Here is a 288,358-nt window from a genome sequence, read left to right as displayed (position 1 = left end):
GCAACCAAGGTACATGCCCTTGACCGGAATCGAACTTGGGACCTTTCAGTCCGAAGGCCCACACTCTGTATCCACTGAGCCAAACCAGTTAGGGCAGTTATAAGATCTCTTAAAGGAGCTTTATTCTGATTGGCTTAGTGATAAAGAGCATTTACATGAATTGAATATCCCTAAAACTCCCAGATATTGAGGTTATTGAACCCCCTCAAATATTTTCAATGTTAAAAAAAGAGGTATCCTTGTAGCAATAAACTCAAAAATGTTTCAAGAATTCAAGTTCACATGATTTAAGTATATTCTTGGCAAACAAGACTCCTTTAATCATTTTGATGTAATTAAAAACAGCTGTGTATTTTCCATTACATCAGTGTCAAGTATAATATACATGTACACTTTTATCCTAGTTGGGTATGTTTTTTTCTAAACATATGTCTGTTTGCTGATTGAATAAGATAGCATTACTTCTACTAAATGTTAAAATGATGAAAAATGTAAATATGTTTAACCAAGTTTGAATCACTATTCTAACAAATTTTATTTCAACAGTTTTGTGGACACTTTCCAAAGAAAGGATGGACATTTACCTGAAATGTGGTTCTGACTGGAGACTGATGACATCACACAAATACCAGGAAGGTAGGAAAAGATTTATTACTCACACGGGAGGCTTTCTGGAGAGAGCAGAGCAGGCCTCCAAACCAGTCCAAATGGCTTGAAAGTGAACAAGAAAAGGATGCTAGTGTGGGTTTTTATGAAGTTTGGGGTGGGGCTGGACTGAAGTTCCCCAAATGCAAGTAGGGGTTGGCATGGTTTGAACTTCCCACCAGCACCGAAGGAGGAAGCACCTAAGCTTTCTTACCAACTTTCCCTAATGTGGGACAGAAGAGGGGAAGGTGAGGCTTACAAGCTGTCAGCACACAGCCCTAGCGGCTAGGGCCTAGCCGGTTTGGTTCAGTGGATAGAGTGTTAGCCTGCAGACTGAAGTTTCTGGGGTTTGAGTCCAGTCAAGGGCACATGCCTGGGTTGGGGACTTAATCCCCAGTAGGAAGCGTGCAGGAGGCAGCCAATCAATGATTCTCTCTCATCATTGATGTTTCTATCTGTCTCTACCTCTCCCTTCCTCTCTGAAATCAATAAAAATATATTTTAAAGCTGTCAGCACTCAAGCATCAACATAGGCAACTCTTAATTACCAACAGTATTTATAACTTGTGGTACATCAGTCAAGTTGAAGATCATTTCTAAGACTTCTAGGTAACTTAAAACTTGCACTGATATTCAATTCAATTAATTAATCAATATTCACAGGATGCCAAGATTATTTCTAATAAGATAGACTACTGAAACATTAATTACTAAGCATAATTTTAAATTTTTATATTATTGCCTCTTATTTTTATGATACAGAGAAGGTAGGTATTTGGGTCTGTTAAAGAGCATGTTTATCTTTGCCATTTTGAGAAGGCATCCTATAAAGGATGTGTTTGTGTCAAGAAGTAGTTTTGTCTTAAAGAAAAGAGACTGGTTGTTACCAAATGAGAAGAGGAAAATGTAGGACAAAACCTGAGTGAAAATAGAAAGTTGAGAAAACTTTGCTGAAAGGGAATTTTTTTTTTGTCATGGTCAAAGCTGACAAAATATTTGATGGGTGTATTAGTTTCCTATTTTTGCCGTAGCAAATTACCACCAATTTAGTGCCTTAAAACAACCCAAATTTATTATCTTTCAGTTCAGAAGTCCAACATGTGTCTTGTGGGCAGAGCTGCATTCCTTCTGGGGGCTCTGGAAGGGAATCCGTTCCCTTGCCTCGTGGAGCTTGCAGACAGAGGTTGCCTGGATTCCTTGACTGGTGGCCTCCTCCCTCTGAAGTCAGCAGTAACCAGGTGAGTCTGTCTCATATTCTATCATTCTGTCACTGACTCCTCTGCCTCCTTCTTCCACATTTAAATGACTGTTATGGCCAAAACCGGTTTGGCTCAGTGGATAGAGCGTCGGCCTGCGGACTGGGGGGTCCCAGGTTCGATTCTGGTCAAGGGCATGTAACTTGGTTGCGGGCACATCCCCAGTAGGGGGTGTGCAGGAGGCAGCTGATCGATGTTTCTCTCTCATCGATGTTTCTAACTCTCTATCCCTCTTCCTTCCTCTCTGTAAAAAATCAATAAAAAATATATTTCAAAAAAATAAATAAATAAATAAATGACTGTTGTGATTACAATGGGTCCACCGGATAATTCAGGATAATCTTGTTATTTTAAGATCACATGATTGGCAACCTTAATTCCATCTGCAATGAAATGAATTCCTCTCGCCAAGTAACATAATATATTCAAAGGCTGGCAGGTGTCCTCAAACTATGGCCCTCAGGCCACATGCGGCCCGCCGAGGACATTTATCTGGACGCCAGGTGCCGCTGCCTGTCCTGCTTAGCAGCCGACTTGTCCTGGGCCCACAGTGCGCATAGGAATTTGTTCATAGTTTTGTTTTTTTTTAAACTATAGTCCGGCCCTCCAACGGTCTGAGGGACAGTGAACTGGCCCCCTGTTTAAAAAGTTTGAGGACCCCTGCGTTGTAGGGATTAGGAATCGGGCATCTTTGAGGGGCCATTTTTCTGCCTATCACAATGAATTTATCAGTTTTTCAAAGGGAGACTTTATGCCAAATATAATACAGGTACAAAAACAGAATTTGGTCTTCTCTCTAGTAAAGTGGAAATTTTTTCTTGGATTAGTTGCCTGCTCTGAGAAGTGGTTGTAAAAGGTTATTTGTACCTTCTGTGATAATTGCCTAGATCCCTATCAATATTCTAGAGTGCCTGGCAGCTGACCTTGTCCCACCTTCCCCTCCAGATCATTAAAAAACCTGGGAGCTGAAGCCCAAGGACTTGATAGAAACCTCAAAGGACTCACCACCACTGCAGACCACACATGGGCCAGATTTCCTCCTGGATCCTAAGGGAGAGTCACTAAGAAGTCCCATGAAATACTTGGTCACATATGCACTTATGAGAGAGGTAACCACAATTGTGGACAACATCACCACAAGCATTGTCATTCTAGCTCCTGAGCTCCCAGAAATTTAATATGTGGTTCTGTATACTAATAAGATTTTCCTCCCACCTATGTTGTGTGGAATCCACTGATCCAGTTACTCTCAGAACTCAACTAAGGACTCTATTTTAATGCAACCTTTGATATTATTATTTCTCTTTTTTGTTTAGGCATCTCTTTTAAGATGCCTGAACCAGCACTCCAGCTCTGTAAAACAGCCAACCTTTGTCAACCCCTTCCATCAGATGGCTCCGTTGATGTTACAGGAACAATGCTAACAAGAGTCCTTGAGAGACTATTTCCCAGCCCCTACTTTCCTCCCCTACTCAGGAGATGTGTGAGAGTCTCTCCGTTATTCAGCACGCAATACTATTCACTGTCTTAAACAAGAGTGGGAGGTGACAATGTTCAACTTTATCTGAGCCCTGTTTTCCTGGAAAGTAGCAACAGGGTCAAGAAGTCCTTTCACATTTTGTAGCCCTTTTGGGATCCAAGAATTAGCCAACCAGCCAACAGCAAAGACACCTCCCCTTGCAGATTCAGAGAGATTCCTCATTGACTTTCTTGGTTTTTAAAATTCTAAGCTCTCTTCCTCCTCTTTGTGACATTCATTCATGAACATTCTCCCTGTTGCAACAGACTGAATAAAACATTTCCTCAGTTATCTGGTATACTGGATCTTTCACAAAAATAAAAAAGCCATTCTTAAATTAACTATTTCCCAAGCTGACTTTTGCTTCACTTGGAACCCCTGCTCTCAAGGAGCAGTGTAGCTTGGTTAGTTTTTCAAAACATGGGGTCTGGAGCAGGTCTCAAACTCGGACTCTGCCACTCATACCATGTTTTCTATCATGGGCAAGGGACTTGCTCTTTCTGTGCCTCTATGTACTCCTCTGTAAATGGGATGATGATGATGATGATGATGATGATGATGATGATGATGATGGAAACTACCTCACAGGGTTGTTATGTAAAGAACTCATAACTGCCAGACCAGTGTTGCTCAGCGGTTGGGAGTCAACCTATGAACCAAAAGGTCATGCATGGTTTGATTCTAGGTCAGGGCACATGCCCAGGATGCTATTTCAATCCCCTATAGGAAGCTTGTGGGAGGCAGCCAATCAATGATTCTCTCTCATCATTGATATTTTTATTTCTCTCTCCCTCTCTCATCCTCTCAGAAATCAATAAAAAATATATTTGGAAAATAACTATGTGTTATTCACCAGTGTGTGTTTCACCAAGCTATACATATGTCTATTGTTATTTGAGGAATACCTAAGGCTCCCCAAGCGCTTATATTCCAATGAGTGATTTTTCTATTCTATATCTGAACTGAAATTTCATACTCACCTTTTAACCCCCACACATACATAGAAGAACAATAAATATTGAATAAATTAATGGGTGGATGGGTGAATGAATCATTGGATGGAAGAAAAGGGGAACTATAAATGAGCAGGCAAGTATTATTATAAGCAAAAGATGACTGGTTTTTAATCAAATGTAGTGTTTCCCCCGTTAAATGAACACGTTGAATTCAAAGCTTAATCTCACATATGTGCCATAAATGCTCAGAAATCAAGTCAAATACATTTCATTGAGAGTGTGGGTGCTATACAGGCAGCTGACAGGATCCAGCACATTGGACTCAATGTTCCAGGGTCAAGGTGCGTGAGGCAGTAGGACCTAACTTCAACTAATGGCAGCTGTCTCTAGTTTCTTTCCTTAGGGAAAGAGTATAAATTAAAGGCTAGCCAGATTGAAATGCATCATTGTTCAACTGAGGGCAGAAACTTGAATTCCCACTTTTTAATTCATCACTAAGACAGAAATGCTTTCGACATATAATCAGCCTCATCATTCTTCACATCAAACTGAAATACACAGACTTATCCAGGCACTAACCGTGGGAAATCTTTTTAAACTTTAAAATAGACTGTATGTCATTTAGAAATATTAAGCTGTAATGTGATATGCAGTTTATGTTCTAAAATGAATCAATATCCCAGGCAACCAATAATTCTTACTGTATACTGCCCTCCAGTGGATTCCTGTCAGACACAACCTCTGAAAAATTTAAATAACCTATACACAAGCTTTCTTTTAGCAGTGATGTTCAATCTTTAACATAAACTTTAAAAATGCTCTTGCAAACACTAAACAATAATCCTTAAAACTACTTTTTCCCTAAAAGAGCTTTTTTTTAAGTGATCTGATGTCAAGGTAAAAGACCAGTCCATTTCCCCCAGAGCTTGACCCTCCCTCAGAAGCTGCCATAGTGTTGGTTTATTTCTGTTTTGGCCCATCACTGACGGGTCCTGAGCCTACTGTTTCTAACTACATTCGTTCTGAATAAAATGACTTAGTATTTGTCAGAAGAAACTCCAATAGCTCCTTTAAATGCTGCCTTGACACTACACTGGTAAGCAAACAACTATTTCATTTCATTTCATTTAACAAATGAAAGTCACAAATCAATGGCAAAATTGAGATTAAAACTTAGATGTTTCATTTCCTGTGACCCTGGATATGTGAAATTCTGAGAACAGCAAGATGGCTTCCAACATACCGTGAGTTGATTTGTTCCATTCAGAGTTTGGTTTGGTGAAATGTTTCCTGTCTTTTGGTGTCTACTCTGTTTCTCCCAACCTCCTTTCCAGTATCTGGACACTGCAACCTTTTCTGTTGTTTTAAAACAGAACTATGCAGCTGTAAAAAAAGAAGGATCTCAACCTTTGAGACAGCATGGAAGGACCTGGGGAGTATTATGCTAAGCAACATAAACCAGTCAGAGAAAGGTAAGTATTACATGATCTCACTCATATGTGGAATCTAATGAACAAAATAAACTGATGAACAAAATGGATCCAAAGACATAGAAGCATGGAACAGACACTGACAAATCTCAGAGGAAAGGCGGGAGTGGGGGGGGTGAGGGGGTGGGGAGAAGAGATTACCCAGGGAATTTTTATGCATATGCATTGCCCAAGGACATAGTGTGGTGAAGGCCTGGGAGGGGTGGGTTGGGGTATAGGGGATCAATGGGAAAAAAAAGGGGGGGGGGACATCTGTAATACTTTCAACAATAAAGATAAATTATAAATAAATAAGTAAATAAATAAAATAGTACCTCCAGGTGGGGCTGTTCCTCATTAGGTAATTCTCCTCCTCGATTTTCTTGGATAAACATTATACAGCAAATATTCCACAAGAAATTGGGAATTTAATGCATAAGACTTATCAGGGTGGAAAATTATGATAAATACTAACTCAGTGGCAGGACTCTCACAGATAACAAATTTGATGAAAAAGAAAATGATTGGAGGACATTTCTGGAAGAAAGCTATTGTTTTTTCCTGTTACAGTAAGCATGACTAAAGTTAAGCCCAATTTAGTCCTCCTGAGTGTATGCAGAAGCAGGGCTTCAAAACACTGCTCTAAATTCACCACCAGGTCATTGGATACTGAAAATGTGCCTGCTATCCTAACAAAATTTTGAAGAAACACAGCAGTCCAAGGCATGCCATTTGAGTTTATTTTGTAAGCACTTTTACATTCTGTTTGCTTATCAAAATGTTCCCTCAACACTTACAAAAATTAACATAGAAAATTATTTGTTTAGCTTATAACTTCAATTTCAATTACATTTTGAATAGGCTACAACCAAACTTTGAGATCAATCTCTTTACAGATTGCTTTAACAAAAAGACTAAGTTGATTAAGAGGAGCTCTTGAAAGTGATTGATTAAATTTGATTCTGGTGTAATTTTTATATTCAACATGTATTCACTTATTCACTCTCATCTCTAAAAATATTCACTGATATCTACTATGTACCAGAAAGTAAGTAATATATGGAGGATTCAAACAGGAACAAGCCAATGTCCTGCTGAGCAAGAGCCCAACAATTAGTGGGCAAGTCACATGGGTAAATAGGTCATTAAAGCACAAGATAGTTAAGGTGTGGTAATAGGGGCATGTAAAGGTTGTTATGAGAACAGAGGGTATGATTCACAGAAGCAGCATTATTTACATTTTTAAAGACACGTGACTTTGTTGGGTACACAGGTTGCAATGAGACTACTCCAAATGCAAATACAGCCAGGCACCAAAAAAGAAGGATTGTGAGGGAAATTGCAAATACTTCCATTTGGCCTGAGTAAGGACAGCCTGTGGGGGAAAAAGGTCTTTGCAAGGTGAGCTGGGGGGTCTTACATGTTTCCACAGGTGTTTGGAAAGTTAATGGAAACAGTTGAAGAATTTAAAGTAGGATAATGGCATGGTCAGATTTTAATTTTAGAAAGTTTACTCTGGAGGCAAAAAAATTATGAGGGTTATTTCATTAGCTGTGAGCAAGCCAGTTAAGCGGATTGGGGGGTAATCCAAAGAAGAGATGACGATAATGTAAAGCCAAGAAAGCAATAAATCCAAGGCAGTAAGTCTTAAGTAATTTACATTAACAATTTTTCCAGGTTTATAAATTCCCTAAAGTGAGTGTTTGTATAAATCATATCAAATTATTTCTCAGGTGAAAAAATGTTGTAAAAGTGAATTTTTAATCAGAAATATGACCAAATATATCATCAATATAACCAGTTGTTACTCATATTTGCTTATTTGTTCTTCCTCTTAGGGTATCATTCCATATATCTATTGGGTTTTGCTCATCTTTTTAAAAAAATTTTTTTAATTGATTTCAGAAAGGAAGGGAGAGGGAGAGATAGAAACATCAGTGATGAGAGAGATTCATTGATCGGCTGCCTCCTGCATGCCCCACTGGGTATCAGGCCTGCAACCCCGGGCATGTGCCCTGACTGGGAATCAAACCGTGACCTCCTGGTTCATAGGGCGACACTCAACCACTGCGCCAAGCCAGCTGGGAATTGCTCATGTCTTTAAATTATCAAATCTATAATCAGATCTGAATCTTGCCTTCTCAAGTATATCCTATCCTTTCTTAGGTTATTTTAGACACTTAAAAGCATTGTTCATGGGCCAAAAGAAATCTCTGAAATAAGAATTAGTGGGAGGAAAGAAATGATAGGAAAAGAAGTGACAATAATGACAGACACTTAGGATAATACTCTGGCACTTCCACAATGACTGAAGACATTCTGAAACACAATGCACTCATCCTGAATTAGATAAGAGCTAAGCTGAGAACCATTTATAAAAGCACCTCAGTCCTTTATAAAAGCACCTCAATATAAAATAAAACAAGCTTAATTTCAATGCATAAATGAAATTGTATTGGAAAAAAATATCCAAGCTCTTCATGCTCTATACAGCAGTGCAAAATTGAGTAGAGTGTGGTCCTCGCCCACATTGCTTAACCTTTCCAGGCCTAGAGTTTCATCTATAACAGGGTTTCACAGCACTATTGACATTTGGAGCAAGATAATTCTTTGTCAGGGAGAAGAATCTGGAACATAACCCCAAGCTGAATTTAGCAGGCAATTCTGAGCATATTTTCTCCAGTGTGGGGGAAAGCTCCTGCCTCCACTCCGCCTTGTTTCCCGGTGGGGGGACTGATACACACTCATCTCCACATTATAGACACCACACACCCAGGCTAAACCTTTGCAGAGAAGAGCAATATTGCCTGAAGAATTATCTATAGTCTGTGAGAATGGCACTCTGGCTAAATTAACAAAAGGAATTCACATTACAAAGTAAACAACCTGGTTTTTCACTCTTAAACAACTGCATTCAAATCACTTTACTATTTCCTTAAGGCCTTAGCTTCTGCCCATCAACTTCTCTGTATGCTTGTTTGGTTCATTGGTTGCTTTTAAGAACTGAGTTTTAATCTGGGTATCTTGCTACAAATATGGATTTTATTCCTTTTTTGTTTATTTTTCAATTCGAACTATTAATTTTAGTTATTTTTAATTCTTGCAAGTGAAAAGCCACATGTGACAGCCAGTTTAATTTAAGAATGGGCCAGGCTCCACTGTTAGGCGATTTCTTTTTCTTATAGTTGCATATTCCAACTTTTGCCCAATTTGAAAACATCTTGAGCTTTTCTTTGTATTGGTATGTCTTCTCCATCATTATGAGCTCTGGGAGAATAGTTGAAATGCCAGAGCTAAACAATGGGATGAAAAAAACATCTGTATAGAGTTATGTATCAAGTAAACATGGAGATTTATATGGGTTTTGATGTTGATCAGCATTCTCCGTTTCTAAAGTGAATTTTTATTTTTTTTTCAATACATTTTTATTGTTGATAGTACTACAGGTATCTTCCACCACACACACACACACACACACACACACACACACACACACACAAACACACCATTATCCCCCTCCTCCCAACCTCTCTGAAATAAATTTTTAAGTAAAAGGTATGGAACTTAAAACAAAACATTAAAATGACTTGTGTGGCCCAAGACACAGCTGAGGGATTTCAAAATTCCCCCCAAAATGCCAGCTGCTGTCAGCTGTTAGTTCTTCAAAAATTGCTTCAAGTGCTGGGGAGGAAGGAGTCAGGGCTGACCCCGTGCACAGGGCGCTCGCTGCCCGTGTAGGAAGCAGGGGAAGGCATTGAAATACAATCAAGTCCCCACTTAACAGGGCGGGTAGGTTCTCAAAACTGCGACTTTAAGTGAACAGATGCAAAAGGACACCAAGTTAGTTCACCATGAACGCGGTGCACAAACAAGAGTTAAGTTCCCAAGGCACATTTCTGCTCACAAAATTATCACCAAACTCTTAAATAAAGACCCCAAACACCTGTGATCTTTAGCACTGAAATCAAGGGAGCACAGGCGGACAAACCGTGACCCAGCCCAGCCACCATCATGTGGGACTGCAGTTCCAGCAGGAAAACCCACAGCCTGCCAGCTCCAACACAGCGAACCACGGAACCTTTTCTATGAGCATACACTCATAAAACCCCAGGCATTGAAGGAAGATGGGTGAGAACAAGTAATCATAATTTTCCAACCTGCTCCTTCCAGTTCAGGGTCACAGGTGGCGGGACCTGTCCCCGCAGCTCCCGTGGCGAGGCGAGACCCACCCCGCACAGGGACAGGTCCCCTCCCAGGGCCACGCACAGCCCCGCCCCAGGCCCCCAGGCCCCCAGGCCCCCAGGCCCCGGACAGGGACAGTGTGCGCAAGCCGGTCCCCTCGGGGCGTGGCTTTGGGATGTGGGCGGAAACCCACGCAGACGTGGGGCGAACGTGCCCACGCCACGCACACGGCCACCCCTGCCAGGACCCCCTTTATTTTTTTTTTCCTTCTCATCAACGTTATAACAAAATGAACAAAACGAACGCCTCTGTTTGGGGACACGCTGTGTCTTCTTTTGCGTGGTGCTCCGTCTCTCCCGCGTCCTCGAACTAAGTGAGTAGAAAAGCCTCAGAGGCTCGGGTATGCCCTCTGCCCGCATCCAGAACAGCGCAGCCTTAACCACTGCCATCCGAAGTCCCCTCCACAGTCATGAAATATTGTGAGAGCGACCCTTGCTTACTTATCTTCAACTGTTTCTGGCTGATTTTGCAAAAAAATAAAAAATAAATAAAAAATAGAAATGCTTAGTGTCCAGCAAATCTAACCGGTCGCCACCCTGTATATGGCGAACCAGCTGCCAACATGCAGGTGTTTACGGGTACAAAGAAGAGTCTTCCATCCCAAATACCCCAATACCGCTGCCACCTTCTCTCAGGCATTTAGCTCTCATCTCTCTGGGATAAGGGGTTCTTCAGCCACAAAGGGGAGTAACTCTGAGTACTGCAAGATATTATGTCACAGTAGTATTTGTATATTTAGATGTTTCTACACATAGAAAAGGTGCAGTAGAAGTACAGTATAAAAGATAAAAGAGGAGTCTGTGTGTTTGTGTGCGTGAGCTTGAGGGGGAGGGCTCTGGAGGGAGGCAATTTGGGAGGGAGAGTAAATGCCAGGAGGAGGGAGGAATGGAGGGAAAGGGGGAGGAAGAGTAGGGGGAGAGAAATAGAGAGGAGAGATCAAAAGAGACCCTAAGAGATAAAGCTTGACAGGAGAAATAAGAGAGAGAGAGAGCACAGGACAGATAGAGGAATGGGGCTAGGAGGAGAGAGAGAGAACTGAAGGGAAGTGTGAGTGGGCGTGCAAGTGTGTGTGCATGGGCTGGTCTGTGGTATGCTGCTGCCCACTAATACCACCGTATAGAGGTGATTGTTAAATATTTAGAACTTTTGCAAGCCAGTTGTTAAACTGTTGGTAGTTTACTATCAGCCACCGTAGAAGTATTTACAACAAGGAAATTCACATCTCTGCCCATCAGGGTCTTTTTGTTTGTTTGTTTTTAAGAGAGTTCACCGGCACACCACTGTCCTTGCCCCCCTGGAATGGGGATACTGAGTGAGATCTATGGGCCCACGTGAGAGGGCAGGTCCTAGACGTGGCAAAGCCAGGAGGAGCTGGGTCCCTGACGCAGAGCAGCACCACTGTGCGAGCTTGGACCCTCCGTGTGTGAGAAGTACATTGCTATGTAGCTCGGTGATTCTTAGTAGGGGACAACTTTGCGTCCCAGGGGACATTTTAGGTTGTCACACTGGGAAGGTGTCAATTGCTTCTGGCACCTGTAGGTAGAGTCCAGGAATGCTGCTCAACATCGTACAGAACACAGGACACCCCGACAACCAATACTTTTATGGTTCAAAATGTCACAGGTTGAGAAACCTTGATCTAGTCAAGCCACTATTATGTTGGATTGCTATTACAGCAGGAAAACCCATAGCCTACCTAATTCTAGGTTTCTTAGCATTTTTCTACTTTTAAAGCATCCATTCCTTGAAACCTCTGAGCACTCTTCTGGGCAATGGAAGAGGTAATTTACCAAGTATATTACCTTTAGAGAGGTCTAAGAGTTAATGCTCCTTCAGAAAATAAGTCACTCACTCCTACCCAGAATCTTATTTTGGGAGCAAGAGGTGAAGGTATTAATATTTTCTCTTCCAAGAAAGTGATGGACCCAAAGTGCTCTCTGTAGTTACTCTGAGGATGTTATTGAACTTGACCGATTGAATTCCTCTGGTCACATAGAAGTAAAAATAGAGTCCACAGAGATGTCCACTGGGGGAAAATATGTTGACAAAGATTAAAAAATGGAAATCCAAGCTCTCCATGGATGTTCTGTTGAAATAAAACTAAAAATGCATATTCTTTGAGAGCATAGTGAACCTGAAAAAGAAAAATCAATACTTTCTACTTTTAATGTAATGAGAAAAAAAAAAATGAACAGAGTGCTGGTCTCTCCAAAACAAATAGATTGTTTTAGCATTAACTATTAACAGAAGTTTCTCTCCCAATTATTTATATAATATGAATATTATATCTGTAATAGAAATTACATAATTGTATGGATGTGTATGTGTGTATATAAACTAAATATACACATTTATATAAACTAAATGAGCTCTAAATTTTTAAACATAATTATGATAAAATGAATTTAACCTGACTTTGTCTCTCATATTTTACCTCAAGGAATCATACTTTTGCAAGTAACAATAAACTTTCTTTTCATTATTCTGGATGCACCCTATGATTTTTACCACTTAACCCTGTCTGATTTTTTCCTTTCCTCCTTTCTTTCTAAAATTTATCCAAATCTGTGACTTTGTCTACTCCTCACCTTCTTAAGCAAAATTATTCCTCAAACTTCTCCTATTGACTTTATTCTGATTTTTTAAATATATTTTACTTGTGTTCCACCTGACACTCAAATTTATCAAGTATGCTCCCCCCAAAAAATGTCTAATATTTACCATTATTATTTCTAATCAGGGACATCCTTCCCTGCCAAATTCAAATATTTTACTAATTAAGTTTTAAAGCTATTGTTAATCTAATCACCACCAAACACTCATTTATTGACTTCTGTATGTGAATGCATATAGTTATGTTTTACTAAGTTGGTATAATATAATGTTATGTTTTACTAAGTTGGTATAATATAATGTTATGATTTACTAAGTTGGTATAATATTAAAGCAACATGTAGTGATTTGTGTTCATATATACTTGAATTTTTATGCTAAATAATTAATTAAATATCTTTTGGAGAATGTTTGCTTTTCTCTAGAAAGAAAGATATTGAATTTTGAAGACTCTCTAACTCTGTATATTCGCTAAAGTAATTTATAAGGCACAAAGTCAGCCTTACAAATGTTAACATACATGTGCAAAGAACAAACAAAACTGCAGCCTGCATTCCATCCCGGACTCAGAGCTTGCAACCTGGCCCCTAAGGAGTCACTTGTAACTCCAGATGTGTGTAGTTAAGCACACCCTATTGTTTTTTTAAAATTATTATTTTTTTCATACCACTTGCATACGATTTATCATGCACATTATTAATTCTGTGCCTTTCTTCTGTCGTTCCTCTGATGTTTAGGTTTAGCCCTTGCACCCTTTTCCCAGCTATGCAAACCCTGTCCATCCTTCAAGATTTGGGGACCCGAGTCCCAATATAAAGCCTTTTTCAGTTTGCCGGTTTTCACTGATCTTATTCTCTACTCTAACCCCTTTCTGTTATCTTATATTCATATGTCCTCTTTTTATATGTAAGGTCATGTGCTGAAAGATTCATTCATTCCTCATCTGTGAAAGTGGTTATTCTGTTTCATTCTTTTCCCCCCCTTGGTTTTATACCAAATGAGTATATGTATTTATCCATCATAAATATTGCATTCAGAAATATGAGTCTTAATGAATTACTAAGGAATAATAGTGAGGTATTTTGTATAAAGGATTAAAATATTTCACATGAATAATGCTAATAATTAAAATTATACATACATAATTAATTTATTAGTTTTCCTGTGTGTTGGGTACACAACTTGAAAAAAAATGATTTGTGTTGTCCATTATCATTTATAGCTACACCAGTCATATTTTGCATGTGTTTTTTAAGGCAGTAAATGTCAAAGCTTTCTGGCAGTATGATAGTTTTGTATTCAATAGAGCTTTTGGTGTCAGGCCCCTTTTGTTATAGGTTGGGCAGTCTCACCCTTTTGAAATCAGAAAGTAAAAGTCCACCAGTCATTGAAAAGGGGAATTAGAAAGGCAGAGTGAAGAAATCAAATACATTGACATTATTAATAACCCCCACACAATTGCCATGTTTATTCCTCATTCACAGCAGAAAAATACTTCAGAGCTATCCACTGGTTAAACATTATTCTGATCATTATATTTTGTAGTCATAAAACCAAACACATGTATGGAAATAATATGTAAAATATCTGGGTGACATCCAAATCACCTATTAGCACAAAGAATGTAGGACACAAATGGAGCACAAATACATTCACCAGCTTTTGAAATTGGCCATTCCGATTGGATTTCCCTCGATTGGCATTTGGGCTCTTTTACTTCTCCGACCATTTTAATGGCTGTATTTGTCTTTCATTTTCATTTTCAATATGGAAACTTGTATTCTCTCAAATCTCAGTTAGGATTGTATGTAAAGGGAAAAAATGAAATGAAAAAGAAACAAGAGTTTTTATTGTAATGGAAGAGAAATATAATACATAAAATGCTGGGAAGGAAAAAAATGGTTCCATAAAAGGGATTAGTTTGGCGCTTTTTTTTTCTTTTCTGCCTGTGGGGCAGTGATTATTCTATTCTGGGGGAAAATGCATATTTCACTCTTTACTGGCTGATACAAGCTACTGTGACTAAGGTGTATATTTTCTTAATTCAGAAGCACATGCGGGTCACAAGATCACATGGCCAGTCACACTCTTGAAGATTATGGAGGAAAATCAAAAGACAGGAAATGAAGACAACAAGAGACACCCTCAAAGAGGTTAGTCATCTTAGGAAATCTTGTGAATATTTGTAAAATATAGATTCTGTTGGTGTCAGATGTCATAACCGCATAACAATTGTAACACATTAAATTATAGCATTCACTTTATATAACACTATAACGCCTTTTAAAACTTACAAACCTGACTAAGTGTTTTCTACTATGTATAATCAGGAAGGGATAGAGTGAATATGGGGTAGAGCAGCCTTATAAAACCCAGGGAAGAACTGACCCAAGGACAAGCTCCAAAATCACAAAAGGTGACTCCTTGTAACATGCATATTATATTATGTTGGAGAAGCATAGTTGTATTAGTCAGTCTCTGGGAAACTCTGACTAATACAATTAATGGTGGTTTTACTTTCCTCTCACATTTGTTTAAATGAATTTAAAACAAAACATCACCAGGTGTATCAGAATTTTATTTCCCGAATATATGTTTTTAAAACTACATGTAGCTCCTAACTAGTTTTTTATATTGCAAAAAAAAGAGAAAGAAACTGCTAATAATGTGTGAAAGGTAGCTTAAAACAGCCTTTTTAAGAAGTCGAAGTTAGCAAGTTATATTGAATTTTTTCCAACTGCCATAAAATTTCATCATCTTTTATTCCAACATGGTATGCATTTTTGAAAAAGACTAATAGTTTTTACTCAGTTGTTCAGTTTTTAGTTTCTGAAGACACTATATAATTAGGAACAAATTTTAATGGCCAAAATCAGCTACAAGATAAAGATAACATTTAAATTAATGTTATTAGGTATTAACAAGTGATAATGACTTACTAAAAATGTATCTCTCTCAGCCACTTCTGCAATCCTTGCCACTGCTCTAATGGGTCTCCTTAGGTGTCCTGACAAATGTTTCTTTGACATTTGCTTCCAGAAGCCTCTGAAATGGTTCAAGATGTTATTCCCATGAAATTTACTCCAAGGCTCCACCAAGTAAAAGGCTAATGTTTCCTAAACCTGGATGAGCATCAGAATCATCTAGGGAACTGGTTACACTGAGCTTTATCCTTCTAGGTTTTGACTGAGTAGATTCTGGGAGAAACCTAACATCTGTTTGATCTCAAACAAGTCATGCTGTGATGCAGAGGATGGGGTCCATAAGCACAGTTCCCCCAATATATTCTCAAGTGGCACAAGTATGGGTTTCAGCAAACCAGCATGTGGTTCAAGCCACTCACATTCTAATCGTTCATAGTGAAAAACTGCCCGCCAGTGGGAGGAGTCACCTGAGTGGTGTATGCTGTACATGCTGGCCAGGCCACCTTCTTTATCTGCTTCCGAAACTCCATTTTCTAATTTAAATAAGGATTCAGGTCTTTATCCACAAGTAGGAATACCTCATTCTATGGACTAAATGTTTGTGTCCACACCCCCTGCCCCCCAGTTCATATTTTGAAACCCTAATTGCCAATGTAATGATATTTGGAGGGGGGACCTTTGAGGGGTAATTAGGTTTGGATGAGGTCACAAAAATAGAGTCCTCATGATGGGATTATTGTCCTTATAACAAGAGACCAGAGAGCTAGCTCCTCTCTCTTCGCCACGTGAGGATACAGAAAGAAGATGGCCATCTGTGAGTCAGGGGCTCGCTCCACACCCCAACTATGCTGGCCCCCTGATCTGTCCCCACTGGCATTCCTATATCCGTTATCTTGTTCTACTCTTTCCTATAGTGTATATTGCCCTCTATCATATTAGAGAATTTACTTAACTTTTAAACAGCATTTAATTCCCTAAGAACAGAAATCTTTGTCAGCTTTTTTCACTAACATATTCTACACAGCTAGAACCTTGATTGGCAGCTAGTTGAGGCTCTATACATATTTACCAAACTAGAGGCCCAGTGCACGAAATTCGTGCACGGAGGTGGGGTGTCCCTCAGCCCAGCCTGCACCCTCTCCAATCTGGGACCCCTCGAGGGCAATCGGACATCCCTCTCACAATCCAGGACTGCTGGCTCCCAGCTGCTCACCTGCCTGCCTTCCTGATTGCCCCTAACCGCTTCTGCCTGCCAGCCTGATCACCCCCTAACCACTCTCCTGCCAGCCTGATTGATGCCTAACTGCTCCCCTGCCAGCCTGTTTGCCCCTAACTGCCCTCCCCTGCAGGCCTTGTCCCCCCCCCAACTGCTCTCCCCTGCAGGCCTGTGGCCCCCCCAACTGCCCTTCCCTGCAGGCCTGGTTGCCCCCAACTTCCCTCCTCTGCTGGCCTGGTCACCCCTAACTGCCCTCCCCTGCAGACTTGATCTCCCCCAACTGCCCTCCCTTGCAGGCTTGGTCCCTCCCAACTGCCCTCCCCTGCTGGCCATCTTGTGTCCACATGGGGGCAGCCATCTTGTGTGTTGGAGTGATGGTCAATTTGCATATTACTCTTTTATTAGATAGGATTATTCAATCTTGGTCACTTTCTACTTTCTTCCTAATACTTAGTAATATGTAGCTCAATATTTACATATTACTAAATATTATGTTTATTCTTTCTGCCCATCTCTCTGCCTCTGGATGATATAATTCTTATAAATAAACAACTTCCTCATGAGTTCTGCCCTAATGAACTCACTACCCAGCCCATCACCTCTTCCTCTTGAAGGACAGAATATTTTTTGGACTAGACTCTCTGCAGTTAATTTAGCTGTTTGATACCTGGTTAGGAAAATTTCTTTCTGCCTCACCACACATAACTATCACCAAAATAAACCACTATTCGTTAACCATTGATTAACATAAAGACTTTGAATTGCTTGTCTCAAAGCTCAGCTTTTCAATTTTTTGGAAATGGAAAAACACGTAGTATTCTAGGCCACAGGCATAATTGGTTTGGGGATCTCAAATGTCTCCCAGCCTTGGTTCTATAAACCAAATAAGACAATTTATCCCCTAGCCCTTAGGAATTGGCCCAACCTATAATTAGGGTGTCCCCTTTCACTTGGCAGATTTTTACATGACCTTTCCTGTTCAAGAATAACAAGTGGGGAGCCGGCAGCCTATGGAGAGAGGCATCATCCATGCCACTGGGGCCTGCCCACTCTGAGCAAACCAGTCATGACATTGCCACGTGCCAGATTCACACAGAGTCTACAATGGGTTTGGAGCCCAGAGTCTCCTAGAAGAATACTAGTACAATGTTCCCCTGTGGATGTCCTCCCTCAAGGGCCCAGGAGGCATGACAGCAATCACTCTGGTCTCCTGGTTCTGGCCACTGCCCAAGGGTGCCCTCTCTACCTATCTCCCTCTTGAACCTGCTGGCACATTGAGCAGCCAGGGAGGAGCAGGGCATTCAGGATACTGGCTCTCTCACTGCCCTCTGCACCAGCTTCATCTTGGAGTTGTGACTCACTCTTACTACTGCACAGCTTTCAGGAATTGAATTGGAGTGAAGGTGGGAATAGGAAATATTAGCCAACATGAAATGTGAGATTATGTTGGATTTCAGTGGCATGTGCTTTTTCTTTCCTGTCTACGTTTGGTTTTTGTATTGGTCTTTAGTGTGTTTGGTCACTACTGGTGCAAACTGTGTGTGAGTTACATAGAATGCTAAGAGAAAAAATGTTAACCGTTAAAATATTCATATTTTGTTGTGGAGGCAACATTAAGACCTTATTCCAGTTTTGAAATAGCAAGCAGCTCTCTGGTCCTCCCTGGTCCTGATCTGGGTTGTGAATGCCAGTAACACACCAACTTGTTCTGGGGCAGACGTCAGTGGTCATTGTGCTCACCCCCAATGCCCTTTGGTCTCTTGCCCACATCATGCACTTCACCCCCCACCCCCGCTGCCCAGCAATATGTGACCTAGAAGCCACTGAATTTTCAGTTTCTGACTTCTCCCAGTTAATAATAATCCAAGCCCACTGTCCAAAGATAAAGATCTAAAACCAATTACCATGCCTCTATCAGGGATCACGAGGGCACTCCAACAACTCACGAGGAACAATACTACTGCATAAAAAAATGCATAACCAAGGCTTAGAGGAATAAAGGGGCCTTCTGGCATAAAAAGCACTAGAGGACTCCCACACAGCCATGTTTAATAAACCATGTTTCAGTGTATGCTTTGTATGGAGACATTTCCAGTGTGCGTTTCATGCTGTAATGCTCAGCAGCTGCAAGGCTAACCCTCAATGTGTTCCATATGGAGCTGTGATTATGATCGGCTCCTTCTGGAAAGGCTCTCTTGGACTTCTTCTTTAATTAGGATTCAGATGTGCGGAGGGCCCACAGAGGATGGGCAAGAGGCCTTTTATTTCCATCATTATCATTTCTCTCAGGCAAGATCACCTTTCAGAAAAAGATGTGCAGATTCTCTCTAATCTTCACAAAAAGAGGTCCAGCCTGTTAAACTAAATCCTCTCGTTTTTTAAAATAATCTGAACATGACTTTGAGGCAGCAAGCTTCTGCAAAATAGCAATTGTTCATTGCTCTACTAAAAGATGCTGCTGGTATCAAAGTGGCTTGGGGCATTTGTAAAAATAATATGTATATATACCTCACTGAGAAGGGTATACACAGGAACCTTAGGAAGAAGCTGACTGACCATTTTAATGGGATAATGCTCGCCCCCCATTCATTATCTTAGACAAGGCATTCATTTAAAGTAACATATACTGAAGGCTGGAATGATATCAGTAAAAGAGCTACCAGAAATCAACTATGCATGCAAAAACAGAATTCATAGAAGGAATAAATTATTTGACTACTAAAACTGTAAAGCTTCTATATGACACAGTGCTATAAATTTAATTAAAAAGTTAAAAAAAAAACCTTGGGGTGTGGAGAGATTGGAATATACACACACACACACACACACACACACACACACACACACACACACTGAGTGGCCAGATTATTATGACCACCTGACGTTTGTAGGCAAATTAGCCGTACAGTGCATCGTATAGGATATGGAAGCCGAAGGCCTGTTTGAACACCTTTGCTGTCTGCAGTTACCAAGATAAAACGTCTCCAATTCACACAGGAACACAAGGATTGGACAGTCGAGCATTAGAAAAAAGTCATGTGGTCCGATGAATCACGTTTCCAGTTGCATCATGCAGATGGCAGAGTGAGAATTTGGCGGAAACAGCATGAAAGCATGCACCCCACATGCATGAGTACAACCCTTCAAGCTGGTGGGGGCAGTGTTATAGTTTGGGGCATGTTTTCCTGGCATGATTTGGGCCCTTTAATTCGTGTGGAACAACGTCTGAATAGCACAACATACCTAAGTATCGTTGCTGATCAAGTTCATCCTATCATGTTGATGGCGTATCCCAATGGAGAAGGCTTCTTCCAACAAGACAATGCGCCATGCCACGGTTCTCGTATTGTGCAGGAGTGGTTTCAAGAACATGAGGGAGACTTTACCTTGCTTAGGTGGCCCCCACAATCACCAGATCTCAATCCAATGGAGGATTTGTGGGACGAAGTTAAAAGAGCCATCAGGCAGCTGGTTCCACAACCATCAAATCTCACAGAACTGGACCGTGCTATTCATCAGGCATGGTGTCAGATTCCTCACATCAACTTTCAACATCTCATGGAGTCAATGCCAAGAAGAATCGCCACAGTATTGAAGGCAAAAGGTGGCCCAACGAAGTACTGATGGGGGTGGTCATAATAATCTGGCCACTCAGTGTATATGTCAAACGTGGGTTAATATCCTCCATATAGAAAAAGCTCTTACAACTCAATAAGGACAAAAATATATAAAACATCCCAATAGGAAATCTAACAAAGCCAAAGAACAGGAAATTCACAAAAGAACAGACACCGGTAAACATAAACAAAAAGTTAAACCTAATTATTAATTAGAGTAAGAAGAGCACACATTTAATAATTTAATAAGAGAAGAAATAGTTTTTCCAAAGGAACTAACACCAAATTAATACAGCTTTGAACTGCTGGAGTGTGCTTTTATTAAATGAATGCCGTACAATCTTTGCAGTTAGGTTCATAGGAGAATGAATTTATCCATGAGAAATTTGCTTCCCTTCTGATAACATTTTATCCAGAAAGCAGTCTCCAGTGAAGCCCGTAGGAGGTTTCACGGGACGATGTCACGCACACATTGCTGCTTCAACTCAGGAGTGGCTTTCCATGTCAATCTAGGAGCAAATATGTGGCTCTGTGTGCCTTCCTCCCCAGACCACTAAAACCTGGAGATGCAGGACTGCTTTCCAAATGAGCTCTTGCAGCAGGAACTAAAATACTGGGGTTAAAACATTCTCCACAGGAATACATGCTGTACAGTAATAGATGGTTGAATTTTGATTCGGTGACTGAAAAGCCCACCTCCATTTCATTAACATCTAAGATGACAGAGCAGCTGCCAGATCCATCAACAAGACGGTTGCTTCCACCGCTATGGGGCATCATTCTGTGGTTAAACTGATGCATCCCGTGAATTTAGGGCTCTTGCTCTGTGTCCCCAGAGTCCCCTATTCCCTCTCACTCCAGTTCTCCAGTAATATAAGCCAGGTCTCATTGGGATTCCACAGATGGAAATTCAAGGGAATGCTGCCCTCATCTCTACAAGCCTCGTGGTAGAATTCCACAGATCAGAAATCCCTTGGGGAAGGAGCCTAGACATCAAGGACTGGTTCTCGGCCCTGTTTAAAGATAACCGGTGCCCAGCCAGTATGGTTCAGTGACTGAGCATCACCCTATCAATCAGGAGGTCACGGTTGGATTCTCTGTCAGGGCACATACCTGGGTTGAGGGCTTGATCCCCAGTGGGGGTTGGGGAGACATGCAGGAGGTAGCTGATTGGTGATTCTCTCTCATCATGGATGTTTCTATCTCTCTCTCCCTCTCCCTTCCTCTCTCTGAAATCAATAGGAACATACCTTGTAAAAAATTAAGGCTCTCAAATTGCCTTTCAGAAATACTTTAAAATAAAATAAAGATAGTTGGCAATTTTCAGTGTACCCTAACATGTAGCCTTCACCCTCCATCCCACCACACAGTCCCATACCAAACACATGTATCCGACCTAGAACTTCAAAATCACAATAAAGACACAGTAAGAATATTCGTGCCAGAGTGTGATCCAAGTCCAGCACTTTCTTGCACCTCAAGTATGTGGGCTTTAGTGATCACAGTTTTATGTAGTATCGTTTTATTTCTGCTTTCAACCTATATGAAAGCATCCTCCATGATACTTTTCCTCACCATGACAAATGTGTCAACTTGTCAAGAGAAACCGGAGCCATCCCAGGTCGGACCATCTGTCCTGCCATCTTGCCTCCCACCTCCAGTCACTTTATTTGAAAACATACAAGCCCAGACATAAGCTGTCATCATCTATGGTTTTCCGATCAACTACACCCTGAAACAAAACTTGGGAGAATACAAAAGTCTTCAGGTGGAACAGGACCGAATCAAGGGAAAACTGAGATTGATATGGTCTTTCTTCGTTGCCTTCCCACTTTGCATTTCAGAATTCTCCTTGCATACAGGCTGTCCTCACCCTGCCCTCATCATACAAGATGACATGCTCTTCTCCAATAGCTGAAGGTCATCACTGGGGAGTTTTCTGTGGACTTGTCCTGCCTGAGTAGCACTTAGTTATCTGAAAAAGAAAGATGATCTCTTCATGAATGCAATCAAATGTTATACACTCTATTTCATTCCTACCTTTTAGAACCCTGGTATCTTCCTGATTCTCTGACAAAAACTATAATGCAATTAATAGGTACCACTAAATTAATGTTACCTTTCCCTGGAAAAATAGTTAATCTTTTTTTCATTTTTTCTCAGTTAACTAATATCTATTAAGTACTTATGGTGAATGAAGCCCTAGGCTACAAAAATGAATAAAATAGGGTTTCTGTATTTAAGAATAAACTTACATTCTAGCTAGGAGGAAAAGTGCACAGCAAAACACTATTTGAACAAAAAAAAAAGGATTATAATACAATGGCATTAAGAGCTATAATAGATGTGTATAAAAGCTGATATGGAACACTGGACAGGAAAAAGAATGAGAAGAATGGATGAGAGCATCTGGAAGTAAAACTAAAAACAAACAACAACAAAAACACCCTAAAGGTCAGTTGTGAAAAGCTGTGTGTTGTTCTGAAAAGTTAGACCTCTCTCTTTCTGCAAGTGGAAGATTTAAACAATCACTGTCTGAGGTAATGTGACCCATGAAGTGCTGGTGTAAGAGGAAGGCTTTAGGCGTACCACCAGTAAAGAATATGCTTTGGGTCCCACAGATCTTTCAGAGTTGCCATCACCCAAGCACTGGCCTTAACCCCTCTCACTTCCCTCCACACACACTGTCCTGACACTGTGATTGGGAAGTAGTTATTTAAGATATTTTAAAACATTTTTTTCAGTCTGCATAACTCTGTCTTCTCTTTTCAGATGATTTCAGGAAAAGGGTGATTTATACCTCTAACAGAATGAGGTACAATGTTATTAAATAAAAAAGGTTTGGGAGAACAGCATTCTTGTTTGGAAATAGCAAAATCCATCAATAGACAGTGCTAAAAGAAAGTATAAACTTCAACTTTAATTGACAAACAGATTACCAGCAGATGTCAGATGTAAAAGAATACAAATGGATAGAATAAAAGGAGTGTGATAAAAACTACAATTTAGAAATTTGTAATGAGTCTTCTTGTTTCTTTAATATATGATTTGGAAACCCAGCCTCGTGAATGTGATAAAACATAACATTTAATATTATACATCTCCTTGTAAAATTTTTAAGCCACTATAAATGATTTTTACAACCACAGCTATGCACTATGGGAAAGTTTAAGCCAAAACATACAGGAATGGGAGCCAATGAGAGAAGTGAGGAAAAAGAGAGATTGATGTATGTTAAGCTTACAAAGAAAAAAAAATTGAGAACTTTCCAAAAGTGCGGAACTAAATTCAATCCTATAGCTATACTAGAGGCCTGATGCATGAAAATCGTGCAAGAGTAGGCCTTCCTTCCCCCAGCTGCTGGCACTGGCTTCCCTCCGGCACCCAGGATCCAGGCTTCTCTCACAGCCCTGGCTTCATCCTGAAGGATGTCTGGTCTAATTAGCATATTATGCTTTTATTATTATAGATTATTGTAGATTATTATAGATAAGGAAACTCTTAAAACTAAAACAGACATGCCATTCAGAATTTTGAAATTATAATTGGCCTTTCAGCATTATTTTGCATTGAGTTAGTCTCCTTTAACTATTAACCCAGAAATACCAGCCCAAACAACGCACCTTCCATGAACCCCTAAAATTGGATAAATAGCCGAGACCGGTTTGGCTCAGTGGATAGAGCGTTGGCCTGCGGACTGAAAGGTCCCGGGATCGATTCCGGTCAGGGGCACGTACCTTGGTTGCGAGCACATCCCCAGTGGGGGGTGTGCAGGAGGCAGCTGATCGATGTTTCTCTCTCATCGATGTTTCTGGCTCTCTATCCCTCTCCCTTCCTCTCTGTAAAAAATCAATAAAATATATTTAAAAAAAAATTGGATAAATAGCATTACTTTCATCAGTATACATGAATTTCAAATTTTTGCTGAATGACTGCTTAATGTGCATTTTTAAAAATATATTTTTATTGATTTCAGAGAGGAAGGGAGAGGGAGAGCGAGTTAGAAAACATCAATGATGAGAGAAAATTATTGATTGCATGCCCCCTACTATGGATTGAGCCCGCAACCCAGGCATGTGCCCTGACTGGACATCAAACCATGACTTCCTGGTTCATAGGTCAAACCAATCACTGCAACACCAGCTGGGCTTAATGTGCATTTTAAAAAGGATTACATGCATTGGCACACAGGAAAGCTACAGGAAGTTCCCGATTTATAATTTGATTGCATTCCAAAAATGTATTGCAAAGTTGACTATTTGGAACTCAGAATGTATCCTTTTGTGGAAATAAATGGTGGATAATTTCCTGGACTGCCCACAGCAGGTAGGCCAGGCCATGACATACCTTACCCACAGCTGCAATAGCACAGGCTAAATTCTGGGTCCAGACAACAGGGCCTATTGGTAGAGTAGGAGGAAAGAATATATAGCAAGGTTTGCACCTTATTTTGTAGGTTTACTATTATTATATATTAAATAGGTTAAGACCGTCTCGGTCATTCTCTTTCCTCCCATGTAGCGTCTCTCTACCCAGTGTTTGGACTCCTCTCTAGAGCCACCATGTGTCATCGTCAAGCTTTGGTGGCACCCCCAGCCCCCCACCCCCAACCCCTGCTAGCAAAGTGTACCAAGCTCTAAAAGTAGCTTTCTTACCTGCACCTCAACCCAAACCCTCAGTCTTCATAGTGAGAGTTCTGCGGAAGGGGAGGCAGCATTAGAGAGGCACATTTGCAGTTCATTAGACCTGCCACTTACAAGCTTTCTTATTGACCAGAATTAATTTAGTAGCAGCAGTTTCTCTAGCTGCTTGTTATGGCTTTTGAGAGATCAAATTGTCATTAAGAAAAAAATCAATACATTTTCAGATGCTCCATTCTTGGCAGGAAAAGAACCCTGGCAAGTGTCCAGATAGTGGAAGTCCCCGCCGCCATTATTTCTTGCTCCTGTGCCAGTTTGGGATTGGTTTACAAAATGTCTGTGGCTTATCACTCTCCTTTCCTCTTTCCTTGAATGTTCTTCACCTCGTTTTCTCTAAATGCCCAGTATTCCCTTTAAGTGAGATCTAGCTTTTGAAGTAGGTGCATTTGTTACTGTCCTAGTCTGGTCATGAGATCTGTTGCACGAAACCATGTTGTCTTTGCATCTAGTCTGAACTTGGGTCAAGAGGCAGCAGGTGAGGAACAGGGGTGGCAGGGAGGATCTGGCTCAGTGCAAACTCTTAAGATTCATAGGGGCTGCCTAGAAAAGGTTGTAAGAAGGATTCTAGGAGAAGGTTTCCATGACTGCGACTCATCGAAGTTTCTTAGAGGAGACATAAACCATGTCAACAGACACCCCTGTTCTTCAGGCATCACTGCTCTCCAGATATCTGTTGGCCACCCACCACTGTGGACTTTCACTGTTTTTTCTGGTTGTCCTAGACTCTATCTTATCAGCTCCACATCCTTCTTTTCTCTTCCTCCCTTCCAAGAGCATAGCAGAATTCCTGCCAAGTCTCAGAAGGGCCACATGGACTTTCCTGCGAAGCCTTGGTCCTGCCATTACTGGGATGTCCTCTGTCCCCAAATCTTATCGAGACCTTCCAAGCAAAAACAGTGTTCCTCCTAAGAAGAAATTCTGTTCCCATTACCCTGTAAAAAGATGAAGTGGCCAACAAGGACTGCCTTCAGAGGAAGCCCCAGTGGCCAAATAACTGGACAGTGGAACAGAACAACTACTACTGGAAGTCAGAGGGCATGACCTACTGAGAGGTGCCCCTGTTTTGAAACATGACAATGGAAATTGTTCAAAGACAGTGGATAGTCAGGACCAAGATTTCTAAATAAATTTAGAATTTTTACTTTCTTTAAATCATACTAAGACTATCCTACCTAGAAGTTAGAGGCTATACTTATGTGGCAATTTAAGATAAAAAAGCATGTGGTAGAGTGGAAACAGTGTGGGTCCAGCCAAACCTGTGCTGGGTCCCAATTTTGCCATTTAGCAATTGACTGGGGGCAAAATATTTTAATTTTTTTAACCTTTTAAAAAAATTCTGAGCCTTAGTTTCCTAATCTCTTAAATGAAAATAATAAACCTTGCCTTAGCTGGGTTGGAGTTTTTCCTAGTTTTTTTGTTTTGTTTTGTTTTAAATCATTGGTTTGTTTTGTTGGGAGAATTTTGGTTTTCTACTTCCCTCACTTTCCCCTCCAGTCATGTATTGTTTCTCCCTATGCACTGAATATAATACCATTGAAACTTTCTTTTCCTCATGCCTAAATTAAAGCCAATATCAGTAATTTTTCTCTTTTTTTAAAAAAAATTATAATGTCAGCATTCAGTGATAGAAAGATGACAAGCTTAGGAGCTAGACAGACCTGGGTTCCAAGCGTACCCTTGGGTTCGTCTCTCTCTCTCCATCAGTTACTCCTCTGTAAGTGAGGATGTTAACACCCACCTGACAAGGCTCTTGTAAGATGGAGAGATGCTGATGTAGAATCTGGCCCACAGCAAGTGTGCAGTGAGTAAGAGCCCACCATGGGGTGTGCCGGTCGGTCCCTAACTCATATCCTGTCACATGCAGATAGGTTCCCTCCCCCCACCTCCCAGCCCCCACCCCCGTTATTCGCGCAAGGCAGTTACATGGAAGGCCAGTGGATAACTCATATACTTTCAAGGGACCATTCTGTGCTTAGGAAAGAGAGGCACTGCAGAACCATGGTGATTGCCAGTGAACAGTGGCCACGGAAACAGCCGGCCCTGGAGCTTGTTTGCATTTCCATCTATTAGACCCTCGCGTCACCCTTTCAGGATGCAGGCGCCAGAGCTCCAACGAGGCCTGGGAGTGTGGCCTGCTGAATGAGTCCCCTCATCTTTGAGTTCAGTCATTTAGCACCAAAGAGAGAATAGCAATGAGTAGATGGTCGATACATTTGTTGATGATAAATTAATGGCACAAATACCATATCAGTTCCTGTGCCCTAGCAATGCCAAAATGTTTAGAAAACGAAAGCAATGATGCAGTCAATAATTAGGATGCCAACAATGTTTCACATCACACTAAATGAAACCCTGCAATTCTACCTTATTTAGCCCTATTATAACAATCAGCTACTTTTATTATTTTACACCCTCATGCTATATAACTGACTATTGCCAGGGTTTAAGATTCAAATTAATACAATATTGGGGGTCATTTTTAGTATTCAGAATTCCTTCAATTCTGATACTTAAGATTAAAAATGTTAAAAGTATCAATTTTCTGGTTGTTAGCGATTTTCTATCGTATACACCCTTTAATTATAAAGATATAGGTCATAGGTAGCCATGTGATAGCTAGAAACAAAACATTGACTTTCACTTAACAATTTTAAGTTATTCATCAGACTCTGACTAAAAATTTGTGCGCAATAAAAATGGCATTTATTGTACTAAAGTTCAGCATATTAATGATAGCCAAGTTCATCATATTTTCTGTTCCCAAATTCTCTAATATCATTTTGTTTGCAGATACTAAAAGTCATGCAGTTTGTTCAATATAAAAGCATGAATGCATCATTTTTGTCACTAGAGGGCAGAAAATTAAAGTACATTGTTTCCTAAGCCCCTTAAAGACAAAGGTACAATGTTTAAGGAGTCATAATAATTCCTTAAACAAAGGAAATAACTCAGCAAATAAATATTAACCCAGCAAATAATTTATAAGCATTAATAAATGTAACAAACAGTAAACTCAATTGTTTTTGCTTTAATGTTTATAGTAAAAAATATGAATCTTTATTGGTTGATAATCTTAAGAATGAACATTTCTCCTAACACAATATATCTTTTGTTTTTATTTGCTGTAAAAAAAAATATCCCTTTTTGCTTTCTTCTGTGGCTATCCATCATAAAGTGGGTTTCTTTTCTCAGAAGTTTATTTAACCTTGCTAAACCTTTAGCTAATGTTTTTTTCTAATATATTTTATTGATTTTTACAGAGAGGGAGGGAACGGGATAGAGAGTTAGAAACATCAATGAGAGAGAAACATCAATCAGCTGCCTCCTGCACACCCCATACTGGGGATGTGCCCGCAATCAAGGTACATGCCCTTACCGAATTGAACCTGGGACCCTTCAGTCCGCAGGCCGACGCTCTATCCACTGAGCCAAACCAGTTAGGGCTTTAACTAATATTTTAAATGTTAAATACTGGAACTCCCCCTGTTGACTTGCAATCACCTTCTGAATGGTTTTCCAGGTGCTCTTCCATAGCTGGCACACTTGAGAATGCCTCCTTGCATAAGACCTCCAGGTATATGCCGAGAGAGGTATTTGCACAACTAGCATTTGTGGAAGTACCCACTAAATGAACCAGAAAGAGCTCAGTCCCTTCCTATACCCCTTGGATTTAATATACAAAGTTAAAGTTAGAAATTTAAATAATAAAATAATACAACAGAAAATTATAATATATGAATGCTGTGGACAAAGAATTCGAATCAAATGATCTCAGGCTTCCGTTGATTATTTGTCCCAACCCTAGTATAGTAGGGAAAATAATGGCCTTCTGGAACCTGTGACTGTTACCTTCCATGACAAAGGGACTTGCAGAGACGACTAATGTCAAGGACCTTAAAAATGTGAGATTTTCTTGGATTATCCAGGTGATCCAGTCTAATCACATGAGCTCTTAAAATCTGAAAAAGGAAGCAGAAGGGAAAGGGACAGAGAGATGAGAGGGAAGAAGAAGGAGGAGAGATTAGATGTATGAAGGGAACTGACCTCCCACTGCTGGCTTTGGAGATGTGGGAGCAGGGCCACAAGCCAAGAAATGTGAGTGGCTTCTAAAACTTGGAATGACCCTTATCTGACACCCACAAGAAAAGGAGGCCTATGGTCCTCCAGCCAGAAGGAACACAATTCTGCCAACCATCTGAATGAGCAAGGAGATGTATGGAGCCTTCAGAAAGGAACATAGCCTCTATGGAGCCTTCAGAAAGGAACATAGCCTGCAGAGACCTTGATGTGAGCCCAGTGAAACCTGTGTTGGGCTTCTGGCCTCCGGAAGTGTAGGATAATTCACTTGTGTTGTTCCACCTACTAAATTTGTGGGAATTTATTATAGCAGCCTTAGGAAACAAAAGCATGTGGGCACTGCTGATGGGATGGAAGAGTTCCTCTTTCCAGACAGACCTCATCAAGGGTTTTAGCTTGGTCTGGTGCTCCCAGCTTCTGGAACATACCCTAGTTTTTTTCACCTTACCCAAAATTCTGCCTGAACTGAGTCTTGTAGGAGGAGTTAGCCAAAATAAATGGGAGTTGTTTCAGTCAGAAGGGCCAATGATGGGATATTGTATGCCATGGGGGAAGGAACTGAAGGTTGCCCTGTGTTTTGAAGCATAAAGTGAGGCAGGGAGCACAGAGAAGGAGCCTGAAGAGATAGGCCAGGGCCAAACTAGGGAAACAAATATCATGTTAAATACCATCTTAATCTGTAGAAATGGGAGCTATTCATGGCCTGTTAGGCAGATGTTTAAGCATGTGCTGCACAAGTGAGCCTTCTTGAAGCGGTCAGGAAAAAGGATTTAAGGGAAATGAAACATTAGAATGTTCATGTAGAAAGCCAGTTAAGATATGATGCTGGCCTAAGACAATGGTAGGAAGGACAGTTGTTTGAGGATGAATCCAAAAATGTTTAGCTCACGAAATCAGTGGAACTTAGTGATTGATTCGGCATGGGATTTGGGTGAGATACAGGGTTATGACTTACTCTTGGTGTCTGGGTGAATAGTAGTACCCCAAATAGATAAGAAAATATACAAAAAGAAGGACAGTTTAGTGGAAAAGAAGGTAATGTGCTATTTTTGGTATATACTCTGGAATTTGAGATATTTATAGAATATCAAGGATGAGCTGTACATCACTCAGCTGGATATCTGAGTCTGAAATCCAAGAGAGATACCTACGTTAAGTATAAATATAGAAGTTATCAGTGTCTGGCATATGGGGAGTAGTGAAAATCATAAGAGTGTAATCATTTCCAGAAAGAATATGTAGAACAAGAGGAAATAATCTCACATTAAACCCTTGTGTACACAATATTAGAACTACAAAGGGAAAGAAGAACCCACAAAGGGACCAGAAAAGGTAGTCAGTGAGATTTGAGGAAAACCAACAGAATGTGGTATAAACAGAGTAAAAGAGAGAAGAGAGATTCCAGATAAATGAAATGACCTGCAGTAAAGTAAGACGTACAACATGTCCTTGAATTCAGCATGTAAGAAGCCATTGGTGATCTTTGATGGCAGTCCCAGTAGCACAGGCAAAACTGAAGCAAGTTACAGTGAAATGAGCAGTATACAGCACATAAGAAAGTAAGGAGAGTGTTACTTCTTCCTTAATATCGATTGCATTTCTTCCTTTGACATCTATTTATTGTCTTACCAGGACATGGTATCTTGCCTGTTTCATTAAAACTAAAGTTTACTGAGCACCTACTCAATGCAATGCATTGACATAGGGAACTAGGGAGAAGATAAAAATATATAAGATGTAGGGTCTTCCCATCAAGGAACTTACAGTTAAAAGGCAAGATACTGCAGAATTAAAAACAATAGATGGCCTTATTGAACGTGCTCAATGTGTGAGTCACTGATTTCTTGAACTCTTTTAATCTTTATACCAAACCATTAAGTTAGTTGTGATTATTATCTCTGCTTTTATTGTTTTCTCAGATGCAGAAATGGAAGCACAGAACGATTATGTAACTTGCTCGAGGTCACTCATCTAGTAAATATCTATATCTATATAAAAGCCTAAGTGACTGTCTGACCATTCAACCATCAGACTGGTAGCTATGATGCGCAATGACCACCAGGGGGCAGACACTCAACGCAGGAGCTGTCAAGCTGCAGTGACTTGGCAGCTGCGGTTCTTGGGTGACGCACCCAGAACCAGAGAAGAGGGAGCCCAATTCTGGGGTGCATCACCCAAGAACCGCCCTCTCGCAATCCAGGACCCCTTGGGGGATGTTGGAGAGCTGGTTTCGGCCCGATTCCTGCAGGCAAGGCCAAGGGACCCCACTGGTGCATGAATCCGTGCACTGGGCCTCTAGTTCATATAATAATTCAACTTCAGGAAATCTGTCTCCAGAGTGTATACATTTAACTACTATGACCTACAAATCTAAGGAAAAGTTGGGTATAATAGGGGATCAGGAGAGAGAAATCACAAAAATACTTCAGGCATTCAGAGGAGAGAGAAAATGAGTTCTGTAGAGGGAATCAGGAAAGAGTTCATGAGGATGTGGCATGTGGTTATGCTTGATGGACATGTGAGGTATGGTGGCTGAGAGGGAGACAACAAGGCTGAAGGGGCAAGATAACCAAAGGCCCAATGTGGAGATAGGATTGCATGTGGGATACAAGGGACAAGGGGTGCGCCTGGTTTGGTGTAAAAAGATGAACAGGGAGCCATTGGGCTGAAAGGGAGGTGTGGCCAGAATTTGGAGGAAATTAGGCCTTTGAACAGTTAGCCAAAATAAAAAATAAAAAAATCTACAGATGGTTTTAAAAAGGATTAAGAATATGATTGGTGTTATATTTTTAGAGAGATTTATTCAGCAGCAGCAGTGTTTAGGGAGAGCTCAAATACCACCTCTCTTTAATCCCACCTACCTCCCAAATTTCCCTATTAGAAGTTATCCTAGAATTCTGCATCAGTTTTTGATGGCTACTATAGCAAATTACCACAAATTTGGGGGCTTAAGATAACCCACTTTTATTCTCTTATAGTTCTGGGCTGGAATCAAAGTGTTGGCAAAGCCATACTCCCTCCAGAGACCCAACTGGAAATGTTTCCTTGCTTTTTCCAGCATGTGAGCATCATTCCTCACATTCTTTGGCTTGTGGGTCCTTCCACCTCAGAACCAGCAATGCAGGATCCTGCTTCCGTGGTCACGTTGCCCTCCTTTTCTGTCTCATATCTCCCGAAGTTGTTATGCCTCTCTCTCATAAGGATACTTGTGATTGCAGCTAGGGCCCACCTTGAAAATCCAGGATTCTCTTCTAAAATTCTTAACTTAATCTCATCTGCAATGCCCTCCCCCCCCCCCCCCCGCTTCTTTTTTGCCATAAAAGGTAACATTCAAAGGTTCCAGGGATTAAGACCTGGAATCTTTGGAGACCATTATTCATCCTAGAACAACATTCATATAGAACAATTCCAAGTCCTTTGGCCCATTTTTCATCATTGTCCTTGAGTGACTGAGTGGTGACAAAAATATTATCATTCAATTGGAACAGTGGTCTGGAATTAGCAATGAGGAATGAAAAACACCCAGACCCTTCCATCGACCCCGGTAGGGTTGTTAGGAGATGAGAGAAAAAATAACCCTATTGAAAGGGAAAACTAGACTTCATTTGACCAACAGGTTTAATGAGATGCCTTTTCTAGTTCAAATGGAGGAATGCTGGTGAGGAAAGTGGGTGATTTACTTATAGAACATGCATTCATGGGGATGAATGGTGGAAGAGACTTGTACACAGGTAGACTGGAGTGAAGACACTGCCATCATTTAGGACTAAGTGGGATGAAGACATGGAGTTCGAGAGTAAAAAAGCAGTGAGGATGGGCCAGGACTAGGGCATGAATCAGTTTTAACAAGGAGCAAGGGCAGGGCCCCTGGGGCAGCTGAGGCCCATGGAAAGGAAAGGAGTTTGAGGCAGAAGGAACTCTTGAAAATACTGTGAAGTATGGTTTGGTATCGCTTTGCAAAAAAGAGGTTAGCTCAGCCCCTGTCATGAGAACCAGAAATTCTGAATGGAAAATAGCTAATTCATGAAATTTTACAGCATTTTTTGGCTCATCTCTTGCTATGTTTCCTCTGCTATTCCACTTTCCTGCCAAGTTTGGATTTTTCTGCTTCTTTTTTATGTTGACTCACATAACATGAAATCATAAGGGCACAATGTCTAACAATTATGAATTAAATAGGCAATTATTTTTTATTAAAAATGTTTAATAGTGAAAAAATATTGCTAAAGAACATCAAGCCATTAGGGATTGAATTACAATGAACTTCCATGAGGTATTCATTTCATTTGGCCAAGATCAAAACTGGAAATAAAATGATGTCTTTCTATAAACACTCTATTAAAAACTTAAAGAAATTGTTTTAAGCTGATAAGCCTAAGATGTCACCATACTGACAAATCTTAGAAATGGAAATGGAAATTATCTACTTCAGAAACCCAACTATCTTATGATGCAGATGTGTGCATACTAGATGTTTCAGTCAAGGTCCTAGAATAAGACAGATGACATCATTAGCAGGGATGTTTAAGGAGGCCTTTTGGTGAAGGAATTGTTTGCAGTGGTGTAGACAGGGTTAAGACAACCAACAGGGGCTGCTGAAGCATGCTCAGGGAGCAGCAATAGCTGGAAACCATTACCACCCATAGGCCTGAAGGGTTAAAGGAGGGAGACTTTCCTGGAACCAGGATCAGCCAAGATGTTGGGAGACAGAATAATCATCATACTCGCCAATAACATGTATTTTGGTAAGGCTGGGAGACTTCAAGAACAAAAATCTAAGCAACGTCCACCCTTCTCTCACCAGTCACCGTATATAATATCCTGCCCTGAGCTGTAAGAGTTGGCCACAACCCAGAATAAAGATAACCTTTCTTAGAGATCCTTTTTGAAAAATTATGTGCACCCTCAATTTCAGCCAAATGCAAGAACTAAGATGCCTTTTAGCAGCCTTATGTTTTCCAGAGCTCTGACGTGGTTTGACATGGATGGGATAAGATCAGAGCAACCTGGTCATGGATAGGTCCACCCTGTCATCACCCTGTATGAAATGGAGAGCCTCACCTGGCCCTGGGGTCAGTTTTTTTTAAATATATATTTTTTATTGATTTTTTACAGAGAGGAAGGGAGAGGGATAGAGAGTTAGAAACATCGATTAGCTGCCTCCTGCACACCCCCTCCTGGGGATGTGCCTGCAACCAAGGTACATGCCCTTGATCAGAATTGAACCTGGGACCCTTCAGTCCACAGGCCAACGTTCTATCCACTGAGCCAAACCGGTGAGGGCCTGAGGATCAGTTTTAACACCTGTGGCTATTTCTCATTTACATAGCCCAATGTGGTCAGATTTAATACTGTGAGTCACCCACGGTAAGCCTTGAACTCAAAGGTTGGGAGGAGCCCTGTCATCGTCATCCCTCAGGACAGTGAACAATTCCTGCTGGACTTCACCCCTGAAGAGATGTCCCTGAAAGGTGATAGACAAGTTTTCAAAGGACAACACTTTTGCTAAATGGGGAATGTCAAGACTGAAATATTGATTTTATTGTTATTATTATCACTCTTGCAGCAAATCATCACATATGGGCTTCAGAGCTGAACAATTTTTTCCCAGATTTTCCATTCTCTGTCAGTCCCAAAGAAGGCAATTACAGAAGCAAATGGAACCCTTTATTCGATCCAAAGGTCTTTAGGGAGCCATCATCACCTACACACTGGGCAGCAGGTCCTATGGGAAACCTTCAGTGTGAGCCACATCTGAATGAAAGTGGAAGCCGACAGCTTGAGTTCTGGCTTTGGAACATATGGTGTGGTCAGTTATCAGCATGAAGTCTATAATTAGAGACACAACTTCTCGGTAATGACTCCCACATCGGCATGTACTGAACTGCACATTACCTTCTGGAATGGCATCAGATATGGCAAAGCTTTGGTCTGAGGCAGTGGTCGGCAAACTCATTGGTCAACAGAGCCAAATATCAACAGTACAACAATTGAAATTTCTTTTGAGAGCCAAATTTTTTAAACTTAAACTTCTTCTAACGCCACTTCTTCAAAATAGACTCGCCCAGGTCGTGGTATTTTGTGGGAGAGCCACACTCAAGGGGCCAAAGAGCCGCATGTGGCCCTCGAGCCGCGGTTTGCCGACCACTGGTCTGAGGCAACACTGATGCTTTGGCAACTCTAATGACCGCCTCTGATTTATCAATGCCTTCTTCATCCACTCCTACTAGCCTCCAAGCAGCCAGCAGCACTTTCTTACCTACAAGTTTCAAACCTCGTATTATGTGACCCCATCATCCTGGCCACAAGCAAATGGGATCGGAGACTGGGATCTCAGTAAACAACTACGGGCCGCCTGGATTAGCCCAAGAACCCTGCAGAGGCAACCTGCACTAAAGAGCGTCAACCCCAGGCCATTACATATTCTCCCTAGAGAAGTCTTTGTGGAAGCAGAAGCCCGGCAGCAGAGCATCCAGGATCGGTGCAAGCCATGATCTAGAGTGCAGGAGAACAGCGAAGAAGGCAGCAGGAGGTGGCAGAGAAGCTGTAGCTTGGCATAAAGCACAGCAATAGAAACTGAGGCTCAGAATAGCTGTGTATTTAGAAAAGGGAAAGGGAGGGATGGATGCCTGAGTCTGGTACCATTACCACAGCAGCCTACTCAGCGTGAATGGCACTTCACTTCCTTAGTACCTACCTGTGAAATTGCAAGTACCATGTCTCTTCATATTATTATAAGAATTCCTATCATTGAGGCAACGTATGCATGTCTCTGCCTTGAAACTAGAAAAACAAAACAAAACTGAACCCAGAAAAGTTTATGTGGAAACCACATTTCTGCACCTGAAGGTCATTCCCATCAGGAACATTCTTTCATCACATGCAGGGCAGTAATGGATGAGTATAGGACTTGGGGGGAATTCACTTCTAATAGCAAAGCAGCATTGCATTTTGGCTCTGCCAAACCATGTACGTCTCATGTGCCAGAAACTGTGCTAGGGCACATTGGTCACAATTTGGGGAAATTGTTGCAAATTATTTGGAAGAAACCTGAATTGTTATAGATTCTAATTCCTACTAAACATAGCACTACAATACTTACACCAACTCAACTACATGGTGGGCAACATGAGCCCAAGGAATGCATCTTAGAGCATTTGGTGCTGATTCAGAACCTGGCATAGCTATTGGATTATGTGATGGTCGTCATCACTTCTAAAGTCTGGGTTGTCGAGGCACCTGGTCCAGCATTTAGGTAGGTTCAGACATGGGCCAACATTACTTCAGATTTACGGTTGCATGATTTTTCCACCTATAAATCAGTGAGAGAACTTAGTCATCTCTTTTGATTATAATTGCTAACAAAACCTGATTATGAAGAGCAAACACAGGATAGCTTTCACCGATTTCTTGGTAGAAACAGCCTTGTGGTTTTCGATGGAAGCAGTTTTCGTTCATCAGAAGGCTGGCTGGTTGACCAGCATTGGCAGCGAGTGCTGAATTCCCCACAGCAAGGTTTTGTCCTCAGTTTTGCAGACGCACATAGGTGGGTGCATAGAAACTTACAAAATGCCAACTTATTGATTTACATTAACAATGTAACCACCAGGTGGAGGGACATTCACATCAGCCTGAGCAAGGTCTCCCAAGAAAGACGTATGGAAAGCCTTATTCCCAGGGGGCTCTTAGTTTGAACAGATAAAAGGAAGGGGAGTAAAATATACACTTTTATGCTTTGTGGCATCAGAATCTGTTATTGCACTGCTTCTCTCTCTAACTTGGGCATGTTCTGCCAGGTATATGGTCCCTCACACTGGCCTGATGGGATACCATCTCTTCTAAGTAGGATTTGTATGAGTATCATCCCCTAGTTCTGGCCATTCAGGCCCTCTTTTTATGTTATAAAGTCTGGAACTTCATTGTTCACCATCCCCTTTGGCAGTCTGACCAAGCCCATGAAGCCATTCTCAGAATTTTTAAATGCTAAAAATAATCTAGGATTGCAAATGAAACCAATTATAACTAAACCTAGTCCAGTCCAATCAGGTTAAGATCCTTTGCATCCTGACTCATTCATATCGTCTTTCTCCAAATGAAGTATAATGAAATTATATACTGAATTCATATTTCTGTCTGGCCTCTTTATTATTTCTAGATTGCCTTGGTTCGAGTTTGGCAAATTGCCAACCTTCTGTTCTGCTGCTGCACAATCACAAACCATTTCCTGATCATGCTAACCATTGACTGACAGAATCCATCATTTCTTCCATCTTTAAGTTCCTGAGAAGTTCTTCATTACCACTCACTCCTAAGCACTAATACACAGGAGAGAGCTAGTAAGAAGCAGTGCAGGGCAGCAAAACTGCTTGGATGGAACCCCCTAATATTGACTAAGCACCTACCATGAATCAAATACTATACAGAGACCCATTCCCTGCTGTATCCAGAGTCCAGCTAACTGCTTTTTAATTCAGTCTCATCTCTTAAGTGACCCTGGGCAAATCACTCAATGCTCTGGGCTTCAATTTCCTCGTGTGTAAAATATGTAAATAATAGCAATAGCTCTGGAGATTGTTGAAAATGAAATAAATGAAGGAATGTATGTGGAAGTGCTGTGTGCTAGCAAATAGGGTGTTGGAAAATACAAACACCTAGGTGCTTTGTAGACCCTTTCTTGCACCGAAATTCAACTCTTATTCATTACTGTTGTGTGGACCCCATCCCTTCAAAAGTATCAGGACTTTATCCACTCTCAGTATATCCTATAGTCCTTCCTATTATAACTATTAAAAAATACAACTTATTTTTGAAAAGATAGCATTGTAAAATATCCTTGGTCCTCCTGGAATACTTTAGCCCCCCACCTCCTCCCCCGCAAAAAACACACAATTGTGGGTCGTTAAGCAACAGGATTTTAACTACTGGCTCTTGATTTCTCAGACACTGAGCACCCCATCCTTAAGGCTGTTCAAGCGTCTGTAACATTTCCTGTGTGACCTGCCAACAACTCCTACTCTTTGTTTTACAGATCTCTTAATCAGGACTTCTGGAACAACCTGTCTTTCCTCGCTGGCTCCACGGGGAGGGCGGGAGGGCGGGGCAGAGAGGGGAGCTCCTGTTAGGGTTTTCCCCCCTTAGTCATCCTTTCAGATTCAGTCTCCTTGGGTTGCAAGCTGCACTCACATGTGAAAGGACAGGCAAAGTGGCCCAGACAGTCTTCTTCCTGTAAAACTGCCAATCACACACCAACTATGTAAAAATTCATCACTGAAATCTTAATCCTGCTGATATGAAAGGAGTTGCACATATGAATTTTATGTGGCCTTTTGAAGCATTGATTTAATAATCTTCTGTAGGCAAAGGGAAGTGAGTGAAAGATTTTACATAACTGGCTGACCTGGATTTAGTTCATTTGGGCAACCAAGTGAAGGGTGGAGTTGAGGAGGACTTACTTAAATATGTTCATATGCTTAAGGATGACAGAAATGGTAAATTTAATATTATGTCTATTTTACCATAATAAAAAGAGTTCAGAAGTTGCTTCAGGGGCCCAGGTAAGCAAGGATAAGGTATGAACTTGGAAGGGTCAAGAAAAACTTAAAAAGGAAAATTTTTGAGGCATCCATCCTCCCACCTATTCTAGCTAGAAACATTGGAGTGATTTATCATTTAACATTAATGACCTGATACTACATGCCAGGCAGTGTGCTGGGACACAGAGTTGAAGAAGAATCCCTGCCCTCAAGTGGCATAATGCACTCGATTGTCTAGTATTCTGATACTTACAATACAGCATGTCAGGGCAGCGTTTAGTGGCAAGTAAAGAGCATTATGGAAGCACAGTGGAGGGCAACCGATAAATTGTGGGGAATAATCAGGGAAGGGTTCGGAGACATGATGGCTCCTGAGTTGGGTCTTAAATAATGAAGAAGACCTTGCCAAGTAAAGGGGGGTTGGAGTGAGAAAGGGCATTCCAAGTTGAGGCACTTGCTGAGAGGTATAGAGGGGCAAGGAAGCGACTGGGAGGCCTGGCACCCAAAGGACTCTTGTTGCTCCAGCACACCCGCTGCTGCATGACGGGACCCAATCACAGAGGTGGTGATGGCACCCAGGTCCCTCATCCACCCAGCTGGGGAGAGCAGGCCCATCCGACAGAATAGACAGCCTCATACCTTTGGGTTCATGTGGAGACAGCCCCCTCACTCCCCATTCCCGCACTTATGAGTGCCTCAGTCCCTCTCCAGGAGGAGGAGAAGTGAAGAAAGCCCTTTGACAGATTTTGAGAATGGTATAGATTTCAGCAATGGTATAGTTATTACCAAAGAGAAGATTGAGTGAGTGAGTGGTAGCAGGGAAATGGAAGAATCTCCAGATTAACTCTAGAGTTTTATTAATGAGTACACATGAGGCACATCTTTAGAGACTCCCAGAACAAATGCAAGAGTTGCTAGAGGGGAACTGAACTTGCAGGGATGTCTCTCATAGTGGCTAAAGTCAGAAAAATGCATTGCATAGTGGGTAAAAGCAGGCCTGTAAGCCAGGCACACTGGGTTTAAAATGTAGACTCTGCTCGTGAATAACTGTCTGCTCTGGGCAATTGTGTTAACCTCTCTGAGCCTCTGCTTCTGTTTCTATGAAATGAGGGTAACAATAGTACCTGCTTCACGGTGCTGCCACGAGGACTGAATGTAAGGACACCCTGTCCTTCACACCATCCCTAACACGTGGTAACGCATTCAGTGTTAATTACTACGACCATGACTACTGAAGTGACACCATTTTACCCTCTCTGGTCAGAAGGACAAGATGTCCCGAAGTAGAGAGCCCAAATTTATAATGTAAATCAGTATTTTTAAGGGTTACTTTTCTAGATGTTTCCTTTCCAGACAATGAAGGAAATCCATGTAATTGATCTTTTTATAGCAAAATATCTCTTTATGAGGCAAAACAGAGGGAAGTTACAGGTTATTGAGAAATTTCCCTCAGTTTACTGTTAAAGACAAAATCAAATATGCCAAATATGGCTGTATCAACATTAACTTTGGAGTGAACTAATTAACAAAAATTTTCTCTTTTTGTCCTTATTTTCATAGTTTCCTTGTTTCATAAAAACCAAGCAGTCCAGTTAATGAAATCTGTTGAATAGACAGAGTTGGCGTCCTTAGAGACTGCAGAGAAGGGCTGGTGCTTCACACACAGAGCGAAGAAGCACACAGCAGCTATTTCTGGAGCAAAAAAGGGGGACATCAACACATCTCAGTGAGATTTTCCCCAGAGGAAATGTGCCAGGTACACATTCCACATTTTCACATATTCATAAGTTGAATATCTTATAATATGGAACTAAATTAATTCCAGTGCTATATATATGAACAATCCTAAATCACTTATCATTCAAAGGATCCAAGTTAAATGGAACATTCTACTTTTTATTTATAAAAAGAAAAACAAAGCCAAGGGAGGGAGATGTTGCTTGCCCTCAGAAAAGTATGAAGTCTGATGAATAAAAATATAATTTGTAAAGAAAAACATGAGATTTGTCTACGTAAAATGAAATCTGTAATCATATCGGAAAACAATACTTCCGTTCTGTATTGAAACTGATGCCTTAAAAAAATTGAGAGTACAAGATTTTCTGGCAATGTTAACAACTTCTACCTTATCAATTGAGAAGAATGATCATCAACTGTTCAGATAACACAAGCATTGTTAAGAGGGAACTGAATCCCAAGATATGGAGAAGAGTCAAAGAGTACTGGGTCGCAGTAAGCATAATCATACTTTCAGACCAAGATGTACGATGTCTCAGGATACAAAAGAAATGTGCAGCCCTAACTGGTTTGGCTCAGTGGATAGCGCGTCGGCCTGCGGACTGAAAGGTCCCAGGTTCGATTCTGGTCAAGGGCAGGTACCTTGGTTGTGGGCACATCCCCAGTAGGAGGTGTGCAGGAGGCAGCTGATCGTTGTTTCTCTCTCATCGATGTTTCTAACTCTCTATCCCTCTCCCTTCCTCTCTGTAAAAAAATCAATAAAATATATTTTAAAAAAAATAAAGAAATGTGCAGGTACAAGCATAGACCCAAAGAGATTACTAGTGAGAAATACAGAAATCTTAAGACTTAAGAGGGGAAAAAATGCCTCTCTCTTCTAAAAGGGAAGCCTGAGAAACTATCAAACAATAAACTTTATATCTGTATCTAGAAAAATCCTAATATGGTTTATGACTTGCCAATGCTTATGAAAAAAATAAGTGGTCAAGATGATTCATAGAATCCAAATGGATTCACTACTAGTAAAAGAAAGAATTTCCCAACTACCCAGCAGTTAAAGAGTTGTTACTGATACCATATACCAGGATTCTAGCAATGCAGTTTAAAAGTGTCTCAAAAAATTTGTTGAACCAAGCTAGGGCATATTTGCATGTTCAATGTAGGTGAATTCATGGATGGTTGAATAATAGGGATAATAATCCACTTAGAAAGATGTTTAAGGGGTTTTGTATGTGGTCTAGTTATTTCTATAATATTTTCAATGACCTAAATAAACATCAAGAATAAATATAAATCTCTATTGCATCATCAATTTATTAACATACAGAATAACATACTGACTTTTGCATTCTTTTTCTCAGATTAATGAAAAATTTGGTCCAAAATAACATGAAATGTAGGGAATGTAAATAGAATATATTACATACCAATTCAAAGGCAAATATACAAGGATTTTCTTGCTTTATCTTCTGAAAGACCCTGTGAGGTGGGTATTATATTTACCATGTTACTGGTATAGATGATAAAAATAAGGTTTGCCAAATTAGTAATTTTTCCAAGTGATATTAGCAACCTCTTGCTACCACTGTCACATCTCCATTATTGAATTTAACTATGGAACCTGGTGATTACATGGGACTACCCAGATAATCTGGGATGATCACCTCACCTCAAAACCTTTAACTTAATCCCATCTGCAAAGTCTCTTTTGCTACATAGTGTTAACAGTTACAGGTTCCAGGGATTCTGACATGGACATTGAGGCGGGGGCGGGGGGCGGGGAGGGTGCATTATTCAGCTTAACAATATTGGTGCAAAGTGAGCAAGGGTGGGAGTAGCTGGAGATGAGGTCAGAGAGGTGACTGGGAACTAAATCAGATGGGCCTTATAGGTTATCATAAGAATCTTGGGGTTTGCCGTAAATTAAATAGAAAGCCAAGCAGAGGAGTGACACAGTTGATCTTGTGTCTTTAAGAACCACTCCAGTGGCGGTTTTGAGAATAGACCACAAGGAGGCATGATAAATGCAAGAACAGTGAGAAGGTGGTTGCAGTGATATAGGAGAGAGATGATGGCAACTCATCCCAGGGTGGGATCAGTGGAAGTGACAAGAGTAGTTAGATTCTGGAGATACATAGAAAAATAGAGGCAACAGGATTTTCTGATTGGTTCAATGTGCTCATAGAAAGAGTGGTCAGGAATGATTTTTTTTCATCTGAGCAACTCAAATAATGGAATTGCCATCAACTGAAATGGAAACTTCTGAAGAAGGAGTACGTTTGGAGGACTGGTTAGACTAGAATCATAGATCCTGTTTTAGGTATGGCATCTTATGGTGACTATTAGCATCCAAATGGAGATATTGAATAGGGAGTTGTATTTAGGAGTGAGGAAGTTAGAAGGTAGTTTGGAACTAGGAATATAAATATGGGAATATGGGAATTGTCAGCAGATAATGATATTTTCATCCATGAGAATTCATCTAGGGCAGTGGTCGGCAAACTCATTAGTCAACAGAGCCAAATATCAACAGTACAACGATTGAAATTTCTTTGGAGAGCCAAATTTTTAAAACTTAAACTTCTTCTAACTAGACTCTCCCAGGCCGTGGTATTTTGTGGAAGAGCCACACTCAAGGGGCCAAAGAGCCGCATATGGCTCGCGAGCCGCAGTTTGCCAACCACTGATCTAGGGGATAAATGTAAGGTAGGTAAGAGATAGTCAAGAACTGAATTCTGTAGCGCATCCATGTTAGGAGGACAGGAAAAAGAGAAGCTATACCGAGGACTGAGAGAAAATGACTGTGGAGGTGCCGTTTCCTAGGAAAAAAGAGCACCAGAGTAAGTATATGAAGGAGGATGAGTCATTATCTGTGACACAGAACTGGATTGCCAACCCATGAGATCTGGGATGGTCTGAGACCTCTGAGTGGTAATAGCCAAGACAGGGAGTCGATACAGACAAATCACTTAGAATAATGGCTTCCAAACTTTGCTGTATTTAGGAATCAGCCGAGAGTCTTTTCAAAATAGTGGTATCTGGTTCTCTTCCCAGACACTGTGATTAGGATTTTTAAAATTCCCCTGCTGAATCTAAAGAGCAGCAAAGTTTGGGACACACTTGATTAGAACAATGCCCAGTGTATACAAAGCTTTTTCTTTATATTAAGTTGAGGAAGCCTGTGGGGAGAGAGAAGGTTTGGGGGTAAGAAAGGGCTGGAAATCAGTGTGCAACTGACCAAATAGGTGAGCAGCATAATTCTAAACTGAATTCTTCAAGGGTTGCCCTGGAGAATGTAATTATATCAGCTTTTCCTCGAAGTTCTGAAAACAGTTCCGGCCACCACTTTAGGCTGCCCGAAGAATTAAGATCACAGATAGGTTTTATTTCCTCGGTGGCTGACGTAACTCTATCCACACCATTTTTTCCTCCCTCCTGGAAATCTCACAGCTGTGAATTTAATGCCAAGTTGCACGTTTCAAATAAAGTTCAATGAAGGAAGGCCTAACTCAGATAACAAGAGGCTCTGTGAGAGTCTTTATGCACCAGCTGCTAACTTTGGTGTTGAAATTCTGGTTGGACATTTGATGCTTCCCTTTAATTCAGAGAAGCACTTAAAGCACTTAGGGAAGCACGGGATTGATTTTCAATTTGTGGATCCCGTGTCCACAACTCGGAAACAGTTGCATAACATTTGTGAGCATGTTTTCTCCTCTAGCAGGCAGGCAAAGTGGAGTTAGGAATGCAACCTGGACAAACAAGAATTTGCTTATGATGCACTAAGGAGGTCACACTGAAGGAAACGTAGAGACAGTCGGGAGGGAGCCGATGGGAGTGTCCTCACTGGAAAGGATTAATAGAGAGGGGTCAAAGATTAGGAACATGGGTGACAATTGGAAGGGAAAGACCTGGGGGGGGGGGGCAGGGAGCAGGGAGAGGAAAAAGATCCCTGATCAGAGAGAAGGGGTAGATCAAATAATAAAGAACTAATGATTGGGAATAGGAGAGAGAAGAACCAAAAGAAACAGGCAAAGAAGAGAGTCCCCCGAACAAGGGAGAAAAGAATAAGGCCAGTTAACCTTTGGGGTGGGGTAGGAAAAGGGAGTGCACAGAACCTACAATGATGAGGGGGCTGGGGCAGAAGCTGGGAGAAGATGGCTCCAGTCTGATGTGGAGAAAGAAGGAGGACCAGACTCACTGTTGATGACTTTTCCAACTGCCATACCTACAGCGTGAAAACATCCGAGTAAGACAACAACTGTCTAGAGATGACAATAGCTGTGGTTCATTTCTTATAATAATTTTCAAATGTAAAAGTTCTGATGAGAATTCACAAGAAGGACAAGAAATTTGGTTGTGTACTAGCATATGGCATGAAAAACAAGATAGTAAAGCCATTTCAAAACACTTTGGTAAAATGTCTGTAAGGATCATGATTAAACCTCTTTTCCAAGAAGTCAGTGAATTCGACATCAGATTTATACAATTAAATGACCATACTTTTACAGAGGAAATAATTTTCATATATAACTAATAATCCTGAGACATAAGGTACATAACATACCAACAATATGCAAAGCATATGCAAAGAATATTCCAAGAGTATCTAGTAAAGAGATTTAGTATGTCTGAAGTGGAATCTAGACATCTGCATTTTTATAAAACTACACGCTTGCATCTAATGTATATCCCAAACTGAGAGCCACTGACCTAGAAGATATTACATTCAAATTAAGAATGAGCTTATGGACAATAGCATTTTAAATAATAACTGAAATTTATTATTAATAACACTTCATTGTTGATGCCTAATATTACCAGGCAAAACAGCCCCCAGAAACATGCCATGGACAGCAAAGACATTGACAGATTTCTCTGAACTCCCCAAATGCAATTTCAGAAATATTAATATTTTACTTATAAAGATGTTACCTAAGGAAGGATAAGCATCCCTTTTGATTTGACAACTCTTCTCAGGCACCATCCCTAGGAATATCGATATTTTAAAAAACCTAATTATTTCCAGCACTTTACAAGATAAAAGAATAAGTCTTTGTAATTTTTCAGGGGCCATCTGGGAAATCAGAAACACAGTTTCAGAGGCAAAAAATATCTTAAAAGTTTTACTTTACTTTTTTCCATATTGAAAGTTGATTTGGGGAGAGAAAAATAAAAATTATTATGAGAGGAGATTTGGATACTTGATTAAGATAAAACCATGATGCCTCAGAAATAATACTCATACCCTATTTAATTGAAGTGACCAAAAAATAAAAATTAAAAAGAAACATAGAAGGTAACATAATTGTACAATGTTAGCTCTTTCAGAAGTGAGGATTCTTTGTTCTCTTGTTTAATCTTTATTGTTGAAAGTATTATAGGTGTCCCCCCCCATTTCCCCCTGGTCCTCCACGCTGTGTTTCTACCCCACCCCAGGCCTTCACCACCCTTCTTTTTGTTGTTGTTCTCTTAAATAATCCGGGATGTAATAATGTCAATATAAAGCACAGAAAGTTACTCTGATCTTTGCTATGTAGGCAGATGACATAAAGATTAACCCTTCATATTGTAAGTAAAACCAATAAATAGTAAACTAAGGAAGCAATCCCATCGCAGTGAGCAAACTTTGCTAAGCTATTAACACATTCCAGAGCTTTTCAGACTCAGGTATTATAAACCAAGACAAATAAAATTTACATTCCAAGCTTTCTCTGTCATTGTGCATTTTAATATTCTGGAACATACTGGCACTTTAGGATAAATCTTGCAAGACCGCAAAATCTAATTTCATAAGATGTTATTTGCATACAAGGCTCTCATTATTACTATCTTCAAATTAATCAATAAACTTTTTTTTTAAATTCTCAGTCTTAATTCCAATACAATGTATATCAGTAGCTATAGCCCATATAAAAAAAACTCCTTGGAATCCTCGCTAAGTTTTAAGAGTGTAAATGGGCCACAATAAAAACCAGAGAATTACTTTTTAAAGAAAAATCTCTTTTTCTTAAAGGATAGGAGCACATATGTAATTGTATTTCCTCTGTCACTATGGCTCCTAGTATAGTCTTAACCACCAATATTAGTTAAAACTTTTAAAACAAAGGGACATCTGTAATACTTTCAACAATAAAGACAAATTTAAAAAAAAACAAAAAACCTTTTAACCAAAATAACTAACTCGTATTTCACAGAGAAAATGTGAAAATGGATTATGGAGAACTGTCACAAATCAGCATTTTAGCCAATAGGTAGAACTTATAAATACATATAACACAACTTTCTACAGACACATACTTGCTACAGCCTTATATATCTTCTGAAAGTGGAAAAACTAACCAAAGATATACCCATCTATAGCATATTAAGAGCAAAATCATATAAACATAAATTATACCTGGTACTTAGTAATCAATTATCCATGTTCTATCTTACTTAGAAATAATGTAGGTGTCCAGTGATTAACCATTAATTAGTTTAACTTAATCAGCCTAAGGTCTCAAGTTTCCTAAAGATCTTTTTAAAATTGAGATATAAGTCACGTACCATAAGAATCAGCATGTTAACATGTACATTTCAGTGTTTTTTAGTATAGTCACTAGATTGTATAATTATCACCATTATCCAAGTCCAAAACAGTTTCATCACCTCCACAATAAAACCTCATACCCTTTAGCATCCACTCCCCATTCTTGGCAATGGATAATATGCTTTATGTCTATGTGTTTTACCTATTCTGGACATCTCATATAAACATAATCACACAACATGTGGCCTTTTGTGTTTGGCTTCTTTTACTTAGCATAATGTTTTCAAGTTTATCCATGATATAGCAAATATTAGTATTTCCTTCCTTTTTATGGACAAATAAATATTCTATTGTGTGCATATACCCCATTTTGCTTATCCATTTATTAGTTTGTACAGGGTTGTGTACAGGTTTTGGTATAAAAATATGATTGAATTTCCCTGAGTGGAACACAGGAGTGGAATTTCTGAATTAAAGGGTAACTCTGTATTTAATTAAAAAAATATTTTTATTGATTTTAGAGAGGCAGAGAGAGATAGAAACATCAATGATGAGAGAGAATCATTGATTGGCTACCTCCTACACGCCCCCTATTGGGGATCCAGCCCGAAACCTGTGCATGTGCCCTTGGCCAGAATAGAGCCTGGGACCTTTCAGTCCACAGGCCGATGCTCTATCCACTGGGCCAAACTGGTTAGAGCTGTATTTAATTTTTTAAGAACTACAAAACATTTTTCCACAGCAGCTGTATTATTTTACATTCGTACCAACAATGCCTGAGGGCTCTGTACATTCTTGCCAACATTCATTACTGTCTGTCTTTGATTATAGCCATCCTAGTATGAGGGAGCTGGTATCTCATTGTGGTTTTGATTTGCAATTCCCTAATGACTAATGATGTTGAGCATTTTTTTCATCTACTTATTGGACATTTGGATATCTTCCTTGAAGAAATGTCTATTCAGATCTTTTGCCCATTCTTCAATTTGGTATTTGTCTTTTTATTAAGTTCCCTAAAGAACTTGGAAATTATCTTCAAACTGGCATACTATAAAACATGATTCCTATTGAAATAAAGTGTCAAAATCATGATTCAATTTACTTGTACACAAATTCACATTTTTTTCATAACCAACCGATACAGCTGTATACATTTACAGAAAGCAGGCCCAAAGAGAATTTTTAAAAAGCGCTTTTATATTATACTTACCATTGACAAATTAGAGAAAATATTGCTGTTTTTTATTATCTCAAAATCATTCAACTAGTCTTGTTTGCCAAATGTTTACCTTAATTATATGTACTTGGATTCTTAAAATTTTCTGAGTTTGTTTCTGCAAGCGTGCTTTTTTATAATAGTAGTATTGAAAGTATTATTCAACTTCCCTATTGTCTTGAAATTTTAGGAATATTCAAAGTATACTTATTTATCACTAGAAACCAATCAGAACAGAGCTCCTTTAGTTTTTTTTAAATTTACCTTTATTGTTGTTATTACAGATGTCCCTCTTTTCCCCCCATTGACCCCCTTCCCTCTCTCTGTCTTCCCGCACCAAAGAAACATTCTTCTCCCTCAACCGTTATGAGCATCTAATATGTCTGAAGATAAAAATTACTACCTGTTGGACTTCTTTCATTCCTCACAACAGATTTTCTTTCTTAAGACAGGTTCTATCACCTATCCTTTTGATCTTTGCTATATCTGAAATTTCCTCTTGATTTAGTCTTTTGTAAAAGTTTTATTTACATCGCAGTCTTTTCTGTCATTTTTGTTTCTGTTCTTATTTTTGTCTTATTTTTTTCATCATTCCCTACTGCCTTAGGCAAACGGACAGGAAAGTAGCCCTTCAGTCATTTGCTTTAATATTTCTTTTGACTTTATTCTAATCAAACTTTCTTTTTTAAAAAATTATATTTTATTGATTTTTTACAGAGAGGAAGGGAGAGGGATAGAGAGGTAGAAACATTGATCAGCTGCCTCCTGCACACCTCCTACTGGGGATGTGCCCGCAACCAAGGTACATGCCCTTGACTGGAATCGAACCCGGGACCTTTCAGTCCACAGGCGACGCTCTATCCCCTGAGCCAAACTGGTTAGGGCTAATCAAACTTTCTTAATCTCTGTCTCATGTTCTATATATCTCAAATTTCTCTTAATTTTCATAAAAATGCTTAATGTCACAAATGGTATAACACAAACATCCTTTCTCTGTCATTTGAAATAGTAATCTTTAGAGTATTTTTATCTATGTTTTCCCTACCTTATTTCTTCATTAATGCCTTGGGAACAAGGATCAGGAAGGGAGGGTAAGCAGGAGAGAGAATGAGAGAGAGGGAGGGAGAGAAAGAAGAAAAAATAGAAAGGGAGAAGATGGGTAAGTCTCTTCTGCTGCTTGGAATCAGCAGTACGACTCCTCATTCCCACTTTCCTACATTAACATACTTTGGTTTTGCTCTATGAATTCTATGAAATATCTTTGTAACATAATTACAGAGACTTAAAAAATTAATCATAGGCTTGTCCATTAGTAACATTTGCTCTTCCAATTGCTCTTTCATCTGAGCAAGCAAGACTTTTTATGAGAGGCCTGGCCAAGGACAAGGGTGTAGCCTGGGTTCTGGACAAGGGCTCCCTGAACAGCTAAAAGGTTCTATGAGCACTTGGCTAAAAGGCAATCCAACAGCTTTGTCAGTGGATGTCAACTGTGGACCCAGCTGTCCCACAGGCATTGTGAAATCTGAAGATGAACATAATAGAGTGACTGTCCTCAAGGACTCTACAATAAATGGTAATATTGAATTGTCAACACACTGGAATATATTGCATTGTCAACACACTGGAATACAATGGTATATGTGAATGAATGCTGTCTGTTCCAAGAAGGTGAGCACAATGGACACACTGCACTGGAAAATTCTCATGGAAGAGACTGACTTGAGCTGAGTCCTGAAAGGATGAATGTATTTAGCTGAACAGAGGATAGGAAGGCTATATGGAGATGCCCATTATTATTATCAAGGAAACATAGACACACCCAGAGGAAGGAAAAGATACAGAGTATACAGGGAATATGCAAATGAAAGTTCTCAAGGGTCTTAAATAACAAGCTGAGGAGCCTGAATGTCACTCTATCCTGTCTTGACTTAAGGAAGAACAGTAAATTCTGAATAGGAGTTCTTTGCATATACTGTTCCCTGTGTCTGCAATGGTCTTGTCCCCACTTCTCACTCTGTCCACCACCACCACTACCCTTTTCTTGATACAGCTGGCTCTTTATTTTATTTGGTTTAAGTGTTCACTTCCTCAGGACACCCTATATATGTGATCCCACTCCCCCTTCACTATCATAGCATCTGTGATTAGCTTGCACATAATTAATTGAACCACTAAATGTAACTATGTGTTTCTAGCTAGCCCCTCCACCGGCACCAAAAGTCACTAAGTCAGGAACCATGTCTTCTGTGTTTACAGTGCTTCCTTGACAATAATGGTCATCTCTGTCCAGCCAAATCCTTTCATCCCTTCCAGACCCAGCTCAAGTCAATCTCTTCCATGAACTTGTTCCAGCCCATTTTGCACACAGTACATCAAGAAGAGAAGGTCAAAGAAAGAGCCCCATAAAGCATCTACTTTATAAGCAGGCCAAAAATAGAGAAAGAACCCGAGGGAAGAGAGGAACAGGAGAGGACAATGTCCCCTATCCCAAAGAACAGGTGGCAAACAGCCTTAGAAACATGAGTGGGGCAAGAACTTTAGATTGGGGTAATAACAAAGAGTTTTCCCCTTAGAGATTACCCATGATCTTTAAGAGAAAGTTTCATCAGGATGGTAGTGATGGAAAGTGAATTGTCTGAGTTCAAGAGTATGCTTTTGAGAAGCCTGAAACAAAAGAGAAAAAAAGAATAGAGAGAGCTTGAGTTTAAGGATGGGAGAGATACGGAAGTTGACAAGGAAAAGATTAAAGACATAGGGGCAAGAAGGAGTAGCTGATGGCACTGAAGAAGGGAATCATAGGGAATCCTTTGCAATGTGTAAAGGAAGCTTCAGAACATTTCTCACAAAGTAACCAAGAGGCATGAGGCAGGAGCCTAACTTTACATTTGCTATTTCCTCACAGGTTGGAATGATGGCAGAAAGCCATAAAAGAGGCCTGATGGGCAATACATCTCTGTTAATAAAGCAATGAGAAATGAACACAGAACCACCTGCAATGGGAGGGTTGCCTGTATAGCAAAGCTCAACCATACCCATTTATCTTCTCCTCCAGATATCTTGACCCACATAAATCCACCTGACTCTCACTCATATACTTAAGAAACAATTTTTCAAAATCTTCCCCAGAACACCATAGAACTTCAGATCTAGAAAGGATATTAAAATCATCAACAAATTGGACCCAAATAAAGGAAGACATTTTTCTTTCCCAACTGTCATTTCCTTTTTTTCTCTGCATGCTAATATTTCTTTTAATAAAATTCACTCTTACACTAAAATATGACAAGGGCATAGCCACTAAATAGAAGTTCTCATTTTTCCATCTCTAAATCTCTAACTGGTTTAATAATTCACTCCCTCTCAGTGCCTTAAAAATGGGACTTTTATCTTTGAATTCATCTGAAAAACTGTTCTCTTCCCCTCCCACTTGCTAAATGGACTCCATTTATCACTCATTTTATGGGAGCTTATCTACTCCAAGAGAAGTTTGATCAGATAACCTGGTCCTTAGAAAAGCAGAGGAAGATTGCTAGGAATGGCTTCTATTGTTTGAAAACCTCCCTTTGATCTGAATTTTTAGGATGGTGACAGGATGTCACCAGGGTCTCTTGCATATTTGATGGTCCAGGAAATTATTACCTTGGTCTCAGGGTCTGGAGAGCCTTTGCTGAACATGCTCGCTGGATCCAATCCTTCAGAATGATTTGAGGATGAGCTTAATCCCCAGTCAGAGCCTGAACATTCCTAGTTTAATGTTGTGATATAATATGACAGATTTATACATTGTTCTGACATAATGAAATGCAAAGAGATGAAGTGTTTTATTTACACAGTAACCTCTTATTTCAACAGTTCACTGGCTGTTATATAGACTTTCTTGGTCTCATCAAAAAGCCTCAGGAAGCATTGCTGGGAGCCTTGCAGAGCAGCCTCACCAGCTTACAGAGACCAAGGCACTGAGCCATGAAGTCAGGAAGAAGAAAACAACAACATAAACCGACAAGAAACAAAGCCAGGAGACCTGGGAACTTCCACTTTTCAAAGACATCTGTAGAGCTCTCTGCCGCCCTGATGTCCTTTCCTCTCTCTGGATACAGAAGCCACAGAGTACATGCTTGTTGAATGAATCCCTTCCCAGGTTTATCATTCACTCAACAAGTGTTGTCCTTTATCCTTCAGTGAACATGGTGCTCCCTCTAGGAGACAGAAGGAAGTGCACACAAAGGGGTACAGTTCTCGTTCAAGGAGAAGGCAGCCTTATGAAGAAATCAGACAAACACCTAAACTCCATGTGCTGAGTGTGCTCCACAGTAGAGGGCATGGCAGGTTTTAGGGAGGGGACTCGAGGAAGAGATTAACGAAAGGAATCCAGGGGTAGATGAAGACAACCTGGTCTTTAGAGGTTCATTTCAAGTGAACAGCATTTGAGCTCTGGTAAGGACCAACCTCCTATGAGTTTAGTTCAGCCCTCCAGGTGGAGAACATGGGGAGAGAGTTGGTGCTTCTCTTCTAAACACGTGCCCTGGCTATAATATTGGAGGAACAGGTGTTCTTGGCCACGACTCTTCATGAAATTTGAAAAGTACATGAGTGAAGGGGATAGACCAGGGGTGGGCAAACTTTTTTACTTGAGGGCCACAATGGGTTCTTAAACTGGACCGGAGGGCCGGAACAAAAGCATGGATGGAGTGTTTGTGTGAACTAATATAAATTCAAAGTAAAGGAGCGGAGGGGAGAGCAAGAGAACCGGATAGAACAGCCGGATCCGGCCCGCAGGCCGTAGTTTGCCCACGGCTGGGATAGACTTTGGCTCACACTCTCTTCCATAATATGAACAGGATTTGACACAGGGGATAACAGGAGGCACTCTAGATAACACCGTTCTTATTTACTGGAGCAAAACACGTGCCTCCAAATATGTGTTCTAGTATATTTGCATAAGAGCAAGTGGAGGCAAAAAAGCCTTCTTCGTTACCAATGATCTCAGGCCCCAGCCCCAGCCCACTGCATCCGAAGCTGCGCTTTAACAAGCTCCCCAGGTGATCTGCAGGCACATTAAAGTTTGAGAAGCCCACTCAAGACCAGCGTGGTGACTGAACATTGGAACACCTGAGGAGCTTTTTACACGATTGCTCCCACGCCCAGGAATTCTGATTTAAATGGTGTGGCTCCCTAAGTAATTCCAAATGTGCAGAGAAGGTGATAAAGCACTTGGAGGCCGCCTGTTCCCCAAGACAGTGGTCGGCAAACTGCAGCTCCGTTGCTTATGAGTTTGCGAACCCTGCCCCAAGAGAACCTCTGAAATAGCCGCAGCGCTGGGTGCTGATACTGTGGACTGACTATAAGAGCTCTCTGAAGCCCAGGAGAGAAGCTAACCCTTCCTGGTGCAGACGACCACAGGACGAAGGCTGGCTGTTCCTATCCAGGCGCCCCAGCCTACCCCCGCATCCATACACACAAGGCTCTTCACTGTGCATTTCAGGATGTGGAATTCATAGATTCGTCGTGGTAGATCAAAACCTTAAGCCTGGAATGTTCTATGCCTGCCTGTTTAGCGCATCCTCAAATGGTTTGCAATTAGGTCCGGGTCCTCTGCTGTAGAAGGTAATAGAGGGAGAAAGGCTGGCCAAAAAAGTGAGGAGCCTGAAGATGGAAAGCAAAAAACAAACAACGAAAAAAAACCAGAGAGGAGTTACCCAAAGGAAGCAGCACCCAGCAAGCCCCTGCCGTGAGTCAGCACGGGGGAGGCCCAGCCCCTTCCAGGAGAGCCTGGCTAAGGAGCGGGCTCAGGGGCTGGGCTGGGCTGGGCTGTGTATGCTGCTGCTGCTGTCCCAAGACCAAGTCTGAAGAGCCACTTTCCTTCCTCGGCCGTTTCAACTTTTTTTTATATCCTGTGGCTGGAAAGAAGTGTCACATTTTGCTCACTCCCAAGCCTCCCCCCCCACCCCCTCTCAGAGACCCTGCGCGAGTGGAGGGGGTGCTGTGAGCCACCTCCAGCCTCGGGTGACTGCTGGAACGAACTTCAGCTCCTCTCACTGAAACGCTATGAAGTTCCTCGGGAAGCCCAGGAGCCAGACAGCTGCCTCTCTGCCTCTTTGCTTGATCTTTTTGAAGATCCTGCAACCAGGGCACAGCCACCTTTACAGCAACCGCTACGCTGGGTAAGTGCAGCAACTTTAATGCCCTGCACGGCTTTTAGTGGGATGAGGGGGCTGGGTTAGGTAGGGTGGTCTCTGTGTGAACTGAAGACTTACCTGGCCACCTGAAGTAAAATGTGCGTGAGTTCCCAGCTCGTTGGCTGAGCTCCCTGGGAGAATGTGGAGGGTGCGAGTCTAGCTTTCCATACTTTGCATAGTGTGCCAACCTCCCCTGCCGACCCAGGGTGAATGGCATCCTGTCTTTGCAGGAGCTGCGGGCAGCATTTGCCGTATTTGCCTCAGTGGATGCTGAGGGGGAAGGATGCTGCTGTACCACGTGAATTATGGCCTGAAAACTAAGGCTTCTCTTCCAGCGTTCTGTGCGGGAGCAGGGGGTTGAAATTCACCGGTGATTCATTTAAGCACCGAGTGTGCTTTTTTTCTTTAATGCTTGTTAGCCCCCAGCGTGGTTATTAGAAAGATTTCCAAATCCGAGTGATGCAAATGAGTCAACTCAAAAGGAGCAGAATAAAAGTAGCCAGCTGTAAGATGAGGGGGGTTTTTCTGAAGGGAGAAACATAGAAGGGGAAAACCATTCATTTTCCCCCTGTAGGTCAGCGTGCTTTGTGTTTAAAGCGCCTTTCATGAGGAGGCACGGGGCGCACAGAGCGGTGTACGAATATGCACGTCCTATGATCCCGCAGGCTTGCTGGGAAGATATGCATACAGCATGTGCTTTGCTCGAACTTGCAGGGGGTCATGCTTTGAATCTGGAAATTATGACATTCCTGCATTTTAGAGCTGGGAAAAAAAAAAACTTTAAATAACTCCTCTAGTTCAATTCCTTTCTGCAGAGCAGGAAAACCGGTGCCTTAAATCTCTTTTTAAGCCGTCGACTATCGCTCAATAATTACCAGTTGAGGAAAGCTTCCATGTAGATCTGGATTATGACCGGGGAGCGCCCGGTGTCCTATAGCAAAGCTGTTCTTTCCAGGAATAGTGTAAAGAGCATGTATAAGTGTGACCCTGGAAAAGAGAGCTAGCTGTGTTTGCCTTCTCCTGAAGAACCTGGGCTCTGCCTTTGGAGTCCCTTTTCAGAACATGTCCTCCGTTTTAGGGGATGAGGCTGGGGGTGGGGTGTTGGTTGAGATGGGGACTATGATGGTCATGCAATCCCAGGTTTTTCCACCGCAGTGTTCCCAGGAAAAACAGAAAGGAGTGGACGTCTGAGGGCTGCTTTTCGGTCTCCTAGACACACAGGTCCAGTCATTTGTCACCGCCCTTGGAGTTCTGGGGAAAGAGGCCCGTGTTTAATGACTGATGGTACAGGCTGAGGTTGCGGAGGAATTGACTGTGACTGTCCTCGCTGACTCGGGCCCCGTGATAAGCATATAGCACAGATGTAGATGCGCCGTGTGACACAGGACCTCACTCCTCCGCTCGCCCTGGCCCTCTCTGTAGTTATGCCAGCGTGTGGCACTCCTCCATGACAAGTTAGCAGGCCCGCTTCAGCTGCGCAGGTGTGCGCACTTTCCGAGGAAATGAGGCTGATGTTGGCGCCCTTCCCTCTAGAATCTGCAGCCACTGGAGCTCTCTGGGGGAAGCTGCACTACCTTTTTCTTCTGCAATGAAAGTAATAATTGCTATTTTCTCTTTGGCTGCTATGCTACATAATAAGTTAGTCCCGAATGTATAAATTACCAGGCATCTGAAAGGTGGACGATAACGATGCAGCAATGAGAAAGTGAAGAAGGCAGCCTTACCTGTCCATCACAGTAGAAGCCTAGAGCTTTCTTCAAACAAGACACGTTTCAGAGCACACTCACCCTCCCAAGTGGGGGGTTTACTTACCCGCTGTTATTCTCTCATCACCAAAGAAAATGCTGCATAAATTTGGGAGGTTGGTTTTTTTTTGTTTTTTTTTTTTGCTTTATTTACTCAGGAACTGCTTTCTGCAGGCCTAGCTCCTCAGTGAATGAGAACCTGATGGGATGACATAGTGGAATAGTATTTAGCAATATTTTTGTTGCAGTTCTAAACCACCTCATTTTTAATCCCTTACATAATTTGTTCCGGTGTTATTGCTAATAATTATGGAGCAGCCCTATTTCTTGCAGTCTTACAAAAATATTTTTGCAGGTCTTGGTTGAATCTAATAATATGTGATTATCATTCGCAGGCCTCTGCACATGAATGAAAAATAGCACTCTGAGGGCAGACCAGCATGTCCCCTGAGAGCAGCTTTCAGCTCAGTCCTCCTTCTCCATAAACTGACAGTTGTATAGTATCAATTGTGTAACATTAGTGAATGGCAAATCTAAGTGTCTCAGGGGGGAAGAATTGTAGAGACAAAATCTGACAAAAGCTAATGCCTTTTTGGATGGCTAGATGAAATCACACATTTAGAAGGGAATTTTAAAATACATAGGAAAATCACTTCTTGGCCTTTTGGCTAAGACCCAGTGTGAAATACATAGAAAAAGAAGTAAGGTAAATGTGGGAAATAACTTGACTTCAAATAATATGTATTGATACTGTACTGCCGGAGGGCTTCGAGGGCTCCAACGCAGGTCAAACATTTCCCGGATAAACAGGTGTCCGTCAGTGAGTGGACACAGGCACACAGCACTGTCCTCGCCTTCCTGTCACCTCCTCATATGCCTGGAAGCAGACCTCGTTATTTACTATACTCATGGCAAAGGCATAAGGATAGTCCCTATCACTTGAAATTACAGTAGATTTTTTTTAAGTGATGGTAAAAGAGAGATGTAAGACAACAAAGCAATCCAGTGGCTAGGGTTTCTTTGAGAACCACTTATTTGGTACCTTTTTCATGCAAGTCAAAGTGACAATGCTTATAAGTTCTGAAGTTCAAGTGCCTGGGTTTCAATTTCTGCTTTCCCACACTTCGTAGCTCTGTTACCTTGGGCAAGTTCCTGAACCTCTCTGAACCTCTGGGACAATGGAGATAATATTAGAACCTTCGTCACCAAGTTCTTGTGAGGATGTTGGCTCTTAACTAAGTACGTAACAGGGTGGTAAAATAGCTAGTCCTTATTAATACTTTATATAAACATTTATAAAAATAGTAATTTTCTCAACAACCTTATGCAGTTTTTGGTATCCCCATTATAAAGATAAGCTAAATGAGGTGCAGACAGGGAGGGTAACCCAAGTTCAGCACTAACTAACCCAGCTCCACCTGACTCCACAAACTAATACTTCTCACTCTGTCACCCATTCAGGCATGGAAAACAATTGCTTTTCAGAAAAACTAAATGGGTCCTGGCCGGATAGCTCAGTTGGTTAGATCATTGTCCCAATACACCAAGGTTTCGGCTTCAATCCCCAATCAGGGCATATAGAGGATGGCAATCAATGAATGCATTAATAAGTGGAACAACAAATCTCTCTCCCTCTCTCCCCCCACCCCTCAAATAAAAATAATTAAATTTTTTTTTTATAAAACTGAATGTTTAATCTTGTTTGGGAAACTGATCCTTTCAGGATAATAAAGGAAAGGAGTTGATTATGTAGATAAACTTGGAAGTTTAACCTTGGTCCCTTCTCTAGGGTGATGATGAGTCACTGAGGGTAAGTCATTATTAGAAAAGCAGGTAGAGACCACAGGGATGGAAAAATGGAAAATGAAGAAACTTTAGATCAACACACACACACACACACACACACACACACAGTAGCACAGAAAGTGGCTGTGAGTATGTGCCTTCATTCAACAAGTATTTGAATGCCTACTCTGTGCCAAAAGTGTTAACAGAGCCAATGTCCTCTGAGAGCTTACAGAAAATAACCAGCCCACACCTAACCTTACTATACAGCATGTAAGTGCTGTATGGATGACGGACTATCGTAAATTAGCAGGAGAGCTCCATGAACCAAGAGGGAGGTGTGGAAATCCTGCCAGGGCCTCATCTACGTAGTGACCCAGTCCTGCTGCATCTCAGCTAGAGGTGGAGAGAGTGCTGACTGCCTGCCACCAGCACTGCTTCTGGGGACTTGAACCCACACGGATCTGCCTGCGAGGCTCTGGCCTCCTCCTTCCTCACTCAGCCCTGCATTCATGAAGACCCTTTTCATGTCTCTGAGCAATTTCTTCCCCTTCTCAGGGAAGCAGCTCCAATGACTCAGCCTTTTTCCCATGACCATAGGTGAGTGCAGGCTGGTTACAGCCACTAACCATGTGGTGAATTCTGATTAGTCAGTGTCCATGCTGTAGCCACACGCCTACCCCTGTACCTCACTTGCTACCACCCCCCACACACCCCAGTTATTTGTCAAGTTACCTTGTTACCCATGGAAACGGGTTATAAATATTCAGACATTACACTTAAAGGAAATAAGATTTTTAAAAACTGTTTGGTCCTCAAAATCCTGTAGGCAAAGAGGCCCCAAGTTGGGATGTGACATATTGAAGAGAAGAGGACTGTGAGAAATACAGTGACAGTAGATCAGATTCAAACTTCAGGGACATCACATATGTTTCCACCCTACCTCTCTGGCTAGACCTCTGTCTCTCAACAGCAGCTTTTTATTCTTTTATACTCTAATGGTGACTTCCTTTTAATGCTTTAAACTTTGAGAAACCTGGAGCTGGTGGTATGAATCTGGGAGTTATGTTCTATTGATAGTTAAAGCTCTTTTCAGGTAGGATGGCCATACATTGTCATTTGCCCAAGACTGTCCCAGATGTAGTAATTGGCAGTGTCCCCTTTCAGTCTGAGAAGGGTCGTGATTTGGATAGTAAATTGTGGGTTCAGGCTTATTCTTTTACTGTTTTTGATGCTTTGATGAGTTTTATTTCAAGTATTCAACCACCCCCTTATTTCATTTCTAAATATCAAATTTATCTCTGATTCCTTCCATTCTTATACAAAGTGACACATTCTCTTCTCTCCCTTGTAATACTCACTAGTCGTCTTTAGGACTTCTTTATCTCAGCCTAGATTCAAGTACTTTTCTCCTTGCCCTGGCCAGTTTTTTCAGTGGTTAGAATGTCAGCCCGTGGAGTGAAGGGTCCCAGGTTCGATTCCAGTCAAGGGCATGTACCTCCATTGCAGATTGGGGCATGTGCAGAGGGCAACCAATTGATGACTCTCACATCGATATCTCTCCCCCTCCCTTCTACTCTCTCTAAAAATCGGTGGAGCCTGGCCAATGTGGCTCAATGATTGAGCGTTGACCTATGAACCCGGAAGTCACAGTTCAATTCCCAGTCAGGGCACATACCCAGGTTGCAGGTTTAATCCCCAGTAGGGAGTGTGCAGGAGGCAGCCACTCAATGATTCTTTCTCATCATTGATGTTTCTGTCTCTCTCTTCCTCTCCCTTCCTCTCTAAAATCAATAAAAATGTTTTTCTTTAAAAGTCAATGGAAAAAATATCTTCAGGTGAGGATTAACAACAACAAAAACCCTACTTTTCTCTAGTCCTTTCTCATACTGATGCTCTCACTAACATAAGACTTTGGTTGTGTTACTCCTGGCTCAAAGTTCTACTTGATTTCCCATTGCCAACTCCATTAAATCCAGAATCCTCTGCCTGGCTTTCAAGGCCTCTATAATCAAACCCTCTGATTCACCTGCCTCTGTTGCCCTCTTCTTTTGCCCTGAAAGCCCTGGGAGGTCAGGGCTGAGAAATAGCTTTAACAAGCAAAGTAGGTAAGCCCCATTCATACTAAGGACCTAGAGCATGAAGAAGCCGTCTCAATTATGAAAATATGTTGGAATGTGTGAGATACAGATTTGGGACATTAGGGACTATGAAGGATATATTGTGGGGGGGTGGGAGGAGTTTCTTGGTTCACTATTGAACCTTTCCCCTGCAAGTTCATTTATAGTTAATGGAATCATTCCCCAGTGCCTTCTGAAAGTGCCTTTTTGCTCTTGGCCCTTATTCACGGTAGAATATTTTTCGTTTTCTTTATGCACTAGCTCCAAATGCAACCCCTAATTACTGATTGTTTATTGGCTGATTATACAAAAGCTTTCTTCCCTGTGGCGTGCTCTGCGTCGGGGCCTCCTGCTTTGCCTGTCAGATGTGCAAGCTGCAGCTCTCTCCTCCTCTGACCTGAAGTCACCGCAGACTGTGCTCCCTGGGGATCAGCATTCCCCCTGCCACTGAAGGAGCAAGCGGAAGCAGGAGGGTTTCAAATGCTTCTGGGCCACTTTCTCCTTGGAGCCCAATCTGATAATGGAGCCTTTATTTTATGGCGCCAGGATACTTTCTGGGTAATACCATTAGCATAATGATTTCCACCCTTGGAAAGCAATGAAGGTTGTTAATGTTTCATAACTTCACAGCTCATATTGTATGAGCTACAAACGCATTTCATGTTTTTGTGTCTTTGTAAGTGGAATTGCTGAACAGAAAATAAAACCCTTTCAGAGACTTGTTTTAGAGTCTTCATTATGATCAATCAGTAGATAACTGGTTTGTAGGATTAGAATTTGCTTTGCCCAGTAAATGCCTTCCCAGTCTGCCTCTGGGCCCTCGCTTCTCTAAGATAAAGTGGAATACAGAATAGAAAGCTTTAGGATCTCATTTTAGGAAGCATCGTAAGTTTCCTTTAAAAATTAATTATGTTATTAAAGGTTGAAACAAATTTCTAATAACTGGTTCTCTTCTTTTTAATAACTGGTTCTCTTCAATAAAATTACCATCTTTGTTCTTTTACTCACTGTACTTTGAAAATAGACACTAAGATGTAAAAAATGTTTTACTATGTTATTAAGAATACTGTAGGGTTATTTTGTTTTGTCTTTTGTCTTTTTTTTTTTTTTTTTTGCTATAACAAAGAACCCCGAAACTCAATAGCTTAAACAATAAGTTTATTTTTCTCTCATGTGAAAATACAAAGCGGGTATAGTGGGTGGTGACAGAGAACCAGGCTCCCTCTGCCCTATACTTCTGCCATGCTCAGCACTCAACCCTCAAATACGGCTCAAGAAGGAAGAATGGTCATTCTCCTTTCCTTTAAGAGCACAACCCAGTGGTTCAAGCATCACTCTCTACTGGCCAGAATCAGTTAGATGGCCTTAGCTGCAAGGGAGGCAATGAAATAATGTTCCAGAGGGCCAGATCTAGGAAAACATACTGAGAAATCACCAACAATCTCCATCTCTCTCAGTGGTCACTCTGATATTTAATGATTACCAACGCCTTCTCCCCTCCAGTTGGTTCTCCTGAAGAAACAATCCATCCAAATAGGCTTTTAGATTTTTGCAGTTCAAGTTGGTGTGCACTTTCATTCTGTAAATGGTCTCTTTAAGTCATAGACTGCCAGAACTGGAGAAGACAAAAATAAAAACCACATCCCAATCCCCTTATGTAGTACATAAGGAAGAAGAACTTCAAAAAGGTAAAGGGATTTACAGAGGTGGTGATGGAGTAAGGACTAAAACACAGATCAGTCGAGTGCACAGCATTCTTTCTAGTTGACAAAAGTGTCTTTGGTAAATCCAGAAATCATCTTACTCTTTCTTATTCCCTAGAGTTGTCAGGGTTGAAGTAAAGTGATTTGGCAAGGCTGAGAAGTGTTTAATGAGAAAGCATTTCATTTCATTTCTATAAATATTTGTAAGGTATCTGGCCCTCTGCAAGTCTGGGACTTCTGAGATAAAAGAGCAGTCCATGTGCATAGTCGTAATGAGTAACTCAGGCAAGTAAACAAACAGTTCCAACTGTGGAATCACTGTGCCCACAGAGAATACTCTTGGTGCTGGGTGAGTGCAGGAGAGGGTCACTTAATCCAGACAGAAGGGTGGAAAGAAGGTCAAAGAAGGTTTCTTGGATGTGAGATGAGTCCTAAAAGACAAACAGGAATTTGAGGTGGATTCTTAAATAGCCAAGGTATTTTACATTTTTCTTTTAAATTATTCATACCCAAAGGACATGGCCCTGATCTCAGTCACAAAAACACAAGTAGAATTTAAATTAAGTCTTTCCAGACACAGACAATATATTGCATGTGCAAAGAACTACAGGTGAGAACAGTTGGTGAAGTCTAAAAAATTGGAGCAACTTGAGTATGGCTAAAATAAAGGGTATTTCTCTTGATGGGCATAACAAGAGGGGAGGTAAGGCTTCATACCTATGTCCCATGGAGTTCTGACTTCTCCCAAGGTGACAGAGTGCTAATGGTGAATTTTAAACTGGGAATTGAGATAATTCATTTTTTTAATGAAAATTGCATTTGTCACCATTGAAAAGGGAAGATTTGAGGGCTGAAGATTCAAGGCAAGAAGACTGAAGACTGGGATGTTATGGTGACTATGCTAATATGCATTAGAGCCTGGTGTATTGCAGTGGCAATTGAAGGGAAAGGAGGTAACCAATTAAATATTTAGGAGGTGGAATTTCTACAATTAGGTAATCAAAGAGGAGAGGAAAGAGAAAATTTTGTAAGGTGATACTTAGAATTAGGTAACTGGACTGAGCTCTTACGTAGTTGTTTGAATATGTAGTTTTGGGTGTCTATAAATTGAATAGGTGTGTCTGAAGCTCAAGAGAGAGAGAGAGATCTAGACTGTGAAAAAGGTTCCAGTAACTGATTTCTAAACAGAATTTCTTGAAACCTTGAGTGTAGGATGGACCACCTAGGGAGCACTCATTATGTGAAAAGAATAGAGAATCTCAAACTGAATACAGAGAGAAAAAGCCAGAGAGGATGCTAGTATAAAAACCTACCGTGTTTCCCCAAAAATAAGACAGTGTCTTATATTAATTTTTGCCCCCAAAGACATGCTAGGTCTTATTTTCAGGGGATGTCTTATTTTTCCATGAAGAAGAATACGGTACACATTTATTGTTAAATGAAAATAAAGGAAATTTATTACCTGTATACAGTACGGTAGTACAGTAGTTGTCAACACAAACCAGACAAACTGTGAATCCTACAGTATCAAGAATTTACTCATTTATTCAATGACAATCATATCATCATCTTCTGGAACATCATCATAACAATCCAATTCCTGAATTTCCTGGTGAATTTCTTATGACTCCATTTCTTTCAGAATCAGTGGACCAAATCTCTCATGTTTAGCAATAGCACTGTCTTTAAATGAGTACTTCTTGTCAAGGTAGCCTGCTCGCAGTGCATTTGCAATGCAACTGTCAGTGATTTTTTCCCATGAATTCTTCACCCAAGTCACAACTTCTTGCAGTTTAGGTTTCACAAAGTTTCCACGCTGATTTCTCTCCATTCTATTTTCAATGTAGTCATTAATTTCCATGCGCAAATTGTCTTTGAATGGCTTGTTTATTGCAATATCAAGAGTCTGGAGATAGGCCGTCATTCCTGCGGGAATCATCATCTGATCTATTTTTCTTTCGTGAAGAAATGTCTTCATGTCTTTAGCGCGGTGAGTGCTGGCTGCATCCCAGACTAGCAGACCTCTTTGGCTCCCTCGCATAACAAGCGGCAGCATTAAATCGACCCACTTCCTTATAACTGCTTGTGTGGCCCAGGCTTTTTCAGTTTCAAGAATAAAAACGCCCAAAACACGTTCAATCTTTTCCTTCTTGCCCTTAGAAATGATTAAAGGTGGGATTTTAGTGCCATCCAGACCAATTGCCAAAATACAGGAAACACGTGCACTTTCGTAAGCAGTGGAGGGAATGTACGCTAAGGAGGCACCCTGCTGTTCAATTGTTGTTTGAGATGATTGGCCCATAAACACTGCAGTTTCATCCATAGCAATCATGTTGGAAAGATTGTATTTAGAGAAGTCAGCATCATCAATAAAGGACTTGAATGCAAGTGCTCGCTTAATAACTTGAGTATCTTCCAACCTAAACAATGTTGTAGATCTTCTTAAAGACAGTTCACTTCGCTGAAGGAAATTATCCAGCCAGTGTTGTGATGCTTTGAAGTCTTCGGGGGCTATGTCAAACTGTGGTGCCATTGCAAGGGCAAATTCTTGAATCTGAGCCCTATTCACAACCAAAGCCTTTGCTCTCCTGTCAACAACCCATTCACAGATCAGGTCTTCCAGCTCGGAAAATAATGGTTGCCGACCTGATCCACACTTGCGCTTTTTAGCATTTCCCTTGTCCACTTGTTCAATGAGGTTACCATACTCTGCTTGCCATTTTCGGACCAATTGGATACTCAACATCTTCTCTTTGCAGAAAGCAGTAAGATTTTGGCCCCAAGAGTCTTCCACGATTCCTTTCTTGTACTCCACGGAGTAGCTTTTTCTTTTTGCGCTCATTTGTATGGGTGAAAAAAAAGGAATTGGGGTATCAAGGTGGGGGGAGGGGGATCACTCAAAATGACACGGGGGATCAAAGGGGTGAATCAAAATGGCACAGGAGAATCAGAGGGGGGATTACCATTTTAGTAACCCCTTTTGATCCTCCTGTGTCATTTTGATTGTCCCCTCTGATCCTCCTGTGTCATTTTGATTGCCCCCTCTGATCCTCCTGTGTCATTTTAAGTGGTCCCCTCCCCCCACCCCTGTGCTACTGAACACCTTCACCAGACATCCCCCCTACCCCTTTATCAGACATTTACCCCCTGGGGCCTGCCTGGGGACTGTCACTGGGCTTGCTGGGGCCTGGATCTGGGCTGGAGCAGGGTCTGCCACTGACTGAGAACCTTCAGTCATCATGAAGGCGGTTATCAGGTAGTGTCACCAGAGACAGACCAGCACTCACCACCTTCGCCACATCCCGTCCGCTCTAATCCTCCTGTTCTTCTACACACATCTGCGAAAGTCTCCTCCTCTCTCCCGCCCCCGCGCTCACTCCGACCTCCGCTCCGCCTCCACACAGCAGTGACGTCAGGACTCTGCGTAACGTCACTGGTTGCTAGACGCCAGTCGGGGCGGCCCTAGCGACCAGTTTACGGTAAATTAATTTTCATTCTGAGACAGAGCCTGGGGGCCTTATTTTCGGGGGATGCCTTATATTTCACTCAGAAGGAAACCTGTAAGTAGGTCTTATTTTCGGAGGATGTTTTATTTTCGGGGAGACACGGTAAAAGAGAGAATAAGATACCCAAGAATTGTCAGAAACCCTGGAAAATAAAGGATCCAAGAAGGAAGGAGTCAGTCACTTCAAATACTGCAAAGTAGTATCCTTTGGTTTGGCCATTAAGAAATCAGTTGCAATATTATCAATGGTGCTTTTGTTGGTGTGGTGAGTAAAACCCAGAATATGGTAAGCTGAGGAATGGCTGGGCTGTAAGGAAATGAGCAAGGATTGTAGACCATAAGTTCAATAACTTATTCATGAACGGAGGGTATTGATACAGGTGGAGAGTCAATAGTGACTTGAAAAGGGGTTTTGTTTTTTAGCTTCCACGTCTTAAAATATGGCGATGTTTTTCCTATACTTGGGAAGGGAAAGGAATAAGAAGAGAGGGTGAGACTGTAGACAAAGAGGAGAGAGGGGTGAAGTGATGAAGTTAGGTCTCTGGAGAGACAGAAAGCTAGCTGGCCTCTCTTTGATCTGTAAGGAGGAGGAGAAATCCTGGTCCCATGAAGAGATAGTGAACAGGTGACCTAGTAAGAGGAGAGATGATTTAATTTTAAAATGTTCCTGAAGGAAATGACTTGGACCTTCAGAGGGATCACCAAACATTACTGAGGGTCCAGCTGATGGTAGAGATGAGTCTGTAATGGAACCATGAACCCAGCTCCGTGATTTTTTTTAGGATCATGCCATGTTTCCTCATGTTACAAATTACCTGAAACATGCCACCATGGACTCTCATCATTCAATCTAGTACAGTTCCACAAAAGGGAGAGACTATACCTTTAAATAAGCACGTAGGAAGCCAAAATGCAAGTCAAGCAAGATTGATGTCAGAAATGCCCCCAACCATTCCCTACTTTTCTCTTCTCTGTGCCTATGAGCTGAACCTCTGTGACTTGTGTCTGGTCCTCTTACTTGGCAGTTGAATGAAGGGCAGGAGGAGAGAAAGGTAGGGATCTTTCTTCCCGATCCCTCCCTCCTGGATTCAGTGACAGCTCTGATAGTGGCCGCTCGCCTCCATAATAATGGCTCCTGCTGGACAAGCTGCCAAGGGCCAGCTCTCCCTCCCTCTAGGACAGTGGTTGGCAAACTGCGGTTCGCGAGCCACATGCGGCTCGCGAGCCACGGTTTGCCGCTCTGTTGACTAATGAGTTTGCCGACCACTGCTTTAAGGCATTACCCTTACCCAGAAGTTTTGACTTAAGGTTAAAGACATTAGTACATTATTAAAATGTTTTTAAAGTGTTTTTCCCTAAGACAATGGTCGGCAAACTCATTAGTCAACAGAGCGGCAAACCGCGGCTCGCGAGCCACATGTGGCTAGCGAGCCGCAGTTTGCCGACCACTGCTCTAGGAGATCATTGCCTTCCTTCTTTTGTCCCTTTTGTCCCAGGAATCCCTCATCTCTGGGTGCTTCAGCATGTCTTGTCTGTTCCCTTACTTTGCCCACATCTCTGTAAATAGCTCCTTTGTTAAAGTCTCTTTAGTTGCATCATCTGAGCAAAATTCTGTTTCTGCTGGGACCCTGACTGATAGAGAAGCCAAGCTGGGATTGAAAGCAGAAAGAATACATACTTAACTATGAAAATGTGTGTTAGAACAATTTCTGGAGCTCAAAATGAAATGAACGAGGACAGAAATGGAACAGCAGTGGAAGAAAGAGAGGATAAGGGAAAGGCTGCCCTAATTTGTATTTCTCTAGCATTGACTGAAATGATAAAGTACTTTGTAAATTGGAATATAATATAAGGTATTATATTCAATAAATTATTGTGTCTAATGTTAGTTTGGAAGGCTCGGATGTAGATACATCTTGTTACAAAATTGATTCCCTTTCCATTACCTTCTATCTTCCTGGGGAAATAAGTAAAAGATCTATGAAAATGTCTAAGTGTCTTCTTAGCCAAATGAATGGCTTCCCCTCTCCCTCCTCCTGTCAGTTACCTGAGAAGTGGAGGTACCATTTCCTCCTCTATCTTTCCAGTCCTCCCATCCTCCTGACCAAGTATCAGGAGTGCCAGTGATGACTATCTAGTCATCATTTATTAATCCCAAGTAGGGCTAAGAATCTTCATATAGAGAGACAGAGTCTGCTTCCTGAGGGCTTATGTTTTAATCCAATGACCTAAACTGGCAAAAACAAAAAATGATAATGTAAATATGTTAGGTCAACACACCCTCTTCCTGCTCTTTTTCCATCTTCATTTTCTTTAAACTTTTATAGCATTTTAGTCTTAGATCACCAACTGCTAAAAGATGAAACTTCTACGTGATCATACATTTTATCACCATGTCAGTATCTGGTTACAGAATCTGTAACCATTTGTACACCTGACCTCACTGGCTATATTTTCATTTCTCCCATCTACTTTTCAGATTGTCCTCTTCTTATCAGGTTGATTTGTGAATTGCCCAAATGTCTACTAGGCTCCTTTTTGTGATTTTTGTGAATGTAATGAGGATATAAGACTTGTAATAAGATACGGTTGGGGTCCTATTATAAACAATCATATTTCCATGGAATGTATGTAATATGTGTATGATGATGTGATAGTAATGTATTTGGCATCAAAATTGGTACACATGGGGAAGATTAGGGGCATTTGGGATAAGCCTGTATAGCGAACTATTTGGGGTAGTTAAAAATTTGCTGCTGAAAAAGATTGTCAGCCCCTGCCCTACAGAGAAGAAAAGGACAGTCTCTAAGTTTTCAGATCTCTGCATGGCAGAGGAAAATAATTGCTAAGGAGGAGTGTAAGGTCATCTTAATATATTAACTGATAGGAAAACCACTTTGGTATTTCCTAGAGAAGTAAATATAGTCTACCTTCTTTCCTGTCTAAAATGAGGGTTTCTTTTCTCTTTTATTTCCTAGAAGCTTAGTTTGTTCTGGAAGTTTGCTGCCCACAATATCACTTCTAAAAACTCTCCAATTAGTTCAAGCCCCCAGTCTGCCTAACCTTCCCTTCCAACTCCAAACCAGTTACTAATAAGAGCAAAGTATCTTTATTGATAAGATGGAGGCAGAATAGCATCTGACCTGAGTTATCTTGGCTTCCATCCTCTCTATTTCAAACTATACAGGTCCCTTATCCTGCCTTTTCTTTGTTATGGTTGTTTGTGCACATCCTCTCTCTCCTTTTTGGTGATAAGCAAGTTGAGAGGAAGGTGCTGTATCTTATTCTTATCTGTATTCTCACAGTCCTTCAATAGTGTTTGGCTTATTTAGTAAGAGTCAGACAGATGGAAGAGAGGGAAGAAGGGAGGAAGGCAGGCAGTGAAGGAAACTGATAAGTTAGGAATCCACCTGCCAACATTTGCAGGCAGTTTTGCCAGACTGGATTTTATTAATGACAAGTAGTGAGAAATAGAAACCATTTGCCCCTTATGGCTGCAGGAAGAATATGGGGACCCCTGGATCTGCCACCAGTATGTGCCTAAGTGTGATACTCTCCTGTCATTTCCCCCTGCTCAGTGTGTTTCGGATATCACTCACATGATTACCCAAATTCAGTCTCAGATATTTTACTTACACAGGCCCCTAAAATTGCTTTGAACAGCACTCTGCGTTGGGGAGATCTCTGAGGCTGAGCCTAAGCCGCTGTTTCCTGTCTAGAGCAGAATGGACGCCAGCTGGTCAACATGTTTATTGGCCATTGCCTTTTACCAAATATAGAGAAGTAACCCTCGCCTTTGGTCATTGTTGTTGATCCTCTAGTCTAAGGAATACATATGAACTCATTTGAGATTATAAATCATTCCTTTATCTTCAATTCTCGTTGAGTTTACCATCTTCTCTCCTCTTTGAATAATTTTTACAAACCAAAGGCCTTCCAATTGATCTCTCAGAACTTTATTGTCCATGTTCTTCTATTTGGCTCATCCTTTTCTACCTCTTTGGATGTGTTCATGCAGTGAGAGCATAGGTTTGCTTGCAATTTCTATACTCAGTTCCCCTAGTCAGAACACCATAAACATTCCAGGTGCCACAGAAACAGAAGGGCCCCGGAAAGTGTAGGCAGTTTCCTTTAAAATAAGCTAACGGTAAAAATTTGTACAGATAGAATTGATCAAATATGGAGCTATGTGGTTGAAAGTATCCTCAGACTTATAGCCTTTTGTGATTGGAGCTCAGCCTGCTCTCCATGGCAGCAAAGTTGAGAAGATCTGTAGATACTCAGACAGAAATTATGTGAAATCAGTTGGTCCCTGGAGAAAGGCTTGGTCTCAGAAAGCCTTGACCGAAGAGCTTTGGAAGAAGGAAGGGCATATGAGGACCCTGAGGAAGTAGCAACAGGAAGGTCCCAAGGTTGGAGGCTCACTCTCCAGTTGTGACACAAATGTACAGTTTCTCAAGAAAACATATGAATCACCAAAGGACTGTCCACCAACAAGTCTTTCTTGCATGTGAAAAAGCAACTTATATGGAGATCATTTAACTAACAGATGAATAGCCCAACTGGTGGTAGGTTAGTTCTTTCTCGGAAAGAAATCTTAAGAAAAAGATGGAATGGTAAAGTGGAATTTCTGCCAATTCAACCACCTCCCTCAAAATTAAGCATTCCAAACCAACCAGTGGGACGATGCAAAATCCAATCTCATTCTGTAACAGGAAACTGCAACTACTTGAAAGAATAATATCCTGAGAATGAACACTTTTGGTTGAAGGTAAATATTTACCAAAGGTTTTGTACTCTTACACATACTGTATAATATATTTACAAGTTGCTAAGCACTCTGGTAAACATATTGTACCCCTAAGGATTAATTACTCCTAAGATTCTTCTGTTCATTTTGTAGCACAATGGGAAGCCACCTCTTCATTTAACCCAACCTTAAAATATCCAGCTTAAAAAAGTAGAAATGACCAAGCAAGGGCCCATGAGAATAGTGCACCCTAAGTGGCAAGACCTGTAACTTTCTTTACGTGCTGTCACCAGCAAGGATACCCTGTCACCTTGCTTTCACAGTTCAAGTGGTAATTCACATCTCCCACACTTTGTGGAACACCTTATATTCTCTACTTGTTTGTTATATTAGACTCTAAGCAGCTCACAGGGCTACCCATTTTTAATAATTTGGCTGAGGCATGTAAGCCCAACTTTCTTACCATCAATAGAAGCAAATCATTGTCTTCTTTCATAGCATTTATCTTCTGGAACATCACTTAACTTCCTCTTGAGCTCTCAGAATGCTCTTAGGTAGCACTTACCACTTTGAATTGAATTACCTGTTTCATTGTTTATTCTTCCTGACGAACCTGTATATTCTTTGGGGGAAGGAACCCCATCTTATTCTTCTGAAATCCTATCTCTACATAGACTGCAGATACCTGTAAGTTTTATTATTGCTATCCCTCCACCTACTGAAATTGAACCACTATAAATTGCCAGTATTTGACTTTTCTTTAATCTAAAAACTAGAGGCCTTGTGCATGAAATCTGTGCATGGGTGCAATCCCTAGGCCTGGCTGGCGATCAAATCACGAGCATTTGGCGTGGAAGGGCAGGTCCCGGCTGACCACTGGGCCCTGGGCACACCTGGGCCCTCAGGCCCTTGCACGCCCCCCTCGGCCTGAGTCACAGCACCCGAGTCCCCACACAGAGTTGCGGTGAGTGCGGCTGAATGCCATGGACCAGGGCACAGCGTGGGCCTCTGGCCACCCAGCGGCACTGCATGGAACCTGGGCAGGCAGCACACTTTCTGCAGGCTGGCCTCGCAGACCAGCTCCTGTGCAAACCCACAGGAAGCCTAACAGGTCCCTGCAGTCCCAGAGGCTGTGGCCTGATTCACCTGGAAGAGGCCGTGCGGATGCAGGACGGGCTCCTCATGGGCACCTGGCACCTGAGCACAGGGGCTTCCCAGTGTGTGAGCCCTGGTGTCCCAGAGGAGGGTAGCAGGGGGAGTAAGAGCAAGCCTGGTGGACACCCCGCATTCTCACCACACCTCTGTCCCCGCCACCCTCGCCCCCAGGTAGCCAGCGAGAAGTCGCAGGCCCCCACCCAGGAGCCGCAGGAGGTTGGTTTCCGCCACCCACCCCCAGATCCCCGTCCCAGCCTGGGACCAGGCCCCAATCAGGGCCTGCCAGCTGCTGGTCGTCATCTGTGGGTCAAACGGTGAGACAATCAGGCCCCTGCTCGCACCCACCTTGGCCTGGTGCCACCCACTCATCTGCTCCATCATCCCCCTGTGGTCCCACTCAGGGCCAGCAGTGCCTCCACTGCCACCTGCTGCCAGGACAGCATTGCCAATGCCCACCATGTTCTGCACTGCCCCCTGGTGGTCAGCACATGTCATAGCAAGTGGCCGATCTCCCCTGTCTTCTGGTAGAACGAGCACCCAAGGGGACAATTTGCATATTAGGCTTTTATTATATAGGATAGCAGCAAATTCATATGGTTGAGCCTAACATAAGCTTTAATTAAGGACTTTTTTTTCCCCATGCTCTGGAAATGCTAGTAGTTTATATGCAGATTTTCCACTAAAGTAGTAAAGATCTATCAAGGTTACAGAGTGTATTGTTAGAGCTTCTCAATCCGTAATGTGCAAACTAATCACCAGAGGATCTTGTGAACAATACAGAATCAGCTTGCAGCTTGGAGGGCTGGGGAAGGGCCGGGGACTCTGCATTGCTCATGGGCTCCAGGCACTGCTGATGATATCCATGGCCTTGGAAAAAGTGCTTTAGCTCCCTGTGACTCTGTTTTCTCATCTGTAAGATGGAACTCCTATTAGATTAGTTCATATGTGCAAAGTGCTTAGGACAAAGCTTAACACTTAAAACTCAATAAATGCAAGCGATTCACAGCATTAATATTTTCTATAGTTATATAGCTAAGCTTTCCTAAGAGAATTGTCTGAAATGGTGAGAAAAGGTTTAGAGAGCTTGGAGAAAGGTGTTCACCTTCCATTTATTTCCATAATCAAAATTTCAGTAACTACCTGTATGCTCAACAATAAGAGAAAGGTAAGAGCTCGAGTTTAACTATGATTTCTTACGTATGATATAGTTTACTATACCAGGGGGAAAATGCTCCAAAATATTAAGTATTTATTATGACCAAGTGATAGCATGAGAGATATTTTTCTTCCTTGCTATACTTTTTCTGTATGTACTCATTCTAAATGAGGCATAAATAACTTCTATATTTCAAGAAAAAGTAATTTGAAACATGTGTCAGTCCCCAGCCCCACCCTACCCTGACCAAAAAAAAAAATCAACTCTATAGCAAGGATTTTGTCTTTGTCTTCTGTGGTGCCTTATGCCAAAACTGCTTTAGAAGCATTGCAAATAAGAATCAAAAGTCAGTAAATTTAATAAATATAACACTCAGGGCCAAACTAATGACTACAAAGTAAAACAGCATGTTCATTTTTTTATTTCTGAATAAAAATGAGATTTGGGATATTCCAACGAAGCATTAAATGGCCAAAGCGGCTGCCTTGCCGCGTGTCACACAGATCCTGGGGACTCTGTAAAATGCAGGAGCGGGGCTTAAGGCTTTTCAGTTTAAAATAATACCGGAAACAACCAGCATCATGCTGATATGTGTATTTAACAAGATGGCTTTTCAAATAGAAACCCCTTGGTGGTCTCAATACCACAGTATGATTAAATCTGTATTTGGATTTTCATTTAAAAGTTAATACAATGGGTCAGGAAAAAGCATTTGAACTAACCAGAGGAGAATCCATTATGCTTTTACATATATTCCACTCTGACATATATTTTCCCCAGCCTGAGCCAGCCCATTATATTTTGAAAAGAAATTCAGGAAAAATATTTGTTAGCAGTTTCTCACACCATCAATTGCTTTGTAAACTGCCATAATAGTGACAATCAGACCCTAGTCAGGTTGAATGTCCTTTAAGTTGCCAGAGAAGATTAAGGGCTATGTCATCTTGCCTCTGTGGGGCATGGACTGAGAGGGTACTTTGTCTGCATAAATTTTCTACCACTCTACTGACAAGTGAAATCCCTCATCCTTAGTTTTTACTTGACTTTTAGTACTTCGAATTTCTCACTTTTGGGGTGGACATCACCCATAATCTATGGATGTTTGATTCTCTCCCTAACCAGTAATTTCAACTTTAAAACTAAAAGAAAAAAACTTTAGAATGAAAACCACTTTTCAATTGCTTGCAAATTATTTTTCTTTGCCTCTCGTGTATTCTAGAACCTTGATTAAAGAGAATTTTGTCTTAAAATAGAGGCTTTTGGTTAAAGAACATTGAAAAAACTTGGCTTGACAGCTGTATAACTGATTGCAGTTTAATTTTCGGTGACCCATTGTCATTCAGAAAAATGGGTCTCCAAAGTAGGGTGCTCCAAAAAATATTATGTATCTAGCACTTATTTGATCACATCCTGATTTTAATTTTTGTATGCTTATAATGTAGATAATATGCTGGTACATCAAGTAGTACATGTAAATGACTAAAAATAAATATATGGAGATTGGGAGTGCTCACCATAGTCAATCATGGACGTTTGAAAATGGAGGAGATGACTATCTCAAGGTTCCAGCCAGCCAACAATAGCATATACTGGGACCTATATTTGTGTATTTATCAAATTTGCATCGAGGACTTATATGTACACATTGTTTCAGATGTTAGGAACATAAAGGGTAAGGAATAACCCCCTATTCTTAAGAAGCCCATATTTTCATGAGGGAGATCAATAATGCACAAATGAATAAACAGTAATAATCACAGATTCTTACAACGTGTATGATATACTAGAAAATAAGCAAGATACTTTTATTTCCATTTATTCATTCAGTGTTTAGTGATTATCAGCTTGTACCTAGCACTGTGCTAAGTATGCTACACAAAATAGATATGGTACTTGCTTTCATTGTGTTTATGCTCAAATTGAGGTGGCAGATGTTAATTACAACTGTGATTAAAGATATAAAGAAGTAGTACAGTGTGCTACCACGTCAGAAGGAACTGACAGCTGAAAATTAGGGGGTGAGTCTAAGACAAGAGAGGGCTTTCTGAGAATGTTATTTAAGGCAGGCTTTGAGTGATGCACTTTCTGGGAATGGTTATTATTGTGGATGAGAGCTGGTGAGAAATGTGCTCTCTCCATGTAGCGAGAAAGGAGCAATACATGATGTTCCCACTGCTCGCTGGTGATTTTGAATTGTGTGGTTCTAAGAGAAAATCCGGCCCCATTGCTTGTTATCATTTGGATGTATCTCATGGATCATCTCAGCGGCTCCTCATCTGCTCCTGTGACATACAAGGGCTTTATATTCAGGTGTATGTAAGAACAATGTAGGTGCCTTTCCTAAACTTGGTTTCTAAACTCTAGGCCTGGCTGTAGTCCTTCCCTTGTAGGGCTTACCTGAAATAGTGAATTGGAGCTGGGTGGGGCCCTTTGCTGTGTCTGAGTATTTATTAGCTGTTGGCTTCAAGAGGCAGTTGGGCTGCTGTGAGTTGGCTGAAGAATTGAAAGAGGAGGTTGGAGGGAAATGTCAAAAGGAAAATTCAGATGTGATTATTGGGTACGTGAGGTTTACCAAAGGCAACACACCATGAGGAAATCAGAGCCAAATGCCAAGAGGCTCAACAGGCAGAGAAGGATGTGAATGTGAGAAGGTCCCAAGGGAGGAGATACACCTTCTATCAATACTCTGATGTAAACCCACACTCTGTCTACATGTTAAACACCAGAGTCTTCGTGGGCAGTGTGTGACAGTGAAAAGGTATCACTGGACATGTATTCTTTGTCATTTTTCTTTTGCTTTCTTTTTCCTTTTACCTTTTTTGAATCAATTTTTGAGAGAACCGTATATCAGGGCAATTAATCTTTGTATTATATACAACACATACTTTTTAAAACCAATTATCATTTGTCTTTTGACTTTTTCTATAAGGCAGAAGACAATATAAACAGTTTTAATGGTTATAAATTCAAATTCTTAATTTCCATGGAATTTAGATGTATCATGTTTAAAATGTCAAATAACTCTTCCACTAAAAGTTCTAAAATGTGGGGTTTTGCTATTCTGGTCTTGTAGTATTTTCCTTTAGGCCTTTAATCTATATGGAATTATTTTTTTACATGGTGTGAGAAAGAGTATAACTTAATTTTATCCTAGAGGGTCATTCACAAAAGAAGACATGCAAAGAGCCAATATATATGAAAAGGTGTATTTCATACACAAGGAAATGCATTTTAAAGCAATAAAAAGCCATTTAGCATCTTTCAGATCAGCAAAACTTGAAAAGATTAAAAATGCTTTATGCTGGTGAAGGTGTGGAAGAAATTGGAACTCTCGTACCATGCTGGTAGAAACATGAAATTGCTACATGTTCCTTGGAAAATGATCCAGCAGAATCTAGTATGCGTTAAGATCTGGAACCATGTTCAGAGAAATCCCACCAGGCCGAAATAAAAGCGCTAGGATGTGTGTTGCAATATTTATTACAGCACTGTATGTAGTAATTTTTAAAAAGCAAGCTAAAAGCCCATCGTTAAGGAAATGATTGGAGGAATTTTGACATATTATCTGTCTATACTATAAAAAATTATGAAACTATTACAAAGGATAACTTATGAGCACCTACTGACTAGAGAAATGTGAATGACTTATTATTAAATGAAAATAAGAGGTGTTAGAGTAATGTGTATCATCTTATTTTTGAACTGTGCTAGTTTTTGCATTGTTGAGATACTTCTTTGGGATGTTGTTTGTGTTGATTATTTTCCTTCTTACCTTTCTAGGATGTGGGTAAGAGATGGTGGCGATGGTATTTTGTGAGGGTAGATTCCTTTATCCCCGAAATGTTAAAATGATCTGCTATGGCAACATGAGAGATTTTTTTGTGTAATTATGTACGTCATAAAAACTAGATGAGGGAAGAGGAAACCCAAATTCAGTTTGGTTTACATGTCTCCGGTATATCATTGTGTCCTGATATCTTTTCTTCCAACACATGTTGGGAAAATAAAGAAGAAATGCTCCAAATGCCCCTGAAATAAGGGCAGCATAGGGCAAGATAATAATGTTTCCCCTGCAATTTTTACATTTGCTCCAGTTAAAGACTAAGATTTACAAGTCCATTAGTGTTGGTTTCAGCCCAATAGCGAAGGGCCATCATTTTCTCATCTGGGAAAGATTCGGTGCCTTGATGCCCATATTTGGCACATGGAAAGGGTCAGCTCATCCTGCATCACAGCCTGCTTTACATCACAGAATCTCCCAGTCACAGAATGGTACATCTAGAAAGAACTTATCTGACCTCAGAGCTGATTACTTACCAGAATGACCTGCACATTTAACAAACATAAATAAAAACACCCTGGACATACCCCAAATATACTAACACAGAGTATCCAGAAATCGAGCCCAGGAGTCAATTTTTTTAAATGATTACCAAGTGATTCTGATGCATGTCATCTATAGACTAGTGTTTGTAAACCATTGATGAAATTTATCAACTAAGAAGGTCAAGCTACCCGCCAAAGGTAGGCAGTAATGGCAGCAAGCATTTGTAAATCCCATACATTAAAAAAAAAAAAATACCTTTTAGTGTTAATCCCTCCTGCACAGTGAACAGATGTGTAAAATTCAAGCATGTTTGCAAAATTTCATTTTTTCCACACACTAGAAGCTATTAATCCTTGAAATGGGTTTCTGTTAAAGTAACATACCAGCTTTGCCATAAAAAGTGTCACCAGAGGCTCTGTTGTTAATCTGCACCTGATCATCTCAGTCAGTGTCCTGTTATTGGCTGTGTCCTCATCTTTAGCCACAATGCATACACTGTGTCCCCAAAACTCAAAGTCATCTGGGCAACAACATCCTTTAAAAACTTTGCAAGGAAAGCTAGTGTACAGATCTTGGTTGTATATTTCCTTCCTTTCTGGGTAATGGATGTGTGACATTTAAAAGTAAAAAATAAAAATAAAAAAATCTATTAACACCAGGCCTTCAATATCTGAAACCCTTGAAGAATATCACCACTTACAGAGAAAGAAAGAAAAAATGGAAAGGGAACCTTTTAGAAACACTGAGACAAAGCAAACAGCACGCCTGGTATTTCTCGTTAGCCTTGAAGGCAGTAAAGTACCAGATGTCATACAACAAAGTCTGAGGGGACCGTGTAACCTAATGGGCGTAGCAAGAGTACTTGGCTCTTAAAAGCTCTCGTGCTTATAAAAACAAGCAACGTGGCACCATTAACTCCATATGTGAGATTTAAGACGTTTTCCCCCAGCCTGCTTTGGATTTATTTAAACATTTATAATGCTTACCTTTTGTGTTAAAAGGGAGAGTATACGTGAATAAGATGTTTGTTCAGCCCTTAAAATGGGCTCTTTCACATAGTAGGTTGCTTAGCAAATATTTGGTGACAGTGTCGCCTGCTACCTTCTAATTGTGCAGTTGCAAAAGGAAATACCAGCTGAAGTTGCTCTCCTGAGTTGAGTAAGCTGCACAAAGTACACGTCGCTCCACTAGAGAATGAAGTGAGCCAGGAAATGATCACCATGATGAAGAAAAGCCAGAGCAGAGTTGTAATTGAGCATGACATCCCTAATTCAAACATATCAGAGTGAGCCATTTGTTAAGTTTAAGGTACATGCTGTAGAGATATAATTCTCAAAGTACTGAAGACCATTCCTTCCATTTTTAAGTTCTTTTTCCTGGAAGTTGGTGGCATTATCCAAACGTGGTGTTGACTCATTTCTCTCTGACCACTTCTCCTGTGTCTCCACCACTGGGCTCCTGCCCCACCCCCCTACCACCCTCACCTGGTGCTTAGGTTATCACTCAGGGCTGTCTCTGCCAGCTCTGTGTTCTCTGTCTCAAAGATGTGAATTGTCTTCATGGCTTGAGCTATTGCCTGTGTTCTGATGAGTCTCACGCCTTATTTCCAGTCCTGGCTTCTGTGACCCATAATTAAGTCACATATGTCTAGTTGGCTGCTGGACATTGCCATGTGGATGTCTACTTTGCTAAAATAGTTCATCCTTTTTATTCCACATACAATCTTCCTGCCTCTTTTCCCCATTTTCGTTCAATTTAGAGAAATCCAACCACACAGGGTCAAAACCTCTGCCGCTTTTCTTTCTCCCCTGGTTCAGTGGCTCACCAAGTTTTATCACTCCTGTTTTTCATAATCTCCTCCCTCGGTTTCATTTCTCTCATGCCATATTCATTATTTTATGCCTGTGTGGTCATAACAACCTCAAAACTTGCCTCTCTGCTTCCAGTTTCACCCCCTCCAATCTCTTCTGCACATCAGTACCAAATTAATCTTCCTGAAGTGCCTTTCTATTACATTACTCTGATGATCCGGAACACTTCAGTGGGCTGTGACATCTCAAGAATCATATCCAAACTCATTTGTCTGGCATCCAAGGCCATCTACAAGTTAGCCCTCTATAGCTCTTTCCTTTTCCCATTTTGACTCCTTTTTTTCACTTCAGAAAGTGACAGAGCTTTTGACCCTGGTCAGAGTGGTCTACAGATTTCCCCAAACATGACCATAGCGTGCCCACACTCTATTCACGTCACCTGGATGCTGTCCTTCACTCTGTCCTCCTATCTGAAATATCCCTGTCCTTCAGCCTCTAGTTTTAAGGTCCAGCTCTATCATAATCAAACAAATCCACACCAACATCTCTCTCCTCTGCCAGCTATTTTTTTGGTCAACTTGAGTCATCTTTAATGTAAAGCCTATAATTTCAACTATGCCTCCCCTACTACTTCATAAACAGCAAATGCTCAACAACAACAAAAAAGATGTTGTAACAACAACAAAAAAGATGTTGATTAGATTTAGAACCTGGCCCATTGTCTAAAACATGATTTTCAATTCAACTTGCCCATAACAATGAAAGAAAAAAAAGCACCAAAAGAAAATTTTGGCAGCTGGGCTCAGTTTCTTTTTTACACCCCAGCCCCCACCCCCACCCCCAAGGTTCAAATAAGAACTGTGAATTGAATTTAGCCCTTATCTGTCTGTGTTCAAATAATCCACATCTCCTAAAACTGGGAAACCTGTATGTACTTGGGGAAATGTATCAGCCCAGATAAAGATATGGAGGAGAGACTCCTGCCAGAGGAATTTTTCTGACTTCCTAACTTGATAAAATCTCCTAGAGCAGTGGTGGGGAAAATGCGGCTCGCGAGCCGCGGTTTGCCGCTCTGTTGACTAATGAGTTTGCCGACCACTGACCTAGACTCTTGATTCCAATGATTACAGGCTGTTCTTGTTCCTTGTGATTAAGCTCCTATCCCAGTGGTCGGCAAACTCATTAGTCAACAGAGCGGCAAACCGCGGCTCGCGAGCCGCATGTGGCTTGCGAGCTGCAGTTTGCCAACCACTGTCCTAGAGGGATTTTCTAACATGCATACACGCTCCTCACCATGGGCAGTGCATAACCCCTGGTCCTCCTTAGATTGAATGGTTTCCCTAAGGTTGTGCAAATTCTGTGTTCCTGATTCTTATCCAGATTAATGTTATTATTTTATCTGGCTGTTTCCTTTAGCCCAAATTAGCTTTAAACAAAATCAAGGAAAAACACAATTCTTAAAAACCTGGATTTTTTGGAATAGCAATATTATTTTCTTAATTATGCCAACCAGAATTGATTAGGACTTAACATATTTTGCTATGGGGAATTGGTATTTTTGATAATATTCTAGAAAAGGGTGGACTCAGACACTGAACCCTAGTAGGCTTTCTTGGAAGAATGCAAATGTAATTTTCTGGAAGGCAAAATCACTTAATGAATGTTACATATATAATGCCAGTGGTCTTGATCCGGCATCTAGAAGGGTTCAGGAACCTAGAGAAGGCACTGTGCGTAAATTAATCAAGAGTCCAGAGATGAAACATAATTTTGAAAGGCATTATGGGGAGTCAGAGAAGACTTAGCTAAAGGAACTAAGTTCTCCTCGTCTCAGGACCCCTTGCTTTTTATTAACACAATTTGTCCTAAGGCGAGGTAGATATACACATCAAAGGGTAGGGTTTCCTATACAGAGTCCATTGTCAGAATGGAGAATTGCCTACGGCTGTTCAGGTGTTTGGCCAGTAGGAGGCAATAACATGTAGATTAAGATGCCCTCAGCTGTCTGGCAGCAAGCAATCAATTTATGTATCCTTTTCAGGTTTGGGGAAATGCCCTCAGCCATTCCCAGATGATTCAGCCCTGCTGACATGCTGGAATTGGCTTCCGGCACATATATATGCTCATCTTCTTGTGTCTTTTCATGTTATGAGTTCAGGACCAAAGATGTTTCCTCCCCAAAGCCTACTTCTACTAACAAAATACCAACAAGCCTGAAACCAAGGTATCAGTAGGGCTCCATTCCCTCTGGAGGCTTTAGGGGAGAATCCTGCCCTTCCTTCTTCCAGCTTCTTTTGAATGCTGACTGAGGCCTCCTCATTCCAAACTCTTTCTCCATAGTCACATTGTCTTTTTCACTCTTCTGTGAGTGTCAAATCTCTTCTCTCTTACAAGGACACTTGTGACTGCATTTCAGGTCCACCTGGATAATCCAGGATAATCTCACATCTCAAGATCCTTAACTCAATCACATCTGCAATATTCTTTATACCATATAAAGGAATATTCACAGATTCTAGGGATCAGAATGTGGATGTCTGCATTATTCAGCCAAACACAATAGTTAACTATTAGCATGTTGTTTACTAGTATATCAAATGCATAATTAAAATTTCAAATTATAAAGCAGCAAGAATATCCATAGAAGAATATTTACCATATGGTTAACAACAGTTATCTCTTGGGAGTGGGTTGGTGGGGAATTTTCATTGCCAATATTATATGCTTTTGAAGCATTTTACTCTTTTACAAAGAGCATGTGATTGATATGTTTTTGCTTAGGGATAACATAGTAAGGATTAAAGAGGGGAAAGGGGTACTTCCTGCAAAATCAAAACAAGCAAATGGTGCCCCAATTGGTATCTTTATTATTCTTTATTTCACGGGCTTATTTCCAGCACTCCCCCTTTTCCTTCCCTCTGCAGCTGCTCTCCTTTCACTCATCTGTGCAATCTGGATTGAAAACACCCTTCAGGCACTTATATCCAAACTTGGATTTGCTTGGCTTCAAAGTCGCTGCTGGTCCCTCTGTTGTAGGCTATTTTTCCTAATGTCTTCCTTAAGACCAAAGAAACGTTTCCAGAAGAAAGGAGGCAAGGAGGAGAATTGGAAGAAACAGAGTATTTCTTTCTGGACCTGCACTCTGAGATCTTTAGGTTTTGGTTTTTCCTCCCGCCAATGGGGGCTGTAGTGCCTTGCTTCATGGGGACATATTCACTCCCCCTTTGTGTCTAATTCCCTACCATTTGTGGAAGGTTTTTTTTTGCTACATGGGTGACTGTTATTTGTTCAATTTTCCAAATCATATTTTTGAAGCAGTTGCTGCTTTTCAGGTACTGAACAGAGCTAACTGAGGATATAATTATGAATAAGGTAAAGGATGTGTCCTCAAAAGTCATAGTGTCAAATTTTCCACGTTTCCCTCAATCTGCAAGGTCCAGTATCACTGGCTCAAGATGCTTCCAGTTCATTGGTTACTGGTAATTTCTTCCATCTCTCTCTTCTGTAACATCCACTTTCTTTATGACTGTCTCAGAAAGGCTAAAGAGGCCATCTGTTGGAGAGCCAAACTAAGCATTTTGAATTAGGCAAGAATGTTGTTTCTCTCTGATGAAGATTTCATTATGTTAAAGGACAAATTTGGAAATCCGTAACTTTTCTATAAGTATATTAAGGAATTATAGTCACTATTTTATATCTAAATGGCCATACCAAAAAAGCATTTACAGTTTGTGTGACATAGGACACTTTCACTGTTTTGGTGAAATAACCAACTTTTTGTTTGTTTGTTTGTTTTATTTTTTCCATCACCATTTATCCCCTCTATGTCTTCTTCCACCTCCACCCACCCACTCCCACCACCTACAGTGACCACACTGTTGTCCATGTCCATCAGTTCTCTCTCTTTTTTTCTTTTATGCTCAATCCCTCCACTCCCCCATCACCACCTCCACACACTCCCACCACCACCTCCACCCCTTACCATCAGAACTGTCTGGCTACTCTCTATCTATGAGTCTGTCTCTATTTTGCTTGGTAGTTCAGTATGTTAATTAAATTCCATAGATGAGTGAAATCATATGGTACTTGCCTTTCTCTGACTGGCTTATTTCACTTAGCATAATACTCTCCAGCTCATCCATGCTGTCAGAAAGAGTAAAATTTCCTTCCTTTTTGCAGTAGAGTAGCATTCCATTGTGTAAATGTACCACCACTTTTTATTCACTCACCTACTGATGGACACTTGGGCTACTTCAAAATATTGGCTATTGTAGCCCTAACCGGTTTGGCAGTGGATAGAGCATCAGCCTGCAGACTCAAGGGTCCCAAGTTTGATTCTGGTCAAGGGCATGAACCTTGGTTATGGGCACATACCCAGTAGGGAGTGTGCAGGAGGCAGCTGATCAATGTTTCTAACTCTCTATCCCTCTCCCTTCCTCTCTGTAAAAAATCAATAAAATATATTTATAAAAATATATGTATATATTGGCTATTGTAAATAACACTGCAATGAGCATAGGGGTACATATATTCTTTTGAATTAGTATTTCAAGTTTCTTTGCATAAATTCCCAGAAGTAGAATCACTGGGTCATAAAACAGTTCCATTTTTAATTTTTTGAGGTAACTTCATTCTGCTTTCCACTGGGGCTGCACCAATCTACATTCTCACCAACAGTGCACAAGGGTTCCCTTTTCTCCACATCCTCACCAACAGTTGTTGTTTGTTGATTTATTGATGATAGCCATTCTGACAGGTGTGAGGTGATATGTTACTGTGGCTTTAATTTGCATTTCTCTGATGATTAGTGACATTAAGCATCTTTTCATGTGTCTATTGGCCATCTGCATGACCTCTTTGGAGAAGTTAACCAACTGTTTTAACATGTATAGCTAATCAGTCATTTAATTAAATCCACTTGGTTTAGCACTAGATGCATTTATTATACTATAATCACAGAGGTGAACACAGCTGGTATGGACATTGGTTAGAATACTCTGGAAAACAGAAGTGGAAAATCTGTTAAAAGCAGCCAATAACATCTTCCCTTTCTTTACTTCAAATAGAGAGGGGCTGGTTTTCATGACAAGGCAGCAGCAGAATGGATACTTATTAAAAGAAAGAGGGGAAATCACCTAGATAGATAAATTATGGAGAACATGTACAGCAAAGCTTCTCAAACTTGATGTGCATAGAAACCACCTGGGGATTTTCTGAAAATGCAGATTCTGATGTAGTGGGGCCCAAGATTCTACATTTCTTACAAGCCCCAGGGATTGAGCTTAGAAAGACCACGAGGAGTCATCTTACTCAAAACTACAGCTTATCTCCGAGATGGTTGACATCACCATACCTTCTCTTTTTACTAGTAGGTGCCTAATGGTAGCATTCTTTTTGGTGACTTAGAGGCAGGCTCTGGTCCAGAGAAGGTGCCTTTCTGATATCTTAATCCTACAATAGCTCCTCAGTTCCTTTAGTTGCTTGGTTTAGTCTGGACTTTAAAAATGTATGTATTTTTAAATCCCCAAATGACACTATGAATTCATTGAGAGTAGAAACAGGATCCTGGAAGTGCTGGGTGGATATTAAATATCCAACAAATGTGTCTCTAATTGAATATGATGACTCCTCTGTTTCTGCAAAGTATTTCTATTAAGCCCAGTCTATCAACTGCTACTTTGGCCAATGAAACAACCAAGAAAGTTTAGGAAGGCACTTAATTCTACGCTTTAAACTTTAATAGGGATTGATGGCAGATTTTAGGTTAAGGCTTAGTATTAGAATGCAAAGAGAAACCCCGAGATCTTTGGGAAGTTGTCACCACCTAAACACACCTGCTTTCTCTGTCCTCCCCATCAGGATTGTGCTTCTACCCCAACAACCTGAACATGACACCTCCTTCAGAGTGAATTTCCATTCAATAACTCTTTCTGCTGTTTTTAGATATCCCTAACCCTCCACCTATGGGATAATCCTGTATATGTTCTGAATGGAGGTGGGTGATGAGATTTCAGGCAACTTGTTTACCCCAGCATCTGCTGTGATGCATCTTGTTCATGTATAATAAACAGATGTATTCATGATCAGATCCAGATGTAGGGATATTTTGAATATTTAAATGATAGTCTTCTAAAGAACCCCATTCTTGGACAACCATTTTAGACTAGAGGTTTTGAGATCAAAATTATTTGAATTTGGAGCTTGTGTAAAACCAGCAGGATTAAAATTTGTTGGTGGTTAGCATTTAACAACCTGAACTTCAGGTTCATCCCTGTGCTAAGAGAGAGAAGCAGAAATAAATAGCAATTGAATGCAGCTCTAAGTTGGAATTATATACAGAAGCTAATTTAATAGAGAAAACTGAAGGAGCCTTAGCCAGTATACTGTAAAATCAATCTCCTCTGAGAATTAAAGAAAAAAATGAATGATGCCATTTGGAGACTGGGAAGCACTTTAGCAAGGCTCATTGTGTCAAATGCCTGTGATGGAAACTGCAATTATCAATCTGTGCCTTAGAAACAATGGATGAAATATTCCCAGGCTGCCTATAAACTGCCCAGGGCACTAACTGTCTATGTCTTGTTACCCAGAATGTGTGTGGCCACGTTCCACCAAGCTTAAATGCCAGAGCAGGGAAAGAATGTTTTTCCCTCCTGTTTTTTTTGTGTTTTTTTTTCAAAAATAGAACCATGAGCTGATTACATGGAATAAATGACTCGTTGGAGTCGCCCATGAAAACTTGCAATGAGGCAACAACATGGCCGCAGACAAGCCGCTTAACCAGGTTCTGTGTTTGGGCTGTTTCATGTACCCAAACAAAACTTCAGGTTCAACTATCTCTTGTCTTTTAAAATGATCAATGTGGCTGTGGTAAACGTGTTGTCCCTAGAGAAGGAGCTAGTCTGTAAAATGAGGTTGCTTTTTGGGGATTCTGTGTATCCTAACATCTGTTTCAGTGACGCCTCTCCGGCGGACCCTTCATAGCCCTAATGAGGATTCCTGCTCCCAGGCTAAGCTTCCCAAACAGATCTTAGTGGGTCGTTAGCTGGCTTCTGTGTGCACTTGAAATGTGTTCTGTGGGCCTCTGCTTTGTGAAAACATGGGAAGCCTCGCTGATTCACATGCTTTGCTGATTTCAGTTCCTGACAGAATTCTCCCTGCTATTGCCCAACAGCGCTGGCAGTCCTCTGAGGTTGTAAATATGTGCCCACAAGCTGGACTGGTGGCTTTCCTGACACTGCCAGACCCTCCAGGACATAAGGTGGCAGCTTCAGTGGTCCAGTTGCACTGATTCTCTGTGCCCAGGCTGTGCCAAGACCTGGGTGGGGGAGCTCTGCTCCCGCTCAGTCCCCGCCGCCTCAGTCTTGGAATGATGCCATTCCTTGCAGCAGAGCCATCTCCATGCAGGTTGAGTTGGGATTTGCTCCCATCACAAATCCAGGTACTTTCCCAAGTGGGCGTGTCAGTGTTATTTGCTGCACACTCACCAGGTCAAAAGGACTCAGGGAGGGAGAGACAGAGATCCCTCCTCTTATGAGGATCTGGAATCTGTCCCAATGCCGGTCATTTTGGACTCCAAAGATTATGTTGCTTTCTGAATCTGTCTGCTGTGCTGCTTCTCCTTGGGGTAACCATGCCACCGTGGTGTTGACTGGGGTATCAACAGACTGTCTTTTCCTCAACCACGACTTCCCACTTGATGTTCGGACTCATGCTGACTGGCTCCTCTGCACACACCCTTTCTCTTTTTCCTGCGTTCTCTCCATGGGCTCTGACATCTGTCTTTAAGCAACAGCTTGTGTAAGGTGCTTCCCCACCTTACAGATGTGTGTGTGTGTGTGTGTGTGTGTGTGTACACACATGCATACATACACACACTGCTGTTGGGGACACAATTAGGATCCCACCCCACTCCAAACCTGGAGCCTTCTCAGGCTTATGTCAATGAGCTTATGCAAATAGATATTGGCATTCTCCTTTTATTGCACTTAAACGTTTTGTGCTTCACAGATGTTGTGTTTTGTTACAAATTAAGGGCAGGACCCTTCACCAGCAAAAGGATTATGATTCACTTATTGTGATACTAGCTTTATTATGGTGGTGTGGAACCTAACCCACAATATCTGCGAGGTAGACCTGTACTTAGGGGGGAGGGGGGCCAATTCCACACATTGGATTAATCTTAGTGTGATCACCAGCTCAAACAGGGCCCTGCTTCTATCTCCTGGGGCTCTGAAAATGAGTGTTGTTACTTGTACATTAGTTTTAGATTCTCCATAGAAAACCTAATGGATCTGATATTTTCTGTATTCTTTATCATAGTGTGGGTTTCTAATAAATTAGCATTTGAATTGTATATTTTTTGAGGGTTTATTATTTGCAAGTTACAGAAACCAATTTGAGCTACTTGAGACCAAAATGGGAAATTTGTTGCAAGGATTCCGGGGTGGGGGTTCTGGGGACTGCAAGGCATGATGGTAGACCTTTCCTCAAGAGGCTGTGCTCACTGACCCTTGTTTGCAGTCTCTTTGTATCTCAGTTGAAATCCGACATTCTGGGCAGAAAGCATTGTGTGTGTATTTGGCCAGGTTCCAGGCAGTCAAGGCCAGGGACACAGTTTTAGGTAATTCAAAGCAAATGCCTGGGGCCAGCCATACAGAAGGTGCAGAGATTGGACTCTCTGTGGACCAGGCTCTAAAAAGTAGCCACTGTTGGGAGCATTCATTCATCTTTTTTTTTTTTTATCATTAAGACAACATTAATGATTGAATGACTACAACTCTTGAAGTGATCTCAATGACTGTGAGTTTAAACATTTTCCAGAAAGTAAAGTCTGTGGTCTCTCTAATACACCATGTTTCCTTTCATAAACCCAGTGGTTCTAAACTTGGGTTCCCTGGACCCATCAATGTTGTTCAGATAAAGCTGCCCAAGATCATGAGGACCTTGAGATATCCTGATTTGGGATAAAATGCTACTAACTTGATGGGGATAATAGTCATAGTTCCTCATGATGAGAAATATTTGTTATATGTCATTTTCTTTGAAAATGCAGCATGAAAGCATCCGTAGTAGTAATAGCTCACACTTCTGCAGTGTGCTCTGTGTGCCTGCACTCTCCTGAGCACGGCAGACATGCTCTTTCCAAGCCTGGTGCTCATGAAAGAGGGAAGAAGGGGTATGTGAGTGCCAAACACGATTGGGAGCCACCGAACTAGGTCTTCAGTTACAGTTCAGAGTCTGCAGTAATTCTAATGCAGAAGTAAAAACATTCCACTCTTAACAGGGAGTTACAGTTCTTCCCCAGAAAAGCTTCATAAATGAGCCTTCTCTTGCTTTGCCACCCTCGAGTTTGGTTCTAGCCACAGTTTCACACATTCCTAAGTTCTGGTTTCAGTCTGTTTAAACCCTTGGGTGCTTTTGCATTCTCTTACCAGGTGGGGCATCTGAGGTTAGGTGCAGCTTTCCAAAATAAAATCCTCGTTAGACTATAGAAGACTTCCATGGAGCCGCCGTGGGGTTACTGCACTCTTCGTACTCTAGAGAGTTGGAAATGTGTCCTCTGACCTGCCCCACATGTTTACAGTCATGGCATGTGTATCCTTTCAAAACTGAGAAGGAGCTGTCTAACAACAGTTCAGCTTTAATAGGACCTGTTTGTTAGCTGTTGAACCAGGGACTTTTTCGTACGCACCCTTCACAATAGAAGAAATGAGTGATATTCTCCCCCTTTATATGAGGCACCGGAGGCTCAACAAAATAAACGCTTGATACACACGTGCTCAACAGCACCCCTAGAACGGATGCTACAAAGTTCCAGACGGCAGGAATGATATCTGTGAGTTTGCTGTTGTGTTTCTTAGCACAAAATAGGCCCACAATCAATGTATGAGTAAAGAATAAGTGAATGACTCTAACTGCAAAGTCTGTGGTCTCTCTAATACACCATGTCTCCTCGGAGATTACCCTGGGATGTGCTTTGTGCCTAAGTGAATAATTCTTTCCATCAGCACTAATTAATATGCTCACAATATTCTATTGTCATAGACTATATGTATATTCCTACCATTGGCCCGTCTTTATGTGTTCCTGGCTGAAGGAGGCTAGTTGGAGAATATGGAGATAAATCATCAAAAAATCCATGATTGCATGGAAGGAGGGTGGTCAGAATTTTATGTCTGAATGCTAGCATGTTATTATTGGTGCACCAAAATTTACTTGCTAATTCTGGGATATTTTTATTCCCAGATGATACATAAAATGCAACTCCCTTGAAGTAAAATCATTGTATACTTTCTTTTTTAAATATTTTTATTGATTTTTTACAGAGAGGACAGGAGAGCGATAGAGAGTTAGAAACATCAATGGGAGAGAAACATCCATCAGCTGCCTCCTGCACACCTCCTACTGGGGATGTTCCTGCAACTAAGGTACATGCCCTTGACCGGAATCGAACCTGGGACCTTTCAGTCCACAGGTGGACACTCTATCCACTGAGCCAAACCGGTTAGGGGCTGTATACTTTCTTTTATCAATGTTTAGTTGTTGATATCTTATAGTGTAAAACTATACTTAGACTGCAAACCCCGACCTAAGTCACTGGAAGGAAAGATGAAAACAGATGATCCATACTCTAAAAATCATCCTAAGGCAACATTACTCCAACTTTAACTATTTATTTGTTGATTATAACACATTGTTTTAAACTTTAGAGTGGTAGCTCTAATGATTCATTTGTCCCTGGGCGGGGAGCGGGGGGGGGGGGAAGACCAAAAGAATTCCAACATCTATTTACTTAAGTCTTTTACAAACCCCTAAAATTGCAGAAGGCTTCCTTTGTCCAGGGGGAATGCCACCCAATGATTGCTGGAGAAAATGGTTATACTGATTCAGAACAATGGTTTATATTAGCATAGCAAATACAGTTTGAGGTTAATTACCAGCAATCGTTTTTCTTTCAGAGTTTATAAACTCCCTGGTATTTATAAAACTGAAAGAATGGGTGCTATTCAACTTGGTAACCATGATGACTCAGTGAGCCACTTTAAGCAAATCTGTAAACATCTGGCTCCAGAGACCAGCAAAGACATCACAGCTTCAGGTCTGTAAATAGTACCTCTTCTATTAAAGCTACTATATTGGAGTGTTTAAAATGAATAAAAGAAAAAAGTCACTTGGAGAAATATATAAGGAAAAAAAATCTCAATTTTGTATGCCTCATGATAGTGTAAGCCAAAAGAAAATATTCAGACCAGAGAGTGATAAACCCTTTTTGAGCTGTGGATCCCTATGTGATTCCAATGAGTGTGATGTACTAACTCCTCTAAAATGGAAATATGCACAATAGCTTACATACAGTTTTTACCTACAGATTCTCCAATCTCTGAAGCTCATCCATCTCATTTAAGAATATAAATATCACTTTAATTTTTAGGCACAAGCCTACTTGGACTTAAAATTGTTAGTTAACTAATTAATTAGTCTACAAAGCCCCCCTTTTTAAAAATATATTTTTTATTGGTTTTGGAGAGGAAAGGAGAGGGAGGGAGAGATAGAAACATCAACGATGATGCCCCCACTGGGGATCGAGCCCACAACTGGGTCAAGTGACTGACAGGTAATTGAACTGTGACCTCCTGGTTCATAGATAGATGCTCAACCACTGAGCCAGGCTGGCCAGGCCAAAGCCCCTTTTTTATTGCCCATGTATGGCTACAAGAAGCCATCATGATATAACACTTAGGGAAAGTTATTCTAGCAACATTGCATCTGATACCATGACATTCTTCCAGGCCTTTATCTTTTCATTTCAACAAGGTTTTCACTTGCATTGCTTACCTTATGTGGAATGGCCTGCCATGAACTTTTGGTCTTTATGGTTTCCTCTGGAAACTTATTTGAAGCCGTATTAGGAAAACAAAAAGGAACCGGACCTGGAATGTAGTAATAGAACTTCTGGGCACCATTCGTGCCTTTTCCAACTAATTCCACTGTGATATTATTTGGCTAAAACAGCCTGTGTATTAGTGCCTTTGCCTTTCCCAGGCACTGTGTACTCTTAGGCAGTATCGGCTTACAGGTAGGCCCTGTGTGGCACAAAGAACTTAAAAGTATGTATACAGCTTGGCCGGTGTGGGTGGGTCAGTGGTTGAGCATCAACCTGTGAACCAGGAGATCACGGTTCAGTTCCCAGTCAGGGCACATGCCCATGTGTGGGCTCAATCTCCAGTGGGGTAGGGGAGCATTCAGGAGGCAGCCGATCAATGATTCTCTCTCATCATTGATTTTGCTCTGTCTCTCTGAAATCAATAAAAATATATTTAAAAAATAAAAAGAATCACCTGGTGGGGATGTTGAGACACAGATTGCTTTTTTTGTTATAATTATTTTTAGATTTCATGTATGAGAGCATACATACAGATCTTTCTCTGTCTGACATATTTCACTTAGCATAATGCCCTTGAGTTCTATCCATGTGGCAAATGGCAAGATTTCCTTCTATTAATGGCTGAATAATATTCCTCTGTGTGTATGTGTATGTATCAGTATTTGGGGTTTTTTTTAATCCATTCGTCTATAGATAGACACTTAACATTGTTTCCATATCTTGGCTATTTTAAGTAATGCTACAGTGAACATTGCGATGCAGGTATCTTTTCAAGTTAGTGTTTTCACCAACTGAGCCATACCTAAGAGGGCCTTATTAATATAATTTGCATGTGATTTGATTTAGGTCTACCATTTGATTATTTTTCTCATCACTCTTTTCTTTCTCTATTTCTTTATTCTTTTCTGTAAAATAGGTATTTTTGGTATGTCATTTTAATTTCTCTATTAAATTTGTGGCTCTATTTTGCTGCCATTATAATATGCATTTTTTAACTTTTAACAATCTATTTCAAGTTAATACTTTTTTACATACAATATAAAAACTTTACATTGGTATAGATTTATACATCCATTCTTTTTTGCTATAGTGTTATATATAGTTTATGTATATAAGTTTTAAACCAAATAGTACAATTTTTTATTTTGCTCTAAGAAGTCATATGGTTTTTTAAGGAACTTCAGAAAGAAAAAATGAAATTGTGTGAGAGTAGAAATATAAGTATTTGTATGTACACACACATGTATAATTACATACATACCACATATTCCTATACCTATATCTTCACATTTTTAGTGTTTTACATTCCTTCCTCTGGATTTGAATTACCTCTTGGTTTCACTTCCCTTTAGCCTGAGGACTTTAGGTATTTTGTTTTGTTTTGTTTCTAGCATTTCTTGTAGCACAAGTCCACTAGTAATGTGCTGAATTTTTGTTTATCTGGAAATGTCTTTTTTCCACTCTCATTTTCAACGAATCATTTATCTGGAGAGAGAATTCTTCATTGACCGATTTTTATTTTTATTTTTTTTATCATGTTGAATATACCATTGCAATATTGTGTCTCTATTGTTTCTGAAGAAGAGCTAGTCATTATTCTTACCATTGTTCCCCTGTATGTGATGAGTCATTTTTATCTTGCTACTTTCAAGATTTTATCTTTATCTTTGGCATTCAAAAATTTAACTCTTGCCCTAGCCGGTTTGGCTCAGTGAATAGAGCATCGGCCTGCAGACTGAAAGGTCCCAGGTTTGATTCCGGTCAAGGGCATGTACCTTGGTTTCGGGCACATCCCCAGTGGGAAGTGTGCAGGAGGCGGCTGATCAATGTTTCTCTCTCTCATTGATGTTTCTCACTCTCTATCCCTCTCCCTTCCTCTCTGTAAAAAATTAATAAAATATATTAAAAATTTTTTGACTCTTATGTGTCCAGCTATATTTCCTTTGGTTTATCCTACTTGGAGTTTATTTAATTTCTTGGATTTGTAAGTTAAAAATTTTCACCAAATTTGGGTGTATTTCAGACATTTTTTCCCTCAAATTTTTTTCTGAAATTTTAATTACGTGTATTTTGCAGTGCTTGTTATTGACCCATGGATCTCTAAAGCTCTGCTTATTTTTATTCAGTCTTTTTGCTCTGTTTTTTTGAGTGGATAATTTCTACTGAACTATCTTCACATTCATTGATTTATTTTTGTTTTCCATCATCTCAAATTTGTGAGTCTATGTAATGTATTTTTCATTTCAGTTAGTATACTTTCACCCCTAAAATTTTCAATTAGCTCACTTTTATAGTTTTCTTCTTTTTTAGTATTCACTATATTTTACTCATTTATTAGGGTATGTTCTTTCATTCCTTTAACATGATTTTCTGAACATATTTATAGTAACTGTTTGAAATCTTAAATCTGGTATCTGAGCCCACTCAAAGTCAGTTCTTAATGACTTTTTTCCCTAATTGTGTCATACTTTTCATTTCTTTTTTTACATCTCATAATCTTTGGTTAAAAAATAGAAAATAAAAGTATTTCTAGATACTTATAGTGATTCTGGAATCTGGTTTGTTCTTGGAAGGATTTTGGCTTTTTATTATTGACATGTCTGGAGTCTAATTGAAATCTCCAACTGTTCTCCCCTGAACCTTCAGTTTAAAGTTCAGACAATAATTTGGGCAAAGATTATTGGACCTGCTCCTATCTGAGTCTGTCACCTTCAGCTGATAAATCTGTGGATTTTTACTGCTCACATTAGGCAGTTGATGGAGGACGGGCATGCTCCCAGACATAAATGAATAAATAAAAGCTACAAACCCATAGTTCTCCAATGCAGTAGCAGTTTCTCATGAGTAAACAAACACTTCTCAAGTGATGCCTGTCTTTGCTTATTTCCCACTGCTCTGAAATGATTATCATTGATAACTTTGTCTAGTGTGCAATCATTTTCTTTTTTTGTTGTTTGTGTTTTTTTAAAATTCTCACCCCAGGATATTTTTTCCCCATTGATTTTTAGAGACAGGGGAAAGAAGCGGGGGAGACACACAGAGAGAAACATGGATGTGAGAGAGATACATCCATTGGTTGCCTTCCACATGCACCCCAACTGGGACTGCAATCAAAGCATGTGCCTTTGACCAGCATTGAACTCGCAACCGCTCCGTCCACAGGCTGACGCTCTAACCATTGAACAAAATTGGCTAGGGCTACAATCATTGTCTATGGAGAAGAATCATCTAGTCTATTTATACTGTCATTACCAGAGTATAATCCATAGGGTTATTTTAAATGTGAAAACAAATAGTGTACACAAAGCATTGAATACAGTGACTGGCACATGGTAAGTACTCAATGCATGATAGCTACTTCTATTGTTATTATTACTTAATAGAGTCTAGGTCTCTCATTGGGCCCTCAGTATTACTCATTCACCTTTTACTCTGGAAAAGAGCTTCCAAACTATGTATTGGGAAATCTAGCTCACCAACCTTCAGGTTGCCTGTTACCTCAACCTCACCCAGGATTCCAAATTCCTCAGTTTACCCAAGTGTCTCGTACAGATACAATCATGTTCTGTGTGTGCCCTGATGAGGAAAGTTTTAGGAAGTAATGCTCTAGGGGACATCCAGAATAAGGTCCCTATTGGGTCTTCTAGATCTGCTTTCAAATAGGTCTTTTGGGAACAAGTCTTTTAAGGAACTTTTTCAAAGTTCTCTACAATAGGAACTCATCTACATATAAGACCATCCATTCAACAAGTAATTTTGATGACTTGCAATGTACCAGGGCCCTTCTCCCACCTTCCACTAATCCCAGGAGTAACTACACCAGAGATCCTGACTCCAACATGGTCCATGGTATGTTGTACATTCTATGAGTGTCCTGTTTTCCCTGGTAGTTTATGCACTAGAGCAATGGTTCTCAACCTTTCTAATGCCGCGACCCTTTAATACAGTTCTCATGTGGTGACCCCCAATCATAAAATTATTTTCGTTGCCACTTCATAACTGTGATTTTGCTACTGTTATGAATTGTAATGTAAATATCTGTGTTTTCCAATGGTCTTTGGCGACCCTGCTAGCAGTTCTCAACCTGTGGGTCGCGACCCACAGGTTGAGAACTGCTGCTGTAAAGCCTAAGACCATTGGAAAACACAGATATTTACATTACAATTCATAACAGTAGCAAAATCACAGTTATGAAGTGGCAACGAAAATAATTTTATGATTGGGGGTCACCACATGAGAACTGTATTAAAGGGTCGCGGCATTACAAAGGTTGAGAACCACTGCACTAGAGGATTGAAAATAGTCCTTTATTGGCTTTATCAAAAACATGAGCAGTGGGGGGACTCTAGAAATAGCTTTGAGCATCTTATCATTTGTTCCCTAAGATACTGCTACAGAATAAAATAACAGTGATCCTGGGTTGTGCAGTTTACAAATGCTATGCGGAAAACAGAAGGAATTTCATATCAGTTATTTTCCTGTTTGGGGTCAGTCTTTTCACAGTCACCAATATACTAATACTGTTGCAGTGATCAGCATGCCTAACTAGTGATCAGCCTGCCTAATAATGCTGCTGTTCTGAGTCATCATTGGAATTTCATTCAGGTTTCTACTCCTGCTTGTGTGACTTATCCCTACACCTAGAGATTTTGGGCCCTGGGCTTATGGATATATGCTAGTTGGTATGACTCTTGGTGAATATGTACCGTGTTTCCCCGAAAATAAGACAGTGTCTTATATTAATTTTTGCCCCCAAAGACACTCTAGGTCTTATTTTCAGGGGATGTCTTATTTTTCCATGAAGAAGAATACGGTACACATTTATTATTAAATGAAAATAAAGGAAATTTATTACCTGTATACAGTACGGTAGTACGGTAGTTGTCAACACAAATCAGACAAACTGTGAATTCTACAGTATCAAGAATTTACTCATTTATTCAATGATAATCATGTCATCATTTTCTGGAACATCATCATAACAATCCAATTCCTGAAATTCCTGGTGAATTTCTTGTGACTCCATTTCTTTCAGAATCAGTGGAACAAATCTCTCATGTTTAGCAATAGCACTGTCTTCAAATGAGTACTTCTTGTCAAGGTAGCCTGCTCGCAGTGCATTTGCAATGCAACTGTCAGTGATTTTCTCCCATGAATTCTTCACCCAAGTCACAACTTCTTGCAGTTTAGGTTTCACAAAGTTTCCACGCTGATTTCTCTCCATTCTATTTTCAATGTAGTCATTAATTTCCATGCACAAATTGTCTTTGAATGGCTTGTTTATTGCAATATCAAGAGTCTGGAGATAGGCCGTCATTCCTGCGGGAATCATTATCTGATCTATTTTTCTTTCGTGAAGAAATGTCTTCATGTCTTTAGCGTGGTGAGTGCTGGCTGCATCCCAGACTAGCAGACCTCTTTGGCTCCCTCGCATAACAAGCGGCAGCATTAAATCGACCCACTTCCTTATAACTGCTTGTGTGGCCCAGGCTTTTTCAGTTTCAAGAATAAAAACGCCCAAAACATGTTCAATCTTTTCCTTCTTGCCCTTAGAAATGATTAAAGGTGGGATTTTAGTGCCATCCAGACAAATTGCCAAAACACAGGAAACACATGCACTTTCGTAAGCAGTGGATGGAATGTACGCTAAGGAGGCACCCCGCTGTTCAATTGTTGTTTGAGATGATTGGCCCATAAACACTGCAGTTTCATCCATAGCAATCATCTTGGAAAGATTGTATTTAGAGAAGTCAGCATCATCAATAAAGGACTTGAATGCAAGTGCTCGCTTAATAACTTGAGTATCTTCCAACCTAAACAATGTTGTAGATCTTCTTAAAGACAGTTCACTTCGCTGAAGGAAATTATCCAGCCAGTGTGTTGTGATGCTTTGAAGTCTTCGGGGGCTATGTCAAACTGTGGTGCCATTGCAAGGGCAAATTCTTGAATCTGAGCCCTATTCACAACCAAAGCCTTTGCTCTCCTGTCAACAACCCATTCACAGATCAGGTCTTCCAGCTCGGAAAATAATGGTTGCCGACCTGATCCACACTTGCGCTTTTTAGCATTTCCCTTGTCCACTTGTTCAATGAGGTTACCATACTCTGCTCGCCATTTTCGGACCAATCGGATACTCAACATCTTCTCTTTGCAGAAAGCAGTAAGATTTTGGCCCCAAGAGTCTTCCACGATTCCTTTCTTGTACTCCACGGAGTAGCTTTTTCTTTTTGCGCTCATTTCTAGGGGTAAAAAAAAGGAATTGGGGTATCAAGGTGGGGGGAGGGGGATCACTCAAAATGACACAGGGGGGATCAGAGGGGGGAATCAAAATGGCACAGGAGAATCAGAGGGGGGATTACCATTTTAGTAACCCCTTTTGATCCTCCTGTGTCATTTTGATTGTCCCCTCTGATCCTCCTGTGTCATTTTGATTGCCCCCTCTGATCCTCCTGTGTCATTTTAAGTGATCCCCTCCCCCCACCCCTGTGCCACTGAACACCTTCACCAGACATCCCCCCTACCCCTTTATCAGACATTTACCCCCTGGGGCCTGCCTGGGGACTGTCACTGGGCTTGCTGGGGCCTGGATCTGTCAGGGTCTGCCACTGACTGAGAACCTTCAGTCATCATGAAGGCGGCTGTGAGCATCAGGTAGTGTCACCAGAGACAGACCAGCACTCACCACCTTCGCCACGTCCCGTCTGCTCTAATCCTCCTGTTCTCCAACATGCATCTGCAAAAGTCTCCTCCTCTGTCCCGCCCCACGCTCACCGCTCACTCTGACCTCCACTCCGCCTCCACACAGCAGTGACGTCAGGACTCTGAATAACGTCACTGGTTGCTAGATGCCAGTCGGGGCGGCCCTAGCGACCAGTTTACGGTAAATTAATTTTCATTCTGAGACAGAGCCTGGGGGCCTTATTTTCGGGGGATGCCTTATATTTCACTCAGAAGGAAACATGTAAGTAGGTCTTATTTTCGGAGGATGTTTTATTTTCGGGGGAACACGGTACCTACTTTTACAACTTCGGCACATTATCAGCTAAAAAAAGATTACATGTGCTCTACTTTGGGTGTTAATTTGCACTGATTATCTGTGCCCCAATTTGAAGCAATGAGGTCAACACTTTCACAGAGACCTATGATGCAATAGTTGGAGAAACACACTAACTTCTCATTAATAGGACCATGTTCGCTCTTGCTACTTAATAAACCCATCAGTTAAGGGTAAGAATTTCTATGTGATACTATTTTTAATGAAAAATAGCTTTAGCATGCCCACTTTGGAAATAGTATACATAAAGAAAACATGATTTACACAAAAGAAGTTAAGGCAAGAAAGATAAGCTTGGCTGTTAGAAATCTTAATTAGAAAAAATGTTTACTATTTGTCATTAAAATGCTTTACAGATAAGTTTCAATAAAAATAGTACAATGATGAAACACATTATGTTATCCTTATGAAAATAAATGATATTCTCAAGCTGCTGCCAGCACATAGTTCACACTTTAACAAGTGAAATATGCCTTCATCACATTCAAGTTTTACCACTCTCTTGTTCTTGAAATCTGTTTTTCATCCCTGCACAGACAACCACTAAGGACAAAAATATGATGTGTTAATTAAAAATCTCCAGTGTAGTTCATAAGGGAATTATTCTCTATCAACCAAAAGACGTTTTGGAATTGGTGCCAAAGATTGGTTTGGGGTTTTGTTTTTATCAGTTCATGTTTTTGTCCTTGCAAGTAATATTCTCCTTCCGAAAGGGGCCTGTACTAATACTTGGCTATTTTCCTTTTTAAATTTATTTTTCCCTTATAGTTGACATACAATATTATATTAGTTTCGGTGATTAGACATTTCTATACCTTACAAATTGATTACCCAATAAGTCGAGTATCCATATGGCACCATACATACTTATTACAATATTATTGGCTATATTCCCTATGCTATACTTTACATTCCATGACTATTTTGTAACTACCAATTTGTACTTCTTAAACCTTTCACCTTTTTCACCCAAACCCCAAACCTCCTCCCATTTGGTGACCATCAATTTGTTATCTGTATCCGAGCTTGTTTCTATTTTGTTTGTTTATATTGCTTTTTTAGACTCTACTTATAAGTGAAATCATAGGGTATTTGTCTTTCTCTGTCTGACTCATTTTACTTAACATAATACTCTAGGTCCATCCAGGCTGTCACAAATGGCAAGATTTCATTCTCTTTTATGGCTGAGTAATATTCTATTGTATTTGAGTCATCTCTTTTTTTTATTTATTTATTTTATTTTTTTTAATTGTTTGAAGTATTACAAATAGAGTCATCTCTTTTTTTTATCCATCCATCTATCAGTGGTTATTTTCACTAAAAGCCAATTTCCTGAAATCTATTGAGCATTTAAAAGTGCTAGGTGAATAAAACATTAGAAAAATAAAATATATATATATATAAGTCCATGAAGTAGCTTGGTAATGTATTTAATAGAGAGAATTACATCTTACATTTAAATACCACACATTTAAATATCACAGAACACTAAAGATTTGTTTGCTGCTCTTGACAATTTGGGTGCTAGGGTACTCTATTCCACAGAGTCATTCAGGGATCCAAGCTCTTTTCTTTTCTGCCATCTTCCCAAGTTTCAGAGTCCTCTGTAGCCCCCAGCAAATGAGGAAAGGGAAGGTGATGTGGATTTCAAGGAAAGTTCAGGAGACAGGCCTGAAAGAGGCACATATTACTTCTATACCACTGACCAACTGGTTTTCCAGGGCCACCTAGATGTAAAGTATAGGCTGTGGTATGCAAAAAAAAAAAAAAAAAAGAAAAAAAAAGAAAAAAAAAGAAAGCAAAGATTTTAACATGAACTCTAAACAGATAATTGAGGCCAACATGTATTATTTCAAAAACTGGAGAAACAAATTGTTGGTCTTTATGTGAACTTCCTCTTGTTTTCTTTGTTTTTGTAAGGTTCCCTTTTGTATTATCAAGTGAAGGGGAAAAATATAAGTGACAAATGCTTGCAATTATCGAAATGTAATTTTCAAGTTAATGGACAGAGTTTTACCCTTCAGGGAAAACCATTTAGTTAGGCAGTAGTCACTCATCGTTTATTATTTTGTTTATTTAAAATATAACTTGTACAGCAAACCTATTGTAGATAAACTTGTACTATACCAACCATGTAATATAGTTAAATTTGCCATCTCACATTTGTATTCATTGGCATTTTGTTGTTGAAATGTATACCATATTTGAATATGTAATTGTCATTCCCTGCAATCTATCCAAAAGTTAAACATATATTGAAGTCAACAAATTTTTAAATCTGTTGATTCACCGTGGTATTTTCTGAGTTGTATTTTAAACTCGATAAGGATTTCCTTCTATAGTTACCACTTCTCATGGATCCTATAGGGCTGATATGGCTGTTTATAGTGCTTTTGAGAGTTTAATAGGACTCTTAACAGGATTCTTCAACTTCTGGCTCCTGAACACTAAGATTGCTTCACACCTAGTGGTGGGTTACAATAATGTAACAATCTGATCTTTTAATGTGTGCCGCAATACATAAAAAGTTAAGAACCACTGGGCTAGCTACAGCATGAGGACGGCTGAGAATCTCAGCATAGAAGATAGACAAAGATATTCTCTTTAAGGTACTGGGAACTGTTTGGCGTACAGGCAGTCCTCGGGTTACGTCGGACTCGACGTACATCATCATTGAGTGGTTACGCTGCCATCTCCCGTTTATTTATTAAAAATAAAGTTCCGTCATTTCGATGTATGTACATATGTGCTTTATGTTTTTTATTATTTACCACAAGTAAAGGTCAGGAATTATTATCTTTCTTTTACATTTTTGTTACTGTTTCACTCCATTACTGCTGTGTATGTGCTCCCTGTGAGTGACGTAGGTGCTTATGTAGGTGGGTTCCGACTTAGGGCGAAAATCGTCGCCGTAGGAATGGATCTCCTATGTAACCTGAGGACCTACTGTATCTGGATACCCAGCCAAAAGGGATCCTGCTTTTTTGGTGTCCTCAGTTCCTGAGCGAGAGTGGGAAAGTTCCTGTGTCTGGGGTGGAAGCTGGCTGGGACCTGTACTAGAGCCGAGATTTCCCAGGCTTCAGATCAGTCATGAGCTGGGGAGAGGCTGAAGTATTTGTGCCGTTTCACTGGCAATCAGGTGTTTCATTGGCATTCCGCAGCCTGTAGTAAAATCGTTCATATGTGAGACTACTCATGATTTGTTCCTGAGGGGGAAATGGTAAAGGAGGTGAGAACATTTTTTTTCCATTTTCATTAAAACATAGTTGACATACAATATTATATTATTTTCAGGTGTACAACATAGTTATTCAACATTTATATACCTTATGAAGAGATCACCACAATAAGTCTAGTAACCATCTGTTGCTGTACAAAGTGATTACCGTGTTTGTTGACTATATTCTCTCTGCTGTACATCATTATATTCCCATGGTATTTATTTTATTACTGGAAGTTTGTACCACTTATTCCTCTTTTCCTTTTTTCACCCATCCCTTGACCCTTCTCCCCTCTGGCAACCATCAGTTTGTTCCCTGTATCTATGAGTCTATTTCTGTTTTATTTTTGTTGTTCTTTTAGTTCCACATGTAAGTGAAATCATATGGTATTTTTCCTTGTTTGACTGACTTAATGAACTTCCACCATACCTTCTAGGTGCATCCATATTGTTGCAAATGAGAGGTGAGAAATTAAAGGAAAAGTTCCTACAGCTCGTCACCTAGAGGCTACGTGGAGCAGGCAGGTTATCGGGGATAGGAAACTTATAATTGCATTTTTAGTGAGAGAACATGAACAAGACAGAAGGACCATGAAATATTTATGAAGCTTCTACAAGACACATGACACAGTGATAAGCTTAAGCATGAGAGTAATGATGTGTAAGACAAACTTCTGATGACAAAAGGTATATCAGTGAGTGAGAAAAAAAATAAGACATTAGAAACTAATTTTTATGAATGAAAGTAATCTGAATTCCTGAGCTTTCTGATGAGAAGTTGTTAAGTTACTTGATAAATTGTCAAGTTATTTACAAAATTACTATCTTGCCTACCAAAAATAGACATAAAGGATAGTGTTCATCTTGGGGAGAAGATAATAAGGCAAAGCGACTGTTGTGTACAAGTAATGTTGGGAAGCCTTGTGTAGTTCAGCCTGGCTGGAATAGCCAAAAGTAAGTTTGGAAAGATAAATGGAGGTCAGATTGTGGAGGAACTTGCATGCCAGATTAGAAATTTGAATTGTATCCTGAAGGCAGAAGTGAGCTTTTACTAGCTCAGAAGAAAGTATATAAAATTTACTGTGACTGAGTGAGAGTGAATGAATTGTGAAATCCAAGGACAGGGAGAGTAGTCAGAAAAATTACAAGAGTAAATATTTGAGGTGTCAGATGATATAATGCGATAAGTTAGGTGAGTTGTACAAATATTGACACAAGAGGTTTAGTAAAAAGGCACAGCCCAAAAAAAGTGGGGTTGGGGGGAGAACATGACAACTTCTACTTTTAAACAAGATGGAGTAGCAGGGTTTGGATATAACCTCATGCCTAAAACAACTAAGAAAAACAAAATATGGTTTTCATATATTGAACATCGGACATGACAGGGCAGCGATCACAGGGAGAGAGGACACAAAGCAGGCCAGCACTATGATTGCTCCATCCAGCTTACTGCCTGGAGAGAGTTTCCAGGAGGCAGCGAGGGAGAGGGAACCCTGGTGAGCCTGGCAGTCACCCTGCGCTAAGGAGATCAAGCTGGGAGTCCAAGGCAGCAAAGTTTACAGGGCAGAGTATGAGAAAGGAGAGCTACAGGGAGTTCCACAGATTTCCAGAGGGGCCCCTTGAATCTTCATTGACCTTCTAATTGACAAATGTGTGTAAAGAAACTACCTAAACCTGGAGAAAGAACCACCAAAAAGATTAGAAGAAAGCAATCCTTGTATCTATGTAGGGCAAGAATAGTTTATCTTTTCAAGGGACAGAATAAAAAATCCTCATAATTTGCATGATATCATGGGCAATACTCAGAAGCGTTTGCCTTCAGTAGTGGAATAAAACTCGCTATAGAATAGAGGCTACTCTAATCCTAAACTTTAAAGGAAGACTTAGTGGAATCAAATTGTTTCCAAGTAACTTGACAGCTTCTAAGAACAAAACTCAAAGATATTTACAAGAATACAAAAAATGCCCAGGACCCAAAAAGGTAAAATTTCCGATGTGTGGCATCCAATTAGATATTACCATGCATGAAAAAGAATAGGAAAACATGAGCCATAATAAGGAGAAAATTAATCAATAGATATAGACCCACAAATTCTACCAACAACAGAATAAGTAATAACAGTATTTCATCTGTCCAAAAAGGTAGATAAAAGATTGAGCATGTATAGAGACATGGAAAATACTAAAAAGACACAAATTGAAATTCTAGAAATGAAAACTATGTCTACAATAAAAAAAATACACTGGATGGGATGAATATTAAATTAGATAAGGCAGAATAAATTATTATTAAACTTGAAGACATAGCATTGAAACACAGAAATAAAAAAGAACGACCAGATCATTTTTAACCTATGGGAAAATATGAAGTGGACCGAGATACATGTAATGGATGTTCCCAAAGGCCAGGGGAAGGAGATAGTTGGGAGGAGGGCAGAAAAATATCTGAAGAAATAATGACCAAAAATTTTTACAAATTGGATTAAAACTTAAACTCCCAGATCCAAGAAGCTCAATAAAGCTGAAGCAGCAGAACGAAGGAAACTGCACTGTTTCAACATAATCAAATTGCTTAAAACCAGGGATAAAGAGAAAATCTTAAAAGAGGTTCAAGAAAAAAGACATTGTGTACAGAGGGACAATATAAGAAGACAGCACAATTTTTTCTACCCAAATTGTTCTATCTATAGATTCTGTATAATCCCAGTCAAATCATAGCAAATGTATTTTTTAAAGAAATTAATAAGCTGCTTCTAAAATTCATGTGCAGATAAAAAGACCTAGGAAAGCCAAACAAATTTTCTTTAAAGAAAAAAGTTGAAGGACTAATGTACATGATTTCAAGACTTTTTTAAAGCTACCTGGTATAGTAATCAAGACATTATGATATTGGGGAAAAGATCAACTAATAGAACAATGGCACCCCATAGACAGTTCAAATATAGAAACACAGATAAATGATTTTCACTATGGCATCCTAAATATCAAACTGAATAGCATAAGCGTTATTTTTCTCAAATTAATTTTCACAAAGGTACAAAGAAAATTAAGCAAAGAAAGTCTTTTCAACAAATGGTGCTGGACATCCTTATGCAAAAAAATAAATAAATAAATCCATACATTGTACCACTTATCAAAACTAAGTCAAAATGGATTTTAAGTCTAAATGTTAAATGTAGAACTATAGAATTTCTAGAATAAAACATTGGAGAAAAATCTTTGTGACCTTGGACTAAGCAAAGGTTTCTAATATCTGATACCAAAGCAGTATCTATTTAAAAAGGAAGAAATAACAAAATTGACTTTATTAAAATTAAAAACTTGTGCTCTTAGAAAAATACTGTTAAGAGAATTAAAAAGACAAGCCACAGATTGAGAGAAGATATTTATAAACCATACATTTGATAAATTACTTCTATCCAGAATATATTAAAAACTGTTGAGATTCAAGAATAAGAAAACACAGCAAAAAAAAAAAAAAAGGAAAATATTTGAACACTTCACCACAGCAGATATACAAAGGCCAAATTGGCACATGAAAAAATATTCAACATAGCCATTAGACAAATGCAAATTAAAAGTACAATGAGAGTAAAAGCTTTGGATCTTGGGTAAATGAAAGATGGTAGTATATATGATTGCTAAAATAGGAAAGCTTAGGGCTAGGGGTAAAGGGTGGAGTTTTAGATATGCTTCTTTTGATGTAATAGAGGACCATTCAGAGTGGAAATACCCAGCACACAGATGAAGTTATAGGACTAGAACTTGGAAGATAGGTCATGTCTGGATATAGAATTAAAAAAAAAAATGAAACCACATAAAATAGAATCTATACCCAAATGATTGCTTTCTTGATAGATATTTCCATGTATGTTTATATGTGTTTCATGTCAGTTCATGTGTAGTTATGTGAAACCTTATAAGGTTACTTCATTGCCTTGGAAGTAGCAAACACTAAAAACATTTGTTAAGTTAAATTACATTTGGTTTGGATGAGAAACAGATGGCATTCTTAACTCTCATCTAATCTAGTCCTCTGTTCAGAGTGACGTAAAGATAGGAAGCCTGGGGAAATGCACTTTAATATAATCTTTAGAAAAGGACCATGAAGAACTTTAAGTCCAACCTGCACGCAAGTCAGGTTTATATGTATGCCTCATCCTCCATGACTACCATCAAAAACAATACATAGTCCCTACCACGCCCCACCTCCAAATCTGTGTTATGATCACCATCAACAATCGTAGCCAAGCAATAACATGCTGAACCACTTACACAGAAAATGAGCAATTAAGTCCTAACATCCTTGGATCTAAGCCTAATATTAGGCTGAACTATGAGGAAATGCTCTCCAAGTAGTAGACAGTCATCTAAACAAGAACAAACTAAAACTCAGTAGCACAGTGCTTAATTTGGGGAGGGGATTTTGGCGTGAGCAGTTTTTGATTGTGGCTTCCTATCCATCAAAAGCATGACACCCCTGGGCATTTGCAGCTTCACTACTATGCACAGACAAAGTGATTTCCACTATGGCATCCTTAATATCAAACTGATTAGCACACACATTTGTTGATCTTTCAGGAGTAAAAAGCATAGTAGTGTTCAAGTCCATGATGTAAAATTGAAAATGTTTGGCTTAGCACATTATCAATAAAAAGACTTTCAAAGGCATTAAAATCTATTCAAAACAGATTCCTAGAAGCATTTTGTCTCAAAGAGTGTTTCCCTTCCAAATAACAAGTAAGATTTTTAACACAAAGACATATGTTTAATTTGGACAAAAATGTCCTTTCTATAAAAAGCAGGGTAACACCAAGGACTGTTTAATCAATAAGCTCTCATGGATAGAACACATGTAAAATGCTTTTGGTTCTTGGAACACATGTAAAATGCTTTTGGTTTGGGGCTATTTTTTAATGTGAACTTTTTATTGGCATAATATATAAATATACCAAAAAAAGTGCACACACCATACATGTTAAGTTGAATGACTTTTCAGAAAGTGAACACACCTATGTAATTGATAATCAGACCAAGACACAGAACATTACCAGCACCTAGAAGTTCCCTTGAATTTCTCACAGTTTTTGCCTCTCCTCCCAAGAATAACCAGCATCCCAACTTTTAACTCCATAGCTTACTTTTAATAGTGTATGAACTTTATATTAATGGAATCATACTCTTTATATCTGGGTTTCTTTCACTTAACATTATGTTGAGTGGTGGCTGTGTTTGTGCATGTAGTTGGAATTCATTCTCATACCACAATGTATCCATTCTACTGTTGGTAGATCTTGGGTTGTTTCCAGATTGGGGCTGTGACAAATATTACTGCTATAAACATTTCTGTCTATGTCTTCTGGTGAACATTTGGATGTATTTCTGTTGGTATACAGAATATTTGAAGATCTTCTTTTCCCCAAAAAATAACTTTATCCTTTCTTCATTTAGAGCTACAATCTACATGGAATTAATTTTTTGTATATTATGTGAAATAGAGAATCAAGATTTATTTTTTCTGTATGGGTATTTATTCTTGCCTAGATATTTACCACCCTGGACACCTGATTATTTCCTCTAGTGGAGTTAGGATAGTAACTTCCAAAGAATTATACTAATATATATATATATATATATATATATATATCTCACAAACTTGTGACATATAACACACAGAGAGATATTGAAGTGATGACTGTGCTCCAAACATTCATTGTGAGTTGGCTTTTATGCTTCTACCTAATATCCAGTGTTGTTACTGATAGCTGATTTCTAGAACAGTTTACAAAGGCTCCTTGCACCTACTGTTCCAAGTACATTGTACCAGTGTAGTGGAAAATATAGTCAAATTCCAATTCTGGACCCCAGCACACCTTCCCTTTCACTAGCAGCAAGATAAAATGATGGACTTCAACAGGGGTGGAGTTGCTGCTATTGAACAGTGATAATTCATTCCTTAATAATTTATGGATACCAAAGTCTTCCTCTCTTCACAAATGTTCTGAATTGAGAAATAGTAAGTACCTCCCCTGGCAAGGCAAGAATGGTATTAGTAGGTTCCAGGTCCTCCATTTAAAACTATGAAGATTGTATCCTACCCAATTCCTGGGAAGGGGTTATCGTTGACAGACCTCAATGTGAATGGTACCCATAGAGTTGTGCAGTACAGTTCAGCACAGTGGCCTGCTGGGGTGGTTATATACAGATGTAGATATATGTCATGTACATCTTCTCAGGTACCAGGGAGGAATGGTTGCTAGAATTGGAATGTCAACATTTCCTGATATAATATCCTTATTAAGAGTTATAAGTAAGAATTTTAGCATTCAAAAATATTTTATGCTGGATGCATTTAAAATAGCAATATACTTTTATAAAAGAATAGAGTTCATAGTATACTATAACTCTTCAAGTGACACAGACTCCTTCCTTTTACTATTTCTGGTGCTAAAGTTCAGTGCTCTAAAGGAATGTCCACTAGGCATGTAAAAGCCTGTCTAGGAAAAAGAACCCAAATAAATCTATTACAGCTGGGGCCAGTTATTTCTGTGCAAATAATCTATAAAAGTTTTATAGCATAGCTGAGTGTCCAAGTTGAAAGCTAAAAGGCAATACAGTAACCCTCTCCCCAAAACAGGGCAGTCTGACACAGCTACCCCTTTTGAAATTACAGCAGAATTATTACCATCAACTTAAAAAATAATATCTAACATGTCCAAACAGTCACAGAGAGTAATTAAGACCAGGGGTTTAAAGGAAGATGTAGACTTGCCTGAGCTTAGTATTTTAGTAAATGAAATCTGATTTCTTTTCAACCTTATTTGAATGCAGGTTGGATCTTATAAATGTAGACTCTGTTGGATGCCACTTGGTGGGAAGTAGAAGCACAGCTGCCCCTCTGTGTTTGTGAAATGTCCAAAAGAACTATATCTGTGCAGATTAACTAATAATGAACGTTCTCACTTACCCACTGCTAACACTCCCATAACTCTAGTAAGAAGCAAAAAACCGAGAGTATTTGAGATCTTTCTCCGTAGCATATGTCATCAGTCTGGCTCAAATAAACTCATAAAAATTCTCCCAAAAAAGCGAAAGACCAGTAAATATTCATCTACTGATACAACTGACACAGAAGCAGAGTGTGTCACCCTGACCGGTTTGGCTCAGTGGATAGAGCGTCGGCCTGCGGACTAAAGGGTCCCAGGTTCGATTCCGATCAAGGGCGTGTACTTTGGTTGCAGGCACATCCCCAGTAGGGAGTGTGCAGGAGGCACCTGATCGATGTTTCTCTCTCATCAATGTTTCTAACTCTCTATCCCTCTCCCTTCCTCTCTGTAAAAACTCAATAAAATATATTTAAAAAAAAAAAGACGAAGCAGAGTATGTCGTATCAGAGAGCACTGTAATTTTGGAATGAGACTCTTAGCATAAAAATAAGAGTTTGCTGATCTTAAAGCGAGCAAGACTTTGAATCACCCAAAGGAGCAAATGTGTTTCAGAGCAAAGATGCCCTGCGATCTCAGTGATAGAAGTAAGGGCGATGCGTTGGTGTGTGATTGGAGGGTTTGCAGAGTCCCCTCCCTACCCTCAAAATGGCTCTCACATCAAGTTAGACTCAACTATCACTGCAAAAAGTCATTCCATTGAGGAATTCCTTCTTTTTAGACAATTGCCGAAGAGAAGGATCCCCTGGCAGCACTGAGTGAATTAGCAATAGGTTCCTTAAGAATTAGTGGGCAGGTTAGAGTTGGTTTTGATGGAGTAGGAGAGAGGCGAACGTATAAGGCACCAGGATGGTAAGAATTGCATTAGGAGAATTTAACTAGAACATAAACTGCGAGGGATAGAGGGATGAGTAGAAAGAGGGACAATACTACCTCCAGCAGGTGCAGTTCACCAGCATAGTTTCCAGAATTGCAGGCAGGCATCCCCTCTGTTATGGAGAAAGGAGAGGGTCCCAGCAGAAATGAGGAGGGCAACCAACCCAGCAATGGGCATGCTGTGTGTGGTGGGAAAACATGCCCAGAACCAATACCACTATGGTTGTATCTTTGTTTGGAAGCTTTAAATTTTCAGTAAATCTGCAAAGAGAGCCAGTCATATAGTCTCCATTGCTATTCATAAGACTTTATCTGGAGTTAAATTCCTGCTATGGATTTGATGCTGGGCAAGAGTAGTTTTTCAGTTGAGATCCTTGAGCCAAATTACAGCTATGGGACTTTAGCATTAAAGTGACCTTGGAGTTCTAGCATGACCTTGCAGCCAAGGCAGGCGTCTTCTCTACATTATTTCTGGAAAATGCTGTTACCTCTATAGTACAACCTGCTTCTTATGCTTGAGCCATGAAATCAGATCTGTTCAAATCCTGGCTCTACCACTCCTAAGCTTTATGATATTGGGCTTAACACCTCAAGTGTCAGATTTCACAGCCGTGGAGCAGAGTTCGTAGTTCCTGCATCATAGATTGCTCCGAGAATTAAGTAAAATGGTAGCTATGATATAGCACAGAATATAGCATATAGTAAGTATTCAATAAATGGTAGCTATTGTTATCATCTACTTGACTAACCTCCCTTTATTTACCTTTATCTCATAAAGCAATCCTTGCTAGCATGTTTTATATACAGCGGGTCCTTGAATAACACTTTATTCAACGTTGTTTTATTATAACAGTAATGAGTTGCCATAGGAACTTGACTCTTGTTTATATCAATTAGCCTGTGATAAAATTGGTTTTATTATGCATGATTTTGCCTAAAGTTACAGAGTTTATCAATGATGTTAAGTGAGGACTTACTATACAATGATTTTATGAAAAGTTTCTCCAGGGGAAAGGTACTTGGCCATGTCTTTTGCCTCATTATAATGTCTTTAGTCAACACAATCAGACTCTCAATGCCTTGAATAGTGCCTGGTGCACAGGAGGCACTCAATACATTTTTGTTAAATGGATTTTGCTGAATAAAGTCTGCTCCATTCCATGTGAGTGCTAAAATGCTATTATTTTCTGAGGATAAAAAATAATAAAATAACTGAAAGAGATTACAAAGTTAAAATAATGTAACCTTGATCATTAGATCCGAATTTAAAGTTGTCTTCTATCCTGGTATCAGAAAACTTGAATATCCTTTATTTTGCCCCTTCACGATCTGTTTTAATGCTGCCTAATAAAGTAAGAAAAATGGATAGGTATAAGCAAAACAAGACCAAAGAATTTGGACCTCTTTAACATCCTTGCTTTCATTCCTGCTTCCTTTTTCCTTTCCCATAGTTCATCTTTTTATATTTCTCACTGGGCTATATCTCATTAGCTGCTCAGTGTACCTGTACCTTCAAATCACATCTAGTTGAATTGTTTCTTACTGCGGAATTTCCTATAGCTCCCAACTCACTATCAACTTTTGAAACTCACTTTGTTATATAAAAAGTTATGTGTTTTTTTTAACTTCATGAAATAATAGCTTCCTCTGTGGTGCCTACAAGATCCTATAAGCTTAAAGCAGAAGGGCAGTTAGTGCTTATTTGTTCAAGGAAGACTATGGTTTGGCATTTCATCGATTTTAAAGCAAAACATCATTTTATGGGATGTAAAATAAAGCATCTTGGTTGTGTTCTGAGCAGGACTTCAGAATGGTTTGGTGCCTAGGTTAATGGCATTTCAATTATACTTTCTAAATGAGATATAAATTGCTCTGGCTTTTGCCTCTACTTGTTCATGTCAGGCCTCAGCTCTCTGACAAACCTCCTCTCAGGAATTCTCGTGGACCCTGGGGAGCTAGGGAGACTTTGACTTGACACTGGAGGAGAGTAACAAGGAGTTGCTGATGGATAGGCTGAGTGAGGGAGATAAAAGAAAGTATGACTTCTCATTTACTGCTTGAGGACCTGGATAGATAGCAGTGCCATTTATGAGAAGGGGAAAATGGAAAATGAAATGGTTTGGGTTGCACAGAAGTATAAAAAGGTGATCTAGAAGATTTGTAGGTGGTAGGAAAACATTTTGCACAGGAAATAGAATGAAAATATGGGTTCAAAGACAAAAAGGATGTAAAATTTCTCACTGATATATGATATTTGGATTCCTGTTGATACATTTAAAAGTGTGATGTATTTTTAATGCCAGTATTTGCAATGCACTGAAACACTATATCCATTGCAGCTATTTAAACTCGTGATGAAAAATATTAGATGCCAGCTTTAAAAAGCACAAGTAGACAGTAAAACTCTTTTAGGGTGTATATAAGCACAAATGTTAAAAGACCACTGCAGAAGAAAACCTGAGTAATATTTTAGCCTGCATGAGAAAGAAACTATAATGTCAAATGGTTGTCCTAGTAAACGGAAAGTAAAAATGTTTTCTAAAGTCTTCTGTGTCTACAGCAAACTAAACACAAGTGGGTTTCATATTCAAGGACATCATGTTCTTTAGTCAGCTGGCAGGGCTGATGCCACAAAACTGGTGGGCGTCCATTAATGCCGGGGTTCTTGTTTCACCATTAATGGGGGTTCTGCAATCTGGAGAAAGGAGCTGCACGTAGATTCAATAAGGAGTCCAAAGATGAAAGATAGTTTTGAAAGGCATTGGGGATCAGAGGAGCTTCAGCTAAAGGAGCTAAAGACTTCCCCTTGACTCAGGACCCGGGCTTTTTATTAACACAATTTGTCCTAAGGCAAGGTGGAGATAATACACTTCAAAAGGTAAGGTTTCAAAGGGTAGGGTTTACAGAAGCATTGTCAGATTGGGGACTAGCCTACAGCTGTTCAAGTGTTTGGCCAACAGGAGGCAATAACATGTAGATTAAGATGACCTGAGCTGTCTGGCAGCAAACAATTATCCTATTCAGGTTTGGGGGAGATGCTTTTTTGCCGTTCCAACAGATGATTACATATGTGGCTCAGCCCTTGTTGAGCCCCCAAGTCTCATCAACTTTTTGATGAAACTCTTGTAATTATGACATGCTGGAATTGGTTCCCAGCAACAAATATATAAAATATGAGACCAGAATGAAAACATATAAAGAAGTAGCAGTGTTCTCTTTTGTTTCATGTATTTTTTTAAAAATATATTTTATTGATTTTTTACAGAGAGGAAGAGAGAGGGACAGAAAGTTAGAAACATCGATGAGAGAGAAACATCGATCAGCTGCCTCCTGCACGCCACCTACTGGGGATGTGCCTGCAACCCAGGTACATGCCCTTGACCGGAATTGAACCTGGGACCCTTCAGTCCGCAGGCTGACGCTCTATCCACTGAGCCAAACCGGTCAGGGCTGTTTCATGTATTTTTATACTTCGGGTACCTCAGCCTGATTCTTAATCATTTCTGTTAGCATCACCAATGAATGCAACAGAATGCTAGCGGATGTTAAGGAGCCAAAACACCGTCTCTCCACTAGTATTAGACAGAGGTGTACAGCAGTGTGATGCCAATGAGAAGGATCTTCCCGAAGAGCAGTTCCTGTGTAATGAGTGCATAATGAAGGAAGATAAAAGGATGTCAAAGGGACCCAGAGCCCAGGGTGGGGAAGGAGGTACATGATTATAGACAACTGAACAAATGTACAGGCAGATTTTCATACCCAAAAAGTATTTAATGAGCACCTACTATGAGCTGGACACCATTGTGGAAGCAAGATTGAGGTGATTGTTTTCATGACTACATGATAGATCATTTTGAAAACAGCTCTGAACTCCACGGCAACTGCAATCACCAATCAGAATAAGAACTCACATTCAATAAAGAAAAATCTTATATATCCTCACCAAATAAAGCTGAAGATATCTACCAACCATATTCTTGGATTACAAAAAGGAAGAAGATGGTAAAACATATGTGAGTTTGTGTTTATGTGTATAGATGAATTATTAGCATGCAAGTGTTTCTTTTCTCAGAACACTCAGAACCATGACAATGATGCAGATAAAATGTACATATGGGAATTGATATTTGACATTTCACTTCCAGTATCGAGGACTAGATTGCCCTGCCACTCCCCCTGCCTTTATTTCTCTGTCCCTTCAGGACCCTTCAGATTACTTCCCAGCCCACAAAGCAGTTAAGGTAACTTGAAGAAAATAATGGATAATGACATACCATATACTTGATGTTGACTTGCTTCCCTGTAAACACATACACACAAAAACACACACAGGTTTGTGTTCACACACTATTGCTAGTAGGTAAAATCAATACCTTGGCCCAACTGTTAATAGATGCTGTAATATGCTTTGGTTTTTATTGTCATTGTGATATACTTGTATTTTCTTTTACTCTCTTGAACTGTTCCTCTTGGGCTCCCAGATGCAGGGAAGGGGGAGGTTGCCTGTACCAGTAATAAGTGGCTTGTCAGTGATCTCACCTGTAACAGCCTTGATTTTAAGAGTATTATGTTTAATTTTGCTAATATGTATTTTGTGTCTTGGGTAAGTAATTGGACTGATTCCTCAGACCCCTCAAACAATATTCTTCCATATAAACTAGTTTTCTGGGAGCTGAGAACAACATAAACATCAATATTTTTATTTTTATCTATTTTAGTAGGAAATTATTCTAAAATGTAATACATTCTTACAAAATGCAAGGCTGATTTTTAACCTTTTATGACCAAGAGTGAATACAATTGTCATCAGTTATTGTTTAGAGACACTCAATGCTGAGAATTCTTGGTTTCCATGTTGAATGGCTCCCAGATGTTCTGACTTTTGTCCTTATATCAGTTTTTGTATTTCCTTTTTGATCTTTAATCTCTTTTGAATGTCTGCCCTTCTGTTACTCTAGGACAGTGGTTGGCAAACTCATTAGTCAACAGAGCCAAATGTCAACAGTACGATTGAAATTTCTTTTGAGAGCCAAATTTTTTAAACTTAAACTTCTTCTAACGCCACTTCTTCAAAATAGACTCGCCCAGGCTGTGGTATTTTGTGGAAGAGCCAGACTCAAGGGGCCAAAGAGCCGCATGTGGCTCGCGAGCCGCAGTTTGCCGACCACAGCTCTAGGAAGTAATAGATGCTGAACAGGGAAGGAAGGGTAAGAGGGAAAGAAGAAGGAAGGAAGATATTAGCTGAGAAACTAGATTTAGTTTACACTTTTTAATAATTAAGCTAATTATTAAAATTATTTCTAAATTTAATATAAGTTAGTTCCTGAAGAATTCTATTGCCTCAGCATAGATTCTGTAATATTGCTCTTGGCAGCTTGGAAATGATTATTGCTTACTTCTCATTCCTGGGATGAGTTGTGGAAAGATTCTGTGTATACTTATAACTTGATCAAATTATCCATCTAACCATTTATAAAATTCACTCACCTCTTACTCTGTTTAGTCTACATGCAAAGAAACCTCTGAATCAATAATCAGTTGTCAATATACAGTAAAATAATATTGCCATGCTTAAGAAGAATCATATTAGTAAGGGACTATTTTCAGCCTCTATTAATAAATGCATTCATTTAAAAATGTGGTAGTAAATAGCCAATTTGTAGTTAGCCCTGGAATAAATCAGATGGTAACTCAGGATATCTTTCCTGCGTGATTTCCTATGATTTGGGCAATAGATCTTTGGTTAACAAGGAAGGAGCTGATTGATAATGGTACTGGTTTTCAGGATCTGTCTCCAAGCCATCCTTTACTGAAACAGTGATGATCCTTTCTCCATGACCATCCTGACCACAGCTACCCCATCCTTTACCCAGAGGCGAGAAGCCACCTGTTGTTTAGCATTTGCTCTTTTAAGAAACCTCCCTCCCAAGAAGTTCTGGGTTCTCTTTTCTCCTTTGCTCCCATGGGACTCCATTTTAGCAAGCATATTGTAATGTAATTGTGAATTTGCACATCAGTTTCCTCTCAAAGTTATGTGCTTCATTTTTGCATATCATGTACATGATAAAATGCTGTGTTCCAGTAAACACTGAATATCAAGGGGATTTGTTATTATAAATCTCCAGATAAGCTTCTGAAACAATATCACACTTGCCACCAGGTATCTATTTTTCCTACTAGAGCATATCTTTCGAGGGATATGCTATATACCCCTTAATTTTGAAATAAGAACTGGAGAGCAGCTACTATAATTTGAAGAAAGAGCTAGCTCTGCATTTATAAATAACCCTGTCATAAGTTAGATTGTTTAACTCATTGTAATTGAAGCAATTCTTTCATACTAACAAAGCAGTAGAGAATTGCCTGCATGTGTAACTGATGGACAACAGATAAAGAACTGTGATATTAAAACCTTTACTGGGTGTGAATGTATTTTTATAGTTCTGACTGTACAAATTGTTGAATGAATATAAAGAATAGAGATTAATCCGCTGGAAGCTATTGAAAGTACTTTGACAAAATATATTGCAATCAAAACAATTTTCTAGCCATAAAAATTAATAAATTAAAAATTTTATAATTGTAGGGAAAAGCCATGTTGAGCAAGCCTTTTTAACTGGATTAAGTCTTCAAGGAGGAGGATTTTAATAATATGCAAATATGTGAAGAAAAACAACAACATGTGCATAACCTGTGCCCACTCACCCCAAATATTGGAGAACCTTCTGTGTATAGAATAGCATCATGTCAATACTGTAGAGCAACTATCTATTGATTAGTGACCATAACAATGGCTGGCTAGACATGATGTTACTTAAGCAGCTCATGTTCTCCCAGGAGCCTGGAAGATGGGAACCAATCTGGTTCTGTTATCAGATGAAATGGGGGTTCCTTTTCCCCCACTGGGTCCTGGGGGTGGAGTCCTTATGATATCTCAAGAGAAAGAAACTTCTGAGACTCTCACGGGAGAACGAGTGGTTTTTATTTGTGTGGAATTATATCCCTGAGTTTCTAAAGTCCAATTTCCCTTTGTCCAGTCATAGAAGAAGTACAGCTGGGGTTTCAGTAAAGCTATAATCAAAGCCAGTGTCCAGAGTATCCTTTCCATGTTGGAGCTGTCCAATTCAGCATCAGGCTAGTTACAATCCATGATTAGCCATTGTGTGGGGCTTCTGCATGGCTGTGGGCCACACAAGAGAGTGCAGGAGAGCTCACCCTAAGCAAGGGTTCTGAGGGTCCTGAAACCACAAGAGAGTGAACTCCTTTGTCACCCCAGCTTTACTGGACATGTGTCTATCTTCCCTTTGTTGGACCCCTGGGGAGTGCAAAGCTTTAGCTTCCTGGTGAAGCTATCTAAATGGCATGCCTATAAATCTGGCCTTCCCTTTGTTCCTTTTCTATTATTAATAACTAGATTAATTACAATGGTATCAGTTCATCTTTCTATCCCTAGTGCCTAGCACCCACAAAGCTCTTTCTAAGAGTGAGCAGCCCACTGTGGCAGCCATGGGGTACTGACATCATTTCAAGCTGTGTCCCGTCACTGAAAGCTTGAGAGTATCTTGTCTTCAGTTGGGATTAAACTAATTTACAATTATTCTTATACCAAAAGAAATTGGAGGGAGTGGCAGAGGACCAGAAATCTAACCCCACTTGCACTCCTAATTCTGAGACCTCCCCCTCAGATGAGTCACCTAACCTCACTGAGTCTCCTTTTATACATCTTTAAAATGAGAGGAAATGTAAAAGTGGGCTCATAGTTTTCGAAGATCTTATACAGCTTTAAAATTCTTTTATCTATAACTTTTGGTGAGGAAATTTTGATAATGTTAACATGGAGCTCTTTCCAGCAGGCTGGGAGTTAGGACACGTGGGTCCCGGTTCTAGCTCTGATAGTAATTAATTTTATGACATCTGCTTAGCCAATTTTGGAAGGATTTGGGGGTAAAGGGACTTAACTAAGTAAGCTCTGAGGTCCTTTCCAGATCTGAGATCAAGAACCCACTCGCTAAGCCACGTGATATTGTTGAACAGGAAGCCTTCATTCCTGATTTGGAATTATATTGGGCACCATCAATCGTTCCTTGGCACACTGAATTGATGGTTTTACTCAGAGGTCATCAAAGCAGAAATGGGAGTCCACCATCAACTTTCAATGTTGTTGTTGTGTGTTTTTTAAATATATTTTTTATTGGTTTCAGAGAGGAAAGGAGAGGGAGAGAGAGATAGAAACATCAATGATGAGAGAGAGCCACTGATTGGCTGCTGCCTGCATGCTCCACACTGGGGATCGAGCCCATAACCCCGGGCATGTGCCCTGACCTGGAATCGAACTGTGACCTCCTGGTTCATAGGTCGATGCTTAACCACTGAGCTATGCCAGCCAGGCTCAACTTTCAATATTTTAAATGCCTACTAAAAAAATTCACAAACTGAAGTTTCAAAGTTTTCTTTTAACTAGTAAGTGAGGTGATTGATTAAATCATAGTATATAATGATTAATTCATGGTAAGTGGTTAGCTCAGGCTGTTAAAAAGATTTTGTTGGTAGTTAAATGTGTCTAATGAAAACAGGAAACAGATGGCTAATAATGAGAGTCTGGTAGACAGAATTTTCCAAAATATGATTTTTTTTTTTTTAAGGAAACAATACATAGGATCTTTAGTATTGAGAAGGCAATGACCTCTAGGCTGGGTCATGATGGAATAGCTCTCATATAGGAAAGTTAAATAAATCCAGAGTCTGTTTAGGTGTCAGCTGATAGGTGTGTTTTTTTTAATTCCAATAGTTAAACATTCATCAAACATCTTCTATAGGCCTTGCTCTGCTTTGCACTGGTGATAGTGATAACCACATGCTTATGTTGAAGGTGCCCACGGTATAAAAAGAAGGAAATACAGACATGTCAACCCTATAATTCACAATACTGTGTATAGCAGGTATTTTCTCAGGCTCTGTTGTTCTAGAGATAGCAATAACTAATATTTCTGAGGCCTAAGGCCCCAACCAGTAAAATGTTTTGGGGATTTGAGAATGATCAAGAGTTTTAGCCACCCCTATTGACCCGTAGATCCTGTCATCTGGACTTGGCCCTTCCCTTTTTTCCAATGCCTAGGAAGGCAGGGCTGCAGTCTGCACCCAGGGCCTCTGTGTCATGAGCCTAGGTCAAAGTCACACCACCAGGCAGCATCTGTCCCAGCAGCATCAGGTGCCTCCCTACGCTGCTGCTCTGGGTGTTGGGTTAAATAGCTTTTCCTAAGAGTCCCTTAAAGATCTGTCTCTCATTGAACCACCAACCCCAAATGCTTCCATCTTACCATCCCTAGTCATAGGGAGGAGCCAATGGGGACTTTCTGTCCAGGTTCTAGGGCTGTGAGTTCCCAGGCCTTATCTCCCTCTGCCCAGCTTCACTGGCCACTACTAAGGTCCTCCACTGGCAAGAGTGACCCTCTTGAGCCCTCTCTCACCACTACTCTCTTTGGACCTCTTTTCCTGAGAGAGTGAGTAACAGCTTACTTTGGAGAGCTTGTTGCAAACCTTCTGCCCACTTCTGTGATTCTCCTGACTGATAAGGGCTTGCATCGTCTCCATTGAGGAGTGTAGCAGAGATGTATAAAACTAGCACAGTGAAGGGAGCTGTCACCTGTGTCTGAGCAACTGGGGGAACTCCTAAAGAGGTCATATCCAGCATGGGTCTTTCTTTAAAGGAACAGTATAGCATGTTCACTAAACTCTAAGTAGTTTAATAGTGCTGAACTGCATATTATATGACAGGAAATATGATAGATCAAAAGATGAGCCTATAGGGATGGGGACAGGCACAAACCCCAAGAGGTCATATATATTTTGTCAATTACTTATGGGAGGTTTACCTCATTGTGCCAGGCACTGCCCCATGAATTAATACAGGCACTACCTATATTAATTCATAACCCAATGAGATAGCCACCATTATTATTCCCGTTTTACATATTAGGAAATTGGAAACTAGAATGGTTAGGTTGCTTGTCTAGAATCCCGCAGCTTGCCAGTAGCAGAACTGGAATTCAGACCCAGATTTCTTGAGCTCTAAAGCTTATACTCAAACTTGATTGCCTGTACACTTGAGAATTATTGCTGTAACAAACCGAGGCCCATGGGAAGTTCTAAAGTGAGAGAAATGGTGCAATAAAAACAGAGCTGTAGAAGGGAAATATATACATGGGAGGCTAGAAAGAAGCAAGAAGACCAAAAAGAGGAAAATGTCGATGAATTTGGACCTTATTGTTTAGACAATGAAAAACCACAGGAGCATATGATTAATTTGAAAAGATCTAATTATAATTGTATAAAACTATTTTGAAAATGGTTTAAAAAAACTGTATTTTTCATGTTTTCTTTTCAGTCTTTATATTTGGAAATATTTATCCTGATTGTTTCTTGAGAGATCTGTTCCTGTCTCACTTTTTCATTCTGCTGGTGTCATATGCTTCCATTTCAGCAGTGGAAATTGAGGTCAGAGAATAGGAAATTACAACTTCATGTAGAGAATTGGTCATGTAAGGTCCTAAAGATCTCAGTTGTACACAGACATGCCTATTAAGGAATCAGAGGAGAAAAGTAATGGAATTAAAGCTTAGCCTGAATTGTTTTCAGGTATTGTAGTTGTTTTGTTTTCCTGAGAAGAAATAGAAATCTTGTAGAACAAAACCACAAAATTATCATCAATAGTCCACTCAACCTTTAAAAGTGAGCCTTCGCTGATTTGGGGGTGGCAGTGGTGTGGGGAGAATAATAGTTTTAACTTCAGAAGTGAGAATATAAGTCACTTATGATTTGTTGTATTATTGTGGCCATTTTTCTTCTGTTTTCCCCTTTTCCAGGTAGTGCCTAAGAAACTTTTATCTTTTCTGGTTTAGTGTGCGGTAAACTAAAGGTTTGAGTATAAGGCTCCTTTACTATTTTTAATACATTTGACCAGCCTTGTAATAGGATGTGCCATAACCTGAGTAATAATTTATTCTGGGATTATAGCTAGTATTACATCTTAATTCCTAGGCCAGATGGACCCATGACCTGGGTGTCATGCTCTGGCCCTTCTCCAGGTACACGCACATCCTTCTCAAAGTGTGCACTTCCATTGACTGCCGAGAAATCCAGGGTCCTGGAACCCAAACCCAAACAGCCTCAGGCCCACTTGTAGGGCCCACATGAGCCTTGCAGCCCTGGGCCCAAGTGGTAAGAAGGGGCAGGTATTTGTGTGGGCTGTCTTGGGGCTTGGATACGCACGCTGGGGTATTCATAATGCAGGGGTAGGAGAAGGCAGCACATGGGCTGCAGGCTAGGGGGCCACTCTGTGCTGCTGCATTTAGGCACAGTACCCCATGGAGCCCAATAATCCTATGTTTGAACCTGGACTTCTAGGCTATTAGAAGATATGCCTGTCAAAGTAAAGATAAAACATTTTATCATCTTATTTCCTTGATTTATAGCTTTTATTATTTATACATTTGGCATGAGGGCCTCCATTTACACTCTTGACTTCAGCCCTATACAAATGTTAGGGATAGGTCTGGGCTGCCACCTGACCCAAAACCATTGATTTAGATTTTCTCATCTTGGAATGTGGAATTGGGATTCGTATCTGCTGGCCTCTTGAACTGACCCCAGTTCCACAGTCCAAGGTGAGAAAACCTGGCCCTTCACAGAAAGCTCCCCCACTTTCTGGTGTCCAAGTGCTCCTCACCGAATGCTCTACTCATTATGTATCTGTATTTGCTTCCCGACAGAGGTCAAGACTGTTCATATTTATTTTTTTGTCATTGCTCTTTCCTTTTTGCTTAGAAGGGTGTGTGATGTGTGGTACATACTCAAAGAATACATTACCAAATACAAGTATGAATTACCAAATACAAGAATGAACTAGTATCCTAAGAAACCCAAAGCACCAATCAGAAAGAATGCATGTACCCCTATGTTCATAGCAGTGCAATTTACAATTGCTAAGACCTGGAAACAGCCCAAGTGCCCATCAGTAGATGAGCGGATAAAAAAAACTGTGGTACATTTATACCATGGAATACTATGCAGCAGTAAAAAATGATCTCTTACCCTTTGAGACAGCATGGAGGGACCTGGATAATATTATGCTTAGTGAAATAAGCTAGTCAGAGAAAGACAAGTATCACATGATCTCACTCATATGTAGAATCTAATGAACAAAATAAACTGATGAACAAAATAGATCCAGAGACATAGAAGCATGGAACAGACTGAGGAATCTCAGAGGGAAGGCAGGGGTGGGTGGGTGGGTGGGTGGGAAGAGATCAACCAATGAACTTGTATGCATATATGCATAACCCATGGACACAGACAATAGGGTGGTGAAGGTCTGAGGTGGGGGGCAGGGGTGGACTAGACGGAGTCAATGGGAGGAAAAGGGGGACATATACAATACTTTTCAACAATAAAGATTTTTTAAAAAGAATTAACTAGCATTTACTTCCCAAAATGATTCGAAATAATATAGTTTTAGACTGGAGTTGTAACTGGAAGCTGTTACAGTAATCCAGATTACTGCAATAAAACTAATACCGAAGTCACTAAACTCTCAAGTGAACCATGACAAACCTTTTTCCAGAAAACCCATGTCCTTTGGGAAATTAATGGAATCAGTCAACCTATCAACTACATCTACTCAGTGATATGAATACCAAAGGCAGCATGGCATGCTCCTTTGCGAATAAGATTAGGAGAAGGTGGAAAGCTTTACCTCATTACAGTGCATTAAAACTGCAATGTTTAACCCCTACTAGATGCCAAGCACTAGGTGGGTAAGGTCCTTCAAACCTCACTGTGCTGTTAGTAGATATGATATTCTTCAGAGAAATCTGAAGCTCAGAAGTGATCTTCCTAAATGTATGCTGCCACGTGATTCAAACTTAGGTTTTCTGAATCCACCGTCTTTCCATTATGCTGCACCACTTCCGTAAGGAATGAAATCAGACCACTTGGGCTTTGTTACGGACCCTGCACTAGGTTTGAAATGATCAAGCCTCTGTAGCTGCTTCCTACCTGGACTATAAAACACTGACACAGTGATGAAGCTTTTCCACAGTTGAGGGAAATGATATTTCAAAGGTTGCCATCTTTTCCAATTCATTGTTTGAAAGTCAGCTTGGCTTATCGCTGGGGAAAATCTCGAAGCAACCATAGAAATGCAATGAAAAGAAGGCAGTGTGTCATAACATGGGCTTTGTATCTCGATAACAACATGTGATCTATTTATTACTTATGATGAATGTGAAAATAACTTGTTTTGGTGGAATTCATGAATAAGGCCGTTGGGTAAAAAGTCTTGCTTCTAGCATTCAGCTGCTTGAATACCTTGTTGAAATATGGAGGAGGACCTCAGGGTAGTTTTGCAAACATAATTAGGTTTGCAGTTTATTAAAGTGTGGATGTGACGTTCTCCAATGTGTAATGTATTTTCAATAATAATCCAAGTGCCAGGAGACTCTGAAAGAGATTGGGAAGAAAGTGATAATATTGTATTACTGTGCATCCTTAGGTCGTGCTCAATTACACATATATTGCATTGTTTTGTCTCTTAATTAGCAATTTCTGGAGTTTGAGTGATGACTGGCAGCCACAATTTAATCAGAGAAATCTCAGCATCCCCTGATAATTTTTATAATCTGAATTTGAACTCTGTTATGTATCCACTTCCATTCGGAAGGGGGGATCTGGCCCATCACAGAGCAAAAAGAAAGCCTGGCTGTCTGAACCGTAAAAGTGAGGGAGTGAGGGGGTGAGGGGTGCAAAAAAGCCTGGAGAAGAAGGCAGAGGCCAACTGGGATAGGGCTTTGCAAGCCCTGCTAATCATTTGATCTTTCATGAATGGAAAGACAGTGAGGAGTTTTAAGTAACGGGGCACAGAATGCCACTGGTATTTTTTAAAAAATCTGTTTGCCTGTTTTGTGAATAGATCGAAGGGGAACAAGAAGGTAACAGAGAAACCAGTTAGGAGGCTGAGAGCAAAGGAGATAGCGTGAAGGAGGAGCCGTGGAGATGAAGTTAGAAGATTCAGGATCTGTGTTATAAACAGAATGTATTTCTGGAGACAGCAGAGGGGCTTGAGGAGAAAGTGGAGGAGGGGGCCCATGTGGAGGGCTCCTGCAGAACCCGCTGAGCCATGAGAGCTTGCATAGAGGGGGACAGAGGACAGGACGGAGACAAGGCAGGGTGTATGGAAGAGCTGGTTAGCTAGCCTGAGCATTACTAATATTCTTTAAAAAAACAAAAGCACTTTAGACCCTCCAAGGTTTAAAGAAATTTTGATCCAACAAATACTTGTTGAAAGCCGACCAGGAACTGAGAGCAGGGCTGGCTGTCAGAGACACCAGTGAACACTGCACATCGGATGTTGGGCCAGCCTACCTTCAGCAAGGAAGAAGGGTGGAAGAGTCTGTCTTTTCTGTTACCTTATAAAGCCAACTCTTCTGATTATTTCTCACCTTTTAGAGAAAGTAAGGATGTATGTTTTTAAAATTACTAGATATATTATGCATATGTTGTTTGTTTATTTGGTTGGTTGGGTTTTTGTTTTTTGTCCTATATAACAATTGTCTGGTTATACTGATTTTCCAGCAACATGGAATTATATGCACATAGTTTTATTACCACTGTAACTTCCTATCATTATCTTTAAAGTTACCTTTTTATTTTATTTCACTTATTCATTTTTTATTGTTGACACTATGACAGATGTCCCCATTCCCCTCCCTCTTTGCCCACCTCCACCCAGACCATCATCACTCTGTTGTCTGTGTCCAGGTGTTATATATTATTTCACTTATTCTTTATGGAGGGAAATGAAAGAAGGAGCCTGCTCTCTTGGCCTCTCTTGATGAGTCTGGTTAAAGGTTTATTGAATTTATTTATCTTTTCAAAGAACCAGCTCTTGGCTGGCCTCTCTAGATCACTAATCCTTCCCCTCTTGGCATCTTCCTCAGCCTCTTTCAAATTTGCAGTCATGACCTGAGCCATCATTCCTGCTCTTCCTAGTCAGAGTCTGAGCAAAATAAATCAAATGATAAGAAGTGGGGAGAGAAACCAAGATGGCGGCATAGGTAAACACCTAAACTGCTGCCTCACACAACATTATCAAAACTACAACTAAAAGACAAAACAGACACCATCCAGAATCACAGGAAAGCTGGCTGAGTGGAAATTCTACAACTAGAAGGAAAGAGGAAAGCACATAGAGAATCAGAGGAGTTGCAAAAGGCTGAGGTACAGAGACACGCAAGCGTGTAGAGAGGACGGGCAGCTGAGTGCAAGGGCGGCTGAGTGCGCAGCTGGCTTTCTAAAGCAGAAGGGAGATGGAAGCTCCCGACTGCACTGAACTCCAGTTCCGGGCGAGTTTCTGGGAACCCAAACTCATTCAGGGAGAATCTGGACTGTCAGGAAAAGAGAAAGCACACTGAGACTCAGGGGAGCTGTGGAGGCAGAGGTCCGGAGGCGCGTGCACTCAGAGAGGACTGACTGCTGAGTGCACAGGTGGCTGAGTGCACGGCTGGCTTTCTAAAGCGGGAGGGAGACAGAAGCTCCCGATTGCACTGAACTCCATTTCCGGGCAAGTTACTGGGAACCCAGACTCATTCGGGGAGAAACTGGACTGTCTGGCAGCGGGTGAAACTCGAGGGTGGCTTTCTCTCAGAGGTGCTTACAGCTATTACCGAGGGACACTGAGACCCAAGGACCTCATAGGGCAGGGGTGACGGGAAGCCAAGGCTGTCTGCTCTGTCCTGAGACTCCACCCCATCCAAGCTGAGCACAAAGGCTTTTGCAATTTTGCAAGTCTTGTCCCATAAGGGTGTCTCCAGCACAGAAGTTCTCCCAGCATAGACACAGCTGATCCTCACAGCCAGTTGGCCTGGGGGTCAATTCCTCCCAGTGATACCAACAACAATCAAGACTTAACTACAACAAGGCTGTACACACAGTCCACAAAGGGGTGGACCAAGAGTGTCCACCTCAGGTAACTGGGGAGGCCGAGCCACTGGGCCATAGAGGACACCTAGCACACCAAGTTACTCTACCAACTCAGGGAAGCAACAAAAATGTGGAGACAAAGAAACAGATCACAAACGAAAGATATGGAGGAAAGCAAATGACTGGATATAGAGTTCAAAACTATGATTATAAGGTTTTTCAAGAATTTCCTAGAAAAGGCCGATAAATTTAGCGAGACCCTCGAAGATATGAAAAAGGACCAACTAGAAATTAAACATACACTGACTGAAATAAAAAATATTATACAGAGACCTAACAGCAGACTAGAGGACCGCAAGAATCAAGTCAAAGAGTTGAAATACAAAGAAGCAAAAAACACTCAACTGGAAAAGCAAAAAGAAAAAAGAATCCAAAAATTTGAAGATAGTGTAAGGAGCCTTGGGACAACTTCAAAATGTACCAACATCAGAATTATGGGGGTGCCAGAAGAAGAGAGAGAGCAAGATACTGAAAACCTATTTGAAGAAATAATGACTGAAAACTTCCTGGTGAAAGAAATAGACTTACAAGTCTAGGAAGCGAACAGAACCCCAAAAAAAAGGAATCCAAAGAGGACCACACCAAGACACATCATAATTAAAATGCCAAGAGCAAAAGGCAAAGAGAGAATATTAAAAGCAGCAAGAGAAAAACCTACAAAGTTAATTACCTACAAGGGAGCACCCATACGACTGTCAGCTGATTTCTCAACAGAAACTATGCAGGCCAGATGGGAGTGGCAAGAAATATTCAAAGTGATGAATAGCAAGAACCTACAACCAAGATTACTCTACCCAGCAAAGCTATCATTCAGAACTGAAGGGCAGATAAAGAGCTTCACAGATAAGAAAAAGCTAAAGGAGTTCATCACCACCAAACCAGTATTATATGAAATGCTGAAAGGTATTCTTAAAGAAGAGGAAGAAGAAAGAGGTAAAGATAAAAATTATGAAAAACAAATACATATCTATCAACAAGTGAATCTAAAAATCAAGTGAATTAAAAATCTGATGAACAGAATAAACTGGTGAATATAATAGAATCAGGGGCATAGAAAGGGAGTGGACTGACAATTCTCAGGGGGAAAGAGGTGTGGGGGGGTGTGGGAAGAGACTGGACAAAAATCGTATACCTATGCATGAGGACAGTGGGGGGGAGGTAAGGGTAGAGGGTGGGGTGGGAACTGGGTGGAGGGGAGCTATGGGGGGAAAAAAGAGGAACAATTGTAATAATCTGAACAATAAAGATTTATTAAATTAAAAAAAAAGAAGTGGGGAGAGGGGTGGTGGGTATAGAGGTGAGGTAGTAGTCTTCATTTTGGGGGGATTTTTGAGAGGAAAGGAGGAAATGGCATCATATTACCTCAGTATCCCCAACTCGGTCTTTGAGGCCAAACTACTTGGGAATAGTCACATTGATCCAGAGGTCTAGGTGCAGGGATGTGTCCATTTGGCTCTGGCACTCTGTTTTGGACCATTGAGGAACACCACCAAGCTCATAAAGATCATCCTTAAAACGCCAAGGGCTGTAGGCCCAGACAGAACCTCATTTTTGTGTGGCATCTGACTACTTTATAAAGAGCCTTCATTTCTGTTCCCATTCAGTCTTCCCCTGGCTGTGCCACATGGGTGAGGTTTCACCATCTCACAGATGATCAGACAGCAGGAAGGTTAAGTGACAGAGCCAAATCTTGAAACACATTTCAATGACCTGATGGCATCACGTGGTGATATCACGTCACCATGTGTCCTCTGAGTTCTTGGTCATGATATGTGCATGATGAGCATTAAATTATAAATGACCTAGATTCAGGGCTAATCAGTCATTGCCATACTGATCCATGTTTCCCATCCCCTGGCCTTTGTGGGAATATTCAAAGGGAGAAGAATGGGATACTGGCCAGAGAAATGTCTCAAACAGAAACTACTTCTAGCCACCAACGTTTAGGGGTATGGGTTTCATGGGGAAATAAAATGGTTTCTGAAGTCAGGAGTGGGAGGAAAAGTTAAGTTTGCCTCTGGTTGACCTGGTCCAGGAAGGAACATCTCAGCTAGCCTTTCTCCAGTCTTCTTTTCTCATCCAACCCTGTTTATAGTCTGAGCAAAGGAGGCACAAATAAATGACAATATGCCCTGGCCTATGTGGCTCCGTTGGTTGGGTGTTGTCCCATGTGCTGGAAGGTCGCTGGTTTGATTCTGATCAGGGCGCATGCCCAGGTTGCAGGCTTGATCCCCAGCAGGGGGCGTGCAGGAGACAGCCTAGCAATGTTCCACTGTCACATTGATGTTTCTCCTTCTGCCTTCTTCTCTCTCTAAAAAAATCTAATTTAAAAAGAAATCTTTTTAAAAATAAACAAGAGTAAGCATAATAATTCCTCCAACTGCCCTTGTTTGCTTCTCTGCTTCTACAGAGATTAGGAGGGAGATTGCAACGTGTACTAAAACCCATAAACCTCAGGATAATATCAGTGTCAAGTATTTTATGTTCAGGAAGACAATGGATAAGAAATAACCTCGGGGAAAATGGATCCAGGGATAAAGTAAGGAAAAGATTCTGTTACAAAGAGGCTTTATTTACTTAAAAAAAAATCCTTTTCAGCTACTCCTCCCATTTTTGCCACCATGAGCTCCTCAGCACTGTATCGTCACCTTTCAGTTCACACAATGGTGGCCATTTAAAGTCAGGATTGCAGAGATTAAACATTCCTTGTCGGAGATGCCATTACAGAGTCCCAGGGGGACTTCCCTGGCATTTCCAGCAGAGCTCATGGAGCTCATCCTCTGTTCTTTCAGGAAGCAGGAAAAGCATCGGAGCCAGACTATCTGATCTCCCGCAAGATTAGATGGAGGGGAGGTTCTCTTTCTTTTCTTCAGAGATCTTGATTGATGCAGAGCAGAGGCTTTCCAGCAGAATAAAATGTTATTTTTAAGCAGTGTAGAGTAAGGACTTCAAATGTTTTTCATGGCCAAATGTAATGGGGTTTTAGAGTTCATCTCAAGAGGGACAGATATCCTTATGTCTTTACATCAAAATCTGTTTCTCCTGATTCCTAACAGTTACGTATTTCATAGTAGGTATTATCTTTCTCTAACTCATTAGAGAAAGTGAAATCACAGAAACCATGATAATGGTGAAGTCAGATCCCTGCTATCAGAAATTTAACTGTATTCCACTTGGATGATAACAGCCAAAAACTAGCATATAATCCCCCTGCCCGCCCCCCCATATCTTATTTTATTCAGTAGAAGCACCAGGCTCTGCTTTACAGAATGATCAGATTATGTCACGCTGCAATGAGAATTCCTGTTACAGCAAGACCTCTAGGGCACATCAAAGGACTGTGTGGTTGAAACACTCCAGATGATTTTAGGAGTTTGAGAGATTAAATAATCATTCTCTACATTGTGCCACTTTATGATATTCAAGGAATGCTGTTATATTACCTAATTTGATCCTACTGATGGTGCTATAATAAAGGCGCAGTATTATCCATGTCTTACAGAAAGATCACAAAAGTGAAATCATTTGCCTCGGGTTTCACAGCCAGTAATAGAAAAGCCAGTACTAGGAACCAACGTGCAAAAAAACCAGGAACTTAGATGGATCTGGCTGCCTGTTGTGTAAGCCCTTGAGGCCTGGGGGTAATATGGGAAAGGAAGAGGGCAGTTTTGATGTGTCACAATAATTCCATGATGCCCATAGGACTCTGTTTCCACCCTCACTCAGAAAAAGACATTGTCCCAGATTTTATAGACTGGCACCTATCCTGTACAAAACACTCTTCATCCATTGCCCTCAATCCTGCTCCAACCCATTTCATGTTATAAGAGGAAGAGTTATTTGGTGTGGGAAGGAGGAAGTCAGGGCTGAGGGCTGAGAGCTGATGCTTGCCCTCAGGAGCCCCGGCCTCCTTCCCCACTGCCCACTGCACAAGACATAAAGCTGTCCACATCCCCGAGACCTCCCACTATTCTAAATCTCTTAACTTAAACCTGGGTTTCTTCCCAGGATCTGGTACCCATGCATCAAACAGTCCTACATCCCACAGATCTTATTCCCCCAATGGGGAAAATGAAGTACCTCGTCAGAAGGCACTAAGAAAAAAAAACACAGCCTGAAGCAGAAGCATTAAAAAGTAAAGACCTTTATATAATCACAGAGCCAGTAAGTGTCAGCCCATTCCTTTTGGGGAGACAAAAGGAGTAGATTTTAGGTTTTGCCGTTGAACACGGCTGACAACAATTCTCTGACTCTTCAGCTTCTGTGTGGTAATTTTAGACTGTGGATATTAACATTCTCTCACTGATTGTTCTTAATTAAACTTGCTCCTGAGCCACTGTTAAATGACAAAAACCTGGATCCTCAGAATATTCTTCTGGAAGGCTTTGGCTTGTAGGAAGGAGCCTGATAAGATTATTCACTCCCACCCCTGCAGGTTGCCACCCCTGTACATTAAAACCTACCAGCGTACACACAGCTGGCATCCCACCATCCTGTGTGTCATTTGGGAAAGGTCATTGGACAAGAGCATCGGAAGCAAATTCATGTGGGATCATCTCTTGGTTAAAATGTGTGAACGTCGTGTATTTCCTCATTGTGAAGCAGTCAGGGATGGTTCGGCATCTCCCCCACCATCACTAGCGGCTCCCAGCTGCTGCAGGAGCGAGTCTTGATGTCATGAACCAGTCAGCACATAGCATTCCTCGGACACTGTGATTAGTTCAAGGGTGGGCTCAGTATCTTACTTGATCCAAATCTAGAGAGGTGTAGGACTTCTTTTCTTTATGTAGTTGGAAAGGAAAGTACGCTGTTCTTTTGGACAATGTGTTGGATGGACGTGTAAGGCCCAGAACTGCTGCAGCCGTTTCGTGACCGTAAGGGCTGCTGCTGGCTTGCGTGAACAGAGCTAAGAGAATTGTGGAGAAACCAGGCTGAAGTGCTGGCCAAATTCTGCTGACCTATGGCTAGGCTTCTCATTTCTCAGCAAATAAGTCCTCATTCTGGTTCTGTCCAATTTGAGGTGGTTTTCTGTTCGTTTGGAAACAAAAGCATCCTAACTGGTGTGGTAATTATTAGGCGATCATATTTTTTAACCACCGACAGAAGTGTTACAGGGTTAGTTACGTTTATAGAGCCAGACAGTCCCACGGCCAAGAAAGAAAAGTAAGTTCAGTCTTTCCCTCTGGAAAGGAACTCAAAGATCTAAACCACCCAGCCTCATCCATACATTTAATAGAGGAAATAAAGGAGAAAGAAAAGGGCAGATCTGGGGTTTGGATGGCATAGAAAATAATGAGGGCATGTGACAGGGGGTAGGGAGCCTGGGGGGAAGGTCAATGGGGGGAAAAAAGAGATATATGTACTACTATGTGTAATACTTTAAACAATAAAATTAAATTTAAAAAAATAATGAAAGCTGGCTCACTCTTCATACTTTATTAATTCTCATTTCCCTGCAACTGGTGCTTTTCCTTCTCAAAGGGCTGTTTACAGATTTACCACTTCCCCTCAAGTCTTTATTGGCACTCAAGGAGTTTTTTGTTAGACTGAGCTTGAACTGCAAGGTGGCTCTTGTTTCCTAGAAATTTTCAGATTCGAAAAAACAAGTCACAGGTGATAATGGCTGTATAGTTTTTGTGTCAGCCATTGCTTTTACACATAATAAACAATTTTAGACAAACTACTGATAAAATGTCCTTCTGAGTCTCTAAGCCTTTGACAAAATTCAACCCTAATTCTCACCGCTCTTGTGTGTATACGGATAATCACTGCCTCAGGTTACTGTTTATTCAAGCCTTAAAAGATAGAAATAATTTAATATACTACCTTAAAATGTAGCCATTACTAAAAAAAAGTCAGAATAGGAATAGATGAGATAATGCATGTACAGCACTTAGAAAAAGCTTAATAATTCTTGAAAACTATTGGTCATCACTATAATTTATTATTGCTGGGATTAAAATAAATACATCTAATATTATAATTGGAAAAAATTCCCTGCAGAATGTTCAGTTTAGACAATTACTATAAGCCTAATTATTCTTTAAAAAAACAATTTCATATACACATTGCATTCAGATATTTCCAATACGATTTGAAATAAGTTCTAGACATCTTTGTCAACATTCCCCAAAAAAGTTTAAGCAAAGCAAATATAATAAATTAAAGTTTTATGCAGTTTAGTCTTTGCATGAAAAAAAATTCAATGCTTGTACTTTCACATTTTCCCACCTCTATTGAGCTATAATTGACATATAACATTAAGTTTAAGATATATAGTGTTGATTTGATGCATGTATATATTATTAATGTTTACCACAATAAGGTTAGTTAGCACATCCTTTGCCTCAGATAATTACCATTTTGTTGTTGTTGTTATGGTGAGAACATTAAAGCTCTACTCTTACAGCAACTTCCAAGTTCACAGTGCAGTATTGTTAACCATAGTCACCATCCTGTGCATTAGATTCCCAGAATTCATCTTAAAACTGAAAGTTTGTACCTTTTGACCAACATCTCCCTCTTCTCCCCACCCCTCAGCCCCCGGTAACCACTATTTTACTCTGTTTCTGGAAATTTGGTTTTTTAAGATCCCACAAAGAAGTGAGATAATAATGGTATTTGTCCTTCCTTGTCTGACTTATTTCACTTAGCATAATGCCCTCAAGGTCCATCTTTGTTGTCAGAAATAGCAGGATTTCCTTTTTATGGCTGAATAATATTCCATGTGTGTGCATATGTATGTATATATGTGGGTATATGTGTATGTATCTATACTGTATGTATATTTATACAAATACACATACACATAAACACACCACATTTTCTTGATTCGTTCATTCGCCCATGGACACCTCGGTTGCTTCCATGTCTTGGCTCTGGCTAGTGCTGCCGTGTACATAGGAGCATGCACTCCCAGTCCTGCCTTCTCTGCTAATTGTACAGACACTAAGCAGCAAGACGTAGTAACCTCCAGAGATGTAAAGACCATTCACATACCACAATATGAGTATGCTTACAAAAAGAAATTCTCTCCAAACCAAACTAATACCATCAAAAAAATAAAATCTCCAAAGCAAGGAACACATACGATACAACTGTAAACAGATGCTAACTTATCTTCCCAGTTTCGTTGATTATCCTCCTCTCCCCCCAGTTCTGTTCTCACGGTCATTTCAATCAACTCTGTTTGCAAAATTAATCTGCATTGGTGTATATAATCATAATGCATGTATTTTAACAGCTGTTAACTCCACTTTTATAGCTCTCCAAAAAGAACTCCACTTTTTGAAGAGCTATAATTTATCATTTGTACTGTTGATGGGATTTTGGCCTGTTTCTAGTTTTGTTTTGTGATTATGGAGTAAAGCTACGGTGAATATTCTTGTATGGGTCTCTGGTGCATGTGTCATGGGAGTTTTCAAGAGTTTGATTGTTGGGACATGAGTATGGAAGGTTTATCTTTTACCAGTTAATACACAACTGTTTTCTTCCAAAGTACTACACTACTTTATACTCTGCTGAGCAAAGAGCTGAGTTTCAATAGCCATTTCTTGATATTATCAAAATTTAATAGAAAATAACTGATAATTGTGAAATGGTTTTAATGGTAGTTGTCACTGTTTTAATCTGCATTTCCATGTTTACAACTTATACTGAGCATATATTCATATTTTTGGTTATTTGTTTCTTGTTTATTGCATTCATACCTTTTGCCCATTTTTCATAAGTAATGAATCTTTTTCATATCGATACTAATTTTCTGATTGACACTTAAATATCTTCTCTTCACTTGTGGCTTGACTTTTGATTTTCATTATGGTATATTTTGATGACAAGGAGTTTCTAATTTTAATATAATTGAATGAATCAACCTTTATGATTTTTGTAGCTTATTTAATAAATCCTTTCCTAACCCTGACATTATGAAGATATTTTGCCTCCAGGATCTTTTAAGGCTTTTATTTTCACAGTTAAGTTTTTATTCCAATTTGACTTGACCTAGCTTGGCGTGACTTGATTTGATGTGTGTGTGAGAGATAAAAACCCAGGTTAATTTTCTCCCCACATGGATAACCAGTTGTCCCAGTTACATTTATTAGGAGTCCATCCTTTCCCCACTGATCTGCAATACTGCCTCTGTCACTGATCGTTTCTCTATAAGTAAAGATCTGTTTCTAATCTACTTGTCCATTCTCATGTCAATTCCATACTGTCTTAATTACCATAGCTTTATAATAAATCTTGATATTCATTGGGTCAATTTCTGGGGTCTCCGTCTGTTCTTCATGGAAGCACTTTCTTGGAGAGTGCTCTCTCACACAAAAAATATAATAATCTATAAGAAAATGAAGGAAGCTGAAGATAGAGGAAGGTTTGGACAGCAGTTACAACAGATTTAATGAGGAAGTGTGAAGCTGGATTGGCACTGCAGGATCATCTCAAATTCAGACCAGGGGCAGGCCTTAGAGCCACAGCATAAACTCAGGTTTGCATGTAGGTTGCCCTTGGGGAGGGGGTCTTAATCTTGGGGGAAGCACCTGCCTTCAGCTGAAGACCATTCTTTAATATGGACTCAGCTCTGAGCCATCAGTAGGGTACACTCTGCAGCTGGGAGAATGAAGCTTGTAGATTTTTGGACCACATAGGTAGTTTAAATTTCCTTTCAAGCTCTGCTAGATGACTTGTGTTTTTAATCTCTCCATGATGACTATATTTTCCTTCCTATCCAGGGCCAAATCCAAGACACAGTTTCCCTACCCTCTCCTTTCATAAGACTTTTTTCTGGTTATTTTTTCACTGAGCTTGTTATTGTTAAGGCTTTCTATGAGGGTCTCTGCTCTGAATCCCCACCTTGCTCAAACTTAGGAATTAGCAAGATGCCCCTCAGCCAGGGTAGCCACTGGCCTCAGTGTTAGTTTATCTCAGCATTTTTGGCTTCTTGGGTTTAACCTAACTTACTCTGTTACCACCCTACCCCTGCATATTAAAAAATATATCACATACATACATATTTCAGTATTGCTAAGTGATTTGCACTGGAAGGTGTTTTCAGTATATTTATCCCCCACATTGTGCTGGCAGATAGATTCCCAGGTGAATCTTATGCACACTCAGATTTCAAACCACTAAACTAATGTGTTCTGATGGCTGTCAGTCCCTGGGGCCCAAATCTTTTTAGTTTCAATGATCAGAGTCCTTTCATGTGGTCTTGCCTGATTATCACATCTAAACCTTTTTTATACATATACTAAAGGCCCGGTGCATGAAATTTGTGCATGGAGGGGGAATTCCCTCAGCTCAGCCTGCACCCTCTCCAATGGATCCGGCCTAAACCAGCAGCCGGACATGCCCCTCGCAATCTGGGACCGCTGGCCTGCCTGCCAGCCTGATCACCCCTAACTGCCCTCCCCTGCTGGCCTGGTTGCCCCCAAATGCCCTCCCCTGCCGGCCTGATCTCGCCCCCAGTGGTCCTCCTCTGCTGGCATTATCTCTCCCCCAACTGCCCTCCCTTCCCAGCCTGGTTGCCCCCAACTGCCCTCCCCTGCTGGCCTGATCTCGACCCCAACGGCCCTCCCCTGCCAACCTGATCTCGCCCCCAACTGCCCTCCTCTGCTGGCCAATTTGGTTCTGGTTGGTTGGTTTCTATGCCAGCGTCAAAAGCTCTGCCTCCTAGGCAACTATTGGCTCCCCACAGCACCCAGATTTGATTCTGATTGGTCGGTTCCTATGCCAGTCAGCGTCAAAAGCTCCACCTCCTAGACAGCCATTGGTTCTTCACAGCACCCACATTTGTTTCTGATTGGCCAGTTCCTATGCCAGTCAGCATCTCTGGGCCTATCTCTGGGCCTGATCAGAGAAGCAGGGCTTAACAGCAGCCCCCGTGGAGGCCGGGAGAGAAAGAAAAGCCTGGCTGCTGTCAAAGCTCAGAAAGAAAGAGGGACAGAAAGAGAGAGGAAAGTACTGATCAACAGCTGCCACTGAGGCTGCAAATCAGACCCTGCCTCTTTCTCTGGGTCTCAGCCCCCTGGGCAGTCAGTTCTGGGTCCCCCGGGCAACCAAGCGCTGACTGAAGGACTTCTGGGTTAGTCAGCCTTTGGTCGTGACTGGTTGTTACAACCCTGGCCTTTTATATATTAGACTAGAGGCCCAGTGCACAAAATTCATGCACGGGGTGGGTGTCCCTCAGCCCAGCCTACACCATCTCCAATCTGGGACCCCTCGAGGGATGTCCGACTGCCCGTTTAGGATTGGGCCTAAACGGGCAGTCGGACATCCCTTTCACAATCTAGGACTGCTGGCTCCCAACTGCTCGCCTGCCTGCCTTCCTGATTGCCCCTAACTGCTTCTGCCTGCCAGCCTGATCACCCCCTAACCACTCCCCTGCCAGCCTGATTGATGCCTAACTGCTCCCCTGCCAGCCTGATTGCCCCTTACTGTCATCCCCTGCAGCCTGATCACCCCTAACTGCCCTCCCCTGAAGGCCTGGTCACCCCTAACTGCCCTGCCATGCAGGCCTGGTCACCCCTAACTGCCCTCCCCTGAAGGCTTGATGGCCCCCAACTGCCCTCCCTTGCAGGCCTGGTCCCTCCCAACTGCTCTCCCCTGCTGGCCATCTTGTGGTGGCCATCTTGTGTCCACATGGGGGCAGCCATCTTTGACCACATGGGGGCAGCCATCTTGTGTGTTGGAGTGATGGTCAATTTGCATATTACTCTTTTATTAGATAGGATTCTACATAATTTATAAAACATTTATCACATACTACCTTATATTACAATCCTATATAATAAAAGGCTAATAGTAAATAGACCGAACAGTGGAACAACCAGAACAACTGAACCTGTCACTATGACGTGCACTGACCACTAGGGGGTGTGTGCGGAGCATAGCAGGCATCGGCTGTGGTGGGATGGTGGAGCAGGGGAACAGGGGTGCCAGACCAAGGTGGGGCACTGGTCGCTGTCATCAGGGTGAGCTTCTGGTGGTTACTGAAAATTCTTTGTTCCCGTGTGCCATGGTCCCACCCAACACTTGCACCTGCTTCCAGCACCAGCCCTGCTCACATCCACACTCACTGCCGGTGCCTGGTGCCAGTCCTGATCACTCAGCACCATCAGTGGGTGCAAGCAATGGCTGCTGGCCCTAATTGCCCCTGAGGGCTTCTCTACCTCCTCCTGCTCCTGAGGGGTGATCAGGGCAGAAGCCACCCCTTGCACCCACTGCTGGTGCTGGCCTCAATCACTCTGTGCCATCAGCCAGTGTAAGTGGAACAAACGCCATCAGCGTGTGGGAGTAGCGGCGGAGACAGGAGTGGGCTGCCGGCAGATGGGATGGGGGGGGGGGATTGTGGGGGGGGTCCACAGTGGGAGAGGCTGGGTGGGAGCACAGAGGATGGGCCAAGACCCACCCCTGTGCCTACCACAGCCTCGTGGCCCACAGTTCCTTTCAAGGTGCACAAATTCGTGCATGGGCCCTTAGTAATAATATAAAGTTTTAACTATGTTTCATGTACTGAACTAGATTATACATCTTTGAAAGGTGGTCCCTTATGCTTTGTAACTCCTTTCCTTTTTCTTCCTGACTAGCAACTTGCTATATAGGTATCTTTCAAATGAATGGTTTGTTCTTCATTTCTTGGATTGAATCCTATTCTTTTTTTTTTTTTTAATATATTTTATTAATTTTATACAGAGAGGAAGAGAGAGGAGAGGGAGAGAGAGTTAGAAACATCGATGAGAGAGAAACATCGATCAGCTGCCTCCTGCACACCTCCTACTGGGGATGTGCCCGCAACCAAGGTACGTGCCCTTGACCAGAATCGAACCCAGGACCTTTCAGTCCGCAGGCCGATGCTCTATCCACTGAGCCAAACCGGTTTCGGCGAATCCTATTCTTAAATACTACAAGAAAGGACTGAATTTAAGTATCATATAATGATTTCACACAATATATTTCAAGTCCTTGAGACATAGTTAAGAAATTAATTTAAAGGCAGTGTTACATTTTATTGCTTTTTCCTTCCTGGCTTGTGCTAATGGGATAAGAGGAAGTTCTCAAACCTTACAATGGAAGTCAACTTCAGAAATTTAAAGATCGTTGTTTGTTTGGTTGGTTGCAGTTTACAAAAAACAACAACAATAAAAAATAAACCACATACAGAAGAAAAAACAATTTCAATTCAACTCAGCAAAAATCTATTGATCACCCATTACATGTGAGATTTCATGGTAGGTGTTCAACCTCTTAAGAAAATTTCTCTTAAGGACATCATTAAGGCTTAGGAGGACTGTTTTTCTTTTCTCTGCTGTTAAAATAGTTGCAGCAACCAAAGTTGGGGGGGAAGAGAGCGGGGGGAGAAAGTCATCACTTCTGCCTAACTTTAACCCAAGAGTGAAGTCTAAATCTTCATGTCCTAAGCTAACTGCCACAGGGAGCTTCTTCGTGTTCTGAGTTCTTTATTTTGCGACTATACACCATAACCAAAGAGGGGGAAATCCATTTATCTCTGGAGTGTTCTCTGCCAAGTGGTCTCTTATTTATTGCTTTTTAAGGAAATTTTTCATGTACATCAAAACGCAATCTTTCAACAAAGGAAATGCACCTCTGAGACCCAAGCACTTTATAATATAGAATCGACATGCAAACATTATTTTTTTCTGGATTACCTAATGAGTTTCTTGGTGCTTGGGCAAGAGATTTTTATTTTTTAAGTGAAATCCTATTATTAACTCTTCCATGCGATACAAGGCTTTCAGAAAATTCAGCAAATATTTTAAACGGTCCACTTTTCTTGAGAATATGAGATGCATTTAGCTATTGAGCAGTCTAAATCTTCCTTCTGAAAGCACACACAGTTTTTCTAAGCACTATCAAAATTAGGGGGGTGTTTTAGAGAAAGATATTCAAGGAAAGAAAGAAGGCCAGTGTGTATTTTCCCACCTGTGAAGACTTAGATTAAACAATAAATTTATTTATTCCATTGCTTTTCCTTATTCCTTAAAAATAGACAAAGCAAAATTACTGTTATTGTGCAGGGTAATTTTGGTTACATGTAGGAGACAACCTGACTCAAACTGATCTACACAATAAAGAAATTTTTATATTAAATAACTAAGTCCAGAGGCAGGAAGGAGAGGCTTAAAGCCTGGTTAATTCAACAAAACCACTGAAAACATGGTTTTTTTCCCTGTCCATTCATCAGTTATAGAATCTGCCTTACCCTGAAGCTCACTCCTTTCATGACTAATGGCTGCCCAGGTGAGGGTTATACATACAGGGTTACACATTTCCTTATTCATGTTCAACAAGAGCGTGAATCTTTTTACCCCCAGCCATGGAGTAATAATTCTTCCCTTAAATCTGATTGGGCCAATTTATAACATATGTTCATCTCCATATTAACACAATTTACTGGAGATATCTAAGCTCTGATTGTCTAATAAAGATTTATTCCTAACTAGAGGCCCCTCAGGCCTGGCCTGTGCCCTCTCGCTATCCGGGACCCCTCGGGGGATGTTGGAGAGCTGGTTTCGGCCCAATCCCTGCAGGCCAGGCCAAAGGACCCCACCGGTGCATGAATCTGTGCACTGGGTCTCTAGTATGCATATAAGATCTTTGGTTAATCTCTTCCCTCCCTCCCCACTCCCCCCTTCCCTCTAAGATTCATCAGTCTGTTCCATGTTTCCATGCCTATCATTTCTGCTCCTGCATTGAGCATCTGCCCCCTGGTGATAAGTGCATGTCATAGCTACCGGCTGGTCAGACAGTCACTTAGGCTTTTATATATATAGATGTGGGGATGGAGGGACTATCAGAGCAAATCAGTCCTGTTAGGGCTTATGAAGGGGAAATGGAGGCGCAGCCCAAAGCAGCCACTACAGCCATCTAATCTGATTCCTTGTGAAGGCCAAGAAATGTAGAAATTCCTTTCCAGATCCAGCTAAATTGTGTCTTTAGAAGTATTGAAAAACTGAGCATGTGCAGCTTGTGCCCACAGCAAGAACATCTATGCAGGACTTTCTTTGACATTATTTTCCCATTTTATTTCATTTATTTATTTATATTTTTATTGATTTCAGAGAGGAAGGGAGGTGGGGAGAGAGAGAGAAACATCAATGATGAGAGAAATTCATTGATTGGCTGCCTCCTGCATGCCCCGTGCTGGGGATCAAGCACGCAACCCAGGCATGTGCCCTTGACAGGAATCAAACCTGGGACCGTTCAGTCCGCAGGCCAGACACTCTATTCACTGAGCCAAACCAGCTAGGGCTTTCCCATTGTATTTTATGTAAAGTGTCCTATATCCTCAATTGCTATTGTAGGAAATAATGAGTGTCTAATACATGTGTTTCTCAGATGCCAAAGTGCTGCCTGAGAAGGGAAGAAATAATAAGTGCCAAATCAGGAAGCTGATCAATAATGAGATTTAAATACCTATAAAAAGGTCAAGAAACAAAAACACCAGCAGCAACAAAAAAGGTGAAATATATCCCTAGGAAAATCATGTTTTATTGCTTCTGATGTTCACAGTGAAACCCACTTGGAGAAGCATCTGCTTTTAGCGCTTTAATTTCTAAAGGATGAGACAAATCGTTTCCTGTAGAGGTAATGACAATAGTTATTGATAGACTATTAGGTGGGCATTTCCCAGACTCTATCATTGGGAATATGATGGTAAACTCACCACAGGCAGGAACTGCTATATCCCTACCACCTGCCACCATGCCTGGCACTTAACGTGACCTTAATAAATGTGGCCAAATGGAATAATTTTCACCAAAACCTTAAGCAACAATGTATTGGGGTCCCCCCCCCCCCATTGTAAGGATTATGAATCAATGGCTCTAAATAGTTCAGCAATTTAGCCCAGGGCATATAGCAAGTGGTGGAACCTAGATTAGAATCCAGCCTTGCTCTATTTCTTCCCTAAAGTGAAGAAAAAAAAAATGGATCAGGGAAGATAAATCCAGTCATTCAAAGATATGAGTGAAAAACTGAAGTATCTGAAGTCTGAGTGGTCTTAGTAATAGTGCATTTGTTAAGTTTGAAAAGGCATGCATGAGATGATAGATGTTGATGCTAAAGAAACATGAGGAAGACTGGGGACTGTTTCCAAACCAGGGCAATGTGTCAAATGCCTACATTCCATGCTTGAGACTTTTGCAGTTACAGTAACTTGGCTATTACCTGTATCTATGGCCACTGCTCCTGATAATGCACTCACTGTGTTTTGTTGTTGTTTGTTTTTATGTCTCAAGTGCAAAGTCCCAAAGGCAGGATCTGACTAGATCAGCTGTCAGTCATCGTCCAGTGGAATGAACCCAACTGGGAAGGATTCAGTTGTCATCCCACCTTATGGCCCATTGACTGCCTTTAAGTCAGGTGTCAAATTAGCTGTGGTCCCGAGAGTGTGTGCATGTGTCAATGAGAGGAAAAGTCTAGAGGGAATCACAAGGAACTATTATCGAGGCTCTGAGGGGAGGATGGAAGGTCAAGGTTGGAAGAGACCTGGGAGGGGAACTTTATTATTTCATATCCTCTGTAATGCTTTGATTTTTACAAGCCTGGGTTCATAAACTAGAGAAATTTAGAGATTAATCGTGGGATCCATTGTGAAGTGTCTTGCCGGGAGCCAGAACAAAACTCTGGAACTTCGCATCCATGTCTTTCAAAAGGAGGCTGAGGAGGACTCCCTGGTTGCCCATAAAACAGATGTTCTTCCATAGGTGTCCCAGTAAACATGGTAGTCATCAAACTCAAGCAGCATAAAAAGAAAAGGCGAGCGGGGCTCATCCCTCCGACCAGGACACTGAGGCTCAGACAGACTGTAAAACGTTAGAGATGGTGTTCTCTTGCCAAATTCTTTTCTCTGGATGCATACATTCTTATTACACACTTTTTAAATCGATTTCATTTACTTAAGATGATCTCATCCGTGTGGTTGCTGCTGTACATAACAATAATCTAACATGAAACAAAACTTGATGTTAGCATTATGGCAATACGATCTCATCTGTCCTGTAAGGCAAGGGGACAAAATCTAAGTATATAATGAATAACTACATATACATAATTACCTGGAGCAGCCGTGGGCAAACTACGGCCCGTGGGCAAACTACGGCCCGCGGGCCGGATCCGGCTGTTCTGATTCTCTTGCTCTCCCCTCCGCTCCTTTACTTTGAATTTATATTAGTTCACACAAACACTCCATCCATGCTTTTGTTCCAGCCCTCCGGTCCAGTTTAAGAACCCATTGTGGCCCTCGAGTCAAAAAGTTTGCCCACCCCTGAGGAGGTTACTTATACTGCCTCTATGCTACATCCTTAAACTGTAATTAAAAACACCTGTTCCGTTTTTCCTCTTGACAACTTTATATAGGCTGAGTTAGAAATATCTAGTTTACAAACACATGTACAAATGAGCAGCTGGTCTCTAACCTCAATCACATTCAGACCTTTGGTTTCCTCATCTTAATTCCAAAGGGTAGTTAAGGGGTTTTAAATTGATGTTGCCACCTAGCGGTCGAAAACGGATAAATTAGCCTCTCAGTTCACCTTCTTTGATACTCGCTCACAGCTGGTTTTTCTAAGTTCCAGGCGCTATTTCACTACCTGAAACCCATTTGTAGTACTGAATTATCATTCACTTTCAAAATGGCTAGCTATCAGATCTAGAGAGAGTAAGCTTTCCTTTGGTGTGACAAATGGGGCAGTTGGGGGTCATTGGGTTTTACATGCTAAATAAAGAGCTTTTGTTGGTTTTTGGTTACTGGTTAGTCTACCCCTATAATTTATTGGCTTGTAAAAAAGTAAGACATTTTATGGATTTTCCTAAATAGCTTTCCTTATTCTCTGTTCTTTGATAAGTAATCAAACAGTAATAAACACATTTCTCCAGTTGCACCTGAGAATTTCTACAAGCTGAGATGAAGTGATTTTTTTTTTTTAATTGAATGATAAAGCTGGGTTTCAGCAATCACTTTCAGGGTTAAGTTTTTTTTTAATCTTCTCACGGTTGTAAAGTGGCTACAGATTGCTTTCTTTGCATTCTTGGGGAGCTGACAGGGCCCAATGGAGGTATTTCCAGCAGGATGTCAAGTGATCCATCCCTCAAAAACAACCATATCACCCAGCAAAGGTGTCTTTCTCAGCCAAGAATCATATTGGTCAGGTAGGAGAGGCCAGGATCTGATGAAGCCAGGGCAAGCAAAGGTCAATGCATTGTGTACCAGAAAAGATGTAATAACATTTCAATTCTAAAGGTCAGATTTGGAGTTGTATTAGAGTGACTTGATGAATTTTTCTTTACTTCTACTTCCTTGTATTCTTCTCAGAAAAAGATACTAAAAGGTTTTTTTTCTGTGACTTTGAGGAAACAAAAGCTACAAAGCCAGATGAGGGTATTGGTGCCTAACCATAATAAATTATCATGAGCAAGCCGAGGACCTTTTAATTCATAGGCCTAATGAAGGTATAACAGGATCATTTGAAATAACAAAGCTAAAATGATTAGAAATGAACACACAGCCCTAAAGAACCATCATTCAGCCCTGGTGGGTTGGAGCGTCGTCTGTGCTCCAAGGGTAGTGGGTTCTATTTCTGGTCAGGGCACATACCTAGGTTGCAGATTCATTCCCTGATTGAAGTTCGTATGGGAGGTAACCAATCGATGTTTCTCTCTTTCTCTCTCTCTCAAATCAATAAAATGAATAAGTTATAATTAAAAATGTTTTTAAAAAAAGAATCATCATCCAGCAAATCTGGAAGGTCCCTAATGCCCTCCCTATTAATCTTACCTCACCTTGGAAACTGTTGTTCATCTAAGTAAAACCATGGGAAGCATGCAAATTCCATCCTGATTCTGGCACATCTGTCAGGCTGGAGATGGGAGATGGAAGTTGTGGGTGAACTGCCAGAGTTTTTGTTTTGTGCTTTATATATATGGTCTTCATGATGTTCTACTTTATCTTCAGTCATTATAAAATGCCATGAGGGGGAGTTATGAAAAATATTCCTTCCTGTGTACTTTATTTAGTTTTACCTACTAGTAGCTCTGGAAGCCAAGAATTCTCAATGATCGCCTTTGTGCCAAATCCATTAATAAATATTTAATGTGTCTACTCTGTGCAAAACACGGTGACAGTTGAGATTTTAATACAATAGAGTTGCGCTTCCCAACCTGTCCTCATCATGACATATACAAAATGATAATACCTGTCTGGCACACCTGAGGGACAGGTCACCACCACAAACAACTCCCTGACAAATAGATGACCCCTCCAGTCTTAGTCAATTTACAGAAAAACTCTCAGAGAGTATCCAAATATAATTTCAACTGTGGTATCATTTTAATGGCTGTAAAAATTGTTTTAAAATTGTTTCCACTTTAACAACTTTACAGTCATCAGTGTTGCATGGAACACATGTAAACAATTTAGTGGCCCTCCAGTTGGGTCCCACAGACCAGTTGGGAAGCTCTGTACTAGAGAGTTAAGATGCCCCATAGAGATGGGCTTATCTTTACTGTTCTCAGTATGGGAAGAATCCAAACCAGGAATGGTCATATGTATGGATTCCATATCCTCTCATCAAAGGATATGGAATCCATAATTCCTTTCCAGCATTAAGTTTTATTTAAAAAGTGTTTTTTCTTCTATCATTAACAATTTTCTTTCTTGGTGTCTGTTCTGGGGCAGTGGTCGGCAAACTCATTAGTCAACAGAGCCAAATGTCAACAGTACAACGATTGAAATTTCTTTTGAGAGCCAAATTTTTTAAACTTCTTCAAACGCCACTTCTTCAAAATAGACTCGCCCAGGCTGTGGTATTTTGTGGAAGAGCCACACTCAAGGGGCCAAAGAGCCACATGTGGCTCGCGAGCTGCAGTTTGCCGACCACGGTTCTGGGGTATTCAGGAGAGTTCTTGTCCTTATTGCCATTCTTCCTGTGTTTTGGCCTTTCTCTGCTTAAGTGTGAGTTTGTAATCTTCAAAAGCTGATGAAAACAACAAATGTTTTTAAGACAGACCAAAAAAGATCAAGGAATCAGAGAGTAACAAGAACTGGATAAAATACCTCTTGTCAAGCCCAAAGTTTTGCTGTTTTCCTTCCTAAAGGCAGAGGCAGTTTTGTTTTTGTTTTTGTTTGTTATTGTTTTTTTAAGTAAAAAGATAGAGATGGTTAAATCTTTATTTTTTAAAGGTAAATATCACCATTTTCCCCTTTCTTACAGTGATAAGGTGATAAGACTTATCCCCAATACAGAAGAGGAAGCGTATGCATTGAAGAAAATATGCCACCAGCTTAAGGTAAGAGAGTGGCCACTCACTTATCATTTTGCTTGCAATGTATTTGCAGCGCTTTGCTGACTGGAGTTGAATAGTAGGAATTAATTAACCATGGGAATAAAATTTTAAGAGAACTTGAAAGAGCTTTTAAAGGGTAATTAAGATTATTAAAATACTATCATATATCTGACCCATTATCTATTTACTAGTTCATTTATTTATTTTTCATCTCCCTTAGCAGGATGTAAGATTCATGAGAGAGTTTGTGTAGGTCTCTTCATCGCTATATTCTCAGTCAGTCTCTGGAATATCCTAGAAGCTCAGTCAATGGTTTGTTGTTTAATGCATGAGTGAAGTTAGTTTATACACTTCCAGAGCTACACTTTTCCCTCTTGAAATCTTCCTGCTGATCATTAGAACTTCAGGCAGAAGTGAGATGAAGAAAATAAAAGCTAGAAATTGAAGTTAATAATTTTGCTATGTTTCAGTGGATTTGATAAGAGAATTCTGTTGGCAAAAGTTGAAGGGCTCTGCTTATTCAATCTTTGATGGATTTTATGGATTTTAAAGTTAGAGAGTTTCTCATTCCCTATTACTGCATCTAACTGAGTGTTAGCTTTAGCTAAATACTTACGATGAGAAGTGTGGTGATGGGCTCTTTTCCATGCCTACCTTGCAAGAAGTGAGCCCATAAAACGTGGTGGTTTGGGCTCATTTTCATGGAGAGCAAAGCGGATTACAAAGGAAGCCTATTAATATCTTCAATATGGAATAGAAGAACATGTGTCCTATATGACCGGAGTATAATCCTACCTGGATGGTACCTGGGGAAGGTGTTAGGGGATGAGGAATAACGGAGGAGTGATAGACTCAGGGGCTTCTGGAAACATTTGTAATTATCAAACTTTTGGTCTTCTATTTTTGGTTTGATTTTTTTCTCTTGGACATCTTCCCTTTACATATTGAATTTATTTGCAAATGTAGTTTTAAACTTTTATTTTATTGATTTTCTTTCTTCCTCTTCCTCTCCAGCCCCTATCCATGAAATGTTCCGTTTAAGGTTGGTGTCTCATCATAAGGAGGTAGGATGCAGGAGCTTATCCTCAGATTGTTATGGTTTTATCCAATTCCAGAGAGACTGTGTTTGCTGGGCCTCTCCCAGACCACTGTAGCCTTCTCAATAGCAATATCTGAACACTTTTGAAACAATCTACCAAAGCCTCAAAAGTTGTAAAGAAGCAAAGCCAGTTTCAAGTAGAAGTTTCCGTCTCCATTGCAGTTGTGTTTTGAATACAACACTGGAAAAACTAAATAGCCACTTTATACCTTGGGTTCTAGTATTTCAGGGAACAAATATTGGGAAAAAATCATTAGGATTTTCCCCCAATTCACATGGGGGAAATTCACAAAACTATGAAAATAAAATTGCATCGTTATATATGTGATCACTTACCATTATCAAAAACAATAACATTGCATCAATGATGACTGTGAGGGTTACTTATAAATGCTTGTAAATCACAGTAAATGGAACTAAAAGATGTTGAATAAAGCTAGGACTGTGGACACTGATGATAATGCATTTATACTGGACCCCTTTTATGAACACACTTAAAAAACATTCCTGCATATTGTATTCATTTGGTTCTGAAGGAAAGGTAATAAACAGAGGTTGGGGAGGAAATGGCTTGGTTGTGGAGGAGCTTAGATGACACTGAGGGGAGGAAAGGGGGCTGGTGAGGAAGAGGGGAACAGAGTGAAGGGAGAAAGGGAGTAGATATTAGAATGTCAGTGATATTCCAGGGATTCCACCCCATGGAGAGTTACATCTGGAGTTATACCCAGTCCCTCTTAGTCACTAGGTGCCCTCTCAGTGCCAACTGCTTCCTGTAGATTGCCTCATTTTAACAACTCTATGATGTGGGTACCATTATTATTGCTATTTTACACATGAAGAAACTGGGAGAGACAGAAATTAAGTAACTTGTCCCAGGTCACAGTGTGGAATCAGAACACACATATCTGGACAGGGCCAAGCCCTCTAGAACCCAAGTGAGGCCACCTCTTGCCTCTAGTCTGTTTACTCTGACCATCTTCACAATGGAAGGCTGAAAGCCAAATGTGCTGGGCAGTGGAGCTTAGACTCGGTGTGATCATTATCATGTGTTCATTTACTTTATCCCTGAGTCACCTACACCACTCCCAGCACCCAGCTTCAGTAATTTTCAGGAAAACTCTCACACCTTAGCCTATCGTCCTATTTGCAGCTGTGACTTATTATCACAAAGGGATACAAAGCAGGATCAGCAAAGAAAAGAGGCACAAGGGTTGAAGCCCAGGACAAACTAGGCTCAAGCTTCCAAGAAGTATCTCTTAGTAGAGTCACACGGGATGTTCTTAATCACCATGAGTTGTGATAACACATGTGAAATGTTGTCTGCCAGGGAAGCTCATTAGAGACCTAGGGCCCAGGGTTTTCACTGGGGCCTTGCCATGTAGGCCCCGCTGCCTAACACATACCAAAGTTCCAGACTCTCGGAGAGAAAGCAGGTGTTCAGCATGAACCATGTTGTTTGCACACACAATTCAGGCACTGTTAGCCACTCTTCCCAGTTAGGGTGGTGCTGTGGTCGGCAAACTGCGGCTCGCGAGCCACATGCGGCTCTTTGGCCCCTTGAGTGTGGCTCTTCCACAAAATACCACGGCCCGGGCGAGTCTATTTTGAAGAAGTGGCGTTAGAAGAAGTTTACGTTTAAAAAAATTTGGCTCTCCAAAGAAATTTCCATCATTGTACTGTTGATATTTGGCTCTGTTGACTAATGCGTTTGCCGACCACTGGGGTGGTGGAAACCCTCCCAAGATCTAGGTTCCCGGATGCCAGCTAAGAGCCCATCTTGCAATCAGGCCTTTCTGAGGATAGTGGTTTCATGCCTGTTCTGGCAACTCTTCTCTGCACATTTCTTCTGTTCCTTGAAGAAATAGTTTTATTGGGCTGAAGTTTGAGGTGTTGCACTAAAGTAAGTTGCTATCTAAAAGCGTCATGTTAACTTGCTGGCATTTTATGTAAATGATTTCATCGAGTGATTCACTCACACTAAGCGCAGGTGTTTTGGCCAGGCAGAGAAAGGGCCTGCAGAGGAGGAGAATGTGACTGCCTGTCATCCTATGCCCGTGGAGCAGATGGGCAGAGTTGGGGCCATTGTTGACAGTTCCTTTGCACACCTGTGCACTGCCTCCCAGGGGATGGGAGGAGGATTTGCCAGGAAGCTTTTAGTTGCCTTATTTCCCTGAAGCACAGTGTGGTAGACAGAATTCTAAGATGGCCCCCAGATTTCTTCCCACTGGTCTGCACACCCTGTATAATCCCTCCTCTGAGTGTGGGCGGGAACTGTGGGTAGGATGGGGCAGTCATTCCCATGATATATTGTGTTATGTGGCAGAAGGAAGAGTACCTGGGATAAGCCTGACCTGATTAGGTGAGCCCTTTAAAAGCAGAGAGTTTTCTCCAGCTGTTCACAGAGAAAGAAATCAGAGAAGTGCTCCTACTGGTCTCAAAGAAGATCAAACTGGTATGTTGTGAAATGTCCTTGAGAGCCACACCATCCGAAATACCCATGGGCTCTAGAAGGTGAGGGTCACCCCAGCTGATAGACAGCAAGGAAATGGAGATGTCAGTCCTGCAACCACAAGGAACTATGTTCTGTCTTCACCAGATGCCTCTGAGGTCCAGATTAAATCACAGCCCAGCTGGCCCCTTGAGTTTAGCCCATTGAGACCCTGAAGAAAAAAATCCAGCCAGCTTTGCCTGCACTTCTCACCTACAGAACTGTAAGACGATAAATGGTTAAGTCTCTGGGCAGCAATAGAAAACTAACACACACAGAAAGGTAACAACCCTGCATCTTGGCCTTCGGTGGCTCTTATTTAATAGCATACATGAGTGCTTTGAATTCTCTGATTTCCCTGGCCAGCACCAAGGAGCTCTGGAAAAGTGAAAAGTGATTAGACTACATGCTTAGGCTGTAAATTCACAGCATCTTCTCTGAAACATGAACAAATGCAAAATGTATGTGCAATATCAAACAGACTCTGAGAAGGTACAGTCAAAGCATAGCTAAATTGATGTGGAAACTGTTACAAAGCTGGTTACTTTCCTAATTAAATTGTATGGTTTTGCTGAAGAATTAAAACAAGAAAGTTAAACAGAAAACCATGCCCCAGAGAATTAGATTGAGAAAGCACCAGTCAATTAAATTGTTGATGAAGAGCATAGCCATGATTTAAATGAAGTTGTGATGGAAGGGGGACAGTTTGCAGGTGAACACAATGAGAGACGGAGCACCATGTTCTGCCCACATCTCTTCACAAATTCTTTGTGCTCTGAAGGATAGAAATGGCTTTATGTAAGGTCACAGAACAAGCTCCTGTTATAGAATTGACACATCCTTTGTTGAAAGAAAAAATAATGATGCTTCGGTTTCCAGTTTTCTCACCAGAGAGCTATATGATATTAAAAAAAAAAAAAAAACAAAAAAACTGGACTGTGTCCAAAAGTTTGTCACTTTTTACAAACTAAATCATAGCCTCAAAATATTAGCCAGCTTGTCAGGTATCAGAGTGTAAGGTCGAGTCATACAAGGAAGGCTCCCCCCTTCCCCTTTGCTTGGATGTGAAATTTGCTGCTGCCTTTCCCAGGTGTGATCTCCCTCCTCAGCGCCCTGCTGTAATTGACCACTCTCTTCTCTGATCCTCTTTGGTACACTCCCAAGTCATACACCTGGACCTATAGGAGCTTCAAATACCTGTGGTCCCTAGGAGCAAATAAGCTCAAACATCCCACTGGACAATTCAATTGACTAGGAAACGTATGAGGAAGAAGCTAGTGATAGAACTCATGCTGTGGGAGTTACTTGCCCTCATTTTCTTTAGAAACTGATTGAGCTATCATAGCATCTCTTCCTCATGACTGTGGTCGTCAGATTTCTAAGTTGGCCGTCAATATTCTTGGCCCTGGTATACACACACCTTCTCTTGGGTATTTCATCAAACATGAATCTAGTTCCTGCTGTAAAAGGATCTTGCACATGTAAATACGGTCCCAAGTCAGTTGACCTTGGAAGAGAAAGACTATCAGGGTGGGCCTGACCTAATCATGTGAGCCTTTAAAAACTGAGTGTTGTCTCCAGCGGGAGTGGGGATCAAACAGATGGATGCCTGCTGGCCTGGAGGAAATCAAACATCCAGGCAGAGAACTTCCATGTAGCAAGAAATTGTAGGAGGCCTCTAGTTGCTAAGAGCTGTCCCCATTGGACTAGAAGGAAAACAGAGACCTCAGTCCTACAACTACAAGGAAATGAATTTTAGCAGCAACCTGTGAGAATGTAAGAGGATCCTGAGTACCAGATAAGTCCCTAGCATGAGTGGACACTGGATTTTAGCCTGAGCAGAAAATAAAGCCACTTCTGACCTATAGAAATAGTGAAATAGCCGAAACCGGTTTGGCTCAGTGGATAGAGCGTCAGCCTGCAGACTGAAGGGTCCCAGGTTCGATTCCGGTCTAGGGCATGTACCTTGGTTGCGGGCACGTCCCCAGTGGGGGGTGTGCAGGAGGCAGCTGATCGATGTTTCTCTCTCATCGATGTTTCTAACTCTCTATCCCTCTCCCTTCCTCTCTGTAAAAAATCAATAAAATATATTTTTTTAAAAAAGAAAAAAAAAGAAATAGTGAAATAATAAAACTGAGATGCTAAATTTATGGCAACTTAGCAATAAAAATCAAATACTATGGCCTTAAAAAAACACACACCACTGATTCAGTGAGCTACCTGCGGATACACAGAAATATTCTGAATGATAAAAGTAAGAAAAAGACCAAAACTTTGATCTCTCAATATATTTGAGGCAGGCTAAAGGCTTTGTAAAGTAATGAAGCAACATTACTTTTGATTTTGCTGGCATTTTGAAAAAGAGAAAAAGCTGCTTATAATCCAGGCAGACATACAAATGAATTATGGATTAAATTTCAGACATGGCGTGCAGTCTTCTCCTTCTGTATGGAGATTGATAATTAACAAAAACATATTAAGAGAAACAATACAATATGTGTGTGGTGGGGGGATACATTAGAAACATTTCTTCAAAAGTGAAAAAATCCTCTACAGTATTATTATTATTATTATTATTATTATTATTACCTCAGTGGTCTTTTATTTCATTTACTCAAGTAAGTTGACAACATGACCTTGGGCTAATACCATAGTATTTTAGTTTCCTTTCTGTTCATAAGACTGTTCAGGGTTTTGTTTTGTTTAGTTTTTTTTTATTGTTGAGAGTATTACAAATGTTTCTCATTTTCCCCTTTTGCCCCCCTCCACCCAGCTCCTGCCCCACCCCAGGCCTTCACCACTTCAAAGCCTGCTTTGAAACCAGTTTTTAAACTTTAGAAGTAGTCACTCTTATTGGCTGGTAGTAACAGCCATCCTTAAGGTAGTATCTGTAACTGGGCAGTTTGAAAGTCCAGTTCCATCAGAGTCTCTCACAGAAGGTGATCTCAAGTGGGCTCATTCATGCAACTGAATTCATTCATTATTTACTCAGGGGTCACAGCGATCCAAGAGTAAGAGAGAGAAAACTCACAGAGCGCCTTGAACCCAAGTTTGGAACTCATATAACATCACTCCTGTTGCTTTCTACCAGCCAAAGAAAGTCACAGGGCCAGCCCGGATTCAAGGAGTGGAAAAAAAAACAGATTCCAGTTCTATTCACACCTTGCAATCATCTCATCTCTCTTGATGAGATGATTGCAAGGTGTGAATACAGACTTAAGAATTTTTCATTTTTATAACTCACCACACCTCCTATTCCCCACCTCATTCCAACCCCACCCACATATTTGTTTATAGTTTGTTACCAAATCTAGCAGGGAAAATGGCAGCTCGTAACTTCTCTTCTACATTCTTACTGCCACTGCGTTAATTCTGGCCTTGATGGTCTTTAGCCTGAATAGAACCAGTCTCCCACATTGCCTTTCTGTCACCTCACCTATGACTCCTATTTGTTCTTCATACTGGAGCCAAGGTGATCTTTCTGAAATGAAAGTGGGTTCTGCTTTAATGGCTGACATCAAGGCACAAGAATGGAAATGAGTATTAATAACCTAAAGGGATTGACTATCACCATCCAAATGTACTTATTAAAATTTAACTACCTGAGGTCTTGTAAGTTCAAATGTGAGAAGCAGTTAGCATGGTGATTAAGAACAGCATGACCCCTGGCGGTGTACTTCCTGCGTTCATATCTAGACTCTTCCATGTCTGCGTGGTACAAGTATCTGTGAATGACCTAATTGCTCTATGCTTCCTAATTGCTCTACTTCCTAATCTGCAAAGTAGAGAAGTATAGAAGAGTTGATCTTCCCATTTGTGCTAACCTGTAGCTTGGAACATATATATTTACACTGTAGCTATTTGATCACATGTTGTGTCTCTCTTACTAGTCTGAGAACCGCCTGAGAGTAAAGGCTGCTTACCATTCTTCTTTGGGTAGGATCTATACCTGATTCATGTTTGTTTCCCTGGTGCTTGACTGTAGTAGGTATTCAACAAATCTTGAATAAATGAACAAATGTAATTCATTTATCTAACTACTTGCCTATGATTAAAATATATAAAACTCTAACTTGGGTTCTAATAAAAAACATGTATGACAATAAATTTTCAACAAGATCAAAAAAGCAAAATCAAGGTAGGAATTCGAATCATTGTAGAATGATGTGTTAATGGAGTATCAAAAGTGTGAGGTGGGGAAAATTATCTCTCTCTTCAATTACTAAGGAAGTTTATGAGGGAAGTAGTATTTGTGTAAGAACTTAATGATAGATATGTTTCTTGAGAAAACTGTCTCTAAGATCTGCAATTTTCTGTGAAAGCCTCACATAATTTTAAGATTGTCCCTTCCAGTGTTGACGGACTCAATGAATACAATAATGCTAATTACCAGAATATTTTAATTTGAAAATCAGAGCTCAGGTGTTTTGTCTAAAAGTCAATTTGTTGTTCTGTATAATCAGAAATGTCTTTATTTCTTTATGTCTTACACATACTACTTGATTAACAAACACGTTTCTTGCTTATAACCTAAAAACAGCTACTAGGGATGCCAATGTGACAATTTTCTGTGCCCTAAAAAAATATTCAGGGCAGCTTTTGCATATTCATCAGCCAAAACCACAAAGACTTTGCTTGATTAAAGGCGTTTCCTGTTTTCTACCATTTTGTTTGTCTAGCTGTATAAATGTGGAGTGATTAAAATCCCCATGGTCCCACAAATGTGCTTCTGAGACCTCTTCCTGATCATTGCATTTGCTTTGAGGCTATCTGATCATGAGTGTTCTATTCATTCACATTTTGGTCACATTTTGAAAATGGACTGATCTGGGCTAAGAATCAGTATCATATTCTTGAGAGAGAGGAAAGGAGAAGGTATTGACTATGGAACGTTATCTAGCAGTGTGAAGACATTGACTCAAGGTAGACACTGGTGATCTTTGAGAGGTGGTATCACAAGCCTCGATTGTTCACTCCCTTAGAGGGATGATGTTGGGAGCACAGGCAGGAGATGCCTCTGTGTTAAGGGACCAGGATGATCTGTTGGTGATAGTGTGATAGGTGATACACCAAGGGAGGGAGCCTTGGACTCTCAAGCAAGGAGTGAATGGATGGAGGGTAAACAGCGAAAGGGCAGGATGTAATCTTCTCCTCTCATTTAATAGTTCCATCTCTCCCTGGCCTAAAGCTCCAGCCACCCTGTCCAGAGCCCAGCTTAGAGTAGTAAACCCATGGGTTTAGTCAACAAATTATAGTGAGCAGTAAGATCAGTCAAGGTCTAGTCAAGAGGCAGACACCACTAATTTGAACAGCAACCTTTTAATGTAAAGTAGTATTAATTAGTAAGTGGTAACTAACTACTAAAAGGCATGAAAGAAGAAATGCAAATGCAGAGAGCAGCTGCTACCTCGGAAATGAGGAAGGGAATAGGAGGAGGAGATTAAGAACTTGGTAGAACTTCTTCCCCTCCCCCACAGCTCCATGGCTGAGATTCAGGCCTCCAGAGCCAGTGGCCCCCGGAATGGTGGAGAAATTTGCTGGGGCACCAGCAGGCTAGAGCTGGTCCAATCATCTATTGAAGGACACTTTGGTTGTTTCCTTATCTTAGCCACCGTGAATAATGCTGCGATGAGCATAGAGGTACATATATCTTGATGAATAAATGTTTTCAAATTTGGGTAGAAGGGTTGCTCAGTCATATGGTAACACTGTTCTTAATTTTTGAGGAACCTACAGGAGAAGTTTTACCTAAAATTTTTATCTTGTTTAAAAAGACTTTTGCTGAAATCACAGACATACCTCAGAGATATTGTGGTTGGGTTCCAGACCACTATAAAAAAGCAAGTTATAATATTTTGGTTGATGGAGGGTCTTGCCTTCAATTTGTAAAAAAAAAAAAAAAAAAAAAAACACAAAACAAAACACATCTGTGAATCACAATAAAGCAAAGCCCAATAAAATGAGGTACGCCATACTTGGTGGTCAGCTGAGAATAAGCAAGGACACTGGGCAAGTAGGTGGGCCAAAGTGGAACGTCCAGATGGAGGGAGCTGGGAGCATGCCACCGGCAAACAGGACTCACTTCACAATTTTGTCCAAAAGTGGTATGGCCCTGGGCAGTCGGTCATCTCTCCTGCCACCTCCAGCAACCTGCCCTGCTTTTTTATTTCTTAATAATGTGTTTAAATCATCTGAGCCTGTTTTAGAAAAAAAAAATATTTTTCTAATATAAATATGTGACTGATGAAGAAGGTGCTGAGAGATTAGGGAAGAAATAGTGATAATGAGCATGATATTTCTATTTTAACAAGTATTGACAGATTACAAAGAAAACACAACATTGTTCTTAGAATAACAAAATCTGTTAGGGTCACCCAATTTCTTTCAGGGGAGTAAGAGCCATTATGGGTCAAAAGAGCAATTGATCAAGGTTGATCAAGATGAGTGATGCACAGTATACAAAATGTTTATTGTCACAGGACTTGGGATATTACCTAGAGTAAGTTATTCCTTAAGAACTGGTACAAATAAGGTCTATATCATACAACCATAAATGGTTTAAATCTCAGATGAGGGATATGAGAAACATAAGCCATAAAAATTAATTCTCTGACCAGTGATATTTAGCTTTTTTTTTTTTTCATCAACCTATGAATGATGGTCTCTAAAGAGTGTCCATGAAGCCAAAAGATGGAATCAATGGATAAGGAGGGAGCAGTTATTTAAGGGGATTATCATGGAAATTCCTGGTAACTAATTAAACAGCAGAGGGTTCTGAAATACAGAAATTAAAGTTATAAGGAAAAATGCAGAGTAATGCCTATAAATTTTCAGACTGTACGCCACACAGAAGGGAAAATCAAAGATCACAGTACAACGTGAGCTTGCAATGAACAAATGGAGTCACACATCTGTAAGTTGTGTGTCTGTTCGGATGTAAGGACTCTGGGCTTTCAGAGATTCCTGGAGTGACCTACAGTGTGGCCAACTGTTAGTTATGCAACAAAATCTGTCTTCTCTTCTTCCTGAGCACCCTCTTCCAACCTCCCTTAGAGTTAGTTGTAGCCACGCAACACAGCATAGCCAAAGTCACGTGGGCCATTTCTGGGCCAATATGTTAAAGAAAAAAAGCTTGCCCTCCGTGTTTTCTTTCTCTTCTCCTGCCTGGACAACAGTAATAACAGAGGATGTAGAAGCCATGGCATAAACAATTTCTGGATCCCTGAATCACCATGGCGAGGAAAGCTGCCCACCCTCTAGAAATACGCACCTTTGTCTGTTATGTGACCAAGGAGTACACTCCTCTTGTATTTGAGTCATTATATTGTATTTGAGCATGGTAGGGAAGGAAAAGTTTTCCTCCTACCCTTCTTCGTTCTTAGCTGAGACCCCTGTAATAAAAGACAGATTAACAAGAGAAAAACAAATCAAAGTTTATTAACATGTATAATTCATGCCTACATGGGAGATATCTAGAGACAAATAAGTAACTTCCCAAGATGGTTTAGAATTCAGACTTAAATGCCATCTTAATGGAGAAAGAAAAGACCGTGTAAACCTCTTACGGGAGAACAAATAATTTTTAGGGAAGAAGAACAGGCCCATAGAAGAACAGATGGGAGGCATGATGGTTTGTGACAAAGCATGCCTGGGTGTGGAGTCAATTTCTAGTCTCCCCTCTGTGATAAGAGTCTGTCTTCCCTGGTTGATGAAACTCCCAGGGAGGGGACTTAGGACAATTGAGTTCCTTTTAGAGGATCTGTCTCTAGGCAGATAAGGGCAGTTCAGAGAAAGCTGCTTACAGCATTTGCTGTTTTTCAGGTGGTACAGCTCAAAATCATCAATATACCAAAGCAGCCTATTTTGAGGTGGCATGTCCTGAACCCCTACTGTCATATTTTGGGGTGACATTCACATGGTACATTAAAGTGCTACCTTAACAAATAAATATGTGGCCTTAGCTTAACAGTTGGGCAGTAGATGGAAGGAAGTTAGATATCACAGCCTGGAAAGAAAAAGATCAGTGTTATGTAGTAACAAAACATATGGTAACATTTGTTAAAAGTATCAGCTGAACATGGAAGCCAAAGAAAGTGTCTCCTGAATCTATAGCTCAAAGGAAAGTAGGTGCAAATACCGAGAATGTTAGCATGTGTTGGTTCTTCACTGCTTACAGAAAGGTATTACAAGAAAGAGCTGAGTTCAGGCAGGAATTAATGAGTTTACAAGCAGAAATGAAAAGGAACTGGGGAATAAAAGAGCAGGAAAACCAGACTGCTTTCTAGGTCTAAACATAAGAAAACAAGACTCAAAAAGGTTTTAAGAAAAAAAAAAAGTCCATTAAGATTTCTCCGGCCCTGACTGGTTTGGCTCAGTGGATAGAGCGTTAGCCTGCGGACTAAAGGGTCCCAGGTTTGATTCCGGTCAAGGGCATGTACCTTGGTTACGGGCACATCTCCAATAGGGGGTGTGCAGGAGGCAGCTGATCGATGTTTCTCTCTCATCGATGTTTCCAACCCTCTATCCCTCTCCCTTCCTCTCTATAAAAAAAATCATTAAAATATATATTTTAAAAAAAAAATATTTCTCCGGTTTGCAGAATGACTTCCATTAAGGAAGTTACTTTTCTACCTTTCCACTCAAACCTACTGTTTCAAATGCCCTCAAAGTGGCTCCTGTCCATTTGGAGAGAGGTGGCAGCGCATGAGGGCCAGGAAGCAAAAAGATGGTAATGAAACAGATTTGAGAATTACACCTAAGGCAGAACTTTGGCTGTGGTTGCTGTCACATGAAAATTCATGGAAGAAAACAGACCAGAAGCCTACCTGGTTTCTGACAGATGGCCCAAAACATCACAGTCCCAAAACCCCACACCCAAAAATATCACTTTGCTAGATAAAACCTTATACAACTATCAGGACCACATATTTGAACAAGCTAGAAAGAGGCTGCAAAAGCGGCCTGTCTCCAAGGAGCCCGTGCTCACCAGTGTTTCAGTGAATCGGGGGCAAAGGAAAACCCCACAGAGAGGAGTAGAGAGAACCCAGAGGGCGGAGCCTGGGTCCAGCCAAAGCCCCTCCTCCGCTGCTCAGAGCGGGGAGTCTTTTTTAATACACAACTTTTTTAAATTTTTAGATTACAGTTGACATACGCTATGTTAGTTTCAGGTATAGTACTTAGTGCTTGCTTACACATTTATGTAACTTATGAAGTGATCGGCCTAGTAAGTCTAGTACCCATCTGAAACCTTACATAGTATTACAATATTATTGGCTATATTCCCTGAGCTCTACATTATATTCCTGTGACTAATTTTAGAACTGGCGGTTTGCATATCTTAATTCCTTTCCATTTTTCACCCAGTCCCCCAACCCCTCCCAGCTGGCTACCATCCGTTCTCTGTATCTATGCGTTTGTTTTTGTTTTGTTCATTTATTTTGTTCTTTATATTCCACATATTAGTGAGCTCATATAGGGTATTTGTCTTTCTCTGGCTGACTTATTTCTCTTAGCACAATACCCTCTAGGTTCATCCAGGTTGTCGCAAATGGTAAGATTTCATTCTTTTTTATGGCGGAGTAATATTTCATTGTAGGTATGTACCACTTCTTCTTTGTCTCTTGGTGGACACTTAGGTTGCTTCCATATCTTGGCTATTGCAAATAACACTGCAATGAACATAGGGGTGCGTATGTATTTTCAAATTACTGATTTGGCTTTCTTTGGATAAATACCCAGAAGTAGAATTGCTGGGTCATACGGCAGCTGTAGTTTTAATTTTTTGAGGAACCTCCATAGTGTTTTCTTCAGTGGCTGCACCAATATACCATGCCCCCCAGGTAGATGTCCTCATTACCTGGGCCAGTGATTGCCCACACTCCCCATTCTTCCCTGTTCAAAGGAGATGTTATTGTGGCTGTCCTGTCTCTGCTCACCATTGCACCTGAGGTAAAGGGAAGTACAGGGGGCAGGTAACCCGCCTTTTAATTTATACATTCCAAAGTATAAGGAGCCACATCTGAACCTATTGAAGAAGACTGTGCTAACTTTGGGGTCCCCTCATGCAGATATCTACCGTGTTTCCCCGAAAATAAGACAGTGTCTTATATTAATTTTTGTCCCCAAAGACACGCTAGGTCTTATTTTCAGGGGATGCCTTATTTTTCCATGAAGAAGAATATGGTACACATTTATTGTTAAATGAAAATAAAGGAAATTTATTATCTGTATACGGTACGGTAGTATGGTAGTTGTCAACACAAACCAGACAAACTGTGAATCCTACAGTATCAAGAATTTACTCATTTATTCAATGACAATCATGTCATCATCTTCTGGAACATCATCATAACAATCCAATTCCTGAATTTCCTGGTGAATTTTTTGTGACTCCATTTCTTTCAGAATCAGTGGACCAAATTTCTCATGTTTAGCAATAGCACTGTCTTTAAATGAGTACTTCTTGTCAAGGTAGCCTGCTCACAGTGCATTTGCAATGCAACTGTCAGTGATTTTCTCCCATGATTTCTTCAACCAAGTCACAACTTCTTGCAGTTTAGGTTTCACAAAGTTTTCACACTGATTTCTCTCCATTCTATTTTCAATGTAGTCATTAATTTCCATGCGCAAATTGTCTTTGAATGGCTTGTTTATTGCAATATCAAGAGTCTGGAGATAGGCCATCATTCCTGCGGGAATCATTATCTGATCTATTTTTCTTTCGTGAAGAAATGTCTTCATGTCTTTAGCACGGTGAGTGCTGGCTGCATCCCAGACTAGCAGACCTCTTTGGCTCCCTCGCATAACAAGCGGCAGCATTAAATCGACCCACTTCCTTATAACTGCTTGTGTGGCCCAGGCTTTTTCAGTTTCAAGAATAAAAACGCCCAAAACACGTTCAATCTTTTCCTTCTTGCCCTTAGAAATGATTAAAGGTGGGATTTTAGTGCCATCCAGACCAATTGCCAAAATGCAGGAAACACGTGCACTTTCGTAAGCAGTGGAGGGAATGTACGCTAAGGAGGCACCCCGCTGTTCAATTGTTGTTTGAGATGATTGGCCCATAAACACTGCAGTTTCATCCATAGCAATCATGTTGGAAAGATTGTATTTAGAGAAGTCAGCATCATCAATAAAGGACTTGAATACAAGTGCTCGCTTAATAACTTGAGTATCTTCCAACCTAAACAATGTTGTAGATCTTCTTAAAGACAGTTCACTTCGCTGAAAGAAATTATCCAGCCAGTGTTGTGATGCTTTGAAGTCTTCGGGGGCTATGCCAAACTGTGGTGCCATTGCAAGGGCAAATTCTTGAATCTGAGCCCTATTCACAACCAAAGCCTTTGCTCTCCTGTCAACAACCCATTCACAGATCAGGTCTTCCAGCTCGGAAAATAATGGTTGCCGACCTGATCCACACTTGCGCTTTTTAGCATTTCCCTTGTCCACTTGTTCAATGAGGTTACCATACTCTGCTCGCCATTTTCAGACCAATCGGATACTCAACATCTTCTCTTTGCAGAAAGCAGTAAGATTTTGGCCCCAAGAGTCTTCCACGATTCCTTTCTTGTACTCCACAGAGTAGCTTTTTCTTTTTGCGCTCATTTCTAGGGGTAAAAAAAAAGGAATTGGGGTATCAAGGTGGGGGGAGGGGGATCACTCAAAATGACACAGGGGGGATCAGAGGGGGGAATCAAAATGGCACAGGAGAATCAGAGGGGGGATTACCACTTTAGTAACCCCTTTTGATCCTCCTGTGTCATTTTGATTGCCCCCTCTGATCCTCCTGTGTCATTTTAAGTGATCCCCCTTCCCCCACCCCTGTGCCACTGAACACCTTCACCAGACATCCCCCCTACCCCTTTATCAGACATTTACCCCCTGGGGCCTGCCTGGGGACTGTCACTGGGCTTGCTGGGGCCTGGATCTGGGCTGGAGCAGGGTCTGCCACTGACTGAGAACCTTCAGTCATCATGAAGGCGGCTGCGAGGATCAGGTAGTGTCACCAGAGACAGACCAGCACTCACCACCTTCGCCACGTCCCATCTGCTCTAATCCTCCTGTTCTTCTACACGCATCTGCGAAAGTCTCCTCTCTCCCGCCCCGCGCTCACCGCTCACTCCGACCTCCGCTCCGCCTCCACACAGCAGTGACGTCAGGACTCCGCGTAACGTCACTGGTTGCTAGACGCCAGTCGGGGCGGCCCTAGCGACCAGTTTACGGTAAATTAATTTTCATTCTGAGACAGAGCCTGGGCCTTATTTTCGGGGGATGCCTTATATTTCACTCAGAAGGAAACCTGTAAGTAGGTCTTATTTTCGGGGAAACATGGTAGTTTTGCCTTACCATCCTGTCCCCTTCACTTAAGTTAAGCCTATGGGTGTCATCGATATTTTCATCTTTCGGATTAAAAAATGTACTATACGTCTTTTTTAAAAACGGTATTCTATGTGCACAAAGCATGAAAGGTAGTCTTTTTATGTGGAAGGAGTGTGTGAACAGAGATTTGGCTGGAAAGGGTGAAAGGATGTTGAGAAAATGTCAATTGTCAACATCAAAATATGTCAGCTGATATGCTATAGTGTTTTTTTTACAAAAAAAAACACTATAGCATATCAGATGAGCTGATATGCTATAGTGTTTTTTTTACAAAAAAAAACACTATAGCATATCAGATGATCAGAGTTGTAGGGGGAAAGGTTAGGAGGCATGGAGTATAATTTTAAATAGAATGGTCAGGGAAGACATCACTAAAACAATGGCATTTGAGCAAAGGTTTGAAGGAAATGGGGGTGATCTGTTATTCCTACACCTTTGGAAATTCCCGCCCCCTCCTTCTTTACCTGTCAAAAGGGCCATTCTCAGATGCTTACTCGTCCAAAGCTTTCTCCGACTGTCACAAGTAGATATATTCATTCTCTATCTTGAGCTCTTAAAGCACTTTATTGTTCTCTTATACAATCTGTTCTCAGATTCTGGTTTTCTTACTCAAACACATGTTCTCATTCACTCGTGAGGTTTGGGGAACAACAAACCAATTTGAATCAGATGACCTAAGGTTAATAAATTGTAGCTCTGTTTGCCTTAATCCCACACAACCTCCATCACCAGCTGACATATTTTGATGTTGACAATTGACATTTTCTCAACATCCTTTCACCCTTTCCAGCCAAATCTCTGTTCACACACTCCTTCCACATAAAAAGACTACCTTTCATGCTTTGTGCACATAGAATACCGTTTTTAAAAAAGACGTATAGTACATTTTTTAATCCGAAGGATAAAAATGTCGATGACACCCATAGGCTTAACTTAAGTGAAGGGGACAGGATGGTAAGGCAAAAGCAAAGCAAGATCAAACAATTACCAAACTTAGCAGTTTGCTCTGGGTTTAGCAAAGAGGCTGCAGAGATAACTACAGCTCAGTGATTCATTTACCTTGGTTATTCTCAAAAGGAGGGCGGAAGGATAAATCTGATTTGCCTGGGAATTATTTTCTGACTATCTCACTGAATATGCACAACTACAACCCCAGGTTATCTTAAAGGAAAACTTAGTAAATACTAATTACAGATCTGAAAGTTCCCAGTACTCTTCAAAGAATCTACAAATGTTTGTCTTTAATGTTGTTTAACAAAAATTTATGGAGATGCTTTAGAGACTGTTGGTTTTATTTAGTACCCATTTTAAATTTATAGGCCCTTTCTTCCTTTTAGCAATACCCTCCATTCTTCTTGGAAAGCCATAGAAGTATAATAAAGTGCAGAATGAACTCTTTCAAGAATAAATGTGGTTGCAATTTAATGAGCAGTTAAATGAACTTCTAAGGTTTTCTCCTCGAAGAATTTTGTAAAAAGAATTGCTCAAATTAAAACTGTTTTGCAAAAATCCTGCACCCATCTCCACTTGGGAGGTAGAGAGAACAGACGTGTAACTGCAAGTTCAAAGTGACCCTCTGTACTTCGTTTGGAAACATTTCAAGAATGTAATTCTTATACAGTAGAGAAGGATAATTCATAGAAATGGGATGATCCTTGGAACGAGCAGTACTTTGTTTCAGGATATAATAGACAAAACCCAGTTCAAACCAGAAAAAAAAGAAACATATCTTTCCAGCATGGCCACCCAAAGTTTTGTGTCATACTCAATTTCATGCTTATATTGAGGACATTGGCGTTTTATTTAAGTAAGGTATAAAAAGTACAAGATGGGAAAACTCTATATGACTATGACACTTTGCTATCAAGGGGTTCCAAATTCTTTATAAAATGTTAGTTAACATAATTCTCACAGTTCCCAAGCAGGTGAAGAAATGAGAGGTGGTGCTGTGATGGCTTTGTCTCATTTTCTGCTCAGAACGTGAGTCATAATTAGTCTTGAAGTGGAAATGAGCTATAGTTTCCTAACATTCGGTGTTGACCTGACCTCATTTCACCTCTCTCCATTTGGAGTGTTATGTCCCAATTTTGCTCTTCTTTCTATTTCCCTGAGGTCTGTCAGTGAACTGTCGTAGTCCATGCCTCCCTGTTGAACTTGATGAGATGAGGGAAAGGAGAAGTCTTTTACGAGATAACAGCGCTTGTTTCTATGTTAAGGGGAGTAAACCTTTAGGGTGTTGGGTCTCAGTACACTAGACTTATTCTGCTAATGAGTACTTCCTTTTTATCTTGACATATGTAGAGTTCAAATGGACTTATAAAAAGTTGGACTTATTTATTTCTGACTATATAACACTATGTATTGATAATATTTAAAATTCAACATGTTTTGAAAATACACAGTAAAAAAAAACACCTCCCTCTCACTCCTGTCCTCTAGTCACCCAATTCTTCCCATAGTGGCCACTAGTGTTACCAATTTCTTACAGAGACAGTTGACACGCATCTGGGTAGGGTGGGGGAGAGAGAATAAAGATGAAGATAAAGATATGTCTGGACAGGCACACCTCATTTTATTGGGCTTCACTTCATTGTGTTTCACAGAATTGTGAATCTTACAAATTGAAAGCAAGACCTTCCACCAGCAAAAGGGTTATGACTTGCAAAAGGCTCAGCTGATGGTTAGCATATTTCAGCAATGAAGTCTTTTTTAAATGAAGTGTGTATATTGTTTTATAGCCATAATGCTATTGTACACTTCATAGACTTGCAGTGTAGTGCAAACTTAACTTTTATAAGCACTAGGAAACCAAAAATGTCCTGTGACTCACTTTATTGCAACATTCGCTTTATTGCAGTGGTCTGGATCTGAACTGGCAATATCTTTGAGGTATGCCTGTGTATAGCCATATGTTTCTCTTCTGCCTTTTTCTGTAAATTGTAACGAAGTTATACACTTTGTTCTACTACTTGCTTTTTTTCACTTCAGATATCTGGGCAATCATTCCATAACAAAACAAACAAAAAAGCTCTGTTATTATTTTTTATAGCTGCATAGTTTCCATTGTAGTGGCATACCAGCTTCTCCTTAAGCGTTATTCTACTGATGTTAAAATTGCCTCCAATTTTATGCTATTATGAACATTGTCACTGAAAAGAACCCAGTAGGAAATCAATTTCACATATGTAAGTAAGATAAGTTCTCAGAAATGGAATTCTTGGGTCAAAGAGCATATGTACTGTGATTTATAGATATTTTCCAAGTTGCTCTCCATAGAGACTTTGTCAATTCACACTCCCACCAGAAATGTCTGAGAATCTCTATTCTCTATATCCTTGCCAACATAGTGCACAATCAAACTATTTAACGCAAAGGAACATTGTAGACTAAATAACGTTTTCTAATTTTTGGAGATATTTGATGTATATCTTTTCACAGGCCCACAAATTTAAAATAACTTGCACATATCTTCCAGAGAGCAATTTTTAACATTTAACCTTGACGTAAAAATTGCTTAAAAATACAGATCATATCTCATTTACTATGCCTATAGGTTTGCCAAAACAACTCTGTGTGACAGATTTCTAAACCTCAGCCAGCTAACAAGTTGTTTCAAGAAATACTTGATACAAAACATTTCCAGTTCTATCAAAGAACTTGAACAATATATTGGAGTTTTTGTACTGTGAATGGGTCACTTTCGGGGAAATTTGGGAATATGTATCTAGAAAAAAAAGTAGAAAACATTATTTTATATATGGTATTTAAAGCATATACTCATAGCAGGGGAGGCATTTCAAAACTATGTGTGGGTTGGTGTTTGTGATACTACAAGTTGCACTACAGAGAAGTTCTACCAAGTGAGAAATTCATTTTTATGTGCTGTTTAAAGGTATGCTGCATGTGCCAGCACAACTGGTATACTACACATTATGTGGCATTTGCAAAGGTGTAATCAAGACATCTGATATTCCAAACAAGGACTTGTACTAATTGCCACAGATGTCCCGTTTACAGTAATGACAGGAAATTCTCAAAGCCTTGCTGCTCTCCATAGAGAGGAGTGTTTGATAGAATTCTAAACTATTAGACCATGCTCACTTATATATAAAAATTTTTTATTAATACTGTAATATCAGCAAAGGTTCGTATTTATTTATGGCCTTCTCTTGAAAATTTTTGTTCTTACAAAATGAGGTTCTGTGAAGAAACATTCTTTTTGGTTACATTAAGCTGGAAAGATTAAAGTGTGTCTAAATTAGTGTTACTAGAGGTTTATATGGTATAAAAATTGCCTCTCACTCTATGCTCTTATAATACTGAACATTACTTGGTACCATTTATTGAGTTTCTGCAGGAGGGAACAGGTGAGGTAGGGTAAACCAACGTAGGATGGGCTAGTTTGAATAATTTCAGTAGACTCTGGGGCATAGGGGGCTGCCCATGGTTGTCTGGTACCTGGCTCTGGGGTATTCAGTGCAGATGTAAAGTGGTCTAGAGAGTGAGAGGCCAATAATGGAGGTGGTTGCGGTGTAGACTCTGGAATACTATGCAGCAGTAAAAAAGAAGGATCTCTTACCCTTTGAGACAGCATGGATGGACCTGGAGAATATTATGCTAAGTGAAATGAGCTAGTCAGAGAAAGATAAAATATCACATGATCTCACTTATATGTGGAATCTAATAAACATAATAAACCGATGAACAAAATAGGTCCAGAGGCATGGATACATGGAACAGACTGACATAATCTCAGAGGGGAGGGGAAATGGGAAGAAATTAACCAGAGAACTTATATACATACTAGAGGCCCAGTGCGTGAATTCATGACCAGGTGGGGTCCCTCGGCCTGACCAGAAATCGGGGCCAATCGGGAGGGGGGGAGGGACCGCGGGAGGTTGGCCAGTTGGCTGGGGGGAGGGACCGCAGGAGGTTGGCCAGTTGGCTGGGGGGAGGGACCGCAGGAGGTTGGCTGTGGGAGCACACTGACCATAGGGGGCAGTTCCTGCATTGAGCATCTTCTCCCTGGTGGTCAGTGCGTGTCATAGCAACCAGTGACCAGTCATTTGGTTGTTCGGTCGCTTAGGCTTTTATATATATAGACTAGAGGCCCATTGCATGAAGAGATACGTGCAATAGGCCTTCCTTCCCTTGGCTTCCAGCACTGGTTTTCCTCTGGCACCCAGGACCCAGGCCTTTGCTCCGGCTGGAGTCTGCCTTCTTCATCTTTGCTGCAGGCTCCAGCCAGAGTCTGCCTTCTTTGTCTTTGCTGCAGACTCCAGCTGGAGTCTGCCATCTTCATCTTTGCTGCAGACTCCGGCCAGAGTCTGCCGCCTTCGTCTTCACTGCAGACTCCAGCCAGAATCTGCAGTCTTCATCTTCGCTGCGCCGGAGTGCCACTCCTGTAGATCCCTTTGCCCCCACCCCCCCACGCCCTCCCTCTCATAGCAGGCATCCTGCCCCTCCCGGCCACTCTGCACCTGGAGCAGCTGGGCGGCCGCCATATTTGTCCTTCTAATTTGCATATTCCCTCCTGATTGGCTGGTGGGCATAGCGGAGTGATGGTCAATTTGCATGTTTCTCTTTTATTAGTGTAGATATGCATAGCCCATGGACACAGACAATAGTGTGTTGAAGGCCTGGGGCGGAACAGGGGCTGAGAGGAGGGGGGCAAATGGGAGGAAATTGGGGGACATCTATAATAGTGATAAAAAAAAAAAGAATGAAGATGGGATATGTCAGACAAAAGTCAGAGAGTTCATCAGTAACACTCACTAAAGGAAGTGTTCTTCAAGTGATGGTATAACTTCCCAACTAATGGAGAGAAAAATCAATCCCAGAAACGACAAGAATATTGACTAAAAGCATCAAAGAACAGGTGATATAATTAGAAAGAACTGTTAGATGATAAAAAAAAAAATACAAACAAAAAAATTAAGAGTAATTGCTATAAAATTCAGGAAAATGGTCTCCTTTAGGGGTGCTATCAAGGTTTTGTTTCTTAATGTAGGTATGGTTACATGGCTTTTCACTTTCTAATAATTCTTTAAGCTCTACACTTGCTTTGGTGTTTTATTTTATAGCAAAAATGTTTTTAAAACTTGACAGCATTATATCAGTCTCTCCTTATCAGCACTGCATAAAAATGATGAAATGGCCCCTTCAACTCCTGAAAGACTTCACAAGGCAGGTTTGAGGGTCAGAAAAGGTTTAGAAAAGCTCGCACCCCACCCCCCATTAAAGGTTCTACCTGCCCTTTCTTTGTTTTCCAAGGATTATAATATTGGATTTTTTGTAAACTATATTTCCACAGCTCTTGCTTTGATATTAAATTTCTATCTATATTCCTTCTCCTCTGTGTCACAGCCTATAAGCCTGGGTAATAGTTCTCTTTCAATGAGGTGTATTGTCCATTAGCAAGTGTGTAATCTCATTAGCACAAAGTCCTTCTGAAGTGAGGCTGCTGTGCTGCCTAGCACTATTTATTGTAGTTTTGATCAAACCATTTTTTAAAAATAAATTTATATTTTCATTTAATTTTTTAAATGATTTGATCAAAACCACCTCAATAATTTACTAACAGGCTAGATCTTAAATGGTTTGCTATAAAAAAGAAACTAAAATTATAAAAAGCAAAATAGACTTACAGAAATTTTGGAATAAACTAAGAAATGTTTACAACATTATAAAACTTCCAAATTCTTAGCCCTCTAACCTGAAGTTTCTCTATACAAGTCCCATAATTATGGTTTCCCCACATCAATCAACATTAATGTAAATCTGGCTCCTAGTCTCCATCACTCATGATCTTGATAAATCATACTTTGGAGCTGAGCTAGCGTCAAAACTCAAAAAGTAAGATACACTTGACATTTAGATTCAACAAACTGATCTGATTTTGTTTAAGAATAATTTTCTTTTTCAGAGGACACTTTGAGTTGCCCATTTATTGAGTATTTCTTTTTTTAAAATAACGCTATTTTTAAAGGATTGTTTAAGCAATGGAGGGGCTATAAACTTCCTGCCATAATTTCAGTGTAGTAATTACAAATTAAATTTGTTTTAACCATCTGGCTTATATTTCCTCTCCATTCAAATAACCCCTCCTAGTCTGTATTTTCTTCCATCCCTCTGTATTTCAAGTATCTTTCTTTACTTCAGATTTTCTGGAAATGAAAACTGGACTCCAAAAATGCTCTGGAGGCATTTCAACAATTCTTTGCATGAGTTCACTGAAAGGCAAAGCTAAAGATAGCCAACAGCTCTAAACTTCTTCTGTTCTCACCTAGATGACACTTTGTTTCGTTGTGGCTTTACTTCTGGTTCAGAAGTGCCGTGGAAATGTTGCTTAGGAGGAAAGGTTGTGTTACTGTAGGGAGAGGTCCTCATCCCCACCCGTTGCTCGTGGGAGTGGAATTCTTGCAATATCCCAAGAAAAATTATTTTCTGAGACTTGCATGGAAGAACAAGTGATTTTTATTTCTGTGGAATTAAATGGCTGAGTTTCCAAGGTCCCATTTCTCCTTGTCCTTCCAAGGAAGAAGTGTAACAGTGGCTTCAATGGGGCTAGAATCAGAGTCAGCGTCCGGAGTTTCTCTTCCATGTTGGAGCAGTCCAATTCGTCATCAGGCTCACTTAGCTTGTGCTCCCTGCTGTAGTCTATCACATGTGGGGTCCACAGGGCCACATGGCTATGGAGGAAACATGGTAAATGCAAGGAAGCAGAAATAAGAGAGCCCACAAGCCAAGAGTCAAGAGTAATAAGAGCCACAAAAGAGAGCCATGAGAGAGAATTCCTTTGTTTAGGGTATTACGTGCCCCCAAATTTTCAGGTTCCAGTAGCCACACCCATTCTAGCCACTGATCTCTGTTCCCAGGTGTGACTGATAGACACCTTCCCTAGTCACCCCAACTTCACTGTGCATGCATCTGTTTTCCTTTTGTTGGACACCCCCCACCGCCCCCCGCGCCCCCGCCCCATCCGCAGCCCCATGATTGGCAGGGGATGGGCCAGTGATTCCCTGGGGAGTGTGAAATTGCAGCTTCCTAGTGAAGCTGACCAAATGACATTCCTATAATGTCTGTCTTCCCTTTGCTCCTTTCCTATTATTAATAACTAGCTGATTACAGTGGTATCAGTTATGATTTCAAATTATAAGCTATGGATCAAATATATACATACTAGAGGCCCAGTGCATGATATTCATGCATGGGTAGGGTCGCTAGGCCTGGCGGGCGATCACGGCCCATTGGGGCCTTCCTTCGCTGGCTGCCAGCTGCCAGCAGGGGCCTTCCTTCATTCTGCGCCACCCCCTGGTGGTCAGCGCACGTCATAGCAAGGGTCTCCCAGTTGAACGCCTGAGGGGACACTTTGCATATTAGCCTTTTATATAGAGAGAGATATATTGCACATTAAAACATATATGCAGGTATTACATGTAAGACTTCCTGATGTGATGACAGGAAAGGTGTAAATTAAGTTAAGCTTAAACTGGGTGTTGAGATGCTTCCCCAGAGAAAGGCTTAGCTGAAATATTTAGTTAAACCATCTATCAAGGCAAGAGGAGCAACATACAGAGAAGATGGGTGAACAGTACCATTGACAGCCAGGAAAGACAGCAAAATCTCCTACATGGGCGCTCTGGAGCTTAACTGAAGAGTTTACACTGTCAGACCTGGAGCCCGGGGAGCAGCTCCCACAGCACCTCCTTCTGGGTGGTGGGAGAAGTGGCCCCCACGGCTCAGCAGCTGCCGAGAAGCCCTGAAGAGCTGCCCGCACTCATATCTCTTCTATCTTGGTGGGTGAGTAAAGAGTTACATGGGATGAATGGTTATCTCTGTCCTCATACTCAAAATAGATGTGTGGGCAGAACTAGGTTAATAATAATAAATAAATGATAATACAATTAATACAAGAACAAACTCTGTGTTTCGTGTACTCACAACTGTAAACTACTTTTGCCCACCCCTGTATAGCATTGCCTTTCCCATCCTTTCTTTCCTATCCTCAGTATTTATTGTTTGTGGTTCTCTGGGTAAATGGAGGCGGAAGGAGGATAAACAGTGTCTAAAAGAAGCCCATAGTCTCCAGACACCCTTCAGGCAAAACTGTCTGCTGCCATGATGCTTTATTTGGGGTTTGAAATTCAAGCAGAGGAGGACTTGTGTCTTCTAAAAAAATGAGGAAGGGGGGAAGTGACAAACTTTCTGTAAGAGTAAATATTTTAGGTTTGAGGGCCATATGGTCTCTCTCAATCACTCCACACTGACGTCCTAGCCTGAAAGTAGTCATATGCAATATTTAAACAAATGAGCACAATTGTATTTCTATAAAACTTTATTTATGGATGCTGAAATCTTCTTGTTTTACTGTGTGTGTGTTTTTCCACTTACATTTAAGATATACCCGAACAGGCAGCAGGTACTGGACTGTGTTTGCTGACCCTTGACTTAAAAGATAAGGTAATTTTACCCCAGGATGCTTTAAAATTAAGCATTAATGAAAGTAGCCCTGGCCAGGTAGCTCAGTCAGTGTCATCCCAATACATCACAGCTGGGTGCTTGCTCCCCAGTTAGGGCACATACAAGAATCAAGTGAAACAACAAATGGATGTTTCTCTCTTTCAGAAAAAAAAATCAATAAAGAACTAATGAAAGTAAATCAACTCATATTATCTGTACTTTGGGGATAAGGTTAGACAGGTTTTATGATCATTGGGATAATCTGTATGTATTGCATATTTATTGTGTTTGTGATGTTTAAGAAAATTTGACATGATAGAGAACTTGATGGATTAGTTAAGGGGATTACAATTTAAATGTACAGACTTGTGATCTTAAGTTGAAAATTAGGCTGGAATTTAACTACACTTACAAACAATAATGGAAAGCTTAGAAGAATTTGAGTCTCTATAATTATAAACTTAATAACATTAAAATTTATACATTTAATTTGTGTTATTTAAGTATGTAGGAAAGATTTGCTTGTTTAGGTGGCAAACTTGCTGGTCAGTCATTTGAAGTGAAATCTATTGAATACATGTATGAATGCAATGTAAAATGTTCTAACAAATTTGACAAACTAAAGGTTGATTATTATTTAAGGATGTTTATCCTGTACAACTTAAACTAATCAAACAATTAAAGAACCTGGGAAGGTAAAATACTTATTTTAGGTATAGATTTTTAAATAGAAGAATAAGAATTGTATGTTACACTTAAAAGTTAATGAAAAGAATGTTTCAAATTATGTAACATTACTAAATTGATGTATCTTAAAAATCCAAGTAACTGGGACTAATAAAGCCTCTTTGAGTTCAATACTCGTGATAATAAGAGAGTCCCATAAGGAGCACAATATAGGTGCAACCGAGTGAGCAGTCAGAGCGGTTGTACGAATTGGGTTGTGGCCATCACGTTGCATTGGTACTGTGTCTCTATAACATACGCTCTTGACCCCAAGCCAACCAAGCCACCCGTAGCCAATCAAAAGTCATGGATAGGAAAGCTGATAATGTTGCATTTTATCCCTTTGAGGGAGGATACCAGAAAGATATTTTAGAGCGTCAGCATAATGCCTAAAGAACAGCTGATGCACAGGATTACCCCTGCATAGAAATGGAGAACGGAAAAGTGGTGTCCATCTGAACCTGCCATCAGCTTAATCCCAAATCTTCCCTGAGCATATTGTAGAACAGAGATCAGCAAAAATTATAGCTTGGGGCAAACTCTGACCTGCTAGCTGTTTTTGCATAGCCTTCAAATTAAAAAATGGCTTTTATATTTTTTAATCGTTAACAAATCAAACAATATATTTTGTGACACAGGAAAGTGATAGGCAGTTCAAATTTCAGCATCCATAATGGGGCTTTATTAGAACACAGCCACGCCTACTCAGTGGCATTGTGTCCATCGCTGCTTTCACACCAGCAGAGCTGAGTAGTTGCAGCAGAGACCTTATGGCCCACAAAACCAAAAATGTTTACTATTTGATCTTTTACAGAAGTGAGTTTACTAAACCCTGCTCCAAGTAGAACAACTTTATCATCTCCAGTGAGCTGATGTACTGGGTGAACAATTCAAGGCTGAGATGACTGATTGGCCAAGGGTTTGGGGTGGGGAGAAAGCCCCTAGGTCCCCCACTGCAGGTTAGTTCTACCTGATGCACCCTTGACCTCGTTCATATTATAGGATTGATTTATCCTGGGGCTAAGTTACTCTCTTCTGAGAACTAGCAGCATGTTACTCTCTTGTGAGAACTAGCAGCATGTTATAGTTAATCTCCTGCTTTCCTTTGGTCTCAAGAAATTTTAATATCTCATCTGACTCATAAAACACTTTGATCCTACTTTTTTGGATCTTGAACATCCCTTTTAACTTCATAGTTTTCACCAAGAATAAGAAAGATGCCTGTTCTTCAATCAGTGTATGAAAGTGGCTGATCTTTCCTACTAGGAACCTCCAGATTGTATGCTAAGCAACCTTTAGAGTCCAGACACAAAGCTGAATTTACTCTAAAGCTAATAAAACAGAATCTTTACAACCCCTCCCCTGGACAGCCCTTTTCGATGTGTTCACAGGCCCATATATATTGGGAAAAGAAAGATTTTTAACTTTCCCTCTGTCGCTCATGATCCCTTGTCCCAGGAAAGGCCACAGCATTTGGGAGATCAGCTAAAGGCAGGTGGAATATGGGATACACTTAGTTTTATTTAAGTGGGATTATATTTATATTGGTTGAAGTCACTTGGTCTACTAGCTATCTCCTTCCACCCACTATGCCAGCACAGTAACTGTGGCAAGGGCAGGGGAAACGTAGTGATACAACCTCATCCTATAGCGCCCAGGACCAGAAGTAGCATTAAAGAAACAAGGTTTGAAATGTGGGAAGCTAGAAGCTACTGTGTAGAATATTCTTCATATCCTCAGATATGCCTAATCCTAAGCAAAAGGTTTATTCTCAAATGTGCAGTCAAAACAGACACTCCCTGCTGTCAGAAATATGCTTGATAGTGAAGCACATACAAGTATAAATGCACCATATGTTCCTAATGGAAATCATGTGAAGTGAAATTTCCTGTTTTTAGAATTGGTGTTTTTGGAGCATAGAGCTATAGCACTTCTATCTCTGAGCATATCTGTGTGAAAAGTCCATGTGTTTTAAGCATACTGATGCACCCTATCTAAGCACCTAGAGCATTTCTGCCCGGTTAAGTCTGGCGGTTCCAGACAAAATGCTTTGCAAAACTGCCCCTGACTCAGCTAAGTAGCCTGAAGAAACTAATGTTTCAGTGGCAAAACTACACATATATTTATGGATAAGTCAGTGGTTGCCATGTAAAATTTGATTGCCCAACTATGTAGGTCACTATGAAGTTGCAATCATTTTTAAATATATTTGAATTACTTTTGTGACAGTGTTTTATTTTCTTGAGATGACACTTCAAATTGCATGTGCTTTAGGTTCCACAGAACCTGCATCTTCCTCAGCCCAGCCACCCTTCTGATACCCAGGATGAGAGAGGGTTTACACTGGGTTGTCCCCTCTTATCCCATTGTCTAAATAATAAATGATACATTTATGAAGAAAGAGAAGGGAAGGGGAGAGATGCTGCCATTACTATGATTCTTGCTCTCTGCTTGTCTGCCCATTTTTCAGTCTCTTCAGATGCCAACTGATAAATTCCTTCCATTCTTGAAGCTCAGATTCCAGGGCAGGATGTCTAACTCACCTCATGCCAGGCCACAGCGCCACACAGTATAGGCTGTTGAGTAGCCTATGGAATGGCCACCCTTCTACTCCAAACAATGGCCATTCTTCTGTGAAGGACAACCTTGTGCCTCCTCAGCATTCCTGGGCACCTCGTTTAAAACCTCCCGTGATTATGAAGGAGGACTCATGGGCAGCATTAAGTGTCCTGCTGAGGTTAGAGATCATGCTTTGAAACCAGTCTACACATGCCCACCAGGTCTCCAGCACCTCTGGTTCTCTGGATGTAAGAATGGGAAAGGTCTACTGGAGCACTGGTCTGGGGCTGGGGTGTGGTGATGAGGGTGTAGCAGTATGCAGTGATACGGTGAGGTTATTGTACATGCTATCAACCACAGTGAACATTTCGATTAAAAAGAAAAGAAGACTAAAAGCTAAGAGGGAACTAGAAGTCTGGAGAAAGCAGATGAATATAGGACTGGCTATGTTTACAATCCCTCACCTTTCCGCTGTGTTCACAGGCCCATGTGTATTGGGAAAAGTAAGATTTTTTAACTTACTTTCACTTGGACTTTCCCTCTGTCACTCGTAGCCCCAGAAAGGTGAGAGCATGGCTAGGAATTTGTAGTCCAAGAGTGGAAACTTGAAATGCAAGATTTCAGAAGTGTTACAAGGGGTTGTCCTTAAAGTGGGTGCCTGAGGCGGGTACAGATTCGGGTCATTGAGTTGAGAAGGTGGAGGCTCAGGTGTCAGATCGGACATTGAATCGGACATTGATAGCCTAGAGTCTAGGGTATTGTCTGCAGGTGGAGGTCTTACCACAGACTGTGAGGATGTGCCCTTCCGGTGGGTGAGGAAAGTGACTGCAAGGTCAGTATGGGCACCACTGAGTCCGGACAAATGGTGGTTTATCCAAATAGCATCATCTTTGGAGGAAGATGCTCTTCTACAGGAAAATTGAAGAGGAGCAGTTTTGAAGCAACAGTGGGAAGCGAGGAGAATGCCAGCAGGAGAAGAGTGGGGAGTTTGGTTGGCTGCTATCTCCCATGAGATTTGAGCTTTTTATCCAGAAGTGAGGATTTGCTTTTGCCGTGGAAGGTTCTTCAGTGGCTATTTAAGTGTCTGACAAAGAAATGAAAATCATGAATCAGCTGTAATCACTTATGAGTGAAATCCTCTCTGAAAATCGAATTTGGTCTTGGCCACAGTAAAGGAAGGGTTCCCTGGTTAGTGGTGACCCGTGTTACCCCAGTGTTTGCAGGAGGCATTCTCCAAAATGCTGCAGGGGGAGCCTGGCCGTCCCTGAAAACTCTGTCAAAGCGAAGATGACATTTCAGAGACAGATCTGACCTCCCTGCGAGTCAGGGTGCCAGAGACAAACCCGCATTACAAATTGTGCACATTTTCAGAATAGACCCCAGGTAGTTGATCAATACCAATTAATGATCTGTTCATTCTATTTTGCCCTGGAAAAAAACCACCAAATAGCAACCACTGAATTTGCAGCCCTTTCTGAAAGGCCTTTCTGAAAGCAGTTCGTCCTTTGAAAACCAAGGAGGGGCGTTTTGTACAGGCTCCATATCCATTAGCTGCGCTGTTGCTCTATTTGCAGGGTCTTTGCTGACCATGCCCCTCCCATGTAGGGCAAGGTGCCTCCTTTGATGTATCAGGTCAGCAGTGAGGAACGCCCTTCACCTAACAGAGCTCCGACTAAAAGGACAGACTTCAAAGTGAGTGTTCTTTTCAGAAATAAGCAAACTCCACCAGATCTGTGTGGGGTTTTTCAATCACACACTGCTGACAGAACGCTCCTCGTCCTTTTTTGTTTTTCCTTGTCCCATTATCCTTCCAGTCCTTCCCCTTTGAAGTATTTACACACAGTCTCGCCATCTGGGTTTCGAGGAGGATTCTGCAGTGGTTTACGGCATACCTAACAACAGAGCAAGACCCTAAAAAAAATACCATGGTGTGGCCCCAAAGCTTCTCATTGTCTGCCACCTGCTCTCCATTATCTAATATGTTTGTTCGGGGGCCGAGCTGCTTTAGAGAGCCATCTCTAGCTTTAATTCAAATGGCGTGACTGATCTGACCAAATGGTACAGACTAAAAGATTTAGAAGACCACACTGGGATTCTCAATTCATTTCTCGGTAAATGTTTTTTGACATCAACTCAAACAATCCTTACGAAATTCCTTTAAAGGCCAGTGTTTCCCTTTGTTGTTTGCAATGATTGTTCTGATCATTGCTTAATTACAATGTGCATTGCCACAGGATGGATCATTTTACAATTAAAAAAAAAGACAGAATTATTTCGGCAATTTTATTTACTAATTAAAATACATTGACATCATACTTAATGTGTAAGGTAAGTTGAATTAAGCCTTTTTAAATGAGAAAATTTGCTTTATGCATAAATTGTACTTGGAAACAGACATATGTCCCTTCTAATGGATAATGTGGGTATAAACATTTTACTGATGATTTCAAGAACATTTTGTGCATTTGATTCAGCTCTCTGCTGCACTTCCTATGATCTTGAAAGCACAACTCATATAAGAGAATGCAGTTTTGTTAAAAGGTCTATTGTCGCACAAGTAGGAAGACTGAATTAAATAAACTAATACCTTAGATGCAGTCCTTTCTCGCCCAAACACACACACACGTGCACGCGAATAGCTTTAACAGCCACTATGTAGCTTGCATCCTAATAGAAGCACAGGCTTCCAGAAAAACAGTAATTGGTTGGGGGGGGGGGGGTGGAGGGAGAAGACACACACAACAGGAGAGTAATAGGCAGAGAGAAATCTGGGTTTGACACCATAGACTTTGGCAAGCTTTACTCCTAGAGTCAGAGACCAATTGCATGCTCTGTTTCTTATACACTTAGGAGGTGAGAAGAGCCTAAATGGGGAGTATTGGACTGGGAGCTCTCTTACAAGGAACTCCAATAATTTCTGGTTCCCCTAATCAGTAATGGCTGCTATAAAAGATACCACAGACTGGTGACTTATAAACAACAGAAATTTATTTCTCACAGTTCTGGAAACTGGGAGTCCAAGATCAGGGTACCAGCATGGTTGGGTTCTTATGAAGGCCCTCTTCTGGACTGCAGACTGCTGACTTCTCACCGTGTCCTCTCATGGTAGGAAGGGGCTAAGGAACTTTCTCAGGCCTCTTTTGTAAGGGCACTAATCCCACCCATGAGAGCTCCACCCTCATGACCTAACATCTCCCAAAGGTTCCATCTCCAAATACCATTGGGCAGTGGGATTCCAACATGTGTATTTGGACCATACATTTAGACCATCCAGGCACCGACTAGTTCTGTGACCTCAGGCAGATCGCCAACACTCATTTATAAAATGAGATTTTATGGGGATTAAATGGGATCATATATACACGCCTGGCACTGGTAGGAATTTGGTAATTGCTATTGTTATCTGTAAGTGGAGATACTTCTATGTTATATTGTTGTTGTGAGGATTCATGGTAAGAGATGTGAACTACCTAGCACACGGTAAATGCTAAGTATATAATTGCTGTTATTATTTATGTCTCCTTTGTGGCTCACATATTCTGCCTTGGAGGTTGTTTTGTATATATGGTCTCCCAATTAGGTTGTAAATTCCTTGAAAGAGGAGTCTTGTGCTCATTTTGTATCCTTGGCAATGCCTAGTGGAGTTCCTCAGATGTATTTTTCACTAAATTAATGGAGAACTTTATGTCACCAAGATTAAAATTTGGGAGTTTTATCCTATTGGCAATTTGTAGTATTTATAAATTTTGGGGATATGGGAGAAACATTGAAAGTGTTAAAGAATAATTAATTGGATAGTTCTATTTAAGATGAATTAGAATAGGAATTGAAAGTGGAAATTTAGAAAGTATTTGCTCATCTGTATAGAATCTTCCACATTTACATGTTTATAATGTGGTTTCAAATAATCAGGTTTTGTGTTGCTGCATGTACTCTCCAAACAATAATTGTTTGTTTTAAGCCTAGCTAAGGAAATGCTTTTTTGTTTGTAAATTCTGGGTGAGCGGGAAATAGGGAATGGGCTGAGCAGAGGGTAGCAGGAAAGCACGGAACCACGGACAAGTGGGAAAGGGGATCTACTGTAAAATGAAAATAGGAGATGGCCCAGCAGTCCATTTCCATGTGGCCCAAGGCCCCGGTGTCAGCCTGTCTGTTGGGATGCCAATCAATACCCAAATTAAAAAGTCAGGAACAGTTGAAAAGTAGGCAAACCTCAGCTTCCTCCATTTCAACCCCTTTCTCCCTGAGTGAGCCTCTTCTGGTAGAAGAGTAAGAGTGAGGGAGGGAGCTGAAACCGGTTTGGCTCAGTGGATAGAGCATTGGCCTGTGGACTGAAGGTCCCGGGTTCGATTCCGGTCAAGGGCATGTACCTTGGTTGCGGGCACATACCCGGTGGGGAGTGTGCAGGAGGCAGCTGATGGATGTTTCTCTCTCATCGATGTTTCTAGCTCTCTATCCCTCTCCCTCTCTGTAAAATATCAATAAAATATATTTAAAAAAAAAAAAGAGTGAGGGAGGGAGAATGAGCAGTGATTCCAGGGCCCCCTCTCCCTCAGCCTCTTCTCCCCACCAGTTAACAACATAGTTTATTACCTTACACAAGATTTTTCATCCACAGAGGCCATTGCTCTGGCCTCCTAGGAAGATCAAAGGCCTCGCAGAATACTGTTAGCTAGTCTCTTGCTTTGGAACACTTTGTATTTCTTCCTGGCACGTACCTGTATTCAAGCATACCTGTATTCAAGCATAGGAAGCCTGAGGAAAACAACTGGAGAAAGTATAGCTTTGTCCCTCTGAGGGAGACTGTAATTAGGTTAACAATACTGAGTGTCATAAATGGTGGAGCCTAGCAAGCACCTTTAGAGAGCATTTCTCTGTTGTAATTACAGTGTTTTCTCCATTTCGTTGTGGAATGGTTTAGAAACAGCCCTGCCAAAGGTACATCTGGGAAACAGGATTTTTTTTTTTATTTTTTTATTTTGTCCAAAGCATCAGCAATAGAAAGCCCTGGTGTAGAATCCTGTGTGTATGAGCGTGCAGATAAATTTCCCATTTTGCCGCCTTCTCTGGATGGCTCACAGCATGATGCCTATGATGTAAGCTGTGATAGATACAGAAGGGATTTATGCTAAGGTTTATCAAGGCCTTAACGAGATAAACAGAGTAGAATAAATAAGAAAGCTTGTTTGTATCTCCAAACTGGCAAACTTTGAAAAGACTTCGTATTACTGACAGTGGAGAAAGTTAGTTCTATTGTTCCTATAAAATTATGACAGAACATGAGCAGAAATCTGAAGATTGTATACTTATGCAGTCATGTGCCACAAAATGATGTTTTGGTCAATGATGATCACATATACAATGGTGGTCTCATAAGACTGTAATCTCATTGTAATTTTGATACCTATTTTTACTGGATCCTATATTTTAAAAAAAGGCTAATATGCAAATCAACCGAATGGCAGAACGACTGGTTGCTATGACGTGCACTGACCACCTGGGGACAGATGCTCAATGCAGGACCTGCCCACTGGTGGTCAGTGTGCTCCCTCAGGAGGAGTGCCACTCAGCCAGAAGCCAGGCTCACGGCTGGCGAGCGCAGTGGCGGTGGCAGGAGCCTCTCCCACCTCCATGGCAGCGCTAAGGATGTCCGACTGACAGCTTAGGCCCACTCCCTAAGCTGTCAGTTGGACATCCCCCAAAGGCTCCTGGACTGGGAGAGGGCACAGGCAGGGCTGAGGGACGCCACCCACCCCCAAGTGCACGAATTTCATGCACTGGGCCTCTAGTCTTTTCTATGTCTAGATATGTTTAAATATGCAAATACATACCATTGTATTACAACTGCCTACAATATTTGTTACAGGCTAGACCAGCCGTGGGCAAACTGCAGCCCGCGGGTCGGATCTGGCCCGTTCAGCTGTTCTATCCGGCCTGCGGAGCCGAAAGAGCGGAGGGTTCTCTTGCTCTCCCCTCCGCTCCTTTACTTTGAACTTATATTAGTTCACAGAAACACTCCATCCATGCTTTTGTTCCGGCCCTCCAGTCCAGTTTAAGAACACATTGTGGCCCTCAAGTCAAAAAGTTTGCCCACCCCTGGGCTAGACCATCTAGGTTTGTGTAAGTGCACTCTATGATGTTCACACAACGACCTGCCTATGACTCATTTCAGAACATATTTCCCTCATTAAGTGGCACATGACTGTACATCTAAATCCTCTCCCTGAGAAGGGTCAGATTGTAGGACACCATGGCCATGAGCAGTGCGGGGTTTGTGGGCAGGCTAGTATCCTTGTCCTGAGACTGGGAATTTGCAACTAGGACTTGTTTTGTTCACTTCTTCCACCCAGTTTCCTGTATATGTGTGTTTTGGGGGAGGATAATAAATACCTTCAGTGGGAGAAGTATAAGATTTGGATAATATATTAGTTGATAAGTCATTCTCTAAATAATCTAGATAAAATTTCTTATCAGTCTTATAGGTTACATGTATATGAACTTTAATGGTTTAGAAACGAGTTTCATTGATGGCACAGTTATGTTATGGCAAGAATGTGCCAATAGATGGGGGCAAAGAGAAATTGCAGGTGACTCTTAATGAAATAAAACTCTCCATAAATGTAATAATGTATTAAGCTGGACCCCAAACATCAGCGCCGGGACACTGTAATAGTCAGCCCTCTGATTCAAGTAGGCCTCACGTGCATTTTGCAAAGCAAGGTGAGTCAGTATCACCTGGAAAAACTTCTTGGGCCACTATCATGCGACAGGGTTTGTTAAAAGAAAATCTTGCCCATTTCACTGACCCTTATTCTTTGCCATACAGTTTTGCTTACTTGATAAGACTGTACCTTTTCCTCTTGCGCCAGTGTTCAGGGTGTGTTTATGGACACCATCAGCCTCATGATGAAGTGTGACCAGGGGGGAGGTGCAGGCACAGACTGCAAGATTTGTGCTGTGCATTTGCTGGGATGAAACAAGTGGGTGAACAGTTTACATCAGCTCTTCTTTACTCTGACAGGGTCTTGCATCAAAACTATGCTGACCTCCCTCCCCCCTTGCTGCTAATTTCTTTGCCTGGTGACACACTGTAGTGGATGAATGGTCCATCCTATGAAAATAGCTGTCCACTTGTTCTGAGTTGTCTTAGAAGAAGAAAAAGTTATGTTTAGGTACTTCGAGTTTCTGAAGTTTAAAAGTAATTAATTTACATTTATTTGCATATTTTAGACAGTGCCAAAAGCTCAATTCATTTTTTATTCACTAGATATTTAAAGAGGTTAATCCACAACATAGACAAAATAGATGCCCTTCTGAGCTTGTCATCGTGGAGAAGAAAATAGGCAAATGAAGAAGGTAGTTACAGAATGTGGTAAATGCTATGAAAAAAATAGATTCAACAGAGAGAATGGGATTCTTTGCAAGTTCAGAAAACGTCTCTTTAAATATGTGATAGTAACGCTGGAACCTGTCCTGCAAAGGTCTCAAGAGAGAGATTCCAGGCAAGGATCGTGGTAAGTGCCAAGGCAGATTTGTCCAGCTGAGTTTAGTCATTTCATGGACAGAGATAAAGCCAATTAGTCTAGAATGTAGTAAACAGAAGGGAGAGAGCAGGAAAGATGTGAGGTCTGAGAGATACAGCCCAGGGCCTTGGCAGAAAGGATAAAACCTTGGGGTTTCGTTCAGAGGGCAGTGGGAAGCCAGTAAGAGTTTTAAGCAGAGGTGTGATGTAATCTGTAGAATAACACTTTCACCCGACCAGCATTGCTCAGTTAGTTGAGCATTGTCCCATGCACCAGGAGGTCGCTGGTTCTATTCTGGTCAGAACACATGCCCAGGTTGCAGGCTCAATCTCCAGTAGGGGTTGTGCCTGGAGGCAGTCGATCAATGTTTCTCATCAATGTTTCTATCTCTCTTTCTCCCTTTCTCTTCTTCTCTCTGAAAGCAAGAAAAACACTTTCTTTCAGGAATGGATATACTTAGCCATAACACAAAATCAATATTGAATATTGAAAATGGTCTTCCCCGATGCTCAAGAGCTGTGATTAGAAGCCTAGTTAGTGTCTATTTCATACTAAATGCTGGATGCATGAACAAAGGGAATAGGTTAAGATTACTAGACTTTGGAGCTTGCAGGAAGGCTCCCACAGAGCCAGAATTCAGCCTTGGAGGAAGGACACTGCCCGCTAATATTGATGCCCTAGGCAGCTTTGAGCAGACACCCGCCGAGTTGAGATCAAACCTGAGGGTGGAGAGGTTTGCTGGCAGATGGTGCTGATCTCTCTGAAGTTGCACAAGGATGCTGATTCTGATAGAAGAAACTGCCAATTGAATCCAACTGGTACTGCTAGAAACAACTGCTACAGCAACTGATACAGAGAGGGCGGCGGCAGCTTCATTCTTCAAGAGTGAACTGGAAATTGCAGGCATCACTTCTGCTCATAACCTATTGGTCTAATGGGCATAAACAGGTTTTGAAATAAATACAGTTAGTTCTTGGTAAGCATGCAATTCAGTTGGTGGGAGCAGGGACACACAGATGTCCTAAGAGAGTAACCTCGGGGAGTAACCATCCAGCAAGCCTTGGACATGGGTCTGACAATCGGTTAATTGTGGTCCAGTTAAGTCAGGACACTCTAATTTCCGGCGGTGCTCAAGCCTCCCCACTTGCCCCTATCTCCAAAAGCAAAGACTCCTGTTACAGGCCAAAGATAACATGGAACCCTCAAAAAGGTACCAAGTTAATGGGACATTAACCACACATGGGACTTCACAGGAATAAAAGTTCTTTTTCATCGTCCTCTCTCTTCGCTCCCCACCACCCTTGCAGGGACTGGCAGGACCAGGGTAAAGAGACATGGACAGAAGCAGCTCAGTAAAGCTCAGCTTCAGGTCTTATTCTCTTTGCTTGGTCCCAGGGCTAATCTCAAGGGCCAATCAGATTCAGTCCTGTGACAAAGAGCCTAAGTGACAGACCACTACCCGTGCTTCTGTTTGGGTCTTGGGCTCAAGGAAGCAAAAAGAGGTTGACATTTTTAAAAGTTTCCTCTCGATTCCCCCAAGTCTGAATCCAAATAGGGATTTGAAAAGAGAGCTCCGGCTTGTAGCTGAGCCTGCAATTTTGTCTGGCATGTGCTCCTAAGCAGTGGTGCTTTTGTGTGTGCCAGTTTAGCTAAGCTTCCCAAAGTCCCATCCAGTTCTGAGTTAGGACTGGCCACAGAGGAAATTGCTGGAGATAAACAAGGCAGAGGTGAAGCAGAAGCCTGTCTGCTCCGAGGTCCAAGTCAGTGGCCAGGCATCCACAGCTCACCCACGTGGTCCCTGACCTTCCAGTTCCCCCTACCACGTCTGTGGAGCAGCAGTCTGGCCGGCAGCTTCTCAGGTCCCATGGATCTCCTCCTTCAAGCTCTGTGCAGGTGCACGTGAGGTCTGTAGCACAGGATGCAGCTCCTCATGCACATAACCACATGGTGGAGGTCAGAGGCAGCGGGGTCAGGCAGGTTCCACCTTGTCCTCCCTCTCCCCCAGCCCTGCTGATCAGTGGTGGCTCTCGGCCCACCAGCAAACCAGAGGCAACACTACCTGATCAACTTATTCCCCAGTTCCCACAGCTACATAGTCTAGTTCCCATAATAAACCCCTTATTCCATCTCACTTGAACTTCAATACAGTAAGCTAGGTTATGCTGGAGAGACAAGTTATGCCTAAACCTGAACAAGGTTTATTTCTTGCTCATGGTCCATCGCAGCTCTGTTCTGCATCGTCTCCACTCTGGGACCCAGGCTGAAGGAGCTGCCTCTGTTCAGAACATTGCCGGTCACTGTGACCCATGGAGAGAGACGGGGAACCACGCCTGCTCTTGAGGCTCTGCCTGCAGGGACTCCCACCACGTCCCCCACACTCCTTGGCCAAAGCAGTTCCCACAGAAATGCCTCAATTCAACAGGAAAATGGGGGAACATAATACAATATGTATATGATTTCTTTCTAACAGTAAACGTATGTGTCATTTCTCCACACCAGTTCTGCAATGCTCTAACATCAGCTAGGTATCCACTGATTCAATTCAATTCTGACACCAACTTAGCACAGACCCCACAGGTTAAGGGCTCAGTCTTACAGGATGGCCCCCACTTCAGACATCAGCTGCAAATAAGGTGCCCAGGCTGCTCACACTTCTGCCCAGCCAATTGCCAATTCAGGGGTTCTCGTGACCACCTCCTTAGGTATAACAAGTTGCTAGAATGACTCAGAACTCAGGAAAGTACTTTACTTACCGGGTCATTATAAAGGGTACAACTCAGGAACAGCTAAATGTGTAGGACAAGGTATGGAGAGGTGGCGCTTCAGTGTCTTCACCAACTTGGAAGCTCCCCGAACCCCATCATGTAGGGGTTTTTATGGAAGTTTCTATAGTAGGTGTGATTGGTTAAATCATTGGCCATTGGTGACTGAACTCAATTTTCAGCCTGCTTCCCCTCCCAGAAAATCAGGGGGTGAAGCTGCAAGTACAAACCTCATCATCTGGTTGTTTTTTCTGGCTACTCCCCCAATCCTGAAGCTATTTACTCTCCCCCCACACCCATGAGTCATCCCATCAGCATACAAAAGAAAGTATATTCCAAGGGTTCTAGGAGCTCTAGGCCAGGACCAGGGGACAAAGATCACATATTTATTTTTTATTATGCCATCATATGAAACAATGATAGATAAGGACACAAAAACATCCTTCAGGAATCTAACAGTTTGCAAAAAGGACTCAGATTTGAAGATCAACATTGTCTCTCTTTCCATCACAAATGACTATATTGTTCACTCAGCAACATTTTGGGGATCTGAATTAGATACAAGCAGTGTAGTGGGGGTTATTTTAAGACTAAGTCAGTATTCTGCTTATTTCTATTATTTTTAGTAGTTTTCCTTTGGAACTAAAATGCTACATTTTATTTCAGTTGCAAGATGATAAAATATTTATTTGAGAAATGAATGAGTTGAATATTGGGTCACTCCTGAATCTTGAGACCCAAGAGGAAAATGATTGTTTTTTTCCATGCTAATGTATCAGAACTAGACAAACTTTAACGTGGCCGGGGGGATTGACATTGCAAGTGCTTGAGAAATAAATTAAAGGAATGTCACAGTTTATTTCCTAGATGCTCATAAAACTACTTCTACTTTTTAGCTATCATATAATCAATAGCCTTCATATAATGGTGTTATGAGACGGTTTCTCCTTGTGTTTTGAACTAACTTGAAAATTAAGTTGAGAACACTATACCTGAAGTTGTTTGATTTCTCTGCTTTTCACCTCTGGGCTCTATACTTACTGAGTATATAGAGTATATGTTGTTCATTTTTGTATATCCAGTGGTTATCATAGGGCCTGGCATAGAGTAGATGCTCAACAAATGCTTATATATTACCATATCTTATCTGTTTTAAGATGCACATGTGTTTCACATTTTAACCTCTCAGAAGTTGGTATGTATCTTGCAATTAATAATGGCTTACATCACTGTCTCCCATTTTTGAAATCTTCCGTACCTCCTGGTAAAATGAAGAAAGCCTCAACTTCACAGCATATTCTTTTTGATCAGACATGGGTAATTAAAAAATTATTCAAATGTTACTTTTCTAGAGTTATTATAATATTGATTCAAACATATTTTATAAAGTGATGTCCTGGGGATGACGTTAAATACTCTTTCACAGTTTTATAGCCTCATAAATTAGGTGTTTAACTCAAAAGTTATCATCATTCTTTTTGTTACTTATCTGTTCTAATAAAAATGTAATTCTCCAAATGGAGTTTACATTGTTAACCAAACTGATTACCTTTATCCTGCCATGTAATTGAGACATGGGCAGAGATTTTGTTGTCCTTTTATTCATTCTTTTATTATCTACTCAAAAGTGTTGACATGTTTCACCTTAATTAGTGTTTTGTGTTAACTCAATTATTCTATGTTGAGTCACATAGTAACATATTTTGCTGAGAGCTGTGGTGTGGGGGAGTGATAGGCCACCCCCTGCCATCTGAGTCGTAAGCCACTGGCGAAGCCTCCACTAAGCAATTAGCATTTGTCTATGTGAAGCACAATGGTCACTACACTGTGACCAACCGTCAATCTCCTGAGCTTTAGTAAGCAACCTGCTGTTGCTGCTATTCTGTTTATGAATTTCAGCTCGCCTATGCATGTGCTGCCTTGTTCTCTAACACGTCTCTTGTAAGCTTGGTGGCTTTAATAGCTAGGGGAAAGCTTTTCATTATAAACTGCATGACCATATCTGTTTAATTTGGAACCAAGGAAGCCAAGAGGCATTCTTTTAAAAACCGTGTGCGTATATGCCGTGAATGAAGCATACCGATGAAAGAAAGGAAAGAAACGTCTTATTTTTAAAGGATCAGGCTGTTTGTTATAGCAGATGATCAGAAATGCCGACTGAAATCCTGCCCTGGACCATTTCATCAGCTGCAGACATGACAAGCTTACCAATTATGCCGGTGTTTGCAGATGGACATAAGGGAAACTCCTTATATTAGACATGAAAAGATTATTCAAATGGATGTGCTCTTTTCTGATTTTTTAAAAATAGGAGATAAGTTTGTTATGTGTTTAGTTACATGTCAAATATGGGACTATAGGTTACTTTCAAATAAGGGCCAAGTAATTGCCATTGCAGTCTTGGGCATTTACCCCAGAGAAATGAAAACACGTTTACACAAATGTTCAGAGAAGCTTTATTTATAACAGCCTCAAAGTTGGGGGAAGGGGAAACAATGCCCTTCAACAGGTGAATGCTTAATTCTTTTTTCCACTTAATCTATGTATTGAAGCACCTACCAAGAACCAGCAACGTGTTTAGAATGAATGGGGTATAGTTCTTATCGAAGTTGGCCATCAGCATCGCCTGGGAACTTGTTAAAAATATAAACCCTCCAACGGAAGGCGCCACAGGCCCACTGGGTCAGGAACCCTGCGAGTGAGATTAACAAGCTCTGCAAGCTGGTTTTGATGCTAAAGTTTGAGGACCACTGGTCCACAAATAAACAATTAGCAGGTAGTGTTGAAAGTGCCATATTAAATGTGTCTGCAAAGCACTTTGGAAAAAGAGAGCAATAGCACATAACTGGGAAAATTCAGAAAGAGTGTACAGAAGATATGACATTTGAGCCAAACTTAAAGGCAAATAGGATTTTATTCTTAAATTTAACAAATCCCTATGAAGCCCATACTATCATGGTCACTCTGCCAGACTGAGAAAGTTTAATAAGCAATAGTTCAGTAGGCGTCATTGAGCAATAACTCAGGCAGATTTCCCAAGAGGAAGCCCAAGGCCCTCCTGTTCTGGGATCCTTGCAACACGCTGTCTCTGTTTTTATAACTTTACAAAATTATGAGCGTATATAAGTGTGTGCTCTTTTTCTTACATTAGACCCCATAAAGCCTGGACCTATGTTTAGGGGTATGAGGGAGATAGTAAGGAAGCAAATAGGACCTTCTGGTAAAGAAAACCATATATGCCAGGGGACAGAGAGAGTGACGAGTCTGTTGGCGAGATCAGAGTGTGAGTGACTAACAAGGTTCATTGCCAGAGGCCTTGGACTTTATCCTCTACTTAGTAGATAACATTAGAGACGTTCAGTAGGTGCCTGCCTGCATTTAACAAAGGTAACTGTAGCAACTGTGCAAGGCAACAGATAGATGAAGAGAGAGACTGGAGCCAGGCACGTGGGTCAGCAGCATAATGAACGGGACCGGCAGGGCAATGTTGAAGGTGGAGATTCAGGCAATGGGAGTGAGTCTGAGGGACAATGCAGAGAGAGAATCTACCTCAGGATCCACTGGAAGATAAGCCGGGTAAAGACATTGAAAGTGACTTTTAGATTAGAGTTTGGGTGTTTGGGGGCATTATCATGTGGATAATAGACCTTGCAACTCAAAGAGAACTCTGAGAGAAGCTGTGAGTTTCATGGAGAAAATAATGGAGCTCCATTTTCAATAAGTTGTATTTTTCTACATTATGCTCCCATCATTCTGAAGTATCTATATAATTCTAATTAACTACTTTTTGAGAAGGGCTACACATTTGAAAGAAAAATCACTTATACATAGCCCAGTGCTTTATAATTATACAATATCATTATTCTTAAAATTATGTTCTATAGTCATTAATTAAATCATTATTTCTAAAGAACATGAAATGGGCCTTAAGTATATAGACAAAAGTCTGCCTTACTGATAAAATATGAATCAAGCAGGCTTTAAAATAATTTAGCACCATCTCTGATGGCTAGAAAAAAATGGTTTTAAAGACTCTGCAAATAACTTCTAGGATCAAAAGGTCAGAAGACTCCCCCTTTATAGTATCATTAAATGAAAGATAGCAGAGCAGGTGAGGAGGAGAAGTACCAGTAAGCCCTGCTCAGATCCAGGTGGAGGTTGGGGGTTAATGGAAGAAAGCTTAAAGTTGCCTGTCAGAGATATGCATGACAAAAGTGGTGAATTATACGTGAAATCCATATAGAAGAACACTAAACAGATTTTGTGCCCTGATGTTATTATACAGATTAGACATTTAGCAAAGCATAAAGCAGCACGTCTCAAGAAAAAGGTCATCTAAATATACCTAAATGACTGTTCACTGAGATTATTCAGAAAGAGTGAACATGGAGGATGAGGGAGATCTGTTTTGGTGCATGAGCTTTGCAGTGTCTGTTAAACATCATGGCTTACTCATTTGAAAGAAAAATCACTTATACATAGCCCAGGGAAGCCGTTGCCAGGGCACCCGGTCCTAATGTAATGTTCTGTGTGCCGGGCATGGCTTGGCTGAACACAACAGAGAACAGCAGTGGATGCTCTGGGGTTGCCAGGAAAGGCCTCAGGCCAGCTTAGCAGACATCAGAGTTCCTCCCTGTGAATTATGAATTGAAACACCTGGAATTCTGACAGTGCATCCTGATCACATTTCTACTCTTAGGATTAGAAGTATTTCCCTCCTTTGCTGGATTTATCTCAAACTTGGTTAAAGTTAATGTGTGTGTCACATTTTCTTTGTTCATTCATTTGTTGGATATTTAGGTTGTTTCCAAATCCGGGCTATTGTAAATAACGCTGCAATGAATATGAAAGTGCAGTGCAGCTATCTCTTCAAGATGCTAATTTCATTTCTTTTAGATATATACTAAGAAGTAGGATTGCTAGATCAGATAGTAGTTCTATTTTTAATTTTTTGAGGAACTACTGTGATGTTTTCCATAATGTCTGTACCAATTTACGCTCCCACCAACAATGTACAAGGGTTCCCTTTTTTTTCATATCCTTGCCAAAAGAGATCTTTTGTCTTTTTTTATAATAGCCATTCTAACCGGTGTGAGCTGATATCTCATTGTGGTTTTCATTTGCATTTCTCTAATGACTAGTGATGTTAAATAGCTTTTCCTCTACTTGTTGGCCATATGTATATTTTGTTTGGAGAAATGTCTATTCAGGTCCTTTGCCCATTTTTTAATAGGGCTGTTTTCTCACTATTTAGTTGAGTTTCTTATATATTTTAGATGTTAGCCCTTCTCAGTTATATGGCTTGAAAATATTTTCTTCCATTCTGAGGAAAATATTTTCTTCACTCTCTTGATTGTTTCTTTTGCTGCTCAGTAGCATCGTAATTTAATGAGGCCCCTCTTGTCTATCTTTGCTTTGGTTGCCTGTGCTTTTATGTCAAATCCATGAAAGCAATGTCAAGCTTTTCTCCCATGTTGTTTTGTAGTTTTACAGTTTTGGGTCTTACATTTAAGTCTTCAATCTATTTTGAGTTGATTTTTATATATGGGGTGAGATAAGAACCCAATTTCATTCTTCTGCATGTAGATGTCCAGTTTTTTCAACACTATTTATTGAAGAGACAATCTTTTTCCCCATTATATGTAATTGGCACCCAAAGATCAGGTGATCATAAATGCATGAATTTGTTTGTGGGCTCTCTATTCTGTTTCATTGTTCTATATGTCTTTCTTTATGCAAGTATCATACCATGTTGGTTATTGTAGCTTTTTAATAGAGTTTTAAATCAGGAAGTATAATTCCTCCAGCTTTGTTCTTCTTGTTCAAGATTACAAAGCCACTGTTCTCAAAACTGCCTGGTACTGGCACAAGAACAGACATATAGACCAATGGAATAGACTAGAGAATGCAGAAATTGACCCAAACCACTATGCTCAATTAATATTTGACAAAGGAGGCAAAAGCATACAATGGAGTCAAGACAGTCTTTTCAATAAATGGTGTTGGGAAAATTGGACAGATACATGCAAAAAAATGAAACTATATTACCAACTTACACCATACACAAAAACAAACTCAAAATGAATAAAGGACTTAAACATAAGACAGGAAACCATAAAAATCTCAGAGGAATCCACAGGCAGCAAAATCTCAGACATATGCCAAAGCAATATCTTCACCAATACAGCTCCTAGGGCAATGAAAACTAAAGAGAAAATAAACAAATGGGACTACATCAAAATAAAAAGCTTCTGCACAGCAAAAGAAACCATTAACAAAACAAGAAAGCCCACTACATGGGAGAACATATTTGCCAATGTTACCACCGATAAGGGCTTAATCTCCAACATTTACAGGGAACTCATACAACTTAACAAAAGGAAGATAAATAATCCAGTCAAAAAATGAGCAACGAACCTAAATGGATACTTTTCGAAAGAGGACAAACAGAAGGCCAAGAGTCATATGAAAACATGCTCAAAGTCACTAATCATACGAGAGATGCAAATCAAAACAATATCTCACACCTGTCAGAATGGCTATCATCAACAAATCAACAAACGACAAGTGCTGGCGAGGATGCGGAGAAAAAGGAACCCTCGTGCACTGCTGGTGGGAATGCAGACTGGTGCAGCCACTGTGGAGAACAGTATGGAGTTTCCTCAAAAACCTAAAAATGGAACTCCCATTTGACCCAGTGATCCCACTTCTAGGAATATATCCCAAGAAACTAGAAACACCAATCAGAAAGGATATATGCACCCCTCTGTTCATAGCAGCACAATTTACAATAGCTAAGATTTGGAAACAGCCTAAGTGTCCATCAGCAGATGAGTGGATTAAAAAACTAGAGTACATCTACACAATGGAATACTACATTGCTGCAAAAAGGAAGAAACTCCTACTATTTGCAACAGCATGGATGGACCTGGAGAGTATTACGCTAAGCGAAATAAATCAGTTGGAGAAAGATAAATATCACATGATCTGACTCATTTGTGCAATATAATGAACAACATAAACTGATGAACAAAAACAGATCCAGAGACAGAAGCATCGATCAGACCATCAAACCTCAGCGGGAAGGCAGGGGAGGGTGGGGGTAAGGGGAGAGATCAACCAAAGGACTTGTATGCATGCATATAAGCATAACCAATGGGCACAGACACTAGGGGTGTGAGAGCATGAGTGGGGAGGGAGGAGCAATGCCGGGATAAGGACCCATATGTAATACCTTAATCAATAAAGAATAAATAAAATTTACAAAAATGATTGCCTTGGCTTTGGGGGTCCTTTGTATTTCTATATAAATTACAGGATTATTTTTATTTCTGTAAAGAATGGGATTTTGTTAGGGATTGCATTGAATGTATGCATCAGTTTGGGCAGTATGGACATTGTAATAATATTAATATTTCCAATCAATTTACACAGAATGTGTTTCTTTTTGTCTGTTTCCTTTAGTATCCTTCACCATTGTTTTATGATTTTCAGTGTACAAGCTTTTCACCTCTTTGGTTTAGTTTATTCCTAGTTTATTCTTTTAACTGGTATTATAAGTAGAATTGTTTTAATTTTTTGATAGTTTGTTGTTAGTGTATAGAAATACCACTAATTTTTGCATGTTGATTTTTGTCTCCTGAAACTTTACTGAATTTATTTGTTATTTCTAATAGGTTTTAGTGTGTTTGTCTTTAAGGTGTCCTACATATCACGTCATCTGGAGACAGTGATAATTTTACTTCCTTTCCAACTTGGTTACCTTTTATTCTTTGTCTTGCCTAATTGCTCTGGCTAGGACTTTCCATACTCTACTGAATAGATGTGCAAGGGTGGACATTCTTGCCTTGTACTGGATCAGAGCAAAAGCTTTCTGTTTTTACCATTGAGAATGATGTTAGCTGTGGGATTTTCACACATGGCCTTTTTTTGTGTTGAAATAAGTTTCTTCTACACCTATTTTGTTGAGAGTTTTTTTATTTTGAATGAATATTAAATTTTGTCAAATGCTTTTTCTTATGATTCTCTGTTGTGTTAACCTTTTATTCTATAATGTGATATATCAGTCAACTTGTGTATGTTGAACCACCCTTTTATCCCCGGGATAAATTCCACTTGCTCATGGTGTATAATCTTTCAATGTGCTGTTGAATTTAGTTTTTTTGTGTTTTTTTTTAATATATTTTTTATTGATTTTTTACAGAGAGGAAGGAAGAAGGATAGATAGTCAGAAACATCGATGAGAGAGAAACATCGATCAGCTGCCTCTTGCACACCTCCTACTGGAGATGTGCCCGCAACCAAGTTACATGCCCTTGACCGGAATCGAACCTGGGACCCTTCAGTCCGCAGGCTGACGCTCTATCCACTGAGCCAAACCGGTTTCGGCTGAATTTAGTTTTTTTGTTTGTTTGTTTTTGCATCTAAGTTTATTAGAAATATTGGCCTGTAGTTTTCTTTCCTTGTGGTATCTTTTTTTTTTTTTTTGGTAGCTGGGTGATACAGGAGTCATAGAATGAGTTTGAAAGTGTCCCCTCCTCTTCTGTGTCTTGGAAGAGGTTAAGGGGAACTAATGTTAACTCTTCTTTAAATGTTTGGTGGAGTTCAGCCATGAATCCCTGGGTTTTTCTTTTTGTGAGCATTTTTTATTACTGATTCAGTTTCTTTACTCCTTGTTGGTCTGTTCAGGCTTTCCACATCCTCTTGATTAAGTCTTGGTAGGTTGTATATTGGTAAGAGAGTGGGCTCAGCTCTTTTCACTTTTTAAAATCGGTCTAAGAACAGACGAAAACTTGATTTAATGAATACAGATTGCAGCTGGTTCTCCTTCTTTGTTCCCATGTCAATCGATAACTTTCCCATAGGCTAGAAATCTCAATCATTTCCTCTCCTTCCTTCTTCCTCACTCTGCATAACCAACTTTATTTTTGGAATGCTTTTCCTGTCTCGCTCCTCCGGTGCATTTCCAATGGACATAACGCCTTGCAGCTCAAAGTGTGATCTATGGGCCAGCAGCACTGTCATCGAGTAGCAGCTTGTTAGAAATGCAGAATCTACTGTATCTACACCTACTAAATCAGAATCTGCATTTTTTTAAAAGAGAGAAGATTAATAAATAAAATCCGAAATAAAGAACATTGTAACTGATACTATAAAAATGCAAAGGATCATAAGACACAACTATGAATGGTCATATGCCAACAAATTGAATAACGTAGAAGAAACATAAATGCTTCTGTTTTATTTTTCAATACTGACCTATACGTCCATGAAAGGTCATTCTAATGCTAAATTGTTGAGAGGGTCTTTTTTCAGACTTTTAGGATAAGAAGAAAATATGGATAAATTTGCGAAAGATTGAGAAAGATTTTCCTATGGAAATGTAAGCTTTTATACTCAGAAAGGCACACTGAGTTTAACAGAATTATAGGTAAGGGGTACTTGGAAATCATGTAGCTACATTATTTGAAACTAAGAAAATTAAGGCTCTAAAATGTGACATATTGAAATTTAGATAGGATATAAAAGAAATGGCTTCTTCCTGGTTCCTACGTTGGGAATTTTTTTTTTTTCTCACTAAACCAAAGATGTTTTATTTGATTTCTTTGGATAATATATAGTAGAGTTCTTGAGCCAGATTCTGGGGAAAAAATGCATTAACAAAATCTGAAGTGCTTTTCATTGAGTATTAAACCAAAGTAAAAAAGCCAGAATTTTAAAATGTAAATGCACTGTCATACTGCTGTTAAAGCACCAAACGGAATACTTCTGAATGTAGCAATCAAATATCATGGAGAAGTCATCAATGTTAAAACCATAAATCATCAAAAGAGGGTGGAGGGAATCTCTATTACTTTATGGGATGCAATCAGGGGCTCTTCCTTCAAATATACTTACTAATGAATATCCACGTGATGCACCAGGAGCTTTCTGATTATTTCTATCCTTTCTGCAAAGCTAAAGGCAAAAAATGCTAACTTGATTCTCAGGTACAGAATTACGTTAAGCTAGCAAAATGTAGTGAAATATTATTTCTCTAATAAGTTTCCTGCATGGCTGCTTAATTTCAGTGTCTCTAGTACAGGAGTCAAGAATCTTTCCTTAGTATTTATAAGTCTTCAAATGTTCACCAAAAGGACAGGAATTAAGGTAGTATTGACTCTTTTATATGAGAAAGGTGTTGGTATGTAGGTGCTACAGAAAGATGCATGGTGTCAAAGGCAGATATCATGGACTTCCTAGTATCTCCTGGGTGGACCAGCACAGCTCGACATCCCTTGTCCCATAACCCCAAACTCCGTAGTCCCCAAATCACCTCCAAGTCACCCTGGCCTGATAATGCTGAGAGTTCCCAGCCCTTGTTTAGCCTGCCACCAGTTAGCATGTCTTTAGTTATCACATGACCTGAGGAGAACAGTGATCACCCTGGAAAATGGAAAGGAGAACAGAGATCACCCTGGAAAATGGAAAAAACAGTGATCACCCTGGAAAATGGGAAGGAGAACAGTGATCATCCTGGAAAATGGAAAGGAGAACAGTGATCATCCCGGAAAATGGAAAGCAAACCTGGCTAGCACTACCAGCAGACTTGGTATTGTCCTGGTGAATGTGAACCATTTCACAGTAAACCAGTTTCAGACAAGGCCACTCTGTGTCCCTCAGGAAATAAGATTAAAAAAAAACAAGATCACAGTGACCATGACTAAACACAGACCAAAAAACAACGTTGTCTAAACCAGAAGCATGACCAAACATTCCCCTCCCCCCCTTTTTATTTGGAGGGGGGGCCTGATATAAGTGGCTACAGCTTCTTCATCACTTACAGTTTTAGCTCCACATTATTTCCCCTATTTTCTAGATAAAATTATTAAGCTATCCAATGATAGAATTACCTCTCTTTTGGATAGCATTCACTCCAGAAAAAAATCCTACTTCCCTAACCCCTTCACAAAATTACCTAACATGATCCCAGATCCCACAGATTCTTTCTAACCCCCGGTACTGAGATTAACCCCTTGTTGCACCGACCCAATAAACCAAACTTTTTTTCACTAGCCTTATGTTCTAAGTCTATGACTGATAGGCTTCAACAATGTTTCCAAATTGGTGAATGGACCAATTAATAGTTTAGGGAGCTGTTAAGAATCTCTCCCTTTTCCAATATGTGTGCTTCGTTTTGATAAATGGGACTGACTATCCAATTATTACAATCAGCAATGAGTCCTAAAGAGAACTAGAGGGAAAACTTGGGCACTAAGACAAAGCTTTTCCAGAGGTTCCCACCTTTACCTGATGTTGCAGAAATGATGTTTTTCTGATGACTGGTACTCAGGCTGGTAGTGATAATTGCTATCATATTAAAATTTATAAGCAATGCTTTCTTTTGGACTGATTTAACTTTATTCCAATATGAGGCCTTTGGTGATTTTTTTAACTTTATTCCAATATGAGGCCTTTGGTGATTTTTTTTATTATTTTAATCCCTAATTAGTTGTTAGTTAATATGTTTTCATCTTTCTTTAATGGTGAAACAAGAAATTTAATTGCCGACATTTCTGAGGCCTTTTGTTGGATTTATTGGGACCGTGCTTTAGGGAAATGATAACTTACAAAATGCTCCTGGGCTTGGAAAGAGAAGACAGGGCTAAATAAAATTGGCTTCGGGAATTTAACAGCTTATTAATGCCTCTGGTTTATAGGAGACCATATTCTCTGGCCACGTTTCCCTTCCAGCAGCCCACTGATACTTGAAATGTTGACGTGTTGTAAGAAGGAGAGCAAGGACAAATAAGACAGTGAAAGATAAGCATTTCTTTAACAGTGTAGCTAAAGTGACCACTGCCGTCATCAGAAAAGACTGCAGTACTGTGACCTGAGAAGCAGCATATTCTAAGATTACACTGAAATGTAATAAAAATTCAGAATTAAAGAGTTGAGAAGTGGAATAAGTGAAACTGTATTAATTTCTTGGTAAGAGGAACTGGAATTAGGAATCTAGAAAAGCTCTGGAGCAATCTTGGAGAGAATATATATTGGGGGGAAAAAAGAAGAAAGAGATAAATGTGTGGTTTCTTTCATTTCATTTACAAAATATTTAGTGCCTATTATGTGCCATGCATGATTCTAAAAACTGGGGATATAATGATGGGGGCTGGAGGAGCACTCCAGTTTCTACTCTCATGGAGATAACGGGGAAAACAGATATTAACATGATAATATTAGTGAATTTAATTGTGGCTTCCAAAAAGGTATGTTCATGCCCTAACTCTTGGAACTTATGAATGAGACCTAATTCGGAAAAAGTCTTTTCAGATGTACTTAAGGATTTCAAGCTGAGATCATCCTGGATTACACAGATGAGCCCTAGCCCAATGACAAATATCCTTAGAAGAAACAGAAGAGAAGAAGACAAATAGTAGAAGACCATGTTGTGATGAAGGCAGAGATTGGAGTGAAGTGGCTGCAAGCCAAGGAATGCCTGAAGCAAATCTGAAGCTAGAAGAGACCAGGAAGGATCCTCCCCTAGAGCCTTCAGAGGGATTATAGTCCTGCTAACTTCTGAAATTTGGACTTCTGGCCTCAAGAACTTAAAACAAAACAAAAAAAATCTCTTTTATTTTAAACCATTTGGTTTGTTGCAATTTGTTACGGCAGCCCTAATAAAGCAAAATAACCTAGTAAAGTAAGATATAACTAAGGTTCTATGAAAGGCGATAACAGAGGTACTACTTGACCTAAACTTGGTAGTCAGAGAAGCCTCCCAACAATTTATAGACAAAGATTCTGGAAGAAGAGTCAAGAAGATTAAATGGATCCAGACTAAACAGGCAATTTTAAGGGTAAATAAGAGAGGGCATTTTTCAGTGCATTAAAATTGTGTGTGTGTTGATTTGTGAATCAATATGATGATGTAAATTTAATCAAGCACTAGCTGAAAAGAAACTTAACACTTTTTCAAACCAAACAAAACAAACAAAAAAAGAGAGTAAATACAGAGCAGGAGGGCCCTCTCCCGTGCTGCTGTGTCCCTTTGGGCAGCTGGGAGGCAGGCCATCTGTTACCAAGTTGAAGGAACACTCAGATGTCTTTCCATATCCACATATGGGACTCACCCTGAAGCTGCTGGAGGACAGTGACCACCCTTCCAGGGTCATCTAAGCAAGGTATCTAATCAGCCCTGGGCCTAACAGACATGTCGGGTGCTTCATGGAGCCTGGACCAGGCCAATGAGTGAGCACAGGACAAGAACCAGAAGAGCCAGACTGAATTTGATTACTTTCAAATTGCTAAAAAAACCATTTTTGAATTTTGAATCATTTATTTAATGAATGTCTTCTAGTCACCAGGTACTGTTTTAATCACTTTATATGTATTGATTAATTTAAGTCTAACAGATCCATGAAAAACGTACTATTCATAACCCTGTTCTAAAACAAGGAAGCCAAGGTGCAGAGAACAAAGTCACAAAGCTAATAAGTGGCAGAGCTGGGAGTCAAACTCAGCCTGTCTGGTTCTAGAATTCATGTTGTTATTCACTGCATTTTCTATAATCTCTATAATACAATAACAACAACAACACAATAATAACCACAACATTATCAAGTCCTAATGAACCAAAAGTCTAATTATCATCTTCATTTTACAGATGAAGCAAGTGAGGACCAGAGAAGTTAAGGAACTTGCCCTACATCACACAGATGCTAATTGAGGGACCCTGGATTTAATCCTAGGGATTCAGAGTTCAGGGAATTAACTACTACATTAGAGTAGCTTCAAATCTAGCCATTTTCCTTTGTGTTAGAACACAATGCAACTTTGTTCATATTCATGGTTTATTCATTGCTTCACCACCCTCCTTAAAACCATGTATAGTTTTTAATCTCTGAACAAGGGGACAATCTCATTGTATTCTTCATCTTAACCAGGAACATGTAAAGTATAACTTTATCTTTACTGCTTCCAGCTTTTCTTTTTTTTAATGCTTTCCAAAAATAACAACAACAGACAGCTAATATTTGCTTAGCTCTGTGTGCCAGGCACTCTGTGTGTTTTACTTGTGTTATTCCAATTAATCCTGCAGAAAAGCCTGCAGGTAGGTTTTTTAATCATCTTCACAGGATAGATGAGGAAACTGAGGCTCAGAAGTGTTAAAACCTCCCCCAACGTCACACAGCCGATGCTGCCAGAGCTAGCCTTCCAGCTCAGGGTCGCTGGATTCCAAAATCCATATCTTGACCTTTACACTGACCTGCCTCCCCCTCTTACATAGATCTGACTGGATGTGACAGGTAATCATAGGAACGGAACGCCTGGGAGCAACCACCCGGATCCAAGGCCAGAAGGTTCTACAGCGGAGCATCCTTTCCTTGGGTTCAGGAGGCTGTTCGCAGCAGAGACCTGCCATAGAGGCGGATAGCCTTAGACCTTCCTGACAACATTGGTGATCCTTTGTTGCCATCATAATCCAGGTCCTCCCGCTCTGTAGTTCAAAGACCGCTTATCATTCATCCAGATGTGATCAGGCCATATGGAAGGGACTGGTGGTAACCAGCCCACAGTGGGCTGACGGGAACGTTTAAATATCTGCATATTAACTTACAGGGCAAATAACTCCTGAGAGGAAAGACCAGGGTGTGGCACCCAGCAACTAGACCCCCTCAAACACTAAGTCAGGAAGTTGGAAGTTGCTTATTCTTCTGGGATATTCTCTGAAGATCCTGAGACACTTATCTGGTCAGTATATTATGGGCACCTGAGTTAGGCATCCTCTGGGTCACCATTTCATAGTTGCTCATCCTTAGGAAAGAGACTTGACTCTTATGAACCTGAGTCTTCTCATTCATAAATCTATAATTAACTCCTAGTCATAAGATGTTGTGGAAAAGATTAGAAATATCTGTCAAGGAGGGTGGCGCTTTACAAATCTCACATGACTATTACTGTACCATAGACCAAGATATACTAGTAGGCATATGCTTCCACCCAGACTGAAATATCCATGTTACTTATCCAAGTAGCCTTTGGCCAAAATATTACTGGAGAAAAGGTGATAATTCCTTTTAATTTACTTTCCTAATATCACAAAATACAATTCCTGATTTTGCAAATTCTTTTGTTGTTGTTGTTTCCTTTCGACCAACTGCTTTCTGGTGACATGTTCGTTTCCTAGGATCCTTTCTCCAGGTCATGCTGTAGGCTATGTTACTCCATGGAGCTTTCACATGGGGAAGCTACTCTCTGCTGTGGAATGAGGATTTTTATTTTAGCATGTACTCCAGAAAATAACACTTACAGGTGCATCTCCAGAGGGGTTATTCATACTATTTTAGGTTCCTGTGGCTCTTTATCCTATGAATACAGCACTATTGCCTCATTTCCAGTAGTATTAAGAGATGGCAACAAACCTTAGTATCAAAAAGATGTCTGTAGCATAAACTGATGGTTGTCAGATGGGAGGGGGATTAAGAAGTACAAATTGCCAGTTTTAAAAATCAGTCACAGGGATATAAAGTACAGCATAAGGAATATAGTCAATAATATTTTAATAACTATGTATGATGTCACATGGGTACTAGACTTACCAGAATGGTCACTTCATAAGTTATATAAATGTCTAATCACATGTTGTACTTGTAAGTCTAATATAATATTGGATGTCAACTGTAATCAAAATTTATTTTTAAATTACTAAGAATAAAAACACAATCAGAAAAAAAATCTGGCAAGTCCTAAAGATGATTAAAGGATTAGAAAAATCTAACACATAAAGAAAGGATACCAATGTGCTTTATCTCTTAAAGGCAAGAAACCAGCCATTGCTCAGAACCTAAAATAGTATGAATAACCCCTCTGGAGATGCACCTGTAAGTGTTATTTTCTGGAGTACATGCTAAAATAAAAATCCTCATTCCACAGCAGAGAGTAGCTTCCCCATGTGAAAGCTCCATGGAAGTAACATACCCTACAGCATGACCTGGAGAAAGGATCCTAGAACAAGAAAAAAAATGAAATTATGCTATAATGTAAGAGATTAAGACAAATGTCTGCTATCTTGTTAAATGTGGATATGAGTTAAATTAGTATGTTATCAACTCTCCTCTTTTGGAGACTAAAAAGATGTGGTTTAGTTGCATCTATTGGGGACAGTTTGATTGAGACCTAGATGCATCCTTGCCCAAGGGCTGACAGATGGATCAAATGATCTCTCAGCATCCCTCCCAGCCCCACACTTCTGTTTTCCTATGATTGTTGGACTAAGATGTTAGCTGAGTCAGATTTGCCCTTGCAAGTTAGTAGAGGAGTCAGTTGCTTGAAAGAACACAGGTAGACTCTTTGTCCGCAAAATAAATGCCTCTCTACCCTGTTCCAAATTAAATTATACCATTATTTCTCCTTGCATTGCAAAGTCTTATAGAGTTCTTAATTGAATACCTAAGTAAAAATAAACTCAGCCTTATCTGATAAAAACTTAGCAGCAAACCAAGACTGGAAATGCAGGAAGAGGGAGTCCCAAAGCAGGGAGAAGACAGACATGACTGTACTAACAAACTGCACCTAATTGAAAATGTAGCTTTAGACTTAGCAGAAGATAACACTCTCCTCCCTCCCAGCTTTCAGCTATTCATCCTTTTTAAATTAAATTTATTGGGGTAATATTAGTTAATAACATCATACAGGCTTCAGGTGTACAATTTTATAATACATCATCTGTATATTGCATTGTGTGCTCACCAACCAAAGTCTAGTCTCCTTTCCTCACCGTATATTTGACCCCCTTTATTCTCTTCATCCTCCTCCTACCCACCTTGCCCTTTGGTAACCACCATACTGTTGTCTGTGTCTGTGAGTTTGAGTTTTTTTATTGTTGCTCACTTGTTGCTTTTTGTTAAATATTCCACATATGAGTGAAATCACATGGTTCTGGTCCTTTTCCATCTTTCCTATTTTGCTTAGCATGATGCTCTCAAGATCATCCAAGTTGTTGCAAAATGCAATATTTTATCCTTTTTTATGGCTGAGTAGTATTCCATATTACCAGGTCTTCTTCATCCAATCAAAGGACCCTTAGGTTGTAAGTAATGGTACAATGAACATAGGGATACATATATCTTTACGAATAATTGTTTTCAGATTTTTTGAGTTGATATCCAGAAGAAGGATTGCTGGGTCATATGGTAACTCCATTCTTAACTTTTTGAGGAACCTCCATAGTTACTGTGCCAATTTACATTTTCACCAGCAGCGTACAGGGTTTCCTTTTCTCCACACCCTCTCCAACACTTGTTTGTTTCCTTATTGATACTAGCCATTCTAACACGTGTGAGGTGGCATTTGATTGCAGTTTTGATTTGCATTTCCCATATAGCTAGTGAAGTTGAACATCTTTTCATATATCCATTGGCCATCTGTGTCTTCTTGGGAAACGTGTCTGCTCAGGTCCTCTGCCCATTTTTTAAATTGGAATTTTTGTTTTGTTCTGAGTTGTATGAGTTCTTTATATATTTTGGATATTAGTCCCTTATTGGAGGTATCATTTGAAAATACACAGTCATTCTTTCAATGACTTTGGAATTCCTACCAGTGCAGAGCACTAGACAAAACACTAGGACACTACAGCAAGCAGACATGGCTCTTGCCTTCCTGCAAAACACTGAACACATGGTAAACACATAGTGGATTACTAAATGAAGTCTACATATACACAAGAGCTAACAATTGAATTGTAATATGCACAAAGCACCATTCTAGGCACTTGGAATGGGGTGATAACAAAATGGACAAAACCTTTGCCCTCTGGAGGTTACATTCTGGTAAAAGGAAGTTATACAATGAAAGCACAAGGAGTTCTTAGAACTATGACAAGGAAACCTACCCTAGCTGACAAGTCCTCCCTGAGAAAGGCATGTTTCTCTCGGTGAAAGGCGTGTGTTGGGGAAAAAGGAGGTACCGAACCTGGAGAGCGTTCCATGTAAAGTTGCCAAATGTTGTCAAACTACCACATTTGCTCGTATAGTAGGATAAAAGGTAATATTTTTATCAGTGTTATTCAAATATTTGTGCAATAATTTTAAACAATATCAAAGTCATACTTATAACTGTTATCTCATTTTTATTTTGTAGCTTTAATGTATTGGTCTTTACATTTATCAATTATGATCAAATTACATATGGATATGATATAATTTAGAGAATTCAAAATCAAATGGGGTGCCCTAACCGGTTTGGCTCAGTGGCTAGAGCATCAGCCTGGGGACTGAGGGGTCCCAGGTTCGATTCCGGTCAAGGGCATGTACCTTGGTTGCGGGCACATCCCCAGTTGGGGGTGTGCAGGAGGCAGCTGATCGATGTCTCTCTCTCATCGATGTTTCTAACTCTCTATCCCTCTCCCTTCCTCTCTGTGAAAAATCAATAAAAAATATATTTAAAAAAAAAAATCAAATGGGAGTTTTACCCTCATGATTCAAGCACTGAGTCTAATTCCAAAATGTGTTTGATGTTACTGAATGCAAACAAGATAACATATTTGACACTGTGACATGGATCTTTCCCACCTACACTGAATATGAATTATAGGTTGGTTCCTGCACTACAGGTGGACCTGTGGCAGCCCAGCAGTATCTCCTATGTCTCAGAGGGAACAGTTACTGATGTCCATATTCCCCAAAACGGTTCCCGAGCCTTGTTAGCCTTTTTACAGGAAGCCAACATCCCATACAAGTAAGCATTTTTTTTTCATTGTTTAGTCCATTTGTACTAAGTTGAACTGAATTATAGCTGTATTTAGGTTATTTACTGGGTGGCAATGACGTTGTTCCAGGTACTCTTTATCCAACTGGGAAAACCAACATGAATATAACAATTATATTTACCTTTGAGCTTATTAATGTAACAGTAAAGAGAGAAACCACATTAACATATTTCATCATCACCACCAAGTAATCAGTATAAACACAGAAGGTATTTTTTTCCTGTGGGAGGAAAGTAGAGAAGCCTAGCAATGCCTAGAAGGTAAATAGGAAAGCAGGGACAGGGGGAGCTTTTTGTAGGAGCTGTTCAGTTAGGCAAAGGATGAGACTCAGGACCTTGCAAACAGAGGGGACAATGCAGGGAAGGGAAGAAGCAGCATAGTGTGTGTGCAGGAAACTGAGGTAGTTCAGTGTTATTAGTGTACAAAGTTCAAATCAAAGAGTAGAAAAAAAATGGTGGAGAGTCAGAGGAGGTCAGGTTGTGGGAATAATGATGCACACCCTTATCCTAAGGGTGGTGCTGCACAGGTGGAGGATGCAAGCAAGGGAGCCACACACATGTTAACTGGATAGAGCCTGCAGTCATGGTCCGGGTAAGAGATAGTGAGGGCCTGAGTCATGACCAGAGTAGTGGATCAGGAGAGCATTCAATAAAATAGTTCAGAGGCAAAACCCCCTGGACTCCTCACTTGGTTGGATCACAGGTACAAGAGAAAGAAGTCAAGGATGATGCCAAATCTTCTAGTTTGGGTGAATGAGCAGACAGATTCAAACAGATTTGGATATTTTCAGGGGTTTTTTAAGAACTAGTTATACTAGTAGGAATAGAGTAATTACAAGGTAGTCACAGGAGTCAAAGAAGAAATGAAAGACTTTTGAGAGAGGAAACATGCAGTGACACCAGCAAGAAAAGGATTGAACAGTTTCCTCTGGATTTGGCAATAGAAACTGCATTGGTAACTCTAATGGAGGAATCAGATTGTCAGGAGCAGGAGACAGAGAAGCAAACAGGAGGTGAGAATGTGGAGCAGCAGAGAAGATGACTGTTCTTGGAAGGTAAAATCAGGAGAGAAGCAGAGAATAAGGAGTGACTAGACTGAGTGACTTGCCTTTTGTTTGGAATCCTAGGATTTGGGGATTGACAAGCATGATTGTCAATAACTAACCTCAGCTATCCCCCATTTTTAAAAACCTCACTTGAGGATATTTTCCCACTGATTTTTGGAGAGAGAGAGTGGAAAAAAGGATAGAGAGGAACATCAATGTGAGAGAAACACATTGATTGGTTGCCTCCTGCACGAGCCCTGACAAGGGCCCAGGCTGTGGAGGAGCCTGCAACCGAGGTATGTGCCCTTGATAGGAGTCAAACCCGGGACCCTACAATCCACAGACCAACGCTCTATCCACTAAGCCAAACTGGCTAGGGCAACCCCCAATTTTTTTAGCAAGTTCTGGTACTGACAAAACAAGCACAAAGATCTGTAATGATGTCTGGCAAGGCCTGGGATGGGCTCATGGCTCTTGTGATTAATGGTGAAGGCCCTAGTCTCTGTGGAAGGCTGGACCAAGGGTGCAACATGACAGTGACATCCCTCCCTGGTCCACACAAATAATTCCCTGCCAGAAAAATAATTGCAGCCTTATTAAAGTACTGATTTGCTTTTTCAGTAAGACATTTTATCTGTGCTTCTACAACAGGGTAGAGGCACAGCTGTGCCTAAAACTATTGTTCATATTGAACACATTTTAGTTCAATGCCTAGCAGGAAAGAGCTTGGTAATTATATCTATAGGTGCTCAGTAACAACTCACATGCTTCATTAATTATTATTCGGTAGAAAAGAATATACCAGTTATTTTAACAAGTCTCTATTCCCTGCTATTAAATATAGGTCATGCAGAGCTAACAGAATAAATATCACGCTGTATGTCACGGAGAATAGAGTCTAAAAATGAGTGTTTTAAATAAGTTGTCCCCTCATGGAGAATAATAATTTAGAATTACTCATTTTGTTGGTCACAAGATAATAACACATAAGAGTATATTAAATTCTACAGGACCAGTAGGTAGAGATCATTTTAATTGACTTTTATTATTGGAGCCTGGAGTATTTTCAAAATATTATCATTTACTCTGTACAACTATACATAATGTATAGCTATAGTCACCTTTAAAGCAGAGATAATGTGACTCCATGTGTCTGGCCCCTAGGTGATCAATTCCTCTTAATGACATGACAAATAAGATGACTCATTTTGCCATAAAAAAAAACCTGTCATTCATTTTGTAAGTTAAATACCTATAAAAATTGGTCATGGAACTTCAAATTTGGAGTTCCCTCTTCCACCCTGGAAGCTTGGAGGAGGTGGTTTTGTTCTAAGTGATGACATCATTTGGAAAGTTCTTCATAGGAGCGCATACAATTGGTAGGAATAATAATGAGCTGTAAAGAACTAAGAAAATACAACAGTTACAAAAACCACTTCTGGGCTCCATTTCATGGCCTTCTGATCAATCCATTAGTTTCCAATAAGCTACTTGATGAGGAAAATGGGCTAGATCTTCCACATCACAATTATTTTCATTTCAGGTTGGTCTCTTTGGGCCTGTATTAAGGTGCAGGCTTATTGAAAATAGCAGTATGAATGTATTTACTCACACAGTCATTCAGTTTGTATAACTACTCAATCAATGGTAGTCATTATTGCTATTATTATTAGGGAATACATGCTTACAATTTTATATTTATTATACCATTTATTTAACAGCTTTTATTTCCTGAAAAAATAACATTTCCCAAAATTTGGCATTCTTAGAAATATCCGTATTTACTGCCCTCACTTCATAGATGCATGATTTTCTTTCTATATTGCCTGATTTTTATATCATCTCCATTTAATTTTCATCACGTCTATTATTACAAATCCAGGATCCTCATAGAAGATCTTCAGAAAGCACTGGAAAAAGGAAGCAGTTCGCAAGCCCAGAGAATTCGAAGATCCCTCTCTGAATATGATTATGAAGTTTATCACTCCTTAGAAGAAGTATGTAATCAAAGGGGATTTCCTTGCTTTTTTGAAAATTAATTTTTATCAGATCTAAGGATTGGGAAGGAAGCACTAAGAGGCAGGGGCTATATGAAGAGTATCTATAGCTCTTTATATTTCCTAGGCACCTCAGTCTTCCACTAAGCCTTTAACTAACTGCTATATAAGAAGTAGCAAAATAATTTTAATTCATTTGCTTTGCTCCACCCACCCCTACATAGGACATGGGAAATGCACTGGAAAAGTGACGCAATGTTGTTATAACTGTGGTTATAAAGACCTTAACTTACAAGTCGGATGCACTTATTGATGGAAGGTAGAGTAAGCTTGAGTTTGAGAGCAATGATTTGGTTGAGGGATAAGAGAGAACTTTGCTTCTAACCCCACACCCTCTGCAAATCTGTGACCTCCCAAAAGCCAAGCTTCATCTGTGGCATCAGGGCTCTTACTGTGCTGTTGTTTATTCTACCTGGAAAACATGGCAACCTCATTCCCACTACCACATCCTTTACTGTTCACCCGGACAGCTAATCTCCGCTTACGCAGGAAGACAGCTGTTTCTAGTCTCCCAGACTGAATCAGAGCTCCACTCCCACCTCCAAGCCCCAGCATATTGCATGCACCATAGCACATGGATGTATGATTATTTGATTAATGCCTTTCCCTCTAATAAGCTGCAAGTTCCAGGTGGGCAGGCCATTTCTTGTTCACCACTATGTCCCTAGTGGCAAGCAAACAGACCTCCAAACAGATAGTTGAGGACAGAATGAATAAATGAATGCACATATATATTTTCCATATTTCTCTGAATTGAGCAAAAGAATGCTAGGCATAGAATTCGTGAGATCCTGTTACATATTCTTAAGAGAATTTTTGGTTTTCTTGATAATGACATTCCTTTCAAGAGTATTTCTATATATTTTATGTTACAATAAGAAAAGGCTTTAGATAACTTGGCACATGGATGTGCTATTAACATGAACTAGAAAAAAGTTAAAATTTTAAAATATATATCTATATAGATATGTATGTATACATACATACATAGACTCATTAGACAAAGAAAAAAAATTGTACCTTCCAAAATATATTTTTTTCAGCGCAGATTTTCTTTTACATCATGGAATAGTGTGACATTTTTGTGTGACTTCCATCCTCCTCATGGAGATTTTAAGTCAGAAATGTCACCCATCTTTCTAAGTGCCTTATTCATCCATCTCCAGTGTACCTTTTGATGACAGGTAAGTGTATGTGAAAGGACTGATGCAAATGCATCACTATAACTGGGGAATTTATTCAGATTATGCCCTCCAATATGTGGCTTGATAGAATACCTTTAAATGAAAAAAAAAGTGTTTTTCTCAGCATCTTCTGTTCAGTAGCAAATTATAATATATTGCACTTCAGTGAACACTTTCAAGTTGTCTGGATGATTTTCTTAAAATCAATTTCCTTTTTTTACTCTTAAATAGTTTGGAAGAAATGAAAATAAATTTTGATTTTCAAAAGGAATCCAGAACACATTGATTTATTCTTTAAAAAAACTCTGCCATCAAAATATTAATGATAAATGGTAGTAGAAGGTATGCTTTAAAGAGGGAGCAATATACAGAGATGAAGCTACTATTTGTAAAGGCAGAAAATAAAAGGTAACTTTAAATATCCTGAAGAAATTTAAAATAGAAATTTTGCCTTTTGTTCAATTTTATATTCCATGTGTCTTCTTTGGGTTCTGGGACCTATTGTTGTCTTGTTACCTTCTTTTCTCTAAAAGCTCTGTAATTAACGGGAGTCTGACATGGTCTTTATTTATTTGCTTTTAGATTCAAAATTGGATGCATCATCTGAATAATACTCATTCAGGCCTCATTCACATGTTCTCTATTGGAAAATCATATGAGGGAAGACCTCTCCTTGTTTTAAAGGTAAAAGCAGGAAATTATTAGGTAAAAACAGGAAATTATAAACTAAAATATTTACTAGACATTTGTTCTAACTTTGACCTATAGGGAAAAGAAGTGAAATGATCTCTCATAGTGTCTAATACTTAACATTATCTGGTATTTCAGAAAACATTTTCCCTTAGGTTTTCAAGCCATATTGAATTTTTGCCATTGAGTATTCCAGAGAATACTAACATATTAATGTACCTAAAATATAATGACCTTCAAAATGATTTGTGAGTTGGTGCAACATAAAAGTTATGCGTCATTCCCAGCCCTTCACCTTACATTCTCTTCTACAGCCCTCTACCTCTTCACACCCAAACACTCAAAAAGATTTATAATAAAACATCACTCTCTACTTACTCACCTTCTACTGAGACCTTGACTCACTGGCCTTTGTGCCCCCACCACTTCTCTAAATCTTCACTTGCCATGGTCAACGATGACCACGAGGTTTTCCTCCCATCTTTTTGACCATTCCTCTCAGGTTCCTCATTCTTATCATTTCCTTACATTCTGGCAATCTCAGGATTCTATTCTCAAATGTGCTCTCATTCTACAAACACTCTCTAGATGGGCATATCCACCCCACGGTTCCAACAATCATTCCAGACACTGCTATTCAGTGGAGTCCACTGTCTGGAGCTTTAAAGGACATCATTGCCTGCTTTACATTCTCATTTCAATCGTCACAAAAGCACCTCCCCTCGGAATGGCACCACGCTGCTCTCAGTCTAAAAACATGAGCATCAGCCTAAATATCCCTCCTTGATTTTTACCACCAAGAACATTCATTCTTCCTTCTAAGTATCTTTTGGAGCTGCACCACCCTCTTCTCTTGTTCTCACTTATTGTTGCATCTGTTCCCCCTGGACTATCCCAATAACGGCCTCAGTACTGAACTTCCTTTGGAAACCAGCCTCTACCCTCTCATCCTCTAACCCACCTCCACACTGCTGTCAGTGTGGGCTCTCACTCTCTCTCCCCGACTCCAAACATACTTGTCCCATTCAGGATGAGCCAGCTCCATCTGCCACTCCTTCCTCCTACCGGGAAGCAGTTCCTCAAATATGGTGTGCTTAGGTTCTCTTCCAAGCTTGTGATGCCTCTTCCCACTGTCTGCCAGGCAACACTTCCAGTCTTCCTCAAGTGCTCAAGTGCTCAGAAGGCTCCTCTCTTGAGAAGCCTTCTTTTCTTTCTCAGGAAAAATTAGACATGTTCCCAAATTAACTTACACATTTTCACATCATACGGATTAATTGCTCGTATGTCTGCCCACCCCACTAGCATATAAATCCTGTCTTTCATCTTTGAATCTCTGGTGCTGAGTACAGTGTCTGACATTGAAAAGGATTTTCTGAGTGAACTAATGAATAAATGAAAACTAGATCCCCTATAAATATAAAGTCAAGAGCCACCTATTGATTACGGGGTTAGAAACCATTATAAGGTAATATTAATAATAGGATTATAGAGAAAAATCTGTCACTTGATTCTATAATTCAAGTTGTTTTGTGTTTTTCCATTTTGCGTTTAAATAAAATTTTGACTTTGTCTACCTATAAAACATAGCTAATTCTTTACAAAAGATTCCCTGGGAATATTTCTGATTTCTTTGATGGAGGCAAGGTGGAAAATTTGGCTTTTTAGTTAACAGTCACATATTCTATTAAAATAGAGAAGCAAATCTCCTCAAGGGATTGCTTTTTTCCTTGTGTATTTTTCAGTTCTTTGATTTGTAATAAGAGCAATAAATTTGTTTCTGCGTAAGCAAATCTGGACTTCTGAAATAGGAAATCATTTTCTCTTTTTTTATGGGTTATCAAATGAAACCTTATTAAATTATGCTGGTCAGTAAACCCAAAAATAAAAGCCTGCATTGGTTACTGTGAATACTCTTGTTTTCAGCTGGGCAGGCGATCCCGAGCTTACAAACGAGCTGTCTGGATAGACTGTGGTATTCATGCAAGAGAATGGATTGGTCCTGCCTTTTGTCAGTGGTTTGTAAAAGAAGTAAGTTAAGCCCTTTACACAATGTCCATTTCAGCTAGTCGGTGGTTCCCACGTGTTTTCATTCTGTTCAAGGAACAAAACTGGGAATGTGAAGCCAGTGATACCTGCTTGAATGATAACGCCTCGATTTTGAGTCGCTTTCATGTTTCTGAAGACCTCTCATAGCCCTGGCTCAGCTTATCCTCACCTCTGCCCTTAGAGGTTGGAATTACCAACCCTCATGAAAGAGAAGGAACCTGAGATTCAGAGCATTTATGAATCTGTAACAAATTAGAAACCAACCATAGTAGCTGATATATGGCAAAAGGCTAAAAATCAAATTTATGGTGTTCCAGAGAGGTTTCTCATATAATATTCAACATCATCTGTCTTCTCTGTCAAAATGATCTCACATATGCTATAACAATAAAGACATGAGCGAGTGATTGCATTTTCCCCTCCTGCTACAGATCTGTAATTTAGATACCAAAGACCTTTAACATCTCTGTGAATTTAACATTCCCAGTATCAGTATTTTTTCATCGACTCTACTTGTTAATGACTCATAGTGATTTCTCACTTTCCAAAGGCTTCTGTATGTTAGTATATCCAGTGGGTCCCTATCCCAAGAATGGGCCGACTTCATGAACCAACATCTTAACATGTTTGAATATTTTTTTATCCTTGTCAAGAATGTAATGACTTTTGTGGTTTTTTAATCTTGACTTATTTTTTTAAAAGACTCTTAAAAGAAAACCAACCACTAGTACTGGTGCTGAAAATGAAAAAGTCTAAGGAAATGAAGGTTCTAAGCCAAAAAATAACCCTACAAATATTTCTAGCCCTGTACTTACAGAGAATCATTAAGGATACCAAAGATATTTTAAAACTTCAGTTTTATATGCTCACGTATGAGGTGTGGGATTTTGAGGACTCTCCTAGCCCTGAAAAATGTCAACAATGTACTGAATTTGTAAAATCTGCCTCTGCCACTACCAAACCCACAAAAGTATCCTTAATTTTATAAATATTATGTAATAATAAAATTTTCAAACTATTCCCGCTCAGTGTTTTGAGTAATTCATATTCTTTAAAAGACCATTTTACCCTAATCGGACAAATGCAAAATCAAATAAGAAATTAACTCTATTACCTCGTATTAAATATCCATTGTATATATAAACATACTGTCTTCTTTCTTGAGTTTCAAAAAGAGGAGAAATTAGTTAAGTACAGAATACCTACTATTTATAGACCACGGTCCTGTGTGTGATTGAAGGACATAAGAAATTTACCTCACCCCACATGTGCGGCCTCTTCCTTAGAACACCCAACCTTATTTTATATGTTCATGGTGTTATCATCTCTTTTTGTACCAAGGGTAGAGACTCTGTCTTGTTCAGTGCCAAATCCCCAGCACCCAGAGCAATACCTGGCACTTAATAGATTTTCAAACATTTGTTAATGAATGGGAATCATGAGAATCCAGTGGTAATGAAGTGGAAAGATTTCTGAGAGAGGACTTGTCAAATCATCTCATGTAATATGAATGGTACACCTGGGTTTTTGCAAGGCACAATCTGTGAAGTCACATATAGCAGCTCTATAACTCAAGCTAAATGTCCAAGGAGGAGGAAGACACGGTGTAACCACCGAAAAAGAAAGAGGCACATATAATGACTGCCCATTGGAAATAGTTGATATTGGAGCAAAAGCAAGAAGAATCAATGAAAGTGATGTGCCATTTCACCAAAGATAACTAAAGAAAGGCTTTTCCCCTCACCAGGCCATCTTCAAGCACGCAGGTATGTCTAGCCATTTTTCTGCCTCTGCTACCCTTTCCATGCCTCCCTCACTCTCCTGTTTATGGCTGTTGCTTACACCTCCACTTTATCACTTACATTTTCCATGCGTCAGGAAAGCAAACAGAAATGGGGTTGGGGGAAAGACCTATGGGGTTGCTTGTCCCAGTGGCTTGGTGGAAGCATGGGGGCTGCCAAAGTGTGACAGCCATATGATAGCAGTGTCAGGAGTGGGTCAATATTACAGGCTTATCCTATCTAATAAAAGCCTAATATGCAAATTGACCGAACGGCAGAACGACTGGTTGCTATGATGTGCAATGACCACCAGGGGGCAGACGCTCAACGCAGGAACTGCCCCCAGCCCACAGGCCCCAGGCTAGCCAAGGCAGGTGCCACCTGAGGCCTCCCCTCCCTGATCGCCCCATCGGTCGCCCTGCAGATCGGCCCTGATCACCAGCCAGGCCGAGGGACCCTACCCATGCACAAATTTCGTGCACCAGGCCTCTAGTAAGAAATATTCTCATTTGCTTTAAAGCCCCCATTTCCACTAATGGTGGTGTTGGAGGCAGAGGCAATAGGGACTTTAAAGATTTAAATAACCTTAAACCTGCCTAGCATTGGGACATCATCTCTTACACACTAACTCAATCCTTTGTTAAATCCTCAGCCTCTCAAAGAAGGCAGCGGGTGGCTAGTCCAAGAAGGGCACCAAGTAGCATCCTTTCACAAGTTACCTCCCCTTCACCTCAGAAGTCCCATGACCAGCTCCCAGGCTCTCAACTCATCTAATTTTCATGCCCCCTCTGGGGACACCAGGGAAGCTCTGGGCTCTCTCTCTGCCTCCCAGGAGACTGTAAGATGCTATGTCTATCCCCCTGGCTGACACATGCCACACTTCTGATTGGCCCCACCTCTCATGCAGGAGCCCGTGACGGGGTATCCTTTCAGACACGGAGTAAACAGGACAGAGGTCCTCTTTTCTTACATTTTTTCTCCAGTCGGTCAGTGGTCTCTATCATGTCTTGATTTCCCTGGAGTTCCAACCCCAAGAGAAGAGGGTACTGTCAGAAGCCAAAAGATTGGCTTCCTGCCCTTGCTTTCTCTCTTTCTTGAGTGCTTTAACCCAAACTCAACAGCTTAAAACAACAGATAGTTTCTGTGGGTCAGCAATCCAGGCACAGGCTAACCAACTGCTTTTTGCTCAGGATCCCTCACAGGGCTGCAGGGCTTCATTCATCAGAGGCTTGTGTCGGGGAGGATCTGCTTCTGAGCTCACTCACATGGCTGCTGGCAACCTCAGGCCCTCCCTGGCTGTAAGCCAGAGACATCATGTGGGCCTCTCCACAGGGCAGCTCACAACACAGCACCTGTCTTCCCTCAGAGCAGAAGAGGGAGAGAGCAGGCCCAAGCTGGAAACCATAGTCTCATGGTAACCTAATCTCAGAAGTGACATCCCATCACTTTTGCTCGTTCTGACATTAGAAGTGAATCACTAGGTCGAGGCCGTATTCAAGGGGAGGACATTACACAAGAGCTTAAGGACCAAGAGTGTGGAATCACTGGAGACTAGCTAAGCGGCTGCCTACCATATCTTGTGGCACTTTCCGCATAGCCACCACGGTAATGTTTACATCCTTATTCGGATGTGAACTGGAAGAAAACGTACAAAGTGAGGTCACCAGCACACATTCAACAGTCAGGCAGCCCTGGGTTGGAATGTCAGCTCTGCCATTTACCAGCTGTGTGATCAAGTCATTTAACCTCTCTGAGCCTTAAGAATACGTGACACATTGGGTTACTGGGAAGATTAAATGATATAATGCATGTAAAAGGCCTAAGAAAGTGCTTGGCATATAATAAGCACTTAATAAAATCAATGTTTAAGTGGTAATTTCTGCAATTTGGTATTTTTAAATAATCAACAGCAAGAGAATCATTAGAAAGGAAATCAGGCCCAACCGGTGTTGCTCAGTGGTTGAGCATTGATCCATGAAACAAAAGGTCACCGGTTCAACTCCCGGCCAGAGCACATGCCAGGGTTGCAGGTTGGATCCCCAGTAAATGGCATGCGGGAGGCAGCTGATGGCTGTTTCTATCTATCCCTCTCCTTTCCCTCATCTCTAAAAATCAATAAACCATATTTAAACAACAACGACAAAAAATCAGCAAGGATATGAAAGAACTCAACAACACCATCAACCAACAGAATCTAAACAACATTTATAAATCACTCCATCCAACAACAGCAGAATACACATTCTTTTTAAGCGTCTATGGAACATATATCATGATATACCATATCCTGGGCCAAAAAACAGGACCTTCACAAATTTAAAAGAATTAAAGTTATACAGACTGTGTTCTCTGACCACAATGAAATCAGTCTAGATATCGATAGCAGAAAGATCACAGGAAACCACCAAACACTTGGAAATTAACATGCTTTAAAATTATCTATGGGTCAAAGATAAAATCTCAAAAAAAAACTTGAACAATTAAACTGAAGGAAAATTAAAATATAACATACCAATATTTCTGGGACACAGTTAAAGCAATGCTGAGAGAAAAATTATAGCATTTAATGCATATATTAGAAAAGAAGGGAAATCTCAAAATAATAATCTAAGCTCTCACCTCAAGAAACTGGAAAAAAAACAGAAAATGAAACCAAAGCAAACAGAAGTAAAATATTGGTAAAAGAAGAAATCAATGAAATTGAAAACAAAATCAGAAAAAAATCAATGAAACAAAGAATTGGTTCTTGAACATGTTAATGAAATTAATAAAACTCCAGCATGGAAGACAAAGACAAAAGATGGGGGGATGAGGACAAATATGGAATACCTTAACCAATAAAGAAATTAAAATGAAAAAAATAAAATAAAAAGATAGAAGATACAAATTGCCAATATTAGAAATGAAACAGGGACTATCACTGCAGACCCTGCTGAAAAGGATAATAGGACAATACTATGAAGAACTCTGCACATATAAATTTAACAACTTACACAAAATGAATCAATAAGTTGAAAAACTGCAACTCATTATGAAACAGATCATTTGAATATCCCTATTACTATTAAGGATGTTGAATTCGTTATTTTAAAATTAAATCTTTTGACCCATATTGTTTCACTGAAGAATTCAACCAAATGTTCAAAGAAATTTAACACCAATTCTCCATGATTTCTTTTAGAAAATAGAAGAGGAAAGAACACTTTCAATTTATTTTACAAAGCTAGTAATTGCCCTGATACCAAAATCAGACATAGAGTAAGGGGGGGCGGGAGGGGAGGGGGAAGAAAACTAGAGAATAGTATCTTTCATGAAAATAGATTCAGAAATCCTTAACTAAATATTAGCAAACAGAATTTAGCAATCTATAAAAATTATTATGCACCATGGTCAAGTTGGGTTTATTTCAGGAGCGTGAGCCTGGTTGGATATTTGAAAGTTAATCAATGTAATCTAACATAATAATCTTCTCACATAATCTTATCAATTGAGGCAGAAAAAGATTTAACAAAATTCAACATACATTCATCATAAAAAATCAGATAATAGGAATAGAGGGGAACTTCTTCCACTTTATAAAGAACATCTACAAAAATCCTGCAGCAAACATTTATACTTAATGGTGAATGACTAAATGCTTCTTGTAAAATCAGGAACAAAATAAGGATGTCCACTCTTACCACTCTTAATTAACATAGTGCTGAAAGTCCTAGTCAGTACAGGCAAGAAAAGGAAATAAAAGGCATATAGATTATAAAGGAATAAATAAAATTATCCTATTTGTAGGTGACATGACTGTCTACATCGAAAATCCCAAGGAATCTACAGAAAATTTTATAGAACTAATAAGTGAGTTCAGCAAGTTCACAGGATACAAGATAAACACACAAAAGTCAATTGTATGTCTACATATTAGCAACAAACACATGGACACTAAAATCAAAAAATGTAATACCACCTGGCTGGTGTGGCTCAGTGTTTGAGCATCAACCTATGAACCAGGTGGTCACAATTTGATTCCTGGTCAGGGCATGTACCCAGGTTGCAGGCTTAATCCCCAGTGGGGGGCATGTAGGAGGCAGCTGATCTATCAATAATTCTCTCTCATCACTGATGTTTCTATCCCTCTCACCCCCTCCCTCACTCTCTGAAATCAATAAAAATATATTTTTTTAAAATACAATACAATTTAAAACGAAAAAGTAAAATACTTAGGAGTAAACCTAACAAAACACTGTACCAAAGTTTTATGCTAAAAACTACAAAACACTGGTAAAAGAATTAAAAATCTATATAAATGGAGAGGCACACCCTAGTCATAGATGGGGGACTCAACATATAAAAATGTCAATTCTTCTCAAATTGATACACAAATATAACATAATTTATTCCAGCAAGACTTTTTGTAGATATAAGAAAGATTATTCTAAAATTTATATGAAAAGGCAAAGGAACTAAATGAGCTAAAACTCTTTGAAAAATAATCATGCTACCCAATGTCAAAACATATTATGACATGTAATACCTTAATCAATAAAGAAATTAAAAAATATATTATGTTCTTATATTAGCTACACTAATCAAAATTATTTGTGAAGGGATAAATGGATCAGAGATAAATGGATCAGAATAGAGGACCCAGAAGTAGCCCTATACTTTCATACCCAACTGATTTTTGACAATGGTACAAAAGCAATTCAATGGAGGAAAGAAAGAAAGCCTTTTCAACAAACAGTCCTGAAGCAAGTGGACTTCATAGGCAAAAATATGAACCGCGACGTAAGTCTCACACTTTATACAAAAATGAACTCAAATGGATCCAGACTTAAATGTAAAATTATAAAACTTTCAGGAAAAAATCTTCAGGACCTAAAGCTAGGCAGAGTCCTTAGACTAGACCCCAAAAGCATGTTCCACAAAATAAAAGTTGATAAATTGAACATCATCAAACTTAATCAAAACTAAAAAATTTGTGTGAAAGACCCTATTAAAAGGATGAAAAAGATGAGCTACAAACTGGGAGAAAATATATGCAAACCACATATCTGATATATAAAAAAAAGACTCACATTGGAAGTAAACGCAAAACTTGACAATAAAAATGGAAGCAATCCAATTTAAAAAAGGCAAAAGACACAAAGAGACATTTCACCAGAGAGTATACAAATGGCAAAAAAAAAAAAAGCATACAAAAAGATGCCAATTAGGGCAATTCAAATTAAAACCGCCATGAGCTATCACTACACACCTATCAGAATGGCTAAAATTAAAATCATTCATATATACATAGAAAGAGAGAAAGGGAAAAGAGAGGGACACCGCCGAATGCTGGAGAGAACGCAGAAAAACTGAATCACTCACACATCGCTGCTGGTGGGAATGCAAAATAACAGACCTACTCTTGAAAACAGTGAACAGTTTCCTTTAAAACTACCATATGCCCCAGTAATTGCACTCTGGGCATTTATCCCAGAGAAATTAACATTTATGTTTGCTCAAAACCTGTTCAGGAATGTTTATAGCAGCTTTATTCCCAATAGCCAAAAACTTGAAACAATCCAGATACCCTTCAATGGGCAAATGGTTAAACAAGCCAGTACATGCATGCCATGGAAAACTACACAGCAATAAAAAGAAACAAATTATGGGCACACACAATAACCTGAATGAAGCTCCAAGGAATTACCCTGGAAAACCAATTCCAAATAGATACATACTGTATGATCTCATTTATAAAATGTTCTTGAAGTGATAAAATTATAGAAATGGAGAGCAGACCAGTGGTTACTGGCAGTTAAGGAGAGGTGGAGGAGGGAGGAAAACTGGATGTGGCCATAAAAGGGCATCATGAGGGGTCCTGGTGGTGACAGAAAGGCTCTGTATCTTGACTGTACTCATCTCGGTACCCTGAATGAGATATTATACTATAGTTTTGTAAGATGTTACCATTGGGGGAAAGTGGGTGTGGGAACCATTCCAGAGTAGCCAGACAGCCAAGGCCACTCAGAGTGTGAAAGGCCTTGTTGTTAGTAAACTGGAATGTCCAAAGCCACTCTGCGCCTAGGCTGATACCATAAGCACGTGCAAGGACACGAGCACAACAATCCCATAGTCTACTGCGCATGCGTGCCCTTCTGTAGCCACAATATGATTGATGTAACCGTTGACACGAAGCCTTCTTCGTCTCTGGAATAATATACAAGTTACTGATCTGCTAGTCTGCTAGAGTGTGCTACACAGAGATGTAAGGCTACAGGGACCAGCCAGTGTGCCGGACAGGGGAGACAGGAGAAGTTGCTGAGGCAGAGAGCTCAGATACCACCACAGTGTAAGGTGGTGAGTTTAGAGGCAGCATGCAGCTGCTCAGATAATGGCTGTGAGTACAGAGACTATTAGAGGTGCTACTATGTGGGAAAGTTATGTATTTACCAGCCGGTGTATGGCTGTCTGATTGGGACACTGTTATGAAGAGCTGTTTGTCTAATGGCTTATGGCCACTGGCTTCTGCAATAAAGACTCATTCTTATATACCTACAAACCTCTCATGGCTTCTCCATCTAAGACCCAGTACCAAGAAGGTCCAGCCCTAGACAGAGGGGCTCAGACCCAACACCTGTAACTAGTGACCAGAGGATAAAGGAGGAACTTGAACCAAGTTCCCAACAGTTAGTACAGTGGGCAAGGTTCGAGACAGAACCTGCCCAGGCATAGTTGGGAAGAATTTAGAAGAATATATGGACTTAGAGCAACTCAGAGCTTCGGAGCTTGTGTAGGGCTCTTGCTATCTCTGACAGTGTTTGGGGGATGTCGGAGATCCTTCTCACAATCTGGGACTGGTGGCTCCTAACCGCTCACCTGTTTGCCTACCTGATCACCCCTAACTGCCCTCCCCTGCCGGCCTGATCTCGCACCCAACTGCTCTCCCTGCCGACCTGATCTCACTCCCAACTGCCCTCCCCTGCCGGCCTGGTTGCCCCCAACTGCCCTCCCCTGCTGGCCTGATCTCGCCCCTAATGGCCCTCTCCTGCTGACCTGATCTCACCCCAAACTGCCCTCCCCTGCCAGCTTGATCACCCCTAACTGCATCTGCCTTGGCCCCCATCACCATGGCTTTGTCTGGAAGGAAGTCGGATGTCCAGAAGATGGCCGGTCGACCCAGTCTAATTAGCATATTACCCTTTCATTAGTATAGATAGATTATATAGAATAGGATTGCTTAAATGGGGTGGGGGATTTTTTTCAGCAGGAGGAGATGCTCTTGGCAGACAAAAATACATAATCCCTATATCTAGACTGATAGCCAGCCATATGCACTATACTGCCAAACCAGTCATTAAAAAATTGAACCTCTTTCTTACACCTTACACCAAACAGCTGTTGCCCTTAAAACCCGTCCTCAGCCCCCACCTTAGGTTCTGCCTTTGCAGTTCACCTAGATTAGGTTCTGATTGGTTGGTTATTATGCCAGTCAGTGTCAAAAGCTCTGCCTTGAAAGCAGCCATTGGCTCCTCGTGCTTCACCCAAATTTGGTTCTGATTGGTCAATTTCTATGCCAGTCAGCATCAAAAGCTCTGCCTCATAGGCAGCCATTGGCTCCCCACAATTCACCCAGATTTGGTTCTGATTGGTCGGTTTCTATGCCAGTCAGTGTCTCCAGGCCTATCTCCAGGCCTGATCAGAGAGGTGGGGCTGTGGAGGCCTGGAAAGAAAAGAGAGGCATGGCTGCTGGCCAGACCCGGAGAGAAAGGGAGAGGCAATGGCTGATCAACAGCTGCCACGGAGACTACGGATCAAACCCTGCTTCTCTCTTTAGGCCTCTCTCGGGCCTGATCCACAGTCCCCTCAGCAGTCAGTGCTGGTTCACCATGCCCGCTGCAGCGGCAGTCAGTGCTGGGTTGCCACGGCAACCTAGGACTGACTTCTGGTCGGTGGAGCCTTCGGTCGTTTTGGACATTAGGGACCCTGGGTTTTTATAAATTAGGATGTGAATCTACATTTTTCTTTTTTTTAAAAAAAAAAAAGAACTTATTATAAAAATAATAACCAGGTCTCCATACTTCTGGGTTCCATTCATCCCTGCTCTCTTCCCTGCTGTATAATCCTCATCAACAGACCCTGACTCTATGCCCTGGAAACTATATGTATCAATATGCGGCTCTGGCTCAATCTGTCCCTCTCTTCTTCTGCCAGCTTGGCTATCCCATGCCATGCCTTAAGAGCCACTTCCTCTTCTGCTCCTCACTCCAATTTAGCAGATAGATCCATGAATGCCTTGACACACAGCGCTCAGAAGACAGTAACACAAAAGCAAAACTACCTTGATTTCAATGTCTGATGCGATGGGCTTGATCACTATGTTATTTTGAAAATTGCTCAAATGAACTCATTATCTCTACATCTGGCTGCTGGTTGCATTTTAAATGCAAAATTGTGGGTTTTTATCTTTTAAATTGAAAATCTTTTAATTATGTTGAAAAATATAGAGCCATCACTTTTGATTTCAATACTTGCCACCTCTTTTTCCTAGTATTCACATCACAGAATGATCTATCTTGTAAGCAAAATGAAAGAAATGAAGGTATGCTTGGATTGCAGAATCTTTCTCTTGTTAAATGCTTGTTTATAGCAGGATAGAACCATTACTAACATTATATTTAAAGCACTGGGGTGGGGGGGGGGATGGAGGGGGGAGGAACAGACATGGTGGACTTACTAATGAAATATGTTCTACAGATGTCCTTTCACCATGAAACCAAAAGGGAGCTTTAAGAAACACTATCTTTTGGTGATAAAGTTTTCTTAAATTTATAATGAGCCAAGAGGGATGATACAGACATGAAATTCATCAGAGAAAGAAAAATTAGAATAGATACATAAGGAGAAGGAAACAGATAAAAATACACAGAACTTGGAGGTTATCTTTCTGCAGAAGCAAACCAATGTTATTTACCAGAGTAGAGACTTAAATCTGAGGGTAAACAGAGCAGGAGAAAAAGAAAATAGATAAGTAGAGACTTATGAAAAGGGACACGCACAAAGCTTAAAAGTAATGGACTTAAAAGGTAAAGTACAAAGCAAACGAAACTACCAACTTAAGTAACAGGTGGTGAAGGAAGGCCTGGGGTGGGGTGGGAACAGGGAGTGAAAAGCAAGGGGCAGAAAAAAAGGGGGAGTTGCCTGACTGGTTTGGCTCAGTGGATAGAGTGTCGGCCTGCAGACTGAAGGGTCCCAGGTTCGATTCCGGTCAAGGACATGTACCTTGATTGTGGGCACATCCCCAGCGGGGGATGTGCAGGAGGCAGCTGATCAATGTTTCTCTCTCATTGATGTTTCTAACTCTCTATCCCTCTCCCTTCCTCTCTGTAAAAAAATCAATAAAATATATTTTTTTAAAAAAAGAAAGAAAAAGGGGGGTACATCTGTAATACTCTCAACTATAAAAAATGTTAAAAACTAGAGGCCCAATGCATGAAATTCATGCAAGGGCCTTGGCCCCCACTGCTGCAGCTGCGGCCGTCTCTGCCTCAGCCCACCACGGCTTGTCCAGAAGGAAGGACATCTGGAAGGACATCCAGTCTAATTCGCATATTATGCTTTTATTATTATAGACTAGAGGCCTGATGCACAAAAATTCATGCAAGAGTAGGCCTTCCTTCCCCCAGCTGCTGGCACCAGCTTCCCCCTGGCACTCGGGACCTGGGCTGGCTTCCCTCTGGCCAAAAACAGGCACCTGGGACCCAGGCTGGCTTCCCTCGGGCTGCCCACAGGCACCTGGGACCTGAGCGGGCTTCCTTCCAGCCCTGGCTTTATCAGGAAGGACGTCCAGAATGACGTCTGGAAGACATCCAGTCTAATTAGCATATTACCCTTTTATTATTATAAATAGTAATTATTAAAAAAACAGGTTAAATGCAGTTGAACAATTCCTCAAAAAATTAAACATCGAGTTACCATGTGACCCAAAAATTTCACTCCTGTGTATATAACCAAGAGAAATCAAAACATATATCCACACAAAAACTTGCACATGAATGTTCAAAGCAGCATTATTCTTAATAGCCAAAAAAGTAAAAGTAACTCAAGTGTCCATCAACTAATGAATAAACAAAATGTGGTATATGCATACAAAAGGATATTATTCAGACAAAAAAGGAATGGGGTATAATACAAGATAAAACATGGGTGAACTTTAAAAACATGCTTAAATAAAATAAGCCAGACCCAAAGACCACATATTGCATGATTCTATTATATGAAATGTCCAAAATAAGCAAATCCATAAAAACAGGAAGTAGATTAGTGGTTGCCAGGATGTGGGGGAGAAGAGAGTTGGGAGTGACTACTAATAAGTATGATGTTTCTTTTGGGTGTGATGGAAAAGTTCTAGAATTAGATAGTAATGATAATTGAACTTTATGAATATACTAAAAATCACTGAACTATCCACTGTAAAGTGGTGAATTGTGTGTTATATTAATTACATCTCAATGAAAAAGGAATGAAGTACTAATACATGCTACAGTATTGATTAACCTTAAAAGCATTGCTTAGTGAAAGAAGCCAGTCACAGAAGACCACATATTACATGATTCCATTTATATGCAATGTCTAAAACAGATGAACTTATAAAGACAGAAAGTAGAATAGCTGTTGCTTGTGGACAGGGGAGTTGAGGGAGTTGGGGAATTGATACTTAAAATATAGGAGTTTTGTGGGGGTTTTTTATTATGAAAATATTCTAAAATTATATAGGGGTGATGGTTGTACAACTCTGAGTATATTTTTAAAACACTGGATTGTATACTTTATAAGGATGAATTATAAGATGTGCAAGTTATTTTCCAATACAGCTGTTATTTTTAGAGTTAAATAGGGCTTCCCTAGAAGGTATTTATATTGATCAGTCCAACAATTTCTTGTTGAGCACTACATTTTCAGTGCTCTGCTAGCATTATGAACGTCAGCATAAATATAATTCATGGTGCCTGCACTCAAGGAGTCTACATATTTTATTTAAAAAGAAATATTTATGTGTAGGAAACAATAATAAGCAACAGAAAACAGAATATCTTTGGGAATTAAATTGAACTGACTATAGTAGCTGAAATTGTCAATCACCCGGATTGAGTATCTTAAGCCATGACTGGTGCTAGCTGGCCCAGAGTTATGTATAGCACTTAATTTTTGCCTCCAATAATTCTACATTTCTGTGGCAAATCTGACCAGAGTCTTTATTCATAAAACTAGAGGCCCAGTGCACAAATTCATGCACAGGTGGGGCCCAGCCGGCCCACCCCAATGGGAGCCAAACAGGCCAGGCCAGTGGGGGAGAAGGGGCTGCGGACAGTTGGCCAGCCAGCCCTGCCCCCGATCAGGGTGTTGGGGGCCGACCAGAGACAGGGCTGGCCAGGGGGAGGGGCTGTGGGCAGTTGGGGCCCAGATCATGCTGGTTGGCTGCCTCAGTGCATGTCATAGCCACTGGTCATTCTGGTTGTTCTGGTCATTCCACCATTCCAGTTGCTGGGCTTTTATATATATACTTAGAAAGTAACTCGGAAAAATATTTTTTGATTTCCAAGTGAGAAAGACATTTCCAAGCATAAAAGCAAAGGAGAAGACTTAAAGGAAATGATTGATAGCCCTGGCTTCATAAAATATTTTAGAGGAGTAATTAGTGATGTGAGAAACTGTCCATGGCATGCTGCTATATGCAAAAAATAAAAAAATAAAAACCAGCATGGACATTATTATTATTAAAAAAAAACCACTTAAGTCAACCCAAACTGAACACATTTTATTCCCAAACTACCAGTATTTTAGAATCCGTGGTTGTATGCTGTTTAATTCAATAGCAGACCATAGATAAAGCAAGAGTTTGTGAGAAGATGGTCCACAGGCAAATTGAGATAGTAATGATCTAAATGAGAAGTTCTTCCAGACTTTGAAGATAAAGAAAGGAGAGAAAGAAATAAGAAGAGAAAGAATTGGAAAAGGAAAGAAAGGAAGGGAGAATGGAGGGAAGAAAAACAGAGAAGAGAGAGGAAGGGGAGGGGAGAGAAAGGAGGGGAGAGCAGGGGAAGAGAGAGGAGGGAAAGGGAGGGGAGCGGAAACCTTGCTTAATTTCCCAGGTGAGCCACAGTCTTCTGCTGCTGCTACATAATGTGAAACCTCAGCCTTCCTTGCCCAGCCTGATTACACAGGAAAACCAACTCCATTACACGTCCCCTCCCATCTACACTGGCCACCTGTGATGACTAACCCTGGTACCAAAATCTGGCATGTGATTCAGATGTACTATGCAGATAATTTAAATAGCCAAAAATAGGGATAAGAGGCTTTCAGGGAAGGGAGTTCTTTTCTAAGAACCAGCTGGTGGCTGTGGGCTGGGTAAGTCGTAATGTTCAGAGGTTGTGGTGCGTTGTGCGTAAAGGACAGAGCTCTCTGGAAGACTTGGCGCAGTGGTTGTGGAAAAAGTCCTTCAACTGGGACGGCTTTCCAGAAAGGGGGGTGCTTTCTCCAGGATCTAAGAGCTTTGGGGATAATCATCTCGTTCAGTATTATATGTCTTGCTGGTTATTAAAGGTAAAAATATAAACTTTCAAATGTAGGTGTAAAATTCAAAATTTTAAGAAACATATCACTAAACATAAAATAAACCTTTTTAAAAAGAGAACTTAAATTGTTTGCTAAAATGTGCTAAAAGCCAGGGAATAAATAATTGAGTTATTAAGCCCAGATCAAATATTTAATGAATCCAGTTAAGTAAGCAATTAAGTCTTTGTTCTTAACTGCACAGTTAAAAAAAGTTCATCATGTAAAAATGACCTGCATTTTTTAAATTGTCTGACTTTGTTCACTACCATTCCAAGTAATTACGATATTTTGATTTGTTTTCAACCAGCCTTTTTGTACCTTTAACTCCCCATGTTCTCCCATCCTTTTTCTCCTCCCCAGTCTTTTCTTTACTCCTCTGCATCCTCCAACCTAGCTTCTTCTCCCTTTTTATTCAATTTATAATGTCTTGTACATAGCAAGGTCTATATTACTGTTTGTTCAGTTGAATTGAATTGAAATTCATTTCATTCCTTGTACTACACTATCTAATATCTGAGAGTGTTCTGGGCACTGTTTGTACGGCCCTTCTTCCTTTTCCTGAGTATTGCTGGACTGTAACAGTGACCCTACAAGCTGAAGCCATCAAAATCTATCTTAATAATCAATGGGGAAAATCAAGTTTGTTCTATGACCTTTACATATTTTTATCAAAGAGCGTAAAAGCTCTTATTGTTATAAATAGGTAGGAAAATGGCCAAAAAATAGTAAACCTATTTATTATGCTATAATTGAACATTGGAAATATTAGTAATTAAAATGACGTATTTCGTTGTAAAAAACCTTATGACAGGTAGCTTAGGCAGTGCTTGCCTTCTCGTTATATAACTTACAACGTGAAGTGAGTGTCTTTATTTATGCCTTGGCAAATTGCCATACTCCTTTCTTAGGTTGGATTGGCTTCCAATATTTTTTCTTTGCCCTTTCAATGTCATAAAATATCCATGATTTTCTTTAATGGGAAATGTTGGCAGCATCATTTCTTCTGGGACATCTTCCTCCTTTTCATCACAACCACTTTTCGCATTTTGTACAGTAAGTTCTTCTTCACTAAGTTTCTCAGGCTGCGTATCCAGAGTTCAATGGTGGTGCTGTCAACATTCCATGGTCACCTTTTTCTTCTATAAGTTCATTTACATTTGATTCAAATTTCACCTCTACATTATCGCTTTTTATTTCTTTGCTGAACTTTCATCTTGTTGGCCACTTCCTTCTCACGACCATCCATTTTTGTAAAATGCTGCACAGGTTTCGGAGACAAGGGGGCAACACAGCTACACACTTCGCTGTCTCTGTGGGAACTGAACAGCAGATGCTCAGTGACCAGTCACCCAAAGACACACTTAAAAAAAAATGACATAATTGGTCACAGATCTTGATAACCATCTGTTACTTACATAGTGATCTGTAGACTAAAAATCAATTAGTGGTAACTGAAATTAGAACTGTACTTGTTGGAGGACTGATACTTTTTAACTAAACCATGGCAACTGAAATGTATGTGTAGCAAAGCAATGCAAAGTGAGGATACCTCCACTTTCTTTTTGGTAGATAAAAGATTCTTACATAGATTTTTACAATGCCACAAAGTTGGTCCTGGCCTTCACTCTGTTGGTCCTGAATAAATACAACCAGCCTTGTTATTAGGCTATCTCAGTATATAAGTTCTAAAATTGGAAGTAGTGTTACTTAGGAAAGAGTAGAGGGCACATGCTTCTAATTTTATATTCTTCCTGGTAACACAATTATTTCAAATATTTATCTATATTGCTTATTAGCAAATATAGATTAATAAATACCAATTTTCAATTATCACCTGCTCTGTTAGATTAGTCATCTCTGGGTAGTTTTAAGTATAAATTAACTAAGTATAGGAACAACTAATATTTAGATAGCTAATAGACATAGAAAAAATACTCAATATCACTAATCATCAGAAAAATACAAATTAAAACCACAGTGAGATATCACCTCACACCTGTCAGAATAGCTATCATCACTAAATCAACAAACAACAAATGTTGGCAATGATGTGGAGAAAATAAAAGTAGTACTATCTTATGACCCAGCTAACCCACTTCTGGGTATTTATCTGAAGAAATCCAAAACATTAATTTGAAAAAATATACAGTAGCCAAGATATGGAAGCAACCTAAGTGCCCATCAATAGACAATTAGATAAAGATGTGGTACATATATACAATGAAATAGTAATCAGCTATAAAAAAAAAAGAATGAAATCTTACCATTTGTGATGACATGGATGAACCTAGAGGATATTATGCTAAACGAAATAAGTCAGATAAAGACAAATACCATATGATTTCACTTACATGTGAAATATAAAGACAAAAATAAATGAGCAAACACAAAAGAAACAAACTCAATGAGGGGGTTAGGAGGCTAAATGAGAAGGTAAAGAGATTAAGAAGCACAAATGGGCAGTTACAAAATAGTCACAGGATATAAATAGAGCATAGGGAATATAGTAAATAATATTATAATAACTCTGTATAGTATCAGGTGGGTATTGGACTTATCAGGAGGATTACTTTGTAAATTATATAAATGTCTAACCACTTCGCTATACACATGAAACTAATATAATATTTGATGTCAATTGTGCCTGAAATTTTTTTTAATTTTTTAAAATTAGAATTTACAAGATTAGCATATGATTTTCCAGCTCTCCATCCTTCATTCACAGAGCCTCTTGCTCATGTTGCTTTCAAACTATTATTTAGTTTCCATCTTGCATTTAACAAGCTTCTCATAGTGTGACATCATTTATAGATTAAGCTCCCTTTTAAAAATCTCCTGGAAACTCTCTCCTGTTCTAATTAATTTTCCTAGTATTAAAGTTTAAATACTTCTTTTGTGTCAAGATGCACCCACTTAGGTGCTACAACTTTTTTCCATCCTAAAGAATTTTATGCCACTCCAGCCCAGGTGAGGGTATTCTTCCCCTTGCCTGGTGACCTGCCCTCCTTGGGCCTCAGCTGGAACATGCCTACTTCTCCCAATATCCCCTTCACTGAATGTGTAATCATTTTTAGGTCATTTGTAATGATTCTTGAGGGGAAAAAATGGAAACTTTAAAAACTACTTTTAAAAGGTCAGTAACACGGGTCCTGGAAAAATAAAAAAAGAAGAAGAAATAAAAAACACCCCAGCATTCCAGGTTGTCATGGGGCTCTACAAAAGCAACATCCAATCAAATAAATCCAAAAACAATGAAAAAAGGGGGGGGGGCAACCTCTTGGGCCTAAATTTACCATACCACACAAAGACTTCAGTAATTGAAAAAGTGTTCTTCAAATTTAACCAAAGTTCATTTGGTGAATTCTGGTATGACATGTATATATTTATGGGAAAGCCAAAATAGTCTTGGTATGTGGTGAGTACTAATTAGACTCATTCTTTGTCTTTCTTAACTTCATAAATTCCCTTACCTAATACAAGACATATCATTTTCCTAGCAGAAGATAATACTCAAAACTTCTTTGATATCTCTTATTTTAAAATCAAAATCCATTTCCATTTCCGTTAAGTATTTCTTAAATAAATTGAGATAAGGTGTGTGTAGTACCTAAGACTACCACACTGAGGCGTGTGGTGTATTGATTTGTGACTGCCTTTCAGTTCACCACTACTTAAGTCTTCCTTATAGGTAACAACCGTAGTCAAGAAATTAAACTTGTAAAGCCCAGATGGAAGTTAAATAGTAAGCATCTCCTTTTCTGTGTGTATGGGTGGTGTAAACTGATTGCTAAAAAGAGTCCTACACATTAGAAGGTTATCGTATGTTAAAATGATAGGAAATTGAAAGTTACATGGTCATCTTTTTTCTAGAAACTCCACCTAAACCATTAGAGAAGAGAAATGATCTATGTCCTATTACTGAAAGCATTCAAGCAAGGAGTTCTCCCAATCATCCTATTCAGTACTGAATAGTCATCATAGTGTAATCATTCTCATTTTGACTGACCAGATGGAGAATGGCTACAATTCTTAGAGATTTACAAAAATCAGAAATATGGCATATATAATGCATTGACACCTGTTTACTTGTCAGAGGAAAAACAAATTTTGACAACTGTTGGAAATTAAGTTCACTTCAGAAAAGAATACTAGAGAACAGCTTCCTTACTTAATATATTATTTAGAAATGAAGAACTTTAAAATGAGGCCATATCAATGACCTAAAAATATATAAAACAAAATTTGACAAAATTATAAGGAAAAGTGACAAATCTAATAATGTCAATTTTTTAACATAACTCCCAATGACTAAAACAGCATACAGGCAAAAATTTTAGTAAGATTATAGATTATATAAACAATGTGATTATAAATTTAATCCAATAAACACATAGAATCCACACCCAATAATTAGAGAATGTATATTCCTTTCAAACACAATTGGAACATTTGCAAAACTTGACCACATGCTAGGCCATAGAGCAAGGTTTAAGAAATACCAAAGGATCTGTATCACATAGACCATATTCTCTGACTATAATGCATTTGTTTGAAATTATTTATAAAATATGACCTAAAAAAGAAAACTCACATATTTTATCATATAAAAATATTTATAAATAACTCATGGTTTAAAGAAATCAAGAAAAAAAATTAACATTTACAACAGAATAGAAACAAAAATATTAACATTTACAACAGAATAGAAAACTATTATATATCCAAACACCTAGAATATAGCTAATGTAGTATTGAAGGGGGAATGCATAGTTTTAAATAAGTATACTAGAATAGGATTAAGTCTCCAAATTAATGAGCTAAGCTTTCAAGTCAAGAAATTAGAAAAGAAAAAAAAAAGAGTCAACAAAAGAAACAAAGAACAGAAATCAATGAAAAAGAAAGCAAAGATATATATCTTCCCTATTGTGTCTTTGTTTTACATTTCATAATAATACAGTTACATAACCCTGAAATCAAAACCAGACAAGAACAAAGTAAGAAAGAAAATTATAGGCCTATCTCACTCAGGAATATAGATGTCAATATTAGCAACCTGAATCCAGCCTATGTAATAAGATTACATATTACAACCAAATGGGCTTAGCCCAGGAATACAAGGATGAATACACAATAGAAAATTACTTACTGAAGTTGATCATAGCAACAAGTATATAATGTTAATACACATAAAGAAAGATTATTTGCTAAAATTCAACATCTGTTAATGACAAAAAATAAGCCATCACCTAGGATAGGACAGAGCATCTTTAATATGCTCAACCTTGATTTTAAAATTAATGTGAAGAGAGAAGGATCCAAAACAGCCAAGACAATTCTGAAGTGAAACAACATGGAAAGACACATCCCACCAGACTCAACAGATTCTATATAAACCATGGTATGGCTTCGGTGAATGGATATAAACCGAAGTGCATTAGGGCAATTCCATCCGCAAATGACAACTTTACATTTGACAGAGAACATGTTAACTCTCTGAGGAAAAGACAAACCATTCAAATGTATTCAGTGGCACAGCTGGTCTTCCATAACGAAAAAGTTAATTTAATAAATCCCAACCTCACATCATGTAAAACATCATTTCTAGGAGGTTTAAGGCCTACATTTGAAACACTAACTTGAAAACCACTTTCTGAAGAAAATAGTGGATATTATCTTTATGATCTTAAGGCAGAGATGGGTTCTTAAAGAAAACCTATACACTTAATGCTGATGAAATTAAAAATTTATGTACAAGGACATGATGAAAACAGGAAACAATTAGAAAGGAAGATGTTCATGATGCATATAACCAAACAGAGGATTAATGCTAGCAGAATATAAAAATAAGAAGAGTTTAATAGAAAAATGGGTAAAAATATGAGTGAGCAATGTATGGAATGGCTTATCTATATCTATATATCTATATCTATAATCTATATATCTATATATATGCCTAAGTGACTGTTCAACCATTTGACCAGTAGCTATGACGTGCACTGACCACCAGGGGGATAACGCTCAAGGCACAGGCATGGAAACATGGAACAAACTGATGAATCTCAGAGGGAAAGGGGAAGGGGGGAGGGTGGAAAGAGATTAGCCAAAGATCTTATATGCATACCAGAAGCCTGGTGTTTGGATTCATGCACCAGTGAGGTCCCTCAGCCTGGCCTGCATGGATCGGGCCAAAACCAGCAGTCCGACATCCCCTGAGAGGTCTCAGATTGCAAGAGGGTGCAGCCAGGATGAGGGACCCCACCGGTGCATGAATCCCACTTTATTATTATACCAGTATAAAAAGTTTTCCAATATAATTTGTAATCAGGGAAATTAGAAGTAGAACAACAAAACAGCTTCATACCCTTAATTTTTTTTTTAATTAAAAGTTTAACAATACCAAGGGTTGGTAAGGTTGTAGAGTAATGGGAACTCTCATTCACTGCAGATGAGAGTATTTACTGATTTACAGAGAAAATGGCAACATTTAGTAAGTGGAAGGCATGTAAATCCATGATTCAGCAAATCAAGACCTGGCTGGGTAATTCAGTTGGTTAGAGCGTCATCCCGATGTGACAGGTTTGATCCCCAGTCAGGGCACATACAAGAACCAACCAATGAATGCATAAACAGTAAAAAAACAAATTGATATTTCTCTCTCTGTGTCTCTCTCTCTCTTTCTCTCTCTCTTTCCCCCTACCCTTCCTCTATCTCAAATCAATCAATAAAAAATTTTTTAAAACGTACAAAACTCTCACACATCTAGAAGAAAGGTGTAAAAATGTTCATTGTAATATTGTAACAGTGAAATATTGAAGCAACCTAGCGGTTCACCAACAAATTAAGAGATAAATATATTGTGTGTTTACTTTAACCATATAGTTAAAATGAATAAATCATCAACTTAGTAAATGTAAAAACATAATAGTGGGGAGAACAGCAGACTGAATTACTGACATGTTGGTGCAGGAAATGTCAAAGCATTCACATATATACTGTTCATGAATCTATATATGTAGCAAAACAAAATTATGCATGGGATGATAATGTCAAATTTAGGACAGTGATTACCTTGGCAGAGGAAGAAAATGGAATCAGGAAGTGATAAAAGGAAGATTTTTATTCACAATGTCTTAAAAGATTTGATAAATATGACAAGATGTGGTTGGTGGGCACACAGTTATTATATTCTATTTACTTTTTCTATGTACTTAAAATATATAGTAATTTTTAAAAGGAAGTTAACAATATTATTTTAAATACAAAAGTATGGTGGTCACTTGCAGTGAAGAAGGAGAAGGCAAGATAAGAGAACGTTCTCATGCCAATCTCCAGCATAGTCTGGTGGGTAGGTGCTAACATGCCCCATAATCAATGTTTGGAAAAGGTGAGACTTCCCCAGTTTGGGCTGGGATAAATGAGCCAAGGTTCCCAAGGCTAATAGGATAAATTACCACAATTTTTTCTACTGCCTTCTTTCCTGCCTTGTCTGAGCTCCCTTTCAGTCCATCTCTTCTGTCTTCCTCTCTAGCTAGAAGGGCAGGGAAAACCACTTTAAGGGAGGAATGTAGTTAACCATATCGCTCTGTCACTGCCAACAGTAACAGGTCACTTCCTCCAAACATTGGGGAAACCTCCATATATTCGAGGAAAACAAAATTCTAGAGTATGTACAATTGATCATATACCAGAGGTATCCCTCTAGATCAAAACATTACAGGTAATTGAAATTCAAGCATATATGGAAGTTCTACTAAAGCAATTTGGCCAATAAATTATTATTGAATCTTAATTAAAGGAGAACAGGAGAAAATTATAGTAACATGTATCAACTTGTGTTGATCCCATAGATATTTAAATTATATTTAATAAAATTGTATTTAGTAACTTTTCTTATGTTCTTGAATGTATCTCTATTTTCATTATTATTTCTAATATAGTGATAGTTTCTAATAATAAATTGCATTATTGGATTGCTCTCTATGAATAGAATTCTCACCATGTAAATACAGAATGCTGCTTATGATGGGTTCAAAATCCTACTTAAATAAGTATAAAAGCAGATTGAAATTTTAAGTATTAAATTTTCCAATAAAATATATAAATAATTTAAGAATTATTTTATTTTGAATTGCAATCCAAATGGGAATGACCATAAAGGTATTTCTCCTTCCAATACATTGTCACCCAGTCCTGCTGCCCAAAGGCAGCCATTGTTACAAATTTCCTATGTGTTTCTCTAAGATACTTTACACATCAACAAACATGCATCAGGAAGAACTTTTTTCAAAAAGGAATGGTATTTCAAAATGTCTTAACACATTCAATGCTTTTCTACTTGAGGCCAGATCTATAGTGCAGAATCTTCAGACTTGGCGTCAGACACAATGTAAGTAAAACCCAATTACAAGATCAAGATAAGAGAGATATTGTATTGTTCATTGAACTTTTTATAGAAAAAATCAGGAGAAAACTGAGTGTCCATGCAGTAAGTTCTAAGACTTGAATATGGTTCCAGTTAGACATACAAATTAAGTGACATATAAAACTAGCTTGTATATGGTGTATCATGTAAAGATATCAAAGATATTAGGTAATTAGTTTGTCCACAATAGAATGGAATCTTAAAAAGAACTGATTATACAAAACTATTGCTTTCTCAATCAATCTAAAATTTAGCCAGATCTGAGACACTGCAAGAGGCTGTCCAATTAATCTGTTTTGCCACCTTTGCTAAAATGTTATTCATAATACAAAAGTCTCAATAAAGAATATGTAATGTCCAAGAGTATAGTTCATATTACCTTGTTACTTTTAACCCAACGTATTTTGTATGTCCCATGGAGAGAAAGGATTTTCTTTTTTCTTTTTTTCTAAATATGTATTTGGAATCAATTTATAAGAAAACTGTCACCTTTGTCTTTAGGCTCTTCTAACATATAGGAGTGACCCAACCATGAGAAAAATGATGAATCACCTGTATTTTTATATCATGCCTGTGTTTAATGTTGATGGATACCATTTCAGCTGGACCAATGTAAGTCATTTTGCCTATCCAATCAAATAAGACAGCGTAATTCATAGAAAACTGTCACAAAACAGGAAGGAAGCTTGTGGGTAGCCAGCTTAGTGATCCCGAGCTGCAAAAGAGACCTCACTCCCTCCCCCATCATAGCAACAACCTTTTGATTTTGTTTGTATGTTTAACTTGGCATAAGATTTCATGTAAATATCCCTAGCCAGTTTGACTCAGTGGGTAGAGCGTCAGCCCTTGGACTGATGGGTCCTAGTTCCATTCAGGTCAAGGGCATGTACCTCAGTTTCAAGCTTGATCCCTGGCCCCGGTCAGGGTGGGAGGCAAGCAATTGATGTGTCTCTCTCACATTGATGTTTCTCTCTCTGTGTTTCTCCCTCTCCCTTCCACTCTCTGTAAAAATCAATGGAAAAATATCATTGGGTGAAGATTAACAATAACAACAGCAAAAAGATTTCATGTAAATAGATTTCTCCTTTTAAATAAATTGTGAAAAAATCACTAGTTTAGTCCAGCTTATTCCATTTGCCTGTAAAGAAATGAGGCCAAGCAAAGGTAAGAGACAGCAGGGTTGTGGCAGATATTGGAGCAAAAACTTGAGTATCCAGTCCTCCTTCCACTCCCTGAATTTATTCTGTTCCAGGAGGAACTCTCCCCTAATGCTGTGATTCATTCACTGTTGTGCTACTAAAATACAAGTAACCTTGTAAGTATTTTTTTCTGCAACTATGTTCTTAATTACATTCTAGGATCGCTTTTGGAGAAAAACAAGGTCAAGGAACTCAAGGTTTCACTGCCGTGGAGTGGATGCCAATCGTAACTGGAAAGTGAAATGGTGTGGTAAGTTGGGAACTAATTGAGATTCAGATCCAAAGGTTCCCACAGCTTTTCCACTCAGAAGTGGTGAGACTGTTAGGACTCTAATGTAAGACTGATGTTTTTCTGTATGTGAAAACCTAATATATACATTGTAGCTATAATGTACATATTAATGTACATAATTTGCAAAACAAAATAAAAGGGTTTAAAAATATGTAAACATCAAGGATTTAAATCTGTCAACCCAATCCTGAAAACTGAAAATTTAAAAAACAGATGTAACAGCAGAAAACTGAGGAATGCAGTCTTTGTCATTCAGAAACGAAAACAGGAAGTATGGTTTGTGGTATAAATCTGGTTCAATGTTTTCGTCCTTTCACTGAGAGTAACAAGGATCCTGCCATCATCTGTCAAGATGATCAAAACTTGTTCACATTAACTCCCTAAGACCGCTAATTTTTTAAAATTCTATGTTCCCCTTCTCTGATGGGACCATTGTGCATGCTCATTAGGTATATGTTCTGTTTCACTAGTTGGCAGCTTCCCACATCCACGTGTTATCCACACGATGCCCACAGCCATCTGGGTGAGGGCCCTGAATGGGTAACTGAGCTGAGTAACCCTAGCCGGCCAGCCAGCTCTGCCTGCGGAAGGTTAGGCTCCTGTTTATATCCAGTTACAAATAACTTTCTTGCTTCCCTTGGTTCTTCTTTCCTTCCCCAGCTTGTTTCCTTCATACGTATAATGCCTTCTTTGATTTCTTAGTTTCAACTGCCATCCCAACTAGAATTCCTTTGTTTCTTCCCATTTTTGAATCATTCTGATTCTTTCTATAAATCAACAGTCAAGATGTTGACAAAGGATTATGGCAAATGTCAGTTGCAAAATGACCTTGATAGACCATTGTAAGTGATGTGGGAATGCAGGCAGCCTTTCTGGGACTCTCTCTCCTTCCAAACATCTGCCAAGTAGATTCAGCTGATTTGACAGGCAAGCAGATGTGGCCTTCCTTCCTCACCGCGTCAGACTCATCTCCCCACAGCTATTTGCTGGGTCAATGGCATTAAAATAAATGAAATCCCTCCGAATAAGCATAGTGTAAATGATAAAAATACCCAGACCCATTGAAAACACTATAGCTTCAACACTGAACTGCCAAAAACAACTGCTTCTTTCTTTAGAGTCAGTGAGTCTCAGACATCAAGAGTAGAACACAAAACTGCTTTTTTGCCATGAAAACTCCATCCCAAGAGAAGTGCTAGCTTTAGTGCATTTCGGTAGAGTAGACAGCGTACACATGGAAACCAGTACATCTTTCCAATACGTCATAGCTCCCCTGGGGGCCTTCAGGTCACGACATGAATATCATTGCACTGCAAATCCAGCAGAGGGACTCAGCAAGTCAGAATAGTGGTGGGAACCAAGAATACATATATCAATTTTGTACATTCATTTGCCAAGTTAATTGAGCACATGCCCTCTACTAGGCACTGTGGGGTTTTTCTCCCATCTTTTTATGCACGCTTTTTAAATAATTGTGAGCACTGCTTTTTCCAAGTCCAAATAAATCCAGGAGATAAGTAAAAGGCTTGGATGATATCCATACTTAAGCTTTAATCCCTAAATAAATCAAGTGTTGCCTAAATATAAATTACTATTAGGACAATCTACAGAATGAACGAACGTGTTTGAAAATCAGACATCTGATAAGGATCTTGTATTTATTCAAAATATTAAAAGAGCTCTCACAACTCAAGAATAAAAGAAGACATATAACCCAATTTTAAATGTACAAATGATTTGAACAGACATTTCTCCAAAGAAGATATACAAATGGGAGTAAATACAAAAAGATGCTCAACATCATTAGCCATCAGGGAAATTCACATCAAGGTACCACTTCACACTTACTAAGATGGCTATAATAAAAAAGAAAGACAATACAAGTGTTGGTGAGGGTGTGGAAGAAATGGAACACTCCCACTTGTTGGTGGGAATATAAAATGATGCAATCACTTACTTGGAAAACTGTTTTATAGTTCCTTAAAAATTTAAATACAGAGTTACCATATGGCCTAGCAATTCCACTCCCAGGTATATACCCAAGAGAAATAAAAACATCTGTCCACACAATAACTTGCACACAAACGTTTACAAAAGCATTGTTTATACCAGCCCAAAAGTGGAAACAACCCAAATACTTATCAACTGATGAATAAACAAAATATGGTATGTCCATACAATGGAATATTACTTGGCCATAAAAAATAATAAGTACTGATACATGGATGAACCTTGAAACATAACAAATATTATATGATTCCATTTATACAAAATGTCCAAAATAGGCAAATTCATAAAGATAGAGAGTAGTAGATTAATGGTTACCAAGGGCTAGGAAGAGGGGGAAATGACGATTGGCTGCCAATGGGTATGGGGTTTCTTTGGGGGATGGTAAAAATACAGAAGTGGGCCCTAGCTGGTTTGGCTCAATGGATAGAGTGTCGGCCTGCAGATTGAGGGGTCCCAGGTTCAATTCCAGCCAGGGGCACATGCCAGGGTTGTGGGCTCGATCCCCAGTGGGGGGCGTGCAGGAGGCGGCCGATCAGTGATTCTCTCTCATCATTGATGTTTCTATCTCTCTCTCCCTCTCACTTCCTCTCTAAAATCAATAAAATATATTTAAAAAATACAGGGGCAAAAGTAGGTTAATAATAAGTAAATAAATAAATAATACAAGAATAAACTGTGTTTTTAATTTTGCTCATCCTTGTATTTTGGAATTATAGATAGTTTTGATGATTGAGAATATGCTAAAATCCATTGACTTGTACACTTCAAAAGGCAAACTTTATGGTATGTGAATTATAGCTTAATAAAGATGTTCTAAAATTTTTAATTTCCATTTAGGAGCTAGTTAGGCACTTAATGAAATATAACTACTCTTTGTAGAACAATCAATGACCTAATATTGTAAATTAGGTATAAAATGGAGAAAACCATATTTTTTGCAGCCCAATTACTATGTCTCTCTCCACAAATGCCCTTCTCCTGCTAAAACCCCCTCACTCTATCAAAAAAAAAAGGAGGGGGCTGTTTGGTTGGGCAAATATTTTGATAGATCACCAGAGATAAAAAGGGAAAATATTACATACTGGTTGTTTTGAGCCAACACCCACGAAAGAATAGATGATCACTGGCCATCTTTCTAAGAAGATGAGTTCCTCCCACTGAAGGGCTTTGGTTTTGAGAGAGCTATTCTAGCTGAGAACCTAAGCTGAATTGCTATAAAAATATAGGAATTTCAGAGACTAAATTCAGGACAAGGAGAGGGGGTACAAAAAAAAGAGAGAGAGGTAATATTGCTAAAACATCTAGAAAGGAACTTTGGAACTCAAAGGTGTCTAATGAGTACGCAGATAATAATGAGGTGAAGGCCTGGGGTGGGGCAGGAGCTGGATGGAGGGGGGCAATGGGGAAAAATAAGAGAAGACATCCATAATACTCTGAACAATAAAAAAAAAAATGTTGCTGTGGAGTATATAAATCCCCTTCAGTATTGCATAACTACCACCATTGGTAACATTCAGTACAATCTGCTTCACTGACTAACGTTTTATGTAATTGGACCTGCTAATTGGGGATGTGAGGAAGTGCTGAGACTGGCCTCCAGGTGAGCTCAGGAAGAGAACTCATCCTCATCAAATTTCCAGAGGCATGGAGCTCACAACAGGAATGCACTGACTTATAAGACAGTGAATTTACATCACTGAGATTTACAGAGTTGGATAACTTTGGGCTGAAAATGGCATAGAGATGGGATTCGATATCAACTAGATGGTCAAACTGGACCCTTAAAGTCCCTGGCACTTCTGTTAAAGGTAATTCTAACACATTATATATTAATCCAATTTAAATCAAAACACATGTATAAGCACCTTCTATAATTCAAGGTACTGTAAATTGTATCAGAAAGTCCTGGAAGATTTAATGAGTCCTTATCTAATGCCCATGGAATTATTTGGAAATCTAGAGAATATAAAGGGAAAATCTGTTGGCTTATCCTATTTGCTTTATAACCAACTTAGTGTAAAAAGATATATACTTATCTAAAATCTTCTGCAGAGGTTGAGAGAGAAATTTTAAAATTAGAGAATCAATGAGTTAAATTATTATGCTCAGTTGTGCTTTTTATAAGGAGAGTAAATGGCACAGAGTCTAGAGATTTAGATATCATGAGGTTTGCTTGCTAGTGGTGGTGATCCGTGGGTAGCATTTATTAAGGATTCACTAGGCGCCAAGCAAGTGCTAAGCGCTCAAGATGAATTTCTCATAGGTTGATGCTATTATTATCCCTATGTAAATGATGAAGCAACTAAGATTCAGAGAAATTAGGAAGCATGCTCCAAATTACACAAAACTTGAGCCAGAATGGGAAGCCAAGTCTAACTCCGATGCCCCTGTTTATAGCCATGAGTGTGACCCTTAGGGATCAACTTACCGTGAACAGTCATTCCTCTCTTAAACAACTCATGTCTGCAAAGGAGCAGTTTGGTATCAAAAGAATATTAAGACTTGGGCTGTTTAACCAAAATGATGAAACACAAATAAGGGAAAGAGAAAAAATTGGGAATATGGGGGGAGAAGAAAGGAGAGGAAAATTCCCCAGTTACTATTTCTTATCTGGGGCCACGTCATGCCATGCAGATAGTTTGAATTTGCATGTGATGTCAGGTGCATGATTACAAATTGTCCAGGGAACTTTTTCTCCCAGCCAAAGTTTAATATCTTCCCACAGAGGCGGACCGCTTTGTAGCCAACACTTTCATTGAAAGTCTTTTTAGACAACCATTACATATATTGCAATAAATTCCAAATGTAAATATATCTTTATTAAATAAAGAATTAAGTGTTTTTTAAAGAAACCAAAATAAAGATAAGTAACTATGCAAGAAAAAATATTTGCCAAAAATATAGCACTGAAAGTTGTACTATCATTTCCATATAAATACTTCCGAATCAAACATTACATAATAAAAGTAATTTTTAAGAGTCCATACAAAATGTGAAGAAAAACTCCAAGACTCTAGAGGTTAAAAGAAAAATTAAAAAAACAATGACAATTCATTAAAATAAATCAACATGATAAAATAGGCATCCTCCTAGTAATCAAAAATGATATTAAAATAAAACAAGATAACAGTTCATCTATTAAATTATTCCTCAAAAGGTTTAATGTGATAACCTAAGCTGGAAGCAATGGTAAAACTGGGAGAGCATGTATTTCTGAGGGCATTAGAAAGCAATTTGACCAGAGACATGAAAAACACCATTCATTCCTCCATGCATTCATTAAGAAAAAAACAAAAACTGTACTGCATGCATTCTATTTGCCACACTGCACTAGGCACTTGGGAAGCAGAGGCAAATCTAACAGATTTCCTGTCCTCATCAGGTTTAAATCATTGGGTTTGGAGTAGATGAAGAGAAGAAAGAAAAAGGAGAAAGGAGTGAAGGGGAAAAGAAGAGAAAGAAAAAAATGAAACAAAATGTTATAGATTCTATGTAGAAGTATATCTGGTAGACCTATGTAGATATACATTAATATGCATATGATGCAGTGGAGATATAAAGAAAGAAGGGACCAGTTCTATTTGATAAAGTCAGAAAAGTATTCATAGAAGAAATAATAGCATATTTAAGTATTAAAAATATATCTGTCATCAGTTAGACTAAACTGGGAGGCAGAAGGTAAACAGAGGATTCAGTGTGAAGAAAGCATCCAGGTGGGGAGATGAGTATGTCCTTGAGGAAAATATGCAGCACGAAACAAAAGGGGGTGTTGTGAGTCTGGCAGGCGGCCCTGCGTGGCTGGAAGGATGGACAACGGGAAGGACTGGTGAGCGATGAGCCAGGGTTCATGATGGTCATGCTGAGATTCAGTGCTGTGCTGACCTCTACAGATTTTATGCTAGAAGCTGTGCCTGTCAAACTGACCTGAGGTATATGGAGTTATGTCACAAAGAAAGTCACAGAGTCATAGCATACCTTGGGGGCATGTCAGTTTCACTTGAAGATTTCAGAAAGAGGATTATTTGATGTGAGAACAAACACAGATACATAATTGAGTGGACTGGACGATCCACATGAATTTTTAAAGTGAAACAAAGATTTTGAAGAACTTATGAACTTACTGTCTATGTTGACCTTGTCTGTCAGGAGTATTCTGAAGGAAAAGTTTGACTAACACTGGATAATTAGAAACCTTTAAAGGGAGGGATAATTAGGAGCTTTTAAAGCCAGAAGTAAATGACTGATCTCTGTCACTTGAGCAGGAGTGTCAGCCGAAGGACGGGTCAGTAAACTACAGCAGGACCATAAGCCGGGAGGGCGTGGCAAGGATGTAGAGTGTGGAAGCAGCAGCATTCACTTACATCCCAGTGAGAGGTAGACAATGAATTTCAGAGGGAAAAGGGAGGAGTCTAGGATGACTCTATTCTGGCTAGAGTAACAAATGGATAGAGGCATCATCTACCATGATTTGGCATTTGTGAGAGGTGAGGATTTGATGGCAAAATATGCATCTACTTTGAGCAGTAGATGTGGAGTGGTGGAGGGATTCTAGGGGAAGATGTACAATAGGTAACTGGATGTAGACCTGAAGGATTGAAAAAGTTCTAGTCTTATCACATAGGCTTGAGGGCCCCTAACACATAGAGAGAAGTTGAAGCTTTGGGGACAGATCAGATGGGTACACATGGACAGTGAAAAGAGAAGACAGTCAAAGCAGAACCTTAAGCCTAAAAATAACCTTTGGTCCAAGCATCCCATTTTGAAAATACATTATAAGGAAAGAGAAAAAGATGCTACTGACCATTGTATCATTTATAATAATAAAAGACTGAAAACAACCCAAATGTTGAACTGACAATTGTTAAATAAATTAATATAAATTCATTTGGTGAAAATTTAGATATGGATAAGATCATTTTAAAAACAATTAAAAGCATATAATATTGAATCTAATTCTGGCTATAACTTTTTCACTGTGACTACAATTCTATAAGAAAATATAATTATTCTGTATGTACATGTGACAGATATGTGTATGAGATATACGCATTCACATACTAACATGGAAGAAAAGACTAGGAAATAAAACGGCAAAATGCTGGTATCAGAGGACTAGTGTTGTGTTTCCTTCTTTTAAATGTTTTCTAAACTTTGTTTTACAATTTCACTGTAGGGAACAAACTTGGCTTTACTAGTATGCATTCTGTGTTTATTTTTCCTATACAAACTGCAAGTGATTAGCCAAATAACCAATAAACATACATTTTTTAAAAGCTGCATATAATGAAATGAATACCACTTAAATCTATGTTCTTGTTGACACTCTTGAGACTTCAAGTTAGGTGACCCTACTGTAGCACTGAGAATTTAGCAAAACTCAATAGCGCCACGGGAGTCATTCACCAAGGATTTATTGAGTACCCGATATATGTATGCAGGTACTCTATATGGATGCTACTTTGGAACATTTCTTTAGATCAAGGAAACAATCTCTTAATTTTCTTCAAGTACATTTTTCTCTACCTATGTTCAAAATACACTTTAAAGAGAAACACTTTTCCTGACCATCTAATTTGAACCTATTGATATTCTTATGAATTTATTATGTACCACAGTTCTATGTGTTAAAGACAGAAAGGGGCTAAAATTGGAAGGATATGAGAAAACAAGCAATAAACATTCCTTTGAGAGTGGGAATGGGTACAACTTCTGTGAAAGGGTATTCGGCAATGTCTACAAAATTAAAAAATACACATCCTTCTGAGTAATACAGTAATTCTACTTTTAGAAATGCATCCTATTGCTATAGTCACATATCTAGAAAAAAAACACATGTACAAAGATACTCTTCACAGCACTCTTTACAACAAAAGATTAGGGGCTTCCCAAGTTTCCATCAACAAAGGACTAGTTATGTAAATTACAATTATACAGTAAAATAGGAATAGCAAGAATTATACAGCTGTTTTATGTACTCATATGAAAAACTCTCCAGGATTACACACATACACACAGAGTTGAACAAAGCAAGGTTTAAGATTAAAATATATAAATAATATTGCTCTTTGTGTAAAAAAAAGATTTTTTAAAGATGGACATGATAAAAATGGCCTTTTGCTTATAAATGCATAGACTAATGCATAATACAGGAAAGTAGTAAAAGTGATTGCTTCTGGGGAAAAGAAATTGATGGCTAGGCAAATGAAGGGGGGATCAATTTACATGGCACAACCATGCCCATACATTGGCCACTCAAAAAAAATTAAAAATTGTAAAAATAAGTCAACAATCATTTCTAAAAATTAAATTAAATTAAAATATAATTTTAACTAAAATCAAGCTCCAGAATGCACAATCACCATTCAAAGCACTTCTCCTTTCATATTAGTTTTTGTTATTTAGCTTAATTTGTTATTAGTAAAACGTGGGGGAGTAAGACCAAAGAGAGGCAGATCCTGGGTCTATAAAGAAGTCATGCTATACACTTCCCATCACCATTCCTCATTGACCCCACTCACCACCCTCACCAAATGGAATGGGGGTGGGAAATGCAAGGTTAGAGTTCCCACTTAATTACATATCATCTAATTTAATAAACACCAAAGGCACTGCCTTCTACCCCTCTAGCTTCCCCTATTATTTCTCTTGATAGTCCCCTAGAATATGAAATAAATTTAGAGAAAAAGTAAAGAGAGACTAAAAAAGCAATCCCATTTACCATCGCACCAAAAAAATTAAGATACCTAGGAATAAAATTAACTAAGGAGGTAAAAGATCTATACGCGGAAAACTACACGACGCTGAAAAAAGAGATAGAGGAAGACGTAAACAGATGGAAGAACATACCATGTTCATGGATTGGGAGAATCAACATCATTAAAATGTCTATACTACCCAAAGCAATCTATAGATTCAATGCACTCCCCATTAAAATACCAACGGCATATTTCACAGACCTAGAAAGAACTCTTCAAAAATTCATCTGGAATAAAAAAAGACCCCGAATAGCCACAGCCATCCTGAGAAAGAAGAACAAAGTAGGTGGGATCTCAATACCAGATTTCAAGCTGTATTACAAAGCCACTGTTCTCAAAACTGCCTGGTACTGGCACAAGAACAGACATATAGATCAATGGAATAGAATAGAGAACCCAGAAATCAACCCAAATCACTATGCTCAATTAATATTTGACAAAGGAGGCATGAACATACAATGAAGTCAAGACAGTCTCTTCAATAAATGGTGTTGGGAAAATTGGACAGTTACATGCAAAAAAATGAAACTAGACCACCAACTTAAACCATACACAAAAATAAACTCAAAATAGATCAAGGACTTAAACATATGATGAGAAACCATAAAAATACTAGAGGAATCCACAGCCAGAAAAATATCTGACATATGCCAAAGCAATTTCTTCACTGATATTGCGCCTAGGGCAATGGAAACTAAAGAGAAAATAAACAAATGGGATTACATCAAAATAAAAAGCTTTTGCACAGCAAAGGAGACCATCAATAAAACAACAAGAAAGCCCACTTCATGGGAGAAGATATTTGCCAATGATATCAACGATAAGTGTTTAATCTCCAACATTTACAGGGCACTCATGCAGCTTAACAAAAAGAAGATAAACAACCCAATCAAAAAATGGGCAACTGATCTAAACAGACACTTTTCGAAAGACAGAAGGAAGGCCAAGAGACATATGAAAACCTGCTCAAAGTCACTAATCATCAGAGAGATGCAAATCAAAATAACAATGCGGTACCATCTCACACCTGTCAGAATGGCTATTAACAAATCAACAAATGACAAGTGCTGGCAAGGATGTGGAGAAAAAGGAACCCTCATGCACTGCTGGTGGGAATGCAGACTGGTGCAGCCACTGTGGAGAACAGTATGGAGTTTCCTCAAAAAACTAAAAATGACCCAGTGATCCCACTTCTAGGAATATATCCCAAGAAACTAGAAACACGAATCAGAAAGGATATGTGCACCCCTATGTTCATAGCAGCACAATTCACCATAGCTAAGATTTGGAAACAGCCTAAGTGCCCATCAGCAGATGAGTGGATTAAAAAACTGTGGCACATCTACACAATGGAATACTACACTGCTATAAATGAGAAGGAATTCTTACCATTTACAACAACATGGATGGAGATGGAGAGCATTATGCTAAGTGAAATAAGCCAGGCAGAGAAACATAAATATCACATGATCTCACTCATTTGTGGAATATAATGAACAACATAAACTGATGAACAAAAATAGATCCAGAGACAGAGAAACATCAATCAGAACGTCAAACCTCAGGGAAGGTAGGGGATGGTGGGGGTAAGGGGGGAGAGATCAACCAAAGGACTTATATGCATGCATATAAGCCTAATCAATGGACACAGACAACAGGGGGTGAGGGCATGAATGGGAGGTGGGGGGTAATGGGGGAATAAGGACACATATGTAATACCTTAATCAATAAAGAAATTTAAAAAAGAAAAAAAGAGAAAAAGTAAAGTGTTACACTGATACGAAACATTTTGCAAAAATTTGTTTTATTATGTAGAGAAATAGAAAGTGTACATTAGCAAAAATATTTTAATTCATGTGATATATTTCATTAGAACACAATAATTGTTTTCTTACACTGGAATCTATTTAAAATGAGGTTTAAATGCATGCCATTCTAAGCTTGTGTAATTTTGAGAAAGAGATTCTGGAATGGCCTTCCAGCAAGTTCCATGACAAAAACAGCACTAATTATCTCGTTCAGCACTCTTAGATTAGGAAGGTGTATTGGCAACAATCAAAGACGAAATAGTAATATGATTCAAAACTATTGATTCCCTTTTATTATTTGTTGCTATTCTCAGGTTTATTCTTATTCTTGGATATAATCCTATTTGCATATATTTTGAGGCTATGCCAGAAACCTAGATTTTTCATGATTTAAGCTCTTGTGTGAGTTCTTACCTTTTATTATAACCTTCAATTATAATAAAACCGACCTTCCGATATCAAACACAAATGGAATTTTGATGTGACAGACTAAGAGGGACCTTGCTGTAGGGCAGATTGATTCACTCAGTAAATATTTACGGAGCCCCTGCTATGAGCAAAGCACAACTCCAGGCAAATAGGAGCACTATTCAGTCCTTGTTCTTGGGAACCAGCAGCCCAGTGAGGGAGCCTGGCGTGTCAACCACCAGCTGTGATCTGAGGCCAGTGAAAGCTGACAACTAGCGGCAGGAGAGTCTCGCCCACAGACGAGAGAGGAATGAGGAATTCTGCTGGGGTGAGAGTGGGCCAGCAGCAGACAGGCGACTTTGGAGCTGAGCCTTCCAGGCGTGGAAGGAGCTGGACAATCCTGGCTGAAGGAAGAGGAGAAACCAAGGCAAAGAGGGGTGGGAGGGCCTGACAGAGTATGAACTGGCTCTGGGAGGGGTGGGGCTGCGGCTGCTTAGGGGGTAAACAGAAAAAAAATGTGAGCCTCAAAGGGACCCATCAGTCGTGGCTTGGACTCCATGCTGAGGGGTCTGCACAGATGTTGTTGCCCATGAGAAGCTAAGGAGAGTTTGGGGAGTGCTTGGAGGAATAACATACTATATTTGTGCTTTAGAAAAGCAGTCTGAGAGCATGATGAAGGATGGATTAAAGCATGTGGTGATAGGGAGACCAATTGAAAGGCCACTGTGAGAGATTAGGAATGCCAATATTAGGTAGGGGCAGAGAAGAGAGAAAGGAGACAATTCTGGAAGGCAGAGCCATGGAACACAGTGCCTGATTTGGGGGGGGGGGGGGGGGGGAGGGAGGGACACTGTGGTAGTTAAAGAGGACTCTACGATCTTTTTTTTTTTTTTTTAAATATATTTTATTGAGTTTTTACAGAGAGGAAGAGAGAGGGATAGAAAGTTAGAAACATCGATGAGAGAGAGACATCGATCAGCTGCCTCCTGCACGCCCCCTACTGGGGATGTGCCCGCAACCCAGGTACATGCCCTTGACCGGAATCGAACCTGGGACCCTTTAGTCTGCAGGCCGACGCTCTATCCACTGAGCCAAACCAGTTAGGGCAGGACTCTACGATCTTTAGCCAGAAAATAAAAAATTAAAAAATCCTCCACAGATCCAGTTAAAGGGCTTTGACCTCAAAACCAAAGAATGTTAATAGAGAGAAAAGAGAACAAGAATTTTCTGGAAGCATCCCCTAGTGAATCATATTGATAAATTTTTTAGCTTATTTAATAAATCTTTTAAGGACAGTATACTAGGCTCAGAAGATACAAACAAGAAAAAGGCATAATTCCTGCCCTCAAGAAGATTAACGGTTTAGTAAAAATACAATTACATTAAACTGTGTAGAGATAAAGGGTGCTTATAAGAGCATATTAGTGTCCTTTTGCCGCTCTAACAAACTACCACAAACGTGGTGGCTTAAAACGACACAAATTTGTTTTCTTATAGCTCTGGAGGCCAGAAGTCCAAAATGGATTTCATCAGCCTGGAGGTGGGACAAACCACACTCCCTTGGGGGGCTCTCGGGGAGAATCCATTTCCTTGTCTTTTTCAGCTACTAGTGGCCACCTGTATCCCTTATCTTGTGACCTCTTCCTTCACCTTCAAAGCTAGCAACATAGCACCCTTTCTCGGACTCAGCGTCCCCCTGCTCCTGTCAATTAGCGCTCTCTTCTGTGTATAATCCAATGTTTCTCGTATAAGTATTCTATAACAATTAATTTATCTCCTCTGCAAAGGCCCTTTCTCATATAAGGTGACATTCGAAGATTCTATGGATTAGGACCTGGCAGTCTTTGGGGTTGTTCTTCAGCCAGCCACAATGAATATAGAGAAAATGCCCTTAATCTGAGCCCTTTATCCGGAAGGCAGTGGTTGGCCATTGGAAAGTTTTAAGCAAAGGAATTACATATTAAGATTTGCATTTTATTAAAATTAATTCAGGACTTCTGATGAAGCAGATTAAGAAGAACCTAGAGCCAGGAAAATCCCTACAATAATCCAGGATAGTTTTGACTAAGACACTATTAGTTGGGTTGGGTACTTGAGAGAAATTAAAACAATGCCATTAACAGCTCTTTGTAGACTTCTGGTTGTAGTAAATGACTTCTGATTTGGGCAATCAGGAGCTCTATACCAAGTTTATAATACAAGAGCAGAAACAGATTTGGGAGGGAGTTGGAGGACATTAGGCAGGGAGGGAAATTTGTATCTAAGGAAAATGTGTTCAGAAAAATGAATCAATTTGCTTTCCAACTAAGTTTTAGATTGCAGTCTTCTTACAGACTGCCTCTAAGAACAAAACATCAATTAGGCCACACAACATTTATGACTGAATTTTACCCTCACATCCTCAGAACAGAATCTAAAGATTTTAAGGAAAAGTAAGTGTGCAATTACATTGGAATTTTTTTTTTTTAATTCTGGACTAGAACCACAAACTGTCGACGCTACAAAGTCTTGGTAATCATTTTCTAGCCAATAGTTCTCAGCTTTATTTTCCCCACTGCCACATACCTAAATGATGGTGAGAGCACACTCCTGTGGTTACTTCCAAGCACACCCACTCTAATGGACCATTTCTCTCCCCCATTACAAGAGTACTAGTATATGAGAATAAATTAAGAGTTATTAGTCAGGACAACTAAATCGATTATTTTAAATAACTTTACAATGTATACTAGTAACTAGCTGCTGTGTGACACCCCACACACACAACAGACAGCAACACAACACCATGTGAGATTGGGGTCCTGGTCCACCCAGGACAAATGCAGCCGGAGCAGTGACACGCCTGTCACTGAGCTCAGCAGTAGTACCGCTCTTCCTGGAACCTGGTCTTGTGATGCTCAGGCCATTGCTGCTTCTAGCACCCCTTTCTTCTCCATTTTTTTCTAAAGACCACTATCTACCTCATTTTACCATTTAGAGGAACTAATGTTCATACAAGCAACAAAATCTTTTTTTTGGGGGGTGTCCTTTATTTTTTAAATAAAATCCCACTTTTTTCACTTCCATCCATCTTGATTACCCCCAAGTCTCTTTGCCATGACAGTCTCCCCAGGCTCCTAATCCCCCTGCTCCCTCTCCCTCCTCTATGTTCCATGTGCTAGGTTTGCGCCACGCACTTTACAATTGTGTTCTAGGTATCTACATCGCCTGGTCCTCTAATTTCCTCCCATGTGCGCGTCTTGTCTCCTGTCTAGATTTATGAGGTCCTTGTAGAGTTTCGCATCTCAGTACCCAACAACTGAAGAGGTGATGTATGGTGTGGAAGTTAAATTGCTGAAATGCTCAGAATAGAGATGTATGCTGCTCTATTTGACAGGACTCAAATCTCTCCCTCTGCACTGCAGAGGTCTGTTATATATTCTGCTCTTGTTCTGCATGTGAAGCTGGCAAAGAGAATATTGTCTCAGCTCCAGAAACAATATATTGGCTCCCATAAACTAAGGGAAGACGAATCACTCTTAGGTGATCATGCTCCTAAAACCTAAAATTTTAGGATTGATGCTTCTTGTCCCTTTCCCTTAGAAGGCTGTTTTATCATAGTGTCCTGGATATTGAATCCTTTTCTTGATTTTTTTTTTTTTACTTGTTTCTTTAAAATGCTGTCTGGTGCTTTCATTTTCTGCTATCTTGATCTTCTGTGGTACAGCAGATATTTTGGATCAGAATTTGCGTAATTGAGACTAGATCTGAACAGGACTCTTCAAACTGTGTATCCAACACAGCTGCTTAAAATTCTGAAGGCACTTAAGGTTCAGTAATGTTTGTGAGCCATTCCTCTACATTTTAGTAAAGCTTGAATAGTGCCCCCAAAGGCTGTAAATAAAATTAGATCATTTTAGTAGCTTTCTTTCCACCTGAGTTAATTAATTCCCATCTTGGAGGCCCCGCTAGTCATATTTTGTTTCTATTTTTTTAAAAGGGTTGGTATAGATGAGTAAGGCAAAAAATCAGAGAAAAACACAGGCAGAGAGAATTTTGAATGTGTTATCCCATTTTGCTGAATCAATATTTAATCTGTGGTAAATAACATTGGCAGGGTTCCAATCCACAAAGTAAACCATAAAATGCTATAGTGTATTCCATTGCCTAATGTGTTTCTCAGGCAAACAGCATTAAATTGAGGCATGGCCCTTCTTAATATTATACAGTTTAGCTTGTACATGATAATTAGGAAATAAAGTTATGTTTCATTTTAGTATGTGCCCAATATTGATCAAACAACTGTGCTAGGCCCAACAAGTAGGGAAATGGGTATGCACACAATTTTCACACAGGATACTATGCTTTATGACAAATGTAGGTAAATGGTGTTATGTAGAATAGTGTAACATGACCTTGGATTGGATCACTCAACATAATAATATCCTCCAAAATCAGTATAAATATAATGCAATGCCAGTTAGAATCTCAATGGGGCTTTTCATTTTGTTTTCAGCTCTTGAGAATTGATTTTAAAAGATAGTGAAGTTTATGTGATCTAAATAAATAGTCCCTAAAAAGGCAATAAACTTGGGGGGTGGGGGGAAAGGAGGACAGTAAAGGGAACTTGTCTTGCCTGATATCAGAGCATTCTGTAATGCTAATATAGATTGATAGGGTAACAATATGGAAATAGACAAATAGATCAACAGACTACACAGAGAATCTAGGAATAGATCCACACATGCAATAGACTTTAATATATGATCAAAGTATTGTTTCAATTCACTGGAAAATGATAAAATATTTAATAAATGATACTGACAGAATTGGCTATCCATATTTTTAAAACTGAAGGTATAGCCATTTGTTACATATGTACAAAAAGAAATCCAGAAAAATTAAAGACTTGGATGAAAAAAATAAAATGATAAAAAGTCTTAGAAGAAACTCTATACATTACCTATAATCTTTAAGAATAGGGAAAACTTTTTTAACCAACACAAGAAACCCAAAAGCGATTTTTTAAAAAAGGACATAGTGGTTATATAAAATTTTAGATGTCTAAAATGTTTAGTTACCATAAACAACTGAATAGAAAAATTATAAATTTGAGGATAAAATGCAATGCAGATGACAGACAAGTATGCATACAAAGCTCTTTTATAGATGGGTAAGAAAAAGATAAACAACCCAAGAGATAACATGAGCTAAGGACATGAGTAAGCAACTCAGAGAAGTGTCCAATTGAAATAAACATAGAAATCAATGCTCAAACATACTTGTAGTAAGGAATAAAAATTAAATTCTTGCCATCAAAATGGCAATATCAAAGGGTGATAAAAATTTATGGGAATATAACTTGTTATAACAATGTATGATATCAGATGGGAACTAGACTTATCAGGGTGATCACCTCATAAGGTATATAAATGTCTAGTCACTGTCATACATCTGAAACTAATATAATATCTGTCAACTGTAGGTGATAAACTTGAGTTATTTTTGGGAGGAATTAAGGAGATATGGCAATATTATACACTACTTATGGAAATGTAAATAGTAAAAATCTTGGTAAGCAATCTAGCAAAAATCTATGAAAATAAAAAATACAATCTTAAGGTTAGGGGGTACAACTCAGGGGTAGAACATTTAACTGCAGATCAAAAACACAATCCTTTTAGAACTTTAAAATTTGGAATCATGTGGCTTTAACACCTACTTAAAATAAATATATTTTTTAAATGTATCTTTCAAGCCACTGTCCTATGCCTATAGATCTGTCCCACAGAAATAAGAGTCCTCACATATAAGGATATGTGTACTATAATACTTACAGCAGCATTGCTTCTGTCAAGTCAGTAGTAATGTGCCCTACTTTTTATATTGCAGTATTGTTCATCATAACAAAGACAGAAATAAACACAATCCCTTGCAATAGGCAGGTGGGAGACTAAATCATGATACAACCACAATGGAATTTAAAAGAATGAATTCAAGTTGACATGGATGGAGTTCCACAAACTAGCATGGAAGGAGATAGCAAGTGGCAAGAAACTATAGGATTATAATCCTATTTTATGCCTAAAAATAGCTCCTATAATAATGAACACATCCCTATATAAAAATAGATATATGCTAGCGTAGGTGAATACATATATACACACTTACAGATGTGAATGTTCATAAACTATATTAACAACTGCATTCACTTGCTAACATAGGTTACCTGAAGGTTAGTTGACAGTGGGAGAAGCAAGTGAAAAATACATTTTTAAAAAGACTACAATCATTAAAAATAAATAAATGGAATACGATCCCATTTAGTGAAATTTAAAAGATATAAATGAAAAGAAAAACAAACACAGAACATGAAAAAAAAAAACTGACCATGGCTGATGTAGCTCAGTTGGTTGTAGTGTCAGCCCACACACCAGAAGGTTGTGGCACATACCTAGGTTGGGCAAATACCTAGGTTGCCAGTTCAATCGTCAATCAGGGCACATACAGAAGGCAACCAACATCTCTATCTCTCTCTCTCTCTCTCTCTCTCTCTCTCTCTCTCTCTCTCTCTCTTTCTCTCTCTCCTTCTCTCTCTCCCCCCCTTTCTCTCTCTCTAAAATCAAATTTTTTAAAAGAAGAAAAATAACAACTGAATTTTATGTGACAATATCTCTAACTTCCCCGAGTAATGCTAACTAGAGGATCCAGCCGCTTCTTTGAAATCAATTTCCACAGAGGACAGTTTCTGCTAAATGTAAAATAAAACCAAATTTATCTATGCTTTTCTGACTTCATTTTTTCCCTTAAAAAACTTTTTAAAATTTCCCCTTTTAAAAATTATCAGAGAAATGCAAATTAAAACCACAATGAGGTATTACCTCACACCTGCCAAGATGGCTATCATCAATAAATAAAGAAGTACTAGTAAGGATGTGGAGAAAAGGGAACCCTCATGCCCTGTTGGTGAGAATGCAGATTGATGCAGCCACTATGGAAAACAGTATGGAGATTCTTCAAAAAATTAAAAATAGAGTTGCCATGTGACCTAACAATTCCACTTCTGGGTATCTATCCAAAGAAAATGGAGACACTAATTCAAAAAGATATATGCATCCCAATGTTCATTACTTACATGCAATAGCCAAGATATGGAAGCAACCTAGGTGTCTACTGATAGATGACTGGATAAAGAAGATGGGTATATGCATATATACAATGGAATATTACTGGCCCATAAAAAATGAAATCTTACCACTGATATATCTACAATGTATTATGCTAAGTAAAATAAGTCAGACAGAGAAAGATAAACACCATATGACTTCATTTTTATGTAGACTCTAAAAATAAAAATCAGACTCACAGATACAGAGAAGAGGACAAACTGATGGTTGCCAAGGAGTGGGGGATGGATGAAAAGGTGAAGGGGATTAAGAGGTACAAACTTCCAATTATAAAAGAAATAAATCATGGGGATGTAGTACACAGCATAGGGAATATAGTCAATAACATCATAACAATTTTGTACAGTGAGAGATGGTTACTAGACTTACCTTGGTGTTCACTTTATAAGGCATATAAATGTTGAGTCACTATGTTATACACCTGAAATTAATGTAATATATGTTCATAATACTTTAATAAAAATAAAAATAGACATCTGATATATTTACTTGTACTACTTTTTCTGTAGACATAATATTGCTGGGTCTTCTTTATTTTTCTATATGAAAACATCAGTCATTTTATTGGTGAGTTTCATCTGTTAGCATTTTTCATAATAACTTATGTGTTAATTAATCATTAACATTTATTTCTGCCATCTTAACTTCTGTTCTTTATTTTTGAATGTCTTCATTTTTCTCTATTTTCTGTTGAATGGTTCTAAGTTACTTATGTCAGCTGTGAAATTCGTGTTCTATTTTTCTTCTCGTGATTATTCCTAACTTATTAAGATCCATGCTTAGATTTGTTTTTCTCCATCAATTTCTATACTTCATCAATAGCTATATCTCCTTTGAGAAAGACACCAAACACTTACCATGCTTTTACTTCTGGTTCCCCAGCCTCCATCATTCCCTCAGTTTGTTTGTTATATTCCAGAATTTGATACTCGATCATTATACTTATTTTCCCCCTTGGGACATTGCTTATTTAGACAACAGATCTTACTGAGTTGCTTACTCTCCAGTAACTCTTATCATTCTGATGGAATACTTTCTTCAAGAGTGTTTACAAATTGTCTGTGTATAATATGCCTTCTGAGGCCTTTTATGCCAGAAAATATCCTTATTTCACTCTCACATTTCAATGAGAGTTCAGTTAGATATAAAAGTTTAGATTCAAATTTCTTTTTAAAAAATGCTTTGGCCTGGCCAATGTGGCTCAGTGGATCGAAAATCATCCTATGCACCAAGAGGTCGCTAGTTTGATTTCCAGTCAGGGCACATGCCCAAGTTGTGGGCTCGATCCCCAGTAGGGGGGCGTGCAGGAGGTGGCCAATCAATGTTTTCCTCTCATTGATGTTTCTATCTTTCTCCCTCTTCTTTCCTCTCTCTCTAAAATCAATAAAAACATATTTTAAAAATACTTTGGAAATATTACTCTAGTGTTGCTATTAAGAAGGTAAATGTGAATCTAATTCTTGTTCCTTTATAAATGACCTACTTCTGTCTCCCTGGATTTGTTTGTTATTAAATTCTACCTGAAGGTGTCAAGGAGTTATTTTCCCTTTTAATTCTCTTGTTTGGTACATAATAAGTTCACTCAACCTTTTCCTAATTGTGAGGAAATTTCAATTAGCAGTACTTCAAATATTTAACTTCTGTTTATTTTTTTCTTTCAGGGCCCCTATTAATCAAATGTTGATACATATTCCATTTTTTATAACCTTTAATTTTTCTCCCAGTTCTTTGTTTCTTCTTGATGCTTCTGGGAATGTTTCAAAACCCACTCCACCTCATTAACTCATTCATCAACTGTATTCATTCAACCCAGGAATTTTTAAATTTCTATTACATCTGATTGGATCTTTTTTATAACTTCTGTTTATTGTTTCTAATGCCCTCCGATAGTCCCTTGAGAATATTTATTAGGATTATTATAAATTCTTGTTTCTCTAGCTCATTAGTTCAGCTCCCTCTGGAATTAGTTGTTCAGTTGGTGATCTCTCCTTTCCAGTGCTTTACATCAGTGTTCATCAGATGCCTATTTTTCCTCTTCCTTTTGGCGTATCAGCTATAGTTCCCAGTTTCATCCATAACCCACTTGCTTCTGAGGCATCTCCAGAATTAGACTCAACAGAGGAAAACCACAATTGCTTTCAGTTCCCCATCTTGACTCTTCTAGATAGCATAAACTAAACTTACTGCCCTCAAATTTTAGTCTGATTTAACGTGGTTGTCTTTTTGTGTTCAGTAAAGTTAGACTATGTCACAGGACCACCAAACATTTTCCATTTGTTTATGGGAAGAGTTATAGTTTTCTAGGGGTATTAGAGGGATAATAATCGCTCAAAATGGCAAATAACTATGGGAAATGTAATCTATTTCCCAAATTTCTTGAATCCTTAATACGTTGTGATTGTTGCAGTGAATCTTATTTTCCCTCCTCCTCTTCATAGACCTGTATAACATGATTTTTCATTTTAAAAAAATTATCAAAATTTACTTTTTGTTTTTTTTCAAAATTTAGTTTTTAAGATTTCTTCACTGAACACTATCAAACCCCCAAGATGGGCTTTCCAAAACCTGTTTGGATATTGCTGATATAAAAATATAATAGAAATTGGTTTGCCATGTTCTGTGGAATTGTCTTGCTTCCATGTTTTTGATACATCAATATTTGTATCTCACAGGACACCTGCATAGATGCTTAGCCTTTTCTCTTTGACATTCACTTATTCGGCAAATGTTTGTTGAACACTTGCCATACTATTGTTCTAATTGCCAGGTGCCCAGCAAGGACACAGCCCTTGCCTTCAGAGCATTACAGTCTAACAAAGACTCCAGATAAAATGTAGATTCTGTTAGAGCAGGGATTTTTGTGTGTGTTGTTTTCCAGTGTATCCCGGGTACCTAGAACAGTGTAAAAACTGGTTGAATGATAAATAAGTAAATATTTGACACTAATTACAAGTGTGTTGAGCATTATGGAGGGAAAGTACAGGTGTTGTGATGAGTCTAAATAGGAGGCCTTCCCTTCCCTAGGGGATCATATAGAATTAGTTCTCCAACTGATAGAGCTATCTTTTTAAAGTAGTTCTTTTTCCAGGCTCACTTAAACAATTAGCACCTATTTCCTATTCAGGACACCCTCCTATTATGCAGGAAGGCTTGAGCCACAGTGGATTTTTCAGTAATCGATTTCTGTAAATGAGACGTTAGCTGAATTGCTTAACAATACCCTATGTGTACAGAAATAAAAGAAAAACCACAATTTAATAATACTGACTTGTGTTTCTTGCTTCTTGCCTGCCCACTCCCCGACCCCATTTTCTTTTCTAACTCACAGATGAAGGAGCTTCTATGCACCCATGTGATGATACATACTGCGGACCTTTTCCGGAATCTGAGCCTGAAGTGAAAGCTGTTGCTAACTTTCTTCGAAAACACAAGAAGCACATTAGGGCTTACCTCTCCTTTCATGCATATGCTCAGATGTTGCTGTATCCCTATTCTTACAAATACGCAACAATCCCCAATTTTAGCTGCGTGGTAAGTATTTGTCCGTGTACATGTGTGCCAGGCTTCATGCTTCTTTTCTAAGATGATTCATGATAATAACAAATATATATTCTGTGTATTCTAATGCACATTATATATATATATATATATATATATATATATATATATATATATATATAAATGAACTCATTTATTTTTATAATCATATAAGGTGGAAAACTATTATTAACCCCATTTTACTGATGAGGAAATGGGAACCTAGAGAAATTAATAATTTTACTGAAAACACATGGCTACTAAGTGTCAGAGCCAAGATTCAGCCCCAAATCTAGCTTCAGGGCTATTGCTTTTAACACTGTGTTCTGCTGCTTTTCAGATGCAATCATTTCCTCCTATTTACATTCTCTCCACAGGTTATTCAGGAAATGTTAGGATGGATTTTATTAGTATTACAGTTCTGGTCACATGTACACTTTATTGAGTAAAGAATTGCTCATAAATTATGGTCTGACTCATTAATTAAAAGCAAGTTTTAATTTTAAGTGCTATTTATTTAATGCTACTAAGTCTCTGGGCATGTATTTGACAAGTTAGAACTAAGAATGAACAGCCTTTCTGGCATAAGATTACTTAAAAGTGAAAAAGCAGTGTTTCTTTCTCTCCACATCTCAATAACCCAACAAGCTAGCCACTGTAGGCATAATTCCTTGTAAAGTGGGTCTGGTTCAGAGCCTATAGTGTCTAAGACCTATCAAATTCAAAACCAGGCCAAACTAATGTATAGTTTTAAAAGTGAGGAGGAGATGTTGGGAGCAGTGATTGAGAAGAGGCATGGGTGAGCTTTTGGGTTGCTGCTGCTATTCTATTCCTTGACTTCAATGGGGTTACATAAGTGTGTGAAATTTGTGATCATCCACTGAGCTGTATGTATGTTATACCTAAATGTAAAGGGTTTTACAAAAGAGAAGCATCTCCTTTTCCCTCTACCTTGAACTGCAAATCTTGTGCCAGTGCTTGGGGTTGTGGGAATTCCTGAGCTAGATGTCCAGGACTGGAAGGAATGGTGAACATGAGGAAGACAGAAGGCCTATGGGAAGGCTTGTATTCTGTCTAAAAGAGGGGCTTTGTTCTTGGCATCACAAGCAAGAATTCCAAGCAAATTCTCTCTCTCTCAAGAAATATTGTGAATGTGGTACTTACATTTGATAGTGCTATTCTTCAGCTACTCTGAGGGTCAAATAGGGTTTTCATTGTTATTGGTGTTGACCTGGCACCCTAACCACCTTGTATCACAATGTTTCTATAGGCAAATGTTCGGTCCTTTCTAAATGGCACAGTGTCTATATACATGCTCATAACACATTACATGGAGTATGCATTATATTAAAACTATTACGTGAGAATGTTCTCCATATTTTGAATTTATCTTCTCTCTAGGAATAAAGCCTGTTTTCTTTTTGTCTTGGATTGGAGGGTGTAATATAAAGAATAGATTAGTTTTTCAACTAAGGATGAATTTGCCTCCCAAGGGACATTGGACAATGTTGGAGACATTTTTGATTGTCACAACAGAGCTGGAAGATGCGATTGACATCTAGTGTGTAGAGGTCACGGATACTGTTGAACATCCTACAATGCACAGGACAGCCTCTCACAGCAAAGAATTATCCAGTCCAAACTGTTAGTAGTGCCACTATTGAGAAATCCTGTTAGTGGGTTATGTATAAGCTAAATCGCTAAAACCAGGATTATGCTTCTCAGAAGCTAGGAAGTCTCTGAATGTCAACCAGAAACCATTACATTCTATTCATAGTTTAAATCAAAATTGTCCAAAAACATTCCATCAATATGTAGGAGTCTGTGTTTCAGCCAACATTTTTAGGTCATTTATTAAGTTGCTTTAAATATGGAAATAAAAAAATATATTCCTTTCTCAGATGAGGTCCCATCGTGAGGCCTGCATCCTTTTGGACAATTGGAAAGAGTAAGCAATAGAGAAAAGAACTTATATGCATATATGCAAAGCCCATAAATATAGACAATAGTGCAGTGAAGGCCTGGGGGAAGGAGGAGTGGGATGTAGGGGATCATTAGGGGGAACAAGGGAAACATCTGTAACACTTTCAACAATAAGGATAAATAAAAATAAAATAAGATAAATAAAAAAGAGGAAGCAGTTAAACTCTCTCAAATACATGTCTAGCTGTGCAAGCCAGGAAAAGGGTTCTTTAAAAAATGTACTGAGCCCTAACTGGTTTGGCTCTGTGGATAGAGAGTCAGCCTGCGGACTGAATGGTCCCAGGTTCTATTCTGGTCAAGGGCATGTACCTTGGTTGCGGGCACATCCTCAGTAGGGGGTGTGCAGGAGGCAGCTGATCAATGTTTCTCTCTCAGTAAAAAAAATCAATAAAATATATATATTTTTAAAATGTGCTAAAGTTTCCATCTTCTGTGGAGGATCATATCTAAGCCTCTTATCTACAGACACCCGCACCGAGTGTCAGAGAGCAGTGAGCTGAAAAGCCTAAAACTATGTAGGTGTTTTGTGTACATAGGTAAAAGTGGATATCTGGTTTTTTTCTTAATAGATTTTTTCTTTGGATTAGTCATGAAATAATGAGGAATAAAGGTCTTCACACCAGTAGAATGCAGTAATCTCCTAAGTGTAGAATGATCTGCCCTTTCCATGGAATATTTCCATGACCATTGGATAAGATGTTAAAACATTAGAACATTCTCCATAAAGATACCTCATTATGGTGTTTACATTCTTTTTCTGTTGGCTCCTGAAAAGGAGAATGTCAGCATCAGTGAGATTGTCTGCCAGGTTCTGGAGCCTGGTCCCTCAATATCCACAAAGGGTGGCATTTGCTACAAATGCTGCTTAATGCCTCCCTGAGGTGAATGAGAACAGCAAGCTGAAGCTGGGTGCAACACACAGCCCACATTGCCCAGAGTGCTTCAACTGACATATTCAATTATGCATGGACAAATTGAAATGAGAGAGCTGTATACTGGTTTCAATATACTTCTTTTCTTCTCACTGGTCATACAATACTTGCCTAACTCTTTGCTGAAACGTGTACTTTTAGACCATTTGAAATGTTTCAAGAGTATTTGGTATCATTCTAGTTCATGTTTGAATATTCACCCTTTAGTATTTTGATTGTGCTGAATATTTTCTCTGGTTTTTGACATTGGTAGGAAGAGTTTCACCTCAAAACTTCTACATCTTGGAACTACTAGCTAGCTCTGTCAGAGGTGTATGTAACTTTAGAAGTCATGGAGCATTCTGAAACTGTCCCCATTCCCAGTAGGAATAAGCACATAACATAAGACAAGTCATTCTTGCTGAATCAAAGAGCTTCTTAATTGATCCATATGTGTTCTAAATATCTTGTACATCACCACCGAAGTATGTACTTAAGGATCAATAAGATTATGTTAATACTCTTGCTGATCTATACTTATTCAACATTCATGCAAGATGTATTGATTAAACATCTCTTATGTACAGGCACAAGGCTAAATATTGAGATGAGCCCTGCCCTACCAAACATGTTGTAATTTATAGAATTAGGTGTCTCTGAACTAACGTGAAGACAGAACTCTAAATCAGCATCAGAAGATATGAGTACTCATCCACTTATCCCAACTCAATCCCTCCTTGCCCTGTAAGCCCAGCATGCCCATTTCACCTGAGACTTCCTTTACTCATCTGTAAAATGGAAATGTTACTGATCACTGGCTTTTAGTGAGGATAAATCAAAGGAAATGTATTCTAAAACATTGCAAAATTCAGCATGTGACAAAGAGTAACATAACATTATTATTAAATACTAGAGGCCCAGTGCATGAAAATTCATGCCCTGGAGTAGGGGATCCTTCAGCCCAGCCTGTCCCCTCTCACAGTCCAGGAGCCCTCAGAGGCGGGAGGGGACCTGGTGATCAGGGGAAGGTGACACCCCATCACACCTCTGCTGCTGCCACTGCCAGCAGCGCAAGCCTCTGCTGGTCCTGGTTACCTGAGCCTCGGGCAGCCCTGGGTGGCTCGGGGGCTAAGGGGACTGGGGGACTCTGGAGGCAGGCACACGGAGAAGCTGGGCCTGCCTGAGGGCGGGCCCGGCCCTGCCATACACCTGTGGCACCAGTGGGGCTGAGGGGATTGGTCATCGCCATCTTGTGGCTGTAGGCACCACCATCTTTGAGGGCGGGGCAGTCAATTAGCATATTCCCTCCTTATTGGCTGTGGGCGCCACCATATTTGAGGGTGGGGCAGTCAATTAGCATATTCCCTCTTTATTAGATAGGATGGCTATTAACTAATGTGTCCATCCTTGTTCTTCAAAGTGATGACTGATAAGGCTCAAACAACATGCAGTGTTTCCAAAGGTTTCAATGCAATGATGTAAGTGATATAATTTCTTCCTTTTCTCCTCACAGGAATCTGCAGCTTATAAAGCTGTGAATGCACTTCGATCAGTATATGGGATACGGTATAGATATGGACCTGCCTCCAGCACCTTGTGTAAGTTTCCTGTGTATGTTGTGTTAGAGTCATTTTATTGAACCAATATCCTGTATAATGACTTCCCTTTAAAAAAAGAGAGAAAGTGTGTGCCCCCTAACATGAAATTTCTGACTACCAAATTAGCCAAGGAAGATGAAGGGAGTTTATATCTGATTAGTTTTACACTGCTCAACAGAAATCACTGTACCAATTTAAATAAATTTGAAGCAGAGAATATTCTAGTCATGTAGCAATGACTGCCAAGTTGAATTGAGATCTTATGACAGTAGAAAGTACCAAAATGGGCTTCTTAAGCAATTGTAACCACTATAAGCCTGGAAATGGGCCTTGGGGAAATCCTGAAGTAATGTTTCAGCATGAACAGAGCTTCCCTTTTATTCCTTTCCTTCACCATTCTTGTTATGAAATTCTATTTCTTACATAGCATCTTCAGCTGAATTTTCCCTTAAAAGGTGATTGAAATATATCTTATTTTATATAAAATAAAGAACAATTGAATATATGGAAAGAACTCAGACAAAGAATTGGGACACATGGATTCTAGTCCTAATTCTGCCACAAGACTGGCCAAGACATTAATCCTGGGCTTCAGTATCCACAACTATTCAATGAGAAATCAGAAATCATGTTTCGTGGCCTTTCAAACTCTGAAATTCATTGACTATATGACTTGAAAAATCTAGTGAGAAATCCTGAATATCTGAATGTCCATGTATGCATGTTAAGATGTAGACACACATAGATCATATGTATATGTATAGATAGTGACACCTGATTATGCATTATAATAAAGTAGCAAATTTCTCCTGATATCTTTAATCTACCCATCATTATATTCATAACCATTCACTTTCTTCAGTCTTCAGAAGAAAAGCTTGGTTTGTCAATTAACACTACTTATCAAATAAGTTTATCCTAATAATGAGAATGTCCTAAGTGTCAGAACTTTTTTCACACTCCATGATCATTAGTCTCAGGCTGACCTTTTTGGAACTACTTTTCAATTAAGTCACCCTGAAAGGGGAAATACAGTATTTTTAAAAATCACATTATAAACATTCAGTCAAGATGGTGGAGTAAGTAAATGATGTGCTCACCTCCTCTCATGACCACATCAAATTACAACTGAATTGTAGAACAGCCACCCTTGAGAACCACCTGAAGACTAGCTGAAAAGAAGTCCTATAACTAAGGATATAAAGAAGAAGCCTTGTCCGCCTAGTCTGGCTCAGTGGTTGAGCGTCCACCTGTGAACAAGGAGATCATGGTTCGATTCTGGTCAGGGCACATGGGGGGCATGCAGTAGGCAGCTGATTCTCTCACATCACTGATGTTTCTATCTCCCTCTCCCTCACTCTTCCTCTCTGAAATAATTAATAGAGATAGAGATAGAGACAGAGACAGATATAGATGAATTCTAAAAAGAAGTCTCTTATCGACTGGTAGGAGGGGCAGGGACACAAAATGGGCTGGTCCTACACTCATTTTGTGGAGGTTAAAAATCAGGAAGGATATCTTGGCTGCAGAGGTGCCCCCTGAGGAGGGAAAGCTACCAGCCCCCCCAGTGGGCTCCCCAGCCCAGAGCACCAGGGCCAAGAAGAGGTGTCCCTACAACATGTGGCTGTGAAAATCAGCAGGGACCTGTCCAGGTGAAATAGAGGGCTGCTCTAGATCCAGGCGTCCTCTTAAAAGGCCTGAGCACAGATTCACAAACACTCACCCTAAATTACAGGGAAGGCATAGCAGCTGGAAAAGCACCAGGGGCTTATGGGGAGGAATTGAACTGACTGTCTTCAGGGTGGGGCCAAAGGGGCAGCTCTGTCTGAGGACAGAAGTGCTGCCAGGCACCATTGTTCCTTTGTTGAGCCCTCCCCCAACTCGGCCTGTATGCACAAGCAGGTGACAAATCTGAGTCCCTATCCACCTGGTTAATACTTGCCCCACCCTGGTGATTACCTGAGATCCCGCCCACCCAACTCACACAGGAGCTGGAACCACATCCAGCTGCTGTTCCACATGAGCAACCAGCCTTGGCCCGTAGTGCAGACTTCACTAAAATCTCTCTAGGGTCTTTAACCCCAAAACAAGCAGTGTCGGGCCTCAGTGCGCTCAGTACCTCTTGCTAAGCAGCCCCAAGCCCAGGACTAGTGGCAGCCGGCTTTGGTGACAGCATAGCCTTTCCCAGGCACCTTTAAGCCCAACATAGACAACTAGCAATTGCAGACCACCTGAACAGACATTTAACCAAAGAGGACATACAGGTGGCAAATAGACATGTGAAAAGATTTACAACATCACTAATCATCAGAGAAGTGCAAATTAAAACCAAAATGAGGTATCACCTCACACATGTCAGAATGGCTATCTTCAATAAATCAACAAACAAGTGTTGGTGCCCTAACCGGTTTGGCTCAGTGGATAGAGCGTCAGCCTGCGGACTGAAAGGTCCCAGGTTCGATTCCGGTCAAGGGCATGTACCTTGGTTGCGGGCACATCCCCAGTGGGGGGTGTGCAGGAGGCAGCTGATCAATGTTTCTCTCTCATCGATGTTTCTAACTCTCTATCCCTCTCCCTTCCTCTCTGTAAAAAAGCAATAAAATATATTAAAAAAAAAACAAAACACAAGTGTTGGCAAGGATGCAGAGAAAAGGGTACCCTCCTGCACTGATGGTGCAGCCACTATGGAAAACAGTATGAGGGTTCCTTAAAAATTGTAAATTGGAACTACCATATGACCCAGCTATTCCACTTCACAGTATGTGTCCAAAGAAAATTAAAACACTAATTTGAAAAAAAATACATGCATCCCTACATTTATTGCAGCATTATTTACAATAGCAAAGATATGGAAACAACCTAAGTGTCCATGGATAAACAGTCAGATAAAGAAGAGTTGGTACATGTATACATTGGCCATAAAAAGGAATGCAATCTTGCCATTTGTGACAACATGAACTGACCTAGAATTATTATATTAAGTGAAATATGTCAGTCAAAGATGAATACATATGATTTCACATGTGTGTGTAATCTAAAAGACAAAATAAACAAATAAAATAGAAACAAACACATAGATACAGAGAGTAGGTGACTAACAGATGGGAGGGGGATTAGGGGATTGGCTATAAAGGGGGAAGGGTTTAAGAAGTACAAATTACACAGACAATGGGGATGTGGAGGCTGAGACTGGGGTGCAGGGGCAGATGGGTGACGACAATGGAGGGAAAAGGGGACTATGTAATACTTTCAACAATAAAGAATATTAAAAAAAAAAAAGTACAAGTTGGCAGTTACAAAATAGTCACGGGGATGGGAAGAACAGCTTAGGGAATATAGTCAATAATATTGTAATGGTTCCAAGGAGCTGCTAGACTTATTGGGCAGGATCTCTCCATAAGGTATATAAATGTCTAATCACTATGCTATAAATATGAAATCAATATAATATTGAATATCAACTATAGTTGAAAAATTAAAAAATTTTAATGGGGAAAATCACATTACCAATTAATACCAATATATATTAACAATTTTAAAACATTCCTTTTAAAAATCTTACACTTCACCTTTGCAGCTTGCTATCAAGGCATAGTCATAGTATGATATTTACTGAGAAGAACCTGTTACCATAGAAATGAGGCTGTCACATGACCATGAGGTAACTGTTGGCAGATTGTCTCTGCTTTGGCTACTATGACGACTATTTGTAGTTCCAGTGTACTCTAACCCAGAGGAACAATGAAGACACAGCCTGTCCTAACCGAAGCCAGAGGAGCCTGAGAAACAACAGAGTCATCTAATTGTCATCTTCCCGTACTAATTCTATCTCTAATTTGTCCCGGCAAAAATAGCATAAACAGTGGTATCATTTGAGTAGTTGAACATTATAACGTAACGGTGTATGTCAGGCTACATTATATAAATTTCAGGAGAGAAGTATATAAAGATTATTCTATGAAACACGTATTCATTTATTTAAAAATTATGAAGAGTATGTTTGGCTAGGCACTTTAGGATGTAAAGATGCAAAATAGTAACAGCTAGTATAGGCCAAGCACATTCTTTTATTTCATTTTCACAACAACCCTATGCAGGAGGTGTTACCATCCCTTTTTCAAAAGGAGAGACTGAAACACAGAGCAGCCGCAGGAGGGAGGATTGGATACAGTCTGCCTCTGTTGCCTGCACTTTTAACTCTGCTGAAAAGCTGAAATAGATGGGGTCACAGGAGCCAGAGGAGAGAGCTGTCAGGAAGGATTGTCAGCTAGGGTAAATGCTATGGAGAGGTTGCAAGTGGAATCTGAGTGGGGGACGGGGAGGGGGGGGGTGGGGGGCGGGGTAGAGATCAGGCCTGCTGTGCTTGGTGACCTTCAAGAAAAAAGTTTTCATAGACAGATAGAGGCAAGAACCAAAGTGAAAGTGACTGAGAATGTAGAAGAAACATACAGCAATTCTCTTTTAGTTTTAAAGTAACAGGAAGAGGATGGCATATAACAGGATCATGAGCAGGAAGTGCTGCAGGAAAGCGGTGCTTGAACACTTTGGCCACTGCAGCTGCAAGATAGAGGGGGATTTAATTAATGAAACAAAGGCCTCGAAAGGGACCCGCTCACTAGCAGAGAAGACAGTAATGAATGGTATCAAAAGAAGACACGTGTAAAAAATGAGCAACATTTCTTCTTCTGAGCTAAAGGAGGGAAGTCAGAGGGCTATGAGGTCAGTAGAGGAGGTGGCTGGCTAACTACTCACTGAGTATGGGAACAGTGAGAAAGTGATGGGCAGGACTAGAAGGGAATGAAAAACACTCACTAAGTAAAGGTGTAGAAAAAGGAGCCTAGAGCAGCATCAGGAACAGAGAAAGACTTCAGTGATTAGTGTGAATTTATAGCAAAGACTCTCCAACTCCCTCATAACGTGTCAAAGCAGAGACACGGGTTCAGGGATCGAGAATCAGCAAAACCAAGGCAGAAAAAAGACTGGGTGAGTCATTTTTAGGGTTCTGGTGAGAAATTCAGTGAAGTAATTGACCATGGCCAGGTATAGAGTTAAATGAAATTATAAGGCTGGGAAGAGTCTGGGAACTACAAACTTAAGCAAAGGCAAAGAACAAGTTCATTGGGAGGGGAAAAAATAGGGGAAGTACAAGAAATGAGGTTTCCTGGGGGCAGAATTGCAATATTCTAGACCTTGGAATTGAAGAAGAACTGAGTGATAAGAAGAAGGAAAGTCCATAGTGTGGTTTTGGTCATGGGCGAATAAAGTTCGAGTGGAAATAAATGTTATTGGAGTTGAGGTTGAGAAGTTTTGAGGTCAATACACTGGAAAGCATTAAAACCTAGACTAGGTTCTCAAAAAATGGCAGGTATGATTTATAAGATCTCTGAGCCCGAGGCCAAGGAACTTCTATTAAATCATTGTTGGTGAACAGCATTTATTGGAAGAATGTAGTATAGCTTAGTAATATATACATTTTTGAAAATTATACAGACTCTTTAGTAAGGCCGATTATTTTTTTCTTTTAACTTTCAGATGTGAGTTCTGGTAGCTCGATGGATTGGGCCTACAAAAATGGAATACCCTACACATTTGCTTTTGAACTGCGTGACACTGGACATTTTGGATTTTTACTCCCGGAGGTGCTCATCAAACCCACCTGTACAGAGACCATGCTGGCCGTGAAAAACATCACCATGCACCTGCTGAAGAAGTGCCCCTGAGATGGCCCGAGGGTCAGGTCAACTGCCAGCAAGACGGCTGACTCTGCCCAGGAGCTGCTGGTTAGTGGATGAAAACTGTTCTTAAAGAGAGAGGCAGCTGCTTGGAGTGAGCATATCTGTGGACTTTTAAAGGAACCTCTCATGCAATTCAACTCTCTGTGGCAATAACAATGGTAAAAAAAAAAAAATAAATAAATAAGAGCATAGCCTCGTTTGTTGTAAGCAAAAGCATCCATTTTACATCCCATTAGAGTCTTGTTTGATTAAGGTGGAGATATTTTTTTAAGTCTTTTGTTTCACAAAATGTACAAATTGAGAATGTCACTTCAATAAATCACCTGTTCTCGATTAAGATCCACCAATAATGTTTAATCACTTGGTCCTTTTAAAATGGAAATTTTTGAAATGGAAAGAACTATAATTCTTAATATGATAAGTATAAAATTTTCAAGACCTCAGATTATTATTCACAGCTTTACCCCAGGCATTAGTGTACCATATACCCATAAAAATATAGCAAGATAGAGCACATAAGTTTAGACTCTGAAAATACCCCTTTTAAAATAGGAGAAAACATGAACTGGGCTGCCAGACACAGCATTAAGAGCTTTATGTAATGATCTTACATTATTCTTCAAATACTGTCAGGTAGATACTGCTATTATCCTCATTTTTCAAATGAGAAAATTGAAGCTTAGAAAGGCGATATAGACTCTTATTTCCAGGAATATGACAGAATAGTTCTCTATCTGGACTGCTGGAAATAACAAAAACATCTGGGGGGGAGATAATTTTTAAAATAATCTTTAACACATTAGACCAAAAAGTAGGGAAATCTCAGGCATACATTGAGCAAAGGCAGGAACCCAGAAAGGTAAGTGGTGCATCATTATCCTGAGGGCATTTGTCACACCAACTGAGTGCAGACTGATTTTCACAGCGTTTTGGAAAATGAGAGCAGAGAACAGAGCCCAAGGCTCCTCCAAGGTGAGAAGTCTAATAGCAGATTCTCCTACCAGATTCTGGAAATTCCAAGGATAAATTATAAATAACCCCCATACTACCTCCCATGGACCACAAGGAAAATGAACAATTTCAACTTTTGGCAAGAGTAGAGAGGGGAGAAATTGCCAGGGAGAATTTGGAACCACCCATCAACCCTCACCTGGGTTTGTGACCCAAATTCACACTATAGATATCCCCTACTTTCCAAAGGTTCACTGTACACCACCTCGCTTTAACAAAAGACCTACATTATTACCTGTTTCCACTAACCAAAAGAAATCTGAGGAAGATTTTTTTTAAGTGAAAATAGCATTCAGCATCTGTTTTGCAGCCCGTGTTAAAGAGACAGCTCACACCCCAGGCATTGAGAGCAGCCCCAATGAGCTCCTTCCCAGGAAATCACACTCAACACCCCAGCAACAAGCCACCAGATCTCTGAACTGTGTCTGTGGTTATCTGGGCTTCCTCCCGATTTATTTTATGCATCTATTAGCAAGATGTGTCCTGAGGAAATTGCTTCTTTACTTTATGCCATTGAAAGGTTTCTTAGAAACAAGCTACTTTGGGTTAGTGGGGGAAACCTATACCTAAGTGATCTGATAAACCTCCAAGAATGTAATTCAGATTAATTCCAGATTGGTTATACCCTCCAAGTATTTGGTAGGAGCAAAAATAAATCCTCTCAGAGGATTTATCTGATGCACCATGAACAGCTGAATAAAGAGATGAGCCTAAAACTTCCAGAGAGGGTGGGAAATGATCACAAGGGAATGGGGACTAGAGTAGCATGAAACGTCTCAGTAGCCCCATAGAAGCTTGAAGGCAATGGAGAAGTGTGCATTGTGTCAGAGTTTTGAGAAAAATTTCTCTCTTTTCTATCGTAAAAATCTACATCCAGCAAAACAATCAATGAAATGTCAGGGTAGAATATTTTCATAAAATTGAGTTCCTAAATTATGTACCTTGTGAAGAATATGCTCTACTGAAACAAGGAAGTAAACCAAGAGAAAGATGTAAGATCCCAGAAAATTAGAATTCCAACACAGAAGAAAGGTATAGGGGGGAAAAAAGCTAAAAATAATGGTGAAGGGAAACGTCCCAGTAACAGCTCTTTGTCAGGCTTAGAGAAAAACTAACTTGGAATAGGAGGAGGAGAACTGAAGGCTTCCGATGAAATTCTCCAAGATGAATATAAAACAGAAACTTAAACAGGTTCAGAGGCAATTTTTACTTGCATCAGAAAGTTTGGGGATGAATCCTATATAATAAAGAGGTAATATGCAAATTGATCATCACACCCTCGCACAAGATGGCTGCCTCCATGTGGTCACAAGATGGCCACCACAAGATAGCGGGCAGGGGAGGGTAGTTGTGGCCGATTAGGCCAGCAGGGGAGGGCAGTTAGGGGCGACCAGGCCAGCAGGGGAGAGCAGTTGGGGGTGATCAGGCTGGCAGGGGAGGGCAGTTGGGGGTGACCAGGCCTGCAGGGGAGGGCAGTTGAGGGTGACCAGGCCCTGCAAGGGAGGGCAGTTAGGGGTGACCAGGCCTGCAGGGAAGGGCAGTTGGGGGCAACCAGGCAGGCAGGCAGGCGAGCAGTTGGGAGCCAGCAGTCCTGGATTGTGAGAGGGATGTCCGACTGCCAGTTGTGGGATCGGGTCTAAACTGGCAGTCAGACATCCCCCGAGGGGTCCCAGATTGGAGACGGTGCAGGCTGGGCTGAGGGACACCCTCCCAGTGCACGAATTTTGTGCACCAGGCCTCTAGTTAGTAATAAAAGCACAGAAACCAAGGAAACAAAAATTGCAGTTGTTAATTCTGGTGAAAACAATGAGTAATACAAAAGAGGAAATATAATCATAGTATACCATATGACTTAGCTATAAATAGTATTCGTGTAGTTAAATAATGTTAGCCCTAAATATTAACCAAAATTGTGATATAAATATATTTAAAGGACAGGAAGAAGTAGATGTGTGTGAGAAGAGGAGCTATACTAGTAGGAGAGCTAACTCCTTATCTGCCATAGTAGGAAGTCAATAGACAACACCTAAAACTGAAAAAACAATCCATAAATATCAGTATTTGCATTTAATTTAGAAATAAGAAGTTAAGTACTAGAAGAAATAATTTAAGAGATTATGAATTATTGAATTAATGAAAGGGAATTGGGAGTGGGGAAGGATGGAGCAGAGGACTGCTGTTTGTTTTTTAATGTTTTTATTTATTTTAGAGAGAGAGGGAAGGAGAGGGAGAGAGAGAAACATTGATGAAGGAGAACCATTGATCAGCTACCTCCTACACACCCCCTACTGGGGATAGAGCTTGAAATCCGGGCATATGCCCTGGCCAGTAATCAAACCAGCTACCTCTCAGTGCCTGGGACCATGCTCAACCAACTGAGCCAATCAGCCAGGCAGGACTGTTGCTTGTAATATAAGCCTTGTCATATTTGATGGCTGTGGTTTTTTTAAAAGCATACAAAGAATATACCCCTCTTAAAGGAAGATGGTTTTTTAAAATTAATTCCCAACCATTCACCACCCAGTCTTTTTGATGTTTATAAAATGTACATTGTTGCCCTAGCCGGTTTGGCTCAATGGAGAGAGCATCAGCCTGAGGATTGAAGGATCCTAGGTTTGATTCGTCAAGGGCATGCATGTACCTTGGTTGCAGGCTTGATCCCTGACCTTTGTTGGAGTGTGTGCATGTGGCAACCAAATTAATGTGTCTTCTTCACATCTATGTTTCTGTCTATGTCTCTCCCCCTCCTTTCCCCTCTTTTTAAAAATCAATGGAAAAAGATCCTTGGGTGAGGATTAACAAAACAAAACAAAAGATATAAGAAAAAAAATAAAATAAAGTGTACATTGTTTCAATTAAAAAATCAAAATTAAATTTAAAAATAGTAAATGAGATTATATGTGTAATGCTTGGCACAGACAGAACCTAGAATATAGTAGACAATCAGGAAATGTTAGTCTTCTCTATGTTCTACCAACCTAATTTATCTCGTTCTCTCCAGTTCCAGTTATGTATTTGCAGGAATGGATCTCAGGCAGGTCTGAGGCTCAGTCCGGCTTGGGAATAGTACACCTGGGAATTTAAATGCCAATCCATCCCATCTGGCAGTACATGCTCAGAAATGATCAGGAATAGAGTGTTGTATACTAGTTCTTTCTGCCCATAGAGCAGGCAAAAGTCAAAGAGCTCAGAACAATCAGGAGGGCTAGAAGGCTAGAAGCTTGTGAAGACCCCCGAGACTGGGGAAATACTGCTTATCAAAGGACCTGACAAAGATGCACACAACTGACTGGTGTCATCTGGTGGCCTTCATGGACCCTTGATGCCAGGAAGCTTTTCCTTTGATTGGGAGCAGCTGCGTAGTCCCCACTCTGATAACTGTGTAACTTCAGATCTTCTGCTGTTGTCTACTAATGTCTTTCCATCAAACATTATCACCCCTGTAATAACCAAACAATGATCAACTCTTAAAATAAGAATTTACAGATGACCTCCAAAATTCATTTTTTATATTTTTAATTTCCATCTATTCTATACCCTATATAGTAAGATCTGTTAGCAAGTTAACAGCAATAACTTCAATTTGTATTATTTTTCCTTGCCCTTCACATAGCACAGTTTCTAAGAATATTTTTTCGGAGTCGAAATGAAGACAACAGAAATTACAGAATCTGAATAATCCACAAATTGGCTGGGCATATAATTTATTACCCACATATAGTCTCAAGATAAAATTTGCCTTGATGAACCTCATGTAAATTCTTTTCAATAATTACTCCCACATTTCAGTAACACTGTATATATTTAGGGCTCAAGTTCTATAAGTGGGTATTTTAATATTTATAGGTTAATCTTTTCAAACTAAGCCACAGAATGTACTGCTGGCTGATTTATGTTCAAGGCACTCGGCTCAGTGCTGTGTGAAGAGGGGTGCTAGGAACAAAAAGTGTTATATTTATGTCGACACTTGCTTAGAATGTAGAAGTTAACCAAACGAAAAACAGCACATGCATTTTAAAAAAATAGTTTAGCAAGATACTTCCCCCACACACACACTACTGGTATTATCAGAAGTAATTTTATAGATTCTGAGTTGTAACTCTCAACTGCGTTTCAGTGAGTGTATGGGTGACCTAGGTCTGCCATAACAGAGCACCACAAATGGGTGGCTAAAGATGACAGAAAATCACCTCACAGTTCTAGTGGCTACAATTCCAAAATCAAGGTGTCAGCAGGGCCACGCTCCCTCTGAAACCTGTAGGGAATCCTTCCTTGGCCTCTTCCTAGTTTCTGGCCAGTTGCCAGCTATCGTTAGTGTTCCTTGTCTTGCAGGTACAACTTCAAACTCGGCCTTGCTCTCACATGGCCTTCACCCTGCGTGTCTCAGTGTTGTCCTGTGTTGGTGTTCTTATAAGGAAATCAGCCCCACTGGGTTAGGGCCCACCCTTCTTCAGTCCGACCTCCTCTTAACTAATTACATCTGCAGCTGACCTCATTTCCAAATCAAGTCACATTCTGAGGTACTGGGGAGTTACAGCTTCAACATACCTTTTTCTTTTTTTGAGGGGCAGGGGGACAAAAGTCAACCCATAACAGTAAACTAATATCATGAGACACTGATATTAATGAGCCTATTAACAAAACTAAAAGAGTTATGAATCTTGCTTGAGTTTAATCATTTGTTCTCAAGGCTAACTGTTGGGGAATAGCTGCAAAAATAAAGCATATTTTTTAAATTCTCACAGTCCCTGTGAGTTTGTTTTTACTAGACTATTGTTAGAAACAGAATTATCTACTCTCTATAGTTTACTTTCCGAAATAAAATTATATTTAAATTATGATTTACCTCTCTTCACATGGGAAATTCGTTAGTTTTAGGTGGTGTCATGTCTTTCCTTAGCTCTCAATAATTATTGTGGACTGCTGCATCATGAAAAGTATTTACAGCTAAGTTATACTTGATCAAATCTAATTGATTAAATCAGAATTCTGTGCAATGTTAATTAAAGTATGCCGTAGATTAAGCAAAGTAATTACATGAGCGATTGCATTTAATAGAATATTTTCATGAATCAGAATATTGCATAATAAATCTGAAAACAGCTATACTGAATACCTAATATATTTCACAAAACAAATGGTACTGAGAACCGCTCTCTGAATAATGCACATGAAGACCTTCTAAAGCAGACTCAAGCTCCTCCTTTCCAAGGGCTGCCAAACGCCCCACCATGTTTCCGCAGTTACGACTCCTAGGACGGCCCTCTTCCCCCCATGGAGGTCCTGTGGGAGTTTCTGCCCAGGGCATCCATCCTTGTTCCACCAGCCCAGGTGAGGCGAGAGAAGCACATCAAATGATAAGTCTAGACTTCTCAGTATATAGACTCTAGAGTACTGTTCACCTTGTAATTTAATTATGAGTTAAATGGAAATGATAGCTTCCCACATAGCACTGAAACAGTGCGTTTGAAGTTTCAAATCGTCTCTAAGAATAAATGCTTCCCCAAATTGGAAGAATTAAAAGCACTAGGAGCACCCAGCCCCTCCAGAAAATGAGCCAGCAGCCCAGTGTACATGCTCAGAAAGAAAATATGTCTGACCCCATGACTGGTGTTAGATTCAGTCATTGAATTTCTATTGTAGCTACACAGAACCTTGCTGTCCTGGGTAGCCTTCTTCAGTAATTTAAAGCTGTATTCAGTATTCTAAGGGAGATTATTTGATATTTGCTAAGCAGAAATTGCGTTGTTAGGTGTGTTTAGAGCCAGCTATCTGCCTCAAGCAACACTGGACTGAAATACTGTGTAAGATTTTCATGTGGTAAAGCAGCAAATGTTGAATAGACCGTTTGATGGTTCTGTGCCAGGGTCAACAGAATTTCATAAAAGAATGAATATTTGAAATAAGTGTCACTGTACCTGTCACAATCTATCATGGGAGACACATGAGGATATCCTAAAGATGTTAAGTGTGTCCAAGAATCAACTAAATATTTATGATAATAATATAACTCTGAATAGAATTTACCCCCAAAGGATTAATTCTGTACTGGGAACTTAAAACTAAATTAATGACTCTTTAGAATCATAAATATGAACACTAGCCTTTATCTTTCTTTTAAAATAACTTGGGATTCTGTTATTCTTTGTGTATTTATTATCTTTAGCCTAGTTGCTTTCATATAGAAGACACTTTGAATCACAATCAACATTTGAACTGCACATCTTATAGCAATATGCATATTTGTTAAGACTAGTTAATTATTCCAAGTAGTTCTTTTTATATATATGTTTTATTGATTTTTTTTTGAGAGAGAGAGAGAGAGAAGGAGGAAGAGGAACATCAATTGGCTGCCTCCTACATGCTCCCTACTAGGGATGAGCCAGCAACCCGGGCCTGTGTCCTGACCAGGAATCAAACCTGTGACCTTTCAATGCAAGAGAATCCGCTCAACCAGCTGAGCCACCCTGGCCAGGGCTCCAAATGCTTCTTAAAATCACTATTAAAAGTGTCCCTATGACTGGATACAAATTTTTAGTGTACCCACTGTCTTTCACATCTCCTTTTCCTTTCCTTAAGGGCTAGAGAATTCCTAGTTTTGGCTGTCTTAAAATCTTTCCTCTGTCTCCATCCAAGACAGGTTCTTCCTTACTGGACCAGTTCTTGAGCTTTCACATGGGGAATTGGGAAGGAGGGTGGGTAAGCAAAGGGGGGCAAGAGGACACCTAGAAAAGGAATGGGAACTTTTCCAGGGAATTTAAGGACAGGAGGCACGAGCAATGGATAAGAAAGTAACGAAGGAATTTAAGAATCATCGCTGAAGATTTTCTGTGATGTTCAACAAGGACTTTGCAAGTGCTGGGCCATATTTTTTTAAGTACATCATTAATTGAGAATAAACCATTTGGATCCCAGTTTTATAAACATTAAAATCTGTACTGCATATTTAATATAAATTTATAATGTAATATAAATTTCAAACCCAAAAAAAGAAAAGAGCAATTTGAGGAAGGAGAGACCACACAGAATCCACATGGTAGCAAAACTGTCAGCCAAGTTCATGCTGCAGAAATGGCAATGGCGGGGTGGGGGCAGCAGCAGTCTCCCTAATGTTTGTTGGGCAGTAGTGGGGGCCCTGGTTAAACTCATCTGGCCAGTTCTGCAGCCTGTAGCTGGACAGCATTCTGAGACTCAGCTCTGAGCTGGTTCTCCCATTAATATCTACATAATAAACTCCTTTCCAGCTTCATCAGCCAGCACCAATTTCTGGTGCCACACAATACATTGTATTAAAACTCCTGTTGGGTTACATATGAGAATAATGGCTCCATTTCCCAGGCTTACTCTACTTTTATATTTAGCCCAGGCATTATTTTGCTGGGTAATGTTACTTGTACATTTTTTTAAAATATCTTTTATTAATTTTTTTACAGAGAGAAAGGGAGAGAGATAGAGAGTTAGAAACATCGATGAGAGAGACATCTATCAGCTGCCTCCTGCACACCTTCCACTGGGGATGTGCCCGCAACCAAGGTACATGCCCTTGACCGGAATCGAACCTGGGACCCTTCAGTCCGCAGGCTGATGCTCTATCCACTAAACCAAAGCGGTTGAGGCTACTTGTACGTTTTTATTAGTGGCTTTTTTTAGTTCAAAGTAAGGTTTTTGTTTCCAAAATATTAATGAAAATGGCATAAGCAGATCATGGAATAAGGTGTTTTCAAAATTCCAAATGTAACTACATTTGAGGAGAGGGAGAGGGAGAGGGAGAGGGAGAGGGAGAGGGAGAGGGAGAGGGAGAGGGAGAGGGAGAGGGAGAGGGAGAGGGAGAGGGAGAGGGAGAGGGAGAGGAGAGGGAGAGGGAGAGGGAGAGGGAGAGGGAGAGGGAGAGGGAGAGGGAGAGGGAGAGGGAGAGGGAGAGGGAGAGGGAGAGGGAGAGACAAGTAGTATATTTGGTTTTACATTTAGAAAAGAGAAAAAGATTAGCAGCACTGAGCCTCTAAGTCAGGCGTCCTCAAACTACAGCCCGCGGGCCACATGCGGCCCACCAAGGACATTTATCCGGCCCGCCGGGTGCCGCTGCCTGTCCTGCTTAGCAGCCGACTCATCCCGGGCCCGCAGTGTGCATAGGAATTTGTTCATAGGTGTTTTTTTTAAACTATAGTTCGGCCCTCCAACGGTCTGAGGGACAGTGAACTGGCCCCCTGTTTAAAAAGTTTGAGGACCCCTGCATACTCCAGAGGAGACACCCTTTAGTGTTTATCTGCAAAATAGGGATAAGAAGACCTGTATTACAGGTATATTATGTGGATTAAAGGAGGTAACATATGAAAAATGTCAGCAAAGGGTCTGAGTCCCGTATCATCCATACCAAGCAACGTTTTCTAAATTTTACAATATGTAACAACATAGGGTAAGAAATACAGGCACATTTTTTTACTGGCAAGAAAAATATTAATATAACCAAAGCATGCAGAGATCTTCATTGATTATGGGTAAATGATCATCAGAATTCCATCTTGACCTATTTTTCGCACACTCAAGCTACTGGACACTTGTTTAACTAAAAGAAAAAAATTTCCCTATAACACACTGTTGACAAAGTAAGTCAGTTTAGAAAAAAAAATTCAATAACTACCTCATCTAAAAGGAGGAGATCATTGAAATATAGACTTTAAGGTAGGAGGAAATATCCCTACTTGGTGCTCAGGGGTATTAAAGATATTATTCTTAAAAATCAAAACTAACAAGACCAAAAGAGTTATTAGATACATTAACATTTCGTGTGTATGGCAAACAAGCGATCTGCTGGAGAAAATCCACGACCCAAGGGAATTGTGCATGTATCCAAAGGTTTACTGAGCCATTAGAGTGAGATTGATACCGCCTCCTGCCAAGGTAATCCACAAGCAAAACTGTAAAGAAAGCGCAGCTTGCATCAATGCCTTCTCTCTTGGCAACTTTTGTGCCTCTGAATAAGCAGCACCCTCTGTTGCCTCCCACTGGCCTGCCTTTCCAGATAGGTCTCACCATCCAGACTGCTCTCCACACTTCCTACAAAAGCTGACCTCTCTGGTGCCAGAGGGAAGTGCTCTCCGCTAACTGTCCATTGGAGGGTGTATTCGTTTGCTCAGGCTGTCAAAGCAAAATACCAGATTGGGTGGCTTAAACAACATTCATTTCTCACCGTTCTGGAACCTGAAAGTCCAATCAAGATTCCAATAAATTCAGTTCCTGATAAGGCCTTTCTTTTGGACTTGCCTTTCTTTTATGCCTATGGAGGTGGAGGGGGTGGAGAAGGCGGCAGCAAAGAGAGGAGAGGGGAAGAGAGTGGGGAGGGAGGAGCCGAAAAGAGAGAGAGAGAGGAGAGAGGAGAGAGGAGAGAGGAGAGAGGAGAGAGGAGAGAGGAGAGAGGAGAGGGAGAGAGAAGAGAGGAGAGAGGAGAGAGGAGAGAGGAGAGAGAAGAGAGAAGGAGAAGGAGAGGGAGAGAGAAGGAGAAGGAGAAGGAGAGGGAGAGGGAGAGGGAGAGGGAGAGGGAGAGGGAGAGGGAGAGGGAGAGGGAGAGGGAGAGGGAGAACAAGCCCCACCCTCATGGCCTCATTTAACCTTAACTGCTTCCTCAGAGGTCCCATCTCCAATACATCTATGCTTGGGGTTAGGGCTTCAACATACGAATTGGAGTGTGGACAACAAACATTCAGTCCATAACAGAGGGGATACAGTTAGTTCAAACACACCACATTATGAAAGCATTTTAGCCCTCTTTGCACAGAATACACCTTTTTGCCTAACAACCCCAGGAAAGAATTTCTAATGATTCAGGAGGGTAAGTACACCACACACTTGTCATATGGAACCCATGTCTACCCTACTCCACTGGGTGCAAGGTGCATCCTCATCCTCATGTACAGCTGTTTCTTGTTCTCAAGTCTTTAGCACCAGTCAGGTGTACAGTAAACCACTCTGCTGACAGCCGGGCATGTGGTCACACACTCCGTCTCCAGACCTTCAGGCCACCGGTCATTTCATGCCATGGCTTCAGGTCCACAAATAGGAAGGGGACATCGTCTCCCCTATTCTGGCAGCTTGCCACACAGCCAAGCCTGGATTGAATTCCAAGTTTTCTAAACCATTTATGCTTGTGCATACACAGCGACAGACACACAAGCTGGCATATTCTTAACCTTTCAGTTTTTCTTTGTACATTTACCTGCCATTTGGGATATTGACCGCAAAAGTGTCCGAATTAAATTATATGTTACCGTGTAGTAGATACAGATGGTATTCAGAAATCTTAAAGGTTGCTTTGCATTTTCCTCAAAAACACAGAAGGAGCCAAGATGTGTAACATTTTTTCTGTCCTATTCTCACGTAGGAATCTGAGCAGCTGCTCTCTCAACAGATAACTAACGTGAATACCTATTCTTAAACATGAAAAGAAAAGTCTTCGGGAACCTTTAGTTACCAAAGCTCTGTGCTCCAAGCATTTGTACTGAATGAATTTCAACAATGGATTCAGTGATAATAATATTTGAAACATAGGTTTAGTTTTTTTAAAGTACATTATACCTTCCAGTAATCTGACAACATCCCTGAGAATTTGATTAGAACCATCAGAATGCTCCTGACACAGTAAGCCTTGCTCAATAATTACTTAATGATTAATTGCAATATGATCATTTTTAAAAATTGAGGCCCAGAACATGCTAATGATTTGAGTATGGTTTTTTGGTCCAGTTAGTGGCAAAACTGAGAATATAAGGCAAGTCCTTAAATGTTTTTTAACTAATCAAAAATTTTAAATACACCAAGGTAATATAGTATAATAAACCCTATGCTCCCATTACTCAGTTTCAACAATTATCAATATTTTATTTTACCAAACATTTCATCTTTCTTCCTCCAACTTTTCTCTTATTGCAGCCATTTTAAAGCAAATCCTATACATCATATCATTTCATCCATAGATACTCTAGTATTTATCTCTAGTAAGTTAATCGTTAGATTTTTAACACATATCTGTGGTAGATCAAACAATAGCCAAAGGACTAAAACACCCAGCAAAATATCCTAGCAGCCTTCTTTCATTTTTCCCTATGCATTTCTCTCCTTAAAAAGAGGGAATCCAAATCAATTTTAACAAGCAAGTAAATAGAAAAGTGAAAAACAAAAACCAATAATCTTGATAGTAGAAATAGAAAATATCAGCTTTCAAGTTACTTTTAAAATTCCAGTATGTTCCATTTCTATCAAAAGCACAAGAAAATCTCTCTTGTATTTTCCTCCAAGAAAATCAGATCCCTGGACAAAATCATGGTGTAGAAACTCTATTCTTGTACACTAATCTCGAGGTTACATGAATGCGATGTGTATATATAATTTGCTATGGAAATTGTGGTGGTGTTTAATAAAATATAAATTACATTCCTGAGTGTCTCACCTTGTTAAATATTTATTTGGTATATAATTTAACAAAGGTTCTCTGCTATTACTATTTAATGGCCTTATGGAAATTTTAATTCTATTCTAATTTTAATATGGAATTTTCATTTTAATTTAAAAGGCAATCCGTTCACTACAGAGGCAAATAACTTACCTACAGAGTGTCCATAAAGTCCAGAAACAGAGGCAACTATATATAATAAATGGCTTATCGATATTCCATGATGGTACGTGATGTTTGATGTGCTGTCCCTCGTTAGTGATGCATAGTTTAGTGTGCTGGGCAGAATGGCAATGGACAGGATACATCAACACAGCATTTCTAGCAATCCTTGCACAATCCTTGCACATACCTTTGTAATGCATCACCTCCCAACAGTAGTTCTCAGATGAGATCCCTGGAATCAACAGAATCAGTAAGGCCTGTGGGTGGTAAAAATGCAAACTTGGGGGAACTCACCCCAGACCTACTGAATCAGAAACTCTGAGTTCTAACAAGCTCTGCAGGTGATTCTCATGCAAGCTGAAGTTTGAGAACCACAGGCTAAGATTATTTGTCTCTGATTTTCAGTGAAGAAAAACAAACAAAAACCCTGCCCTTTAGCATACCCCAAACATGGAGTTGCCAGATTTAGCAAATAAAAATATAGAACACCAATTAAATTTGAATTTCAGATTTAACAAACAACAAGATTTTCATTTAATTATATCCCTCGAAGTTATATGTCCCACTTATGTAAGCGATATATAAGTATCCTCATGCATATTTATACTAACAAATTATCTATTGCTGATTGAGCTTTTCATCTTGTGTCCTGAGTTTTTCTGGCACCTACACCGAAGGGTGTTCTGATCTGGCCAGCATTCGGCATACTCCACAGAACGGCATCATCCAATCCAGTTTTAGTTTATAGATCTGCCCATTCACCACACATGCACATCTTTGGAATGTGGGAGAAACCCTCATCACTCTCTCACCACTCCAGGGTCATGTAGTGGTCAGTCTTTAAGTGACCTTCCCTTGCCTGTCAAGAGCATACACTAAAATAGTTGGTCACATAACATGGTCAAACAGGGCAGAGTCACCTATTTTCCCAAACTTTGTGGGTAGAAATACGTTAAGTCCTCACTTAACATCCTGGCTGGTTCTTGGAAACTGCAACTTTAAGCAAAATGATGTATAAGGCTAATGGATATAAACAAGAGTTAAGTTCCTACGGCATATTTCTAGTAGTCACAAAAACATTACCAAATCTCTAAGTAGCGATCCAAAACACTTCTCATATTAAACACTGAAATCAATGTGAACTAGATGTAGATTTAAAACAAATGAATAAAAACAAGTAAGGTAATTATTTTCCTACCTACTTTATGCCAGTTCGTGGTCACAGTGGCCAGAGCCTGCTCCAGCAGCTCAGGTCGCAAGGTGGGAACCCACCCTCAATAGGACACCTTTCCATCCCAGGGCCACCCACACTCCCTCAGAAGGGGACACATAGACCCGCCCACTCACTTCATGGTGCATATGTTTGGGATGTGGGAGGAACCCAGAGTCCCAGAGAAAACCCACATAGAGAGAGCATGCAAACGTCACACAGTCAGTGGCCCCAGCTGAGCAATCCTGTTTTCCTCATCAAGCAGGGGTCCTCAAACTACGGCCCACGGGTCACATGCGGCCCGCCGAGGACATTTATCTGGCTCGCCGGGTGCCGCTGCCTGTCCTGCTTAGCAGCCAACTCGTCCCGGGCCCGCAGTGCGCATAGGAATTTGTTCATAGTTGTTTTTTTTTAACTATAGTCCGGCCCTCCAACGGTCTGAGGGACAGTGAACTGGCCCCCTGTTTAAAAAGTGTGAGGACCCTAAGGAAACGATGTTGACTGAAACGACCTTATCCAAGGGCCCGCTGTATTGTGTCAGCTGAAGAGAAAAGCTAAAGAGATGTGTACCAAATCTCATCTAGCTAACTTTAATTATGAAATGTAAAAACAGTATTTTCCTGTTGCAGGCAAGATTCTTGGTTTCTAATACAAATGATTAACTACAGATTAAAATGTATATCCCTTAGCAGAGCTGCATGCTGATGGTGGGCCCTTTCCTCTGTCTTTATTTAAGTCAGAAAATTAAAACCAAACAATTTTGAAATCTAAATTGTTCCTGAATTAGTTTTATATAGTCATTTCTTTTTCATTTTTGAACTGTCATCCTGTTTTCTTTTTAAATTTACATAAAATAAAATGCTTAGATTTTCAATACACACTTCAGTGAGTTTTGACATACACCCCCACCCATCAAGAAGTAGGACATTTCTTTCACTCTAGAAAAGATTCTCAAGCCACTTTCTAGTCCAATACCACCCTCCCACCCCCAGAGGCGACCATCATTCTGATTTTTATCACCATGGATTAATTTTATTTGTTCTAGAACTTCATTGAAACTGCTTTCATTTTCACATATTCAAAACATTTTGCTATATGGCAGAGAATTTACAACGTATATTTCTTTCTTTCACCTGAAATCGCCTGAAAAGCCCTAATGATAGCACCCCACCCCTATCCTCATGGATAGAGGAGGTGCTGGACATTTATCTCATCTAAGGGGAGGCATCAGAACCTAAGGAAGTGACTAGAGGGACAAGAAAGGGTGGCTTTAGATCAGGGATCCCTGATGGCCTCTTGAAATGGGTCCCCAAATCAAGAAGGAACCCAGGGGACCCAGAAGGGATGGCTGTGAGGGTCACCACAGGAGCTGTGCCAGAATGGAGAACAGCTCCAGCACCTTGGCAGGCTGTGCCACTGCCTCCATGGCAATGCCCATCCCTATGCCTCTAGTCACGTGTGCTCAGAGACATCTGTAATGAAGACAGATCTCTGTAGCACCCCGGGATTTTTAGGGTGGGCATGGGCTCTGATATCTGTACCCTGGGGGCAAACTAGACCATAGTGGTACACTCTAACAGGTAAGGGCAGAGGAATGGAGATATCCCTGTCCCAGCTAATGTAAGTTAAACATTCCAGTTATTTAATATTTTAGTGCTTTTCAAAGTACCCACTGGAGTAGCATCTAATTATCATTTTAAAAGTCTACAACCCAGACAGAACATAAAATTTAAAATGCCAGCAGTATATAACCTAATAGCATCCTCCATGGAAAAAATATTTCTATGATCTTCTCTTTTGCTCACATTCCTAAGGGATCCAGGGATGAAAGACCATATAAATCCAAACAGATCTATTCCTAGTAAGGTTAATTTATATAGACATTTACAAATGTTATCATTTGAGACTAAAAATAAATACAAAGAATAAAATGCATTTTAAATGCATCCCCAAAATGTTAATGCTCATCACAAATCCTCACTACCCCCAAGCTGTTCTTGAACTTCTAGGATGTCTCAAAGGCTAACTTACCTGCAAACCCTTCAGGAAAGACTCCAAAGTCTCTCTCACTCACCTCCTCCGACGTGGAGTCTATCCTATCTGGTTCCAAGGATCCTCACCACCTTCGTATCCGAGAAGAAACCTCGTAGTAGTGTCACACATGACACAAAGCCTTCCTGTTTCTTTGCTGTTGAAGATCGCGTCCTCCAGGAGCTGGTTCTGACGTACAGTTTGAGGAGCACGATATTTATTAAGGATCAACACCTGTGAAAGTAAGGGATCAGAAGCAGGTTGGACGGGGAAGCAATCAAACTGCAATGTAGACCCAACAAATGTAGCCAGGATCTCTGGGGTGCTTATGGCCCGTGAGAATGTCCCCCACCAGGCCAGACGCCTGTGCTTCTATAGCCCTGTCTCACTCGCCAGATGCAGGCAGCTCCAGGAAGGGAGTGACATTGGGCTAGGTGGCTCTGGGAGATAAGGCAGGCCTGAAGCAGCTGGCAGCTGAAGACTGTTTTGTTGACCACTGTATGCTCCACAGCTGGACACCAAATCCTTCCTTGAAGGGAGATGTAAGTACCTTACACAACTGTTCTCCAAGTCTTTCCATATGGTTTTCTCTCAGTTCCCCCCAGAGCATCATGCTCACCCTTATCTTAGAGTGGTCCATATGCCGGGAACATTTCCCCTGCCCTTTTCACCTGGATAACTCCTTCATGTTCTTCAGATCTCACCCACTCCTTTAGAACACTCATCTCGCTCAGAAGATATAAGTTGCCTAGTGCCTTTATTCCCTGCTTCAGTACCCTCTGTGACAGCGGGGATGATACTGGGATTGTTTGTGCTATCTCTTCAGTGTTGAGCAATGTGCCAAGAGCAGAGTAAATATTCAGTGTATATTTGATGAGTGGATTTGTTAATTTGATATACCTGGTACTTTAGTTTGGGTTCCCCCAGAAACAGACCCTTCAAGCAAGGATTTGATTGCAAGCCCTTTATTTGAAAGGTGATTCTTGGAAACATTGGTGGGTAGGTAGGAAAGTGAGACAAGAAAGGAAAGGCAGCCAATTAATTGCCCCTTACCACTGTGGGCAATGAGCTTAATCCTGCCGGGGGAATCTGAAAACCAGAACTGAACATGTGCCCTGAAGTTGTCCATCCAAAAAAATGAGTATGATTCCATTTATATAAAGTGTCCAAAATTGGCCAATTCATGGAGACAGCAAGTAGGTGAGTGGTTGCCAGGGAATTAGGGAGGGAGAACTGGGTTTTTTGGGGGGAGGGATAAAAATGTTGATGGTGATAATGGTTGTATGACATTGTGAATATACTAAAAGTCACTGAATTTTATACTTTACTATGAAGTTTGTTATGTAAATTATATCTCAATCAAACAAATTAAAATAAATAGCCCTGGCCGGGTGGCTCAGTTGGTTGGTGCATCATCCCATACACCAAAAGGTTGTGGGTTTGATTCCCAACCAAGGCACATACCTCGTTCGCAGGTTCCATCCCTGGTATGGGAGGCAACCAATTGATGTTTCTCTCTCACATTGATCTCTCTCTCTCCCCCTTCCTCTCTCTCTAAAACCAATAAACATATCCTTGGGTGAGGATTTTTAAAAATTACAATAAACAAATGAAGAAGCTGGGATCTTTATACAACAGCTTCATTAATTAGTCAGGGCTGCTGGGACCTGCGGGTGTTAATTTCTGCATTTGCCCAGCCTGTCTCAGCACAGACAGAACAGGCACTGAGACCAGGGCAAAGAGATGCAGATACCAGCTCTTTGCAGTCTGGAAGCATGATGCCTGAAATGGGAAGGATGAGTGGGTACAGGTAGGGCACAGACAGGTAGGGCACTGGGCGAGAGAGACACAGACCTGGCAAACCCACCTGGCATATTAAAAAATGAGCCATTCTGTGGAGAAGGAGGATTGACTCAGAAACTTCCAACTCCAAGAACATATTTTGCTAAACCTATTCTAAAACACATAAATACATGAATGCCATGTTTAGGGAGCCCAATTATCTCAGCTGTAACCCCAAATCAAGGAAAGCTGTGGAAGGAGAAAAGAACAGTGCTTTCAGTGGAAAGTGAGATTCTGGTAGGTTGAATTCTGACCCCTCCTCCCAAAAATTCCACATCCTGATCCTCAGCATCTATGAATGTTCCCTTATAAAGGTAAAGGGACTTTGCATGGGGTGATTTGGTTAAAGATTTTGAGATGGGAAATTATCCTAAATTAACTAGGTGGGCTCAGAGTAATCACACGGTTCTTGTAAGAGGGACAAAGGTGGAGGAGAGTCAGGGAAGACATAACAACAGGAAAAGAGGTCAGAGTGACACGGAGTGCCACCAGAAGGTAAAAGAACAGCTCAGGTCCTCCCCCTGAGCTTCCAGAAAGAACTAATCCTGCCGACATCTTGACTTTAGCCCAATAAAAATATTGCAAAGTACAAAATTGGCAATTACAAAACAGTCACAGAGATGTAAAGAAAAGCTTAGGGAAGATGGTCAATAAGAATGTAATAACTATGTATGGTGTCAGGTGGGTACTAGATTTATCAGGGGATCACTCCGTAAATTATATAAATGTCTAACTACTATGCTGTATACCTAAAACTAATATAAAATAATATTGACTGTCAACTATAATTGACGAATAAAAAATGATTGCACACCTCTGACCTCCACAACTCTGTGTTGTTTTATGCCTCTACATTTGTGGTAACCTGTTACAGTGGTACTTTCCCAGAAAGGGTTAAAAAGTAATCACCATAACTTCTTCCCAAGAATACATTGCAAAATTTGGAAGGTTTTAAAATCACAAAGAAAAGAAAATAAAACACTTTGTATCTTGACTTTATGTTCAATATATGTAGTCCATTTTTAATCTTTTACAATACTATACTTATGCCTGTCTTCATATGATTTCTTTTTAGAATAATTAAATACTGTTTGAAGTAGAGTATTTGTGTACTTTTCATTTTAATAAATTGAATGTTACAATGTACCTTTTATAGACTTTGGATTTATAAATTATATCATGCCAAGTAAAAATTCTTACCAGACTATTGACATAGGAAAAAGATCAGTGGATAAATTCCCAGAAAATAACATGTTTACAACTCTAAAAATACTGGAAAATTCAGTAAATTAAATAGAAATGTTCCTACTGTATAGCAGCAAATATCTGAGCATTTTCAATGTAGGTTAAAGGGAGAGGGCTATCAGGCATGAAAGTGAGATTGTGAGGTTGTTGAAGCTGAGAATGAGATATTGGGTAAGATAAGGTCGGAAGTCAGAAAAATGGGGGGCTGGAGAAGGCAGAGGTTTAAAGGACATAAAATGAGTGAGGTGTTCTAGGGACACTTAGTAAAAGGCTCAGGTATCTTATCTCTGAGTCCAGCCTGTTCTCCACATTATCACCAGATATAGAAAATAAAATTCAATCATGTCATATCAAAATGCTCTGAGCTTTTTAAAATAAAAATAAAACCACGTGCCATAACCCCAGTGGCATGCAAAGCCCTTGGTGACTGGATGCCAACCTACTTGTTCAAACTTATCACCGCCATGCCAGTCATGCCAGACTCTCCACTGTTCCTGAAACATCTGTGTCTCTCACACCTCAGGGCCTTGGCAAATACCATTTCCTTTGACTGGAATGCGTCTTTCCTGCTCTTATCACATGGCTTGGTCCTGAGCTAATTATCTTCTCAGGGAAGCTTCTGCTGGAAGTGAATCATCGTGGGCCTTGGGCATCCCTCCCTCACATTCTTGCCAGGGATGCCAGGAACACAAAGCCCTGACTGCTCTTCAGCCTGGCCATGTGTGATGGTCGCGCTTGTGGAGAGCAATCTTGAGGGCTGAAGTGGCATCTTGCATGCCACTCATTATAAAAGTGGTAAATTCCTGAAGCGTAGTGTTCCTCTTCTGTAACACAACCTGTGGCATGTCCTGGCATGGGATCGGAGTGTGCCATGGGACCTGGGGCAAGGGGTGGGGGGCAGCACATGGGGACCTGGTACTGACATGACATTATACTAGTCCTGCTCACTGTGCTGTGAGAAATCCAGTCATTTGTCTCTGGCCTAGGAGTCTCATGTCTCCTGACAACACCCTTGAAACAGAACCAGGCTAGCTTGTTAGCTTGCAAGTAGGGTAAAATCCCAGACTCTTCATAGACTTTGATATTTCCCCATCTTTCTAGACAAGGTGGGTGGCCTCTTATATTTGTAATCTGATAATATTTGCTCAAATAAAATGTAATGTTATTATATGAAGGCATGGGTTATGGCACATAGGAGATGTTCGGGGCGGGGAGGGGGGGAGCGGGAAATGTCAATCAAATAAAAGACAATACTTTCAGTTCAATAGAGGTGTCTGCTTTGATAACTGCTTCATTTCCCCCTAACTAAAACTGGGCCCATTTAAATAAAACAAACAAATGAGATTTCTTTTATTGTTAAGGGAGAGTGTTTCTTAAATGACTAGTGTTCTGAAGACCTTAGAGAATGTAACAGTGACTGTCTTAGACTCTTTATGTCAATTAAATTTGGCCGGCATGATCCCGTTAATTCCCTAGATTGTAAGAAAATTCCATTTTTAAAACATTCTTTCTCTAGCCCACAGTATATGTTTTCTATTCTTCAGAATTGAAGGTTAAGTCCACATTTCAAGATTTTGAATAAGATTCTTTTTTTCTGAATCTTGTAAGCGGGATGAATAAAATTTCCATTAATTATTGAATTTTTTCCTAGTAATTTTATCACATTTTTGCAGCCAGGAGGCATAGCAGTACATTAATAAGCTGAAAGAAATAAATGAATACGTAGAATCTTACTTGGTTATGAGATCATGAAGAGAAATTGAGAAAATGCAAAGCAGCAAACAGAAGCAGCTGTTGGAAACCCCAGAAGCGAGGGTGTTATAAAACAATAGACATCTCTCCAGCCAAAGGCAATGGGTCGGCTTACAAGACGAAAGCCAGAATTACCCCACTAATGAGCTACAGCAGGAACACATCCTTCCTCCTGCCCAAGAGGTAGGGAGGAAAGAAATTGCTTATTTTACCTCATTCACAACAAGTCAAAAATATGTATTTAAATTAAGAAACCGAACACTAAGTCTCTAATAGTTGAAATCAGATTTATATTGATGAAATGTGCATCTCATTTTTCAGATAGCCTGTGGGCAGGGTTGAGTTCCTGCTGGATATGGACCCTTGTTAAACGAAGGAGGCTGATCCAGTCCCTCAGTCTCAACACTCCTCCCCTACCCACCTCCTCTATGCAGCAAGGCAGGGTCCTTTTCCCACTGTCAGTTTCTGCAGGGAATATGGGTATAGTTCCAAACGCTCAAGGATGTGTGTTTTGTGCTGCAAACCGATCTAGTGGCATGAATGTCAGTGAAATGAACCCCTGTGCCATCTTGTGTGCCTGGATAATAACATGAGGGACCACAGACAAAGACATCATCACAGCATCCAAGGAAATCTGGAACTCCTGACTCTGGAATTTTCTTATACATCAAAAGAAAAGTCTTTTCTTATCCAGCCACTCAAGTGTGCGCTTGGGTCAACTAAATTGTGGGTTTGGGTTCTTCTTGGGGTTTTGCTTCCGTCTTTTTAATTTGAGGAAATAACTAACTAGTGAAAGTTGTTTTTAACTTCCTCATTTGTAATAAGAGCAACCATAGGACTCAAAAATTAGAGTCACCTAGTTACCGCTCTGCTTAAAGTTTGCCTATTGGAGGCTGGTACTTTTCTTTGTCCTGTGCTGCACCTGTCTCCCTATGCCCCACCCCAGAGTGGAAAGGTAAGAACCATGGAAACAACCTTACAGACATAATTCTCAGGAGACAGACTTATTAGAGCCCCTAGATTGGCAGGTAGTAGTTCACAGCTATGCCCACTTCCCCAGAAGTGGAGCCCCCAGAATACTCCTTCTTAAAGCCTATAAGTACATGAATAGGTTCCACAAAAAATCACAGGTAAATCAGCTTTTAAAAAACAAAATTGCATTTAAATGGAGTTGTATGTGAAACAGTAAGAGGCCAGAATACACTGAATTGCTATATTGGGCAATATTTACTTCCCCCCAGGTATTTACTAGAATGATAAGAATATTCTAAAGACATCACTAATCTTGGCTAATTTGTAACTACCATTTAAAACTCAATTACCCTGAGCCAGATTTCTCATGTAATCCCAATTGCTATTGTTTCTGACTATCCGATTTCTATTAATAGCTCTAATATTCTTCTGTTCACCCAGACATTGAATCTCAGATCCATCGAGATACTCCTCCACCCAATCAATTGCCAAATCCTGTATTTCCTTAATATAGTGACCCTGAATCTCCCTTTCTACTGAAACTCGAGTTCTGATCCTAGTTCTGATGACCTGAAGTGGTCTCCCAGCTCCCAGCCTCTCCTCCAACCATTCTGCACATGGCAGTTTGATTAATCTGCCCGTATCATCACTTTGGTTGGAGGGACTGTCTGGCTAACAGTCTCTCATGACTTTCCGTTGCCTACAGCAATGGTTTTCACCTGGTAAAGCAAAGCACTCTGCTGCTATCCTTGGCAAACATCCTACCACCTTTTGATCAATAGGTACATGTTGGTTTTTCCAGTATTGGAACTTTTGACAGTAATTTCTGTCAAACAGAATGCTGATCTGAGCAACATGTGGGGGGGTTAGAGTGCAACTTGCTGCTACCCTGTTTTCCCGAAAATAAAACATCCTCCGAAAATAAGACCTACTTATAGGTTTCCTTCTGAGTGAAATATAAGGCATCCCCCGAAAATAAGGCCCCCAGGCTCTGTCTCAGAATGAAAATTAATTTAACGTAAACTGGTCGCTAGGGCCGCCCCGACTGGCGTCTAGCAACCAGTGACGTTATGCGGAGTCCTGACGTCACTGCTGTGTGGAGGCGGAGCGGAGGTCGGAGTGAGCGGTGAGCGCGGGGCGGGAGAGAGGAGGAGACTTTCGCAGATGCGTGTAGAAGAACAGGATTAGAGCGGACGGGACGTGGCGAAGGTGGTGAGTGCTGGTCTGTCTCTGGTGACACTACCTGATGCTCGCGGCCGCCTTCATGATGACTGAAGGTTCTCAGTCAGTGGCAGACCCTGCTCCAGCCCAGATCCAGGCCCCAGCAAGCCCAGTGACAGTCCCCAGGAAGGCCCCAGGGGGTAAATGTCTGATAAAGGGGTAGGGGGGATGTCTGGTGAAGGTGTTCAGTGGCACAGGGGTGGGGGGAGGGGGATCACTTAAAATGACACAGGAGGATCAGAGGGGGCAATCAAAATGACACAGGAGGATCAGAGGGGACAATCAAAATGACACAGGAGGGTCAGAGGGGACAATCAAAATGACACAGGAGGATCAAAAGGGGTTACTAAAATGGTAATCCCCCAATTCTCCTGTGCCATTTTGATTCCCCCCTCTGATCCCCCTGTGTCATTTTGAGTGATCCCCCTCCCCCCACCTTGATACCCCAATTCCTTTTTTTTTTACCCCTAGAAATGAGCGCAAAAAGAAAAAGCTACTCCATGGAGTACAAGAAAGGAATTGTGGAAGACTCTTGGGGCCAAAATCTTACTGCTTTCTGCAAAGAGAAGATGTTGAGTATCCGATTGGTCTGAAAATGGCGAGCAGAGTATGGTAACCTCATTGAACAAGTGGACAAGGGAAATGCTAAAAAGCGCAAGTGTGGATCAGGTCGGCAACCATTATTTTCCGAGCTGGA

The 288,358-nt window shown here is 40.0% G+C and overlaps 1 protein-coding gene across 1 annotated transcript; it reads left to right on the top strand.

Moving 5' to 3' along the window:
* Nucleotides 1–54,285: 54,285 nt before the first annotated feature.
* CPA6 (carboxypeptidase A6) lies at nucleotides 54,286–265,104 on the top strand. Its single transcript, XM_080646561.1, has 11 exons — nucleotides 54,286–54,410; nucleotides 143,731–143,806; nucleotides 201,393–201,517; nucleotides 204,476–204,590; nucleotides 206,417–206,518; nucleotides 208,448–208,552; nucleotides 231,869–231,979; nucleotides 232,726–232,816; nucleotides 254,334–254,536; nucleotides 258,950–259,034; nucleotides 264,567–265,104. The coding sequence occupies exons 1-11, from the start codon at nucleotides 54,295–54,297 to the stop codon at nucleotides 264,752–264,754; spliced, it is 1,317 nt and encodes a 438-aa protein (XP_080502687.1). The 5' UTR covers nucleotides 54,286–54,294; the 3' UTR covers nucleotides 264,755–265,104.
* The last annotated feature ends 23,254 nt before the right edge of the window (nucleotides 265,105–288,358 follow it).

The sequence above is a fragment of the Plecotus auritus genome (assembly GCF_963455305.1).
Source record: "Plecotus auritus genome assembly, chromosome: 11".
Lineage (NCBI taxonomy): Eukaryota > Metazoa > Chordata > Mammalia > Chiroptera > Vespertilionidae > Plecotus > Plecotus auritus.
This window is presented reverse-complemented; position numbering and strand designations above follow the sequence as displayed.

What these genes read in the sequence shown, in the direction of transcription:
- CPA6 (XM_080646561.1), top strand. Translation starts at nt 54,295, where the DNA reads ATGAAGTTCCTCGGGAAGCCCAGGAGCCAGACAGCTGCCTCTCTGCCT. An exon ending in TTTATCACTCCTTAGAAGAA is followed by an intron (nt 204,591 to 206,416) that starts GTATGTAATCAA and finishes ATTTGCTTTTAG; the next exon opens with ATTCAAAATTGGATGCATCA. An exon ending in ACCATTTCAGCTGGACCAAT is followed by an intron (nt 231,980 to 232,725) that starts GTAAGTCATTTT and finishes ATTACATTCTAG; the next exon opens with GATCGCTTTTGGAGAAAAAC.